Raw genomic sequence first — 243,081 nt, forward strand, 5'->3', positions numbered from 1 at the left:
CACAAGAAAAGATGCTCAACATCATTAGCCACCAGGGAAATGCAAATCAAAACCACAGTGATATACCATCACACATCCGTTACAACAGCTGAAATTAAAGACTAGAGATACCAAGAATGGCAACTGGACTCTCATTCAGCACCAGGGGGAAAGTAAACTGATGTACCAGTTCGGGAAACAGTTTGGTTCTTACCATATGATTTAGCAATTCCACACTTAGAGAATGAACATGTACTCACCCAACAACTTGTACATGAGTGTGCATAGCAGTTTTATTCATAACTGCCCCAAAATGAAAGAAACTCAATGTGCATCGACTGGTGAATGGATGAACGGTGTCATATCCTTATGGTCAAATACTACTCAGCAGTAAAAAGGAATGAACTACTGATACACATAACATTGAATAATCTCAAAAGCATGAGGAGGCCAGGCACGGGGTTCACGCCTGTAATCCCAGCACTTTGGGAGGCTGAGGTGGATCACTTGAGCTCAGGAGTTCGAGACCAGACTGGGCAACATAACAAAACCTCGTCCCTATTAAAAATAAAAAAAATTAGCCAGGCATGGTGATGCATGCCTGTAGTCCCAGCTCCTCAGGAGGCTGAGGCAGGAGGATGGTTTGAGTCTGGGAGATCAAGCCTGCAGTGAGCTAAGATCATACCACTGCACTCCAGCCTGGGCAACAGAGTGAGACCCTGTCTCAAAAAACAGAAAACATGCTGAGCAAAAGAAACCAGACACAAGAGTGCATGCCATACAATCCCATGTATGTGAAACTACAGAAAGAGAAATTCTAGTCTAAAATGAGAAAAAGGGCCAGGCACGGTGGGTGGCTCACGTGAGCCTGTAATCCCAGCACTTTGGGAGGCCAAGGCAGGCAGATCACCTGAGGTCAGGAGTTCGAGACCAGCCTGGCCAACTTTAGTTGGCCACCTTTTTAGTAGAGATGGCAAAACCTCATCTCTACTAAAAATAAAAAAATTAGCTGGACATGGTGGTGGATGTCTGTAATCCCAGCCACTTGAGAGGATGCGGCAAGAGAATCGTTTGAACCTGCGAGGCAGAGGTTGCAGTGAGCCAAAATCATGCCACTGCACTCCAGCCTGGGTGACAGTGAGACTCCATAACAAAAAATAAATAAAATAAAAATACAAAAAATTAGCTGGGTGTGGTGAGGGGTGCCAGCTACTCAGGAGGCTGAGGCAGAAGAATCACTTGAACCTGGAAAGTGGAGGTTGCCGTGAGCCCAGATCGCACCACTGCACTCCAGCCTGGGTGACACAGCGAGACTCCATCTCAAAACAAATAAATAATATAAAGTGACAAAAGGCAGGTGCCCAAAAGCAGGTGGTTGCCTAGCGCCAGGGATGGGGGTTATGGATGGACTAGAAGGAACAGGAAGGAATAGTTTGGGGTGATGGAATTAATCTCTATCTTGATTGTGGGGGGTTACGAGGGTGTATAAATTTGTCAAAACTGATAGAAACGGGGTGCCTAGTGCCACATATAAATTACACCTCAATAACATTGATTTTTTTTTTTTTTTTTTGCAAGTAATGGGCCAAAATGGCAGGAAATTACTTCTTCTGAAAGCAGACTGAGTTTGGGAATAATGTCCTCTATGACAACATCAGCACACCGTCATGTAGATATGGCTGATGACAGTTCTTGGGAACAAAATGATGATGGGCAAATTGTGAATAACGGCGGTCCTCCACTACCGTCCATGATTTCACAGGTCAGATGCACATTAAACTTAACTGTAACCAGAAAATGCAACGAAGCCATGCTGTGATGACTCACAGGGCGGGGAGTTACAGCCTCGGCTCTCTGGCAGGCTCAAGGGGTGAGCGCATGTTGCACGCCTTTGGCCATAACTGCACGGAATTACAGCCAGCATGGATCATATGGATTTTCATAGATGGAACTTCCATGCTCTTCCCAGGAAAACAGCAAAACATCACTTGTCGACAATAGTTTACTCTGCAGGTAGCTATCTTGCCCTTTCTGATTGTTGGTGCTGGTTAACATTAAGACAAAGAAAACAGGCTGGGCACGGTGGCTCTCGCCTGTAATCCCAGCACTTTGGGAAGACGAGGCAGGTGGATCACCTAAGGTCAGGAGTTCAAGACCAGCCTGACCAACATGGAGAAACCCTGTCTCTACTAAAAATACAAAATTAGCTGGGCATGGTGGCACATGCCCATAATCCCAGCTACTCGGGAGGCTGAGGCAGGAGAATTGCTTGAACCTGGGCGGCAGAGGTTGCAGTGAGCCGAGATCACACCATTGCACTCCAGCCTGGGTAACAAGAGCGAAACTCCATCTCAAAAAAACAAACAAAAACAGGCCAGGTGCGGTGGCTCAAGCCTATAATCTCAGCACTTTGGGAGGCCGAGGCAGGAGGATCATTTGAGGCCAGCAGTTTGAGACCAACCTGAGCAACATAGGAGACCCCATCTATACACAAATATTAAAAAATTAGCCGGGCGTGGTGGCACACACCTGTATTTCCAGCTACTCAGGAGGCTGGGATGGGAGGTCACTTGAGCCTGGGAGGTCAAGGCTGCAGTGAACTATGATTGATTGAGTCCCTGCACTCTAGCCTTGGTGACAGAGTGAGACCCCAACCCCACCCCACCCCCACAAAAAAAAAAAAGAAAAATAGGGCTGGGCACAGTGGCTCATGCCTGTAATGCCAACACTTTGGGAGGTGGAAGCAGGCAGATCACCTGAGGTTAGGAGTTCGAGACTAGCTTGGTCAACAATGGTGAAACCCTGTCTCTACTGAAAATACAAAAATTAGGCGGATGTGGTGGCAGGCACCTGTAATCTCAGCTACTTGGGAGGCTGAGACACGAGAATCACTTGAATCCGGGAGGCAGAGTTTGCAGCGAGCCAAAATCATGCCATTGCATTCCAGCATGGGTGACAAGAGTGAAACCCTGTCTCAAAAAAAAAAAAGTCAGAGGCTTCAAAATTAACCAGAATGATCCAGACAACCTAGAAGGAGGGAATAGCTTCCTCTCGCCCTCACTGGGAAATATGCAGAGATAGGATAATTGTCTTTATGACTCCGAAAATGCTTAAGACACGAACAACTCCTTCGAGAGCTTCTGAATTCACACATGATCCCATTTCATCCTTGCAACAACACTGGGCAATAGATAATATCTTAAAATTCCCATTTTACAAATAAAAAATTCCCAGGCAGAGGTGGCAGTTCACACCTGCAATGCCACCACTTTAGGAGGGCAAGACGGAAGGATCACTTGGAGCCAGGAGTTCGAGACCAGACTCGGCAACAAAGTGAGATTCTGTTTCTTTTTTTTTTTTTTTTTTGAGACAGGAGGGCCTTGCTCTGTCGCTCAAGCTGGAGTGCAGCTGCATAATCTCGGCTCACTGCAAGCTCCGCCTCCTGGTTTCACGCCCTTCTCCTGCCTCAGCCTCCAGAGTAGCTGGGACTACAGGTGCCCACCACCACTTCTGGTTAATTTTTTTTTTTTTTTTTTTTTTTGTATTTTTAGTAGAGACTGGGTTTCACCGTGTTAGCCAGGATGGTCTCGATCTCCTGACCTCATGATCCGCCCGCCTCAGCGTCCCAAAGTGCTGGAATTACAGGCGTGAGCCACTGTGCCCAGCTGAAAGTCTGTTTCTATTATTATTATTATTTTTTTTTTTTTTTTGAGACAAAGTCTTGCTGTGTTACCCAGGCTGGGATGCAGTGGCGCAATCTCGGCTCACTGCAACCTCTGCCTCCTGGATTAAAGTGATTCTCCTGCCTCAGTCTCCTGTGTTGCTGGGACTACAGGTGTGTGTCACCACACCTAGCTATCTATTAATATTTTTTTAAATTAAACTTCAAAATAAAGGCTTGGCATGGTGGCTCACACCTGTAATCCCAGCACTTTGGGCCAAGGCAGGCGGATCACCTGAGGTGAGGAGTTCAAGACCAGCCTGGCCAACATGGGGAAACTCCGTCTCTACAAAAACTATTTTAAAAATTAGCCGGGTGTGATGGTGGGTGCCTGTAGTCCCAGCTATTCGGGAGGCTGAGCCAGCAGAATCACTTGAACCTGGGAGGCAGAGGTTGCCATGAGTCGAGATCGTGCCACTGCACTCCAGCCTGGGTGATGGAAGGAGACCCCGTCTCAAAAATAAATAAATACATACATAAATACATAAAGTCTCTCTTCTCATTGCCATCATGTCTGAGTCAGAGTCTCCAAAGAGCCTAAACAAATAAAAAATTCAAGACTCAGAGAGGTTACTCGAGCTTACTTGCCTTGGATGTGACACCAACCACAGAGGGGTTCAGGGGTCCAGAAAGAACCTTGCACTCCTGCTAAGATCACCAAGCTCTCCTTCCAATACTGCCTTCTTCCAACATCTCAAAGGGCTTATGAGGACCATCCTAAGAAGAAGGCTGTAACTGACAGCGATTATCCACCTTCCCCAAGAGGACCAGCATGGAGAATAAGCTCATCAAGGCCAATGCCCTCGTTTTAGATGCCTTCCAGATTATTCCAGGATCTCATCTCAGATAAGTGTCTATCTTAAGCTCTCTCTCCTGTTCACCATCTAACGTCTCCCATGCACTGCACCCTGTAACTCAGGGCCTGACATCTGTAAGATCCCTAGATCCTCATCCTGTTCTGTAAGCAGCCCTTCAATTTCTTTTTTTTTTTTTGAGATGGAGTCTCGCTCTGTCGCCCATGCTGGAGTGCAGTGGCTGGATCTCAGCTCACTGCAAGCGCCGCCTCCCGGGTTCACGCCATTCTCCTGCCTCAGCCTCCGGAGTAGCTGGGAATACAGGCGCCCGCCACCTCACCCGGCTAGTTTTTTTATTTTTTAGTATAGACAGGGTTTCACCGTGTTAGCCAGGATGGTCTCGATCTCCTGACCTCGTGATCCACCCGTCTCGGCCTCCCAAAGTGCTGGGATTACAGGCTTGAGCCACCGCGCCCGGCCCGCAGCCCTTCAATTTCTACTTCACCGAAACATGACTATTCCCTCAGGACACTGCTTCCCCAGAGCACTGTAAGCAGTGGTCTTTTTCTGTCCCATGCAAGCCCCCATAAGCCACACTCTGTCTTAAAGAAGGAACACACATTGCCACATCAAGACTCTTGTTCCTCTCATTTCCCTGTTTTGTTTTTGTTTGTTTCTTTTGAGACAGGCTGTTGTTCTGTCATCCAGGCTGGACTGCTGTGGTGCGATCATAGCTTACCGCAGCCTCGGACTCCTGGGCTCAAACAATCCTCCTGCCTCAGCCTCCTGAGTAGCTGGGACTACAGGTGCACATCACCATGCCTGGCTAACTTTTATTTTTGTACAGCTGGGGTTTCACTCTATTGCCCAGGATGGTCTCAAACTCCTGGCTTCAAGCCATCCTCCCACCTCTATTTCCCAAAGTGTTGGGATTACAGGTATAAGCCACTGTGCCCAGCCCAGACTCATTTATCTAATTACTGACTTGACGACATCTCTACTTAAAGGTGTACTTGGCAATTTTTTTTTTTTTTTTTTTTTTTGAGACACAGTCTCACTCTCTTGTCCAGGCTGGAGAGCAGTGGCCTGATCTTGGCTCACTGCAACCTCCCCCACCTGGGTTCAAGCAATTCTTGTGCCTCAGCCTCCCTAGTAGCTGGGATTACAGGCACGCTCCACCATGCCCAGCTAATTTTTGTATTTTTAGTAGAGACGGGGTTTCACCATGTTGACCAGGCTGGTCTCGAACTCCTGACTTCAAGTGATCCGCCTGCCACGGCTTCTTCCCAAAGTGCTGGGATTACAGGTGTGAGCCACCGCACCTGGCCAGCAATTATTTTAAGAGTTGGGGTCTTGCTATGTTGCCAAGGCTGGTCTTGAGCTCCTGGCCTCAAGCGATCCTCCTACCTTGGCCTCCCAAAGCACGGGGGTTATGGACATGAGCCACTGTGCCCAGCAGGAGCAGTATTTTAGTCAGTTATTCACTTGCCCACTAAAACCTAAACTTCCTGAGGCCAGAAGCACATTTCTCTCTCTCTCAATTTCTCTCTCTCTCTCTCTCTCTCTCTATATATATATATATATATTTTTTTTTTTTTTTTTTTTTTTCTTTTTGAGATGTAGTGTAGCTCTGTTGCCCAGGCTGGAGTGCAGTGGCACCATCTTGGCTCACTACAATCTCTGCCTCCCCAGTTCAAGTGATTTTCCTGCCTCAGCCTCCTGCGTAGCTGGGATTACAGGCATCCGCCACCAAGCCTGGCTAATTTTTTTATTTTTGGTAGAGACGAGGTTTCACCACGTTGGCCAGGCTAGTCTCCAACGTCAGACCTCAAGTGATCCGTGCCTTGGCCTCCCTAAGTGATGGGATTACAGGCGTGAACCACTGTGCCCAGCCACGGGACCCACTTTACTCTTAATTTCCCCAAATCCTAGAACAGTGCGTGGCCCACAGGAAATCCACAGAATATATCTGCAGAATGAATGAATGACTTGCCAAAGCAATTAGGACAAATAAGTAGATATCGAGTAAACGTCCACAACCACCTGCCCCATACCCTTTTAAGCTCTGGGGAGACGGCGGCTCCTGTGGGTTCTGGGATGGGCGAGTCAAGGCTCCGCAAGCGGGGAGCCCGGATGCAGGCGCGGCTAGGCGGCCCTCTCTATGGTGAGCCCCCGGGTCGCTCCTCCACAGCACCCGTAGTGCCTCTATGGTTCTTCCTGTCCTTAGTCGGGAGGGGGCGCTGTGCGCAGGAGCGAGGTAACGGCGCGGCAGGACCGCAAGGAGTGTAGCTGCTGCTTCAGCGGCGGCGATGGAGCTTGCCGCTGCGGCTTCTAAAGAGTAAGCGGCGCGGTAGGGAAAGCCGCTGAACCCACCTGGCTAGCCGGCGAGTTGAGTGGCGAGTGAGTGTCGGTCGCGGGGCGCACTCCAGCTCCTGGGCGGGTCTGTGAGGCGAGGCGGCCTCTCTGCGGGACGCCTCCGTGGAGCTGAGGGGCGCGGGCCGAGGTCCGGGCGGGATCGGGCCAAAGGACTGGGCTGGGCGTCTCGAGCCCCGTGCGGAGGCGAGGCGGGAGCGACAAAGGCGCTGAGCGGCCGGGCGACCCCCTCCCGCCTCTTCGCGAAGTTTCGCGGACCGGCCCTTTGGGTCGGCTGCGCGAGGGCGACAGCCCGGGAGACCGCGCTTCCCTCTCCAGGGCCCGAGGCTGCCACGCAGGCGGGGTCCGTGCACCCGAGCGCGACCTGGAGAAGCGGCGGGAGGCGGCCGGTCCCTGTGAACCCCAGCCCAGGCGGGCGGCGTTTTTCCACCTCTCCCCTCACATCTGGAGCGGGTGTTGTTCCGCGAAAGTTGGCGACTGTCACCGGGCACTCGCGAGGGCGCCGCAAGTGCGTCAAACCCTTTTACGGGGCGCTGGGGGCTGGCCCGGCTCGGGTGCCCGGGCGCTGGGCAGGGAGCGAGGCCGCTGTCCCCGCGTCGAGGTGGCCCGGCTCCCGGTGTAACGGGACCAGGGATCCAAGACTTTGGGCCACTTGCAACCAACCCTGTAGCGTGCGCGGCGTGCGGGTTACAGAAATTTCTGACAAATCCGCCAGGGCTCTGTGCATACCTGAGGGCCTGGATAGCAGTTGTCCCAGGTACTTCGATCGTGCAAAGAGAACGTTCTTTCTTCTTTCTTCTTTTTCTTCTTCTTTTTCTTTTTCTTTTTTTTTTTTTTTTTTTTTTTAGGAGACGGAGTCTCACTCTGTCGCCCAGGCTGGAGTGCAGTGGCGCGATCTTGGCTCACTGCAAGCTCCACCTGCCGGGTTCAAGCGATTCTGCCGCAGCCTCCCGAATAGCTGAGACCACAGGCGCCCGCCACCGCACCCGGCTAATTTTTTGTATTTTTTGGTAGAGATAGGATTTAACCATGTTAGCCAGGATGATCTCGATCTCCTGACCTCGTGATCCGCCCGCCTCGGCCTCCCAAAGCGCTGGGATTACAGGTGTGAGCCGCCGCACCCGGCGTTTGTATGTGTGTTTTTAATAGAGTTGGGGTTTCACCGTGTTGGCCAGGCTGGTTTCGAACTCCTCACTTTAGGTAATCCATCCGCCTCGGCCTCCCTAAGAGCTGGGATTACAGGTGTGTGCCACCGCACCTGGCTGTATTTTTTAATTTAATATTTAAATATAATGTATTTTAAATTTGTGTAAGAATTTACATAAATGGTATCACACTTGTTTTCATTTAACATTAGTTAATTTAACTGTGTTGTATCCTCATATGAATTTTATTTATTCCTTTACTGATGTCCAGTAAGGCCATTTCAAGTTGCTTTTATTACATATTTGCTGTAATGACCTTCCTGGTCCATGTATTCGATTATGCATATTTCTTGGAGAACACACAGAGGTTTCTTTAGCTAATATATCTGGAAGTGGAATTGCTAAGTCACAGGGATGTACATTTGTAATTTAGGGTGTATTGCTAATTGCTATTTAGAATATCTTTTCCAAGTTACTCTCCAAACCAGCAATGTGGAAGATTCCCCATTTCTTACATGCTTGCCTTTTTTGCCACACCAGTGGTTTGAAACATAATTCTTTTTTCTTTTTGAGAAGGAGTCTCACTCTGTTGCCCAGGCTGGAGTGCAGCCACCTGATCTTGGCTCATTGCAACCTCCGCCTCCCTGATTGAAGCGATTCTCCTGCGACAGTGTCCTGAGTAGCTGGGATTACAGGTGCGTACCACCATGCCCGGCTGATTTTTGTACTTTAGTAGAGCTGGGATTTCACCATGTTGGTCAGGCTGGTGTCAAACTCCTGACCTCGTGACCTGCCCGCCTCGGCCTCATAAAATGCTGGGATTACAGGCGTGAGCCACTGCGTCTGGCTGAAACATAATTCATTTTCTGATTTGCCTTTCCCTGATTATTAGTGAGGTTGAGCATCTTCTGTGTTTTCTTGTTTGTGAATTGCCTATTAGTACCCTTAGCCAATTTTTTTGTTAGCATATTTGTATCAAGATGTAAATTATCTGTCTGTACTTTGTCTGTTTAATATGTGTATTTTAAAAATATGTTTTAATGACATACGTTTTGAGTTTTTGTGGGTTTTTTTTTTTTTTTTTTTTTTGACGTACTTCCTTGGATGTGTTTTCCCAAGGAATGTTTTCAGCATAAGCTTCAGATGTTCCCTGACCAGATACATGGCAAGAGTTTTGATACTCCCTCTTTCTTACTGTTCCTCTTTGCTTCCTTTTCAGACCTTTTGAAACAGATGGTCACCATGTTTAGATATTAGCAGTCCCGTATGTGCAGGTCTGCGTTTGAAAATGGCAGAGGGAAACAGCAATGAAGAGGTGATTCACTTGAACAACTTTCACTGCCATCGGGGACAAGGTAAGTTGTTTGCTCTCACTTTATCCCTTTACCTATGGCTTTTTCTTTTATTATCACAGTTATTTCTTTTGAAATGATCCTATTTTGTACCATTTAGAATCCAGGGACATTTCATTTTGAGACGTAAAAAGACTAGTTAGACCAGAATTATATCAGATAATGATATTGCTGGCATGAATGAAGTGTAAGACTCATTCATTACAACGAGATTAATAAGCTATTAATTTGCTGATAAGACGCTGTTAATGTGCAGTCATGGAGTCTTAAGAGAGAGTGTCAGCATCAATTTTTGAAGGCGTGTTGATTATAAAGGAGTGCTCCACTAGGCTTTTATGACCTGAAATACTACAGGTGATGCTGAACTGGTCTTGTCTTCCCATGATGCTTAATTTCTTTTTTGCCAGAAGATTCTGGCTTAGCCTTGAGGGGAATTTTGGAACATGTATTTTTTTGTTCTGCAGTTTTGTTTTGTTTTTTTCTTTTTTTGAGATGGAATTTCACTAAATGCCCAGGCTGGAGTGCAATGGCATAATATTGGCTCACCTCAACCTCCGCATCCCAGGTTCTAGTGATTCTTCTGCCTCAGCCTCTCAAGTACCTGGGATTACAGGCATGTGCCACTACACCCTGCTAATTTTGTATTTTTAGTAGAGATGGGGTTTCTCTATGTTGGTCAGGCTGGTCTTGATCTCCTGACCTCAGGTGATCCACCTGCTGCGGCCTCCCAAAGTGCTCGGATTACAGGTGTGAGCCACCGCGCCTGGCCACATTTCTTAATTTTCATTATAAAAGGGATAAATATGGGCCAGACACATGGCTCACACCTTTAATCTTGGCTCTTTGGGAGGCTGAGGCAAGAGGATTGCCTGAGTCCAGGAATTCAAGGCTGCCGTGAGCTATGTTATGCTCCTGCACTCCAGCCTGGGAGACAAATAGACTCTTTCCCCTCCTTCTGATCTGCAGAGGTGAAATAGTTGTAAAATTTTTTTTTTTTTTTGGAGATGGAGTCTCGTTCTTTTGCCCAGGCTGGAGTGCAGTGGTGCAATCTTGGCTCACAGTAATCTCCGCCTCCTGGGTTCAAGCAATTCTCCTGCCTCAGTCTCCTGAGTAGCTGGCATTACAGGCGTGCTCCACCGCACCCAGCTAATTTTGGTATTTTTGGTAGAGACAGGGTTTCACCATGTTGGTCAGGCCGGTCTTGAACCCCTGACCTCGTGATCCGCTCACCTTGGCATCCCAAAGTGCTGGGATTGCAGCTGTGAGCCACCGTGCCCAGCCTGGTGGTAAATTTAAACAAAATAGACAGTTCACTAAACACCTTTCCTCTGAGTTCCTATCTTATAGTGTAGTTCTCAGTCAGGGGTGCAGGTGGGTTTCTTCCCTGCCAAGCTGAGAAGGAAGGACCCTTTTCCAAGTGCATAACCCAATGTAGGTACTTTTTTCTAATTTGTACAATGACTCTGTTGGAGCCAGTAGTGGCCTTGTCTGATCCCACCTCTGTACAACCACTGTCATCAGATATTTACTTATTTATTTATTTTTGAGATGGAGTCTCGCTCTGTCACCTAGGTTAGAGTGCAATGGTGCGATCTCAGCTCACTGCAGCCTCCATCTCCCAGGTTCAAGTGACTCTCCTGCCTCAGCCTCCCAAGTAGCTGGGATTACAGGGATGCGCCATCATGTCTGGCTAAATTTTGTATTTTTAGTAGAGATGGAGTTTCCCGTGTTGGCCTGGCTGGTCTTGAACCCCTGACCTCAGGTGACCCACCGACCTCGGCCTCCCAAAGTGCTGGGATTACAGGTGTGAGCCACTTCACCTGGCCTTCCCTTAATCTTTATCAATTTTACTTAACATGCTTCTCAGTAAGGCAAAACCATTAAGAGTATATACTACCAGGCCATAGATTGGTGATATTGTCAGTTCTGGAAATTTTGTAGCTGTTTCCTGTCTTCTGTAACTCTTCTCCCACGATCTCTATGTCTCTAAGTTCACCTCTTTGTCTCTGAGATGTATTCTGGATAATTTCTTCACAGGTGTCTTCTAGCCCACAAATTTCTCTTCAGCAGAGTGTAATCTTTTAACTCATCCACTGTGTTACTGTTTTTCAGTTATGATGTTTTAGCTTTTAATTCTCTTGGTTATTTTCCTCGAGTTTTGCTCTTTGACTTTATTTTTAGTCTTTTTTTTTTTCTTTTATTTCTTTAAACAATAAGCCTAGTTTCTTTGTGAGTTTGATTGTTCTGATGTGTTAAGTTCTTGGGAATCATATTCTGTTCTTCCTGCTGGCTCCCATGGTGCCTCATTTTCTTGTTTGACTCTAAGCTCATGTCTTGAGTTCTTGATATAGTTGGTTTCTTTTTTTTTTTTTGAGACGGAGTTTTGCCGTTGTCGCCCAAGCTGGAGTGCAATGGCATGATCTTGGCTCACTGCAACCTTAGCCTCCCATGTTCAGATGATTCTCCTGCCTCAGCTCCCGAATAGCTGGGATTACAGGCATGTGTTACCTCACCCAGCTTGGATTACCCAAACTCTTAAAGCATTTTTTATTTTTCAGTGAGAGACTCTACCTGGGTATTTAACCTTCCATACAGTGAGGAAAGAAAGCCATTTTGTTATTTACATGCCAGTTACTCACTCTTCTCAAGGCTTTCCACATATTCTTTATTGTGTATAGTTTTTAAACTTGGTTATTGTATAGCAATGTGTTTATAATATACGTAAAGAAAAAAGAAAAATAAACAAATTAAAGATGACAGCTCAATAATTTATCACAATCCAAAAATTTATGTAACCACAACCCAGAAATCTTCAAGAAATAGAACATTGCTATCCTCTCTGAACACTACATAAAGATTTTGTGTAGTCTATAGTCTTTTGAGTCTGACTTCTTTTCGCTCAGCATTATGTTTGTGAGGTTTATTCATGTTGGGTAGAACCATAGTTTATATATTTTTCATTGCTAAGTGGTATTCCATTTATACCACTTAGCAATGAAATTTTCCATCTACTTTTGATAGGGATTTGAGTTCTGACTGTCACAAATAATGTAGCTGTGAACATTCTCCTGCTTGTCTCCTGAACTCTACTTGCCCCACGCCCTGGCATCCACCTTCCTGTTGGCTATGTTTGCTGTCTTCCAGCAGAATTGTTTGTTGGAGATTTTTTTCCCTCCTAAGCTTTTAAAGTACTTTCTTTTTGGGCTTCTAAGTGGCATGATAATAACTACATTTTTTTAAATTACTAAGCTTCATTTTTTAGAGCAGTTTTAGGTTTACAGGAAAATTGAGCAGCAATGACTACATTTTTACAATGAAAACTTTCTCGTAGACTTCCACTCATTTAAAACAACTTAAATGTGTGAATTGCTTTAACAGCTCTTCGACATTACTGAGTTATGATGTTATTTTTTGTAGTTAACTAGGGTAGGCATAAAGTAGCATAAGTGACGTTTCTTTGATAATTGGCTGTGTTTTTCATATATTTGTTTACTAATTGTATTTCCCTTGTGTGTGAATTGTTTACATCTCTCTTCTCTTTGAATTCCTTTTTTTTTTTTTGGTTAATGTTTTCCTGGCTATGAAATGGAATACTGGTTTATTCATTACAGAAAATGTAAATGATAGAGAAAAGTATAAACTTAGCTCATTTATAGAACAATGATTTGAATACCAGATACCATATTTTAGTATTTTTTAACAATTTAACCTCATCAAAATTGAGTATACTTCAATGTTTTTCTCTCCTTCTGCAAATGAACATCATGTTTAAATATATCTTCAAGATTGTCTATAAAAATCACTAAAATGTAATCAAATTGACACCTTCTGTTACAGTTCTGTTCTCCTACTTCCTGAGTCTCACACGTGTACTTATTTTTAGGGACTTGCTGACCCTCTGTGCTTTTTGTGTCACTCAGAAGCAAATATTGATCCTTAAACACATAAAAATTCTTGTGAAATCCAAAAAGCAGGGGAATGTACAGTCCGTGTATTGCTTTTTTTCAAGCCAATCTTGTTTTCCTGAGACTGCTTTCCTTTCCATTAGTCTCTGGACTCCTAGGGCAATGTTAATTCCACAACTAAACTAAAATGTTAATGGAAACTGGAAATAAGGCCCAAAGCTGGATTGAGCAGCCTGGGATTTTCTTGTAGCTCAGTCTCAGTTGCTTTATTTGTGTGTCTTTAAATGGCCTTCAAATGGAACCATCTGGACATTTTAAGCAGGAAGGGCCTGTGGAGAACCACATGGCAGGTAATCTACTCTGGCTGGTTAACTTAGACCTTTCACTCACACGGGGTCAACTTCAGTTGGATGAAGGCAGCAACAGCTATCTAAGGGTTGAAAGGTTGGAGTACAGCTGGGTGCGGTGGCTCACGCCTGTAATCGCAACACTTTGGGAGGCCAAAATGGGCGGATCACGAGGTCAGGAGATCGAGATCATCCTGTTTAACACGGTGAAACCCCGTCTCTACTAAAAATCCAAAAAATTAGCCAGGCGTGGTGGCAGGTGCCTGTAGTGCCACCTACTCGGGAGGCTGAAGCGGGAGAATGGCATGAACTTGGGAGGCGGAGCTTGCAGTGAGCTGAAATCACACCACTGCACTCCAGCCTGGGCAACAAAGCGAGACTCCATCTCAAAAAAAAAAAAAAAAAAAAAAAAGGTTAGAGTACTAGCCTGGCTTACTTTGCAGGAGTGCCTTCTTTAGATCTGCTAGCATGTCAAATCAGCTTAAGCGTGACATCATATGAAGAGGTGGGCAGATTGAAGTCTGACAGGCTTCCCCACTGCTTTTGCCCCAGGGTGCAGATATTAGAACAGAGGCTACCACTTGTTTCTGTCCTTCATTTGTCCTGTCCTTTCTTTGTCCTTCATTTTCTGGGCCTCCAAATATCACTTAACCTCCAGAACATTTCTGTTGGTAAGCATAATGAAGAGATTAAACTAGAAATGAATTCTTACAGTTTATAGTGAGAGCTTCTGATTTCTGCCATGTGGAACTTCGCATCTGTAGCATTTCAGTGTTTGAAGTTCTTAGTATTGTTGAAAATATAAAATGAATTGGGGAGAGATGAACCTCTCAAACATGTTTGTTTTTTCAAGAAATCATATCTGCTGTTCCACCTGTATTTCATGTAGAGGTGTACTTATGTATCATGTACCTAAGAAAACATGTGAACACAGACCATTTTAAAGCTAGTTCGTGTCTGGCACGTTAAATATGCACATGTAATGAGTTGTCTAGAACTCAGGACTTTCCCTACAGACAGGATTTTTGCTGGTGGCTAATTCTCAGGTCAGCCTTCAAAGGTTTGCATAACCTCAGTGCACACCAGTGAATTCTAGGACGGAGAATTACCACTGATTACAATGGTTTTAAAGGAAAATGTACTCTGAATTCTTGTCTCCCTCTGTAATAGGAGGAGTTTCCTGCTTTTTTTTGCTCTCTTTGGGCCTCTAGTGTTGTGTACCATAGACTGGGCAGGCTGTGGTGGTAGGGAAGCGGGGAGCTTAGAGACAAAAAGTGTATGGGACTCCCAGAAGTAATGGCAAAAGGAAATGCAGTGAGATGTCAGGATGAGCGAGAGCACTTTGATATGGGTCCCCGGCAGGGGTTGCAGAATAAACGAACCTGTGCAAACCAGTCCCCAAACACTGGCACCTGGGTGAGAAAAGGAGCCAGAGCTGGACACTTTTTCTCTGCCCTCTTTCTGCCAGACCTCCTGTCCTACTATTATAGGCCTTACTATTGACATCTGGCAAAAGAGAATCAGTGGAAAGGAGGTGTGTGAGAATTGCAGGTATAGCACCTAGGGGTTCATCCTAGGAATCTACTGGAGCAAGAGAAAGAACAGAGAAAAGGGGAAGTCCCCATTAACCTCTGAGCAAAGGAACTTCCTTGCTACTGAATGTGGCTAGAGCTGTACCCCACTCACTCTGTCTTCACTACTGTGCAGTCATTCCAAGGTGGTTGTCTGATTTGACTGTGAAGAGCCTGAATAGTTAACATTTGTTGGGTCTGGGTGGTGATACGTCAATGTGTGTTATCTCACTCTATATATCCTTACTTTGGAAGTATTTCATGATGATAATAGACAAAGCTAATGGGTTTGGTGTGAAGAGTGTCTGTTCGTAGGAAAACATGGTCTGTTCATCAGTCTAGCTTAACAGCTAACTAAATAAACCGAGTATAACTCAGTGGCTCATAGAGCTTTATATTACTGTAGAGATTTATGTTACCAGAGGGGTATAAAAAGTATTAATGAATTAACAGAAGATCTTTTATATTTCATTTATTTATTTCATTTCTTAGCAGACCGTTTTTTACTGTAAATGTGAATAGTTTTCCACTTCTTACTTGTTCATGGTTTTCTTGACAAAGAATAGCTACTTTTCTTACAAATTTTCCAATTTTGAAGTTTAACCAATAATAGTTTCAGTGACTTCATTACATTAACACCTAACTGATACATAAACTTCAGAGGAGTTTGCCTTAATCAGTATGTTCATTGCTTTTTAAATTTTTTCTCTTCCACAAAGATAGGAATTCAATGCACTTGTTTGTTTATTTATCTGTTTAGTTTTTCTGGGCTGCACACATCTTAATTTCTTGATAGGCCAGTTGTAATGTGTGATTAAGGACTATATTCTTCAAACATTGCATTTGAAGCAATGGGCAGGTGTGGGATTTGGAAGCAGTATGAAAGTAACATCATTTGTTTTTGCGGACTTTGTAATTTTCTTCTGGAAATCCCAGATTATCCAAAGAGAGAAGATAGAATCATCATAAATCCCAGTAGCAGTCTGCTGGCCAGCCAGGATGAGACAAAGGCAAGTGTCGTGTTCTTGTTTTGCAGTCGCTACCTGGAAATGCCCTGGTTTTTTTTTTTTTTTTTTTTGTTGTTGTTGTTGTTGTTGTTGTTGTTGTTATCTGTATGGGAAGAAAGTGCTTTGTTGGGACAAGTTTTTAAAGACTAGCAGAGGGACATAGGATTTCAGAATATGTCTATACTTCAGTGCGATCTCCCATTCTGAGCCACTTTGAATTCTGTCTTTAACTTCTATCTTTCCTTGTAATTCTTATCTTCCTTTTTCCACAAAGAATTAAACGAATCTTCCATATCTTTAATCCTACAAAGCAAATTCCAAGAATTGGCCAGGACACTAACATTTTATTATGAAAATTTTCAAACCTACAGAAAAGTTGAAATATTTTACGTCGATCACCTATATCCCTACCACTGGTGCTACTAGAAAGTTAACAGTTTACTCTGTCCTCTTTATCATACATATGTCCTCTGTCTGTCCATCAGCACATCTTTGTTATGTTTCATTTCATTATAATGCATTTCAAAGTAAATTGCAAAAACATCAGTACACTTCCCTGTAAATACGTCAGCATGCAGATTGTTACCTAGAGTTGAATATCTTTTTTCTTCTAATGTGAGATTTGTATACAGTGTATACTATACATCTATTTAACCAGATCTCATATCAAGATGTAAAGAGTTTGGTTTTTAAAAACTTTAATCATTGTCATTATTTGTGATCCAAACTGGCATTTAGTGTATTATATGGTAAAGTATGGTTGAGAACTAACTTTATTAAGATCTGTTGCTTGATCTTCCAACTCCCCATAGATTCTTTGATTATATCTCTTACATATTCTATAATAGAAAAAAATAGTTGTTTGTAAATATGTTATGGAAAGAAGATGGCTGAAATATTGGTTTAAATCCCCAACTATGCTTCTTTACTAGTTATAACTAGTAAAACTAGTCTGTCGGCTCCAGACAGGTTCGTTTAACCTCTCTGAGCCACCATTTTCTCATCTCTCTTATAGGGCTGGTAACTTCCTTATAGAGTAATTAGAACAAACGTTATTCTTTTCTACACATGTAATTCTTAAAATGATTTCACTTACATGGGAAATGTACTGCCTGGCCTCTGATTTTATGCTTCTCTCTCGTTTCAGTTGCCTAAAATAGACTTTTTTGACTATTCTAAATTGACTCCTCTTGACCAGCGCTGCTTCATCCAAGCTGCTGACCTCCTCATAGCAGACTTCAAAATGCTCAGTAGTCAGGATATCAAGTGGGCCCTGCACGAGCTCAAAGGACACTATGCAATCACCCGAAAGGTGCTCTACTTGGTCTTCCTCTTGGGGTCACACCTCTTGGCTACATCTTCCCATGATAACAGAATGAACAGTCCAGCTTGTGGAAATTGGGATGGTTTATGATTGCTAAGGAGTTAGGGTGAAAATAAATAGGTATTTGCTGGTCATGAAGGGCTAAATGAAAAGAAATAATAGATAGATGAGAAGCAGAGAAGCTCTAGTTTGACCATAAAAACATGGAGGGTAATACATTCTACTGTGGAACGCAGGAGTATGAATGATGCGTTCTAATCCTGCTCCTTCCTGATTTGCTTTCCGACTTGGGACAGGTCACACGACCATCCATCCCCCAGATGGCTCAGTTATCAGTGATAGGACGTAAGGTCTGTAAAGAGTCCGGGAACAAGAATGGGCAGCTACTGACAGCTCCTAGCATTTTCCCCCCAGGATCCTAAAATAGATAGCACTTAAAGGCCTTTGTTAAGGGTGAGAAGGGTGCTGGTTCGTGGTGGGTAACACAGACATCTTCCATGAAGGACAGCACACGGTGCCCGCTTTGTAGCTGTGGCCAGAACAGGAGTGCATGCACTAGCAGAGACCTTGGCTTACTCCTCTTGGTCGCTCTTACTGCCATTAAATTCTATTCTACTGAAATTCTTGTGATTCTCAGCAAATACTGTAATGTTTCTTTTGTCCAAAGGACAAACGTGGAATTATCGTAGTGGTTAAAATACTCATTGGGTTTTACCTGTAGGAAGGGAAGAACCAAGCTGAGGACTGTGGCTCATGCTGAGGTAGGCCAAGCCCCTTCCACCTTTTTTTTTTTTGAGATGGAGTCTCGCTCTGTCACCCAGGCTGGAGTGCAATGGCACGATCTTGGCTCACTGCAGCCTCTGCCTCCCCAGTTCAAGCGATTCTCCTGCGTCAGCCTCCTGAGTAGCTGGGACTACAGATGCTCACCACCACACCTGGCTGAGTTTTGTATTTTTAGTAAAGATAGGGTTTCACCATGTTGGCCAGGCTGGTCAGCAACTCCTAACCTCAGATGATAACGCCTGCCTCAGCCTCCCAAAGTGCTGGGATTACTGGCATGAGCCACCGTGCCCGGCCAAAAAAAGACTGAAAGAAAAATAGAGGGGCTTTGAAAGGGTAAAACAGGAGGCAACCTAAGGTAGACCAAGGGTCTCCAGAAGGGCCTCCCTGAGCAAGGAACATTTAATCACAGACCCAAGTAGGAGTTTGGTGGAAGATGTTGGTATCATTTGTTGGGGTGAGAACTAGTATAAACATCTGCTTTGGAGGGAAATAATCATGAATTCAGTCTGGGAAACACTGGTTGCCAGTGTGCTGAGAAGGGCCTGTGAGACATCTAAGTAAAAATAATTCACTGGAAGGTTGAATGGACTAAAAAGTTTAGAAAATACAGACTGTAGAAAAGTTTTTAGGTTTCTGTGTGTGTGTGTGTGTGTGTCTCCTTGGGTTTTATGGTGATAGGACTTTGAGAGTCATTAGCATATGGAAAATCTCAGCAGCCAGGATGAGGTACCCAGAGATATCAGGTGAGAAGAGAGGACTGGTGACATGTGAAGAGCAAGCGGAGGAGGCAGGCAGACAGGAAGGAGGAAGTTGTGAGACTGGAGCAGTCTGTATTATCATCATCATCATCATTGTTATTCTTGTTTAGTAACAGGGTCTCTCTCTGTTACCCAGGCTGGAGTACAGTGGCACAATCATGGTTTATTGCAACCTTGACCTTCTGGGCTCAAGCTATCCTCCTGCCTCAGCTTCCCATGTAGCTAGGATATAGGTGCATACCACCACACCTGGATGATCTTTTTATTTTGTTTTTTGTAGAAATGGGGTCTTGCTAGATTGTGCAGGATGGTCTTGAACTCCTGACCTCAGGCTGTCCTCCCACCTCAACCTCCTAAAGCACTGGGATGCCACCATGGCCAGCCTGTTATTAAATACTGCTAAGAGATTGTGCAAGATGAGGACTAAAATGCAGATGGTAGACTTGTAGACTTGGCCACTCAATAATAAGCATAGATTAGTAAGTGCAAAGGCAGGGTAGATGCCAGATTAGAGACAGCTGGAAAGCTTGTGGTCATAAGGGTGAGGTGGTGAAACAGAAGATAAACAGCTCCTTTGATAAGTTTCTTTACAAAGAGGGGAAGAAGAAAGAGGGGCTGGCATTGAAAGAGAGATGAGATCACCTTCTCAACACTGCCACACTGGGGATTAAGTTTCAGCAGGAGTTTCAGACAAACACTGCCATCATAGCCACCCCCCTTCTCATGCCGCCCAGGCTTGGACCCCAGCCTGCCCTGCATCCTAACAGCGTAGCCACAGGACACGAGCCCCAGGGCCTCCTACCCCCTGCCACACTCAGGAGTCCCACCCGGTCTTCCTGAAAGGTTCCCACTCTTCCTTCTCTTCCAGGCAGAATGGCCCTACCTCACACACCCCTCCTTCCTGTTCAAATCAGGTACCCCTTCTCTGTCCCTTTTTTAGGATGGCAAAGACTTGAGCACTTTTTTTTTTTTTTTCCAGACAGAATCACGCTCTGTTGCCTAGGCTGGAGTGCAATGACACGATCTCAGCTCATGCAACCTCCGCTTACCAGGTTCACCGATTCTCCTGCCTCAGCCTCCCAAGTAGCTGGGATTACAGGCGCATGCCACAACGTCCAGCTAATTTTTTTGTATTTTTAGTAGAGACAGGGTTTTGCCATGTTGTCCAGGCTGGTCTCAAACTCCTGACCTCAGATGATCCACCTGCCTCAGCCTCCCAAAGTGATGGGATTACAAGCATGAGCCACCCTGGGCGTGAGCCTCCCTGACTTGAATGCATTTAAATCCTGATAAGCAAAATCTAAGAGGGAGAAGCTGAAGGTAGGAAAGAAAAGGGATCCTCACCAGTGGAAGGATTTTATACTTCAGCATCCTGTCCAAGGGTGGGGTGGATATAGGTACACGCAGAGAAGAACGTGGGGGAAGCAGGTTAGGGGAGAGTAAAGAGGAGCATTAACCAGAGAAACAACATGGAGATTTACCTACAGAATGGAACTCACCAGCCCATTGTGTGATTTAACCTGTACTTATTCAAGGAGAGCTTGGGCAGTTTTGTTTTATTTGAGACAGGGTCTCCTGTGTTACCTAGGATGGAGTGTAGTGGCACAATCATGGTTCACTGCAACCCTGCCTCTCAGGCTCAAGTGATTGTCCTACCTTAGCCTCTGAGTACCTGGGACCACAGCTGTGGACCACCACTCCCAGCTGTCTCTTTGTATTTTTAGTAGAGATGGGGTGTTCCCATGTTGCCCAGGCTAGCCTTGAACTCCTAAGCTCAAGCGATCCATCCCCATCAGCCTCCCACAGTGCTAGGATTACAGGTGTGAGCCGCTGCACCCTGCCAACAGTTTTTCTTTTCCCTAGTTACTCTTTAATCTGTCATTAAGTGTTTTGCTTCCACCACTGTACCAGTTTATGAAAGTCAGAGAAAATGAAAATAAATTCTGCCTATTTACCACTGCCTATTCTTTTGTTTTTGTTTTTGTTTTTGTTTTGAGACATAGTCTCACTCTTTCACCCAGGCTGGATTGCAGTGGTGCAGTCTTGGCTCACTGCAATCTCCGCCTCCCGGGTTCAAGCCATTCTCCTGCCTCAGCCTCCTGAGTAGCTGGGATTACAGGCGTGCACCACCATACCCAGCTAATTTTTGTATTTTTAGTACAAATGGAGTTTCACCATGTTGGCCAGGCTGGTCTTGAACTCCTGACCTCAAAGGATCCACCCGCCTTGGCCTCCCAAAGTTTTGGGATTACAGGCATGAGCCACCGCACCCAGCCACCACTACCTGTTGTTAGCCGTGCTGGGAAGAAGGCTGAAGATGTGTTAAAATGGCATTTGGGGATTGCCTGTCTTGTGTATTCTTACTTTCCATTTACAGAAGTAACCTCTCGCTTTCTCAATTTTTAGGCCTTTTCTGATGCCATGAAAAAATGTCAGGAGCTATCACCAGAAAGCGGTGGAAAAAGGAAGAAGAGAAAAGAAATGAACCAGTATTCTTACATCGATTTCAAGTTTGAACAAGGTAATGTAAACTGTGTTGCTGGCAGTGTGTAGCTGCAAAACTGTATCTTTTCTTCTTCACAGTCAGTGAAGGAAGCCGTGCTACAGGTGTCTGCCATCTGCTGAGCATCTGGCCAGGCCAGTCCAAGGAGTGACTGACAGGAACTATTTTCTAAGCACATCAAAATTTTCAGAAAGTGGCTGCACTTGTTGGCTTCCTTCTTCCTACTTAAGATAAACTATGGCAGGAAAATTTTGTGTGGTAGAAAATTCATGTGTGAGAAAGTATTTGAGTATGCTGTTAAGCTTGGGGAAAAAACTGGTCTTGAAGGTTTGATGAGAATTGGCTGTGTTGTTAGGTAAAAACTGCCCAGACTTATGAATGAGGCCTTACTGCAGAGGGTCACTTATGCAACTGAGAGAATGGCCAATAGCCACATGTTTCTCCAAAATTCTGTCATTCTTATTGATGAAATAACTGCTGAAAACCCTTTCGAAGAGGTTACTTCAGGTCTCATCCCCAGAAATGTAAACTTGAGTTTTATAACAACTCAGATTTTATCTGAGTTGCTTCTACCCAGTAAAGGAGTTACTACAACTTTTCTAGAGATCATCCCTTTCTGTTATGTGTGCACTTAATTACCACACTTGATTTCAGGTATGACTAAGTGGAAACTCAGGTGACTATATAAAGCTGGAAAGTATTTGTATTTGCTTTTTATTTATTTATTTATTTTGGAGACAGAGTCTTGCTCTGTCGCCCAGGCTGGAGTGCTGTGGCGCAATCTCAGCTCACTGCAAGCTCTGGTTCCTGGGTTCACACCATTCTCCTGCCTCAGCCTCCCAAGAAGCTGGGACTACAGGTGCCTGCCACCACGCCCAGCTAGTTTTTTGTATTTTTTAGTAGAGACGGAGTTTCACCATGTTAGCCAGGATGGTCTCGATCTCCTGACCTCGTGATCCACCCGCCTTGGCCTCCCAAAGTGCTGGGATTACAGGCGTGAGCCACCGTGCCCGGCAGTATTTGTATTTACCATGAACTTTTCAGGATCTAAAAGCAAATCCCTTAGGCTATGACTCCTGAGGTTCCTAAGCCAGTCTGTGGAGCAGTGCCCTGCTGACATGACATTCTCCTGGCCTGTGGCAGAATGTAGAACTAGGGGCACTGTGCGGGTGGTTTTTCATTCAGCCAAATTTACCCACAGTTCAGAACAGGCATCCTTGTACATAGCCATATAGCGTTTGTTTCTGACTTCAGTGGTGGAGAAAGTGCTACTTTGCAAGATAGTTGACTCCCTTGTTGGTCAGCTCCGTCTTTTAGACAGTTCTTCCTTTGTATTAAGTCAGCATGTACTTCCTGAAGTTTCCAGCTGTGGTTGTAGTTCTTGCCTATGGAGAGACAGATTCTGGCTGTTACCCCTTCGTCAGCCTGACTGCTCTTCTCCCTGTCCCTACGTGCCCTTCTCTAGCTTGTCAGGGTCTTTTTGAAAGCTGGGGTGTAGAAGACTGGACATCATACTCCACATGAGGTCTGCTCACATTCAGCCTTGCTCTTTTCACCCACATTGCTGTCAGGTCATATTACTCTCTCAGTTTCGCTGCATCTCACATTTTTCCCTGTTAACTTCATTTTATTTGATTCAGTCCCTTGTTTTAGGTATAGCACTTTAATTTAGATGCTGAGTCTTAAATTTAATTATCAGATAATCTTTAAGGACCCTGTAAGTATGAGATAAAAAATACACTTGATTTATGTTAGTAGTTTAATGTCTATGACTCATACTTAGCCTTTTTTAACAGCTTTTTATAAGGACACAGGCTAAGAATCCCTTATCTGTTCCAGGCATCCCATTTTTTTCCTATTCAGTTTATTTTCCATCTAAGCACTGCTCTTTGGGCTATAATTGCTTGACTCAGAGTGAGACAGGGTTCTCCCTCCTCTGTCCTTTTTATGGTCCTTCAGGAAAATAAATTAGAGGGAAGTGTATAGACTTAATTGCATTTATTTTTAAAAATAAAGGACTGAGGCCAGGCGCAGTGGCTCACACCTATAATCCCAGCACTTTGGGAAGCCGAAGCAGGCGGATCACAAGGTCAGGAGATCGATACCATCCTGGCTAACACAGTGAAACCCCATCTCTACTAAAAATACAAAAAAATTAGCCAGGCGTGGTGGTGGGCACCTGTAGTCCCGGCTACTCGGGAGGCTGAGGCTGGAGAATGGTGTGAACCTGGGAGGCAGAGTTTGCAGTGAGCCAAGATCACGCCACTGCACTCCAGCCTGGGTGACAGAGCAAGACTCTGTCTCTAAAAAAGTAAATAAATAAAATTAAAGGACTGAAAATAAATCTTACTACTTTAACATGATAAACTACAAAAAGAACTGAGTAAAGACAAAAGAAATAATAGAGGGTGGAATTTTTTAATTTGTAGCATTGATAATTATAATAACTAACATTTATTTAGCACTTAATATGTACCAGTCACTTTTCTAAGTGCTTTAATGGATTAATTCGTTTATGTTTCAAATAACCTTATGAGATGTATGTGCCATTATTATCATTTTGTAGAAAAAATACTGAAACACAGAGAGGTTAAGTAACTTGGCACATGTTACACAGCTAGCGAGTAGCCGAGCTGGGAATCTGGCTTCAAAGCTTACTCTCTAATCATGTGCTTTTCTATTCTCATAATACCAAAAACTGGTTTTGTTTTGTTTTTAATTTTGAGACAGAGTCTGCTTCCCAAGCTCAAGCAGTTCTCCTGCCTCAGCCTCTCAAGTAGCTGGAATTAATTACAGGTGTGTGCCATCACGCCTGGCTAATTTTTGTATTTTTAGTAGAGACGGGGTTTCACCATGTTGTACAGGTTGGTCTTGAACTCCTCACCTCAGATGATGTGCCGTCCTTGGCCTCCCAAAGTGCTGGGATTACAGGCGTGAGCCACTGCGCCTGGCCCCAAAAACTGGTTTTCTGAAGAAAAAGTTTGAATTAAAAAAAATGTGAGAATGAGCAAGAGAAAAGGAGAATCAAAATAAAATGTATTAGGAACCAGATAGTAAATGTTAAAATCAAGAGATTACCAAGAAAAGACAAGAGTACATTGAAAATCTGGATGAGATAAAGTTTTCTAGGAAAATATAAATTGGTCAGGCATTGTGGCTCACACCTGTAATCCCAGCACTTTGGGAGGCCAAGGCTGGTGGTTGGGAGGCCAAGACTGGTGGATGGTTTGAGCGCAGGACTTCAAGACCAGCCTGGACAACACGGGAAAAATCCCATCTCTAAAAAAATACAAAAAAATTAACTGGGCGTTGTGGCATCTGCCTTTATAGTCCCACCTCCTTAGGAGGCTGAGGCGGGAGGATCACCTGAGCCCAGGAGTCGAGGCTGCAGTGATCTATGAATGTGCCACTGCACTCCAGCCTGAGCAACAGAGCGGGGCGCTGTCTCCAAAAAGAAAATCATAATTTGCCAAATCAGCAAAAGAAATACAGAACCTAAACAGATCAATTATATGTCTGATATTTGTCATTCTGCTTTCTTTTATTCTCATGTTATAATATATTGTGGTGAATCTAGGTACTATTCCTTCCACCCCTTATATATTTGAATGCTTTCAAAATAAAAATGGTTGAAAAACATATGGCACATTTGCACCCATCAGAATGGCTAAAATTAAAAACCGATGATAGGTGTTGTAAGGACGTGGGAGAGACTGGAACTCACATGCATTGCTGATGGAGGAAGGGTGTAAACTGGTACAACCACTTTGGAACACTGGCATTATTTTCTAAAAGCTGGAAGTAAGCCTATCCCATGATCTAGCAATTCCCAGCTAAATTGTGGACATACATTCACCAACACATGGCTATAAGCAGCACTATTCAGATTAACCCAAAACAGTAAACCCAAATGTCCTCAGTAGTGAAATAGATAATAAATTGTGGTACATTCACATAGTACACTAGTGACAGAATAGGAGATGCCTTCCAATGGAGCATAAACAGAGGGAAAGAACCAGAAAGGTCAAAAAATGGATAGTAGGTTGGCAAATGGTAAGAAGCCCAGTCTTCCCAAATGGTAGAGTGTGATAGAGAAGTCATGAAACGAACCGCCAGAGAGAAGAGGGAGGATGAGGCCGGGAAGAATGGACATGGCTGGCCCAGATTCCTAACACACAGTTGTCTGCATGCTTTTGCATTGTCGTATATCTTCTAGGTGACATAAAAATAGAAAAGAGGATCTTCTGTTTTGAAAATAAGCGACGACATTGTAGGTCCTATGACCGGCGTGCTCTCCTTCCAGCTGTGCAACAAGAGCAGGAGTTCTATGAGCAGAAAATCAAAGAGATGGCAGAGGTAGGAAGATGTGCTCTGGTCTTGGGGTATGTTTCCGGGATTCTGGTTTGCTGTTAGGGTTTAGTTAGTACAAAACTGTCTTTTAAGATTTCCCTTTTCTTCAGAGTGATGAATTTGGATATATGCAAAATTTTTAAAAGAAAAAACCTGGGTTTTGTCATAATACTTATGTTTGTGGTTTCATAAATCAGCTTTATGTTAGAAAATTTTAATTGGAGCTTAGTGTATCTGTTTCACCTCCTCCCTCAGCCTCGGTTCCGTTTCACCCTTTGATTTTTCTAAATACAGTATCAAATGTGCAAGTCAGCTGGAATGTATATATTGATTGTTTAATAAGTATCTTCTAAACCAGTGGCTCCCAAAGTGTGACCCAGAGATCCCTGGGTTTCCCAAGACTCTCTTGGGGGTCTACGAGGTCAAACCTCTTATAACTATACTAAGACATTACAGTGACCCTTGAACAACATGAGAGTTAGAAGTGCTTCCCCCTGTGCAGTTGAAAGTCTGCATATAATGTTTGATTGCCCCAAAACTTCACTGTGAACAGCCTGCTGTTGACAGGAAGCCTTACCCATAACAGTCGATGAACACGTTTGGTATGTTTTGTGTATTACATGCTGTATTCTTACAATAAGGTAAGCTAGAGAAAAGAAAATGTTATTAAGAAAATGATAAGGAAAATATATTTAGTATTCATTAAATGGTACTGTGGATCAGCATGAGAAGGTCTTTATCTTCATGGTCTTCACGTTGAGTAGGCTGAGGAGGAGGGGTGTGCTGGTTTTGCTGTCTCAGGGGGCAGAAGCAGAAGAAAACGAGCACATAAGTGGGTCCCCACAGTTCACACCTCTGTTGATCAAGGTCAGCTGTATTTGCTTTTTCACCATATTGAATTTGTACCAGCAGAAGCAAAGCATTGGTGCCTTGGCATAAATCAGACCAGTGGCATAGAGCCATCCTCATAATCTTTGTTTTCTTCACCACCATGAGCTTACATTTTTAAGACACACCAGTTTCACCTAAAAATGTCTTTGATAAAGCAGTAAAAATTATTTTACCAAATTTTGACCCTTGAAAACATCTTTTCAATATTCTGTGTAATAAAATGAAGTCTTCATAAAGTGCTTCCGCCACATCCCAGGATATGAAGCTTGTCTTATATCCAGGTATGAGGAGAGTGCTTGTGCAATTGAGACGCAAAGCAGCTGCATTGGCCACTTTTTACTTGGAAAAAAGTGACAGAAAAACTGTGATTATTCAAAATTAGGTATTTGGCAGGCATTTTCTCAAAAATGAATGAAGTGATTATTTTTGACCAAAATTCTAGATTTTAAGCAGAAATTAGAATTTATTATCTTAATCTGTTACAGAATGACATTCATTAATATCACCAATCTTATTAGATTAAGTATTTTTCCATAAAATAAGGAAAGATAAACCAAAGACTAACAATAATGGTTATATATAAACAAAGTGGGGGGCCAGGTGCAGTGGCTCACGCCTATAATCCCAGCACTTTTTTTCTTTTTTTTTTTTTTTTTGTACAGCCTGGATTTCCCCATGTTGTCCAGGCTGGTCTTGAACTTCTGGCGTCAAGCCATCCTCCCGACTCAGCCACCAAAATTGTTGGGGTTATAGGCACGCACCACCATGCCCTGCTAACTTTGTTTTCTTTTCTCTGATGCTAAAAGTCTTGGTTCTTAATAACATTATTGTCAGATTATATCTGAGAATATAAAATTCAAATATCTTAAAGTCACTTGAAGTAAGTCTTGGTGCTTGTGCCATTAACTTGATAAACAAGTTTATTTGTTTCTGGCTAGGCATGGTGGCTTATGTGTGTAATCCCAGCACTTTGGGAGGCCAAGGCAGCCGATCACTTGAGGCCAGGAGTTCAAGACCAGCCTGGACAACATGGCAAAACTCTGTCTCTACTAAAAATACAAAAATTAGCTGGGCATGGTGGGACATGCCTGTAATCCCAGCTACTTGGGAGGCTGAGGCACGAGAATCGCTTGAACCTGGGAGGTCAAGGTTGGTTGCAGTGAGCCAAAATCATGCCACTGCACTCCAGCCTGGGCAACAAAGCAAGACTGTTTCAAAAAAAAAAAGTTTATTTCTTTCTGTTTATTTTGAACTTTTAGAGAATTGGTTTTGTTTTTTTAACTAATTTTGTAAAAAAAAAAAAATTTAGTTCTGAAATCAAAACTATAAAACAAGGAACATTCAGAAAAATCTAGCTTTTGTGCTGTCCTTTTCTCCCACTTTCCTTTGTTTGTTTTTTGAGACGGAGTCTCACTCTGTCACCCAGGCTGGAAGTGCAGTGGCAGGATCTCGGCTCACTGCAACCTCTGACTCCTGGGTTCAAGGGATTCTCCTGCCTCAGCCTCCTGAGTAGCTGGGATTACGGGCACACGGCACCATGCCTGGCCAATTTTTGTATTTTTAGTAGAGACAGGGTTTCGCCACATTGACTAGGCTGGTCTCAAACTCCTGACCTCAAGCGATCCATCCAGCTTGGCCTCTCAAAGTGCTGGGATTATAGGCGTGAGCCACTGCACCTGGCCCCCCACTTTGTTTATATATACCCATTATTGTTAGTCTTTGGTTTATCTTTCCTTATTTTATGGAAAAGCAAATATGTATATTTTTATTTACCCATCTTTCTTTTCCAGATAGTAGCAGAGTTTTCCAGGCATATTAACTCACACCTGTAGTCCCAGCTACTCGGGAAGCTGAGGCGAGAGAATCTCTTGCGCCTGGGAGGTTGAGGTTACAGTGAGCCAGGATCACACCACTGCACTCCAACCTGGGCGACAGAGTGAGACACTGTCTCACAAATAATTTAATGTAATCCCAAATGGTGGCAGACTCTTCTGTGACTGCATTTTTCGTTTAACCATGCATCCTGGCAATCACTCTATGGCAATTCATAGGGATTTTTCTCTTTCCTTTTTGAAACTGGCTGGTATACCATTTTATGTAATACCACAGTTTATTCAGTCATTCCCCTGTTGATAGACGTTTAGGGTTGTTTCCAGGTTTTCGTGATTATAAATAGCGCCATGATAAGTTTATACATACATCATTCCCTGTTTCTGCCCAGGTGCATCTTTGGGCTAGACTCTTGGAAGTGGCATTGATGACTCTGTGCCAGTGTCCCGCCAGTGTGGTTGTCCTGCTTTGCATTTTCACCAGTAACGTGTGAGGGTGCCTACTACCACACAGCCTCACCAATGAAGTCTATTGTCAAACATAGTTTTCGTTTGTTTGTTTGTTTTTTGAGACGGAGTATCACTCTTGTTGCCCAGGCTAGGGTGCAACAGGGCGATCTCAGCTCACTGCAACCTCTGCCTTCCAGGTTCAAGTGATCTTCCTGCCTCAGCCTCCCAAGTAGCTGGGATTACAGGTGTACACCACCATGCCCAGCCGATTTTGTATTTTTAGTAGAGACGGGGTATCTCCATGTTGGTCAGGCTGGGCTCAAACTTTTGATCTCATGTGATCTGCCTGCCTCAGCCTCCCAAAGTGCTGGGATTACAGGCATGAGCCATCCCACCCAGCCAAACTTAGTTTTTATTTGTTCAGTTTGTTTTTGTTGATGCTATTCTTTGCTATTCAAAGTGTTTTATGTGTCAACCTTTTCCCTTATTTATTCTACATTTTGAGTCATACTGAAGAAAAATTGTCCTGTATTTTCTAGCTCTCTCGTCCACTTACAGTTTATTCATAGGTAACTTTTTGAACTGCTAAACTGTGTAATCGAAGAGATCACAATACTGGAGTTATGTTTATGGAAATGAATACTAAATGGTTAATGTCATTTTTACTAAATTTGTGTCTGAGTGTGTGCTTTTTCTGTTCTTCAGCATGAAGACTTAGCTTGCCCTGCAGATGAATGAAGAATAGTATCAAAAGGTAGTTTGAAATCTCACTTTGTTTATTCTGGATATTTTCATGGGCTGTTTTCTCTTACTATGTTTTGTCAGCATTTTTGATGGCAAATTTGTTTTTGGATAACCTCCTGTTGATTTGCCGAGTTTGCAGTTCAGCCAAGTTATAGTCAGATACATGATCTAATGTAGTCACTCTTATATCACACTGAATCAGAATTGAAGGGAGATAATAGATGTTCCCGTTAAAAATCATTACCTGACGGTCATTAGATAGACTCATAAAGGAAAGTTTACAACTTAGATATCACTTTAGAGTTAAAAGAAAGAGATATGTCTAACCTCAGGGCAAGATGGGTTTCTGTATGGTGTCTGCCGCCCTCATACAGTGAGTTTTCTTTTTCTTTTTCTTTTTTTTTTTTTTCCAAACAACGTCTTGCTCTGTCACCGAGGTTGAAGTGCAGTGACGCTTTCTTGGCTCACTGCAACCTCTGCCTCCTGGGTTCAAGCAATTTTCCTGTCTCAGCCTCCCGAGTACCTGGAACTACAGGCATGTGCCACCATGTCCAGCTAATTTTTGTATTTTTAGTAGACACGGAGTTTCACCATGTTGGCCAGGCTGATCTCAAACTCCTTACCTCAGGTGATCCACCCATCTCAGCCTCCCAAAGTACTGGGAACAGGTGTGAGCCACTACGCCCAGCTAGTGACCTTTTCTAATGTGGCATTAAGAATGGGTTAGTGGCCGGGCACCCTGTCTCGTGCCTGTAATCTCAGCGCTTTGAGAGGCTGACATGGGAGGATTGTTTGAGCCCAGGAGTTCAAGACCAACCTGGTCAACATAGAAACACCCCATTTCTAATAAAAATAAAAAATAAATAAATAAAAGAATGGAACTGGATGCAGTGGCTCATGCCTGTAATCCCAGCACTTTGGGAGGCCAAGGTGGGCAAATCACAAGGTTCGAGACCAGCCTGGCCAACATGGTGAAACCCTGTCTCTACTAAAAATACAAAAAATTAGCTGGGCATAGTGGCAGGCGCCTGTAACCCCCACTACTCGGGAGGCTGAAACAGGAGAATCACTTGAACCTGAGATGTAGAGGTTGCAGTGAGCCAAGATCGTACCACTGCACTCCAGCCTGGGCAACAGAGTAAGACTCCGTCTCAAAAAAAAAAAGAATGAGTTGGTGATTGGATCAGTTGATATAGTTAATAAAAGGAGTCAATAGCCTGGTACATTACTTGAGGTTGCTGCTTTAGTTATAGCTTCAATAGTCCCTTAAAATAAAGCTCAGACTTGGATATGACCCATTCACACTCTTTATGACAAGAACAAAATTAAACTTTTGAAAGCATTTTGGGTAACATCTCTCGTGCCCCTTATCTTTGCTTTTTATAATCACATTAGCATCTGAGTGCAGATGTTCTAGTTCCCTTTGCACCATGGGATGCATATCAAATATGATAACTTTATACAAAGAATTACTCTAAAGAATACCAGACAAAACCCATGAAAACGTCGCTGGTTTAGGTATGGATTACTATTGTGCTAGTATCTTGAGCTGAATTTATATAGCATGAAACAGCATATCATTGTTTTATGGCCCCTAAAATGGGTTGCTTTTTACCTCAGAATTTGTGGGGGGGGGTGGGAGAGAGATGAGGATGGGAGACAAGGCTCCCCCTCTGCTTAAGTGCAGGACATTTCATATGTGTTTCTTGACTGCCTACAGGACGGCCAGCTGATTGAGTGTCGCTGCTGCTATGGGGAATTTCCATTCGAGGAGCTGACGCAGTGCACAGATGCTCACTTGTTCAGATACACCCAAGAGGCAGTCTTTGGATCTGGAAAGGTAAGAACTGTGTAATATGTCCCATGTATGTAGGACACATTCCTGGAGTCTAAGAAGACCATGTTGATAGATAAGTGTAAGTGCCTCTTTCAGGGTGAGGTGGAATTCTGCTGGTGTGCTTATGTGTGCATTACCTGTTGTGTGTGATTATGTGGGTTCTCTAAGCACAGCAGATTTCTTTTCAGGTAGCAGTAGAATTCTTCCACGTCCCCATGCCTAGCTACAGAGGAGCACCCGCTTCACTCATCATCTTATTCATAATCAGAGGGAAGCTTACCTCCGAAAGAGAGAACCTTGCAGCCTATTGGATTAAATATATGTTAAAATAACATAACTTACTTTACACAAGATCATATTTCTCTCTCCAAAGTCAGTTTCTCTGGACACCAGCATAACAAACACAGTATGGGAATTTTACATTGTTTTACACCACTAAGTTTGTGATATTTTGTTCCAGCAGCAATAGAAATCTAACACAGTGATTAAGCATATGACTTTTTGCCTGGGCGCGGTGGCTCACGCCTGTAATCCTAGCACTTTGGGAGGCTGAGGCAGGTGGATCACCTAAGGTAAAGAGTTTGAGACCAGCTAGTCAACATGGTGAAACCCCGTCTCTACAAAAAATACAAAAATTACCTGGGCATGGTGGCTCACACCTGTAGTCAAGCTACTCAGGAGGCTGAGGTGGGAGCCACTGCATTTCAACCTGGGCAACAGAGTAAGACCCCATCTCAAAAAGCTGGGGGGCTTTTTACATCCCCAGCCATACATAAGACACATTGACATCTGTCTGGCGTATGCTGAGAACTTGCCAAAAAGTGCCTAACTTAGGTCTAATCATGAGACAAATCAAATTGAGAGACACTCTACAAACTTACTGGCCAGTGCTTTTCAAAAGTGTCAGGGCTGTAAAAGACCAAGAAATACTGCGAAACTCAGGTTGGAAGAGATTGAGGAGACATGACGACTAGATGCCTTGTGGGATCCTGGGCCAGAAGAGAAGATATGAGTGGAAAGCCTGGTCCCATTAATGGTAGCAGACCACTGTCAACTTCCTGGTTTTGACATAAGATGTTAACATTAGGGGCCGGGCATGGTGGCTCATGGCTGTAATACCAGCACTTTGGGAGGCCAAGGTGGGCGGATCACCTGAGGTCAGGAGTTCAAGACCAGCCTGACCAACATGGAGAAACCCCGTCTCTACTAAAAATACAAAATTAGCCAGGCCTGGTGGCGCGTGCCTATAATCTCAGCTACTGGGAAGGCTGAGGCAGGAGAATTGGTTGAATCCAGGAGGCACAGGTTGTGGTGAGCTCAGATTGTGCCGTTGCTGTCCAGCCTGGGCAACAAGAGGGAAACTGCATCTCAAAAAAAGAAAAAGACATAGGCCAGGTGCGGTGGCTCATGCCTGTAATCCCAGCACTTTGGGAGGCTGAGTTGGGCTGATCATGAGGTCAGGAGTTTAAGACCAGCCTGGCCAACATGGTGAAACCCAATCTGGTCTAAAAATACAAAAATTTGCCAGGTGTGATGGTGGGTGCCTGTAATCCAGCTACTCAGGAGGCTGAGTGAGCCGAGATCGCACCACTGCACTCCAGCCTTGGGGACAGGGCAAGACTCTGTCTCAGAAAAATTAATAAATAAATAAAGTTTCTGTTTTTTCAAAGAGCATGACCTTTGGAGTCAAGCAGAATGCATTGGGCCATGCCCCCCATCAGCCATACCAGCTCTGTGATCTTGAGCAAATTAAATACCTTAAGCCTCAGTTTCTTCCTCTGTAAAATGGAAATAATCATGGCATTGTTTTGAAAGCTAAATGAGGTCATGAATTTAATAAACTTACTATTTGACACATGGTAAATGCCTCATAAATTTTAGCTAGTTATTTTTAGGATGTGTTTTTCCATTTGTTTTCTTTGGTGTCTGTCTTTCATTCATGTGGGACGCATTCCTCATGTCTGACACTCTTTGTTCATGTTAAAGAGCTGTTGGAAAGCTGTGTGAATAGTGGGGCTTATAGAACAGTAGGTTTGACTCTAGGTGCCTGGGAGCCAGTTAGCTTTTATATTATAAACCTGAATGGCCCTTAAGTCTCTTCCCTGGGGTGATTCAGTCTGCCTCCTGCCTAGTGGGTGTGAGCCCATTTTCCAGCATTCTGAAACTGAGTGGGAGAAAGGAGCTGGAGAATTCTCTGTTCATTATGCAGACTTCATTTCAGACCCTGACTTGTTCTCCTCAAGTCAGAGCCCCTCAGCTCTGCTCTCCTCTCTGACTGGTTCCCAGGCCAGAGCCTTGTGGTCCAGCTGTTCAGATCTTCCTCATTTCTCTCAGAGTCAGCCAGTTCCTTCTGAAGGGGGTAGGAACTACAGGCTCCACCCATCTTCTTGTTTTCAGTTTATTACTTTGAGTCCCCACCCCTCCCCACCACTCAGCTCTGCTTTCCAGAGGGTCTCCAGCTTTCTAACATCTGTAGAGGGGACCAACTTCTCCCCAGCATCTCCTTTTCAGACCCTAAGCTATGGGCTTCTCTGTCTGGTCTGCTAAGCCATTTACCCTTCCTCCACTTTCAACCTCTGTGGATTGTGATTTGGGCTAATAGAGATCCTCTAGTGATATCAAAGATGTACTAGATTTTTGTTTCATGGTTTTCGTGATTTAATTGTGATTTCTCAGAGAGATCTTTGCTCTACTGTCTCAGGATCTATGTTTTTAACCACTGACGCTTTTTATTTTTCTATAAACGGTGTTGATTTTTTTCTTCTTTGCCTGTTCACCTTTTTCTAGTCGGAGCTCAGCTGCATGGAAGGCAGCTGCACGTGTTCGTTCCCAACCAGTGAGCTGGAGAAGGTGCTCCCCCAGACCATCCTATATAAGTACTATGAACGAAAAGCCGAGGAGGAGGTTGCAGCAGCCCACACCGATGAGCTTGTCGGGTTCGTTCTCAGGCAGAGCGTGCCATCTGCCAACCTTTCCCCATTGTGAAAACTACCTGGGCACTTGCGTCAGATGATGAAAATTGAGTATGTCTTCCAGGTTTTTTGGCATTTCTTGCTGAGAAATAAGATTATCAATGATTTTATTTATTTATTTTTATTTTTTAACACCTTGAAACCATTGAGTAACCAGTAATTTTGTTAATGGAAAACTCTGCAGCTCAAATTTTTTTCTTTTTTTTTTTTTTTTTTTTTTTTGAGATGGAATTTCACTCTGTCACCCAGGCTGGAGTGCAGTGGCGCAATCTCGGCTCACTACAACCTCCGCCTCCCAAGTTCAAGCAGTTCTCATGCCTCAGTCTCCCGAGTAGCCTGGATTACAGGTGTGCGCCACCATGTCCAACTTTTTTGTTTGTTTGTTTTTTTGATAGAGACAGGGTTTTGCCATGTTGACCAGGCTGGTCTCAAACTCCTGACCTCAAGTGATCCGCCCACCATGGCCTCCCAAAGTGCAGGGACTACAGGTGTGGGCCACTGCGCCCGGCCTGCAGCTCAAACTTCTGTCTACATGTCTTGGCACCCCTTAATCTTCTGGCCCATAGATACAATCATGGTGCCCTGGGCTGGAGGGAAATCGATATATGCAAGGAGTTCTCATTGAGATTGAGATGTGTTTATTGAGTGTTTTATATTGAGTCAGGACCGCAGGTGGTGTTTGTGTTTCCTGATAAGAGCCAGCACAAAGAAGAGGCTCAATCTGTGTTTTCAGGAAAACTAACAAGTATAAAGGGGATGTGAATGTCCAGCTCAAAACTCCATCTTCATATGAACAGCCACATGGAGGTGGAACCAAGTCAGTCTTTAATGTTTGAAGTAATGTCACTTCTGCTGTTCTGACTGTAGGTGCCCCTCCTGTAGCTTTCCTGCTCTGTTGGACAGTGATGTGAAGAGGTTCAGCTGTCCTAATCCTCGCTGCCGAAAGGTAGGGAGGCAAATTTTTTTTAGATGTATATTATGGTATTATGGGCTGCCCTCATGGCCCAGATATCTGCTGTTTACCTGACCGCTGATGTATAAGAAGGATTTGAGTGCTTTCCTTTTCATAAGCAAATGAGGATGAGTACTTTGTGAGTAACGGTTGACATGGTTACTGAGATGGCAGCTACTTGTGGCACTCCAGTTACAAAGCTCTGGATTCCTGTTTTATATCATCTTCTTTAGGACAGATACTGTAATGTAAAGTGGGAAGTGTTTAGTTTCTTTTCCACTGTGTCAATATTTTTCTTGCTCTTTTCACCACCTGTGCTCAAATAACCCCCGCTACCCCCTCCCCAAACACCTTTTGCCATTTTCAAAGTCCAGATGACGCTTCTTTGTTTAAAGAACTGGGCATCATAGTGGCATCTCCATCACATCTAGTAGGTTATTTATTTAACTGTTTCTCCTCATAAGAACTGACTGTATCATGTGGGAACAGGTCACTGCACTCAAGGGCAGTGATCTGTATTGTCTGTCTGTGGCAGAGTTGTATCAGTGTCATTGCTGTGAACTGTCTAATGCCAAGCATGTTTTCTATTAGGACGTTTTAAGCAAGACTCTTAAGTTTATGTGAGAATTACAATGTCTCAATTATATTTAAGATTGAATTAGATTTTGTGTTCGTAACCTCCATCTGAATACACATAGCTAGCAACCTCCTGAGAGGAAACTCAGAGTATATTGTACCTACTAGAAGTGGGAGGAATTACATGTTCTTTCACACTACTAACTGCCCTGAGTTTAAAACCTTAAAGCTTGTCCCCACTCACCCACCCAGTCCCCTTCATCTCCATCACGTGCACATACACCACACATGCACTCACACCACATATGCACACACACCACACATACACACACACCACACATGCACTCACACCACCCATGCACTCACACCACACATGCACACACACCACACATGCACACACACACATGTACAGCACACATGCACAGCACACATGCACTCACACCACACATGCACACACACCACACATGCACTCACACCAATGCACTCACACCACACATGTGCACATACCACACATGCACACACACCACACATCCACACATACCACACATGCACACACACCACACATGCACTCACACCACACATGCACACACACCACACATGCACACACACCACACATGCACTCACACCACACATGCACACACCACACATGCGCTCACACCAGTGCACTCACACCACACATGCACACACACCACACATGCACTCACACCACACGTGCACACACACCACACATGCACACACACCAGTGCACTCACACCACACATGCACACACACACCTGCACACACACCACACATGTGCACACACCATACAGGCACTCACACCACACGTGCTCACACCACACATGCGCTCACACCACACATGCACACACATCACATGCACACACGCCACACATGGAAATAGATCTCCCTTACACAACTGGGGGCTGTGTCAGGTTTTATAAGCATACGGTAATGAGGTGTGATTTGATTGGATCTTGCAATAAAGTCATGCTGGGCTGTGTGATCTGACTGGATCCTGCCATGGGGGACACCAGAACTCAATCTGATTGGATCCTGGCTCCTGCCACGGGGTGTCCGGTTCTTAAATCGGTCCCAGCTCTTCAGGCTGAGCTCTTAGTTTCCACTCTGTGGTGGCATGCTTGGTTAACCTGAGAATGCACAGGGTACATGACCTTTAACCTGCAGGTCCATGGCAATTGAAAAGCAACTGACAACTTCATTACATAAAAGTTGAACTGAGCCAGGTGCAGTGACTCATGCCTGTAATTCCAGCACTTTGGGAGGCCTACGCAGGTGGATCACCTGAGGTCAGGAGTTCAAGACCAGCCTGGTCAAAATGGTGAGTACCCTTCTAATCCCAGCTATTCCGGAGGCTGAGGCAGCAGAATCGCTTGAACCTAGGAGGTGGAGGTTGCAGTGAGCTGAGATTGTGCCATTGCACTCCAGCCTGAGTGACGAGAGCGAACTCCGTCAAAAAAAAAAAAAAGTTGAACTAGATTTGGTCTGATGCAGTTACAGATTTACAAACCGTGCCCCCACCCTCTTGCCTACACCTTCCACTCTTCATTGTTGAGGGATTAGGGATGGAGGTCATGTTTCCGTACTGACTTCATGCTGACCAGGGGCACTGAGTCCCCTAAAGTGAGAGGAAAGTGAGAGGAATGAAACTCTTGAGCTTCTGAGTTCAAATGAGTTCTGGGGTCACCTGGAGTAGCTTGAAGGGCTGGTATTGTTGTAATACAAGCTGAAGATGGAAGTGTTGGAGCCTGGAGGGCAGACAGCTCACCATCCATTTAAATAAATAGGACCGAAAAGTAACAGAACAGTGGCCACGAGGGGCCCCATCAGAGGAAGAAACCAGGTGAGGTGTGGTATAGTGGACTCGACTGCCTTCTAAATCTCAGTGGTTGGCCGGGTGCAGTGGCTCATGCCTGTAATTCCAGCAAAAGAAAAGCCAAGACAGGCTGATCATGAGGTCAGGAGTTCAAGACCAGCCTGGCAAACTTGGTGAAGCCCCGTCTCTACTAAAAATACAAAAATTAGCCAGGCATGGTAGCGTATGCTGTAGTCCCAGCTACTCGGGAGGCCGAGGCAGGAGAATTGCTTAAACCTGGGAGGCAGAGGTTGCAGTGAGCCAAGATTGTGCCACTGCACTCCAGCCTAGGTAACAGAGTGGGACTCCATCTCAGTCAATCAATCTCGTGGTTGAACTACCGTTGATATGGTTCAGCTATGTATCCCCACCCAAATCGCATGTCAAATTGTAATTCCCAGTGTTGAGGGAGAAACTTGGTGGAAGGTGATTGCCTTATGGGGGCCGACTTCCCCGCTTGCTGTTCTCATGATAGTGAGTGAGGGCTCATGGGATTTGGTTGTTTAAAAGCATGCAGTACCTCCCTCTTCACTCTCTCTGTCTCTCCTGCTCCACCATGGCCAGACGTGCCTGCTTCCCCTTCGCCTTCTGCCATGATTGTCAGTTTCCTGAGGCCTCCCTAGCCATCCTTCCTGTACAGCCTGCAGAACTGTGAGTCAATTAAACCTCTTTTCTTCATAAATTACCCAGTTTCCGGTAGTTCTTTATAACAGTATGAAAACAGACTAATGGACCCTTCTGATTGAGGGAATACAGCCATCTCTACTTGTTTGAGTATTTCCTTTCTATTCATCTCTATTTCCCAGGAAGTGTTTATCTAAGTGCAATAGGAGGTATTGGGGACCACACAGTCCCCTCAGTGTTCTGTTAGTGAATAGTTGAAGGTTGATCAGTGATCTCCTGCATTTTCAGTCTGGCATGGAAAAGCCCCCGTGTAACTGGTAAAGGTATCAGTGAGCACCAGGAGGTATCTAAATCCACTAGGAGCCATAGGCATCACGTTGACGTCCATTTACCAGTCTTCCCTGGCAAGATTCTTCTGAATTGTACTGCCTTGGCCAAAAGAGGTATGGGAGGGGCTGGGCGCAATGACTCACACCTGTAATCCCGGCATTTTGGGAGACCAATTCGGGTGGATCATGAGAGGTCAGGGGTTCAAGACCATCCTGGCCACATCCCATCTCTACTAAAAATACAAAAAGTTAGCTGGGTTTGGTGGTGGGTGCCTGTAATCCCAGCTACTCAGGAGGCTGAGGCAGGATAATCACTTGAACCTGGGAGGAGGAGGTGGCAGTGAGCCGAGATTGCGTCATTGCACTCCAGCCTGGGCAACAAGACAGAAACTTCACCTCAACAAAATAATAAAAGAAGTCTGGGTGCGGTGGCTCACTCTTGTAATCCCAGCGCTTTGGGAGGCCAAGGTGGGTGGATCACGAGGTCAGGAATTCAAGACCAGCCTGGCCTAGATGGTGAAACCCTGTCTCTACTAAAAATACAAATATTAGCTGGGCATGGTGGCACGCACCTGTAATCTCAGCTACTTAGAAGTCTGATGCGGGAGAACTGCTAATACCTGGGAGGGAGAGGTTGCAGTGAGCTGAGATTGCACCACTGCACTCTAGCCTGGGTGACAGAGCAAGACTCCATCTCAAAAAAAAGAAAAGAGAAGAGGAAATTTCCCAGGGAAGTACTTTGGCTTAGTTCATAAAGAGGTACTGAAGGAAGCAGAGGCATGTGGAGGACTTCCCCACCCCGTGCAGCTATTTGGGGCCATGGTGTCTGAAATTTGTTATTTTAGAGTTACCCCTTTGATGACCTTGGAAATGGACTGACTGCAGTAATCTGTTTAGGCCTCTCCATGGCTCACATCAATGTTAGTATTTCTGTTTGTTGCACATTTGATTTCCTTGTTGTTGGCATTTAGAAGGCCCCATTTTCCAGATCGCACCATGGGCATGGACCACAGAGATTACGTCTTGTCAGTCTGTAGAAACAGTCAAGGCCTTGTCTTCTTGAACCACATCTCTGTTATTGAAATTCTAGAAGTCGGCTGGGTATGGTGGCTATGCCTGTAATCCTAGCACCTTGGGAGGCCAGGGTGGGCAGATCACCTGAGGTCAGGAGTTCAAGACCAGCCTGGCCAACATGGCAAAATCCCGTCTCTAATACAAATACAAAATTAGCCAAGCGTGGTGGCCACTGCACCCCAGTGACAGAGCAAGACTCCATCTCAAAAAAAAAAAAAAAAAAAAGAAACTGCTTTTCTGAGTTCTGTGAGTTGTTATAGTGAATTATCAAACCTGAGGGCACCGTGGGAACCTCCAGATTTGCAGGCAGTTGGTGAGAAGTACATGTGGTCTGAGGACACCCAAGCTTGCGGCTTACATCTAAAGCGAGGGCAGTCTAGTGGGGGCTTGTGGCCTTAACCTGTGGCATTTGATGTAACATCAGGGAGTTGACATCAGAATTGCATCACACAGGCCAGGTGCAGTGGCTCATGCTTATAATCCCAGCACTTTGGGAGGCAAGGTAAGAGGATGGCTTGAGCTTGAGTCTGAGGCCACAGTGAGCTATGACCGCAGCACTGCACCCCAGTCTGGGTGACAGGACAAGACCCCAACTCCAAAAAGAAAAAAGAAAAATTGCAAAGAATTGCATGGCAGACTGCCTGTCTTTAACAGCTTTAACTGTTGCAGGAACTTTTTTTTTTTTTTTTTGAGAGGGGGTGGGGAGACACAATCTCTGCTGGTGATTCTCCTGCCTCAGCCTCCCAAATAGCTCCGATTACAGGCGTGCACCACCACGCCTGCCTAATTTTTGTATTTTTAGTAGAGACAGGGTTTCACCATGTTGGCCAGGCTGGTCTTGAACTCTTGCTGGGATCACAGGCATGAGCCACCATGCCTGGCCACCTTTAGAGTTTTCTTACCACCTGGTTTTTCTCTCAATATATTTCTCTCATTTCCTGCTTTAAAACTCTAGCTTGGAGTCTAGGCGCAATAGCTCATACCTGTAATCCCAGCACTTTGGGAGGCCGAGGTGGGTGGATCACTTGAGGTCAGGAGTTGGAGACCAGCCTGGCCAACATGCTGAAACCTTGTCTTTACTATTTTTACAAAAGTTAGTCAGACGTACAGGCGGGTGCCTGTAGTCCCAGCTACTTGGGAGGCTGAGGCAGGAGAATTGGCTTGAACCTGGAGGTGAAAGTCACAGGGAGCCAAGGTTGTGCCACTGCACTCCAACCTGGGAGACAGAGCAAGAGTCTGTATCCAAAACAAACAAACCCTGTAGCTTGAGATCAGCCTTCTCTTCTATTGTTTTTTTTTTTAAACTAAAAATTAAAAATAGATGTAAATGCTATGTTGCTGAGGCTGGCCTCAAACTCCTGGCCTCAAGTGATTCTCCCGCCATGACCTCCAAAACTGCTGGAATTGAAGGTGTGAGCACTGCACCCAGCCTTGTGTTTTATTCTACGTAAAAAACAGTACAGGATTATCTTCCAGAGCTAATTAATATGTTCAAATAACCACCAACCCCATTAAGGAAAAATGTCACTCGACAGCAAATAATCAATCCAGACCAATATGATCACACTTGCTGTGAAGGTGAGAAAAGTTCATCTTTATTACGTTTCCCCAAGAGACGCACTGCACTGTTCTCTTGAAAACGCACGGCCCATGTCCTCCTTTAGAACACACATCCTCTTTAAAGTAACATACAAACATGCCAATACAAGGTAAAAAATTACATCTGAATTCTCACATTTCAAACGTACACTAAATATCAAATAAAAATTTATTTTTACAATAATTTAGGGGAACTACCGCATAGCTATAAATGTAATACATACATTAACCAAGTATCACAGATAAAAAGTGTGCTCCCTTCAGCAGCACATGTAATAATAGATAAAAAGATTGAAAGGTAAACGATTTAGGATAAAAAGAATCCTCTCTTAAAAAGGAAAACAAAATGATATTTATGTGTGTATAACAGTTATAACACCCATCACACAACTTTATAGAAACAGCTTCTATTCAAAAATACCAGTATTTACAAAATATTTAAAATAAATGTAGTAATAATTCTATGCCCATCTTTTTCAAAATAAACCAATAAAATATATAGTATATATTAGACATGTTAGTATATATATCTAAGACATGTTAAAAATCACAACTTGAATTCTCACAATTCAGTCACAAACCTAAACAGCAAATAAAAATGTCTATGATGAAAACTTAGGGGAACTACCAATAGCTATAAATAGAAGAGATTATTATGTAAGTATCATAGATAAAAAGTGTACTCGCTTCAGAGGTGCATATAATAATACAGAAAACAACTTAAAGATAAAAGATTTAGGATAAAAAGAATTCTGTCTTAAAAATGAAAAGAAAATTATCTTTATGTATATATAACAGCTATAACTCTCATCAAAAAACTCTACAGGAACAGCATGTTTTCAAAAGTACAACAATTTCCAAACTATTTAAAACAAACCTATTAATAATTCAATGGCCCACATTTTCCAGACAAACCAATAAAATGCATAGTGTGAATGAAGCTATCTGTTACGGTCTATGGCACTCATATTTCACAAAGAATTCCGTGCCAATCTGAGTATCTGCCATGTGCCTTCAAATGCTCCTGGACTGTGGCAACCAAGTCCATAGGAAACAGGACCTCCAGGTTTGGCCCCAGGGAGGTTGAAATTCAGCAATATCAAAAGGGAGGTGGTGCTGCAGGAAGGGGTGGAACCAGAAACACCCCTGGTTTCTCACTGTTCTCTATGGATTCCTAGAAGTAGCCCCCCAGTCCTTAGAGGACAACATGATCACTGTGTTCAGCTCCATCTAGAACAGTCCAGGTTCTTGTAGATGATCTGCACAAATGGCTGCTCTCCTCCTTCCTGGTGTCTGCCATTAGCATTGGAATAAACTTTCTGCTGAAAATCCGCATCTCCCCGGGCCCGGTGTTCTGGAAGTGAGAGAGAGGATGTCACACTTCAGGGAGGCAGCTCTCTAGACAGGAAGGTTATTCACGTCCCACGTCAAGTCTAACTAGAGTTCAGAGCAATTGGGAAATGCAATTTTATCTCCTGACTTTCATTCTATACCCTGCTTCTGAACCATTGTGTTCAACTGTGATACTTGCACTTTGGTGACCCTGACTCCAAAACTCAGTACACCCAAGGTCAGCCCCAGTGATCTGCTTTATAGCAAGGACTTTGGGTGGGTCTGCCCAGGGAGTAGGGCACCCTCAGAGAATGTGGCTTTGGACCTCATCACAGCTGGGGCCTTTTGTGTCACTTCAGAGCTAAACTTGTAACCATGCTAGATCCGTTTCTAATGTGACAACATCACGAACCACGAGTCTAGAAGCCTAATCCATCATCCTACCTCCTCATGATGAAGTCTCATGCTCTGCTCAACGTGGTCAGCTGCACAAGATGTAAACCAAAGCTCCACTGAACCCTCAACCCAAATCGGTAATTCAAGTGCATCAATCATAATGAAGCTCCCCAAACTCAGTATTTGTGATTATTTTTGAGTCAGGGTCTCACTCTGTTGCCCTAGCTGGAGTGCTGCGGCAGGATCAGGGCTCCCTGCAGCCCCAACCTCCCAGGCTCCAGCGATCCTCCCGCCTCAGCCTCCTGAGTAGTTGGGAGTAGAGATGCCTCCCACAATGCCTAGCTAATTTTTGTATTTTTGGTGAGAGGGAATCTTGCCATGTTGCCCAGGCTTGAAGCTGGATCAAGCAATTGGTTCCTCGGATTTCCGAAATAGACCCCAATATTCTTTCTTTACCCCGGAGGACGCAGATGTACCTTCTCTCAGGCCGATGACCTCAGGCCTCCATGGTCCCTGGAGCTCTAGGAAAGGTGGCACGATCTCGCGCCCACACCCAGTGCTCTGGGTCGTAAGCCTGGATCTGGAAAAACAAATGCCCTTTGAGAAGATGGGGACTCGCCAGGATACCCCTCCCTCCCCTCATCCAGCCTCCAACCCACCCGATTCCCCCCCATCTTCACCTCCCCATGCCCCACCCACCTCCTCCAACTCCTCCAGGGAAACCCAGGCCCTGCAGTGCATGGAATGGAAGAACTGGAACCGAAGCTTATGGAACAAGGCTTTCTGAGAGGGTTTCTTCTCGGCCCCCGAGCGCATGGAATAGAAGAACTGGAACCGACGCTTATGGAACGAGGGTATCTGAGAGCGGTTCTTCCTGTACAGGAAGTAGATGATGTTTTGTTTGGGGGTCTCGCTGTCCTCCTCCATGTCATTGGCCAGGTAGCTGGGGACAGAAATCAGGTTACTGCTTAGGGGCACCACCAGGAGAGACCTCTGGCTGAGGTCAGCTTCCCAGAGGAGGGCAGGGGACCGTCCTCAGCTAAGGACTGACACCCACCCTGCAGAGAGTCACGCCTTCCTCAGAGGGCTCTGCTGGACAGAGACCTGCTGAAGGGCATCTCCCACTCCTTCAGGATAGAGACAAAAACCCAACTGGTGACCAAGAGTGATGGCTTACGCTTGGAATCCCAGCACACTGGGAGGCCGAAGCAGGAGGATCACTTGAGGCCAGGAGTTTGAGATGGGGCTGGGCAACATAGCAAGACCCTCGTCTCTATTAAAAATATAAAATATACGCCGGACGTGGTGGCTCATGCCTGTAATCCCAGCACTTTGGAAGGCTCAAGCCGGTAGATTGCTTGAGACCAGGAGTTCGAGACCAGCCTGGTCAACATGGAGAAACCCCATCTCTACTAAAAATGCAAAAATCAACCTGGTGTGGTGGCACAGCCGTTAGTCCTAGCTACTCAAGAGGCTGAAGCATAAGAATTGTGTGAACCCATGAGGCAGAGGTTGCAGTGAGCTGAGATTGGGCCACTCCATTCCAGCCTGAGAGGCACAGCAACACTGTCTCAATAAATAAATAAATGTCCAGGTGTGGTGGCACAGCCCTGTAGTCGGAGCTAATCAAGAGGCTAAGGTGGGAGGATCCCTTGAGCCCAGGATATAGAGGCTGCACTGAGCTTTGATATCAACACTGCACTCCAGCTTGTGGGACAGGGCAACTCTGTCTCAAAAAAATAAAAGAAATTGGATACATTGATATTTTGCCAGGACCCTGCCTTCTACATTCATCTAGTCTAATGAGACTGGGAGAAATCAGGGCAGATGACCTAATCCCAATGTCACATTATCATAGGATGTAACTGGAGAGCTACGGGCATGCCGAAGTTGGAAGATGAGGGAAGGCATGACAGAGGCTGTGGGGTGAACTGACTTCAAGGACTGTGTCCTTCCCTTCAGAACCACATGTGTGCGGGACACCCAGACAGAAAACACAAACACAAAGTCAGTGGAGGGCATTTGGAAGGAGCAGTGAAGCCAAGCCAGGAAACACCAAGATGGCGAGCCAGTGTGGTTCTAGAGATTGTAGAGAGGGTGGAATTGGCACTGTGGACCCTGGCCTCGATTTAGAAAGACATCAGCTAGGCCGAGTGGTGTGGCTCATGCCTGTAATCCCAGCACTTTGGGAGGCCGAGGCAGGCGGATCACAAGGTCAGGAGATCGAGATCATCCTGGCTAACACAGTGAAACCCCGTCTCTACTAAAAATACAAAAAAAAAAAATTAGCCGGGCGTGGTGGCGGCGCCTGTAGTCCCAGCTACTCGGGAGGCTGAGGCAGGAGAATGGTGTGAACCCAGGAGGCAGAGCTTGCAGTGTACCAAGATTGTGCCATTGCACTCCAGCCTGGATGACAGAGTGAGACTCCATCTCAGAAAAAAAGAAAGACGTCTGCTAAGGAAGTTGTTCAGGTGGGCAGTGAGGGCGTTGTGCTTTGGAAAGATGCTCAGGCTGCACTAGGAAGCCCCCTGGCTTGGGGAGAGACTCCAGGAGACCCCGTCAGGGAGCATTTGACAGTGGATTCGAGTGATGCAGGGGGGACCTGAACTGTGGTCTCCATCATGGGAACCCGGAGGAGGTCGATGGTGTTTGTGGTTGATGTGGGAAGGAGAGAGAGAAGAATCAGAAAGGCTGCTTGCTGGGGGAAGTGTTGTGTCCGCCTCTCTGCTCCTTTTCCCTTTTCTTCTCCCCTTAGGAGTGGTTTATGGTTCCTTTTGTTTTATTCTTTTATTTGTACACCGGTGTTGGAGTTTTTTTTTTTTTTTTTTTTTTTGGCTTTTTTTTTTTTTTTTTTTTGGGAAAAAGTCTCACTCTGTCACCCAGGCTGGAGTGCAGTGGCTCAACCTTAGCTCACTGCAGCCTCCCCCTCCTGAGTTCAAGCAGTTCTCCCACCTCAGCCTCCTGAGTAGCTGGAATTACAGGTGCACACCACCGTGCCTGGCTAATTTTTCTATTTTTAGTAGAGACAGGGTTTGGCCATGTTGGCCAGGCTGGTCTCGAACTCCTGACCTCAGGTGACCCGCCTACCTCGGCCTCCCAAAGTGCTGGGATTACAGGCATGAACCACCGCGCCCAGCCTGAGTTTCTTTTTAGAAACAACAGTCTAAGAACAAGATAGTATAATCCTGTCTTTTTTGTACACAGAGTAAAGAGGACAAATAGGTGAAAGGATAAATGAAAGGCTGGAATCCCACTTCCCCCGCTGTCCCAGGGCATTGGATATTGATGGATAGGAGGAAGCAAACCACTCACAGAGCCAGGAAGAAATGAATGCGTTGGTATTGCCAGGAGAAGAGGCCGGCCCGGCTAAAATATGCTATGACCATAGCCAGGAGATACTGATGGAGAGAAAGGAACACAGAGAGGGAGAGGTCACATCTTGGAAGAGGAAGATTGTGGAGAGGGGGAATGAGGGTCTGGGGAAGGGCTGCACCTCAGAGAAGGGACCTCAGTGTTGGGGTAGCTGTACTTATTTGGAAATGGCGGGTTGGAGGGATATTCGAAGGTTGGATGCAAATCTGAGAAGCCGGAGGAAGGGTTTTCGGTGATGCTCCCAGGATGGTGGACTCCAGATGGGATCTTTGGAGGGGGTGTGTCTAGGTGGGCTGGTGTCAGGAGGGTCTTGTGTGTGCCAGGCAGAGAAGTGTCCCAAAGAGCTGAGAGTAGAGGGGCCAGGAGCTCCAGGACTGCGGCCAGACTGTGGCCCAGGGCTGAGATCCCAGAGGACCCGTAGGAGAGACGGGCTATTCGTTCACTTGGCAAGAGACCAGCAGAGTCCTGAGAGAGATGCTGACAAATCATAAAAAGACCAAGAACAGCCGGGAGTGGCGGCTCAAGCCTGTGATGCCGGTACTTTGAGAGGTGGAGACAGGAGGATCACGTGAGCCCAACAGTTCAAGAACAACCTGGGCAACATAGAGAGACCCTGTTTCTACAAAGATTTCAAAAATTCGTTCAGCATGGTGGCATGTGCTAGTCCCAGCTCCTCAGGAGACTGAGTAAAGACGATTGCTTGAGCCCAGGAATTAGAGGCTTCAGTGCGCTGTGATCATGCCACTGCACTCCATCCTGGGGAGCAGAGCTAGACTCTCAGAAAAAAAAAATATTTGAGTGCCAAGACTCAAGACTGTGGGAGCTGGTCGGGCACAGTGGCTGACGTCTGTAATCTCAGCACTTTGGGAGGCCAAGGTGGGTGGATCACCTGAGGTCAGGTGTTCAGGACCAACCTGGCCAACATGGCAAAACCCCGTCTCTACTAAAAACACAAAAATTAGCCAGGCGTGGTGGTTCACGTCTGTAATCCCAGCTGCTTGGAGGCTGAGGCAGGACAATCACTTGAACCTGGGAGGCGTCGGCTACAGTGAGTCAAGATCAAGACACTGCCCTCCAACCTGGACAACAGAGCAAGACTCTGTCTCACAAAAAAAAAAAAAAAAAAAAAAAAAGGAGCATCTGCTGGGAGGTGGTGGAGGGAGAACTGTGGGTTTGGAAGCGGTGCCCTCCCCCAAGCCGTGCATTAGAACAGGAGCACAGTTACATGGAGAACAACCTTACCTTGTCCGACATCCTCAGATCTTTGTCCCAGGCCAGGAATCTTTTAATGACAGGATCCTCTGTGATTAGAGAGCAGATGTCAGCGTGAGAAGCAGGGCAGGGTTTCCGTGGGAGCAGCAGGGCAGCGAGGAGAAGTGTGCCTCCCGGGGGGAAGTCTCAGGATTGTGGCCACGGGAGAGGGGGATGGGAGAGGGGAGAATGACTTTCACTGGGCAAGGGAGAGAGGCTCCTGCTCTGAGACTCCCCTGGGAAGAGGCCGAAGGAGGCCCTGGGTGTGAGAATCTACAGGATGTAGGGCTGGGAATAAGCCAGGACACCCTCCCAGCAGACCCGGAGGGACCGCTGCAGAGTCATAAAGGAATTCCCATCATTTCCTCATGAGACAGTCACATCAGGGTGTGACCATGGCCTTGGTATCCCCCACTATGGATGGAGACACTTAGGTTTAGAAAAGTTAGTAAGAGACATTAAGTTTCAGAGGGCACAGCTGAAACCGCTGTCTTTGTTTATTGATTTTGTTTTTCTTTATTTGATTTTTATTTTTATTTATTTATTTGTTTTGAGACACAGTCTCTCTCTGTGAGCTAGGCTGGAATGCAATGGCGCGATCTCGGGTCATGAGCTACCATGCCCAGCCTTGGTTTTTTTTTTGAGACAGGGTTTTGCTCTGTCACCCAGGCTGGAGTGCAGTGGTGCAGTCATAGCTCACTGCAGACTGAAAGTCGTGAGTTCAAGCAGTCCTCTTGCCTCAGCCTCCCAACGTGCTGGGATCTCAGGCATGAGCCGCCGCACCTGGCCCAAAACCAAGCTTTCTTATCCCAAGCGCCCATCTTTATCAAGTCTAGCCTAATCCTCTATCGTCTCCTAAGCGTCCCTCATTAGTGATCACTTCAGAGTCCTCCCACATGGAGAGCTCACCCACTGGGGGCATATTTTTCCCATTGGAAAAGTGTGGTTATTGGAAATTTCCTCTTTTTAGAAAGAACAGGATTGGAGGTGCTCTCTGGGGTGTCCTCCTACCAAGCAGCCTGTTGAAGGCCTCGTGGTGTTCAGGGAGCACGAGCGACACTCGCCGTCGCTTCAGCTTCATCTTGAGGCCACACAGCGTCTCCGCCACCCAGGTCTCCTCAGGTTCAGGGGAGAGCTCCTTCTCTGGCTCCTCATCAGATTGATCCAACCACTCCCTCTTCCTTTTCCAGCAAAGGGACCTACATGAGGGGCTGGGATCTACCCCAAGGGCTGAGTAAAGAAACCAGACTAGCGTGTAATGCTTCTGCAATTGATCACCTTAGACCCCGACCCCAAACCCCAAAGCACTCTCCATCCTCCCCAGCCTTGCAGACTGCTGGCTTCTCCAAGCCATCTTTCTGACTTTCTCCTCTGTCAACCCCATGTGCTGCTCCTTCTCCTCCCCATTCTTCCGTTTCTCTGTCCTCAGAACATTTCCTCACGTCCTTCCCTGGTCCCTGGCTCTCTGAGTCCCTCTTTTTTTTTGTTTTGTTTTGTTGTTTTGTTTTGTTTTCAGACAGAATCTAACTTTGTCTCCCAGGATGGAGTGTAGTGGTGCAATCTCAGCTCACTGCAACATCTGTCTCGCGGATTCCAGTTATTCTCCTGCCTTAGCCTCTCTGGTAGCTGGGATTACAGGTGCCTGCCATAATGCCCAGCTCAATTTTGTACTTTTAGTAGAGATGGGGTTTCACCATATTGGCCAGGCTGACCTCAAACTCCTTGCCTCAAGTGATCCGCCTGCCTTGGCCTCCCAAAGTGCTGGGATTACAGGTGTGAGCCACTGCATGGCCTGAATTTCTCCATTCTTCCCACACACCCTCCTCAGGTTCTCCTTCCTGACCTCTGACCCTTCTTTTTTTTGAGACAGCATCTCACTCTCTCACCCAGACTGGAGTGCAGTAGCGCAATCTCGGCTCACTGCGACCTCTTCCTCCCAGGCGCAAGCGATTCTCCTGTCTCAGCCTCCCGAGTAGCTGGGATTATAGGCACGCACCACTACTGCCCAGCTAATTTTTGTACTTTTAGTAGAGATGGGGTTTCACTATGTTGGCCAGGCTGGTCTTGAACTCCTGACCTCAGGTGATCTGCCTGCCTCGGCCTCCCAAAGTGTTGGGGTTACAGGCGTGAGCCACTGCACCCAGCCCCCTTTCTTCGTCTTAGTCAATCCTATCACACCTCTTCTTGCTCCAGTCACCTCACCTGATGGTCCCGACACTTCATCATCCACCACCTCCTGGAGGGAGTACCCCGAGGTGTTTGACTGGGGGCTCTCCTCCTTATCCTCGGGCAGCAGGGTCGTGATCTTTCCCAAAATCTGTTCCATCCCACAGAACATAGTCTCTGTTCTGTCCAAGGCCTTTTTCTGGACTCTGCTAGGAGCCAGAAGTGTTTTATGAATTCTCGAGGCTGGGAGAAGTCAGGAGTGGCGAACAGCTCTGAGAAGATACTGTTGTCCACCTCAGCTCCCAGGCGCCCACGGAGTCCGGTCCTCCAATCAGGAAGGTTGGAATCTCTGATGTCATTGGCCATTCCAACCTGGCAACCAGTTTGAAGAAAAACACATGTAACTGCCAGGCTGATCTCTTGTCCCGGAGATGCTGAGTGAATGGTATCTCCTGCCACTGTCCCGACCTCAGACCACTGTCCAAAAGCATCTTCAGGGTCTCTGTATCCCTTTGTTCCCTGTCCCAGCAGAGGCTGTGTTCTCTCCACTCAAAGCCTGAAGCATGTTGGGGTCTCCTCTTCTCTGTACATGCCCATTTCAGAGAACAGGGTGGGAAAGAACTAGGGTAAGCAGAAACAATGAAACCTTACAAGAGTGAGATGATCATGTACAAGAGATCCCAGGAACATTGACTTGATGAAAAAGTCACATCAGAACACTCAATTTGGCAGAGCTTTTCTGCCGAATGTTCACTGACATTCACTGTCCGAGATTCTGTACTGGGGGTACACGCATCCTCTGCCCTAAGAGGAAACATTTTGAGGCCTGAAAATCATAGGAATCTGCCCATGAGCTCACACATATTTCTACTGGTGTCCCCAATTTCAGGGAGTCCGTGGATTACCTAAAGCCAGCCCCTCCAGTTCGGCTAAGCAACTCTAGTCCATATATATCACATTTTCTATCATATGTATTGCTCTAAACTCAGAAATTTCCCTACCATTTATGGATTCTATTAATATCACATGTACAAAAAGACTAAATCGAAAAATCTCAGCTGTGTGCAGTGGCTCGTGCTTGTAATCCCAGCACTTTGGGTGGCCAAGGGAGGAAGATTGCCTGAGGCCAGCAGTTCAAGACCAGTGTAGGCAACATAGCAAGACCCCATCTCTAAAAAAACAAAACCAAACAAAATTAGCCAGGTGTGGTGGCTGGCACCTATGTTGCAGCTACTTGGGAGACTCACGCGACAGGAAGATGGCTTGAGCCCAGGAGTTGGAAGCTGCAGTAAGCTATGATCTGGCCACCGCACTCCAGTCTGGGCAATACAGCAAGATGTTGTGTCAAAAAAATTTTTTTGATAAAAAATAAAAGTTGTATGACATTCAGAGACCATCCGAAAAACCTGGGGGTTCCTGGCCAGCCTCAGTGGCTCACGCCTGTAATCCTAGCACTTTGGGAAGCCCAAGTGGGTGGATCACTTGAGGTCAGGAGTTTGAGACTAGCCTGGCCAACATGGTGAAACCCCATCTCTACTAAAAATACAAAAAAATTAGCCAGGCATGGTGGCGGGTGCCTGTATCCCAGCTACTTGGGAGTGGTGGGCTGGAGAATCACTTGAACTCGGGGTGCGGAGGCTGCAGCGAGTCAAGATCGCACCATTGCACTGCAGCCTGGGCAACAAGAGCAAAACTCCGTCTGAAAAAAAAGAAGCTGTGAGTGAGTCCCACACGGCTTCCTAGCGGGCTGCGGCTCTCCTGGGAGTCTCTCGCTCATGGGAAAGGCACAAACTGAAGGAGGAAGCAGATCCCAGGCTGTGGAAGTCCCATCGTTAGGAAGCTCTGCTTTTCTAGAGTTCAAATTTGCATTCATGACCCTTTAAACCGTCAGAGCTGGGTGGGTCTTTCTACAACAAACAGTTTGCTGTCTCTCTCCTAGTTAAAAGGCTTTCAAAGATTAGAAGATCAATGTTCTGACCCCATTAAAATTTCTCTTTTGTGGAATGAAAAGCTCTGATTTAACTCATCTTCAAGCCTGGTTTGCATATTCCTCTCTCTTCTGGCCACCTTTTCTAGACACACTACACTGAGGCAGTGCCCATCTTACATGATGTTGACACATTGTCAAAAAATGGGCAAACCAGGCACGGTGGCACATGCCTGTAATCCTACCACTTTAAGAAGCCGAGGCAGACAGATCACCAGAGGTCAGAAGTTCGAGACCAGCCTGGCCAACGTGTTGAAATCCGTCTCTACTAAAAATACAGAAAAAATTAGCCGGGTGTTGGGGTGCACATCTGTAATCCCAGCTACTTGGGAGGCTGAGGCAGGAGAATCACTTGAACCTGGAAGGCAGAGGTTGCAGTGAGCCGAGATTACGCCACTGCATTCCAGCCTGAGTGACAGAGCGAGACACCATCTCAAAAAAAAAAAAAAAAAAAAAAAAGGCTAGCCCAGATTTGGTCGGTCTGATACATTCAGAAAAAAAGCAAAACAGCCACCTCTGACCTTTTCTTTTCCGGCAATGATGCAGTTTCATACAACAATGGCTGTAGGTATGCTGCCGAAATATCATTCAAGTGAAACAGAAGGGCTTTCCTGGCCAGACACAGTGGTCACTCCTGTAATCCCAACACTTTGGTTGGCCAAGGTGGGAGGATTTGTTGCGGCCAGGAGTTCAAGGCTGCAGTGAGCTGTGATCCCACCACTGCATTCCAGGCTGGGCATCAGAGTGAGGCCTGTCTCTAAAAAACCCTTCGCTCCCCAAAAGGTTTTGCAAATACCAGCCTTTCGGGATGACACGAAGGAACATTAAGATGCAGATGCTGGGACCCAGCCCTATTGATTGTAGTTCAGAAACTGAGGTGGGGCCTGATTTAACTCCCTCACTGGAATCCATTCAGGTTTGGAACTTTCTTGGTTGGACAGTGCAAGAGAGATCATAAAGCAAAGCCGCTGTGGACTGAAATGAGCAGACAAGGTTTTCTGAGCGTGGTGAAATATGATTTGGGCCTCACTTGGGAGGGCTGTGGCCAGGCCTTGAGTCCTCGGCTCAGTGGGACCTTCTGAAACAGCCTCCAAGCCGCGCCCCCGCTTCCTTTGCTGTTGGATGACCCCCTCCAGCGGCTTTGGTGCCGATGGGAATAAGTCGACCTGCAGCGGAAGTTCAGCCCGAGTCTCAGCCCAGCAGCCTCCCCGCACCTGACGGGGCTCTGGTCATGCTGCCGTCTCTGCGGTTCTCTGCGGAGTCATGGTTTCTGTACCTTGAAGAGAACTTCCCCTTCTGGGACCCAGAAACCCTGGAAACCCTGAGGAAAAAAGCGAATGAAATTACTGAAGACAACCCTGTGGCGGGGAGATGGAAAAGAGGCTCTTTGGGGTTTTTTTGGGTTTTTTTTTTTGTTTTTTATTTTTTGAGACAGAGTCTCGCTCTTGTCCAGAGTGGATTGTAATGGCTCAATCTCAGCTCACTGCAACCTCTGCCTCCCACCGCACAAGCGGTTCTCGTGCCTCAACCTCCAGAGCAGCTGGGACAATAGGCACAAACCACCATGCCCAGCTAATTTTTGTACTTGTAGTAGCCATGTTGCCCAGGCTGGTTTCGAACTCCTGGTCTCAAGCAATCCGCCTGCCTTGGCCTCCCAAAGTGCTGGGACTACAGATGTGAGCCGCCATGCCCAGCCCTCACTGTATGGATTTTCTAAAAAAAAAATTAAATTTATCTTATTTGACCAAAAAGTAAATTAACCTTTTCTCCTCTCTTTTAAACAGTATTTCCTTGATAAACCTTGTAATATAAATAACTTATTTTGTGCCTTTGATATGTATCTAAATCTTTTAAAAATGTAAACGAACTTCTTGCCAAGATTACAACCCAGGAATTTTTTGTTGTTGTTGGAGACAGAATCTTGCTCTGTCACTTAGGCTGGAGTGCAGTGGTGTGGTCTTGGCTCACTACAACCTCCCCTTCCCGGGTTCAAGCATTTCTCCCATCTCAACCTCCTGAGTAGCTGAGACTACAGGCGCCTGCCACCATGCCTGGCTAATTTTCGTATTTTTAGTAGAGACGGGGTTTCACCTTGTTGGTCTGGCTGGTCTTGAACTCCTGACTTCAGGCGATCCAACGGCCTTGGCCTCCCAAAGTGCTGGGATTACAGGCATGAGCCACCACTCTGGATCACAACCCAGGAATTTTTTTCTTAAGAGCCTGAGAGTCTTGTCTTTGAAATGTAAACCTCAAGGAAGGTAGTGTCCCTATCTTCCTGTTGCCTAGCGATTTTAGCCTAGGCACCTTGAGCTGTTACTACCTGCTCGTCAAGGAGATATGAGAAGTTTTATTTTTTCATCGGATACAGGTAATTAACTAGCATGGATGGCCACCTTGATTTCCAGGTGGATTTAGGATGAGTGTTTAAGACTGCATAGCAGGCCAGGCGCGGTGGCTCACACCTGTAATCCCAGTACTCTGGGGGAGGCTGAGACGGGCGGATCACTTGATGCCACACAGAAATCGAAAGAAGGAGTTTGAGTCCGGCCTGGCCAATATGGTGAAACTCTGTCTCTACTAAAATACCAATATTAGCTGGGCATGATGGCACATGTCTGTAATTCCAGCTACTCGGGAGGCATAGGCATGAGAATCACCTGAACCTAGGAGATGGAGGTTACAGTGAGCCAAGATCATACCAGTACACTCCAGCCTGGATGACAGAATGAGACCCTGTCTCAAAAAAAAAAAAAAAAAAAAACAAAAAAAAAAAAAACGCATAGCAAGTCCTTTTACATGAGGATGAGTTACTGTTTATCTTGAGAGCATGTATGCAATGGATTGTATCTGCCAGGCTATATAAAAAGGAGGCTTTGGCCAGACGCCATGGCTCACGCCTATAATCCTAGCACTTTGGGAGGCCTAGGCAGGCGAATTACAAGGTCAGGATTTCGAGGCGATCCTAGCTAACATGACGAGACCCCGTCTCTACTAAAAATACAAAAAAATTAGCCAGGTGTGGTGGCACATGCCTATAGTCCCAGTTACTTGGGAGGCTGAGGCAGGAGAATCGCTTAAACGGGGGAGGCAGAGGTTACAGTGAGCTGAGATCGCACCACTGCACTCCAGCCTGGGCGACAGAGTAAGACTCTGTCTTAAAAAAAAAAAAAAAAAAAAAGGCTGTATTTCTCTTTGCATCTCATTAATGGATCACCTGTGATGGGCATCACAGTCTGGTTTAACGCTTATTCAGTAATAAAATTGTTTTATTTTCTGAATTTGTGGAGAGAATATTCTAGGTTAACAGAATTATTTATTTTATTTATTTATTTATTTATTTTTATTTTGAGATGGAGCCTTGCTCTGTTGCCAGGCTGGAGTGTAGTGGCGTGATCTCCACTTACTGCAATCTCCACTTCCCAGGTTCAAGTGATTCCCCTGCCTCAGCCTCCCAAGTAGCTGGGACTACAGGGGTGCACCACCACACCCAGCTGATTTTTTGTGTTTTAGTAGAATTGGGGTTTCACCATGTTGGCCAGGATGGTCTTGATCTCCTGACCTCATGATCCACCCACCTCGACCTCCCAACGTTCTGGGATTACAGGTGTGAGCCACTGCGCCTGGCCTCAGAAGAATTTATTTTTAGTCTTTTCCTTACCAGTTTTTATGAAACAACTGGGCAAGAATACTGTTAGATTTCACCAAAAAATTGTGATGAAACATTGTCCTTATGATCCCATGTTTGAAAATTGACATTTTAATTGTAAACCAAAAATAAAATTCTAAGCCCCCACAACAGACTGAATGGACTCCCCTGTTGGCCAACAGGATCCAAAATAAACATGAAAAACTAATTCAGGTCATGACGGGAAGGAGGGGATCGGACATAACTTGTCATACTCTCCTCCCGTCAGAGTTTAGGCACAGCTGACCAACATTAGCATTAGAATACAGGTCATAAGACTGACAAAACAGGCTTTTTGTATCAGTAAGATACCCAACTCCAACAGACTCTGATATAGCACCACATGACAGATAGCAGTCCCTGAAGGAAATCATAGTATTTTACCCTATAATATATTTTCTTTGACACACTTTAAGATAGTCCTGCAAAGCCATCTCTTTGGGGGAAATTTGCATTCTGTAGAGAATCTCCTTCTCTTACACTTTTCTGGAGAGTCTGACACCTTTTAAGATCCAATAAGAGATATTTATCATCTATTCTCTCTGAAGCCTGTTCTGAGGCTTCACCTACATAACAAGAACCTTGGTTTCCACAATCCTGATTATCTTAACTCATGCTTTTCTTTTCTTTCCCTCCCTCTTTCTTTTCCTTCCTTCCTTCCTTTTCTTTCTTTCCCTTCTTTCTTCCCCTCTCTCTTTTTCTGTTTCTTTCTTTCTTTTGTTCTCTGTTGCCCAAGCTGGAGTGCAGTGGCACCATCATGGCTCACTGTAGCCTCAACTTCCCAGGCTCAAGCGATCCTCCCATCTCAGCCTCCTGAGTAGCTGGGACTACAGGCAGGCACCACCACACCTGGATATTTTTTTTTTTTTTTGTAGAGGTGGGGGTCTCGCTGTGTTGCCCAAGCTGTCCTTGAATTCCTGGCCTCAAGGGATCCTCCCAGCTCCCCCTTCCAAAGTGCTGGGATTACAGGTATGAGCCATCGCAATGGCCCATTTCTTTATGTAGTCTTCCAGCTGTTCAGCCAATGCTTAAATCTGAACCAACTGCCAATCTTTGAATCTACTAGTGACCTGAAACCTTTTCCTGGCTGACCCAATGTATACCTCCCATGCACTGATTGATGTCTTTGCCTGTAACTGCTGTCTCCCTGAGATGTATAAAACCAAGCTGTAACCCAACCACTTTGGGCTCACGTTTTGCGGACCCCCTGAGGCTGTGTCACCAGCCATGGTCTCTCAAACAGGCCCAGAATAAAACTCTTTACAGACTTCGACTCTTTTTGGTCAACATAACCTAACCCTAAACATAATCTTCTTGGGGAAGGTAAGATCACAGGCATCTCTTTTCTTCGTTCGATTTGTGTGTGTATTTCCTGATTTCTCTACAGTTTTTAGGCATTCGCTGTGTGATCTAGAAAAGCTATGGAGTCTCGCTCCGTCGCCAGGCTGGAGTGCAGTGGCATGATCTCGGCTCACTGCAACCTCCGCCTCCCGGGTTCTAGTGATTCTCCTGCCTCAACCTCCCGAGTAGGTGGGATTACAGGCACGCGCCACCACGCCCAGCTAATTTTTGTATTTTTAGTAGAGACAGAGTTTCACCATGTTGAGCAGGATGGTCTCTTATCTCTTGACCTCGCGATCCGCCGCCTCAGCCTCCCAAAGTGCTGGGATTACAGGCGTGAGCCACCGCGCCCGGCCACAAATTGTTTTCTTTTTCTTTCTTGGAAAGCATCGCTGAGCATTTATCCTGTCCTAGTATTTGAGTGAAACTTAATCTTAGCATTTCAGCGCAGTAACCATGATACACCCTTTCCTTTCCTTCTCCTTATGGGAAACTCGGTTCTAACCCAGAGGCTTTGGGCTCCAGGACCCAGTCAGGCAGCCCTGGACTTGACCCTAAAAGGGAATAAAGACAAATGCGAAATTCAGTCCGGGGTTCAGGGCTGCCAAAGCTCATAGCCTGGAGCTTCTTACCCTTTAGGCGGGGTAGAGACATTTAAAACGGCCCCTAAACTTGGGGGGCGCATAGGCTCCTGGGAAATAGAGTCCGATACCTGTCCTGGGCCCAGCGGCGGGCCCTGGGAGGCGGACTTCCGGTGCAGTGCTGCGCGTGTGCACTTCTCCCTGTGTGCGTGTTCGCGCATGCGCGCCGCCCCCGCACTGCCCTCGCTTCCTGTGCGTCTTCAGGTCACCGCTTACTCTAGTTCCCAGGCTTTGGCCTCCAGTGGACGAGAATCGCGGAGCTTGCGGGGCTGGACGCTGACCGCCAGGGCCAGCACCTAGGCGGGCGCAGAGCTGTGCGGGGCAGGGTTCGCGCGTGCCGGGTGGAGGCTCGAGCGGGGACCCCGGAGCGTGAGCCCCGGAGCCGGCGGCGCTGGGGCCAGAGGGACCGGGCGGGAGGTGGCGGAGGCGAAGGGGCGGTGGGACCTGGGCCTGGCCCGTTTGTGTCCTTGGCGGCCTGGACCAGGCCGCTGCTGTACGGTGAGCCCCAGGGAGGCGGATCTGGGCCGCGGGAAGGACACTCGCCTGGATTTGCCCTGTAGGCCCGGCCGGGGTCCCTCGGGAGCAGAACAGCCTTGGTGAGGTGGAGAGGAGGGGACCTCGCGAGCAGACGCGCGACAGCAGGCCCGCCCCGGCTTCTTGGGAGCCGTGGGGCAGAGGCTGCGGAGCCGCAGGCGGGTAGGTCTTGGGTTTTCGGGCCTGGAGCGAGAAGGGCCTGGGTAAAGTCACCGTGCGTTGGGGACCTTCGAGTGTAGGGCAGGGGGAGGGTCCCGATCGCTTGCAGGAGAGACGCGTGTTTCGGTTTGAAGGCAGGGTCCGGCTGCACCGAACAGGCGCTACATGGGAAGATCTGGGAGGACGAGGCTTACGGGGACGTGGAGGGTGTCCCCAGCCTCAGCTGCGGACGTCGTCTCCACTCCCCACTAACCCCTAATAGCCCTTTCTCCTCTCCGTGCTCCAGATTTCGACCGCCTCTAAACGTCTGTCAGCACCTCTTCTCTCATTTAAGTGTCTGCTGGTTCCCCCCTTAGATCTGCCCTGGAGAATGGTAGTAATACAGGAACAGTATGCAGGGATTCTCTCTTGCTGCCTCAGTTGCTAGGGGAAGAGGCTGGGCCTTAGCAGGTGGACGACTTGACCAGGTCACCGGCTTTGTGGGTAGAGGTGCTCATAGTAGAACTCAGGAGTCTTATCTCCCAGGCCAGTGTTCTTTCTCCCGTATCCTAGTTTTCTTAATAGAAGATTATTAGGTGCAGCAATAACCAAATTCAGTTGGATAATTTAGAAACAAAACCATATTTTATACATATTCATTTCTGAGAGCTCACATACTCGATTCCTATGGCTTTTTTGATTTGAAGCAGTTTAAAGAAACAATAAGGAAATGCGGGCGGATACAGTGGCTCACACCTGTAATCCCAGCACTTTGCGGGGCTAGGGCAAGAGTATCCCTTGAGACCAGGAGTTAGAGACCAGCCTAGGCAACATAGGGAGACCCTGACTCGACAAAAAATACAAAAGTAGCCAGGCATGCTGGGATGCACCTGTGGTCCCAACTACTCAGGAGGCTGAGGTGGGAGGATCGATGGAGCCCAGGAGGTCAAGGCTGCAGTGAGCTGTGAATGCAACACTGCACTCCAGCCTGGGTGGTAGATTGAGACCCTGTCTCAACAAACCACAAAAATCACGAGCCGTATGATGGGATTTTTTTTTTCTTTTTGCATGTTGTATTTGATGATGGCAGACTATTTGTAAAAGGAGTCATGTTACCCATGAGAGTCTAACTCGTCTAATTACTACCTGATTATCTTAGAGTTACAAAGTTACAAGTGCATGCTTCCCCATCACTCGTGTGTGTGTGTGTGTGTGTGTGTGTGTGTGTGTGTGTTGAGACAGTGTCTCTCACCTAGTCTGGAGTGCAGCAGCGTGGTCTCGGCTCACTGCAACCTCCACCTCCCAGGTTCGAAGGATTCTTGTGCCTCTGCCTCCTGAGGGACTACAGGCATATGACACTACGCCTGGCTAATTATTTTGTTATTTTTAAGTAGAGAGGGGGTTTCACCATGCTGGCCGAGGCAGGCTGAACACTTGAGGCCAGAATTCGAGACCAGCCTGGCCAACATGGCGAAACCCTGTATCACTCTTTTAGGCCCTTCTGAGTGTTTGCAGGCTGAGTGTTCAGAGGGTGTTAGCCTATTGAGCTTTCTTTCGTGGTTCTTACACACGAGATTTCTGCCTTTGCAAGCCAGAGCACTTATGACTTCAATGACCTGCTTCTCCCCCTCTAGGTCTACCAGCCACAGTCTCTGCACGTTTCCAAGAGCAGCAGAAAATGAACACATTGCAGGTGAGTTTTCCTGCTTGTGTATATGTCCAACTACTTTATTTTATGATGCATTTTCAGAGATTTGTAAGAATTCATACTTTTTTTTTTCTTTTTTTTGAGATGGGGTCTTGCTCTGTTGCCCAGGCTGCAGTGCAGTGGCATGACCTCGCTTCACTGCAACCTCCACCTCCTGGGTTCGAGCGATTCTCCTGCCTCAGCCTCCCAAGTAGCTGGGATTACAGGCATGCACCACTATGCCCAGCTAATTTTTTGTATTTTTAGAAGAAACAGGGTTTCACCATGTTGGCCAGGCTGGTCTCAAACTCCTGACCTCAGGTGACCCCGCCTCAGCCTTCCAAAGTGCTGGGATTACAGGCCTGAGCCACCACGCCCAGCCAGGATTCATACTTTAAAATGGGAATGTGGAACTAGACATTACCCTGTAAAATGTAGTGAGTGTGGCAGATCAGCACCAAAAGTGATTTGTGAAGCTTGTATGTATGGGTAATATATTTTAAGGCTGTTGAAATTGAGCCGCACCCAGGGCTGATATTCTTTGCAGTCATCACAAAAGGAAAATGCCATTTGTATTAGTCCATTCTCACACTGTATAGAGAAATAACTGAGACTGGGTAATTTATAAAGAAAAGAGGTTGAATTGGCTCCCACCTGCAGGCTCTGTCATAGTAAGCGTGGCTGGGGAGGCCTCAGGACACTTACAGTCATGGAGAAGGCGAAGGGAAAGCAGATACAGCATCCATCACCAGAGCAGGAGGAAGAGGGAGCAGGAGGCGCTACACACTTTTAAACAACCACGTGTTGTGATAACTCACTCAGTATCAGGAGAACAGCACCAAGAGGGAAATTGCCCCCATGATCCAGTCACCTCCCACCAGGCCCCACCTCCAACATTGGGGAATACAATTGAACGTGAGATTTGGGCGGCGGCACAAACCAAAACCATATCACCATCCGTGACATCGTTTGCATTGTCACCATCCGTGACATCATTTGCATTGATTATAAGGAGAAACCAATTTTGTTACTTGTGGATTTAAAATATTTTTTAGGACTTGGAAAAATTTCTTCATTCAAGTTGATGTAATTATGGATAGCTTTCCTGATAACAACCATTAAATTACCGTAACTTATGGCTTATTCTTGGTGCTTAGGTAAGCAGAGGGCCTGCTGCCCAAGGAGAACTTGGTGCATATCATTTTTCCAGGGATGGAAATACTGTGGTCCAAGTAGACAGAATTCTGTTTTTACTCTTGAGTCCTAGATCATGGAGGGAATGAATGACGTGGTCATCCTTCAAATACTTGTTCTTCTTTTTGTTTGGGTTGCATAGCAAGCAATATAGTTACTCTCTTGTGAAGATTTCCTCATTTCTGTTTCTCATTTCAGTTCTCAGAGTTTTAGTTTTGTCCTTTTCACATTGCTGAGTCAATCAGTAAACATTACCGGTGATTTAATTGCAGTCAAATCCAGCGGGCATTTCCTAGCCCTACCTCACAGGACCCTTTGTCTGCCTTTGACATCTGTTACTTCCAAACTGATATTTCTCCATGGAGTCTCTCTTTTCTTGGCATTTAAAATGATTCATCTGTAAGTATTTATTTGTCTTTAAATGATGAAGTCTGTTTTGTTTTGTTTCCTTTTCTTCTTTTTTCCTTTTTTTTTTTTTTTTTTTGAGACAGTCTCACTCTGTTGCCCAGGCTGAAGTGCAGTGGCGTGATCTCGGCTCACTGCAAGCTCCGCCTCCTGGGTTCACGCCATTCTCCTGCCTCAGCCTCCTGAGTAGCTGGGACTACAGGCACCCACCACCATGCCCAGCTAATATTTTGTATTTTTAATAGAGACGGGGTTTCACCATGGTCTTGATCTCCTGACCTCATGATCTGCCCGCCTCCGCCTCCCAAAGTGCTGGGATTACAGGCGTGAGCCACTATGCCCGGCCTTCTTTTTTTCTTTTTTTGAGATAGGGTCTTGCTCTGTCACCCATGCTGGAGTGTAGAGACGTTCTCACAACTCACTGCAGCCTCAATCTCCTGGGCTCACACGATCCTCCTGCCTCAGCCTCCCGCGTAGCTGGGACTACAGGTGCACGCTGCCACACCCAGCTAATTTTTTTGTATTTTAGTAGAGACTGCGTTTCACCGTGTCACTCTGAGGCTGGTCTCAAACTCCTGAGCTCAGGCAATCTGCCCGCCTCTGCCTCCCAAAGTACTAGGATTGCAGGCGTGAGCCACTGCTCCCAGCCTAGAGATGTATTCTCACTGTATTGCTCAGGCTGGTCTCAAACTCCTGGCCTCAAGCAATCCTTTCACTTTGGCCTCCCAAAGTGCTATAAGATTACAGGTGTAAGCCACCACACCTGGCCAATAAGGAATCTTTTTAAAAGGGGCTAGGAATAACCCATAATACTCCCTTTCTTAATACATGTGGCAGTTGAGTTAAATCTTTCAATAGTTCCCATAGTATGTCTCTTGCGTGCTCATTGTTTTGAAGAAACTGAGTTGGTTATCCTCAGTTTAGATTGTGTTACCCTTGTTTCACCTTTAGCACATTTAAAAAAAAACATCTTGTATGCCTTGTAAAATTGGTAGTTTGATCTGGAAGTCTAATCAGGTTTATGTTCAATTCTTTTCACACAGCTGTACCATACGTGGCATTTGTCTACTTCTGGAGGCACGTGTTATCTTCTTTGTTTTTGTGAACTTAAGAACTATCGACTATTGATTATTGCTGTGATTTACTAGTTCATTAGGGGAGGCAAAATGGTGATCTGCTAATTCTACCATTTCTTTATTTACTAGCCAAAATAACTTTCTTTTCTTTTCTTGTTTTGGAAACAGAGTCGCACTATGTTACCCAGGCTGGCACGTTTATGGCTCACTGCAGCCTCAAACTCCTGTGCTCAAGTGATCCTCCCACTTCAGCCTCCCAAGTAGCTGAAAGTATAGTCATGTGCCACAATGCCCAGCTAATTTTTTAATTTTTAGTAGAGACAGGTTTCGCTATGTTGCCCAGGCTGGTCCTGAACTCCTGGGCTCAAGTGATCCTCTTCTTTGACCTCCCAGTGTTGGGATTATAGGCCTGAGCCATCACAGCTGGCCTAGAATACTTTTCTGAAGATAAATTTCTATTCTCTATTTGGTTATGTAATTCATGCAGGAAAGACAGTTTCTAAAATATTGAGTAGGCTTCTAAGCAGGAAGGTTTTTTTGTTTTGTTACCATTATGAGCTCATGGGTTTAAACAGATAGTAAATATTTCAGTACATCGAAGTTGTGATTCTTTTAGAAAATTAAATGGCTCCATCTTTGGCCAGATGGAATCCCTTTAAGTTGGTTTCTGAGTCCTTTTGAAATATATTTGATATATTTGATAGCAAATATATACATGTAATATGTATTTGATAGCATTATTTTCTGTTCAGCATTTCGTTTTGAAATCATTTCAAATTTTCAGAAAAATTGCAAAGATTTTACAAAGAAATACCAGATACTTCCTTTTGTTCAGATACTTCATTCTTAACATTTTCCCACAATCATTTATATGGATATATACATATATGTGTGTATATGTATTTATATTTTTTTTCTGAACTATTTGGGAGTGTCATGTCTCTTTACCCTATAAAGTTTTACATTATATCTCATAAAATCAAGAACATTCTATTAAATATCCATAGCACGATAATTGAATTCAGGAAATTTGTCATTGATTTAATACTTTTATCTCAACTATAGTTCATTTTCCAGTTTTTGCCAATTTCCCAATAATTTCCTTAATAGCAATTTTTAATTTTTGGTAGAAGATTCAGTCTAGGACTGTCAATTGCCTTTAGTTTTCATGCTTTTTAAGTCTGTTTAATATGGATTTGTTCCTCAGTGCCATTATAAATTTAAGAATACAGGCCAGTGATTTTATAGAAGTCTTTAAATTTAGGTTTCCCTGATATTTCTTCATGATTAGATTTAGATTGTGAATTTTTGTCTGGAATGCTACATGGAACCTCTTAAATTTATGGCGTAGAATAGGATCTGTCTTGGGAGAATTCTACGCATCTTGAGAAGATGGCTTGTTCTGCTCTGGTTGGGTAGAGTGTTTGATAAATGTTAATGAGATCAAGTTGGTTGGTTGTGTTGTTGAGGTGTACTATATCCTTGTTTATTGTGTGCCTATTTGTATCAGGCACACAGGGAGAGGGGACTGAAATCTCCTGCTGCAATTGTGGTTCTGTTTCTCTTTGCAATTTTACCACTTTTTGCTTTATGTGTTATATTAGATACATAAATGTTCAAGGTTGTTACGTCCTGTTGATTAATAAACCACTTTGTAAAATGGCCTTCCTTATCCCTGCTAATATTCCAGGCTGTGAAATGTACTTTGTTATTTATGTAGCATTCTTTTTAGTAATACATGCATGGTATATCTTATTCCATCCTTTTACTTTTAACGTATTTGCATCTTTATATATAAAGTATTATTTCTTGTAGGCAGCAAGATTTAGATCTTGCTTGTTTTCATCAGTCTATTTCTGTCTCATAATTGGGGATGTATAGACTGTTTACATGTAATGTGATTATTGATAAAACTAGTTAGGTTATAGTCCATTGTCTTTGCTTTCTTTTAGTCTCATCTTCTTTGTTTCTTTTTAAAATGTCTTTGTTTGTCTTCCTTCCTTTTGATTAATTGAGAATGTTTTATGATTCTACTTTTATGTCTTTTGTTGGGTTTTTAGCTATCACACTGTTTTGTTATTTTAGTGAGTTAGAATTTATAGTGTGCAACTTTAATTATCATAGTTTATTCTTAAGTAATGTACCATTTTTCTTAGAGTAAGAGAAGCTTAACAATAGGATACTTCCATTTGTCTCCTCTTGGTCTGTACACCATTGTTCATTTTATTTTTACAGGTGGTATCAGTGCCACACAGAATCTATTACATTGTTGTTAATTAAACTGTTATCTTTTATTTGTTTGTTTGTTTGTTTATTTATTTTGAGACAGAGTCTCACTCTGTCCCCCATGCTGGAGTGCAGGGGTGTGATCTCGGCTCACTGTAACCTCTGCCTCCTGGGTTCAAGTGATTCTCCTGCCTCAGCCTCCCGGGTAGCTGGGATTACAGACACCCACAACCATACCTGGCTAATTTTTATATTTTTAGTAGAGACGAGGTTTCGCAATGTTGGCCAGGCTGGTCGCAAACTCCTGACCTCAGGTGACCTGTCTGCCTCAGCCTCCCAAAGTGCTGGGATTACAGGTGTGAGCCACCACACCCGACCCAGTTATCTTTTAAAGAGATTTAAATAATGAAAGAAAATAGGCAGTTACCATTTCTGGTACTCTTCATTCCTTTGTGTAAATCTAAATTTTTATTTGCTGTCATTTTACTTCTGCCTGAAGGACTTTCTTTAACATTTCTTCTAGTTGATGATGAATTCTTGTATGTCTGCAAATGTCTTCATTGTCTTTCCTTTTAAAGGTGTTTTTGCTGGATTTTTCTCTGCAGTGCTTTAAATATGTTTCTCTATCGTCTTCCTGCTTACATTTTTTTCTAAGAGAAATCTGATGTCATACTCATCTTTGTTCCCCTGTATATAACATGTCTTTTTGTCTTCCCTCCCTTATTGTTTTAAACTTTTTATCATTAGTTTGGGGCAATTTGATTGCAATATGTCATGGTATCATTTTTTTCATGTTTCTGTTTTGGGGATCATTGAACTTCTTGGATCTTGGGTTTATGGTGTCATCACTTTGGGAACATTTTTATCATTTTTTTTTTCAAATATCCACCACCTCCCCTCCATTGATTCTTGTTGCCTGTATATTAGGCCACTTGAAATTTTCCCACAACAGACTGTTGCTCTTTATTTGCTTTTAATTGTTTGTTCTGTTTCATTTTATGTAACTTCTGTTGCTATCTTTATATTCACTAATGTCTTTTTTCCACGATGCTGTTAATCTTGTCCAGTTTAATTTTCATCTCAGATATTCTAGTTTCTATCTGTAGAAGGTTCACATGGGTCTTTTTTACATCTTGCCTGTCTCAATTTTTTTGAACATTTGGAATACAATGATGAACTCTCTCAGTGCTCTGTGCCAGTTGTAAACTCTGTGTCAATTCTGGGCCAGTTTTGATGGACTGATTCTTTTCTTCCTTATGGGTTGCAATTTCCTGCCCATTTTCCCATCTTGCAACTCTTTCTCCTCACATCTGCCTCTGTTCTTCTTCCCTGCTCCGTGGCCTGGTAATGCTCAAGGCAGAAGTTGATTGGTTCACCTTGTTTATTTCCCATCACTCATAGATAACTCTACTGCCTGATAGTCAGTGCCTTGAAAACCATTGCTTCAGCCCAGGCGTGGTGGCTCATACCTGTAATCACAGCACTTTGGGAGGCTGAGGCAGGTGGATCACGAGGTCAGGAGTTCGAGACCAGCCTGGCCAACATGGTGAAGCCCTGTCTCTACTAAAAGTACAAAAATTAGCTAGGCGTGCTAGTGCACACCCATAATCCCAGCTACTCGGGAGGCTGAGGCAGGAGAATCACTGGAACCCGGGAGACGGAGGTTGCAGTGAGCCAAGATTGTGCTGTATCACTCTAGTCTGGAAGACGAGAGTGAGACTTCGCCAAAAAAAAAAAAAATTGCTTCATATATGTTCTCCGTTTTATGTTTCTTTCTGTTTTTGTTTTTTTGTTGTTGTTCTTTGGTATGTGCTGTTTCAGATTAGAGGGTATATCCAGTACCTGTTAGTTTATCACAACTGAGGGCAGAAGTCCTAATGTCTCTCTATATATATTTTTTCTAATATACGTATTTTTTCTTTGTAGAGATAGGGTCTTGCTATGTTGCCAAGACTGGTCTCAAACTCCTGGCCTCAATCAGTCCTTCTGCCTCAGCTTTCCACAGTGCTGGGATTACAGGCATGAGCTACCGCACCTGGCCTGGATCCAGTTTTATCCATGTCCAAATGATTTTTTTCCCTGAGCTGTTTTTGATTTTCTTCCACCTCATATGAACTGTAGTGTCAGTTTATCTAGTTCCAGGAAAAAGCTTTTTGGTATTTTTATTGGGATTGCATATTTATAAAGTAATTTAGGGTAACTGATTAAGTTGACCTTAATAATACAACTAATTTTTTTTTTTTTTTTTTTTTGGATTTTTAATAGAGATGGAGTTTCACCATGTTGACCAGGCTGGTCTCAAACTCCTGACCTCAGGTGATCTGCCTGTCTCGGCCTCCCAAAGTTTTGGGATTATAGGCGTGAGCCACCATGCCCAAGCACTTTTACTTTTTCTTATATTCCTCTATTGTTTTCTCTTCTCTAATTGTAGATAGTGAGCATTTTATTAATACCTTGTTCTTGATCTTAGTGGGAAGGTATGTCATTTTTCCCTGTTAAGTAAAATCCTGACTTTTGGACCAAGAAGACTGAGGCGTAAATTGTGTGTGTGTGTGTGTGTGTGTGTACACGCAAACTGTATATATGTGCTTGTGTGTAATTGAAATATGTATGTCACATATATATCATACGTACTATTGCATATTAGGGTACAATAGTTATATTTGTGTATATACATAATATTGATGTTAATGAAGTTTCTATTTTCTTTAGTTTGTTTTTTTAAATCAGCTTTTTCTGTCAAGCTTTTTCAAGTATCTTTGTGGATACAAGACTTTTCTTCTTTGCTGTGTTATAGTGGCTTGTCATATTAATAGATTTCCAAATATTAAACTAGTCAAATGGGAATAAGTCCCATTTGGCTGTTGTATATTATGTTTTTAAACTGATACTGGATTTTGTTTGGTTATGTTTCATTTTGGGTATTTGTATTGATGTAAGTGGTATTGGCATGTAATTTTATGTTGTTTATTGGTTGATCAGTCTTCTAACCCCTACCGCCTTCTTACATTCTGGACTAACTTAACCCAGAAGGTTATAGCTCTCTCTCAGTGATTTTATCAGCTCCTGTGGCCTGCCTATGGATAAGCTTGGGTGTCCTGCTTTAGTTTCTCAGCCCAGCAGCCTAGTGGCTCTGCCTCTGCTATCTCTTGGGATCTACCTGGTCCTAGCTGTATCACTGGGTTTGAACCCCTTGTTGATATGTTCTTTATAAATAATAGGATAATGCAACATGCTTACTGGGCACTTTCTTTTTCTAAACTACAAGTTTGGGCAGGGCATGCTGGCTGAAGCCTGTAATCCCAACACTTTGGGAGACCAAGGCAGGTGGATTGCTGGAGCCCAGGAGTTTTGTATTTTTCTTTTTTTTTTTTTTTTTTTTTTTTTTGAGATAAGGTCTCGCTCTGTTGCCTAGGCTGGAGTGCGATGTTGTGTTCACAGCTCACTGAAGCCTTGACCTCCCAGGCTCAAGCGATCCTCCTGCCTTCGCCTCCCAAGTAGCTGGAACTACAGGCATGTGCCATGATGTCCAGCCAATTTTTTAAAAAAATTTTATTTTTAGCAGAGATGAGGTCTTACTGTGTTGCCCAAGCTGGTTTCGAACTCCTGAGCTCAAACAATCTTCCCACCTCAGCCTCCCAAAGTGCTAGGATTATAGGCGTGAGTCACCATGCCCAGCCCCAACCTCTTAAAAATTGAAGCTGCTTCATGTTTGCCATTGGTACTTTTTACACCTCATCATATTCTTCCCCTTCATCCCATAGAATACACAGTGCATCTTTAAGGACTTCCAGTTAACTGAGTCTGAAGCCTAATATGATGGCATAAAGTTAAAATAATTTGATTCTCTTTTTTTAAATCATTCTGCACCTTGTCTGCATTACTCTAATAACAGCTTTGGGCATTCATTCATTTAATGAATACTTATTGCTGTAAGATTGAGATGTTTGAGATAAAACTCTGCCATGCAGATAGCCAGAGGCCACTGGCCATGAGAATAAAAGAGCCAGAAGAACAAGGAGTTGAAACTAGGTGAGAGCCCCAAAGCAGTGAGTTAGGAAGAAGAAGACCAGGAACTGAGTGGTGGACACTCCAACATGAAGAGGTCCAGGAGAAGGGGAGGGTCTGGCAGCAAAGAAGACTAAAAGAAGTGACCAGGAGTAAAATGCATATGTTTGTTTACATGTTTATCTCCTTATTAGGTTGTCCACTTTTTGAGAGCAGGCATGATGTTTCACTCATATCCCCAAAACTCAGTTCAGTTTCAAAATAGGAGTTCAGTTGTGTTTGGGGTTTTTGTTTTTGTGGGTAATATATATTTTATATATATATATGTGTGTGTGTGTGTACATATACACACGTATATATACGTGTATATACATGATCCCAAAGGATATATGTTTCCAATATGATTTCCAATATGATTTCCCTTCCATAATCTGTAACATAAAATAAGGTATACAATGTTCATGGTTAACTTTACCAGTGAGCTTTGTAAAATGTTATCCCCCCATCCCTTTTCCATATTTCCCAATTCTGATCATGTTGCCATTACAGGGGCCAGTGTCATTCAAAGATGTGGCTGTGGATTTCACCCAGGAGGAGTGGCAGCAACTGGACCCTGATGAGAAGATAACATACAGGGATGTGATGTTGGAGAACTATAGCCATCTAGTTTCTGTGGGTGAGGATAGCTTGCTTTCTGAATGCCCTCGGTTGAATGGGGTTTTATCCTTGAATTTGAAGAAATAAGTGATGACACCATTTAATTCCTTGTGGGCACTAGCTGGAGTATTTATATTACTATTCATTAAAAGGTTCTAACTTTGATAAGGTAAAAAATGGAGCACTTCTGTTATGCAGCTTATGAGGTAGCAACATCTTGTACTTCGGAGATTCTGAAGCCAAGCAGCTTGCCCAAGTCCTCCTTCTTTTCCCATTAACAGGGTATGATATCACCAAGCCAAACGTCATCATTAAGTTGGAGCAGGGAGAAGAGCCGTGGATAATGGAAGGTGAATTTCCATGTCAACATAGTCCAGGCAAGTTAGTAGAGTATCAAATGTTAAAAAATGCTCATCCCAGACCTTTGGGAGTGACTAAAGAGTTGTTGACATGTATTCAGTACCCTCAGGCACACCTCCCAACACCCAAATATCACTTTCCTTCCCACACACATACATGAACTCTTCTGTTGATTTTACATTTGATTTACATTGGTAGGGATTTTTTCCATTCTAACCTGTACTGGAGACCTATTCACTTCCTCTTTCTCCAGCATTATTGGTAACTTACTCCCTCGCCATTACAGAATTGTTGTGGGGTTTTGTTTGTTTGTTTGTTTTTTGGAGACAGAGTCTTGTTCTGTCACCCAGGCTGGAGTACAGTGGTGCGATCTCAGCTCACTGCACCCACTACCTCCCAGGTTCAAGCAATTCTCCTTCCTCAGCCTCCTGAGTAGCTGGGATTACAGGTGCATGCCACCATGCCTGGCTAATTTTTGTATTTTTAGTAGAGACGAGGTTTCACCGTGTTGGCCATGCTGGTCTTGAACTCCTGGCCTCAAGTGATCCACCCACCTCAGCCTCCCAAAGTGCTAAGATTACAGTCCTGAGCCACTGCTCCCAGCCTTACAGAATTGTTTTGTTTTGGGGCATTCAGAAGTCTGACATAAAAATTAACTTGAGACTTTTATCTTCATTCTTTTTTATCTTCCATTTTCTTTCCTTCCTTCCTTTAAAAATCCCTTGGACTTATTTTCTGCCCTTAATTTTATTTACGTCTTTAGGCATTCAGATACCAAAACCTCATCTTCCACCTATGCTTATGAATTCAGTCACAGCTTGTAGTGTACGTCATTTCCCAAAGTCCATGCTCAGTTGATGTGACAATATAGCACTCCTCAGCTTTCCTCTCTTTCCCCAGTGCTCATTTATCACCTGTCTGTGTGTTCATTTCCCCTTCCCCATAACTGGAATCATGCTCTGTCCGTAGTAGACATTCAGGAAGTGTGAATTTCATAAGTGAATATCTGTTCCTTTTCTTGCCTTTTCAGGAGTGTCACCCTAGGACCTGTTTTCCACTTTTTTGGTTTTCTTTGTATCCCTTAAAAGAGTTTATCTGATCTCAACTTCTAAGACCTTTTTTCCTGTGTATTTTTGCAGCTTGCCTCCAAATTGATATGTCTAACACTTTTAACCAGAAGTCTAGTTGAATATTTTGCTTGATAACAGCAGTACCAGTGAGACAGTTCACTTCCTTCCTTCTCAGAATGTCTGATGATAAACTGTGCACATTCCAAAATCATGAATTCTGTCTACCTTCCTCACCTCCCAGTATTTGATTGTGCTAGTCTTCTCTCCATGGTTTGTATTCTTTGTCCTTTGTGAAATGCTTTGCAGATCATCAGCACATTCAGTTCCTTTTGACATTAATGTTCACTATTCTCCCATACCTGGATTACAGTGGATCCATCTTCCATTCAAATGATCATTGTCGTTTTCCTTCATCTGCATTTTACTTGCCCAGATAATACATATTTTCTCTCCCTCCCTCCCTCCCTTCCTTCCATTTTGAGATGGAGTCTCGCTCTTGTTGCCCAGGCTGGAGTGCAATGGCACAATCTCGGCTCACTGCAGCATTCCTCCCCCAGGTTCAAGCGATTCTCCTGCCTCAGCCTCCCAAAGTAGCTAGGATTACAGGCGCATGCCACCATGCCTGGCTAATTTTTATATTTTTAGTAGAGATGGGGTTTCACCATATTGGTCAGGCTGGTCTCTAACTCCTGACCTTGTGATCCACCTGCCTCGGCCTCTCAAAGTGCTGGGATTACAGGTCTGACCCACTGTGCCCAGCCTATTTATTTATTGAGACAGAGTCTCTGTAACTGAGGCTGGAGTGCAGTGGTGCAATCTTGGCTCAGGATAACCTCTGCCTCCCAGATTCAAGTGATTCTTGTGCCTCAGCCTCCCGAGTAGCTGGGATTACAGGCATGCACCATCAACGCCCGGCGTGTTTTTGTTTTTGTTTTTTTTTTTGAGACGGAGTCTCGCTCTGTCACCCAGGCTGGAGTGCAGTGGCCGGATCTCAGCTCACTGCAAGCTCCGCCTCCTGGGTTTACGCCATTCTCCTGCCTCAGCCTCCCAAGTAGCTGGGACTACAGGTGCCCGCCACCTCGCCCAGCTGGTTTTTTGTATTTTTTAGTAGAGACGGAGTTTCACCGGGTTAGCCAGGATGGTCTCGATCTCCTGACCTCGTGATCCGCCCGTCTTGGCCTCCCAAAGTGCTGGGATTACAGGCTTGAGCCACCGCGCCCGGCCGATTTTTGTATTTTTAATAGAGACAGGGTTTCAGTCTGTTGGCCAGAAGTTCAACAGAGTGATCTGCCCTCCTCAGCTTCCCAAAGTGCTGAGATTACAGGCATGAGCCACTACACCCAGCCCCTTCATTTAATTTTAAATTGTGGTTTAAAAAACACATAACATGGCCCAGCACGGTGGCTCACGCCTATAATCCCAGCACTTTGGGAGGCCGAGGCAGGTGGATCACGAGGTCAGGAGATCGAGACCATCCTGGCGAACACGGTGAAACCCCATCTCTACTAAAAATACAAAGAAATTAGCCAGGCATGGTGGCAGGCATCTGTAGTCCCAGCTACTTGGGAGGCCGAGGCAGGAGAGTGGCATGAACCCGGGAGGCAGAGCTTGCAGTGAGTAGAGATTGCCGCTGCACTCCAGCCTAGGCGACAGAGCAAAACTCCGTCTCAAAACAAACAAACCAAAAAAAACACGTAATATGCAATTTACCATCTTAACCATTTTTAAGTGTACAGTAATGTTAACTGTATTTGCATTGTTGAGCAATAAACTTTAGAACTTTATGTTTTACATTTGAGCTTAAAAGGTTAACTCCTTGAAGTTTCCTTCATGATTTGTTGACCACTCCAGTCTTTCCTTCTCTTAATACCTATTCCACTCAGCGATTGTTTCCACAAAAAGTTAGATATGATTATATACTCCAATATGATTATACACTCTGATAGGATTATATATTCTGAGATTGTGTGTTCTGATAGGATTCTATGCTGTGATAGGAGTGGTATATGCTCTGAGTATAAGCTCTGATAGGAGTATATGCTCTGTGATTCTATGCTTTGATAGGAATATATGCTCTAAATGATTATATGCTCTGATAGGTAGGTACATATATTTGTTGCTTGAGCTTCTTCTACCAGAATTATAATCCTCCAAAGAGGAAAGACCTTTTTACTTTTCTTGCTTTGATAATGCAACATACAGTAGGTATTCAGTGGGTTTTTTTATTGACTTGCCAAGGAGCTAGGTAAAAGAAAGATCTTTATCATTAATCCATTGAGAGATCATTTATTCTGAACTATAGATTCTGATAAAACAGATAGGGGTTAGATTAGAACCTGTAAGCACCCATCAGATTAGGAACTACTTTAATTTCTGTTCAGAGAGATACAAAGAAAATATGAATACTTTCCAGGAGCATAGGTTTTGGTTAGGAAATAGGATCATAGCTGCATGAACTATAAAATTCAGCTTTCACATGGAAAATTTATACTCCAATGCACATTGTGCAACTTTATGTAAAAGCTATTTTAAAATGTAAGGGAAAGAGATTCAATGAACTGGGAAGAGATTTGATAAGTGTCTTCAACTTTCCCCCAAAGTATAGATAGATTTTGAGTATAGCCAACACCAGAAGTCAAACTGAGCGGGGAAGATCACTAGCACAGACTTGTGGCTGAGAATATGCAAGGCATAGCCTAGGCTTCCAGGAGCAGAAGATGTTGGCAGATTAGTGGAATGCTAGCTTGGATATATATCATGAATCCAGGTAGTGAAAAATATCATTAATAACCTTTCTGTTTCTTCTGTTGGAGTTTGGGGTGCTGGAGCTCAGAGATGTTGTAGATTTCTGAGCAGAGTACCATCAGGGTTGCTTTGAATGTGGGTGATAGCAGCTAACAATAGTTTAGTGGATCCAAAAATGTGTAAGATACATAAAAATAAAAGTACATCATAGGGGCAGCTTTAGGAATCTGAGATACAAGATTTTACACCAAATGAAACCCAGGAGTTTGGGAACTCTTGTTTGTATTCAGAATTAGGTAAAAGAATTATAGAGACATGAATGGTTTTAGGAAATTTAAGTCAGCAAATTGAAAGAAAATTAATGGCTGAACTTAATGATCATTTGTTTTATGTTATAAACTGTTCTAAGCAGTTTACATGTACTAATTCAGTCCTTTGACAACCCCATGATTTAGGCACTCGTATTCACACTGAATTCAGATGAGGGAAACTGCATCACAGTTACGTAACTTGACCACGGTGCCTTAGTTAGTAAATTGTTGGGGGTTTGAACTGAGGTGGCCTGCTTTGGTGTTCATGCTCTTAACCACTGTGCTTTATTGTGCAATCAGGGAAAGCAGAATTTAATGGCTAAGAAGGTTAGCTAGTATTAAATACGACTTTCAGAACACTTCAAAGATCTGATCTTGGGTTTTTTGTTTTGTTTTTTATTTTTCTTTTTTTAGTAGAGACAGGGTTTTGCATGTTGCCCAGACTGGTCTCAAACTCCTGAGCTCAGGCAATCCACCCGCCTTGGGCCCCCAAAGTGCTAGGATTACAGGCGTGAGCCACCATGCCCAGCATGATCTTGTTTTTAAGATACCCGCTGGCTGGCCACTGTGGCTCATGCTTGTAATCCCAGCACTTTGGGAGGCTGAGGTGGGTGGATCACCTGAGGTCAGGAGTTCAAGACCAGCCGGGGCAACATGGTGAAACTCTGTCTCTACTAAAAATACAAAAATTAGCTGGGGGCGGTGGTGTGTGCCTGTAATCCCAGCCAGTTGGGAGGCTGAGGCAGGAGAATCACTTGAGCCTGGGAGGTGGAGGTTGCAGTGAGCCAAGATTGTGCCATTGTACTCCAGCCTGGGTGACACAGCGAGACTCCATCTCAAAAAAAAAAAAAAAAAAAAAAAAAGATACCTTGCCCTCTGGTCTAGCTTACATTTCTTTTGGACATTCACTTGCCTGGGTCTCCTCCAGATGAATGTGAATCTTCTCTGTAAACATGAAGAAATCAGAGCATTCAGAATGTTTATTTGCATTTGTATGCAGACTAGTAAGGCACAGATTTTGGAAGGGTCTAGGCTAGTGGGGATGCTACCATCGTATCTTGATATGAAGCAATATCTTGCAGTTTAATATAAATTGTAATAGATGTCTCCCAAATGTAATCCATAATGGATTTCCTTTGTATGGAGACCTAGCACCTGTTTTTGTTCCTCCTGATTCTATTTGATCTAAATCCTCCCATCTTTGCCTGGATCTGGCACACTTTCAGCCACTTCTCTGCTCATCATTTGGTTTTATTTCACCTTTTCTACCAAAGTTTGAAACATAATATTTGTAAAGCAACAAAGTTACCTGTATTCAATATGAAGTTGCTCTTCTATTTTCTACCACTATCTCATCTTTATCCTTTCACCGTGTGTGTGTGTGTGTGTGTGTGTGTGTGTGTGTTTATGTTTTGTATTAGAAATCAAAGGACAAAGAGAACTATGCATTTGTAATTATTTTTATTTATGGAGATTGGCTCTAAAGCCAGAGTCAACCCCACAATGGGGGCTCTTGAGTACCAGTACCTTTCCATGGCTAGTGTGTTTAGATTTACAAAGTTTGTTTACTATTTTTCCTTTTTAGAAGTCTGGAAATTTGATGACCTGATAGAGAGAATCCAAGAAAATGAAGATAAACATTCAAGGCAAGCTGCTTGTATCAACAGCAAAACCCTGACTGAAGAGAAAGAGAATACATTTTGTCAAACTTATATGGAAACAAGCCTTGTCCCTTCAAGCATAATAGCTCATAATTGTGTCTCATGTGGAAAGAATTTAGAATCTATTTCAGAATTAATTAGTAGTGACGGAAGCTATGCCAAGACAAAACCTGATGAGTGTAATGAATGTGAGAAAACATATCATGGAGAGAAAATGTATGAATTTAATCAAAATGGGGATACCTATTCTCAAAATGAAGAAAATATTCTTCAGAAAATTAATATTTTGGAGAAACCCTTTGAATATAATGAATGCATGGAAGTCTTAGACAATGAGGCTGTTTTTGTTGCTCATAAGAGAGCTTACGTGGGGGAGAAGCCCTATGAGTGGAATGGTTCTGGACCAGACTTCATACAGATGTCAAATTTTAATGCATATCAGAGATCACAAATGGAAATGAAGCCTTTTGAATGCAGTGAATGTGGAAAATCCTTCTGTAAAAAGTCAAAATTCATCATCCACCAGAGGGCTCACACAGGAGAGAAACCTTATGAATGTAATGTATGTGGGAAATCCTTCAGCCAAAAGGGAACCCTCACTGTACATCGGAGATCACACTTAGAGGAGAAGCCCTATAAATGTAATGAATGTGGGAAAACCTTTTGTCAGAAGTTACACCTCACTCAGCACCTAAGAACTCATTCAGGAGAGAAACCCTACGAATGTAGTGAATGTGGGAAAACCTTCTGCCAAAAGACACATCTCACCCTACACCAGAGGAATCATTCAGGAGAGAGGCCCTATCCATGTAACGAATGTGGGAAATCCTTCTCCCGCAAGTCCGCACTCAGTGATCATCAGAGAACTCACACAGGAGAGAAGCTTTATAAATGTAATGAATGTGGGAAATCCTACTACCGAAAGTCTACCCTGATTACACATCAGAGAACACACACGGGAGAGAAGCCCTATCAGTGTAGCGAGTGTGGGAAATTCTTTTCTCGGGTGTCATACCTCACTATACATTATAGAAGTCATTTAGAAGAGAAACCCTATGAATGTAATGAATGTGGCAAAACTTTCAATTTAAATTCAGCCTTCATTAGACATCGGAAAGTACACACGGAAGAGAAATCCCATGAATGTAGTGAATGTGGAAAGTTCTCTCAGTTGTCATATCTCACCGACCATCATACAGCTCATTTAGGAGAGAAACCCTATGAATGTAATGAATGTGGGAAAACCTTCCTTGTAAATTCAGCCTTTGATGGGCACCAGCCACTTCCAAAAGGGGAGAAATCCTATGAATGTAATGTATGCGGAAAGTTATTCTCTGAGTTATCATACTATACTGAACATTATAGAAGTCATTCAGAAGAGAAACCTTATGGATGTAGCGAATGTGGGAAAACCTTTTCCCATAATTCATCCCTGTTCAGACATCAAAGAGTACACACAGGCGAGAAACCCTATGAATGTTACGAATGTGGAAAATTCTTCTCTCAGAAATCATATCTCACCATACATCATCGAATTCATTCAGGAGAGAAACCCTATGAATGTAGTAAATGTGGAAAAGTCTTCTCTCGGATGTCAAACCTCACTGTCCACTACAGAAGCCATTCAGGAGAGAAACCCTATGAATGTAATGAATGTGGGAAAGTCTTTTCTCAGAAGTCATACCTCACTGTACACTATAGAACTCATTCAGGAGAGAAACCCTATGAATGTAATGAATGTGGGAAAAAGTTCCACCACAGATCAGCCTTCAATAGCCATCAGAGAATTCACAGAAGAGGAAATATGAATGTACTTGATGTGGAAAGTCTCTGAAGTCAGATCTCAATTTTTAGAAAACTCTCTGAATATAATGAATATGGAAAATCCAATAGAAAGTCAAAGTGTTTATCTGAGGGTTCATGTTCCTGAATGGTGAGAAGCATTTAGGCGTTAGATTCATTTTAATCTGGATTTTCACAGAGAAGAATCCCGAAGAATGTAACAAGAAGCAAAACCTTCAGCAAGATCATACGACTCATCAGACACTAGATAATTTATGCAGAAGTGAAGTTTTATAAATATTTAATATTTATTTTGGATTCAAATTGTATTTACGTATCAGGGAATCATACAAAGGCAAAATCTGTCAATATGGTGAATGTGGAAAATATATTGTCTTGGAAATTTGTTCTACTAAAAGCCATATTTCTAATGTAAAATCAGGTGTTTATAGGAAAGATCTCAGAGGCTATAAGCTCTGAATAAATCTTCGTTGTATAAAATGAAGTTTTTAAATTATCAGGAGTTGATCATGAGGACAGTAGCATTAAATAAGTGTATGGCCATTTTTTATCATGTCTTTAAAATGCTATCTAATGGTAATTCTATGCAAGTTTGGAATTGGGCAACTTGTGAAGAGGCAGTTTTCTTATTTGAATATTAGGATGGCAAATGTACTAAGACAGGATATATTGTTGGTCAGATAATATTTAGTAGGTATAAAATGGTAAAATACCTAGTTTTCTATTTAGAGGAATTTACAAATGGGTTTTTAACAAATGCCTCATTAGTAGAAGAGGCAGTGTTTTTGTAAAGTTTTCAACTGCATCTGAGCAAGATAAGATTTTCTAAAAGACTATTTTGATAAACTATACATAACATAATTTGGAATTAAGTCTGTTTCAGTGAAAGAGAACAAGCATACTGCCCATACTCTAAAATATCCCCAGCTCTCACACCACCCATGTTTTTTAACCCATAGTTTTCAGTGTGCCTAGTGCCAATATTTTGTAATTTAGAAATTTTATTCAGAAACTTCTCTTTGATACAAATACAGTGTCATTGTTGTGTGCATTCCCCTTTTTCCCATTATTTTGGAACAAATTGATTCAAGTTTCTAGCAGATATTTTTTGGTCAATTAACTTAATGTCCTCACTCCATTTCTTGCTGGAACAGTTTAGGTAGCTACTGCTTCTTCACATTACACAGGGGAATCCTGATTAGTCAAAATAATAATGATTCCATTCTCTTTGCCAGTAACTTGTTTTATAGTGGTCATATGACCAGATACTGGCTAAACAAAACAAAGATCATTTGTTCTGGAAACAGGTAAAATGGTAATCAAATAGATTGTGTTCCAGGAGTGCAAAGGTGGCTTAATATTCACAAATCAGTTGCTATTGTACACCACCTGTAGAAAAGTAATCTGGCATGCAGAACATTCTTATGGTAAAGTTAATGTTCATTTATGATCTTAGCAAATGATGGATTGAAAGGGACTTCCTTAATTGCATAAACAGACTTCAACAAACAGTATGATGAAATAGTGAACATTTCTCCTAAGATTATAAAAATAAGACAAGGATATCTGCTGTCAATGATTTTATTCAGCATCGTTCAGAAGGACCTAACCAGAAAACTAATGCAAGAAACAGAAACAAAAGGCATAAAGATTAGAAAAGAAGTAAAATTTTAAAAAAGAAAAAGAATATAAATCTCTATTTGCAGATGCCATGAGTAAATTTGGTAAGTTCCCTGCATAAAAGTTATGCAAAAAGCGTTTTATGATATACCAGCAAAAATCAAGGAAAATGAAATTTTGAAAAGCAGTGCCACTTAAATGATCCCTCAAGTGCCTAGGGGGGAAAAATGAGTTAATAAGCTTTGAAGAACTGTATCCAGAAAAGAAAATTACAAAGGAGAGGGATAGGATTCCAGGACAATCTCAAAACCGTTGCTTTTTCCCTAAATTCATTGCAACCTTAATTAAAATCCTAGCAAATTCTTTAATGTAAATAAACAAGCTAATTCTCAAAAGGCCAATAATTGTCAAAGCTATCTTGTAGAATGGACAGAGAGGATTAATATTTCCAAATATCAAGACCTGTTATAAAGCCACATAAATTATGATGGTGTTATTTTGGCACAAGGATGAAAAAACTGACTAGTGGAATAGCATACAGATTCAAAAGTAGACCCACATGTATACCATCACCTGACTTTTGAGAAAGGTGACATTGAAGTGTAGTGGGGGAAAGGGTGTTCTTTCCAGTAAATGTGCTTTGCCAATTAAATTTTGTAATTTAATAAAAAGTCAGTTGAAGGTGGATTGCACATCTGAATATGAAATGTGAAAGCTTTACAAAGAAATCTTGGACAGTTTGTAATCTTGGAGTAAGCAAAGGTTTATTGAGACCCAAAAAAGCATTAACCCATAAAATAGAACTTAATAGTAAGTTTGAGAACTTCTGTTTTATCAGAAAGACCACCAGTAAGAAAATGAACAGGAACCCATGAGGAGGAAAAGATATTTGCAGTTCATGTATGTGACAACAGCACTGAGTATAGCAAAAGTGTTGGCAAACTTTTTAGCAAGGTACCAGATGGTGAAAATTTTTGGCTTTGTCACAAATGCTTATCTTTGCTATTGTGTGAAAGCATCCATACACCATGCATTTTAAAAAATGAGCGTGACTGCTTCCCAGTAAAACCATTCATAAACCCAGGTGGCAGTCTGGATTTGGTCTGCACTCATAGTTTTCTGGCCCCTGATCTCGAATATGTAAAGAGCACCTACAAATCAAGGGGGAAAATGGAAAAGGCAAAAGATTTTAGAGGATATCCACTCATTTTAGAGGATATCCAGACGGCCACTAAGCATGAAAAGATGTTAGCTTTATTAGTAATCAGGGAAATGCAAATTTAAAACACCATGTAGTACTGCTACCCATCCATGGAAATGGTTAAAATGAAAAGCATGAAAAAGCATCCTTTTGGCAAGGATGTAAGCAAGAGGAACTGTACGTTACTGGTGGAATTGCTCATCCATAAAACCATTTTTGAAAGCTGGCACTTAAAACCAAGTATACCCTTTTACCCAAACCCAGCAAAAAGGCATGTGTCTCCACCAAAAGACACGCAGAATATAGCATAAAACTGCACAAAACAGAACTATCTTAAGGCACATTGCAATGGAATGAATAAACAAGTGGCATTATTTCCATGGAATACTGTAAAACAGCACGAATGAACTAGAAGTTCATGTAATAATGTAGCTGAACTTAACAAACCTTGCTGAATGAAAGACTCCAGACACAAAAGCCAACATGCTGTATGATTCCTTCTGTATAAATTATAAAGACGGGCAAAACTTGTCTATGTGGTTTGAAATTAGGATAGCGGTTAGTCTTGGCCAAGGCTGAAAGGGGGCATTTATCTGGTGCTGGGAATAATCTGTTTCTAAACCTGGGTGCTAAATATCTGAGTGCGTTCTGAGCTGTGCACTTAAGGTATGTGTATTTTTCTGCATGTGTGTTGCACTTTCCATAAAAGTTTTTTAAAATCACAAATGGCTAACATTTGTGTTACTCGTCACTCTACTCATATTTTTCTAGATGTGTATGAATATGCTGCATAACAGGAATTAAATGGTAGGTTTTGCATAATTCTGTGCAGAAAATACATATTTATAGTAATTTTGATGGCAACTACTAAGATTTCCTATGCTGTCCTTAAGGCTTAGCATAATGTATATTTTAAGTGAAATATTTGAGAAGGTTAAAGAATCATTACATACTTTGTCATCCTATACTTTTGCATATATAAATGGGTCTGAGCTGCCTCTTCAATAAAGAAGCTAGTATGTAACATTTCATATTTCCCTAAACAAATTGTTCTTCCGCATTTCTAAATTCGGGATTCATCTTAACTTTTACCTTAGAGGTGACCTTTCTTGGCAGTGAATGAATATAATGCTGAGTTTGATTTGATGGAAAATTATTTAAAAAGTATTCAGTTAAACCTTTGAGGAAATCTCAGTTACACAATTAACAGCACAGATGTAAGTGAATGAAAGAAACGGGTCACGAAGACTTTGCACCATTAAAAAAAACACTTTGATTGGGGGCTGGCTGAGCTTGTAAAAGCACAGCAAAAAGGACGTGACATTGGATGGCATAGACTATGTGTGCCTAATTTTTTTTGGTGGGGAGGCCTTTTTTTTTTTTTTTTTTTTTTTTTTTTTTTTTTTTTTTTTAGAGTCAGGTTCTCACCATAGCCTGCAGTGCAGTGGTGCAATCACAGCTCACTGCAGCCCCGCCTTCCTGGGCTCAAATGATCCTCCCACCTCAGCCTCCTGAGTAGCTGGGACTACAGGTGCATGCCACCACACCTGGCTAATTTTTTAATTTATTTTTTATTTTTTTTTCATACAGACGGGGTCTTGCTGTGTTGCTGGACTCAAACTCCTGGGCTCAAGTGGTCCACCCAACTTGGCCTTCCAAGGTCCTGGGATTCCAGGAGTGAGCCACCTCGCCTGGCCGTGTGCTTTTCATTCCACCCTACTCATTGAGGGTTAAGCTGAAGTGTGAACAGGTGACTAATGCTTTGCGAAGGAGGGGGAATCTGGGAGTTGGTTGCGACTTGGGGGTGTGATTCCCCCACAGTGGCTCACTTTGCTCTCTCAGTCCTTTGGGCAGAACTACCAGGCAGTGTTAAGCAAGGCAGGGGCTCACCCTTCACCCCCACCGGAAGTGCCCATTTCACAGGAGATTTTCTCCACCCACGCCCATATTTGCTAGTGCTTGGCTTGGGGTTGGCGAACTTTTCAATTTTGTCTTTATGTCAAAAGATACAAACGCAAGACTACTTCTTTATACCTGAGGCCAAAAATTCATCCACTGTTCCTTATTCCATCCTAAATTATGTCCAGATACGAGGAAGCCAAGCTCTTCAAAGAAGGGAAGCAGGCCAGGCACACCTGTAATCCCAGCACTTTGGGAGGCTGAGATGGGAGGATCTTGAGCTGAGGAGTTCAAGACCACCGTGGGCAGCACAGCCAGGCCCCTTCTCTATTTATTTTGTTTGTTTTTTGAGACGGAGTTTGGCTCTGTCGCCCAGGCTGGAGTGCAGCGGCGCAATCTCGGGTCACTGCAAGCTCCGCCTCCCGGGTTCACGCCATTCTCCTGTCTCAGCCTCCCGAGTGGCTGGGACTACAGGCGCCCGCCCCAGCACGCCTGGCTAATTTTTTTGTATTTTTAGCCGAGACGGAGTTTCACCGTGTTAGCCAGGATGGTCTCATCTCCTGACCTCGTGATCCGCCCACTTCGGCCTCCCAAAGTGCTGGGATTACAGGCATGAGCCACTGCGCCCGGCCCTAATTTTTGTATTTTTAGTAGAGATGGGGTTTCACCATGTTGACCAGGCTGGTCTCAAACTCCTGACCTCAGGTGGTCCACCTGCCTTGGCCTCCCAAAGTGCTGGGATTACAGACCTGAGCCATTGAGCCCGGCCAACATCCTCTATAAAACCCTTCTAAGAAGCAGAAATGGGGTTAACCTCCCAACCAGGAAGTAGCTATGTGATTGGTTTTTCTTTCCAGTCAAGATTGCAGCACTTCCCTGGAGAAAATGAGTTCTGACAAAAATAACCAGACATTTGAGGAACTCAATCACCAAAGAAAAAACTGTACCACCTATACTAAAGATTCTCAAAGAAATAAGAATATATTGGTAATGTTTGGGAGACTGAGGTAAGAGGATCTCTTGAGGCCTGGAGTTCAAGACCTGCCTGGGCAACAGAGTGAGACTCCATCTCTACAAAAGATAATTTTAAAAATTAACTGGGCATGGCTGCGTGCACCTGTGGTTCCAGCTACTCAGGAGGCTGAGATGGGAGGATCGCTTGAGCCCAGGAATTAACAGTGAGCTATGATCATGCCACTGCATTCCAGCTCGGGCAACAGTGAGACCCTGTCTCGAAAACACAAAAGCAAAAAAACAGGCATGCAAAGAAGCAGAAAAACAGAACCCATAGTGAGTAGAAAAATAAAGACCCAGAAGTGGCATAGATGATGGAATTAGTGATCCGGACCTTAAAACAGCTACTATGAATATTCCCCGTATGTTCAAGAAAAATGGAGAATGAACAGGAGTGAGGGACCCGAAACGACTGTGTTCCATGCTGAGGGTGGCAGAGGCTGGCCCGGATGCTGGATGAGGCTCAACTCGGGGGCCCGGGCCGTTGCACTGGGGCTGGACTGGGGATCACAGAAGAGGGCCAGGCCCGCGTGGGTCTCCAGGGCCGCGCTCAGGGGCGTGGCCTTTTGCAGTAGGGGCATGGCTGGTGAGTGGAGACTCTGCGGGACTCTGGGGGCGTGGCTGGGAATGGGTGTGGCTATGTGTGGGGGCGTGGTCATTGCGTAGGGGCTTGGGTGAAGCGTTAACAGTTGGTGGGCATGGCTTGGGCTCGAGGGCGTGGCCAGCACGCGGGGGCGTGGCTCTGGCTTGTGTAGGCGTCCGAGCTCCAGGGCAGCTCTGGGGCAGAACTGTCTGGATCTAACAATCCCTGGGGAGCCGGAGACCGGTGACCGGTCTGTGGGCTGACTCAGGGCTGCTCGAGAGACACAGGCGGGCCGTGGTGGCAGGTGAAGGGTGCTGGATGTGCAAGCCTGGCACGCAGAAGTGAGAGGGCAGAGAGGAAAGGGCGTGGAGAGGGGCGGGGCTTCTAACGCCCACCTTGTCCCCCCACAGCCGCCCGGCCCGCAGGCCATGTGGCCCCCGCTGTTGCTGCTGCTGCTGCTGCTCCCGGCCGCCCCGGTCCCCACCGCCAAGGCCGCTCCCCTCCCAGATGCTAACACCCAGGAAGGCCTTCAGAACCTGCTTCAAGGTTTCAATCGCCCCAAGCTGCAGGGGAGGGGCGGGGAAGGGGACTGGGGGCGGGGGGATGAACGGGAAGAGAGGAAGTCAGGGACCCGGAGAAAGGAAGAGACGGAGACAAAGATGAGGCACTACAGACCCAGCACAGGGACCTGGATAAGGACGGGACCAGACAGGGGTGGGAGGGTGACTGGTTGGGCCTCGAGGGTCAGAGGGTGGAGAACACGGGGTGGGCCTGCTGGGCCCCTTGGCTTGAGGCCGGCCACACACCTGGAACCCCCAGGGCACCTGCTGCGGGACAGGGACAGCGTCCCCGATGCCCCCCTAGGCACAGCTACAGCACAGAGGACCAGGGGGCTGCCTGGCTGGAGAGCATCACGCTTTCTAGCCAGCACCAGGAAGCCCCCCTTTTATCCCCTTTCCCAGGAGTCCAGGCTGGCGGAGACGGAGAGCTGCAGGCCGACTCACACCTGGCCCCGGGCTCTGGCTGTAATAATGGGGCTGTGGTGGCCACGCGACCAGAAAGCCGGGGAGGAAGACCTGCGGCTCCGTGAGAGGCATCCAGGGCTGCAGGCCACGGCGACAGGCTCCGGGGAACATGGGGCTTCCCCTGTCCCCTCCCAAGGAGTGTGGGCCTCAACGCATTGACAGGGGACAGCTGTGTGCCCTCTCCAGACCCCACCCTCAGCACCATTTATTAGAAATAATAAAGTTCTTTGTTAACTAGCGGTGCTCTTTCCTTTCTGGATGGGCCCGTGCCTGGTAGGCCAGGCTGTCTTGGGTTCCTCCCAGCTCCAGGCCTGGCCCTGTCGCCAGGAGGCACCTGCACTGGTTGAGCTCTTGAGGCCTGGTGTTCCTATTCAGGCACTGTCACTGTCTTCTGACGAAGCAGCTGTGTCCCCCAGTCCCTGATGCTGACATCCCCAGACGCTTCTCTGCACTCAGTCCGCCCATGTCACCTGAAGCCCCATATGTGTACTTGATCCCTCAATGTCATCTGCAGTCCTATTTGTCCACCAGGTCCCTGTCACCTGCAGCCCCGCCTGTGCATCTGGCCCATGACTGTCACCTGCAGCTCCAGCCATGTACCTAGTCCCTGACCTGTCACCTGCAGCCACTCTGTGCTCTGTCCTTGACTGTCACCTGCAGCCCTGTCTGAACACTCTGCCCCTGACTCTGTCATCTCTAGATGCTGCAGCCTGTGGATGTCCCATTTGCTGGTCCCTAACATCTCCAATGGTGGGGCACTCAGCTCTTGCTCAAGACCACCTGAGATCTCAGAGGAGCATGCTGACTTGGGCACAGTAAGCATGTCTAGTCCTGCTCCCCCACGGGGCACTGCTCACCACACTGAGCCTCCTGGCCCCAGCCTCAGTAACAGCACACGCCGGAGCCACCCTTGTTACTTTCTGTCTCAATGATTTCAAAAATATCAGCCCTGGTGGGTGTTTTTTTGTGTTGTTTGTTTTTGGGTTTTGTTTTTTGTTTTGGGCAGAGTTTTGCTCTTGTTGCCCAGGCTGGAGTGCAGTGGTGCCATCTTGGCTCACTGTAACCTCTGCCTCCCAGGTTCAAGTGATTCTCCTGCCTTAGCCTCCTAAGTAGCTGGGATTACAGGCGTTTGCCACCATGCCCAGCTGATTTTTGTATTTTTAGTAGAGACGGGGGTTTCATATTGGTCAGGCTGGTCTCGAGCTCCTGACCTCAGGTGATCCAGCCACCTCGGCCTCTCAAAGTGCTGGGATTACAAGGGTGAGCCACCGCACCCGGCGGGTTTCTTAAAATGTTAAACCCACACCTGCCTACGACCCAGCCATTCCATGGTCTAGGCACTTACCCAAGAGGCATGAAAGTATGCCTCACAAACACTTGTGCACGAATGCTCATGGCAGCTTGATTTATAATTGCCGAATTTTAGAAACAACCCAAATATCAACAGGTAGAATGGATAAACACCATGATACAGCCTCATGAGGGAATGTTCAACAGCAATAAAAAGGAAAGAATTACTGACACATGCAACATGAATGGGTCTCAGAAACGTTACCCTGAAAAAAAAAAAAAGCCAATAAAAAATGCTACATATAATTATTTTTTTTGAGACAGAGTCTCACTGTCACCCAGGCTGGAGTGCAGTGGCATGATCTTGGCTCACTGCAAGCTCCGCCTCCCAGGTTCACGCCATTCTCCTGCCTCAGCCTCCCGAGTAGCTGGGACTACAGCGGGGCCCGCCACCGCGCCTGGCTAATTTTTTTGTAGTTTTAGTAGAGACGGGGTTTCACCGTGGTCTCGATCTCCTGACCTCGTGATCCGCCCACCTCGGCCTCCCAAAGTTCTGGGATTACAAGCGTGAGCCACCATGCCCGACCAAATACTGCATATAATTCTATCCTTGATGAAATTCTAGAAAAGGCAAAATCTCAGGCCAGGTGCAATAGCTCATACCCGTACTCCCAGCACTTTGGGAGTCTGAGGCGAGTGGATTGAGGTCAGGGGTTCAAGACCAGCCTGATCAACATGGTGAAACCCTGTCCCTACTAAAAATACAAAAAAAAATAGCCAGGCATGATGGTGCACACCTGTAATCCCAGCTACTTGGGAGGCTGAGGCAGGAGAATTGCTTGAACCTGGGAGGGGGAGGTTGCAGTGAACCGAGATCCAGACTGGGCAACAGAGCAAGACTCTGTCTCAAAAATAATAATAATTAATTAATAAGGTGTGGTGGTGAGCTCCTGTAGTCCCTGTTCAGGGGGCTGAGGTGGGAGGAACACTTAACCCAGGAGGTTGAGGCTGCAGTGAGCCATGATTACACCTCTGTGCTCCAGCCTGGGCAATAGAGTGAGATCCTGCCTCAAAAAAAAAAACTTGAATCTACCCTGACAGCAGATCCGAGGTTGCCTGGGGATGAGGGTGGGTGAGGATGGGGTGACAGGGGCACAGGGAAGCTTCTGGGGATGATATGGTTTGGCTGTGTCCCCACCCAAATCTCATCTCGAATTGTAATCTGAATCGTAATCCCTAGGTGTCAGGGGAGGGACCTGGTGGGAGGTGATTGAATCATGAAGGTGGCGTCCCCCGTGCTGTTCTCATGATAGGGAGTTCTCACGAGATCTGATGGGAGTTCTCACGAGATCTGATGGTTTTATAAGTGCCAATTCCTCCTGCCCAAGATCATGAAGAAGGTGTTTGCTCCACCTTCTGCTCTGACTGTAACTTTCCTGAGACCTCCCAGCCATGCAAACCGTGAGTCAATTGAGCTTCTTTCCTTTATAAATTACCCAGTATCAGGTATTTCTTTATAGCAACATGAAAACAGACTAATACGGGGGGCAATGGATTGGCCCATCTTCTTTGTGGCAACAGCTTCACAGGTGTACATATCTATGTCAAAACTCATGGAAACCACACAGTTAAATGGATGGAGTTCTCTATATCCATCAGACCTCAGTAAACTAACAATGCCAGCTCTGTGCTCGGAGTGACGCCTGGCAGGAACCCTGCAGCCTTTTCAGGTCCTTGTCTGTTCCTCCCAGTCCCCTCGGTCTTGATGAGAACCTGGGCCAGGTTCCCTCTGCACCATGGAGAATGGCGAGTGGGTGGAGGCACCCCCCACCATCGTCCCTGCCCGTCATCATGCCTGGGAGGATGTCACTGCCACTGCCCCTGCACCCCAAGAGCACTGAGAGTGGCGTAGCCTTTGCTCCCTCTGTGTGGCATGCCTCACCTTGCAGGTCTGCCCTGGCCTCCTGCCTGGCTGCTCTGGCACTGCACAGTCAGTGTCCAAGGAGGGATGCAATTTAAGGGACCTGCCTTGAGGTCTGGCATCTCCTGGTGTTGTCTATTTGCTTCATATGGTTGCTAATTGGCATTCCGTTTTTAGGCCTGATATAAGTTATTTGAGACCCAGTTGTATCCCATCATCTTTGGCCCAGGTAAAGCTTCCACTCCCAAGTGGTTGATTGTGATGCAGCTCATCTGTTCCTCATCCCAACAACCCCAAACCCAACACACCCACAGCTGCTGACCATGCTGAAACCTTCGGGCCAACACCCGCGTCATGAATGTTCTTTTCTCCTTCTCCCCTTTCCTTTTCCTGTTTCTCTCAACAGAGTCTTGCTCTGTCACCCTGGCTGGAGTGCAGTGGTACAGTCATGGCTCACTGCAGCCTTAAACTCCTGGGCTCAAGTGATTCTCTTGTGTCAGTCTCCCAAGTAGCTGAAACGACAGGCATGCGCCACCACCCTCAGCTAATCTTTAAAAAAAATTTTTGTTTTCTTTTTTTTTTTTTTTTTTTGAGGCGGGGGTCTCATAAGTTGCCCAGACTGGCTCAAACTCCTGGCCTCAAGTGATCTGCCCACCTTGGCCTCCCAGAATGCTGGGATTGCAGGCGTGAGCCACCACACCCAGCCCTGTTGTCCATTTTAACTGAAATGTCCTGACCAATAGTTTGCAGAAACGGCATTTGACTATTGTAGCCACAAACCCAGGATAGGATGTCTTCTGCATACAAGTGTGTGTGTGCACGAAAATGATTGCTTTCCTTTGCCATAAACCGTCTTACAAGCTCCTGATGGCAGGAATGGGCCGTGTTTCCTGCTGTGTCACACGACGCTCAGCAGAGAGCTTGGCAGACCTTCAGTTCTCAAAGGCTTTTTCTCCCACCGGGGACAAGCACTCAGGTGACTGTGTCCGCCACACACTGTGCAGAGAGGCTGTTCCCAGACGCTCCAGCCCCTATTTCCACGTTACTGTTGCTCCAATGGTGATTGCGTGGGACTGCGTAGAATGCTAGAGTCCTCTTGTTCAAAGGCCGAAAAGCGAAATTTACACTCATGGATAGATGGGTGAGTTGGCAGTGACAGAAAATTAATGGGGCTGGGTGTGGTGTCTCATGCCTGTAATCCCAACAGTTTGGGAGGACGAGTCGGGCAGACCACCTGAAACCAGGAGTTCAAGACCAGCCTGGCCGACATGGTGAAACACCATCTCTACTAAAAATACAAAAATTAGCCAGGCATAGTGGTGGATGCCTGTAATCCCAGCTACTTGGGAGGTTGAGGCAGGAGAATCGCTTGAATCCAGGAGGCAGAGGTTGCAGTGAGCCCGTTGCGCCACTGCACTCCAGCCTGGGTGACAGAGCAAGACCGTATCAAAAAAATAAATTGACCACTCACAGGAGCACATTGATCTCTCCTGGGAGGTAAAGAACCACTATTTCTTTACAATTCTTTTCAATAGAGTCAGGGTTTTGTCACGTTGCCCAGACTGGCCTGGAACTCCAGGTGATCCACCTGCCTTGGCTTCCCGAAGTGTTGGGATTACAGGCACGCCCAGCCTACAACCAACCAACCTTCCTTTCCTTCCTTTCCTTCCTTTCCTTCCTTTCCTTCCTTTCCTTCCTTTCCTTCCTTTCCTTCCTTTCCTTCCTTTCCTTCCCTTCCTTCCCTTCCTTCCCTTCCTTCCCTTCCTTCCCTTCCTTTCCTTCCTTCCTTTCATTCCCTTCCTTCCCTTCCTTCCCTTCCTTCCCTTCCTTCCCTTCCTTCCCTTCCTTTCCTTCCTTCCTTTCATTCCCTTCCTTCCCTTCCTTCCCTTCCTTCCCTTCCTTCCCTTCCTTCCCTTCCTTTCCTTCCTTCCTTTCATTCCCTTCCTTCCCTTCCTTCCCTTCCTTCCCTTCTTTCTTTATTTTCCTTTTTTTCCTTTTTTTTTTTTTTTTTTTGACAGGATCTTCCTCTGTCACCCAGGCTAGAGTGCAGTGGCATAATCTTAGCTCACTGCAACCTCCACCTCCCAGGTTCAAGTGATTCTCCTGACTTAGCCTCCCGAGTAGCTGGGATTACAGGTGTGTGCCACCATGCCTAGCTAATTTTTCTATTTTTACTAGAGACAGGGTCTCACTATGTTGGTCAGGCTGGTCTTGAGCTCCTGACTTCAAGTGATTTGCCTGCCTCGGCCTTCCAAAGTGCTAGGATTGCAGGTAAGAGCCACAGTGCCTGACCTAAAACCACTATTTCTTAAAGCTTTGTGGTTAAAGTGATGACACCTTCTCCTCCTGCTGTGTCCTGGACATCGCTGGGGGCATAGCTGGGCATTTCTACACTGCCACAGGCTCACTGTCTAGTAGGTCTTCACTTGAGCCAAGCCAGAGGAGCAGGCCCAGGGTGACATTGGCCTTCACCAGGCTCAGTAGCAGAGCAAGGGAGATGTGGGAGGATCTAGAAAAGGGGTTTGGCTGGGCGCAGTGGCTCATGCCTGTAATCCTAGCACTTTGGGAGGCCAAGGCAGGTGGATCATTTGAGGTCAAGAGTTCGAGACCAGCCTGGCCAACATGGTGAAACCCCGTCTCTACCAAAAATACAAAAACTAGCTGGGCGTGGTGGTAGGTGCCTGTAATCCCAGCTACTCGGAGGCTGAGATGGGAGAACTGCTTGAACTTGCGAGACAGAGGTTGCAGTGAGCCGAGATCGTGTCACTGCACTCCAGCCTGGGTGATAGAGTAAGACTCAGTCTCAAAATAGAAAAGAAAAGGGGTAAGTATGGTGGTCACACCTGTAATCCCAGCACTTGGGGAGGCTGAGGTGGGTTGATTGCTTAAGTCCAGGCATTTTGAGACCAGCCTGGGCAACATAGCAACACCTCATCTTTATAAAAAAATAATACTAAGCCGGGTGTGGTGGCAAGGGCCTGTAGTCCCAGCTACTCGGGAGACTGAGGTGGGAGGATTGCTGGAGCCCAGGAGTTGGAAGCTGCAGTGAGCTATGATTATGCCATTGTACTCCAGCCTGGGCAACAAAGCAAGACCCCATCTCTACATAAAAATTTAAGAATTAGCTAGGCATGGTGACCTGTGCCTGTAATCCCAGCTACTCAGGAGGCTGAGGCAGGAGGATTGCTTGAGCCCAGGCATTTGAGGCTAGAGTGAGCTATGATCATGCCACTGCACTCCAGCCTGGGTTACAGAGCGAGACTTGATCTCTTTTTAACAACAACAAAAAAAAAACCTAGAGAGGGCAAAACTGTGCACAGGCAGGGCTGGGACAATCAGCTGAGCTCAGGTGGGGCAGGTGTGGCTGGTGGGGCTGGTGGTGGAGGAGCAGCCCGCACTGGGCCTGGGTGAATGTGCGTAGTGCAGACATCAGGAGCAAGGGGGGACCCTGAATGGTGCAAGGAGAGGCTTCAGGAGATGTGACAGCTTCCCTGTCCCTTGGCTTCAAGAAACAATGTGGCTTAGGTGGCACTTTGTTTGCCTCCATGACCCCAGGCTGATAAAACCACCCAATCATATGGCAGCTACTTCTACCAGCAGGTGAATGCCATCAGGTATCAGCAGGACCTGGCACTGGGACCCTCCTCTGCATCCCCGGTGTTTGCCTAAACCCCCAGACGGGCAGGGCCAGCTGCTGTTCCCACGTTTGTGCTGGAGCTTGGCTCACACTGTTGCACTGCTTGGAATGCCAGCCTCTGTCCTCACCTCTGGTCCATTAGGAAGGAGAAAAGTGAGACATCATTGCAGAGCCTATAAGATAGTATCAACATTCTATGTCAATTTCTTTTTAATGTTTTAATTTGCTTTTAATTTTTTTTTTTTTTTTTTTTTTTTTTTTTTTTGAAACAGAGTCTAGCTCTGTCGCCCAAGCTGGAGTGCAGTGGCATGATCTTGGCTCACTGCAACCCCTACCTCCCGGGTTCAACCAATCCTCCCACCTCAGCCTCCCAAGTAGCTGGGACTACAGGCATGTGCCACCACGCCTGACTAATTTTTGTATTTTTAGTAGAGACGGGGTTTCACCACGTTGGCCAGGCTGGTCTCAAACTCCTGACCTCAAGTGATCCACCCGCCTGGGCCTCCCAAAGTGCTGGGATTACAGGTGTGAGTTACCGTGCCTGGCCATGCCAGTGAATTTAAATATTTGGATAAAACCAACAACTTTCTAGAAAATTACTGAAACTGACACAAGAAATTGAATCTGTAACTTAAAATCCCCCCACGATGGCCCAGCTTGGTGGCACATGCCTATAATCCCAGCAGTTTGGGAGGCCAAGGTGGGAAGAACTCATGAGGCCAGGAGTTCAAGATCACCCTGGGCAACATGGCAAGACCCCCTCTGTCTCTACAAAAAATTTCCAAATTAGCCAGGCATGGTGGTGCATGCCTGTAGTCCCAGTGAGGAGGGAGAATTGTTTGAACACAGGAGGCTGAGGCTGTAGTGAGCTGTGATTGCATTGCTGTGCTCTAGCCTGGGTGACAGTGAGACCCTGTCTCTTTTTTTTAAGACTTTAGAAAATGGCCTTCTGAGGACCTGGCTCTGAACGAATGGGGGAACCTCTTCACCCTTCAGACCCACAGAATGGCAGGTTCCCTCTCCCCGTGGGTATTTCTGCTGGGGCTCTCTCTGTGGCCACCTGAAAGGTATGGAGCTCCTCAACTCCCTTCCAGTCTTCAGAAAAGACATCCCTCGGCCGGGCGCGGTGGCTCAAGCCTGTAATCCCAGCACTTTGGGAGGCCGAGACGGGCAGATCACGAGGTTGGGAGATCGAGACCATCCTGGCTAACACAGTGAAACCCTGTCTCTACTAAAAAATACAAAAAACTAGCCGGGCGAGGTGGCGGGCGCCTGTAGTCCCAGCTACTTGGGAGGCTGAGGCAGGAGAATGGCGTAAACCCGGGAGGCGGAGCTTGCAGTGAGCTGAGATCCGGCCACTGCACTCCAGCCTGGGTGACAGAGTGAGACTCCACCTCAAAAGAAAAGACATCCCTCCCCACAGCCTGAGTCCACTGAAGCACACAGTTGATGACTTTTAGGCTGCTGATATTTCTTTGTTAAAGCGTTGTGTTTATTTTTATTTTTACTTTTTTATTTTTATTTTCTGAGATGGAGTCTCACTGTGTTGCCTAGGCTGGAGTGCAGTGGCACAATCGTAGCTCACTGCAGCCTCCACCTCCTGGGCTCAAGCAATCCTCCTGCCTCAACCTCCGACGTAGCTAGGACTACAGGCACATGCCACCATGCTGGCTAATTTATTTTTTGTACAGACAAGGTCTTACTCTATTGCTCAGGCTGGTCTCAAACTCCTGGGCTCAAGCGATCCTCCCACCTTGGCCTCCCAAAGTGCTAGGATTATAGGCATGAGCCACCATGCTGGGCCTCTTTGCTTAAAAAAAAGTCACTATTTGCTGTATCCCAGTTTCCCTTTACCATGTGTTTGGGGTGCGTCATGCCCAGTCATCTGAGAAGAAAGTGCCAGGGATTCAATTATTTCCAAAAACTGGGTTTCCAGGTTTTGCCACTGAGAAATAGGATTTGGGTCAGGCGCAGTGGCTCGTGCCTGTAATCCCAACACTTTGGGAGGCCGAGGCAGGCAGATCACTTGAGACCAGGAGTTCAAGACCAGCCTGGCCAACATGGCAAAACCCCATCTCTACTTAAAATATATTTAAGAAAAAGGAGGAGGAGGAGGAGAGAGGAAGGAAGGAAGGAAAGAAAGAAGACAAACAGAGGAAAGAAAGAAAGAAGAGAGAGAATTAGCCGGGCATGGTGGTGGGTGCCTGTAGTCCCATCTACTCGAGAGGCTGAGGCAGGAGAATGGCTTGAGGTGGAGGTTGCAGGGAGCTGAGATTGCGCAACTGCAATACAGCCGGCCTGGGTGAAAGAAACTGGGATTTAGAAATGCCTCAGGTGATGGGCTTCTGTCTCCCGCTGGGGAGGGGTGGGGGTTATTTTCACGCCTTCCAGGAAGCAGGGGGTGTCTCCAGTCCCTTAGTCCTCTTCTCACCTGGATTCACCATGCTGGTGAGTGCTGCAAAAGTGCCAAGTGAGCAAGCAGACCTTGTCCCCTCCCTAGCTGGTCTCTCTGGGATAGCCTTGTCCACAGTTCCTTCTGCTTTTTCTAACAGAATTTGTGTTTTTCTAACTTCACCTGTGACTGGCAGGTGCAAAGTGCTGGGAAACCCACGCGCCACCCCCTGCCCCCAACCCCAGTCCCTCTACTTCCTCCAATTCAGTATCATTCATAATAAAACAGATTTTGACTTCTATACATCTGACGCTGGTGTTCATGGCTTGGGGGATTACAAAGTTAGGAAAGGAAAAGGGGTTGGTATCAACCCCCAAACTAGCATGCTTAAGTGGATTGCAATGAGTCCAGCATGATGATATGCGCCTGCAGTCTCTCAATGCGTCCATTATGTGTGCTTGCCTTCATCCAGCGTGGTTATCTGCACTTGCAATGCGTCTGGCATGGCTGCCTGCACTTTCAATGGGTCCAGCATGGTTATGTGCACTTGCAGTGCCTCCGGCATGGTTATGAGTGCTTGCCATGGCTCCTGGCATGGTTATCTGTGCTTGCAATACATACGGCAAGGTTACGTGTGCTTGCCTGCATCCAGCATGGTTATCTGCACTTGCAATGTGTCTGGCACGGTTATGTGTGATTGCAGTGCGTCTGTTATGTGCTCTTGCACTTGCTGGGGATATGGACCGGCTGCATCGCCTTTGCTTCTCTCCATCCCACTGCCTCACGATAATCACCAGGCCAAAGCAGCAACTGTCCCCCAGAATCTGAGGGACGTGACATCGAAGCTTCCCCTGAAACCTACTGAGGAGCTTGTAAGAGACTGATTTGGCACAAACAATCCCCCACTGCATCTCACTCAACCCACAACCAGGACTTATTTTTTTTTTTTTTTTTTGAGACAGAGTCTCGCTCTGTCACCCAGACTAGTCTTGAACTCCTAGGCTGAAGAGATCCTCCTGCCTCAGCCTCCTGAGTAATAGGGACTACAGGCACACACTCCGCACCAAGCTATTTTTTTTAATTTTATTTTGTAGAGACAGGGTCTTGCTATATTGCTCAGGTTGGTCTAGAGCTCCCAGGCTCAAGTGATCCTCCTGCCATGGCTGGGATTACAGGCATGAGTCACTGCATGCAGTCCCCATCCCCCTTTTTTGGCTTAACCCCACCAAGATAAAGGGAACATGAATACAGTTGAAGGTAGAAGAGAAATGTCCACACAGTGTTAGGAGAAACACTGCTAATGGCAACGCCTGGCAGAGCAAAACTGAAGCCCAGGCTGGGTGCAGTCATTCATGCCTGTAATCCCAGCACTTTGGGAGATTGAGTCAAGTGGATCACGAGGTCAGGAGTTCAAGACCAGCCTGGCTAAGACAGTGAAACCTCGTCTCTACTAAAAATACAAAAATTAGCTGGGTGTGGTGGCGGGTGCCTGTAATCCCAGCTACTTAGGAGGCTGAGGCAGAGAATCGCTTAAACTCAGGAGGCAGAGGTTGCAGTGTGCCGAGATCACACCACTGCACTTCAGCCTGGGCAACAGAACAAGACTGTCTCAAAAAAACAAACAAACAAACAAACAAAACCCAGAAGCCCAAGTTCTGCAGAGGTAAACACTCCTTGGGAGGGGAGTCAAAGAGGAAAAGGCTCTGGGATTGGAGGAAACATGTATGCCAGAGGGTGGAGATGTGCAGTGGGCTGCAAACAGGGGACCTGTTCAAAGTCAGAGTGAAGGCTGGGCACAGTGGCTCATGCCTGTAACCCCAGCACTTTGGGAAGCCAAGGCAGGAGACTCTCTTGAGCCCAGGAGTTTGAGACCAGCCTGGGCAACATAGTGAGACCCCCATCTCTACAAAACATAAAAATAGAAAAATTAGCCAGGTGTGGTGGTGCACACCTGTAGTTCCAGCTATTCGGGAGGCTGGGGTGGGAGGATTGCTTGAGCCCAGGAGCTGGAGGCTGCAGTGAGCTATGATTGCACCACTGCACTCCAGCCTGGGAGACAGAGCCAGACCCCAGACCCTATGTCTTTTTTTTTTTTTTTTTTTTTTAGACAGAGTCTTGTTCTGTTGCCAGGCTGGAATGCAATGGCGTGGTCTCAGCTCCCTGCAACTTCCACCTCCCGGGTTGAAGCAATTCTGCCGCCTCAGCATCCTGAGTAGCTGGGATTACAGGTGCCGGCCACCACACCCGGCTAATTTTTGTATTTTTAGTGGAGATGGGGTTTCACCATGTTGGCCAAGATGGTCTCCATCTCCTGACCTCGTGATCTGCCTGCCTGGGGCTCCCAAAGTGCTGGGATTACAGGCATGAGCTAACCCTGTGTCTTAAAAAAAAAAAAAAAAAAAAAAGAGTGGTAAGACAGACATGAGACCCCTTTTACACTGTGGGCTGGGTGGTAGCTCGCCCCAGCCTATAAGAGGGAAAGAAAATGTCTGAACTTGGAGGTATGAAAGTGGAACCTCTCTAGAAAGCTTCATCCTGGCCAGCGACACCACAGCTGTGTCTCCTGGAGCTGGGAGCATCCCTACTCACACCTCAGGGAGAGAGTGGAGTGCAGGTAGGAAACCAACCAAGGGAAAAGCCCTCAAGGTGAGGGTCCTCCTGCCTCTGTCCCCGGGACAAGTGTGAGGCAGCCCTGCCACCTGGTGGCAGCACTCAGAACTGCATCAGCAGGTGGGCTGCCTTAGGATCTGGAGACACCACGGCAACAGAAGTGCCCTTGTGGGTTACAGTCTAATAAGAAAGATGGTCAATCATCTTATTAAAATAATCGGCCAGGCGCGGTGGCTCACACCTGTAATCCCAGCATTTTGGGAGGCCCAGGCGGGCGGATCTCCTGAGGTCAGGAGTTTGAGTCCACCTTTCTCTACTAAAAATACAAAAATTAGCCTGGCATGGGGGCCTATAATCCCAGCTACTTGGGAGGCTGAGGCAGAAGAATTGCTTGAACCCGGGAGGCGGGAGGTTGCAGTGAGCTGAGATGGCACCACTGCACTCCAGCCTGGGCGACAGAGGCAGACTCTGTCTCAAAAAAAAAAAAAAAAAAAAAAAAGAGAAAGAAAGAAAAAGAAAATTACTACTGTGAAGGGAACAAGGGGCTGAAGGAAGTAATTACAGAGGGGCCAGGGACACAGTGGCATCTATAAGAGGTTTGGGATGAGATTTTGAAGATGGTCTCTGGGTTCCAGGCCAAGCTCACTCTGGTTCTCCTCTGGGCAGTGGAGCGGGGCTCTTAGCTGGGCTGCTTATTTCAGGCTCTGAACTCTGGGCGGTGGGCTCAGGCTCTCCCAGGGATGTCGGTGTGTCTGAGGTGGCCACTGCCCATTGGCCTGGGTTCCGCTTCTCCTCTGAACTCAGGTTCTCTCTGGGGCTGACAAGACCCAGGTGGGCAGAGAATGAGATGAAGGCTTGAAGACCAGATCGTGGGAGATGCCGGGAACGGGCGTTGCAGCGTCTGCCTGGCAGCAGCCCTGGATGGAAGGCGCTTGTGGCAGCGGTGTATCTACCCTGACCGCAATTTCCCATCAACATCCAGACCTGTGCCTGCAATATCCAGACCTGTGCCCGTTCCTAAAGACTGCAGGTCCCTGAAGCCCCACAAGGGCTCCCCCTCTACAAGACCTGCCCCCAGGATCTTAGGGCCTGGGAAACGCAGGAGCTAAGATAAGGGTTTTGGGAGAAAGGAGGGAACCCCTTCATTGACTCCAGGGACCAGTCTCAAAACAGAGATGGAGGCAGAGATGTTCAGAGATAGTACCTGTGTCAAGGAAACTCCCATGTCGCCCCTAGGTCATGCTGCCCTGGAGAAAAGTCCAGACGCCCTGGAGGGGATAGACTGAGCCAGGGAGATAAGGGGGTGGCTGTGCTCCCTTACTTCATCAGATAAGACTCTGTGAAGCCTGGGGGCAGGCTGGGAGTTTGACGATGTGGGAGAACATTCACAGCTGAGAACTAAAGGAGAGGCCGGGCTCGGCGGCTCACGCCTATAATCCCAGCACTTTGGGAGGCTGAGGTGGGTGGATCACTTGAGCCCAGGGGTTCAAGGCCAGCCTGGGCAATGTGGTAAAACCCTGTCTCTACCAAAATATACAAAAACTAGCTGGGTGTGGTGGTACGTGCCTATAGTCCCAGCTACTGGGGAGGCTGAGGTGGGAGGATTGCTTAAGCCCAGGAGGCAGAGGTTGCAGTGAGCTGAGATCACACCACTGCATTCCAGCCTGGGTGACAGAGCAAGACCCTGACTTAAGAAGACGAAAAAGACTGATTCATCCCCTCCTGGACACATAGCCCCTCTAGAGCTGTCTTTGACAGTCTGGGCTGCCATAACAAAGTCCCATAGACTGGCTGCCTTATCAACAATAGACATCTATTTCTTGCAACTCTGGAGACTGAAGATCTGAGATCCGGGTGCCTGGTCAGCTTCTGGTGAGGGCCCTCTTCTGGGTTCTAGATCGCAGACTTCTTGTGTCTTCACGTGGTGGAAAAAGAGGGAGGGAACTCTCTGGGGTCCCATTGATTGATTGATTGACATGGAGTTTCACTCTTGTTGCCCAGACTGGAGTGCAGTGTCATGATCTCAGCTCACTGCAACCCCTGCCTCCCAGGTTCAAGCAATTCTCCTGCCTCAGCCTCCCAAGTAGCTGGGATTACAGGCGTCTGCCACCACGCACCCAGCTAATTTTTTGTATTTTTAGTACAGAAGGGGTTTCACCATGTTGGGCAGGCTGGTCTTGAACTTCTGACCTCGTGATCCACCTGCCTTGGCCTCCCAAAGTGCTGGGATTACAGGCATGAGCCACCGCGCCCAGCCATCACTTTTATTAATATGAGGGCACTATACCATTGGTGAGGGTAACACCCTCATGACTCATCACCTCCCAAAGGCCCCTGTCTCATCACCTTGGAGGGTAGGTTTCAACATATAAATTGGGGGGGGGGACACGTTCAGTCTATTGCAAGAGCAATGGGGTAAGTTTCAGTGTTGGGATGTGTGAAATGGGGGACAATATTGCAGGCAAAGACTCTGGCTGTAGCCCCATGAGGGTCTCTGCTGAGAAGTGACTCCTCCAGCCCTCTACCCCAAATCTCCAGCCCTCTACTCCAGATCTCCAGCCCTCTACCCCAAACACCCCATTATGATCTCATTTCTTCATCCATAAGATAGGAACAGAAATAGCACCTTGGCCAGGCACAGTGGCTCATGCCTGCAATCCCAGCAGTTTGGGAGGCTGAGGCAGGCGAAGCATGAGGTCAGGAGTTCGAGACCAGCCTGGCCGATATGGTGAAACCCAGTCTCTACTAAAAATACAAAAATTAGCCAGGCATGGTGGTGTGCACCTGTAGTCCCAGCTACTCGGGAGGCTGAGGCAGGAAAATTGCTTGAACCCGGGAGGTGGAGGTTGCAGGGAGGTGGAGGTTGCAGTGAGCTGAGATTACACCACTGCACTCCAGCCTGGGCGACAAGAGCAAAAACTTCGTCTCAAAACAAGCCCCCAAAAACAACTGAAAATCTCCATAAAAGCCACACAAACCCTGGCAAAAATAGTCAAAACCAACTTTTTCAGAACTTTAGAAATTAACCAAAGGCTTATAACAATTCGGGGAGTTTAAGAAAAATAGCTGAATATCTCTAAGATTGTCAACAGAGAAAAATGATGAGACAAGTTGTCAATCATTTTAGGAGGTTTCTTTGCCAAAGTTAATGATACATGCCAGGGAGACACGTCTATGTCTTTCTCCAGAGATAATTTTGAGGGCTCCACCTTTAAAGGGGAAGGGGTGAGATACTGAGAAGTACACAATTTTCGTATAAGAAGGAGGCAGGAAAAATAGTCATTCATGCCTTTTGTCTGGCTCAGTGAATCTGCTCTCCCTCCAACCCCCCGCACCCAGACAGGGTCTCATTCTGTCACCCAGGCTGGAGTGCGGTGGCACAATCTCAGCTCACTGCAACCTCTGCCTCCCGGGTTCAAGCAGTTCTCCTGCTTCAGCCTCCCAAGTAGCTGGGATTACAGGTGCCCTCCACCACGCCCAGCTAATATATGTATTTTTAGTAGAGACGGGGTTTCACCATGTTGGCCAGGCTGGTCTCGAACTCCTGACCTCAAGTGATCAGCCTGCCTCGGCCTCCCAAAGTGCTGGGATTACAGGTATGAGCCACCATGCCTGCCTGGCATTTTTTTTACACAAGATAACATAGAGAAAATGGGGCAGGGGAGCAATCTGATATGCATTTGTGTCTGGTGGGCAGCGGGTTGACTGCCCCTTTAAAAGATATGCTATCAGTTTCCATTGCCATGGTGAAATTTTAACAGAAACACCTTAAAGATCTTGCAGCTCACTAGGAATTTCCTTGTGGGCAAAATGTGGGGGAGGCTTGTAGCTTTTCATCTTGTAACCATCTTATTTAGAAACCCAAAAATGGGGAGGCAGGTTTGCACAACCCAGTTCCCAGCTTGACTTTTCCCTTTGGCTTAATGAGGTTGAGGTCCCAAGATTTTATTTTTATTTTTATTTTTATTTTTTTTTTTTTTTTTTTTTTTTTTTTTTTGAGACAGAGTCTCACTCTGTCGCCCAGCCTGGAGTGCAGTGGCGCCATCTCAGCTCACTGCAAGCTCCGCCTCCCGGGTTCACGCCATTCTCCTGCCTCAGCCTCCCGAGTAGCTGGGACTACAGGCGCCCGCCACCGCGCCCAGCTAACTTTTTGTATTTTTTAGTAGAGACCAGGTTTCACCGTGTTAGCCAGGATGGTCTCGATCTCCTGACCTCGTGATCCGCCCATCTCAGCCTCCCAAAGTGCTGGGATTACAGGTGTGAGCCACCACACCCAGCCTATTTTTTTTTTTTTTTTTTTTTGAGATGGAGTCTCACTCTGTCACCCAACCTGGAGTGCAGTGGCACAATCTTGGCTCACTGCAACCTCTGCCTCCTGGGTTCAAGCAGTCCTCCTGGTTCAGCCTCCTGAGTAGCTGGGATTACAGGCACGTACCACCACACCCAGCTAATTTTTGTATTTTTAGCAGAGATGGGGTTTCACCATATTGGCCAGGCTGGTCACGAACTCCTGACCCCAGGTTATCTGGCAGATAAATCCAAAAGTGTTGGAGTGACAGGCGTGAACCACCATGCCCAGCCTGGGTTCCCAAGATTTAATTTCCTTTCACACGACCAATGAGCTTTGTGACATACGACCTTCCCATTTCATTCTTCTCAGCTCTGTGATAGCCTTAAAATCCAATAGACTTGGCCAGATACGCACTTGTAATCTCGGCACTTTGGGAAGCTAAGGTGGGCAAATTGCTTAAGCCCAGGAGTTTAAGACCAGCCTGGGCAAGATGGCGAGACCCCATGTCTACAAAAAATACAAAAATTAGTTAGGCGTGGTGGCACAAGCCTGTAGTCTCAGGTACTTGGGAGGCTGAGGTGGGAGGATTGCGTGAACCTGGGAAGTCGGGGCTGCAGTGAGTCATGATCATGCCACTGTACTTTAATCTGAGCAATGGGGGGTGAGATCCTTCCATCTCAAAAAAAAAAAACCCACAGTAGCTGTAAACACCAGCAATTTAGGCCAGGCGCAGTGGCTCACGCCTGTAATCCCAGCACTTTGGGAGGCCGAGGTGGGCGGATCACAAGGTCAGGAGATTGAGACCATCCTGGCTAACACGGTGAAACCCCGCCTCGACTGAAAATACAAAAACTAGCCGGGCGTGGTGGCGGGCGCCTGTAGTCCCAGCTACTTGGGAGGCTGAGGCAGGAGAATGGCATGAACCCAGAAGGCAGAGATTGCAGTGAGCCGAGTTTGCGCCACTGTACTCCTGCATGACAGTGCAAGACTCCATCTCAAAAAAAAAAAGCCAGGTGTGGTGGCTCATGCCTGTAATCCCAGCACTTTGGGAGGCTGAGGTGGGCAGATCATGAGGTCAGGAGATGGAGACCATCTTGGCTAACACAGTGAAACCCCATCTCTACTAAAAATATAAAAACTAGCCGGGCGAGGTGGCAGGCGCCTTTAGTCCCAGCTACTTGGGAGGCTGAGGCAGGAGAATGGTGTGAACCCGGGAGGCGGAGCTTGCAGTGAGCCGAGATCGCACCACTGCACTCCAGCCTGGGCAACAGAGCGAGACTCCGTCTCAAAAAAAAAAAAAAATTAGCAACCATTTGAGAGAAAATAGGTTTGAAACTCGCCAAAAAGCCCTATCTTCAGAGAATTGTCAGTACTTCACCTATAAGGCAACTGCCTGGAAAAGCCCCACTCAAATGACTTTCTTTTTTCCCCTTTGAGACAAAGTCTTGCTTGCTCTGTTGCCAGGCTGGAGTGCAGTGGCGTGATCTCTGTTCACCACAACCTCTGCCTCCTGGGTTCAAGCAATTCTCCTGCCTCAACCTCTCGAGTAGCTGGGACTACAGGCGCCTGCCACCATGCCCAGCTAATTTTTGTATTTTTAGTAGAGACAAGGTTTCACCATGTTGGCCAGGATGGTCTCGATCTCTTGACCTTTTGATCCACCCACCTCAGCCTACCAAAGAGCTGGGATTACAGGCGTGAGCCACAATGCCCAGCCCATTGTATCATTCTTACGCCTTTGCATCCACATAGCTTAGCTCCCACTTATAAGTGAGAACATACAATGTTTGGTTTTCCATTCCTGAGTTACTTCACTTTGAAGAATGGTCTCCAACTCCATCCAGGTTGCTGCAAATGCCATTATTTCTTTCCTTTTTATGGCTGAGTAGTATTCTGTGATATGTATATGTATATGTATGTGTGTGTATGTATATATGCATATGTATGTGTATGTATATGTATACACACACACATTTTCTTTACTCGTTGATTGATGGGAATTTGGGCTGGTTCCATATTTTTGCAATTTCAAATTGTGCTGCTATAAATATGCGTGTCTTTTTCATATAATGATGTCTTTTCCTCTGGGTAGATACTCAGGAGTACGACTGCTGGATCGAATGGTAGATCTACCTTTAATTCTTTAAGGCATCTTTAAAGGAATATAAAGTCTCGAGGATTGGGATATATGAAGAAACAGAGGAGGAGGAGAAGGATGTGCCTCAGTTCAGTGAGTCCAGAGGAAGACTGGGTGGTTGACCTTTGGCTGGGTGTGCAGATGGACGTGATTCTAGTAATTTGAGGCAGTACTGACCATGAAGCTGATTTATTGCAGGTACCTCATCTGAGATTGATGGTAACTGATGGCAAATGCCAAGGGGCATTTTTAGGGGAGGATCCAACAGAATTTGGAGCAATTGGCTGCAGCACAAGGCTGGAGCCTCTGGCTCTCTGAGGTTCCAGGGACAGAACCCCAAGTCAGGGGGACATTGAGAGGAGGCACACATTAGGGAGAAATAAGGATAGCATAACTAATTCCTTCACTTATTTATTGTGAGACGGAGTCTCACTCTGTCACCCAGGCTGGAGCACAGTGGCGTGATCTCGGCTCACTGCAACCTCTGCCTCCCAGGTTCAAGTGATTTTCCTGCCTCAGCCTCCTGAGTAGCTGGGATTACAGGTGCCTGCCACCATGCCCAGCTAATTTTTGTATTTTTAGTATAGACGGGGTTTCACCATGTTAACCAGGCTGGTCTCCAACTCCTGACCTTGTGATCTGCCCACCTTGGTCTCCCAAAGTGCTGGGATTACAGGCGTGAGCCACCGCGCCTGGCCATTCCTTCACTTACGATAATTCAGCAAACAACACAGATAAACACAATTCAAATCTTTGATTGCAGGAAACGGAGTTTAGTGGAGTTGCCTAAATGACGGTGGGATTAGAGGGTGGCACCGAGTCTGCCTGGGGAACAAGGGTTGTCACCCAGGATGTGGCGTATGCATGCAGCCTTGGAGGACGACTAGAACTTTTCCAGGTAGGTAAATTCAGGAAACAAGAACAGCTTGAGCAAAATCACGGTGTATTCAGGATGTGAGTCCCTCACTCCAACCCGGGTACGTGTTGCACAGGGGAAGGGAACAAAAAATGATGCGGGGCATGACCTTGTGAATGACCCCAAGTGCCTTTGGGCGGCCAAGGTGGGTAGATCACCTGAGGTCAGGAGTTCAAGACCAGCCTGCCCAATATGGCGAAACCCCATCTCTACTAAAAATACAAAAATTAGCCAAGCGTGGTGGCGGGCACCTGTAATCCCAACTATTTGGGAGACTGAGGCAGAAGAATCACTTGAACCCAGGAGGCGGAGGTTGCAGTGAGCTGAAATTGCACCACTGCACTCCAGCCTGGGCCACAAGAGCGAAACTCTGTCTCCAAAAAAAAAAAAAAACCACGCATGCCATGCTAAGGAGTGTGGACTCGACCCTGATGGTCGAGAGGGATTGTTAAGCAAAGAACTGATACCTGTGGATCCAAAGGGCCGTTCCAATTGGTGGCATGGAAAAGTGATTCAGAAGTTGGCTGCGACTGGAAGATCAAGGAGGATCTGTTAGGAAAGAGAAAGACATGGCCAGGCCTGGTGGTTCACTTTGGGAGGCCAAGGCGGGTGGATCACTTGAGGTCAGGAGTTCGAGACCAGCCGGGCCAACAGGGTGAGCTCTTTTCTCTACTAAAACTACAAAAATTAGCCAGGTGTGGTGGCACACGTCTGTAATCCCTGCTACTCAGAAAGCCGAGGCAGGAGAATTGCTTGAACCAGGGAGGCGGAGGTTGCAGTGAGCCGAGATCTCGCCACTGCACTCCAGCCGGGGTGACAGAACGAGACTCTTTCTCAGAAAGGAAAGGGAAAACAGTACTTAGGGGAAAGAGAAGAACTTCCAAGGTGGAGGTACGTCTGTGGGGCCCAGTTGCATTCGAGGGTGCAGGAGAGAGAATTAATCTGGAATAAATCTTCCTGATTTTGGCACTGGGCCAGCTCCATTCCCAGAAAGATGGGAGAAGCTTGGGTTAGAAATAACACATTGAACTTGGGACAGGTTGAGTTGGAAGGGTTGGTGGAAGTGTTTAGGAGGCGGTGGAAAATATGGTTCTGGGCTCGGTGTGGTGGCTCACGCCTGTAATCCCAGCATTTGGGGAGGCTAAGGCTCACTTGAGCCCAGGAGTTCGAGACCAGCCTGGGCACCATAGCAAGACTCCCATCTCTACACAAATAAAATAAATAAAATTAACTGAGCATTGTGGCACACACCTGTAGTCCCAGCTACTTAAGAGGCTGAGGCAGGAGTTTCACTTGAAGCCCACAGCTTGAGACCAGCCTGGGTGACACAGCTAGACCCCATCTCTATAAAAAACTTTTTTTTTTTAACTTAAAAAAATTTAAAGCTTTTCTGAAATTAAAAATTTTTAAGATTTTTAAAATTTAAAAATTTTTTAGTTTCTTTAAATTTTAAAAATGCTTAAATTTTTTAAAATTAAAAAAATTTAAAGTCTTGAAATTTTAAAAAATGTAAAGTTTTTAAAAATTTTTTAAACATATGGGCTGGGTGTGGTGGCTCACACCTGTAATCCCAGCACTTCGGGAGGCTGAGGCACAAGGATCACTTGAGACCAGCCTGGGCAATATAAGGAGACCCTTTTTCTACAAATAATTTTTTAAAAAAATAGCCAGGTATGGTGGCATGCACCCATGGTCTCAGTTACTTGGGGGCTGAGGGAGGAGGACTGCCTCAGTCTGGGAGGTTGAGGCTGCAGTGAGCTGTGATCACACCACCACACTCCAACCTAGTTAACAGAGTGAGACCCTGTCTCAAAAGAAAAAAAAAAAAAAGGTAGGGTGCAGTAGTCCACCCCTGTAATCCCAGCACTTTGGGAAGCCGAGGCAGACGATCACTTGAGTCCAGGAGTTCAAGACCAGCCTGGGTAACATGGCAAAACCCTGTCTCAACAAAAAAATAGAAAAACTAGGCCAGGCACAGTGGCTCATGCCTGTAATCCCAGCACTTTGGGAGGCTGAGGCTGATCAGCTGTGGTCAGGAGTTTGAGACCAGCCTGGCCAACACAGTGAAACCCTGTCTCTACTAAAAATACAAAAATTAGCTGGGCATGGTGGCACATGCCTGTAGTCCCCCCTACTCGGGAGGCTGAGGCAGGAGAATCGCTTGAACCTGGGAGGCAGAGGCTGCAGTGAGCTGAGACTGCACCACTGCACTCCAGCCTGGGCAACAGAGTGATGTGAGACACTATCTCAAAAAATAAAATTAAAAATATTATCCAGATGTGGTGGTGTACACCTGTGGTCCCAACTACTTGGGGGACTGAGATGGGAGGATTGCTTGAACCCAGGAGGTGGAGATTGCAGTGAGCCAAGATCACACCACTGCCCTCCAGCCTGGGCAATGGAGCAAGACCCAGTCTCAGTAGTGATGATGATATATGACTCTGCATCTAAGAGGAAGGACTGGAATTCTCCTCACGACCATGGCAGCAGGTGCTCTGACTCGTGAAGGCTGCTCTTCCTCACGAGGCGGCTGCCTCCCTGGAGAGGATGGATGCTCCTCCCTGGTAGTTATTTTCTCTGCGACTGAGGGAGAAATGATGAACCCAGGATTGCAATGGGTTTGTCCTGAATCCAGCAAAGGGGAAGTAAAGGGACTCATAAAGCACTCATCCCAGGGCAGGAGAGATGACGGATGCGCTTGTTTTATCAGCATGGGGCTGGGAGGCGTGCAGGGGGTCAGGCGGCCTCTGTGCACAGAGGATACTCCCACTGCTCCTGAGGCTTCACCCACATGGCTCTGTCTGCAGGACTGGTCCTTCCTGCCGCTCAGAACCAAGCCCACTCCACGCAGAGATCACCCGGGAGAACCCGGACTCCCTCCAGTCCTTCTTCCCCGCCGGGTGCAGCTCTTCCTCCTCACTGTAGGCTGGAAACCAGGATGCCTGGCTCCCTAGGTATGGACGAGGTGGGATAGAATGGGGAGGGCGGGTGGCCAGGTCTGAAGGAGACCCCTGGGTGCCTGGAAGCATGCAGGGCACAGCACAGCAGCTCCAGCCATCTGAATTTCCGGGGGACATTGGACAGTGGGAAGTGAGGGATGCCCAGGACTGATGGAGGGGAGGATTCTGGGTTCTTGAGAGAATGTGGGGTCAGAGTGAGAAGCAAGGGGGGGGGTCCCCGGAAGGCTGGGCATGGGGTTCTGGGGCTAGGACAAGCAAAAGGCATGCAGGTGTCTGGGAGGGAGGTGTTACAGTGACACCTTTCCAGCCTGCACTCCTGTCCCTGCCGCTGACCCCAACGCGAGCTGCTGGCCTGAGTCCAACGGGACAGCCCTGCAGGAGTTGGTGATCCTGGGCTGCTCCGCGTGCTGCTCTTCGCCCTCCTCTTGCCGCTCTACCTGGCCACCCTGGCGGGGAACCTTCTGATCCTGGGCTCGGCCCTGGTGGACCTTGCCCTGCACTCACCAATGTACTTCTTCCTGGGGGCAGCGCCCGCGGTGGAGGCAGCCTACACGCTAGTGCTCACGCCACGCATGCTGGCCGGCGTCCTCCTGCCCCTTCCACCTGCGCTGCCCAGATGGGCCTCTTTGTGGCCCTGGGGGGCTCCGAGTGCCTGCTGCTGGCTGCCATGGCCCTCGACCGCTACCTGGCCATCTGCTGCCCGCTCTACTACCCTCAGCTCATGACCGTAGACGTCTGCTGGGGCCTGCTGGCCGCCTGCTGCGCAGGTGGCTGTATCCCGGCCCTGGGCCTCACCACGGCCATCTTCCAGCTGGCCTTCTGCCATGGCGGCCTGGTCAACCACGTCTTCTGTGACCTCCCGGCCATGCTGGTGCTGGCCTGCGGGTCCCGGGCCCCACAGGAGCGCGTCCTCCTGGTGCCCTGCCTGCTGCTGCTGCCCCTGCTCCTCATCCTGCTCTCCTACACCTGGGTGCTGGTGGTCGTCCTGGGCGTTGGGAGGGTCGCAGGCCGCCGCAAGGCCTTCAACACGGTGGCATCCCACCTCACCGTGGCCGTGCTCCACTACGGCTGTGCCACAGCCATGTATGCCAGGCCCCTGAGCAGCCGTTCCCTTGAGGAGGACAAGCTGGTCTCGCTCATCTACGTTGTCACCCTGCTGCTGTACCAGCCACCTACACACTGCGGAACCAGGACATGGAGGAGGCCCTGCAACGCATGGTCGGCCAGAGGACGCCGGGGATGGGTCACCAGGTGGATTTCGTCTGATGCTGGGTGCCAAGCAGTATCTGTCCTGAGATTTCCCCCACTGAGGGGAATCTCACCATTTCGGAGCCATCTAAGCCTCCCCAACGCCTACTGGATGTAAACGTAAGTATGGCACGCAAGGACCGCCAATCCAACACCAGCCTAGCGCTGCTGCGTCTGTTGATGTCTTGTGCTGGATGGTTCTTTGCTGTTGAGGGATGTCCCATGCATTATAAAATGCTCAGCCACACCCTGAATCTTTCTCTATTCACTGGATGCCAGTGGCACCCTCCACCCCACTCCCCTACGTGATGATCAAAAATGTTGTTGGGCTCGGCATACTGGAGCACTTTGGGAGGCCAAGGCAGGAGGATCTCGAGCCCAGGAGGTTGAGACCAGCCTGGGTAATACGGTGAAACCCCACCTCTATAAAAATTGGCCAGGTGTAATGCTGTGTGCCTGTAGTCCCAGCTACATGGGAGGCTGAGGCGGGAGGATCACGAGCCCAGGAGGTGGAGGCTGCAGTGAGCTGTGATTGCAGGACTGTACTCCAGCCTGGGTAACAGAGCAAAGCCCTGTCTCAAAAACAAATACCTCCTGAAGGGACCATTTAGGAGCCAGGAACCTCAGAGGCATGGTCAGTGCAGGTAGCCTCTGCCTACCTAACCTTCTGGCTGGCGAACGTGCATGCCGGTCAAGGCTGATTGGGAAGAATTACGTCTATGCCAGTGAGGCGCACCAAGAAGGAAGCCACCAATGGCTTCAGGAGTCTTGGGAAAGAGGAAGAGTCTCTTCTTCATACCATTTCCATCCTTCTCTGTGGTTTCTTAAGGCTGGTGTCAGGGAACCTGAAACACAAAAGCCGTAGCCCTGGAGCAGGAGAGCCTCCCAGCCTTCTCCCCAGATGCTGCAGGCATGTGGAACATGATCACCCCTAAAGAGATTTAAGACAGCTTTTTTTTTTTTTTTTTTTAAATGGAGTCTCACACCATTGTCCAGGCTGGAGAGCAGTGGTGCGATCTCAGCTCACTGCAACCTCAGCCTCCTGGGTTCAAGCGATTCTCCTGCCTCAGCCTCCTGAGTAGCTGGGATTACAGGCACCCGCCACCATGCCCGGCTAATTTTTTGTATTTTTAGTAGAGACAGGGTTTCACTATGTTGGTCAGGCTGGTCTCGAACTCCTGGCCTCAGGTGATCCATCCGCCTCTACCTTCCAAAGTGCTGGGATCACAGGCGTGAGCCACCGCACCCAGCCGTGAGATCTTTATTATTAAAGGAATTATCTTGGAGCTAGAGGCATTTTCTGCAGTGACTTATCCTCACATGGACCTATGGATCTTTAAGATGTCTAACAGAAGAATACTAAAGTCCACACAAGCCATCCTGGCCTCAGAGTCAGACTCCCTGCTGTCTCCTGATGCCTGTATTACCACTTTGTTGGGTTTTTTGGGGGGACACGGTCTCACTCCATCATGCAGGCTGGAGAATGGGGGTACGATCATGGCTCACTGCAGCCTCAAACTCCTGGGCTCCAGCGATCCTCCCACCTCAGCCTCCCAAGTAGCTGGGACTACAGGTGCATGCCACCACATCCAGCTAGTTTTTAAAACTGTTTTTGTAGATATGGGGGTCTCACTATGTTGCCCAGGCTTGTCTTGAGCTTCTGCCCTCAGGTGATCCTCCTGCCTTGGCCTCCCAATTAGCTGGGATTATAAAAATTAGGCAGGCACAGTGGCTCATGCCTAGTTTCTTTTTTTGTAGAGATGGAGTTTCACTATGTTGCCCAGGCTAGTCTCGAACTCCTGGCCTCAAGTGATTCTTTTGCCTCAGCCTCTCCAAATGCTGAGATTACAGGCATGAGCCACCACACCTGGTGTATCTTCATTTACATTTTAAACCAAAGACACTACCTGCTGCCTCACCTCTGAGGCTCATGTCCGACTCAAGGGAGTCACTCCTCTGTTTAGAAGTTCCCGGCTGTGTGCAGTGGCTCACGCCTGTAATCCCAGCACTTTGGGAAGCCAAGGTGGGCAGATCACCTGGGGTCAGGAGTCTGAGACTCAACCTGGTCAACATGGTGAAACCCCATCTCTACTAAAAATACAAAAATTAGCCAGGCATGGTGGTGAATGCCTGTAATCTCAGCTACTTGGGAGACTAAGGCAGGAGAACTGCTTGATCCCGGGAGGCAGAGGTTGCAGTGAGCCACGATTGTACCACTGCACTCCAGCCTGGGCTACAGAGAAAGACTCTGTCTCAAAAAAAAAAAAAAAAAAGTTCCTGGCCAGGCGCGGTGGCTCATGCCTATAATCCCAGCACTTTGGAAGGCTGACGTGGGCGGATCACCTGAGGTCAGGAGTTTGAGACCAGCCTGACCAACATGGAGAAACCCCATCTCTACTAAAAATACAAAAAAATTAGCCAGGTGTGGTGGTGGGTGCCTGTCATCCCAGCTACTCGGGAGGCTGAGGCAGGAGAATCGTGTGAACCTGGGAGGCAGAGGTTGCAGTGAGCTGAGATCACACCACTGTACTCTAGCCTGGGCAACAAGAGTGAAACTCTGTCTCAAAAAAAAAAAAGTTCCTGAGCTGAACTGCTGAATTTTTTTTTCTTTTTTTTTTTTTTTTTTTTTTTTTTTTTTTTTGAGATGGAGTCTCACTCTGTTGCCCAGGCTGCAGTCCAGTAGCGTGATTTTGGCTCACTGCAAGCTCCGCCTCCCAGGTTCACGCCATTCTCCTGCCTCAGCCTCCCGAGTAGCTGAGACTACAGGCGCCCACCACCACGCCTGGCTAATTTTTAAAATTTATTTTTATTTTTTAGTAGAGACGGGGTTTCACCGTGTTAGCCAGAATGATCTCGATCTCCTGACCTTGTGATCTGCCCGCCTCGGCCTCCCAAAGTGTTGGGATTACAGGTGTGAGCCACCGCGCCCAGCCGAACTGCTAAATTTCTGAGGTGAAGACCACCTGTTCATCTCCATCAGATTTCTAGGGTGAGACCCAGGCCAGGGGTATTTTTAAAGTTCCCCAAGTAATTTCGGTGTGGATCATCAATTAATTAGCAGTGTCCTGAACAAATGTTTGACAAAGAATCCTTGTCCTGATCCAAAGAGGGTTTAAAGGAGTGTCCCCCAGAGCTTCTTAAAGAAACATGGACAAATGAAATAACAGCTCTTCTCCCCGTGGGGTTATACTGAGTATAGCCCATTAGGCAGAATAGAGCCATATTACACGGTCTTGAAAGAAGAATGTAAAAGTCATATAAAAGGTCATACACCAGGCTGGACAGTAGAGTAACCAGATGCATGAAGTAGACAAAGCTGACATTAACCTCTAAGATCGGCCAGGCACAGTGACTCACACTTGTAATCCAAGCACTTTAAGAGGCCGGGGTGGGAGGATCGCTTGAGCCCAGGAGTTCAACACAATCCTGGGCAACATCGTGAGACCCCATCTCTACTAAAAACCTGGAAGATGAGCCAAGTTTCTTTCTTTTTTTTTTTTTTTTTTTTTTTTTTTTAAAGAGACAGGGTCTCGCCCAGGCTGGAGTGCAGTGGTGTGATCATAGCGCACTGCAACCTCGACCTCCTAGACTCAAGCAATCCTCCAGCCTCAGCCTCCCAAAGTGCTGGGACTACAGGTGACAGCTGCCATGCCTGGAGGGTTTAATTACTTCTGATTCCATTACTGGTGCTAGCTGAACTTCCATTTTTGTTTCTCTGAGATGGGGTCACGCTCTGTTGCCCAGGCTGAAGGATCCATAGCTCACTGTAGCCTCAACCTCCTGGGCTCAAGTAAACCTCCCTCCTCAGCCCCCTGATTAGATGAGACTACAGGCGCACGCCACCATATCCGGCTAATTTTTGTATTTTTAGTAGAAATGGGATTTCACCATGTTGGCCAGGCTGGTCTTGAACTCCTAACCTCATATGATCTGCCTGCCTCAGCCTCTCCAAGTGCTGGGATTACAGGCGTGAGCCACCATGCCTGGCCTCTGAATGAGCGTTTAATAGAAAAGATGCTGCCAGCTCCAGATAACCCAGCCCCTTCATTTTCTACAGCAGAAACTTGGTGATCAGCATGAATCAATGCCACACGAAGGTGAGCTGAGAGGGAGACAGCAGTGATTTAAAGTCATCAAGTTGGCCAGGCGCAGGGGCTCATGTCTGTCATCCCAGCACTTCAGGAGGCCGAGGCAGGCAGATCACGAGGTCAGGAGATCAAGACCATCCTGGCCAACACAGTGAAATGGCATCTCTACTAAAAATACAAAACTTAGCCAGGTGTGGTGGTGCGCACCTGTAGTCCCAGCTACTGGGGAGGCAGAGGTTGCAATGAGCCGAGATCGTGCCACTACACTCCAGTCTGGACGACAGAGGGAGACTCCATCTCAAAAATAAATAAAGTCATTAAGTACACTAAAGGACAGGAATAGCTTTCACCAGTTTGTGGGTGTGAAGAAGAGAATGGGGACTAAATTATACGTGTAGCAAATATGTTTTTAAGGCACTTCACAGTGAAAGAAAAAGATGAAAAGAACAACAAATGGCACAAAGTAATAGCTGTTTTAACAAAGGGCAGATGAATGAATCTCTGAACACAGGAGAAAGCCTGTTTTATAACCACAGGGAAAATACGGAAGATTCTACAGGAAGACTTAGCAATCGAGGTCTTAGTGGGGACAGCAAAGCAGAATCAAAGGACAAATGAAAATAGACGGTCAGGCATATGGCTCATGCCTGTAGTTCCACCTACTTGGGAGGCTAAGGCAGGAGGATCGCGCGAGCCCAGGAGTTCCAGACCATCCTGGACAACATAGGGAGACTCCATCTCTACAAAAATGAAAAAAAAAAAAAGCTCAGTGTGATGGCATGTGTCTGAAGTAGCAGCTACTCAGGAGGCTGAAGTAAGAGGATCACTTGAGCCCGGGAGTTGGAGGTTGCAGTGAGCTATGATCACTCCATTGCATTCCAGTCTGGGTAACAAAGCAAGACCCTCTCTCAAAACAAGAAAAAAGAGGGCCAGGAGCGGTGGCTCATGCCTGTAATCCCAGCACCTTGGGAGGCAGAGGTGGGGGAGGGTCATCTGAGGTCAGAGGTTCAAGACCAGCCTGGCCAATATAGTGAAACCCCATCTCTACTAACAACAACAACAACAAAAATTAGCTGAGCATGATGGTGGCACGTGCTTGTAATCCCAGCTACTCAGGAGGCTGAAGCAGGAGAATCGCTTGAACCTGGGAGGCGGAGCTTGCAGTGAGCCGAGATCGTACCACTGTACTCCAGCCTGGGCAACAGCCAGACTGTCTCAAAAAAAGAAAAAAAAATAGAATGCGCCTTTCTCTAAAATCCAAGGACAGGAAAGGAATCGTGTAGTGATGTGTGCAGGTGGCAGGATCACTGAGGCATCTCACGGTTTAGGGCCAAATGTCCACAGCTGCTTGCAAAGATGCCAGGCTTTTATTTTTTTTATTTATTTATTTTTTTTTTTGAGATGAGTCTCGCTCTGTCACCAGGCTGGAGCACAGTGGCGCAATCTTGGCTAACTGCAACCTCTGCTTCCCAGGTTCAAGGGATTCTCCTGCCTCAGCCTCCCGAGTAGCTGGGACTACAGATGCGTGCCACCACACCCGGCTAATTTTTAGCAGAGATGGGGTTTCACTGTGTTAGCCAGGATGGTCTCGATCTCCTAACCTCATGATCCGCCCGCCTTTGCCTCCCAAAGTGCTGGGATTACAGGCGCGAGCCACCGCGCCCAGCCAAGATTCCAGGCTTTTAAGAACAGTTGCCTGAAACAAGAGGACATCCGGCAGGGTGCCATGGCTCACGCCAGTAATCCCAGCACTTTGGGAGGCCAAGGTGGGTGGATCACCTGAGGTCAGGAGTTTGAAACCAGCCTGACCAACATGGTGAAACCCAGTCTCTACTAAAAATACAAAATTAATCAGGAATGGTGGCATGTACCTGTAATCCCTGCTACTCAGGAGGCTGAAGCAGGAGAATGGTTTGAACCTGGAAGGCAGAGGTTGCAGTGAGCTGAGATTGCACCACTGCACTCCAGCCTGGGTGACTAAAACTCCATCTCAAAAAAAAAAAAAACCGAAAACATCCATGCGTTCTGCTTTGTAGACTTCCAGGAGCCTCATCCCGCAGCCCCCTGCAGGCCACCCACTCACCTGGGAAGCTCCACGTCCTTATCTCTTCCTCCTCCATCCATGGCTCCTTCCCCTGCTCCAAACTGGAGATCACAGCTGGTTTGCTGACTTGACACCCTGTTCGGGAGAAACAGTTAAAGGATTTGTGCTGAGCCAGCTGGGCCTTCCAAGCAAGCAGACAGTTCAGCTTGCAAAACAAACGGTGGACGTCTCAGCCAGAGAAGAGCTGTTTCGCTTGGCAGGTAACTTCACAAGGACCCCAAGTGGCATCGAGACTCTTTGACCACTGAAACCCAAGGCCAAGCACTTTTATTTTTGACACAGGGTCTTGCTCTGTTGCCCAGGCTGGAGTGCAATGGCACAATCACAGTTCACTGCAGCCTCAACCTCCTGCACTCAAGTGATCCTCCCGTCTCAGCCTCCCAAATAGCTGGGACTACAGGCATGCATCACCACTCTCAACTAATTTAATTTTTTTGTAGAGATGGGGTTTTGCTCTGTTGCCCAGGCTAGTCTTGAACTCGGGCCTCAAGTGATCCTTCCATTTGAGACTCACAAGTATCTGGGACTGCAGGCACATGCCACCATGCCTGGCTCATTTTTTAATTTGTATAGATCGGGTCTTGCACCTGTGGCTCAAGCAATCCTCCCACCTCGGCCTCCTGAAATGCTGGGATCACAGGCATGAGCCACCATGCCCAGCCTAGCACTTTTAGTGTGTGAGCAGTTCCCCAGTTTTACACAACTAAGAAAAAGAGTTCATGTAACCCGAGGACCACGGGGAAGTCCTCCTCACCCAGAGAGAGCAGGTGGCTGTAGTTCTCCAGCATCACATCCGGTACAGGGTCCTCCACTCCAGGTCCAGCTGCTGCCACTCTTTCCAGGTGAAGCCCACAGCCACGTCCCCGAATGACAGTGACCCCTGGGACAGCACATGGCTGATGAATGTGGAGTGGCTGGCACTGGGTACCATGGCAAAGGCGTAGAGGAGATTGCTCTTACCACCTTCTGAGGTCAGCTCTCCCCATGTTAGGTTAGGTAGGAAGCTGAGCACGCCCCTAACTTTGTACTACACTTTGTGGAAGAGAAAACAAAAAAATCATTAGAAAAAATATCTCGGCCAGGTGCAGTGGCTCACGCCTGTCATCCCAGTACTTTGTGGGGCTGAGACGGGCAGATTGCTTGAGGTTAGGAGTTTGAGACCAGCCTGGCCAACATGGTGAAACCCCGTCTCTACAAAAAACAGATTAGCTGGACGTGCTGGTGGGTGCCTGTAATCCCAGCTACTAGGGAAGCTCAGGCAGGAGAATCGCTTCAACCCAGGAGGCGTAGGTTGCAGTGAGCTGAGATCCTGCCCTTGCACTCCAGGCTGTACAACAGAGTAAGACTCCATCTCAAAAAAAAAAAAAAAAAATCTCACTACTGGATCTCTTCATTCCTACTGGATCTCTTCATTCCTTCAACAATCAAGCACCTTTCAAGGACCTGGCACGCTGCCGGTGTTCTACCAGGTGCTTGGGGTCAAGGGCTAAACACAAAATCATTCCTGTTCTACAGGTGCTTAGAAGTGTTGCTGCAGATGAACACATGAAGAGAGCTGTACCGTAAGACTACGCTGTAGGCGGTGGTAGACATGTGGTTACATACAGAATGGACACGAGGAAGACAGCAGCCAGATCCAACGTACTGTCAAGTGAAGCTTCCTAGGAGGTCACGGGCGAGCAGAATCACGAAAGATAAACAGAGTGATCTGAGGTCTGAAGGATATTCCTAGCAAGAGGCCTGGCATGGGCAAAGGAGGCACGGAAAAGTCTGGTAGGAGCCACAAAGAGAATGAAAATGCAGGGTGTAAGGTGTGTGCGGGAGAGGGAGAGAGCGTGCGTAGAAGTGCCTGTTTTTTTTTCCCCCTGTAGGAAATGGGGACTTGCATCTCACGGTATTTAAGGAGGGGAACTACAGATGATCTGATGTGGAAAAAAGGTGGGAGGCGCCAGACAAGAGGATAGCAGGAGCTAAATTAGCGCACGATTCTAATCCTCAATATAAGCTATGCTCAAAATTAAAACAGCAAGAGAAATGCAGAGAAGGGATTCCACAGATGCAGAACAGGGCTTGGGTCCTTCACCCCTCCCATCCCCTCTCCATGAATTAAAGACCCCCATTTAAACATTTTTAATTTATACCTTTTAGAAGAAAATATAAGAGGTGTGTGTGTGTATGTGTGTGTGTGTGTGTATATATAAAATACAAGGATATTATCTATTATATCTATATATTGTATATAGAGAGATATATATATACACACATATAGAGTTTTTGTTTTTGTTTTTGTTTTTTTTTTTTTTTGGAGAGTGTTTCACTCTTGTCACCCAAGCTGGAGTGCCGTGGCGCAATCTTGGCTCGCCGCAACCTCTGCCTCCCGGGTTCAAGCGATTCTCCTGCCTCAGCCTCCTGAGTAGCTGGGATTACAGGCATGCACCACTACGCCTGGCTAATTTTGTATTTTTAGTAGAGAAGAGGTTTCTCCACGTTGGTCAGGCTGGTCTTGAACTCCTGACCTCAGGTAATCTGCCCGCCTCAGCCTCCCAAAGTGCTGGGATTACAGGTGTGAGCCGCGGCCCCTGGCCTTAGATCTTTTTGGGACAGGGTCTGTCTCTGTCCAGGCTGGAGTGCAGTGGTGTGATCATGGCTTGCTGAGCCTCTAACTCCTGGGTTTAAGTGATCCTCTCGCCTCAGCCTCCCGAGTAGCTGGGATTACAGGCATATGCCACCACACCCAGCTAATTTTATTTAAATTTTTTGTAGAGGTGGGGTCTCACTATGTTGTTTAATGAAAGTTTAAATAATTTGAGGCCGGGCAGGTTGGCTCACGTCTGTAATTCCAGCACTTTGGGAAGCCGAGGCAGGTGGCTCACTTGAGGGCAAGAGTTCAAGACCAGCCTGGCCCACATGGTAAAACCCCATCTCTACTAAAAATACAAAAGAATTAGCTGGGCATGGTGCTGGGCACCTGTAATCCCAGCTACTCAGGAGACAGAAGAAACACTTGAACCCGGGAAGTGGAGCTTGCAGTGAGCCGAGATGGCGCCACCGCACTCCAGCCTGGACCACAGAGCAAGAGTCTGCCTCAAAAAAACAAAAGTGAGGGTTGGGGTGCTTTCGTCACTGCGGCGGAGATCAAGGGGGGATGCTGGGTAGAGAGGGCTGCAGTGGGCGCCCCGGACACAGGCTGCTGGGGTGGTGAGGGATGCTCACAGGCAAATGGGTGACCCAAAGTGTCCCCAAAAGTGGGACAAGTACGTGCAGAGGAGGGTCAGGAAGCAGGGCACAGCCCGGGGGCAGCAGCAGGGACCGGGAGCTATGTGGGAGGGGGAGAGGCAATCCATAAAGAAGCCCAGATCTCCAATCACCCTGAGGAGCCTGGGTTCTCTTCCACACTCCGATCTCTAGAAAACTTATGACCAAGGGCTAAAGGCTGCTGAAGCCAGTGACTGGATTTTTTTGTTTTTGTTTGTTTTTTCTTTGAGACGGAGTCTTGCTCTGTCGCCCAGGCTAGAGTGCAGTGGCTGGATCTCAGCTCACTGCAAGCTCCGCCTCCCGGGTTCAAGCGATTCTCCTGCCTCAGCCTCCCGAGTAGGTGGGACTACAGGTGCCCGTCACCTCGCCCGGCTAGTTTTTTGTGTTTTTTAGTAGAGATGGGGTTTCACCGTGTTAGCCAGGATGGTCTTGATCTCCTGACCTCGTGATCCACCCATCTCGGCCTCCCAAAGTGCTGGGATTACAGGCTTGAGCCACTGCACCCGGCCTTTTTTTTTTTTTTTTTTGAGATGGGGTCTCACTGTGTTGCCCAGGCTGGAATGCAGTGGTGCAGTATTGGCTCACTGCAACCTCCGCCTCCTAGGTTCAAGTGATTCTCCTGCCTCAGCCGCCCAAGTAGCTGGGATTACAGGCACACACCCAGCTAATTTATGCATTTTTAGTAGAGACAGGGTTTTGCCATGAGGCCAGGCTGGTCTCGAACTCCTGACCTCAGGTGGTCTGCCTACCTCAGCCTCCCAAAGTGCTGGGATTACAGGCGTGAGCTATCATGTCAGACGTCTATGTAGTATATGTACATATACATACATACATATAAATATATAATGTAGTTCACATATGTCTAGTATATATATACACAATGTCTACATAGTTAATACATATGTCTTTGCAATTTCTATGTAATTTATTCATATATGATTTCTATATAAATATATAATGCTAAGTAAATATATAATTTCTGTAGATATGCCTCTCATGGGTTTATTCATGAAATAACATATGAAAAGCACAGAGACCACAAAAGTGCTGGACAGACAGCGTTGAAACGGGTCATTGTCATCTTTAGTGCACAGATTGCCCTAACAGGGAGTCATTCCCAGTGGCACTTGGCTTCGTCCAAAACAGTGGCTTCCGTCTGGGCGCAGTGGCTCCCACCTGTAATCCCAGCACTTTGGGAGGCCGAGGCGGGCAGATCACAAGGTCAGGAGATCGAGACCAGCCTGGCTAACATGGTGAAATCCTGTCTCTACTAAAAATGCAAAAAAATTAGCTGGGAGTGGTGGTGGGCACCTGTAGTCCCACCTACTCAGGAGGCTGAAGTAGGAGCATGGCATGAACCCAGGAGGCGGAGGTTGCAGTGAGCTGAGATTGTGCCACTGCACTCCAGCCTGAGTGACAGAGTGAGACTCCACCTAAAAAAAAAAAGTGTTTCCAAGGAAGACAGCAAGTGAAACGTCCAGCTTCACAGACAGGGCAGGTGTGGCTCGCCACCTTGTTCTAGCCTCTTCTACTGCTCTGAGACATTTCTGGTGTGAAACACCCAGACATCCCTGGCTTCACAAAGCACAAAGAAACCCAGGCTCTGTGAGCATTTTCCTTCCTGGAGTGGACAGTGGTAAAGTTCACGAGGCCTCATCTTCCTCTGGGACCAACCCCTTCCTGCCCTGTGCACAGCTGCCCGGACAGAGGGCCTGATACACCTGAGCCAGGCTGGACCAATGGAATCCTCCCCAGAGAGCTTTCAAACTGGATCAGTGAAAGGAGGTTCAGTCCCTCACCGCGGCAGAACTTGCAGCTGTCAGGAGACGAGCTGTGGCTACGCTATTTCTGGCCACATAGACAAAGTCAGCCTGAGGAGAAAGTCGCAGAAGCAGAGAACAGGGAACAAGAAAGATTCCTGGCGATACCTGGGTTGCCAGATGCCTCTGGAGCCCGACTGCACACCTGCTCTTCCCAAGGCTTGCATGCTGCCTTATAGATTTTTTTTTTTTTTTTTTTTTTTTTTGAGACAGGCTCTCTGTCTGTTGCCCAGGCTGGAGTCCAAAGGCATGATCACAGCTCATTGCAGCCTCAACCTCCTAAGGTCAAGTGATCCTCCCACCTTAGCCTCCTGTGCAACTGTGAATACAAGCATGTGCCACCATGCCTGGCTAATTTTTGTTTTTGTAGAGATGGGGTCTTGCCACATTACCCAGGCTGGTCTTGAACTCCTGGCCTCAAGCAATCCTCCTGCCTCAGCTTCCCAAAGTTCTAGAATTACTTTTTGTTTTTTTTAATCCTAACCTACTTCTAGTTGGATTTCTGGCTCTTAAAACTTCAAGGATTAGAACTTGAATTAGAACTTCTGACCAGTGCACTCCACACTCACACATTCCTAGAACCCGGGGTGAAGAGCGGAAGAAGGAGAAAGCTTCCAGACTGATGGAAAACACTGATGTCACTCACATGCAAAGAGAGCTAGCAGCCAAGGGGGCGGATCAACTGAGGTCAGGAGTTCGAGACCAGCCTGGCTAATATGATGAAACTCCATCTCTAAAAATACAAAAACTAGCTGGGCATGTTGGTCCCTGCCTATATTCCCAGCTACTCAGGAGGCTGAGGCAGGAGAATCACTTGAACCCGGGAAGTGAAGGTTGCAAGTGAGCCAAGATCGTGCCACTGCACTCCAGCCTGGGTGACAGAGCCAGACTCCATCTCAAAAAAGTTTTTTTTTTTTTTTTTTTTTTGAGACGGAGTTTAGCTCTGTTGCCCAGGCTGGAGTGCAGTGGCCAGATCTCAGCTCACTGCAAGCTCCGCCTCCCGGGTTTACGCCATTCTCCTGCCTCAGCCTCCCGAGTAGCTGGGAGTACAGGCGCCCGCCACCTCGCCCGGCTAATTTTTTTTGTATTTTAGTAGAGACGGGGTTTCACCGTGTTAGCCAGGATGGTCTCGATCTCCTGAACTCGTGATCCGCCCGTCTCGGCCTCCCAAAGTGCTGGGATTACAGGCTTGAGCCACCGCGCCCGGCCAAAAAAGTTTTTTTTAATTTAAAAAATAAAAACCATCATGGCAAGCAATTTCAGATGAGATCAGGCACGTTCCGGGTGGTGTGGCGGTAGACATGGCAGGTCATTTCAAGAACACGCAGTTCGTTCATTCGTTCCTCTAGGTAATGCAGTGTTACATCCAGGTCACTTGGCGCCACACAAGGCTGTCTCTGTAGGCCTGAGTGTTCTGCATCCTCAAACCAAACCAACAGAACCACAGACGGCAGCTTTGGCATAATACCTGCTGTTTACACAGAGGGGGAGGAAACTCACAAGAGATTTGCTGTGGTGGTTATTGAGGAACAGGCCTGCTACATCTCGCATACAAAGATCAAATACATTTTTAAATGCCTGAAAAAGCCGTATTTCTCCTGAGAAGTAGACACGGTTGTCCAAAACAGACAACACAAGTCGTATATTAGATGGAATCTGCCTGCCTTTTTCAAGTGACAGGAATGTCAGATACAAATTTACCAGGCATTGGGCCGGGCGCAGTGGCTCACACCTGTAATCCCAGTACTTTGGGAGGCCAAGGTGGTTGGATCACTTGAGGCCGGGAGTTTGAGACCAGCCTGGCCAACATGGTGAAACCTCATCTTTACTGAAACTACAAAAATTAGCTGGGTGTGGTGGCAGGTGCCTGTAAGGAGGCTGAGGCAGGAGAATTGCTTGAACCCAGGAGGCAGAGATTGCAGTGAGCCGAGATTATGCCACCGTACTCCAGCCTGGATGACGGAGTGAAACCCTGTCTCAAAAATTTACAAGGCATCTCACAGCTGCAGCAGCCTCTCCAGTCTCTCCCCGCTGTCCTTCCCACAGCTGTGATCTTCCTTCCTTCCTGTTTTCACTGATCCTCACTTCTGTTTGCATTTTACCAGATTTTTTTTTTTTTTTTTTTTTTTTTTTTGAGACAGAGTCTTACTGTCACCCAGGCTGCAATGCAATTTCACCACGTTGCCCAGGCTAGTCTCGAACTCCTGACCTCAGGTGATCTGCTCACTTTGGCCTCCCACAGTGCTGGGATTACCAGTGTGAGCCACCACGCCCAGCCTTTATTAGACACGTTCTTATGAGCATCCGAAATCCCTGCTGAAAAAGCGCAGTAGAAAGACATGCCACACTCACCTGGGCCATGGTTCTTCTTTGCTGTTGTGGGAAAGCAGACACCTGTGAAGGCAGACGTCGGGATGGGGAGAGAGGATGTGAGAGGCCACGCTTGTCCAGGGGCTCCTGATCAACTGCTGGGACCACCCCGCACCCCACCCCTCAAGGGCACAGGTGGGAGAAAACCTTCTCTGAAGGGTCCCCATTATCAGAGCAAAGCCCTCACCTTGCAAATGTCATAGGGACTCACTCTGGTGAGGCCTGACTTGGATTTTTGTTTTTTGAGACGGGGTTTCACTCTGTCACCCAGGCTGGAACGCAGCGATGCAATCACTACTCAATGTAGCCTTGGACTCCCAAGCTCCGGTGATCCTCCCAAGAAGCTGGGACTATAGGTGTGTCACACGCCCAGCTGATTTTTAAATTTTTTGGTAGAGATGGGGGTCTCACTGTATTGCCCAGGCTGGTCTCAAACTCCTGGGTTCAAGCAATCTGCCCGCCTCAGCCTCCCAAAACCTTGAGATTACAGGGGTCAACCACCACGACTGACTGGAGTTTTTCTTAATGAGTATGTGTATCTGTGTCTCAGTAATCGATGTGCAATTTACTACAACCCCAACCCATTACCCAAAAATGTAATTATTATAAATTTATTCTGAAGAAACAGCTGGACACAGACACTCACGCCTGTAATCACCACACTTTGGGAGGCCAAGGCAGGTGCATCACCTGAGGTCAGGAGTTCAAGACCAGTTTGGTCAACATGGTGAAACCCCATCTCTACTAAAATACAAAAATCAGCCAGGTGTGATGGCACATGCCTGTAATCCCAGCTACTCAAGATGCTGAGGCAGGAGACTCTCTTGAACTCGGGAGGCAGAGGTCACAGGGAGCCGAGATTGAGCCGTACCGCCGAGATTGTGTCACTCCAGCCTGGGTGACAGAGCAAGACTCCATCCCCCAAAAAATATTGTAAGAAAACATTTTTAAGGGGATGGGGTCTCTGTATGTCGCCCTAGAGTGCAGTGGTATGGCACAATCTCGGCTCCCTACCACCTGTCCCTGTAATCCCAACTACTTGGGAGGCTGAGGCAGGAGAATCGCTTGAGCCTCGGAGGTGGAAGTGACAGCTGTGATCGCACCACTATACTCCAGCCTGAGCAACAAACAAAGTGAGACTCCGTCTAAAAAACCTCATTTGTGTGTGTGTGTGTGTGTGTGTGTGTGTGTGTATGTATATGCGTGTGTATGTATATGCTGTATATATATATATATATATAAAAGCATATATATATGTCATATATATATGCTTTTTGTAGAGTCAGGGTCCTGCTATGTTGCCCAGGCTGGTCTTGAACTCCTGGCCTCAAGTGATCCTCCCGCCTTGGCCTCCCAAAGTGCTGGGATTACAAGCATGCACCACTGTGCCCGGCCTGTTTCTTGTTTGTATACATCCACCACAAACTACAGCACATGTAATAAGTTTGTAAACATACATCTATAAAGAAAAAATTATGGGCCAGGGGCAGTGGCTCACGCCTGTAACCCCAGCACTTTGGGAGGCCAAGGCAGGTGGATCACTTAAGGTCAGGAGTTTGAGACCAACCTGACCAACATGGTGAAACCCCAGCTCTACTAAATATACAAAATTAGCCGGGCATGGTGGCTCACGCCTGTAATCCCAGCTACTTGGGAGGCTGAGACAGGAGAATTGCTTGAACCCGGAAGGCCGAGATTGCAGAAAGCCGAGATCGGTCCCCCAAAAAAAAAAAGATTGGTTCCCCCCACCCCGCCCAAAAGAAAGCAAATTCTATGGCTTGACATTGTGTAAGAGTTTATTTACTCAAGCTTGTTCAACCCACCTTATTTTGTTGTTGTTTTGGTTTTGTTTAGCAGCCTGAGGCCATGGCTTTTCGTTTCTGTCTCTACTGCTAAGTGGAAAAGAGGGATGAGGAAGGTGCTTTACTGGCCCAACCAGAAACAGAAACTAAGAAGCTATGACTGTGTTCTCTCCCTTGCACACCCCTGGTTCTATCGTGGTAGAAGCCAGGTCCGGAGGTGCCAGTGGGATGGGCAGAGCGGACGCTCGGGCTGCGCAGGCAGGAGAGGATGATGGGAATTGCAAATGATCCAGAGACAGCGTGGGCTGGGCTTGTCCTCTAAGCACCAGGGACATGCTCTGGCCCTGAGCCTGCAAACTCACACTCCCTAAAGCAAGATCCTCTTTCTCTTCCTAGCAAGGCTTCCACTCACTTGAAACCTAGATGATCCTTCAACGTGACCACTCAGGTTTGTGCTGGCTTTGCGGGCAGGGGCCATTTCAGGCACGTGGACCTTGGGGTTTTTTGTGGAGTTTCGCTCTTGTTGCCCAGGCTGGGGTGCAGCGGCATGATCTCAGCTCACTGCAACCTCTGCCTCCCGGGTTCAAGCAATTCTCCTGCCTCAGCCTCCCGAGTAGCTGGGATTACAGGCACCTGCTACCACACTCAGCTAATTTTAGTATTTTTAGTAGAGACAGGGTTTTGCCATGTTGGCTAGGCTCTCTGAAACTCCCAACCTCAGGTGATCCGCCCACCTCGGCCTCCCAAAGTGCTGGGATTACAGGCATGAACCACCATGCCCGGCCCCAGGTACACGGACGTTGGGAGCTGCCACCCTCCACGTGGCCCTCCGGCTTCAGCCCTAAGCTATGTGAAGAGGTCTCAGAACTGGGGTCTCGCTTTCCAAAGCAGATTCCTGCTCCCTGCGGTCAAGTTCTTCTTCACAGGAATGTTTTACTTCCGGCATGCCTGGGCCTCTAACACTTGCGCAAATCCACTTGGCTGCCAAGGCTCCGCTCCCCTACTGAGAACTTACCTTCAGGTGGGGACTCCAGCTCCAGCCTCTGCAGCTCTCAGACCAGGGTAGAAACAAGCTTGAGGTGCTGAGAGGAGGGACCCACCTTCCTGACAAAGTCCAATCCTGAGCTTCTGCAAAGACACGAGGAAAACCCGAAATTACAATGACGCAGTGAGGCTCACATGAAAACATTAGCACACCTGTCACCTCAGCACTTTGGGAGGCTGAGGCAGGAGAATCGCTTGAGGCCAAGGAGTTTGAGACCAGCCTGGTCAACAAACACCCCGCCTCTACAGGGGGAAGAGAAGACATGAGCAGGATACCTTTACCCCGATGGAGAGAAACCAATCGGTGGCAGAAGGGAAAGTCAGAAAGCCTGGAACACAAGACGGAGTCCATGCTGTTTCTGGCTTTGAAAATGGAGGGACCGGCTGGGCGCGGTGGCTCACGCCTCTAATCCCAGCACTTTGGGAGATCGAGACGGTGGATCGCCTGAGGTCAGGAGTTTGAGACCAGCCTGGCCAACATGGTGAAACTCCGTCTCTACTAAAAACACAAAAATTAGGCCGGGCGCGGTGGCTCAAGCCTGTAATCCCAGCACTTTGGGAGGCCGAGATGGGCGGATCACGAGGTCAGGAGATCGAGACCATCCTGGCTAACACGGTGAAACCCCGTCTCTACTAAAAATACAAAAAATTAGCCGGGCGTGGTGGCGGGCGCCTGTAGTCCCAGCTACTCGGAGGCTGAGGCAGGAGAATGGCGTGAACCCGGGAGGCGGAGCTTGCAGTGAGCCAAGATTGCGCCACTGCACTCCAGCCTGGGAGACACAGCGAGACTCCGTCTCAAAAAAAAAAAAAACACAAAAATTAGCCAGGTGTGGTGGCGCATGCCTGTAATCACAGCTACCAGGGAGGCTGAGGCAGGAGAATCACTGCAACCCGGTAGGCAGAGGTTGCAGTGAGCCGAGTTCGCACCAATGCACTCCAGCCTGGGTGACAGAGCGAGACTCTGTCTCAAAAAAAAAAAAAAAAAAAATGGGGGGACCCCGTTGGAAAGCAAGCTGGTGGGCTTAGGGAGCTGAGTGTGGCCCCCAGCTGACAGCCAGCAAGGAATCGGGGATCTGAGTCTTAAAACAGAATTCTGCAAACCACCTTAAATGCACTTGGAAGCAGATTCTTCCCAGAGCCTTCAGCTAAAAGCCCAGCCCCAGCCTACGCGTTCCTTTGAGCCAGATGCTACCTGGAGCGTGGAACCCATAGGCGAGGCTGCCAGGATTTCTGACCTCCCAAACTCTGTGTTAGTAAGTGGGTGTGGTTTTAGTCACCAAATGAGTGACAGTCTATCATACAACAATAGAAAATTACTACAGGCCAGGTGTAGTGGCTCACGCCTATAATCTCAGCACTTTGGGAGGCTGAGGCAAGTGGATCACTTGAGGTCAGGAGTTTGAGACCAGCCTGGTTAACATGGCGAAATCCTCTCTCTACTAAAAATACAAAAATTAGCCAGGCATGGTGGTGCATGCCTGTAATCCCAGCTACTTGGGAGGCTAGGCATGAGAATCGCTTGAACCCAGGAGGCAGAGGTTGCAGTGAGCCAGGATTGCACTGCTGCACTCCAGCCTGGGTGACAGAGTAAAACTCCATCTCAAAAAAAAAAAAAAAAAAAAGGCAAGCATAAAAGCAAACCTGAATATCAAAACAAAAATATATACATTGCATAGATCCCACTAACTCAAAAAACAATAAAATTAGAAAATAAAAATACAAAAAAATATTTAAACCCCTAAATATGAAATGAATCCATACTTGAAAATATTCCCAAAGAAATACCAGGCCTATATGTTTTTTAGGAATTTTATCAAACTCTCTTCAAGACTTTTGCAATGTGTAGAAGTGGTTCATTCGGGTTTTCTATGTCAGTCAATTTTAGCAATTTACAATTTTCTACAAATGTGTCTTACTTAATTTCAGATTTATGCCATTAAATGATTTATAGTAACATCTCATTTTTAAAAAATCTACTGGCCAGGCGCGGGGGCTCATGCCTGTAATCCCAGCACTTTGGGAGCCCGAGGCGGGTGGATCACCTCAGGTCAAGAGTTCGAGACCAGCCTGGTCAACATGGTAAAACCTTGTCTCTACTAAAACTACAAAAAAAAAAAAAAAAAAAAAATTAGCTGGACATGGTGGCACATGCCTGTAGTCCCATCTACTTGGGGAGGCTGAGGCAGGAGAATTGCTTCAACCCAGGAGGTGGAGGTAGCAGTGAGCCAAGATCATGTCACTGCACTCCAGCCTGGGCAACAGAGCGAGACTCCATCTCAAAAAAAAAAAAAAAAAGCCCAGGCACAGTGGCTCTCGCCTGTAGTCCCAGCACTTTGGGAGGCTGAGGCAGGCGGATTGCCTGAGGTCAGGAGTTCGAGACCAGTCTGGCCAACATAGTGAAACGCCATCTCTACTAAAAATACAAAAAAATAAGCCGGGTGTGGTGGCGTGTACCTGTAATCCCAGCTACTCCAGAGGCTGAGGCAGGGGAGTTGCTTGAACCAGGGAGATGGAGATTGCAGTGGAGCCAAGATCACGCCACTGCACTCCAGCCTGGACAACAGGGCAAGACTCTGTCTCCAAAAAAAAAAAAAAAAAGAAAGAAAGAAAATCTACTGTATCTTAAATTATCTTGTCTTCCATTCTAAAAATAGCTTATTTCTGTTCTCCCTTGATCAGTGCAGACTGAAGTTTGTCTATTAGTTTTGAATACAAACCAAATTTTTGGGGGGGGAGGTTTAAACACATCCTTTCCAATAAATGATTTTAGCTTTTTAACTTTTTACTTGAGTGACTTGAGACTCAAAGGAAAGTTTCAAGAATAGTACAAAGAATTTCCAAATGCCCTTCTCATCTAGATCTTCCAAATACTAACATTTTACCACATTTGTGCAGGCGGCTGGAGGGACTTCAGGGCTGATGAAAAACATCCCACCACAAGGTGGCAGAGCACACACGAGCGGCACCTGGGCGAGGCTTTATGCGGGCAGGAAGCCCCTCGTACTAGACGCCATCCCAGGGCTGTGGCATGGCTGGCGTTCATGACCCAGAAGGAGAGGGGGCAGGGCCAGCTCCTGGGTATCTCTGAGAGCTTTAGGGTCTTTTTTTTTTTTTTTTTTTTGATATGGAATCTCACTCTGTCACCCAGTCTGGAGTACGGTGGCACGATCTCCAACCTCTGCCTCCTGGATTCAAGCGATTCTGCCTCAGCCTCCTAAGTAGCTGGGATTACAGGCCCCTGCCATCATGCCTGGCTGATTTTTGTATTTTTGTAGAGACACGGTTTCCCCATGTTGGCCAGTGATCTTGAACTCCTGACCTCAGGTGATATGCCTGCCTCAGCCTCCCAATGTGCTGGGGTTAAAGGCATGAGCCACCACACCCAGCCAGCCTTGGGGTCTTGATAGTCACATGGTTTGTCTTATACATGGCCAGCAGATGTTAGGTGCATTTTCCCAGGTATGCACAGCAAGAGATCTCTAAATAACTATAAATCTGCATGTACTTGGGCTACGATTAAAACCACTGGGGCCAGGCATGGTGGCTCACACCTATAATCCCAGCACTCAGGAAGGCCAAGGCGAGAGGATCCTTTGAGCCCAGGAGTTCAAGGCCAGCCTGGGCAACATAGCGAGACCCCTCTCTCTATTAAAAAATAAAACAGGCCAGGCGTGGTGGCTCACACCTGTAATCCCAGCACTTTGGGAGGCCAAGGCAGGTGGATCACCTGAGATTAGGAGATCAAGACCAGCCTGGCCAACATTGTGAAACCCCGTCTCTACTGAAACTACAAAAATTAGCCAGGTGTGGTGGTGGGCGCCTGTAATCCCAGCTACTGGGGAGGCTGAGGCAGGAGAAACACTTGAACCTGGGAGGGAGAGGTTGCAGTGAGCCGAGGCAGTGCCACTGCATTCCAGCCTGGGCAACAGAGTAAGATTGTCTCAAAAAAAAATAAAAGAAAAAAGAACATTACTCAATTTAGGTTTAATATCTCATGATTAGATACAGGTGACACATTTGTGGCAGAAATTTCTTTTTTAACCTGCTCTATTTTTTTGTTTTAAGTGGAAAAACACTTTATTCCATAAAACAGAGTAAGTATTCCGCTCTTCTTCTTAATGTCTCCTCATATGCTTTTATCTTTGGGGGTTTGTGCTTTTTTTTCCTTTTTAAATGTCTTTTTCTGGGAGACACAGACTGGACAAATGGGGGTGGATGCTCCCTATTCTTTTTTCCATGCTAGCCACCTCAGCTGAATGTTATTACGTTTCACTTTTTATTTAATACATATATCAGGACTACAATAATAAGTTAAAAAGAAAAAACTTAATTCTTGGAAAGGTTTTATTAAAACTAATAAAATAATTGGTTAGTATTTAAGATTAATAAAATCGACCAGAATCCAGGCACAATTGAGCAAGAGAAGATATGAAAAAGACAATTTCAGATACGGTCGAGGTTTGATTTTTTTTTTTTTTTTTTTTTTTTTTTTTTTTGAGATAGGGTCTCACTCTGTCGCCCAGATGAGACTGCAGCGGCATACGCTTGACTCACTGCAACCTCTACCTCCCGGGCTCAAGCGATTCTCTTGCCTCAGCCTTCTAATAGCTGGGATTACAGGCGTGTGCCGCTACTGTCCAGCTGATTTTTTTTTTTTTTTTTTTTTTTTTTTTTTTTTGTATTTCTAGTAGATACGGGGTTTCACCATGTTGGCCAGGCCAGTATCCAACTCCTGACCTCAAATGATCCACTCGCCTTGGCCTCCCAAAGTGCTGGGATTACAGGCGTGAGCCACAGTGCCTGGCCATAGTCGAGTTTTATAATTGTAAGATTACTGTAAATAATTGCCACAAATTCAAAATTAAATGGGACACTTTCCTAGAAAATATAAATTACTAAAATTCACAAACACAAAACCAGAATAAACCACTCAACATTAAGTGGATCCATCCTAAAAAATACAGCCATCGGAGAAACGCCAGGAATGTATCACATTCTACTGAAGATTTCTGCAATGTCCACAACTCAAAGTGAATTTATATCTAAAATATATGAAAAAAATGCTAAAAATAAGAATAAGACAACCCCGAAAGAAATACAGGCAAAGGTTATGAACATACAAAGCAATCTTACACTGATTATGGCTACACTCCTGTCTAGTAAATAAACAAAAACATAGATATACAGCAATTTTGGCCAGGTGTGGTGGCTCACGCCTGTGATCCACTTGAAGTCAGGAGTTTAACACCAGCCTGCCCAACATGGGGAAACCCCGTCTCTACCAAAAATACAGAAATTAGCCACGTGTGGTGGGCACCTGTGATCCCAGTTACTCAGGAGGTGGAGGTTGCAGTGAGCCCAGATCAGGCCACTGCACTCCAGCCTGGGTGACAAGAGACTCAACCCCCGCAAATAAAAGATATATAGCAATTTTAAGTTTCAGTTTAATCTCAGTGAGGGAGAGTACAAAGGGTCAACAGTATTTATGAGGTTTTAGTTCTGTAGAAAATCTGAACCCAGCATACTTTTTTTTTTCCACATCCATTCGGCTCAGAATGAAGTAAACTTTTGACATCTGTTCAATCTGGATCATGAGCACAAAGGTTTCTTTTTCTTTTACTTTGCTCTGTATTTAGATCTCTTCTAATATTACTAATCAAAAATAGCAAAAAAGAATTATGGACATGTCATAGGAAAAACCTCCTTCAGGCCGGGCAAGGTGGCTCATGCCTGTAATCCCAGCACTTTGGGAGGCCAAGGTGGGTGGATCACGAGGTCAGGAGTTCGAGACCAGCCTGACCAACATGGTGAAACCCTGTCTGTACTAAAAATACAATAATCAGCCGGGTGTGGTGGCGCCCACCAGTAATATCAGCTACTCAGGAGGGTGAGGCAGGAGAATCGCTTGAACCTGGGAGGTGGAGGTTGCAGTGAGCTGAGATTGCACCACCGCACTCCAGCCTGGGCGACAGAGTGAGATTTGGTCTCAAAAAAAAAAAGAAAAGAAAAATCTCTCAATAAGACCCAAGAGCAAGTCGTGATAGAAAAACCACCACCACAAAAACATTTGGTCTTATCAGCATTTAAAACCATAGTACCAGTTTCATTCTTTCCCCAACTCAAGTCAGTTTCATCTTTAAAAAAAGCATCAAAGACAGACATCCTCTGATAACTCCATCACCTCACACCACTCCGAGTGTTGCTCACCTTTCTTCACCAAGGGCTGGAAAAGAACAGTCTACATGGAACTGGCGCAGCTGCCGCCTCCTCCTCCAGTCTGCAACAGAGGTGCTGGCACTGTCCCGCCTTCATCAGGCGTCTCACATCTCCCTACTCAATTTTCTCACACCCTGGGTCCAACCCTCATAACTCTACTTCCTGCAGGGATGCTTTGACCAACACCCAAATATGATCGTGCCTCTGCCTTCAAGCACTGCATTTGCAGCTGGAGCAAGAGGGAGACCCCAGCCTTGGACCCTGCCAGTCAGCCCCCCACCCTGCCCCCAGCCTCACGGCCCCGGGCGCCTCCCATGCCGAGTCCTCAGTGTCACCCATCATTACCCCTTAGGGATGCTCCTCACTGGTCCTGAAAGACCCTATTGCCCTTTCATCTGCAACATCTTATTTTTCTTTTTTTTTTTTTTTCTTTTTTTTTTTTGAGACGGAGTCTCGCTGTGTCTCCCAGGCTGGAGTGCAGTGGCGTGATCTCCGCTCACTGCAAGCTCGGCCTCCCGGGTTCACGCCATTCTCCCGCCTCAGCCTCCCAAGTAGCTGAGACTACAGGCGCCCGCCACCACGCCCGGCTAGTTTTTTGTATTTTTAGTAGAGACGGGGTTTCACCATGTTAGCCAGGATAGTCTCGATCTCCTGACCTCGTGATCCACCCGCCTCGGCCTCCCAAAGTGCTGGGATTACAGGCTTGAGCCACCGCGCCCGGCCAACATCTTATTTTTCTTTAAGTCCGACCTGAAGTCATTCCTTCCCCAGTTGAAACTGACCCTCCCTCCCCTGGGTGTCCAGGCATCCTGATAGTTGGGGTAACTGACAGGGCGCCTACCCCTGGATCGCCCCCACGTTAACGTGACCAACATCTTTGTAGGACTGCATCCAACGAGGGACCCCAGCTCTTTGCTCCGCCAGATTGGACCCAGGCACTCAATATGTTTTGAATGAGCCCAGACGCCTGAAATAACCCCTCCACACCCTGCCTTCGTTTCCCTCCTAGCTCAGTGCCCACCACTGGCTGCGATCAGAGGTCTGTATGAGCCAGGTTGGAGAGAAAGAAGGGGGTTACCCTCTGCAAGAGACGGGGACTTTCCCCAACAGCCCCCCTCTTCCCCCTAGAGACCCAGGCACCGGAGTGCAGTGGAGTTCAGGGACCTGGATGGGCAGAGAAGCTTCAGGGGAAGGGACAGCAACAAACCCACTCTTGGGGAAGAGCGGGGTCCCCTGTGCAGAGAACGAGCCCCCAGCTCACCTGCGTCCAGGTGGTCACAGCGGTAGGTGCCCTGAGCGAGCTTCCAAGGGACGGTGAGGTCCGAGGAGGCAGAGCTGCGGGGAGGGGCAGTGAGATAAGGGGCCAGCCGCTGCTCGGGACCCACTACCTGTAGCGTCCCCCAGCCCAACTCGACAACCCGACAACCCGCGGAGACGTTGGGAGGAGCCGCTCCAGGACCCCAGTGCAGTGCTGGACCTGTAGCAGGTGGGTGCCGGCCACGCTCTCGCGCACTCAGCACAGCCCCATAGCCAGCGCGCCGCCCCTCCCACGCGTGTCTGAGGTGTCAGTCGCCGTGGGAACAGCCTGGGGTCCCGAAGTGCACGCATTGCAGTCCCTCACCCCAAAACACTGCGTAAAAGAACTCCCCGGGACTACAACTCCCAGAACCCCCCACGACGCCATGCTTCCGGTTAGGCCACGCTGCACTTCCAGCCACAGCCGCGGCTGCAGTCACATGTGAGGTGGCCACGGGCTGGCAGGGTGTGGCGCCGTAGCTCTGGTGACACAGAGCTGGGGGTGAATGCGCCCTCTTACACGTCCCCCATGGCCAAGGGTGGCCCTCATGGGCCCCACGTGTCTGATCTGATCTGCCCCAAGCCCTGTTCCATCGTGTGGGGCGGGCTATGGCTGGCCCGAACTCGGAAGCCCCACCTGGGTCTGGCACTGTGCCTCCTTCCTAGAGAGCCTGTTGCCTGGGGAGATCATCGTAAGAATTTTTATTTAGAGATGGAGTTTCGCTCCTTGCCCAGGCTGGGGTGCAGTGGCACCATCTTGTCCCACTGCAACCTCTGCCTCCCGGGTTCAAGCGGTTCTCCTGCCTCAGCCTCCCTATTAGCTGGGATTACAGGCACCCGCCACCATGCCCAGCTAATTTTTTGTATTTTTAGGAGAGATAGGGTTTCACCATTGTGGCCAGACTGGTCTCGAACGGCTGACCTCAGGTGAACCGCCCACCTTGCCCTCCCAAAGTGCTGGGATTACAGGCGTGAGCCACCACGCCTAGCCGAGAATTTTTAAGACTATGCTCTGGCTCTGTCGCCCAACTGGAGTGCAGCTGCACGATCATAGCTCACTGTAGCCTCCAACTCCTGGGCTCACGCCATCCTCCCCCATCAGCCTCCCCAGTAGCTGAAACTGCAGGCCCGCACCACCATGCGGGCTAATTTTTTTGTTTTCTATTTTGTAAAGATGGGGTCTCCCTATGTTGCCCAGGCTAGACTTGAACTCCTGGACTCAATGAATCCTCCTGCTAGAATTACAGGTGTGAGCCACAGTGCCTGGCTAAAAATTTTATTTTTATATTAAGGCCTATCCTTCAGTCCTCATGATAGTCTCCAAAACAGATGTCATGATCTCCATTTCATAGGCAAGGAGTGAGAGGTACCCCATCTCAATATTTACCTTGAAGGAACCCCTGCATAAACATGATGTCTGGGACCCAGGCATGGTGGCTTGCTCCTGTCATCCCAGATACTCGGGAGGCTGAGGCGGGAGGATCACTTGAGGTCAGAAGTCGAGGCTGCAGTGAGCCAAGATTGCTCCACTGCACTCTAGCCTGGGAAACAGTGAGACTCCCATCTCTTTTTTAAAAAAAATTTTACCTGTAGGCCGGGCGTGGTGGCTGACGCCTGTAATCCCAGCACTTTCGGAGGTCAAGGCAAGTGGATCACTTGAGGTCAGGAGTTTGAGACCAGCCTGGCCAACATGGCTAAGTCTCATCTCTACTAAAAATATAAAGCTTGGCGTGGTGACCGGCACCTGTAATCCCATCTACTCAGGAGGCTGAGACAGGAGAATCACTTGAACCTGGGAGTGGATGTTGCAGTGAGCTGAGATCGTATCATTGCACTCCAGCCTCGGTGACAGAACAAGAATCTGTCTCAAAACAAACAAACAAAAAAAAGCCCAGGCACGGTGGCTCACGTCTGTAATCCCAGTACTTTGGGAGGCTGAGGCGGGCGGATCACGAGGTCTGGAGTTTGAGACCAGCCTGGCTGACATGGTGAAACCCTGTCTCTACTAAAAATACAAAAATTAGCCGGGCGCGATGGTGAGTGTCTGTAATCCCAGTTACTCAGGAGGCTGAGGCAGAAGAATCACTTAAACTCAGGTAGGCGAAGGTTGCAGTGAGCCAAGATCATGCCATTACACTCCAGCCTGAGCGACAGAGTGAGACTCCATCACAAAATAAAATAATTTAAAAAATAAATGTATTCAAAAGTTACAAAGTGAGAGTAAAAGAAATTTAATAAAGTTTAAAATGATGCTTTTTGTATGCTTGACCATTTGTACCTTTGAAGTTATTGTTTAAAACTTTGGGATATCCTAGTTTATATAACTTAGTAAATTAGAATTCCTGTTTTACAAGGTTAATGGAATTGCCTGCAGAGTTCAAACAAACAAGTATATTTGTCTAAAATTGATGTTCCTTATGGTTTAATGTGTCCTGGAGGGGGACACTGAATGTTTCTATGTGATTTTATTTGAAAATTACCAATGATCATTTTAGTTATTAACATGTTTAAACAGTAAGCTTCGTATCAATCTATTTTGAATTATTGGACACAGCCACTGAGACTTTTTAAAATTTACTCTTAGATCCAGCTTATGGTATTTTATTGTTTTGAGCCAGGGTTTCACTCTGTTGCCCAGGCTGGAGGGCAGTGGCATGATCACAGCTCACTGCAGCCTCGACCTCCCCAGGCTCAGGTGATCCTCCCACCTCAGCCTCCCGAGTAGCTGGAACTACAGGCATATGCCACCATGCCCAGTTAATCACGCTCTTTTTTGAATGGGAGGAAACACAATCCTTTTCTAACATGGGATTTTTTTTTTTTTTTTTTTTTTTTTTTTTTTGAGACAGGTTGGAATGCAGTAGTGTGATCTGTAGCCTCAATCTCCAAAGCTCAAGAAATCCTCTCACCTCAGCCTCCTGAGGAGCTTGGGTCACAGGCACATGCTACCATGCCCAGCTAATTTCGTTCGTTTTTGTAGAGATGTGGTCTATGTTCCCCAAGCTGGTCTTGAATTCCTGAGCTCAAGGGATCCTCCCATCTTAGCCTCCCAAAGTGCTGGGATTAAAGGCATGAGACACCATGCCCAGCCGCCCAGCTGGCTTTTCCTTTTGTTTCTACAAAAAGATTTTGTGTCTTTATAAAAGGTTCTGTATCTGGTTTCCTGGATCAGGTTTGGACATCAGGAATTGGAGTCCTTTGCACATTCAACTACATAGATTTCTACCTTGTGGCAGATTTCTACCTTGTGGTAGATTTCTAACTGCGGTTTCTACCGTGTGGTTCTAGAGAGAATTATAAACAGTAGGCCAGGCGCGGTGGCTCACGCCTGTAATCCCAGCACTTTGGGAGGCCGAGGCGGGCAGATCACAAAGTCAGGAGTTCGAAACCATCCTGGCTAACACGGTGAAACCCTGGCTCTACTAAAAATACAAAAAATTAGCCGGGTGTGGTGGTGTACACCTGTAATCCCAGTTACTGAGGAGGCTGAGGCAGGAGAATTGCGTGAACCTGGCAGGCGAAGTTTGCAGTGAGCAGAGATTGTGCCACTGCACTCCAGCCTGAGTGACAGTGCATGACTCCATCTCAAAAAAAACAAATAAACAGTAGAAATAATCTCCATAAAAATGACTTATTTACAAATCTTGTGAGTGTAGATTCTTTTTAGAATAATCGTTTTGGGGCCGGGCACGGTGGCTCATGCCTGTAAACCCAACACTTTGGAAGGCCAAGGTGGATGGATCACCTGAGGTCATGAGTTTGAGACCAGCTTGGCCAACATGGTGAAACCCCGTCTCTACTAAAAATACAAAAATTGGCCCGGTGCAGTGGCTCATACCTGTAATCCTAGCACTTTGGGAGGCCAAGATGGGCGGATCACCTGAGGTCAGGAGTTCGAGACCAGCCTGACCAACATGGCGAAACTCCATCTCTACTAAAAATACAAAAAAAAATTAGCCAGGTGTGGTGGTACGTGCCTGTAATCCTAGCTACTCGGGAGGCTGAAGCAGGAGAATCGCTTGAACCCAGGAGGTGGAAGTTGCAGTGAGCCTAGATTGCACCATTGCACTCCATCCTGGGCAACAGGAACGAAACTTTATCTCAAAAATAAAAATAAAAACATAAAAACATTAGCTGGGCATGGTGGTGGGCGCCTGTAATCCCAGCTACTCAGGAGGCTGAGGCAGGAGAATTGTTTGAAAGATAATCACTTGAACCAGAGAGACAGAGGTTGCAGTAAGCCAAGATGGCATGATGGCACGCCAGCCTGGGCGACAGAGCAAGACTGTCTCAAAAAAAAAAAAAAAAAAAAAAAACTATATATATATATATATATATAAAAAGAATAATCCTTTTGGGGTTTTATGTCATTTGTTCCCTTCTTCCTATTTAGGTCATTTTGGTTGTACATATTTTCTTCCAAATTGTCCTTTAATCATGACACATTTTTAACTCAGATATTTGTTATGCCTATTACTTTTTCAAGATTTCTCTATAAATTTCCATTTTAGATCAGTGGGGGAAAATACACTACATAGACCCTCAAACACCCTGGGTTTGAACTTCGAAGGTCCACCTATATGCAGGTTTTTTTTTTCAACTGAACTCAGAAAACACAATATTTGAGGGGTGTGAAACTCAAATATATAAAACCACAACTTTTCGTACACACAGTTCTGCAAGGCCAACCGTGGGACTTGAGTATGGCAGATTTGGGTATGAGGGTGATATGGTCTGTGTCCCCACCCAAATCTCACGTTAAATTATAATCCCTGGCTGGCCGCGGTGGCTCACGCCTGTAATCCCAGCACTTTGGGAAGCCGAGGCGGGTGAATCACCTGAGGTCAGGAGTTCGAGACCAGCCTGACCAACATGGCGAAACTCCATCTCTACTAAAAATACAAAAAAAAATTAGCCAGGTGTGGTGGTACGTGCCTGTAATCCTAGCTACTCGGGAGGCTGAAGCAGGAGAATCGCTTGAACCCAGGAGGTGGAAGTTGCAGTGAGCCTAGATTGCACCATTGCACTCCATCCTGGGCAACAGGAACGAAACTTTATCTCAAAAATAAAAATAAAAACATAAAAACATTAGCTGGGCATGGTGGTGGGCGCCTGTAATCCCAGCTACTCAGGAGGCTGAGGCAGGAGAATTGTTTGAAAGATAATCACTTGAACCAGAGAGACAGAGGTTGCAGTAAGCCAAGATGGCATGATGGCACGCCAGCCTGGGCGACAGAGCAAGACTGTCTCAAAAAAAAAAAAAAAACTATATATATATATATATATATAAAAAGAATAATCCTTTTGGGGTTTTATGTCATTTGTTCCCTTCTTCCTATTTAGGTCATTTTGGTTGTACATATTTTCTTCCAAATTGTCCTTTAATCATGACACATTTTTAACTCAGATATTTGTTATGCCTATTACTTTTTCAAGATTTCTCTATAAATTTCCATTTTAGATCAGTGGGGGAAAATACACTACATAGACCCTCAAACACCCTGGGTTTGAACTTCGAAGGTCCACCTATATGCAGGTTTTTTTTTTCAACTGAACTCAGAAAACACAATATTTGAGGGGTGTGAAACTCAAATATATAAAACCACAACTTTTCGTACACACAGTTCTGCAAGGCCAACCGTGGGACTTGAGTATGGCAGATTTGGGTATGAGGGTGATATGGTCTGTGTCCCCACCCAAATCTCACGTTAAATTATAATCCCTGGCTGGCCGCGGTGGCTCACGCCTGTAATCCCAGCACTTTGGGAAGCCGAGGCGGGTGAATCACCTGAGGTCAGGAGTTCGAGACCAGCCTGACCAACATGATGAAACCCCGTCTCTACTAAAAATACAAAAATTAGCTGGGTGTGGTGGTGCACGCCTGTAATCTGAGCTACTCGGGAGGCTGAGGCAGGAGAACTGCTTGAACCCGGGAGGCAGAGGTTGTAGTCAGCTGAGATTGCACCACTGCACTCCAGCCTGGGCAACAAAGCAAGACTCCGTCTTAGGAAAAAAAAAAATTATAATCCCCAGTGTTGGAGGTGGGTCTGGTGGGAGGTGACTGGATCATGGGGGTAGGTTTCCCCTGTCGTGCTGTACTCATGAGACTGAGTGAGTTATCACGAGAGCTGGTTGTTTAAAAGTGTGTAGCACCTCCCGTCTTTCTCCCTCTTCCTCCTGCTCTGGCCATGTAAGACATTCCTGCTTCCCCCTCACCTTCCGCCATGATTGTCAGTTTCCTGAGGCCTCCCCAGCCATGCTTCCTGTACAGCCTGCAGAACTGTGAGTCAATTAAACCTCTTTTCTTCATAAATCACCCACTCTCGGGTAGTTCTTCATAGCAGTATGAGAATGAACTAATACAAAGGGGTTGTGTCCTGGAACCAATCCCTTCCAAATATGAAGGGCTGGCTTTATTTTATAGTGGTACAAAGGCTAGCACAGTGGCTCCCACCTGTAACCCCAGCACTTTGGGAGGCCAAGGTAGAAAGATCGCCTGAACCTAGGAGGTTGAGGCTGCAGTGAGCTCTGATCACGCCACCGCACTCCAACCTGACCAACAGAGCAAGACCCTGTCTCAAGAAAAAGTAATAATAAGCTGGGGGAAGGGGCTCATACCTGTAATCCCAGCACTTTGGGAGGCCAAGGCGGGTGGATCACAAGGTCAGGAGTTCAAGATCAGCCTAGCCAACACGGTGAAACCCTGTCTCTACTAAAATACAAAAATCGGCTGGGTGTGGTGGCAGGCATCTGTAATCCCAGCTACTAGGGAAGCTGAGGCAGGATAAGTGTTTAAACCCAGGAGGCAGAGATTGCAGTGAGTGGAGATGGCGCCACTACCCTCTAGTTTGGGCAACAAATTGAGACTCCCACTCCAAAAAAAAAGAAAAAAAGAAAAAGAAAAAGTTTTCCTTCCCAATAAATTCATGGTTGCTATGAAACAGTAACAACAACAACAAATTAAATTCCTAGATCTATTTTTAGAGAGTTTTCCAACAATTTGTTTCTCTTTAATATTGATTAGTGTCATCAGAGATTTGTCTATCACTAGTTTATTTTTCCAAAGATAAAATCTTTGCTTAATTTTATTTTTTCCTCTCTTCCCTAGTAAGAGAGAAAATAAAACTCTCACAGCTATCATCTTCTAATACCAAGATAACATGAAAACTCCTATAAAATGAATGGGAAGCGGAACATTCCAATTCGAATTACAGAACGAGAGCTGGAAACGTACGCAGCTCTATTATCTAGGACATGGATAAACCTGCTGTCAAGAGTCCCCACAATAAAAGGGCCCTAAAAATTACTGATAAAGCCGAACATGGTGGCTCATATCTGTAATCCCAGCATTTTGGAAGGCTGAGGTGGGTGGATCACTTGAGACCAGGAGTTCGAGACCAGCCTGGGCAACATGGTGAAAGCCTGTCTCTACTAAAAAATACAAAAATTGGCCGCGAGTGGTGGCTCACGCCTGTAATCCCAGCACTTTGGGAGGCCGAAGCAGGCAGACCATGAGGTCAAGAGATCAAGACCATCCTGGCCAACATGGTGAAACCCCGACTCTACTAAAAATGCAAAAATTAGCTGGGTGTGGTGGTGCACACCTGTAGTCCCAGCTACTTGGGAGGCTGAGGCAGGAGGATTGCTTGAACCTGGGAGGCAGAGGTTGTAGTGAGCCAAGGTCAGGCCATTGCACTCCACCCTGACCACAGAGTGAGACTCGTCTCAAAAAAAAAAAAAAAAATTGCCAGGTGCGGTGGTGCACACCTGTAGTCCTAGCTATTTGGGAGACTGAGGCAGGAGGATTGCTCGAACCCAGAAGGTGGAAATTGCAGTGAGCCAAGATCATGCCACTAATCCCCAGCCTGGGCAACAGAGTGAGACTACCTCAAAAAAAAAAGAAAAATCGCCAATGATTATTTCTCATAAAAAAAAACCCATGTGTCTCCAAAGGAGTCAGAAAACTAGACTCCTAAATTAGTGCTCTAGCTGGGCTTGGTGGTTCACACCTGTAATCCCAGCACTTTGGGAGGCTACGGTGGGAGGATCAATTGAGCCCAGCTAAAGACCAGCCTGGGAAACATGGTAAGACATCATCTCTAAAAAACATTTTTCCTCACGCCTGTAATCCCAGCACTTTGGGAGGCCGAGGCGGGCGGATCATGAGGTCAGGAGATCAAGACCATCCTGGCTAACACGGTGAAACCCCGTCTCTAATAAAAATACAAAAAATTAGCCAGACGTGCTGGCAGGCGCCTGTAGTCCCAGCTACTCGGGAGGCTGAGGCAGAAGAAAGGCGTGAATCCGGGAGGCAGAGCTTGCAGTGAGCCGAGATTGTGCCACTGCACTCGAGCCTAGGCGACAGAGCAAGATTTCGTCTCAAAAAAAAAAAAAATTTTTTTTTTTAAATTAGCCAGCTATGGTGACATGCACCTGTACTCCCAGCTACTCGGGAGGCTGAGATGGGAGGATTTCTTGAGCCTAGGAGGTCAAAGCACTACAATGAGCCATGATCATGTCACTGCACTCCAGTCTGGGCAACAGAGCAAGACACCATCTCAAAAACAAACAAAAAAAACTGCTGTACCATCCCTAGAGCAGGTATGGTTCAAGATGGCCACATCTGTATTTCAGCCAGCAGTAAGACGGGAAAAGGAAGGGGATAGGATGCCCCCCACCCCAACTTTGTTTGTTTGTTTTTTGAGATGGAGTCTCGCTCTGTTGCCCAGGCTGGAGTGTAGTGGTGGGATCTCAACTCACTGCAACCTCCTCCTCCTGAGGTCAAGCAATTCTCCTGCCTCAGCCTCCCAAGTAGCTGGGATTACAAGCGCCCGCCACCATGCCTGGCTGATTTTTGTATTTTTAGCAGAAACAGGGTTTCACCATGTTGTCCAGGCTGGACTCAAACTCCTGACCTCAAGTGATCTGCCCACCTTAGCTTCACAAAGTGCTGGGATTACAGGCATGAGCCACCGTGTCCAGCCCGAATGCCCTTTCTTTTAAGAGCTTGATTCAGAAAAGGCACAAGTCACTTCTGCTCATATCCCATTGAACAGATCTCAGTCACACGGCCACCTCCATCTACAAAGAAGGCTGAAAAATGGAGTCTTCATTCTGGGAAGGCAACGTTCCCTAGCTAAAAATTGAAGGCTCTGTTGCATTAGAAGGAGAGAACAGATATTGAGAAATAACCAGAGGTCTCTACCACAGGGAAAAGATAGGATGCAGGGAATGCCAGCGGAAGAAGTGAAACAGACGAGTGATATTAACCACGAGTTCCCTCCCACCTGCGTTAAACTATGCATAGTGTTGAAATTAATGTATTCATTTTCTCCATTTCACCAGAGGATAAACCTTTGCTGTTCTAGGGATGGGAAAATAAATAATAAGCAGTAAGAGCTGCCTGGATATGCTGTATAGGGCTGGAGACAAGGGACTCTAATTGCCCTGCTTATTGGCTGGGCACGGTGGCTCACGCCTGTAATCCCAAGACTTTGGGAGGCTGAGGCAGACCTCACCTGAGGTCAAGAGTTCAAAACCAGCCTGGCCAACAGGTGAAACCCTGTTTCTACCAAAAAAATAGAAAAATAAGCCAAGTCTGGTGGTGGACGCCTCTAGCCCTACCTATTCAGGAGGCCGAGACAGGCGAACTGCTTGAACCTGGGAGGCAGAGGTTGCGCAGTGAGTCAAGACTGTGCCACTGCACTGCAGCCTGGGTGACAGAGCAAGACTCCATCTCAAAGAAAAGTAATAAGAAATAATAAAAATACAAAAGTTAGCTGGACATGGTGGTGCATGCCTGTTGTCCCAGCTACTCGGGAGGCTGAGGCAGGAGAATTGCTTGAACCCAGGAGGCGGAGGTTAGAGTGAGTCAAGATCACACCACTGCATTCCACAGAGTGAGACTCTGCCTCAAAAAAAAAAAATATATATATATATATATATATGTATATATATTGCTGCGCTTATAGATGTTCATTTTTTCTATTTCCTTGAAAAGCAGAATAAACCTATGTTGTCGTAAATCGATGTAAACATAAAGTATCATCCTGCTACTATGCAATCATATAAAATCATACTAAGACATTCACATGTAATATGGTTATTAATATCGTTGGTCCCACCTACTGGGGAGGCCGAGGCAGGAGAATCACTTGAACCTGGGAGGCAGAGGCTGCAGTGAGCAGAGATTGTGCCACTGCACTCCAGCCTGGGAGACAGAGCGAGACTCCATCTCAAAAACAAACCAACAAACAAAAACACCCTTAGGTAATGATCACCAATGACTGCTGACATCTTTTTGAAAAAAAAAATAAGAAGAAGAAAACCGGACATCTTGTCCACCTATATGGCTGTACACGACATCACCTATGAGTAATCCTGGAAAAAAAAAAAGAACTTGAATCTACGCCTCTTGATCTAATTAACAAATTACAGGACATACAAGGGCAGCAGAAAAATATGTCAAATGATACCACAATGAGACAATCTGCAAAATCCAAGCTGTAAGAAATTCTGCACTTTTTTCTACAAATCAAATGCAGAGAGAGGGAGGGAGGAAAGGAAGAGAGGGAGAAGGAATCCATGGATCACAAGAGAATGAAGGAACATATCACTGGTGATGTACGGATCCTGTTATCTAAACAAGAGCTCACTGAACTTTCCAGTTCATGTGCTTCCCCTTGTTAACTGCACTGGCTCATCCCAGGTCTTCTGTGCCATCCTGTTTCCCAGTCTCCGCTGCGACAAAAATAGCGATAGGAAAAATGGCATTTTATCAGGGGCCATGTACTGGGAAGATGCTTAACATTGTCTCCATGGTTTGATATTTTTTATATATATATAATGAATACATATATTTGTGTAATATAAAATATATATTTGTATGTAAAATATAAAAATATGGATACATAAAATATGAATATAAAATAGGCCAAGCGTGGTGGCTCACGCCTGTAATCTCAACACTTTGGGAGACCAAGGTGGGTGGATCACCTGAGGTCGGGAGTTCGAGACCAGCCCGGCCAACATGGTGAAACCCTGTCTCTACTAAAAATACAAAAATTAGCTGGGTGTGGTGGCGGGTGCCTATAATCCCAGCTACTCAGGAGGCTGAGGCAGGAGAATTGATTCAACCAGGAGGTGGAGGCTGCAGGGAGCTGAGATCGCGCCATTGCACTCCAGCCTGGGTGACAGAGTAAGACTCTGTCTCAAAAATATATACATATATATTATATATATGCATATGTAATATGAAATATGTTATTTATATGTAATATATTGCATATATTTATATGTAATATAAAAATATATAAATACAAAACTATATCTCTAAATTACAAAATATATTTTATATAATATGGTTTGTATATTATATACTATATTATATAAAATATAAATATATAAAATGTTTTTCTATATAAAGATTTTTATATCATATAGTTTATAAATGTATATTTTATATTATATATAATATGTAACAGACAAATCTTTTTTTTTTTTTTTTTTTTAAGACAGTCTTGCTCTGTCGCCCAGGCTGGAGTGCAGTGGCGCAATCTCGGCTCACTGCAAGCTCTGCCTCCTGGATTCACACCATTTTCCTGCCTCAGCCTCCCGAGTAGCTGAGACTACAGGCACCTGCCACCACGCCCGGCTAATTTTTTATATTTTTAGTAGAAACGTGGTTTCACTGTGTTAGCCAGGATGGTCTTGATCTCCTGACCTCATGATCTGCCCGCCTCAGCCTCCCAAAGTGCTGGGACTACAGGTGTGAGCCACTGTGCTCGGCCACTTTTTTTTTTGAGACAGCCTCACTCTGTCACCCAGGCTACAGTGCAGTGTGGCAATCTGGGCTCAGGGCAGCCTCTGCCTCCCAGGTTCAAGTGATCTCCCCACCACAGTCTCCCAAGTAACTAGGATTATAGACATGTGTCACCATACCTGGCTAATTTTTTTTGTTTTTTTGAGACAGAGTCTTGCTCTGTCGCTCAGGCTGGAGTGCAGTGGCGCGATCTTGGCTCATTTCAACCTCTGCCTCCCAGGTTCTAGCGATTCTCCAGCCTCAGACTCCCAAGTAGCTGGGACTACAGGGACCTGCCACCACACCCAGCTAATTGTTGTATTTTTAGTAGAGATGAGGTTTCACCATGTTGGCCGGGACGGTCTCAGTCTCTTGACCTGGTGATCTGCCCGCCTCGGACTGGGATTACAGGTGTGAGCCACTGTGCCTGGCCATTTTTTTGTATTTTTAGTAGAGAAGGGGTTTCACCATGTTGGCCAGGCTGGTCTTGAACTCCTGACCTCGAGTGATCTGTGTACCTCAGCCTCCCAAAGTGCTGGGATTACTGGAGTAAGCCATCGCGCTGGGCCTATAATACATATTATATATTACAGATAAATAATACATTTTTATCTTACAATGTTTTCCTTTTCACTTTTTAGAGGCAGGGTCTCACTCTGTTGCTCACGCTGGAGTACAGTGGCACGGTCAAAGCTCACTGCAGCCTCGACTTTCTGGACTCAAGAGATCCTCCCACCTCAGCCTACCAAGTAGCTGGGACTATAGGCACACACCACCATGCCTGGCTAATTTTTCTATCTTTTGTAGAGACAGGGTTTCACTCTGTTGCCCAGGCTGGTCTTGCACTCCGGGCTTCAAGCAATCCTCCTGCCTCAGACTCCCGAAGTGCTGGGACTGCAGGTGTGAGCCACCAAGATGAATTTCTTCATTCCCCAAAAATAGAAGCCATGGAGGCTTCTGCCTGGTGGCTGCCAATATTTTTTCACCAACAACCACCCCCCTAGCCTTTTGTTTGTTTGTTTGTTTACATCATAAGGCAGCCTCCTGTCTCCTCTGCAGAGCACCTATTTCACATTTGTATACAGGACACCTCCAGTGAGCTTTGTCCCCTCGTGGTAGCCCTGACAGCAACTAACCCTGTTCTGCTCCTGCGGAAACTGTAGCCCAGATTGTTTAGTCAATGTTCAGTAAGTTAGTGACCAGGTAGTGTATTAGTCCATTCTCACGCTGCTATAAAGAAATACCCGAAGGCCGGGCGTGGTGGCTCACGCCTGTAATCTCAGCACTTTGGGAGGCCGAGGCAGGTGGATCACGAAGTCAGGAGATCAAGACCATCCTGGCTAACACAGTGAATCCCCATCTCTACTAAAAATACAAAAAAATAGCCAGGTGTGGTGGTGGGTGCCTGTAGTCCCAGCTACTCGGGAGGCTGAGGCAGGAGAATGGTGTGAACCCGTGAGTCAGAGCTTGCAGTGAGCCGAGATCGCGCCACTGCACTCCAGCCTGGGTGACAGAGCAAGACTCCATCTCAAAAAAAAAAAAAAAAGAAAGAAAGAAAAGAAAATACACAGTGGCTCACGGCTATAATCCCAGCACTTTGGGAGGCCAAGTCAGGCAAATCACCTGAGGTCGGGAGTTCAAGACCAGCCTGGCTAACATGGTAAAACCCTATCTCTACTACAAATACAAAACTTAGCCAGGCATAGTGGCGGGTACCTGTAATGCCAGCTACTCCAGAGGCTGAGGCAGGAGAATCACTTGAACCCAGGAGGCGGAGGTTGCAGTGAGTTGAGATCATACCACTGCATTCCAGCCTGGGCAACAGAGTGAGACTCGGACTCAAAAACAAACAAACAAAATTAAAAAAAAAAAAAAAAGAAAGAAACCAGAGACTGGGCAATTTATGAAAGAAAGAGGTTTAATTGATTCACAGTTCCACATTGCTGGGAAGGCCTCAGGAAAATTACTATCATGGCAAAAGGCAAAGGAGAAGCAGGCACCTTCTTCTCAGGAGGCTGGATAGAGTGAGTGCAAGCAGGGGAAATGCCAGTGCTTATAAAACCATCAGATACCTCAAGACTCACTCACTTTCATGAGAGCAGAATGGGGGAAACTGCCCCCTTGATCCGATTACCCCACCTTGACACTTGGGGATTATGGGATTACAATTCAAGATGAGATTCTGGGTGGGGACCCAAACCCTAACCATATCAGGTAGGGATGAGAAATCTGCTTCCCAAACTCCTACTCCAATGCTGTGCCCTCTGGACACTATGTCCCAGTCTTGGAAGGAAGGAGGACAAGAAACTCAGACGGCCTGGACTGAGGGCAAAGGAGGGTGAGGCTGGCACTGACATCCTCAGAGGCCCCTGCAGGGTCATGTATATGAAACCCAAGCCCAAGCTTCATGCCCTGCCTCCAACAAGCAGGAAACGCACACTGTAGCAAATGCTAAGCCAGCTCTCTAGCATGTGAAACAGGCTCGTCCAGAGACAGGAGAGGGCTGCTCTCTCTCTGCCTAGTCTGAAGCAAAAATACTCACTCTTTTCTCCAGTTAGTATTTTTGGACTGCGGTTGACCTCGGGTAACTGAAACTGTTAATAAGAGGGGAGACAATCGTAATTTAACACTCCACTCTTGGTGGGGCGCTGTGGCTCAGGCCTGCAATCCCAGCACTTTGGGAGGCTGAGGTGGGAGGATCACTTGAGGCCAGGAGTTCCAGACCAGCCTGTGCAACATAGCGACATCCCATCTCTACAAAAAATTTAAAAATTAGCCAGGCATGGTGATGTGTGCCTGTTGTCCCAGCTACTTGGGAGGCTGAGCAGGGAGGATTGCTTGAGCAAACCTCCTCCAAACCATGAGTTCAAGACTGCAGTGAGCTATGATTACACCACCGCACTCCAGCCTGTGCAACAGAGTGAGACTGTCTTTTTTTTTTTTTTTTTTGAGACGGAGTCTCGCTCTGTCACCCAGGCTGGAGTGCAGTGGCCGGATCTCAGCTCACTGCAAGCTCTGCCTCCCGGGTTTACACCATTCTCCTGCCTCAGCCTCCGGAGTAGCTGGGACTACAGGCGCCCGCCACCTCGCCCAGCTAGTTTTTTGTATTTTTTTTAGTAGAGACGGGGTTTCACTGTGTTAGCCAGGATGGTCTCGATCTCCTGACCTCGTGATCCGCCCGTCTCGGCCTCCCAAAGTGCTAGGATTACAGGCTTGAGCCACCGCGCCCGGCCGAGACTGTCTTAAAATAATCAGTAAACAGGCCGAGCATGGTGGCTCACACCTGTAATCCTAGCACACTGGGAAGCTGAGGCGGGAGGATCATCACATTCCCACTTCTATCCTCATCGCCCATCCCTCACCTCCCTTCTCATCCTAAAAGGGCTGAAGGATTGCTTTTATTGATGAAATTACATTGTCTGCGAACACATGGAGCCTAAGTATGCAGTTTAATGGGTTTAGACACCCATGTAACTGAAATCCAATCAGGATGCAGAAGTGTCCATGCTCCCAGAAAGTTCCTTCATGTCTCTTTTTACTCAATCCCCTTCCCCCTTGGTCTGGAAATGTGAAAGGTTCTGATTCTTCCCGGAGCACCCACATTTTCTGGGTCTCTCTGCCAGCCAGTGGCTCTGGGCAAGCCATTCATCCATCAGACCGTCAGGTCCCTGTGAAACAGCCGTCACTGGCCACTTCCCTGAAGACACAAGTCATCATGCTGTCCACTTTGCTGGCTGTCACCGTGCAGTCACCCAGGTCAAGCAGCAACAGCAAGTATATGTTTTTTTCTTTTTTAAAAACTTCCTCTGGCTGGTGCAATGGTTCACACCCATAATCCCAGCACTTTGGGAGGCTGAGGCAGGTGGATCACCTGAGGTCAGGAGTTCGAGCACTGGCCAAGATGGTGGAAAAAAAAAAAATTAGCTGGTTGTGGTGGTACATGCCTGTAATCCCAGCTACTTGGAAGACTGAGGCAGGAAAATCACTTAAACCCAGGAGCCAGAGGTTGCAGTGAGCTGAGATCACGTCATTGTACTCCAGTCTGGACAACAGAGTGAGACTCCATCTCAAAGAAAAAAAAGAAAAGAAAAGAAAAGAAAAAGAAAATAAATGGCAAACTTCCTCTAAAACTTCCCACACAAAGCTTATTTTTCCTTCTCTGTCTGTACCCGAGACCTCATGCTCAGTTCATCCATGGCAAAGCCAGCCCTGATGGAAAGGGTGAGGATGCCTGTAATTACCTTAGCAACAGAACATGTGGTGCATTTGAATCATATCATCTCATCCCTATAGCAACAGAGAATCTCAGAATTACGGTGCTTTGGAGCCAAGTGGCAACAGCACTGAGTCCAGCCTCTTAGATTAAAACGAAACCCAACAGAAACAAACAAACAAACAAAGTCTTTTACCATTCAGATAGCTTTCATAGCCTTGTACCTATTTTTTGTTGTTGCTTGGAAATACAATGGAACTTTGATACCAACAAGATAGCAGGGAATATCCACTTGGGCTGCTGGGCTTTTGGCTGATTTAATCAGAGGCTTTGTCCTATGTCATTAGGAATAAAAAATAATTTTTTGATTGATGGAGGAAGAGAGAGTTGGCCAGGGATGAACGTAGAGATGTTGATATCAGAGACCACAGAGCTGTGGCAAGAATTCCTCATTTATTTAACGTGTCTTCGTGAGATTGCACCATTCTCTGCCTCTGAGGTCGGCGTGCAAAAACGACTTCCTCTTTTATCAGCTGGGGGCTGTAAAGGGGAAATATCTGCCGGGCGCGGTGACTCACGCCTGTAATCCCAGCACTTTGGGAGGCTGAGACAGGAGGATCACGAGGTCAGGAGACCAAAACAATCCTGCCTAGTGCAGTGAAACCCCGTCTCTACTAAAAATACAGAAAAATAGCCGGGTGTGGTGGCGGGCGCCTGGAGTCCCAGCTACTCGGGAGGCTGAGGCAGGAGAATCGCTAGAACACGGGAGGCAGAGCTTGCAGTGAGCCGAGATTGCACCACTGCACTCTAGCCTGGGCGACAGAGCGAGACTCCATCTCAAAAAAAAAGGGAAATATGTTGTCTGCAGTCTCCTGACACCAACTCCTGGCCTCAAGGAAGTTCTCCAGGGCAGAGGGCAACAATATGAAATGTAAACATGGGATGTGGGGAGGTTCGGTACCTCATCCTGATACCGGCTCTACCTTTTGGATGCATCGTGGTCTAATTCAAAACCATGAACTCGGGAACAGGGGATATCTCAGTAGCCTCCTTGGGAACATGCTTCAAGCTGAGATCAACAGAACAGGGGGCATTGGAGGCTGTGCTTCAAAGATGAATGGGGGCCAGGAGCAGAGGCTGATGAGTGTAATCCCAGCACTTTGGGAGGCCGAGGCAGGAGGATCACTTGAGCCCAGAAGTTTGAGACCCACCTGGGGTAACATGGTGAAACCCTGTCTCTACAAAAAATTAGCCAGGCATGGTGGCACATGCCTGCACTCCCAGATACCCAGGAGGCTGAGATGGGAGGATAATCTGAGCCCAGGAGGTCAAAGCTATAGTGAGTCTTAACTGAGCCACTGCACTCCAGCCTGGGTGAGTGAGACCTTGTCTCAAAAACAAAACAAAACAAAACCTTAAAAAAATAGACGGGGGGCCAGGCGTGCTAGCTCATGCCTATAATCTCAGTACTTTGGGAGGTCGGGGCGGGAGGATTACCTGAGGTCAGGAGTTCAAGACCAGCCTGGCCAACGCAGTGAAACCTTGTCTCTACTAAAAATACAAAAAAATTAGCTGGGCATGGTGGCACGTGCCTGTAGTCCTGGCTACTCAGGAGGTTGAGGCACAAGAATCGCTTGAACCCAGGTGGTAGAGGTTGCAGTGAGCTGAGATCCGGCCACTGCACTCCAGCTTGGGTGACAGAGCAAGACTCCGTCTCAATAAAAAAAAAAAAAAATATATATATATATATATACACACACACACACACACACACACACATATACATACATACATATATACAAAACTTAGCTGGGCATGGTGGTGGACGCCTGTAATCCCAGGTACTTCAGAGCCTGAGACCGGAGAATAGCTTGAACTCAGGAGGCGGAGGTTGCAGTGAGCCAAAATCACGTCAGTGCACTCCAGCCTGGGCCACAGAGCAAGACTCCATCTTAAAAAAAAAAAAAAAAAAAGAGACTGGATTTGCCATGTTGCCCAGGCTGGTCTCAAGCTCCTGGTCTCAACTGATCCTCCTGCCTCAGCCTTTCGAAGTGCTGGATTACAGGCTGGAGCCACCATACCTGGCCCTGAAAAAACTACATCTTTGTGTTACAGGAGCATATTTGACAGGCTCATTTAAATATCCCCACTTCCATCAAGAACCAACCAAAACTATCAAGGGTCATGGGGGAGAAATCCACCATGCCTTGTCAAATCCCCACAAACCTACAGTTTCACATACGGGTGGACCAAGTGCCTACAAACAGCCAGACAGGACTTGCAGTTTGGCACAGAAGGATCTTGGAAGTCACCACGCTGAGTTCACAAGTAAATAGCTGAACAAACTGAAACGTCAACAACTCCTCTGAGATCTGTCCGCGGAGGTCGGTCACAGGGCAAACTCCCAGCCGCAAAATTGGAGAGACAGGACGATACAGAGAATTACAACTTACCTGAGTAGAAACCCACGGGCAGAAGCCCCACATGGGGCCCAGTGAAGAGGGGTGGGAAGAGCAGAGCGGCTGAGGAGCTGAATTGCTGTACCTGCTGAAGAAGCCCGAGACATAGAAACTCCCAGCAGGGCCGGGCGCGGTGGCTCACGACTGTAAACCCAGCACTTGGGGAGGCCAAGGCGGGCGGATCACGAGGTCAGGAGTTCGAGACCATCCTGGCTAACACGGTGAAACCCCATCTCTACTAAAAATACAAAAAATTAACCAGGCGTGGTGGCGGGCGCCTGTAATCCCAGCTACTCGGGAGGCTGAGGCAGGAGAATGGAGTGAACGTGGGAGGCGGAGCTTGCAGAGAGCAGAGATCGCACCACTGCACTCCAGCCTGGGCGACAAGAGCGAAACTCCGTCTCAAAAAAAAAAAATAAAAACCGAGAGGACCGAGACAGGGCGCCCTGTGCTCTTGTGAGTTTTACCTTCAGGGGCTCAACCAGGTTCTCAGAGTGAATATTAGAGAAAAATCCCCTCGTGCCTCCAGCAAGGGGAGGGGAAAAGAGACAAGCCCAGCTTTCTGTTCTTAACAAGGTCAACCCTCAGGAGAAACTACTTAACCACAGCCCAACCTGGGGGGCTTCATCAGCGCCTACCTGACCTGGGGGAAGGAAAATCCCCAACTCCAGCTGGCCCCAGCCGTCCACCTGGAGAAAAGGAAAACCCAATCCCAGCCCCAGGACCCATCCTGTCCCGCCTAAGCGGGTGAGTTGGGGGTGTTAATAAGCGCTTACAAAGTCCATTCCAGAGGCACAGGCTCACTGAAAGACTAAGATCTGGCCAGGCACGGCCAGGCACAGTGGCTCACGCCTGTAATCCCAGCACTTTGGGAGGCCGAGGCAGGCGGATCACGAGGTCAGGAGATCCAGACCATCCTGGCTAACAAGGTGAAACCCCGTCTCTACTAAAAACACAAAAAAATTAGCCGGGCGTGCTGGCAGGCTCCTGTAGTCCCAGTTACTCAGGAGGCTGAGGCAGGAGAACGGCGTGAACCCGGGAGGAGGAGCTTGCAGTGAGCTGAGATCGCAACACTGCACTCCAGCCTGGGTGACAGAGCGAGACTCCGTCTCAAAAAAAAAAAAAAATCTGGCCAGGCACAAAGGCTCATGCCTGTACTTTGGAAGGTTGAGGTGGAAGGATTGCTTGAGCTCAAGAGTTGAAGACCAGCCTGGGCAATATAGTGAGACCTCATCTTTTTAAAAAAATAATAATTTAAAACAAAGATTCAGACCTGCTCAGAGGACTATTACAGAGGCTTCTCCTCCCACCACACCTTCCCACCACTTTCCCCCAGGTCTATTTATAGCAGCGCCTTTTACCGATAAATTATGTCCAGTTATCAGGGAAAAAATTACAAGGCATAATAAAATGCAAAAACTATCCAGAAGCTTTGTAGAAGGTGTTTTTTAAAAAAGTCAGCCAGGCGTGGTGGCTCACGCGTGTAATCCCAGCACTTTGAGAGGCCAAGGCGGGCAGATCACCTGAGGTCGGGAGTTCGAGACCAGCCTGGCCAATATGATAGTGAAACTCCCGTCTCTACTGAAAAAATACAAAAATTAGTCGGGCATGGCGGTGTGTGCCTGTGGTCCCAGATACTCAGGAGGCTGAGGCAGGAGAATCACTTGAACCCGGGAGGCAGAGGTTGCAGCGAGCCAAGATGGGACCACTACACTCCAGCCTGGGTGACAGAACGGGATGCCGTCTCTAAATAAATAAATAAATAGGTGGAGAAAGCTATACCAAGATAATACTAAATAAAGCAGATTCAAAGCAAAGAAGGTTATCGGAGCTTAAGAGGGGCATTACAGCCAGGTGTTGTCACTCAAATCGATAATCCCAGCACTTTAGGAGACCAAGGTAATGGGGGATTGCTTGAGCCCAGGAGTTTGTGATCAACCTGGGCAACATAGCAAGACCCTGTCTCTATAATAAATAAATATATATAAATATATATATCAGCTGGTCACAGTGGTGAATACCTGTAGTCCCAGCTACTTAGGAGACCAAAACAGGAGGATCACTTGAGCCTGGGAGCTCCAGACTTCAGTGAGTCATGATCACACCACTGTACTCCAGCCTGGGTGACAGAATGAGACCCTGTGTCAAAAAAAAAAAAGAGGGACATTACAGAATGACAAAGGAGTCAATTCTCCAAAAACACATAATTAATCCTTAATGTATATGCAACTAACAAAAGCATCAAAATACACGAAGTTAAAAGTGGTAGAACTAGTCCGGGCGCGGTGGCTCATGCCTGGAATCCCACCACTTTGGGAGGCCGAGGCGGGTGGATCACCAGAGGGCAGGAGTTCAAGACCAGCCTAGCTAACGTGGTGAAACCCTGTCTCTACTAAAAATACAAAAATTAGCCAGGCGTGGTGGCAGGCACCTGTAATCCCAGCTACTCAGGAGGCTGAGGCAGGAGAATCGCTTCAACCAGGGAGGCAGAAGTTTCAGTGAGCTGAGATTGCGCCACTGCACTCCAGCCTAAGCGACAAGAGCAAAATTCTGTCTCGAAAAAAAGAAAAAAAAAAGTGGTGGAATTGTACAGAGACATTGATAAAGTACTATGGTACTTCAAGACTTACTGTAAAGCTACGGTAGGCCGGGCGCGGTGGCTCAAGCCTGTAATCCCAGCACTTTGGGAGGCCGAGACGGGCGGATCACGAGGTCAGGAGATCGAGACCATCCTGGCGAACACGGTGAAACCCCGTCTCTACTAAAAAAATACAAAAAACTAGCCGGGCGAGGTGGTGGGCGCCTGTAGTCCCAGCTACACAGGAGGCTGAGGCAGGAGAATGGCATAAACCCGGGAGGCGGAGCTTGCAGTGAGCTGAGATCCGGCCACTGCGCTCCAGCCCCGGCGACAGAGCGAGACTCCGTCTCAAAAAAAAAAAAAAAAAAAAAGCTACGGTAATCAGGACAGTGTGATATTAGTGAAAAAATAGATAAATAGATCAATGGGCCAGGTGTGGTGTCTCACACCTGTAATCCCAGCACTTTGGGAGGCCAAGGCAGGTGGTTCACTTAAGGTTAGGAGAATGAGACCATCCTGGACAACATGGTGAAACGCTGTCTCTTAAAAAAAAAAAAAAAAAAAAAAGATCAATTGAATAGAATAGAGATCTCAGAAACAGACCCACATAAATAGAGTCAAGTGATCTTTGACGAAAGAGCAAAGGCAATACAGCGAGCAAAGACAAAGATGGTCTTTTTAACAGATGTTGCTGAACAACTGGACATCCACATGCAAAAAACTGAATCCAGACTCTGACCTTACACACTTCACAGAATTAATTCAGATGGATCAGAGACCTAAATGTAAAGCTCAAACCCATAAAAATTTTAGAAGGTAACATAGGAGAAAATCTAGGTAACTTCAGATTTGGCAATGACTTTTTAGATACAATGCCAAAGGTAGGATTCATGAAAGAAAGAATTGGGCCGGGCACGGTGGCTCATGCCTATAATCCCAGCACTTTGGGATGCTGAGGCGGGCAGATAATAACCTGAGGTCGGGAGTTCGAGACCAGCCTGACCAACATGGAGAAACCCCATCTCTACTAAAAATACAAAATTAGCCGGGTGTGGTGGCACATGCTTGTAATCCCAGCTACTTGGGAGGCTGAGGCAGGAGAATCGCTTGAATGTGGGAGGTGGAGGTTGCGGTGAGCTGAGATCGTGCCATTGCACTCTAGCCTGGGCAACAAGAGTGAAACTCCATCTCAAAAAAAAAAAGAATTGATAAGTTGGACTTCATTGAATTCAAAAATTTCTTCTCTCTGAAAGGTGTTGTCAAGAGAATGAAAAGACAAGCCACAGACTGGGAGAAAATATTTGCTAAAGATATAGCTGATAAAGAAGGACTATTAACCAAAATATACAAAGAACGCTTAAAACTCAACAACAGGAAAACAACCTGAGTTTTAAATGGACCAAAGACCTTAAGAGACATCTTTCCAAAGAAGATACACAGGTGGCAAATAGGCAGATGAAAAGATGCTTCATATCATATGTCACTGGGAAAACGCAAATTAAAATAATGAGATACCACTACAAACCTATCAGGATGACAAAAATCCAGAACACGGCAGGGCACGGTGGCTCAGGCCTGTAATCCCAGCACTTTGGGAGGCCGAGGTGGATGAATCAACTGAGGTCAGGAGTTCAAGACCAGCCTGGCCAATGTGGTGAAACCCCATCTCTACTAAACACACAAAAATTAGCTGGGCATGGTGGCAGGCGCCTGTAATCCCACTACTGGAGAGGCTGAGGCAGAAGAATCGCTTGAACCCGGGAGGCGGAGGTTGCAGTGAGCCGAGATCTCACTATTGCACTCCAGCCTGAGGGACAAGAGTGAGACTTCATCTCAAAAAAAAAAAAATCCAGAATACTTGGCCAGGCATGGTGACACATACTAGTCCCAGCTACTCAGAAGGCTGAGGCGGGAGGATCAATTGAGCCCAGGATGTTAGGTCTGCAGTGAGCTATGACGGTGCCACTGCTCTCCAGCCCGGGTGACAGAGCAAGACCCTGTCTCAAGGAAAAGAAAAAATGAAAAGCCTGTATGCTGTATGATTCCTACTATACTACATTCAGAAAAGGCCAAACTATGGAAACAGTAAAAGGAACCGTTGCCAGGGACTGGAAACAAAAGGTTGCCAGGGACTGAAGGGAGGGACCGAAGAGGCAGAGCACGGAGGATTTTTCAGGCAGGCGAACTCCTCTGAGACAGTTGTAACAGTGGATGCATGTTATGACACATCGTTCCAAACCCGTGACATGCACACCACCAAGACAGACCCTAATGCATACTGTGGACTTTGGGTTAAAGTGATGTGTCAGTATAGGTTCCCTAATTGTAACAAATGTACCACTTTGGTGGAAGATGATAATGGGAGAGGCTATTAGCAGGGACAGGGAACATATGAGAACTCTCTGTACCTTCTGCTCAATGTTGCTATGAATCTAAAACTGGCCTAAAAAAGTAAAATCTATTAAAAAAAAAAAAAAAAAGACGCAGTGAGCATTAGGAAGAAAGGGATAGGGCACCTGCATTCCTCATGGAAATCATGCAAACATATCTTCTGAACAAGACTCCACTTTTTTTTTTTTTTTTTTTTTTTTTCTGAGATGGAGTTTCGCTCTTTCACCCAGACTGGAGTGCAGTGGCATGATCTTGACTCACTGCAACCTCCAACCCCCAGGTTCAAGCTATTCTCCTGCCTCAGCCTCCCGAGTAGATGGGGTTATAGGCGCCCGCCACCACGCCTGGCTAATTTTTGTATTTTTTAGTAGAGACGGGGTTTCATCATGTTGGCCAGGCTGTTCTTGAACTCCTGACCTCAGGTAATCCACCTGCCTCAGCCTCCCAAAGTGCTGGGATTACAGGCATGAGGCACCATGGCCGGCCAGACCCTACTTTTGAGTGGGGTCTCCTGCAGATGAGCCTGAGAGAGCCAGCAGGATTAGGTGACAAGGAAGGAGAGAGACCTTTGCATCTTCAGATGTAGGGGAGCAACGCTCATGGCAAATCTGAACATGAGCAGCTCCAGGAACCATAAAGCGGGCACAGGAAGATCAAAAGAGACTGAAGCATCTTTTTTTTTTTTTTTTGAGATGGAGTCTAGTTCTGTCGCCCAGGCTGGAGTACAGTGGTGTGATCTCAGCTCACTACAACCTCCACCTCCCAAGTTCAAGCAATTCTCCTGTCTCAGCCTCCCGAATAGCTGGGATTACAGGCATGCATCAACACGCCGGCTAATTTTTGAATTTTTAGTAGAGATGGGGTTTCACAATGTTAGCCAGGCTGGTCTCAAACTCCCAAACTGCCACAGCCTCCCAAAATGCTGGGATTCCAGATGTAAGCCACCACGCCTGGCCAAATCTTACATAGTGCTGAAGGCTTTTAAGTATCATTTTCCCTCTTCCCCTGTGACTGACACCTGGGGAAGTTGATAAGAAGCCTCAGTGCTCCCTCCTTTGCCACCAATGGGAGGTTTAAACCACACAAGCCCCTGAGCGCACACAAACCCTCACCCAGTCACACCCACCAACCACCATAAAAACCCCAAGCCAGTCTCCTTTCCCTGTTCTCGCAAGACATTTTTTTTTTTTTTGAGACAGAGCCTCACTGTCACCAGGCTAGAATACAATGGTGTAATCTTGGCTCACTGTAACCTCCACTTCCCAGGTTCAAGGGATTCTTCTGCCTCAGCCTCCAGAGTAGCTGGGATTACAGGTACCCACCACCACGCTCGAGTAATTTTTGTATTTTTAGTAGAGATGGGGGTTTCGCCATGTTGGCCAAGCAGGTCTCAAACTCCTGACATCAAATGATCTGCCCACATTGGCCTCCCAAAGTGCTGGGATTACAAGCGTGAGCCACCGCAGTAGGCCAGTTGTATTTATCTATTTATTTATTTATGGTGTTTTTTTAAAAAACATTTTTCTTTTAGACTTCTAGGTCAGCAGTATGTTTTTAAAAAAAATAGAGACAGGGTCTTGCTATATTGGCCAGGCTGGCCTTGAAATCCTGGCCTCAAGCAATCCATCAGCCTTGGCCTTCCAAAGTGCAAGGATTAGAGGTGTAAGCCACCATGCCTGGCTCCAGATGGCATTTGATTTTGTTTTTGTTTTTTGAGACAGAGTCTTGCACTGTCGCCCAGGCTGGAGTACAGTGGTGTGATCTCGGCTCACTGTAGCCTCTGCCTCCCAGGTTCAAGCGATTCTCCTGCCTCAACCTCCCGAGTAGCTGGGTGCATACCACCATGCCCAGCTAATTGTTTGCATTTTTAGTAGAGACAGGGGTTTCACCATGTTGGCCAGGCTGGTCTTGAACTCCTGACCTCAGGTGATCCACCCACCTCGGCCTCCCAAAGTGCTGGGATTAGAGGCATGAACCACCGCTCCCAGCCTAGGATAGCATTTTTTGGTGTTCCCTTGATTGAGAGAGAGCTCTGCAGCAGGTTCTGGTGTGCTCCAGATGGCCCCGCTGCCTAAAGCCACATTATGTGGTATATCCCACGGTGCCACATATACCAACGGAAGATGCCACGGTGCTAGAGATAACAATGGTACGTGGAGTCTCTGGCGAGCACTAATAGAAAAGCTGCAACTCTGGGCATGGTGGCTCAGCCTGTAATCCAGCACATTGGGAGGCTGAGATGAGAGGACAGTTTGAGCCCAGGAGTTCAAGACCTGCCTGGGCAACATAGGGAAATCCTTTCTCTACAAAGAATACAAAAAATTAGCTGGGTGTGGTGGCACATGCCTGCAGTCCCAGCTACTCAGGAGGCTGAGGTGGGAGGATCACCTAAGTCCAGGAAGTGGAGGCTGCAGTGAGCCGTGATTTTACCACCGCACTCCAGCCTAGGAGTCGGAGTGAGGCCCTGTCTGGAAAGAAAGAAAGAGAGAAAAGAGGAAGGAGGGGAGGAATGAGGGAAGACGGGAAGACAGCAAGGCAGGAAGGCAGGGAGGGAAGGAAGGATGGAAGGATGGAAGGGAGGGAGGGAGGGAGGGAGGGAGGGAGGGATGGTGGAAGGGAGGGAGCGGGGGTACGAGAAGGGAGGAAAGGAGAGGGAAAGAAAGAAAAGAAAGGCTGTTAAGGCGAGGTGGCGGGCGCCTGTAGTCCCAGCTACTCGGGAGGCTGAGGCAGGAGAATGGTGTAAACCCGGGAGGCGGAGCTTGCAGTGAGCTGAGATCCGACCACTGCACTCCAGCCTGGGCAACAGAGCAAGACTCCGTCTCAAAAAAAAAAAGAAAGAAAGAAAGAAAGAAAAGAAAGGCTGTTGCCACAGTGGAGATGCTGAGGATTATAGAACAAAGCCCCATTTTTTAGCACATTTATGATTCAAAATGCAGCTCTTTGGCCGGGCGCGCGGTGGCTCATACCTGTAATCCTAGCACTTTGGGAGGCCGAGGTGGGCGGATCACGAGGTCAGGCAATCGAGACCATCCTGGCTAACACGGTGAAACCCCGTCTCTACTAAAAATACAAAAAAATAGCCGGATGTGGTGGTGGGTGCCTGTAGGCCCAGCTACTTGGGAAGCTGAGGCAGGAGAATGGCATGAACCCAGGAGAGGGAGTTTGCAGTGAGCCAAGATCGCGCCACCACACTCCATCCTGGGCGACAGAGTGAGACTCCGTCTCAAAAAAAAAAAAAAAAAAATGCAGCTCTTTGCATGCCACAGGGTCCTGGAAGAGACTAAGCACTTGACCATGGGGCATCAAGAGACAACCAGACTGCAGCTGTGCGTTACCAGAACCATCAAATCATAATGTTGAATAAGCAAAGCAGCAATCCATTATGCAATGGAGATAGCATATTCTACATAAAGCCTCTGTCCAGAGGGCAAAATAAGTTACATAAATAGGGAACCTGGACCTCCATGTCATTTACCTTCATTGGAACAATGCTTCTCCAGGCTGGGCATGGTGGCTCACACCTGTAATCCCAGCACTTTGGGAGGCCAAGGTGGGTGAATCACTTGAGGTCAGGAGTTCAAGACCAGCCTGGTCAACACGGTGAAACCCCGTCTCTACTAAAAATACAAAAATTAGCTGGGCGTGGCGGCGTGCACCTGTAGTCCCAGCTACTCAGGAGGCTGAGGCAGGAGAACTGCTTGAACTCGGGAGGTGGAGGTTGCAGTGAGCCAAGATCATGCCACTGCACTCCAGCCTGGCAACAGAGCAAGATTTCGTCTCAAAAAAATAATAATAATAAAAATAAAAATTAGCCAGGTGTGGTGACGGGCGTCTGTAGTTCCAGCTACTCGGGAGGCTGAGGCAGGAGAATCACTTGAACCTGGGAGGCAGAGGCTACAAAGAGCAAAAAAAAAAAAAAAAAAAAAAGAAAAGAAAGAAAGAAACAGTACCTCTGTAACTCTGCAACTCGAATTTATAATCTCTCTCTTTTTTTTTTTTTTTTGAGACAGGGTCCTGCTCTGCCTTCCAGATTGGAGTGCAGTAGAGTGATCTCAGCTCACTGCAACCTCTGCCTCCCAGGTTTAAGCAACTCTTGTGCCTCAGCCTCCCGATTAGCTGGAATTACAGGTGTGAGCCACAGCGCCCGGCCAGCCAGCAGTTGGATTTTTAAAGGTCAAACCTCCCCAGACTCCAAAGAGCACTAGGGCCAAACAGCACCACAGAGGATCACCTGGAACCAACTAACCTGGCCCAACCCTGCTTAGAAAAACAACATAGAAGCCTGAATACATGGAACTCCTTCCCGCTTTCTCATTCAATAGCAAACTTCAGATTCCAAAGAATATTGGGGCCAAACACTATTACAAAAGAGTATCAGTTTCTCTGGCCAGGCGAGGTGGCTCACGCCTGTAATCCCAGCACTTTGGGAGGCCGAGGCAGGCAGATCACCTGAGGTCGGGAGTTTAAGACCAGCCTGGCCAACATGGTGAAACTCTGTCTATACCAAAAATACAAAAAACTAGCCGGGAGTGGTGCCACACACCTGTAATCCCAGTTACTCAGGAGGCCAAGGCAGGAGAACCACTTGAACCCAGGAGGCAGAGGTTGCAGTGAGCCAAGATCATGAAACTGCACTCCAGCCTGGGGACAGAGTGAGACTTCGTCTAAAAAAAAATAAAATAATAAAATCAAAAACAGCTAGGAGTGGTGGCACAAGCATGTAGTCCCAGCTACTTGAGGGACTGAGGTTAGACCATCACTTGAGACCAGGAAGTCAAGGCTGCAGTGAGCCAAGATCACCCCACTGCACTGCAGCCTTGGCGACAGAGTGAGACCCTGCCTCAACAAAACCAAACCAAACCCGAGCCCCGGAAGTAGTTCAGCATCCCTTCTGCTGCATTCCACTGGTAAAGCATGTCACAAGGCAAGCCCAGATTCAATGGGAAGGAAGATACAGACCCCATCGCTTTTGGGAGGCATGCCAAAGTCACATTGTAAATTGCATAGATACAGGGAAGGCATGATGGGGGAGGGAGGTTCTTATTGTAACAACCTACTGCCCATGTCTCTGTTTGCACAGCTGAGTCCACTCTAGGAACCTGGCAGAAGACTCTTTTACCATCCTCATGGTCCAGCCCACTGTGCAGTTCTTTTTTTTTTTTTTTTTTTTTTTTTGAGACGGAGTTTCACTCTTGTTGCCGAGGCTGGAGTGCAATGGCACGATCTCGGCTCACCTCAGCCTCCGCCTCCTGGGTCCAAGCGATTCTCCTGCCTCAGCTTCCCAAGTAGCTGGGATTACAGGCATGCGCTACCACACCCAGCTAATTTTTTATTTTCAGTAAAGACGGGGTTTCACCATGTTGGTCAGGCTGGTCTCGAACTCCTGACCTCAGCCTCCCAAAGTGCTAGGATTACAGGCATGAGCCACCACGCCCGGCCCACTGTGCAGTTCTGAACTTCTGCTCCAGCTAGTGCTGATACATACGTGTCAGCTGGACCCAGAATTTTTTTCCTTACAGTCAGGGTCTCGCTGTGTGGCTGGAGTGCACTGATGCCATCTCAGCTCACCGCAACCTCCGCCTCCAGGGTTCAAGCAATTCTCCTGCCTCAGCCTACAGAGTAGTTGGGACTACAGTCATGTGCCACAATACCCAGCTAATTTTTTTTTTTTTTTTTTGAGACGGAGTCTTGCTCTGTCACCTAGGCTGGCTCCGCCTCCCGGGTTCACACCATTCTCCTGCCTCAGCCTCCCAAGCAGCTGGGACTACAGGTGCCCGACACCATGCCCGGCTAATTTTTTGTATTTTTAGTAAAGACAGGGTTTCACTGTGTTAGCCGGGATGTTCTTGATCTCCTGACCTTGTAATCCGCCCGCCTCAGCCTCCCAAAGTGCTGGGATTACAGGCGTGAGCCACCGTGCCCGGCCTTAATTTTTGTATTTTTTACTAGAGACGGAGTTTTGCCATGTTGACCACGCTAGTCTCGAATTCCCGGCCTCAAGGGATCCACCCGCTTTGGCCTCTCAAAGTGTTGGGATTACAGATGTGAGCCACTGCACCCAGATTGGCTAATTTTTATTTTTTAAATTTTTATGTATTTATTTTTTTAGATGGAGTCTCACTCTGTCACCCGGGCTGGAGTGCAGTGGTGCAGTCACTGCAACCTCCACCTCCTGGGTTCAAGTGATTCTCCTGCCTCAGCCTTCCAAATAGCTGGGATTACAGGCGCACTCCACCATGCCCGGTTATTTATTTTATTTATATTTATATTTATTTATTTATTTTTTTTTTTGAGACAAAGTCTCATTCTGTTGCCCAGGCTGGAGTGCAGTGGCACAACCTTGGCTCACTGCAACCTCTGCCTCCCAGAGTTCAAGCGATTCTCCTGCCTCAGTTTCCCAAGTGGATGGGACTACAGGCACATTCCGCCACACCCAGCTAATTATTCATATTTTTAGTAGAGACAGGATTTCACCATGTTGGCCAGGATGGCCTCAATCTCCTGACCTTATGATCCGCCTGCCTCAGCCTCCCAAAGTGCTGGGATTACAGGCGTGAGTCATGGCGCCCGGCCTATTTTTTAAATTTTATTTTTAGTAGAGACGAGGTTTCACCATGTTGGCCAGGCTGGTCTCGAACTCCTGGCCTCAAGTGATCCGCCTGCCACAGCCTCCCAAAGTGCTGGGATTACAAGCATGAGCGACCATGCCCGCCCGGCCCAAAAGAGACTGAAGAATCTTAATTTTAACTTTAAAATGTTATTGATTTAATTATTGGTAGGGTCAGGGTCTCACTCTGTCTCCCAGGCTAGAGTGCAGTGGTGCAATCATAGCTCACTGTAGCCTCCAACTCCCGACCTCAATCAATCCTCCTGCCTCAGCCTCCCAAAGTGCTGCACTTACAGATGTGAGCCACTGTGCCTGGCCCTTAATTTTTTAAAAAGGCTTATAAATCTCAGAAAATATTTCTTTCCAGCCGGGCGTGGTGGCTCACACCTGTAAACCCAGCACTTTGGGAGGTGGAGGCAGGCGGATCACCTGAGGTCAGGAGTTCAAGACCGGCCTTGCCAACATGGCAAAACCCCGTCTCTACTAAAAACACACAAAAAAGTTAGCAGGGCATGGTGGCAGGCGCCTGTAATCCCAGCTACTCAGGAGGCTGAGGCACGAGAATCACTTGAACCCGGGAGGTGGAGTTTGCAGTGAGCCAAGATTGCACCATTGCACTCCAGCCTGGGCAACAAGAGCGAAACTCCATCTCAAAAAACAAAAAAACAAAAAACAAACAAAAAAAATTATTTCTTTCCAACAGGAGAGAGCCTAGCACTTATAGGGAAGCACTGAGCATGGATTCGGATTAAATAGCATCATAGGGGGTAACTGCAAGAGAAGCAGCTACAGGGTTATGAGGGGATGAAGGAGCCAGAAGGAACATCTCAGGATGCGTATGATAAGAGCCTTGAATCCTCCGGGCATAGTGGCTCACAGCTGTAATCCCAGTACTTTGGGTGGCTGAGGCAGGCAGATCACCTGAGGTCAGGAGTTTGAGATCAGCATGGCCAACATGGTGAAACCCCGTCTCTACTAAAAACTACATTGGGAGGCCAAGGTAGGCAGATCACAGGTCAAGAAATCAAGACCATCCTGGCCAACATGGTAAAACCCCATCTCTACTAAAAATACAAAAATTAGCCAGCACATACTGTACTCCCAGCTACCCGGGAGGCTGAGGAAGGAGAATCACTTGAACCCGGGAGGCGAAGGTTTCAGTGAGCAGAGATTGTGCCACTCCAGCCTGGCAACAGAGCGAGACTCCATCTCAAAAACAAAACAAAACAAAAACTACAAAAATTAGCTGGGCGTGGTGGGATGCACCTGTAATCCCAGCTACTCAGGAGGCTGAGGCGGGAGAATCGCTTGAACCTGGGAGGCGGAGGTTGCAGTGAACCAAGATCGCACCACTGCACTCCAGCCTGGTCAACAAGAAAGAAACTCTGTCTCAAAAAAAAAAAAAAAAAGTAGCTTAAATCAATAGCCAAGGGAGTTAGAATCACCAGATATTTGGTTCTCTACAGAAATTAAAGATAATATCTTGGGCCCGGGACGGTGGCCTACACCTGTAATTCCAGTACTTTAGGAGGCTGAGGCAGGCGGACTGCTTGAGCTTAGGGGTTTGAGACCAGCCTGGGCAACATAGCAAGACCCCTACCTGTACTAAAAATACAAAAAAATTGCCAGGTGTGGTGGCACATGCATGTGATCCCAGCTACTCAGGAGGCTGAAGTGGGAGAATCACCTGAGTTAGGGCAGTGGAGGCTGCAGTGAGCAATGATTGTACCACTGCACTCCAGCAGCCTGGGAGAAGGAAGTGAGAGCCTGTCTCAAAAAATAAATAAATAAATAAATGAGAGGAAGCAAGGACTGACTTTCACGGAGTCCAGATGTCTGGCACAGTGAGGCCAACCATCCACACCAAGGTTTGCAGTGAGAAAAAAGAGGCCATTTATTTGTAGGGTGCGAAGCAAGGAGAATCTGGCAGCTCATATTTACATCCAGAGCTCCCTGCTGGCTTGCAGGTAGGCGTCCTTAAAGGTGAGGAGGCAGAGATTACGGCAAAGTCGTAAATCAGCATATGGAGGCTATACGTTGGTTTCACCCTAAAAGGTGGGATATCTTGAAGTGGGGGCTTACAGGTCATATGTAGACTCAAAGATCTTTTTTTTTTTTTTTTTTTTTTTTATTTCTAATTGGTTAAGGAAGAGAAAGTTTTGTTTAAAAATGTGGAGTCGGCCAGGCACGATGGCTCATGCCTGTAATCCCAGCACTTTGGGAGGCCGAGGGGGATGGATCACCTGAGGTCAGGAGTTCAGAACCAGCCTGGGCAACATGGTAAAACCCTATCTCTACTAAAAGTACAAAAATTAGGTCGGGTGTGGCGGCGGGCGCCTGTAATCTCAGCTACTTGGGAGGCTGAGGCAGGAGAAAAGCTAGAACCTGGGAGGCAGAGGTTGCAGTGAGCCAAGATCATGCCACTGCACTCCAGCCTGGGCGACAGAGTGAGACCCTAAGAAAAAAATAAAATAAAATAAAATAAAATAAAATAAAATAAAAATAAAAGTACAAAAATTGTCCAGGTGTGGTGGCTCACGCCTGTAATCCCAACACTTTGGGAGGCCAAGGTGGACAAATCACCTAAGATCAGGAATTTGAGACCAGCCTGACCAACATGGCGAAACCCCATCTCTACTAAAAATACAACAATTAGCCTGGCGTGGCGGTGGGTGCTTGTAAGCCCAGCTATTCAAAAGACTGAGGCAGGAGAATCGCTTGAACCTGCGAGGTGGAGGTTGCAGTGAGCTGAGATCGTGCCACTAAACTCCAACTTGGGCAACAGAGCGAGACTCCATTTCAATGAATAAATAGGCCAGGTGTGGTGGCTCATGCCTGTAATCCCAGCACTTTGGGAGGCCAAGGCAGGTGAATCACGAGGTCAGGAGTTCAAGACCAGCCTGGCCAAGATGGTGAAACCCTGTCTCTACTAAAAATACAAAAATTAGCCGGGCGCGGTGGCATGCACCTGTAATCCCAGCTGCTTGGGAGGCTGAGGCAGAAGAATCACCGGAACCCAGGAGGCGGAGGTTGCAGTGAGCAAAGATGGCACTACTGCACTCTAGCCTGGGTGACACAGCAAGACTCCATCTTGAAAAAAAATCATAATAATAATTAAATAAATTCCAAGAGGTAGCACTTAGCCATCAGAGGTGAGAGAAATACACTGATCATACTACAGGTGGCAACGTTGGAATGAGAACCATGGCATCCTAACCCCAAGCAACCTGTGGCAATGGGAAATAGACCTAGTGGTGTTCCTAATGGATTGACAGCTACGCAGGGATGTCGTGGCTTGATATACACAACAAAAACAACAACAAAAGAGGTTAAGAGTGGCCTGGGTGTGGTGACTCAAGCCTGTAATCCCAGTACTTTGGGAGGCCAATCACCTGAGATCAGGAGTTTGAGACCAGCCTGGCCAACATGGTGAAACCCCATCTCTACTAAAAATACAAAAATTAGCCAGGTGCGGTGGTGCGCGCCTGTAGTGCCCCCAGCTACCTGAGAGGTTGCGCAGGAGAACAGCTTGAATGCTTGAACCTGGGAGGCAGAGGTTGCAGGTCATGCCACTGCTCTCCAGCCTGGGAGACAGAGTGAGACTCTGTCTCAAAAAACACCGCAACAAAAAGCCAAACAAAAACACCAGCACCCACAAAGTCTCAGCGGCATGCAGCAGTGTGGTGCCATTGGAGTCCCTCTGGGGGACTTCCTAGAATTGGAGTAAGGGGTCTGGCCTTTGTCCTCCAGGTACCGGGGAGGGAAGGAGGTGGGGGAACCACACACTCAGTGTCACAGGAGGGTGCGGCGTGCGTGCTTGGAAAAGGTGGTGCTGCCATTTAGGGAAGGAGCTAGGGGTTCTGTGTTGACTTGGGGGATGAGAGAATGGAGATTCCAGGAGACAGAATCCAGAGTTTTCAAAGGAAATGCATAGCTGGTGGCCACGGAGGAAAGTACCTAGATTCCTGGCTGCTGAGCTGCTTTTATTTTTCTTTTTATCTTTTTTTTCTTTTTTTGAGAGAGAGTCGTCTTGCTCTGTCACCCAGGCTGGAGTGCAATAGCACAATCTCGGCTGACTGCAACCTCTGCCTACTGGGTTCAAGCGATTCTCATGCCTCAGTCTTTCCAGAAGCTGGGTTTACAGGCGTACACCACCATGCCCACTTAATTTTTGTATTTTTAGTCGAAACGGGGTTTCACCATGTTGGCCAGGCTGGTCTTGAACTCCTGACCTGAAATGATCCACCCCCCTTGGCCTCCCAAAGTGTTGGGATCACAGGTGTGAGCCATCGCACCTGGCCTGGCTGAGCTTAACAATAACACCATATTTCATTAGATCTAGGACACCATCACCTGTAAGATGCATGTTTCTCTTAGGTACTACTAAGAAAGAGAAATCAGGCCAGGCAAGGTAGCTCATATCTGTAATCCCAGCACTGTTGCAGGCTGAAGGGGTCGGATCCCTTGAGCCCAGGAGTTTGAGACCAGCCTGGGCAACACAGCAAGACCCATCTCTACAAAAAAAAAAATTTTTTTTAATTTTATTTGAGATGGAGTTTTGCTCTGTCACCCAGGCTGGAGAGCAGTGGTGTGATCTCTGCTCACTGCAACCTCGCCTCCCCAGTTTAAGTGATTCTTCTGGCTCAGCCTCCCAAGTAACTGGGGGTTACAGGCGCATGTCACCATGCCTGACTAATTTTTTTCTTTTGTTTTTTCCTTTGTATTTTTTGTAGAGACGGGGTTTCACCATGTTGGCCAGGCTGGTCTCGAACTTCTGACCTCAGGTCGTCCACCAACCTTGGCCTCCCAAAGTGCTGGGATTACAGGCATAAGCCACCAAGCCCAGCCTCTACAAAAAAAAAAAAAATTAAAAAATGAGCTGGGCATGTTGGCACATGCCTGTAATCCCAGCAACTGGGGAGGCTGAGTCAGGGGGATCACTTGAGCCCAGGAGGTTGAGGCTACAGAGAGCTATGATCATGCCACTGCACTCCAGCCTTGGCCACAGAGCCAGACCCTGTCTCTAAAACAGAAACAAACAATAAAAGACAGAAAGATAAATCATTGACAGCTAATTTTGCCAACATTTTTATCTTGTACTTTTTCAAGCATTCAGAGACGTATAACAGAATTATACCATGCACACACATATGGCCACCTCCTAGATGCTGCTTTTACCCTATTTGTCCTACCATGTATCTATCCCTTGATACATTCATCAGTACTTTTTTTTTTTTTTAAATTTTGAGACAGAATCTCACTCTGTGCCCAGGCTGAAACGCAGTGGTGCTGTCTTGCAACTACTCCCAGCTAATATTTTGTATTTCTACTAGAGATGGGGTTTCGCCACATTGCCTGGGATGGTCTCAAACTCCTGACCTCAAGTCATTCCCACCCCCCCACCCCCGCTTTGCTTCCCAAAGTGCTCTCAAAGCATGAATCCCTGCATCCAGCCAGAAAAAATATATATATATATAGTTGTTGTTATTGTTTTTGTTTCTGTTTTCGCCTTTTTTGAGACGTAGTCTCACTCTGTCGCCCAGTTTAGAGTGCAGTGGCATAATCTCGGCTCACTGCAACCTTTGCCTCCAGGGTTCAAGCAATTCTCCTCCCTCAGCCTCCTGAGTAGCTGGGATTACAGGCACGTGCCACCACACCCGGGTGATTTTTGTATTTTTAGTAAAAACGGGGTTTCACCACGTTGGCCGGGCTGGTCTCGAACCCCTGACCTCAGGTAATCCACCAACACGGCCTCTGAAAGTGCTAGGATTACAGGCATGTGCCACCGCACCCAGCTGATTCTATATATATTTAAAGGGCTTTGGTTCACACACGTGTCTGCATTTGTTAGCCATCAGTTAACGTTCACTTGAAAGCTGTGCATTTCACTGTGTAAATTTCCCCTGCCAAAAACAAAGCCATAAACACATATTCAACTCTAGTTAATCGTATGCATGCTGAAGTGCTTATCGTGATGTTTGCCAGCTACTTTGAAATGCATTTTTAAAAAATGATGGGCGGGTGTGGTGACTCACGCCTGCAGTCTTAGCACTTCGGGAGGCTAAGGCAGGTGGATCACTTGAGCCCAGGAGATTAAGACCAGACTGGGCAACATGGTGAGACCCTGCCTCTACAAGAGCTACAGAAATTAGCCAGGTGTGGTGGCGCGCCTGTGGTCCCAGCTAGCCGGGAGGCTGAGGCGGAAGGATTACCTGAGCCCGGGAGGTCGAGGCTGCAGTGAGCTATGATCATGCCACTGCATCACTGCACTCCACCCTGGGTGACAGAGCAAGACCCTGTCTCAAAAAAGAAAAAGAATCCCAGAAAGTTCCATCATGCCTGTTCCAGTCAATCTTCACTGCCTGTTCTGACTAGCTTTACCTATTCTAGAATTTCTTAGAAATTGAATCATTCAGGCCGGGCATGGTGGCTCAAGCCCCTAATCCCAACACTTTGGGAGGCCGAGACGGGCGGATCACGAGGTCAGGAGATCGAGACCATCCTGGCTAACACAGTGAAACCCCGTCTCTACTAAAAATACAAAAAGTTAGCCGGGTGTGGTGGCAGCCGCCTGTCGTCCCAGCTGCTCGGGAGGCTGAGGCTGGAGAATGGTGTGAACCCGGGAGGCAGAGCTTGCAGTGAGCTGAGATCGTGCCACTGCACTCCAGCCTGGGCAGCAGAGCGAGACTCTGTCTGAAAGAAAGAAAGAGAAAAGAAAGAAAGAAAGAGAGAGAGAAAGAGAGAGAGAGATAGAGAGAGAGAGGGGAGGGAGGGAGGGAGGGAGGGAGGGAGGGAAGGAAGGAAGGAAGGAAGGAAGGAAGGAAGGAAGGAAGGAAGGAAGGAAGGAAGGAAGGAAGGAAGGAAAAGAAATGGAATCATTCTAGACTCCTTAGAATGTGTTTGATCTCAGCTCACTGCAACCTCCGCCTCCCAGGTTCCAGTGATTCTCCTGCCTCAGCCTCCCGAGTAGCTGGGATTACAGGCACGTCACCACGCCTAGCTAAGTTTTGTAGTTTTAGTAGAGATGGGGTTTTACCATGTTGGCCAGGATGTTGTCAAACTCCTGACCTGAAGTGATCCACCCACCTTGGCCTCCCAAAGTGCTGGGATTACAGAGCCACTGTGCCCAGTCTTTTTTTTTTTTTTTTTTTTTTTTTTTTTTTGACAGTGTTTTGCTCTGTCACCAAGGCTGGAGTGCAGTGGTGCAATCATAGCTCACTGCAGCATCAACTTCCTGGGACCAGACAATCCTCCCACCTCAGCCTCTGGAGTAGCTTGGACCACAGCTGTGCACACAGGTCTGTGAGATTACAGTGAGCTATGATGGTACCACCGCACTCCAGCCTGGGCAACAGAGGAAGACTCCCCCTCTAAAACAGAAAATGCACTCTTTTTTTTTTTTTGAGATGGAGTCTCGCTCTGTCACCCAGGCGGGAGTGCAGTGGTGCCATCTCGGCTCATTGCAAGCTCCGCCTCCCGGGTTAACGCCATTCTCCTGCCTCAGCCTCCCAAGTAGCTGGGACTACAGGTGCCCGCCACCACACCCGGCTAATTTTTTTTTTTTTTTTTTTTTTGTATTTTTAGTAGAGACAGACGGGGTTTCACTGTATCATCCAGGATGGTCTCAATCTCCTGACCTCATCATCCGCCCGCCTTGGTCTCCCAAAGTGCTGGGATTACAGGCGTGAGCCACCGCGCCCGGCCAAAATGCACTCATTTTTGAACAGACACTTTATCAAAGAAGATATACGGATGCAAATGAGCACATGAAAAGATGCACATTACTGGCCATGAGGAATTGCAAATTAAACCACAACAGGCCAAGTGTGGTGGCTCATGCCTGTCATCCTAGCACTTTGGGAGGCCAAGGTGGGTGAATCACTTGAGGCCAGGAGTTCGGGACCAGCCTGGCCAACACGGGGAAACCCTGTCTCTACTAAAACTACAAAGATTAGCCAGGTGTGGTGGCAGGTGCCTGTAATCCCAGCTTCTCAGGAGGCTGAGGCAAGAGAATCGCTTGAGCCTGGGAGTCGGAGGTTGCAGTGAGCCAAGATTGTGCCCCTGCACACCAGCTTGGGTGACAGTGAGACTCCATCTCAAAAAAAAAAAAAGTATAGAACTATACACCTAACATAGGTGAATTTTGCCATATGTAAATTATACTTCAGTCAACCAAAAAAAAGCACCTGAAAATATACATAATTATACCAACATAAAAGAGAGAGACTGCATCTCCACATCTTTGTACTCTGTGTGTGTGTGTGTGTGTGTGTGTGTGTGTGTCGTGCATAGCAGGGGTGGGAAGAAGAGTGTTTGCAGGCACACCTGCTGCCATAACGATGGCTGGCAGCTTTAAATACCATGCATTTTTAATTACAGAAAGGTTCAGTGCTCGAATTTCCAGGAGCCGACCACCAGGTCTGAAATTCAGCCCAGCCCTTCTCTGACATGCGCAGCCTCTTGTCCAATCCTGCCCTGTCAGTCCCACTCCCCTTCTCCTGATCACGGGACTTGAGATGTTTCCTGGAACAATAGTCCCATCCCTGCCTCCCAAGAGGGGAGTCCATGCCAAGCCAGCCAGCCTATGAGGGTCCCCTTGGGTCCAACATGCTGGGCGTTGGTGGCCTCTTGTGGCCAGAAGTGGAATTACCACATATTAAAAATGATCACAGGTCTGGCGCGGTGGTTCACGCCTGTAATCCCAGCACTTTTGGAGACCGAGGCAGGCGGATCAGGAGGTCAAGAGCTCGAGACCAGCCGGACCAACATGGTGAAACCCTGTCTCTACTAAAAATACAAAAATTAGCCAGGGTGGTGGCGGGAGTAGTCCCAGCTACTCGGGAGGCTGAGGCAGGAGAATTACTTGAACCTGGGAGGCAGAGATTGCAGCGAGCCAAGATCACACCCCTGCACTCCAGCCTGGTGACACAGAGAGACTCCGTCTCAAAAAAAAAAAAAAAAAAAAAAGAAATCACAATAGGTTGGGCACGGTGGCTCTTGGCTGTAATCCCAGCACTTTGGGAAGCCCAGGTGAGCCCAGGAATTTGAGACCAGCCTGGGCAACATGACAAAACCCCATATCTACAAAAAAAATAAAAATTAGCTGGGAGGCCCGGCGCAGTGGCTCACGTCTGTAATCCCAGCATTTTGGGACGCTGAGGTGGGCAGATCACGAGGTCAGGAGATCGAGACAATCCTGGCCAACATGGTGAAACCCTGTCTCTACTAAAAATACAAAAAGTAGCTGAGCGTGGTGGCACGTGCCTGTAATCCCAGCTACTCGGGAAGCTGAGGCAGGAGAATCGCTTGAACCAGGAAATCGGAGGTTGCAGTGAGCCGAGATCATACCAATGCACTCCAGCCTGGCAAAAGAGCAAGACTACATCTCAAAAAAAAAAAAAAAAAATTAGCTGGGCATGGTGGGACGCTCCTGTAGTCTCACTACTTGGGAGGCTGTGGTGGGAGGATCACTTGAGCCCGGGACGTCAAGGCTGCAATGAGTCATGATTATGCCACTCCACTCCAGCCTGGGTGACAGGGCAAGACCCTGTCTCAAAAAAAATTTTAAAACGATCAAAGTAGTCCAGGCGCAGTGGCTCATTCCGGTATCCCAACAATTTGGGAGGCCCAGGTGGGAGAATCGCTTGAGCCCAGGAGTAGTTCTGGACAACAAAGCAAGACCCTGTCTCCATTAAAAATATTAAAAGATCACATTAAGGGTTGATTCTGCTTATGGCTGGGGTGGGAACGGCATTTCCATACAGGGTTAGAGGCCTGTAAATTAGTGCAACCTTTTCAGCAGCACAAGTCAAAATTTAAAATACAGACACTCTCTGACCTACGGGAATCACAGAAATCTTGCCCAAACAGATTTCCTCTAGTTCTAAGTAAAAGAGACAAGAATAGTCTCATCTTTGTGTTAAACGAAACGACAGGAACGCAATTGGCCATATCCAGAATGCGGGACCTTCTGTAGGACAGGGGCTTCAGTCTCACCAACAAATCTCTGACATAAAAACAGGCAGCGAAGCCGGGCGTGGTGGCTCACGCCTGTAATCCCAACACTTTGGGAGGCTGAGGCGGGCGGATTGCCTGAGGTCAAGAGTTTGAGACCAATCTGGCCAACGTGGTGAAACCTCGTCTCTACTAAAAATACAAAAATTAGCTGGGAGTGGTGGCACGTGCCTGTAGTCCCAGCTACTCGGGAAGCTTAGGCAGGAGAATCGCTTGACCCTGGGAGGTGGAGGTTGCAGTGAGCCAAGATCGTGCCACTGCAATCCAGCCTGGGCAACAGCGCAAGATTCTGTCTCCAAAAAAAAAAAAAGAGAGAGAGAGAAACAGAGAGAGAGCCAAGAATATCTCCACTGGGATCATAGACAAATTTGGGGGGGTGGTCAGGAATTCTATGCACCTGTGCTTGGCGGCACCCACTCGAAGCAATCAGTAGACCCAAAACATTCCCCACACGTACCCAGACCCATCGTCACAGGCACTAGGGGCTTAGCATAAGCTGTGACCAGCACGGAGCAAACGATTAGCCACTCTGGCACAGTGGTGACTCCGAGGAAGCCAGGCTTAAAGATGATGTCATAGCCATCCCCAGCCATCCGGAAGGCTGCCTGCCCAAGGCTTCGCCTTCTCGGGAGAGATCACAGGGAGAATGCCAAGCTACCAGTCCCTGGCTGACCCTGGGGCAAAAGGGGAAATTCTCTGAATGGTCATAGCAGCCTCCAAGCCACACACACATCCAATGGGAAAGGGCAAAAATCTAACTGGCCAAGGGGATTAAGCACAACTTTTTTTTGAGAGAGAGAGAGAGAGACAAAGTCTCACTCTGTCACTCAGGCTGCTGGAGTGCAGTGACATGATCATGGCTCACTGCAGCCTCGAACTCCTGGGCCCAAGCAATCCTCCCACCTCAGTCTTCTAAGCAGCTGGGACTACAGGCATGCACCACCATGACTGGCTAATTTGTTTTATTTTTTTTAGAGATGGGGTCTTGCTATGTTGCCCAGGCCGATCTTGAATTCCTGGGCTCGAGTGATCCTCCTGCCTCGGCCTCCCAAAGTGCTGGGATTACAGGCATGAGCCACCGTGCCTGGCCAAGCACAATCTTTAACCATTAAGTGGTTTATGCTGACCCAGGGGCAACCCCTAGGTAGCCAAGTTAAAAGGTTAAAAACAGGAAGAAAAAATCTGAGCAGGGACATCTGAGTCTGCATAGTGTGAAATGAGGATCGTGATGGTGAAACTTGTTCAGCCCAGTCACAAAGTAATACGTCACCAAACAAACAACAATAACCACAACCCCTGCCTGGAGTTGGGGGAATCAAGTGTCAGAGTTGCTAAAATATATTATCTAAAACGTCCAGCGATTCGCCGGGCATGGTGGCTCATGACTGTAATCCCAGCACATCGGGAGGCCAAGGTGGGTGGATCACAAGGTCAGAAGATCAAGACCATCCTGACTAACACAGTGAAACCTCGTCTCTACTAAAAATACAAGAAATCTGCTGGGCATGGTGGCAGGCGCCTGTGGTCCCAGCTACTCGGGAGGCTGAGGCAGGGGAATGGCGTGAACCCGGGAGGCAGAGCTTGCAGTGAGCCGAGATCGCGCCACTGCACTCCAGTCTGGGCGACAGTGAGACTCTGTCTCAAATAATAATAATAATTAAACAAATAAAACGTTCAGCTTTCAAGAAAAAATTACAAGACATGCAAAGAAATAGGATCAGCTGGGCACAGTGGCTCATGCCTGTAATCCTAGCACTTTGGGAGGCCGAGGTGAGTGGATCACTTGAGGTCAGGAGTTCAAGGACAGCCTGGGCAACATGGCGAAACCCTATCTCTACTAAAAACACAAAACAATTAGCCGGGAATGGTGGTGTGAACCTATAGTCCCAGCCTCAGGAAGCTGAGGCATGAGAATGGCTTGAACTCAGGAGGTGGAGGTTGCAGTGAGCTGAGATCACACCACTGCACTCCAGCCTAGGGACAGAGAGAGACTCCATCTCAAATAAATAAACAAACTGTAAGACTTGTATATTGAAAACCACAAAACATCATTGAAAGAAATGAAAGACCTAAATAAACAGGAACACATCCCATATTCATGGATCAAAAGACTTAATATTGTGGGGTTTGCTTTTGTTTTTAGAGATGAAGGTCTTGCTATGTTGCCCAGGATGGACTTGAGCATCTGAGCTCAAATGATCCTTCTATTTCAGCCTCCAAAGTACCTGGCACTACAGGCATGTGCCACCATGCCCGGGACTTAATATTGTTAAGATACCAATTCTCTCAAAAATTACCTACAGGGTCAACACAATTCCTATCAAAATTCTGACTGTAGTTTTGCAAAAACTGGCAAGCTGGTCCTAAAATTCCTATGAAAATTAAGAAACCTGGAATAGCTAAAACAATCTGGAAAACAGACGTATCTGGGTAGAAGTCTCACACTTCCCAGTTTTCTTTTTTTTTTTTTTTTTTTTTTTTTTTTTTTTTTTTTTTTGAGACGGAGTCTTGCTCTGTCACCCAGGCTGGAGTGCAGTGGCCGGATCTCAGCTCACTGCAAGCTTCGCCTCCCGGGTTCACGCCATTCTCCTGCCTCAGCCTCCCCAGTAGCTGGGACTACAGGTGCCCGCCACCACACCTGGCTAGTTTTTTGTATTTTTAGTAGAGACGGGGTTTCACCATGTTAGCCAGGATGGTCTTGATCTCCTGACCTCGTGATCCGCCCGTCTAGGCCTCCCAAAGTGCTGGGATTACAGGTTTGAGCCACCGCGCCTGGCCCACACTTCCCAGTTTTAAAACTTACTACAAAGCTACAGTAATCAAGACAGTGTAGTACTGGCATAAGGATAGACATTAGATCAATAGAATAGAATTAAGAGTCCAGAAGCAAGCCCTTATGTTTTTGACAAGTGTTTCAATTTGAGGGGGAAAGAATTGTCTTTGCAAACAAGTGGTGCTGGGAAAACTGGATCGTGACCATTTTTTCTGATAGTAACTCAGCTGTTAATTTTATTGACGGGCCCTTGTATGTGATGAATTACCCTTTTCTTGCTGTTTTCATGATTCTCTTTGACTTTCAACAGTTTGACTATAATGTGCCTAGTTGTTAATCATTTTTTAGTTTATCATACTTGGAGTTCATCAAACTTTTTGAACATTTAGATTAATGCTTTTAAAATCAAATTCAGGAAGTTTTCACCCTCTATTTCTTCTAATATTCTTTTTCCCTCTCTTCTCAATCCTGTCCTTCTGGGACTCCCATTATGCATATACAGATATTCCTCAACTTACAACAGAATTATGTCTTGATAAACTCACTTTAAGTTGAAAATATTGTAAGTCAAAATGCATTCAAAACACCTAGCCTGGCAAACATCATGGTCTATGGCTGGGCGCAGTGAATCACGCCTGTAATCCCCGCACTTGGAAAGGCTAAGATAGGAGGATCACTTGAGCCCAGGAGTTTGAGATCAACCTGGGCAACATAGGAAGACTCTGTCTCTACAAAAAAAAAACAAAATTAAATTAAACAATATGGCACTTCTGGAAATCAAATTCCTCTCTCCCCACTTCCTGGGGTTTGCTGTTGTTGTTGTTGCTTGTTGTTGCTGTTGTTTGTTTAGTGACTTTTCTGGACTTAACTCTGTAAAATCTGTGTTCTTTGTTCTGTGCAACCACTGAAGACTTTGCTTAGTCATCTCAGTGGCCAGCTAATAACTGGACAGAAATATTCCTAGATGTCTACTGGCTTCAGCAGCATATATACTAAAATTAAAGTGATACAGAGAAGATTATCTAACCCTCATGCAAGGATTACATGCAAATTCATGAATTGTTCCATTTTTTTTTTTTTTTTTTTTTTTTTTTTTTGAGACGGAGTCTCGGTCTGTCGCCCAGGCTGGAGTGCAGTGGCCGGATCTCAGCTCACTGCAAGCTCCGCCTCCCGGGTTCACGCCATTCTCCTGCCTCAGCCTCCCGAGTAGCTGGGACTACAGGTGCCCGCCGCCTCGCCCGGCTAGTTTTTTGTATTTTTTAGTAGAGACGGGGTTTCACTGGGTTAGCCAGGATGGTCTCGATCTCCTGACCTCGTGATCCGCCGGTCTCGGCCTCCCAAAGTGCTGGGATTACAGGCTTGAGCCACCGCGCCCGGCCTGTTCCATATTTAAAAAAAAAAAATTAAAACTAAAAAGAGATCTTTTTAAATGTTTTAGACCATTAAGTTTCCCAGCATTTGCTGAGGAACTCTGTGTGTGTTGAGGCATGTTTTCAATACTCCAGCAAGCAACTTACAACTCTACCTTAGCCTTCATTTCCTCTTGTGTAGACACTCAAGGTCAGTCAGAGGTAAGAGTTTAGGACCTTCTCAGGTCTTCCTGGGCATGCGCACAGTCCTCTACATACACGTAGCCCACCAGATTCTCAGAAACACAGCAGGGTTTTTTAAAAAAATATCTTATTGACATCTCTTTTCCCAGTTATTCCTTTTAAAAATTTTTGGTCAGTTTCTTTTTAGCCCCAACGAGTTATGTTGTGGGAAATAGAGGATTAGGGAGAAAAAGAGAATATACATATCTTACTAAATGCAAGCATTGGCAAACATAGTCATAATTAATGGTTCAGAGAAGGAGAGACAGTGAAGGAATTTTTTTCTTTTCAACTTTGCTCAAGAGGCAGGTGTCTGGAGCCCATTCCTTTGGCTTCGACTTTTCAGACAGCGTTATCTTGTAACTGTCCTTGAAGTTGAAGTGAGTTGGCTAAGCAGAGGAAAACTTGTTCTTCTTTTCTTTTTAACCCTTGCCTTGCCACAGTTACATGGCATCAGGTAGTTGAAATGTTAAACAATTGCCACTGATTGTTTTGGACAAATGCCTTGGCCACAGGGCTATTTGCAGAGATACTGACAAACTCTTGGATCAAATAAAGACAAGCTTTGAGAATAGCATTTTTCAGCAAACTGCCAGACAAGTCAAATAGTGACAGTTTTCTGGGGATGGGGCTTTTAGGGAACTCCAAGCCCAGCCTGCCTCTTCCAGTGGTGGCAAGATGCTTGTTTTCACAGCTACCATGGTTAAAAGCAGGCATATTTTCATGGATGTGGGAGACAGGGATGCTTTTAGAGCAAATTAAAATGCCACAAAATCAGTGTTTATACTGAGATCCAGCCCTCTTACTTGAACACATCCTCTTCAAATTGTTGCAAGCCTTTAGATAATTTCCAGGTCAGAAGAAGTTGATTTTGACCATTTTTTTCAGCGTTTTCTTTGCTTTTATGGAGGAGTGGGTTTTTGGAGATTCTTGCTCCACTATTCTGGAAGCATTTCTTTTTATCCATTCAATGTTTTTTTTCATTGCCATACTTAAATTTTTTTTTGAATTTTATTCTCGATTGACCATGTGTGTATGTATGGTATACAATATGATGTTATGGCTTATGAATACAATGTGGAATAATTAAATCAAGCTAATTAATACCTCCATCACCTCAAATACTTATATTTTTTGGTGGCGAGAACATTTAAAATTTATTTTGACAATTTTTTTTGTTTTAAAGACAGGGTCTCACTCTGTCACCTAGGCTGGAGTGCAGTGGCATGATCATGGCTCACTGCAGTCTCAACCTCCCAGGATTAAGACATTTTCCCACCTCAGCCTCCCAAGTAGCTGGGACTAGAGCTGTGTACCACCATGGCTGGCTAATTTTCAAAATTATTTTCTTGAGATGGAGTCCCACTATATTGCCAAGGCTGGTCTCTAACTGCAGAACTCAAGTGATCCTCCCACCTCGGCCTTCCAAAGTGATGGGATTAGAGGCGTGAGCCACCACACCTGACCTCTTAACAGTTTTGAAATGTGCTGTACGCTGTTGTTAATTACATTCACCAGGCTGTGCAATAGTTCCCAAAAAAGTATTCCTCCTAACTGAGACTTTGTACTTTTTTTGTTTTTGTTTTTTGTTTTTTCTTTTTTTTTTGAGACAGAGTCTAGCTCTGTCACCCAGGCCGGAGTGCAGTGGTGAGAGCTCGGCTCACTGCAAGCTCCGCCTCCCGGGTTCATGCCATTCTCCTGCCTCAGCCTCCCAAGTAGCTAGGACTACAGGCACCTGCCACCACGCCCCGCTAATTTTTTGTATTTTTAGTAGAGACGGGGTTTCACAGTGTTAGCCAAGATGGTCTCGATCTCCTGACCTCGTGATCTGCCCGCCTCGGCCTCCCAAAGTGCTGGGATTACAGGCGTGAGCCACTGCGCCCAACCTGATTTTGTACCTTTTGACCATCATTACCACATTTCCTCCAACCCTCATCCTATCTTTTTTTTTTTTTTTTTTTTTTGAGAAGAATCTCGCTCTGTCACCCAGGCTGGAGCGCAGTGGTGTAATCTCGGCTCACTGCAAGTGAGGAAAGAGAGAGACCCTCTCATATTGTTTTATATTGTTTTATATTCAGTACCTGTTTTAAGAAAAAACAATGAAGTAAAACCAAAGACAGGCAGCCCGGCACCAGGCCGAGAACTAGGCCTGGGTCTGCCTGGCCTAAACCCAGTAGTTAAAAATCAACTCCTGACTTAGAAACCGATGTCCCTGACGTTGTATAGCAGAACAATGTGAAACTCCCTGCCCTGTTCTGTTTCTCTCTGACTACCAGTGCATGAAACCCCTGTCACGTATCCCCTAGATTGCTTAATCAATCACACCCCTTTCATATGAAATCTTTTTTTTTTTTTTTTTGAGACGGAGTCTCGCTCTGTCACCCAGGCTGGAGTGCAGTGGCCGGATCTTAGCTCACTGCAAGCTCCGCCTCCCGGGTTCCCGCCATTCTCCTGCCTCAGCCTCCCGATATGAAATCCTTAGTGTTGTGAGGCCCTTAAAAGGGACAGAAATTGTGCATTCGGGGAGCTCGGATTTTAAGGCAGTAGCTTGCCAATGCTCCCAGCTGAATAAAGCCCTTCCTTCTACAACTCGGTGTCTGAGAGGTTTTGTCTGCGGCTCGTCCTGCTACACAAGCTCCGCCTCCTGGGTTCACGCCATTCTCCTGCCTCAGCCTCTCGAGTAGCTGGGGCTACAGGCATCCACCACCACGCCTGGCTAATTTTTTGGTATTTTCAGTAGAGACAGGGTTTCATCGTATTAGCCAAGATGGTCTCGATCTCCTGACCTCGAGATCCGCCCGCCTCGGCCTCCCAAAGTGCTGGGATTACAGGCGTGATCCACTGCGCCCTGCTTTTTTTTTTTTTTTTTTTTTTTTTTGAGATGTAGTTTCACTCTGTTGCCCAGGCTGGAATGCAATGGTATGATCTCGGCTCACTGCAATCTCTGTCTTCCGGGTTCAAGCAATTCTACTGCCTCGGCCTCCCAAGTAGCTGGGATTACAGGCGCAAGCCACCACGCCCAGCTATTTTTTTGTATTTTTAGTAGAGACGGGGTTTTGCCATGTTGGCCAGGCTGGTTTCGAACACCTGACCTCAAGTGATCCACCCACCTCAGCCTCCCAAAGTGCTGGGATTACAGGTATCAGCCACTGCGCCTGGCTCCCCATTCTATCTTAATAGCATTCTTAGGAAGTGAGATATTCAAGCCCTTCTGTCTTTGTTTTTGTTTGAGACGGAGTCTCGCTCTGTCGCCCAGGCTGGAGTGCAGTGGTGTGATCTCAGCTCACAGCAACCTCCGCCTCCCAGGTTCAAGTGATTCTCCTGCCTTAGTGTCCTAAGTAGCTGGGATTACAGGCGTTAGTCACCAAGCCCAGCTAATTTTTGTATTTTTCGTAGAGACAGGATTTCACCATGTTAGTCTTGAACTCCTGACATCAGGTGATCCACCCACTTTGGCCTCCCAAAGTGCTGGGATTACAGGCATGAACCACCATGCCCAGCGGTAGTCCTTCTTTTTAAAGAAACAGATGCTCAGCAAGGTTAGGTGACTAATGTAAATTCATATACCCCTGGAGAACCAAGCCAGGGTTTGAACCCCAATACACCTGTCTGAGATGAGTGTTCTGCATGTCCAGTCCCTCCCCCACTCATGTACCCTTTCACTGCAGTCCTTAGTTCCCTCCTCCACACCGGCTGTTTATCCCACAAGTTTATTTAGGCGCTGGTCTGTGGGAGGATCACTCAGCTCCAAAGCTTGCACGTAAGGAGACTCCACACACCTGCAGATGAGGGTTCTGCTCTCACGTTGAAAGCAGAAAGTCTCTTCTCTCTGAGCTAGGCATTGGGCCGGTCACCTGGAGGAATCCCAAAGTGATGATAGAAGCCCTTGAGCATCCTTCCTGCTCTCCATGCCATCAGGAATGTCAGCTGATGTTGTCTCCAGGTGAGCCGAGACATGCAGGTGCATTCCTGAGTCACACGCAGGTCATGTCCCTGGCAGAAACCCAGCCTGCTCTCCAACAGCGCCCTTCTGGCAGTTTCTCCAATACCACGCAGATGATAGAGCAATGAAGCAAAAGCTGGACGAGTGAGCAGCGGCTCTCAGCTCCAGCCCATCCTGGCCACCAGGAAAGGAGGCCCAGGGTTTAGTTCTTGAGGTGAAACCAGCACAATTGTCCCCATGGAACTGATATTTATGGTTTCTTTGAATAAACATAGAAATTGATCTTCCCAGTTTTTTTTTTTTTTTTTTAGACAGACTCTCACTCTGTCACCCAGGCTGGAGTGCAGTGGTGCAGTCTCAGCTCACTGCAAGCTCTGCTTCCCGGGTTCAAGCAATTCTCCTGCCTCCGCTTCCTGAGTAGCTGGGATGACAGGCGCCCTCCACTATGCCCGGCTAAGTTTTGCATTTTTAGTAGGGATGGGGTTTCACCATGTTGTCCAGGCTGGTATCGAACTCCTGACCTCAGGTGATTCACCTGCCTCGGCCTCCCAAAGTGCTGGGATTACAGGCGTGAGCCACCGCACCCGGCCATTCACATCTCTTTTGACTGAGAACTTTACACTAAGGTGAAGAAATTTTGACAATGGGCTCATGCCTTTGCGATTCACCATGTACCCTATCACCTAAATGGATGGTAGAGTGGCCTACAGAAGGCTACTGAAGCAAGCCTATGAAAGTAAGTTGTGGGCCGGGCACGGTGGCTCAAGCCTGTAATCCCAGCACTTTGGGAGGCTGAGATGGGCGGATCACGAGGTCAGGAGATCGAGACCATCCTGGCTAATACGGTGAAACCCCGTCTCTACTAAAAAATACAAAAAACTAGCCGGGCGAGGTGGCGGCGCCTGTAATCCCAGCTACTCGGGAGGCTGAGGCAGGAGAATGGCGTAAACCCGGGAGGTGGAGCTTGCAGTGAGCTGAGATCTGGCCACTGCACTCCAGCCTGGGCGACAGAGCGAGACTCCGTCTCAAAAAAAAAAAAAAAAAAAAAAAAAGTCAGTTGTGACTCCAGCTAAGAGACCACACCCTGTAAGACTGAGCTGTTATTCAACAATATGCAGTACAGGCCTACAAACCAAGAGTGGAGGTAGTAGTGTTTCCTTGCATATATTTTATTTTATTTATTTATTTTTATTTTTATTTTTATTTTTTTTTTGAGACGGAGTCTCACTCTGTCACCCAGGCTGGAGTGCAGTGACGCCATCTTGGCTCACTGCAAGCTCCACCTCTCGGGTTCACGCCATTCTCCTGCCTCAGTCTCCCGAGTAGCTGGGACTACAGGTGCCCGCCACCATGCCTGGCTAATTTTTTGTATTTTTAGTAGGGACGGGATTTCACCTTGTTAGCCAGGATGGTCTCGATCTCTTTACCCCGTAATCCACCCGCCTCGGCCTCCCAAAGTGCTGAGATTACAGGTGTGAGCCACTGCGCCCGGCCCCCTTGCAGGTAACATCTAATAACTCACTTAAGGAACTTTTGTTTTCAGCTACACAACTTGGGGCTCACTGGAGTTTTGTTTTTTTGTTTGTTTGTTTGTTTGTTTGTTTGAGACGGAGTTTCGCTCTGTCGCCCGGGCTGGAGTGCAGTGGCGGGATCTCAGCTCACTGCAAGCTCCGCCTCCCGGGTTTACACCATTCTCCTGCCTCAGCCTCCCGAGTAGCTGGGACTACAGGCGCCCGCCACCTCGCCCGGCTAGCTTTTTGTATTTTTTAGAGACGGGGTTTCACCGTGTTAGCCAGGATGGTCTGGATCTCCTGACCTCGTGATCCGCCCGTCTCGGCCTCCCAAAGTGCTGGGATTACAGGCTTGAGCCACCGCGCCCAGCCGCTCACTGGAGTTTGAGATCCTAATACACAAGGAATTCCCCTTTTTTTTTTTTTTTTTTTTGAGACGGAGTTTCGCTCTCGTTGCCCAGGCTAGAGCTCAATGGTGTGATCTGGGCTCGCCACAATGTCTGCCTCCTGGGTTCAAGCGTTTCTTCTGCCTCAGCCTCCTGAGTAGCTGGGATTACAGGTAGGCGCCACCACGCCTGGCTAATTTTGTATTTTTAGTAGAGACGGGGTTTCTCCGTGTTGGTCAGGCTGCACTCGAACTCCCGACCTCAGGTGATCCACACCCCTCAACCTCCCCAAAGTGCTGGGATTACAGGCGTAGGCCACCGCACTCAGGCCATGGAATTCCCTGTTTTATCCCAGTGAACAGAGTTGTGGTTCTGGTGCATTGGAAACTGAGTCTACTTCGTGATCATTTTTGGATCTTCATTCACTGAACCAATAGAGAGAGGAGTTACTATTCCAGCCGGGATCGTAGATTGTTATGAACAAGGGAAAGCTGGGTTGCAGCTCAGAATGAGATGGAGAAGAACTATGTGTAGAATCGCGAGGATCCACTCAGGCACCTCTTTATATATCTTCATTCACTAATAACCACGGCGGGTGAGAGATGACTATACAGTGGTAAGTTTAAAAAGGCAGACTTTTTTTTTTTTTTTGAGACGCAGTCTCGCTCTGTCGCCCAGGCTGGAGTGCAGTGGTGCGATCTCCGCTCACCACAACCTCCACCTCCTGGGTTCAAGCGATTCTCCTGCCTCAGCGTCCCAAGGAACTGGGACCACAGGCGCGTGCCATCACGCCCAGCTAATTTTTTGTATTTTTAGTAGAGACAGGGTTTCACCCTGTTAACCAGGATGGTCTTGATCTCCTGTCCTCGTGATCTGCCCTCATCAGCCCCGCAAAGTGCTGGGATTGGCAGACTTATTAAAGAAAGTATGAAAGTACATTACCAAGCCAGGAGTGGTGGCTCACCCCTGTAATCTCAGCACTTTGGGAGGCCAAGGCAGGCGGATTACCTGAGGTCGGGAGTTCGAGACCAGACTGACCAACATGGAGAAACCTTGTCTCTACTAAAAATACAAAATTAGCTGGGCAAGGTGGTGCATGCCTGTAATCCCAGCTACTCAGGAGGCTGAGGCAGGAGAATCGTTTGAACCTGGGAGGTGGAAGTTGCGGTAAGCTGAGGTCACACCACTGTACTCCATCCTGGGCAACAAGAGTGAAACTACGTCTCAAAAAAAAAAAAAGAAAGAAAGAAAGAAAAGAAAGTATGAAAGTACATTGCCAGGGAGCAACGGATCGAATCGGCAGAAGAGGAGGTGACCATAAGGAAATGAAGGCTTGCTGGAGATTTTTTTTTCTTTCTTTCTTTTATTTGAGACGGAGTCTCGCTCTGTCGCCCAGGCTAGAGTGCAGTGGCACGATCTCAGCTCGCTGCAACCTCCACCTCCAGAGTTCAAGTGATTCTCCTGCCTCAGCCTCCCGAGTAGTTGGGACTACAGGCACGTGCCACCATGCCCAGCTAATTTTTGTATTTTTAGTAGAGACGGGGTTTCACCATGTTGGCCAGGATGGTCTTGATCTCTTGACATTGTGATCCACCTGCCTCGGTCTCCCAAAGTGCTGGGATTACAGGCTTGAGCCACCACGCCCGGCCTGGCTGACTTTTTTCACTCAGTATTATGTCAGTGCGATTCATCCAGATCATGTATGTCCTTTCCATTGCTGTATTCTTTTGGATGAATAGACCATCATCTATTTACTTATTCCACTTGAGGTGGATGTTCGGTTATTTCTGGTTTTGAATTATTATGAATACAGTAGCTATGAACATTCTTATTTATGTCTTTTGGTGAAAATATGCACTAATTCTACCATATATGCACCTATAAATGCATATACAGTGCATTTGGCTGAGTCATAAGGTATATATATGTTTAATTTTAGTAGATAGGCCGTGCGCAGTGGTCTCAGGTCAGGAATTCGAGACCAGCCTGGCCAACAAGGTGAAACCCCGTCTCTACTAAAAATACCAAAATTAGCTGGGCGTGGTGGTGGGTGCCTATAATCCCAGCTACTCGGGCAGCTGAGACAGGAGAATCGCTGGAACCTGGGAGGTGGAGGCTGAGGTTGCAGTGAGCCGAGATCATGCCACTGCACCCCAGCCTGGGGGACAAGAGCAAAACTCTATTTAAAAAAAAAAAAAAAAAAAAAAAAAAAAACCTTTAGTAGATAGTGCCCAAGTTTTCCAAAGCAGTTGAAACAATTTAGACTTTCATCTTGCAGTGAGCGGAGATCACGCCACTGCACTCCAGCCTGGGCAAGAGCGAGACGCCGTGTCAAATAAATAAATAAATAAATAGACATTCATCCCCAGTGTATGAGAGTTCCAATTGCACTCTATGGTCATCCACACTCGGGATTGTCAGTTGCTTTAATTTTAGCCAATTTGGTGGATGCTTAGTAATATCTCATTTGCTCTTAATTTGTATTTTCTTTTTCTTTCTTTTTTTTTTTGAGATGGAGTCTCGCTCTGTCACCCAAGCTGGAGTGCAGTGGCACCATCGCGGCTAACTATAACCTCCACCTCCCAGGTTCAAGCAATTCTCCTGCCTCAGCCTCCCGAGTAGCTAGGACTACAGGTGCCCACCACCACACCCGGCTAATTTTTGCATTTTTAGTAGAGGCGGGGTTTCACCGTGTTGGCCAGGATAGTCTCGAACTCCTGACCTCAGGTGATCCACCCACCTCGGCCTCCCAAAGTGCTGGGATTACAAGCGTGAGCCACCACACCCAGGCTTAATTTGCATCTTCTTAATGAGTATTAATGATCACCACCTTTTCAGATGCTCATTAACCATTCTGATATCCTCTTTTGTGACGTGCCTGTGTTCAAGTATTCTACCTCGTTAAAAAAAAAAAAAGAGAGAGAGAGCTCTCTATATGTTTCCTATTGATGTGCAGAAGTTCTAGGTGTAATTCCTTTGTCAAAAATATATATTGCAGGCTGGGCGTGGTGGCTCACGCCTGTAATCCCAGCACTTTGGGAGGCCGAGGCCAGCGGATCATGAGATTAGGAGATCGAGACCATCCTGACCAACATGGTGAAACTGTGTCTCTACTAAAATACAAAAAATTAGCCTGGTGTGGTGGCACATGCCTGTAGTCCCAGCTACCAGGGAGGCTGAGGCAGGGGAATTGCTTGAACCCAGGAGGTAGAGGTTGCAGTGAGCCAAGATTGTGCCACTGCACTCCAGCCTGGCGACAGAGCAAGACTCCGTCTCAAAAAAATATATATATATATGTATATATATATGACAAATATATGTATCCCTAAGGCTTGCCTTTTCTTCCCCTCTTAATGGTCTCTTGAAAACAGCCCATTCTTCTCAATGTTGATGAAGGCCAATCGCTCATTTTGTGATTACTACTACTTTTTTTTTTTTTTTTGAGACAGAGTCTCGCTCTGTCATCCAGGCTGGAGTGCAGTGGCGCGATCTCAGCTCACTACAACCTTCACCTCCTGAGTTCATGCCATTCTCCTGCCTCAACCTGTCGAGTAGTTGGGACCACAGGCGCCTGCCACCACGCCCGGCTAATGTTTTGTATTTTTAGCAGAGACGGGGTTTCACGGTGTCAGCCAGGATGGTCTTGATCTCCTGACCTCGTGATCCGCCCGCCTCTGCCTCCCAGCATGCTGGGATTATAGGGGTGACCCACGGCGCCGGGCCTGTGGTTACTACTTTTTAAAGAACTTGTTTTGGTTTGAGACAGGATCTTGCTCTGTCACCTAGGCTGGAGTGTACTGGCGTGGTCATAGCTCACTGCGGGCTTAAACTCCCAGGCTCAAGCCATCCTCCTGCCTTAGCCTCTGAAGGAGCTGGGACTACACACACACACCACCACGCCCGGCTAATTTTTGTGTTTTTGTACAGACCAGGTTTCCCCACGTTGCCTAGTCTGGTTTCAAACTCCTGGACTCAAGCAATCTGCTTGCCTCAGCCTCCCAAACTGTTGGGATTAAAGGCATGAGCCAACACACCCGCCTTAAAGTACCTGTTTAGACCACTTTGTTTATCCCAAAATCATGAAGGCATTCTCTTGTTTCCTTCTAGAAATTCTATTGTTTTTACCTCTCACATCTGGGACTATAATCCATCTCAAATTAATTTTTGAATGTGGTGTGAGGTAGGGGTATTTATTCCCTTTATTGAAAAGACCATCCTTTCCTCAATGATTTCCAATGCGTTCTTGACCCTATAATTAGAGTTAACTTCCGTAAGCACTCATTAGATCGTTGCATTTTCCTACCTGTCTTCAGCGGCAGACCATTGCTCTTATGGACAATAATCAGATAATGATCAGTTCCTTGCTTAACAATACCCAACTTGATCTGGTCACCTGCTGTCTCTCCTGCCAAATCTCGCCTTGTGTCTGCCTTTCCACTCTGAATATAGAGTTCTTTGGACAGGTCACACCCTCATCCCCAAGCCCTTCCCATATACAGCATTTTCATTCCCTTAGACTAGTTACTCAAACTTCAGGTCTCATCTCTTCCAGGAGCCTTCTCAATAGCACAGTCCCTGTCCCTTACATCCAGGTTGTGTGACTTACAGATATGCATTCACGGCCGGGCACAGTGGCTCATGCCTGTAATCCCAGCACTTTGGGAGGCCGAGGCAGGCGGATCACCTGAGGTCGGGAGTTCGAGACCAGACTGACCAACATGGAGAAACCCCGTCTCTACTAAAAATACAAAAATTAGCTGGGCGTGGTGGTGTACGCTTATAATCCCAGCTACTCAGGAGGCTGAGGCAGGAGAATCACTTGAACTCGGAAGGTGGAGCTTGCGCTGAGCCAAGATTGCGCCATCGCACTCTAGCCTGGGCAACAAGAGTGAAACTCCATCTCAAAAAGAAAAAAAAAAAAGAACATATATGCGTACCTTGTACCCCCGTTTCTTTCTCTTTTTTTTTTTTTTTTTGAGACAGAGTCTTGCTCTGTCACCCAGGCTGGAGTGCAGTGGTATGATCTTGGCTCACTGCAAGCTCCGCCTCCCAGGTTCACACCATTTTCCTGCCTCAGCCTCCCTAGTAGCTGGGACTACTGGTGCCCACCACCACGCCCAGCTAATTTTTTGTCTTTTGTTTAGTAGAAATGGGGTTTCACGGTGTTGGCCAGAATGGTCTCAATCTCCACCCGCCTCGGCCTCCCAAAGTGCTGGGATTACAGGCATAAGCCACCGCGCCCGGCTGTACCCCCGTTTCTAATTACATTATTTTATTTTATTTTTTGAGACAGAGTCTCACTCTGTTGCCCAGGCTGGAGTGTGGTGGTGCAGTCTCGGCTCACTGCAGCCCCCACCTCCCGGGTTCAAGCAATTCTTCCACCTCAGTCTCCTGAGTAGCTGGGATTACAGGGCTGCGCCACCACACCTGGCTAATTTTTACATTTTTCATACAGACAGGGTTTCACCATGTTGGGCAGGCTAGTCTCGAACTCACGAACTCTGGTGATCCACCTGTCTCAGCCTCCCAAAGTGCTGGGGTTACAGACGTGAGTCACCATGCCCAGCCTATTTTATTTTATTTTAGATGGAGTCTCACTCTTTCGTCCTTCTAGGCTGGAGTGCAGTGGTGCAGTCTTGGCTCACTGCAACCTCTACCTGTTGGACTCAAGCAATTCTCCCACCTCAGCCTCCCTAGTAGCTGAGATTACAGGTGCCCACCACCACACTCAGCTAATTTCTGTATTTTTAGTAGAGACGGGGTTTCACCATGTTGGCCAGGCTGGTCTGGAACTTCCGACCTCAGGTGATCCACCTGCCTCAGCCTTCCAAAGTGCTGGGATTACAGGTAAGAGCCATCGCACCCGGCCTTCTAATTATATTTAAATATCTCCCCATTATAACTTCTCTGAGGGAAAGGAGGAGGCCTATTTAGTTCACATGAGAGGTTCGTCCTAAATACTGTTGAATGAATGAATAAATTTAAGGGAAGATTCTGTCCCAGGAACCCAGACAGTATGGACCTCAGAGAAACAAGGACGTTTCCAGTCTCAGATCTAGTGCTTGGCAAATAATTATTTCTAAGCCTCAATTTTCAAATCTGTAAAATAAAGATGTACTATTCTCTACATAGGATTGTAATGGGCATCAAATAAGATAATGTGGCCGGGCACAGTGGCTCACATTTGTAATCCCAGGGCTTTGGTAAGCCAAGGTGGGAGCATCACTTGAGGCCAGGAATTCGAGACCAGCCTAGGCAACATAGTAAGACCCCCCCGCCCCTCCCCCTATCTCTACAAAAAATTTAAAAGTTATCAGGGTGTGGTGGCATGTGCTTGTGGTCCCAGCTACTTGGGAGGCTGAGGTGGGAGGCTCGCTTGAGCCTGTGAGTTTGAGGCTGCAGTGAGTTGTGATTGAGCCTCTGCACTCCAGGCTGGGCAACAGCGCGAGACCTTGTCTTTAAAAATAATAAAATGGGCCGGGCGCGGTGGCTCAAGCCTGTAATCCCAGCACTTTGGGAGGCCGAGACGGGCGGATCACGAGGTCAGGAGATCGAGACCATCCTGGTTAACACGGTGAAACCCCGTCTCTACTAAAAAATACAAAAAAAAAAAAAATTAGCCGGGCGCGGTAGTGGGCGCCTGTAGTCCCAGCTACTCGGGAGGCTGAGGCAGGAGAATGGCGTGAACCCGGGAGGCGGAGCTTGCAGTGAGCTGAGATCCGGCCACTGCACTCCAGCCCCGGCGACAGAGCGAGACTCTGTCTCAAAAAAAAAAAAAAAACAAAAAAAAAATAAAAATAAAAATAAAAATAATAAAATGATAAGGTAATCCGCAGAAGCATTCAGCACAGTGATTGGCACATGGAGGGGCCATTGAGGTTTTTTTTTTTTTTTTTTTTAGAGACAGAGTCTCGCTGTATCGCCCAGGTTGGATGGAGTGCAGTGGCACGAACTCGGCTCACTGCAATCTCCGCCTCCTGGGTTCAAGCGATTATCTTTCCTCAGCCTCCCGAGTAGCTGGGATTACAGGCGTGCACCACCAAGCCCGGCTAATTTTTCTTGCATTTTTAGTAGAGACGGGGTTTCACCATTTTGGCCAGGCTGCTCTCGAACTTCTGATCTTAGGTGATCCGCCCGCCGCGGCCTCCCGAAATGCTGGGATTACAGGCGTGAGCCACCGTGCCAGGCCATTGAGTATTATTAAGAGGAGGGTACGAAGAAAACACTCCCGCCCGCTCTGCCCCATGCGCATGCGCGGCCGCGGCGCGCCCTCAGTCGGACCCCGCGGGCCCCAACGCGTCCCCACGCGTGCGTGATCCACCGGAACCCAAGCCTAGGCAGGAGGTGAGGGGGCGGGGCCTCCGCAGTGCGACTGCGCCGCGCGAGGCCGTGCGTCGCGGGGGCGGGGCGCGCAGGCGCAGCGGGCGCCCCGGCTCCGGAGCATAAACAAGAGCGGGGACGTGATGAGGCGGCGGTTGATCTTAGGGCGGCTAGTGGCGGCGACCCAGGCGGCTAGCGGGGCCCGGCGCCGACCCTGAGTGCAGCCTGACCCGCCCTCGCGCGCGCGCCCTCCCCGGCCGGGCCCACTCGCCGCGCGCCCAGCCATGAACCTGGCGAGCCAGAGCGGGGAGGCCGGCGCCGGCCAGCTGCTCTTCGCCAACTTTAACCAGGACATCACGTAAGGCCGGGGTCGGGGGTCTGGGTCGGGGTGAGGCCACGGTCGGACCCGGGCTAGGGGGAGGGCCTCGCTGCCAAGCTCGGCGGGGTCGCAGGCTTGGCCTGCCTGCGGGCCAAGGCGGGCAGAGGCGTCCCAGGGGGCGGGCCCGGGGCGCGCAGGGAGGGGCGCCCTCCAGGGAGACCCTCGGGCCCTGGCCTGGAGCTGCGGCCCCGGAGCGGGAGAGGTGGTGAATAGGGGACCTGCTTTCACCATCTTGCGGGGAGGGCCCCTGGCTTCAGACCTCACTACTTCTCGCAAAGTTGGGGCCGAACTTTGGGGCTTGACTTGTCTTGGCCGCCTGTGGAGCGCTGGGAGTGGGTCGCTTCCTCTCCTCTCCTCTCTGCCCGCTTCTTGCTCAGCGTCTCCCACTCACTCTCCTTTGAATCAGGCCCTTCTCCTTGTCTCTTCATCGTCTTAAGGTCCCTTCTCTCTCTCTCTTGATTTTCTTTTATTCGTTTCTCACTGTTTTTTTTTTTCTTTGTTTTTGTTTTTTGGGATTTGTTTTGTTTTGAGACGGAGTCTTGCTCTGTTGCCCAGGCTGGAGTGCAGTGGTGCGATCACAGCTCACTGCAAGCTCCGTCTCCTGGGTTCAGGCGATTCTCCTGCCTCAGCCTCCCAAGTAGCTGAGACTACAGGCACGCGACCCTGGGCCCAGCTAACTTTTTTGTATTTGTAGTAGAGACAGGGTTTCACCATGTTGGTCAGGCTGGTCTGGAATTCCTGACCTCAAGTGATCCGCCCACCTCAGCCTCCCGAAGTGCTGGGATTGCAGGTGTGAGCCACCGTGCCCGGCCCACACTGTTCTTTTTGGGAGGTAACTTTGATGTCTTCTGCAGCAAGTAACAAACTTAGCAATAACCTTGGTGTCTGACCTAGCTAGGGAGAAACCGAGCCAAGAGAGGCGTTACAGACCAGTGCCCCAGGAGTCTCAGAGCTCCACGGGGCGGGTCATCCTCTGGGCAAGAGAAGGCCTTAAGGCCAGCCCATACAGCCCGTGCATTCGGAAGGCTGTTTGTCCACACTGATACGGGTTGGATGCTGCCTGGGAGGAGGGCTTGTGGGGATGGTTAATAGATGAGCGAGCTTTCTGGAGAGAGAAGGATGAGTTATGGGGTTGGCAGGGAGGAGAGCCATCTTGGAAGTGAGTAACAGGAAGTGAGGAAAGAGGAGGAGGAGTGGGTCATTTGGCATCTTACTAAGCCATTGGTTGAGTTGTTACTAGCTGAGTGGAATTAAGAAAGCAGAAAATGAGACTCTTTAGGAAATTAAAAGTGAACTGTATAATGGCCAACACCCAGTGAGTGGTGTACAGGAGGCGCTCAATAGCAGCTTACCAAAGCTGTGAAGACAGTCGCACAGTGGGACTGCATTGATAATCGGAAGGGGCAAATCACCTCATCCAACTAGAGATGAGGAAATCCTTCCGAAAGGCTGCAAGCTGGCCTGGGTCTTCGAATTGGTTAATAGTGGAGTGGGGGCAGGAGTAGAATCTAGCCTCCTGAGTTCTCTTCCAGTGTTCTTTCTGCTCTGCCGTGCTGTTTTTTTTTCTATTTACAGAGTAGAATTCTGAAGACAGTGAATTTAGAAATAATAGCATAACAACGTATAAAGATTAAAACTCCCAAGTACTGTAGTGTTCTGTGTGACCAAAAGCCAGAACAACAAACAATTCAGACAACCTGTTGCAGTTGAAGTGGAATAGACTATCTTAATCCAGATAGGGAAAAGGACATCACAACCCAATTCTAATTTCGCTTTTAAGCCCAAGCCCACAGTATTTGGAGACTAGTAAGAAATGGTAGTAGTAAAGGGGTTTATGCCATGTATAAATTAGAGAGTTTCCAAAACATTGTCGGCCACTCTTTCAGTTTTTCATTAATTATTTCTGTCAGAATGAAATCAAATATAGAAAAGCATTCTCTTTTGCTGTTACTTCAGCTGGACTGCCATGTTCCCTGTGTCACAGGAGAGTGTCACTCTGGCCTGAACTAGGACATTTTCACACTTACCCACTTCTCTATGCTCCCTGAAGTTATTACAGTTCAAGAAATTTCTGTTACTTTGAGATTTCATAACTTTGACTTGCCAGAGAGACCTTGATGTAGTGTAAACCTAAATTGGAATGAATAGTAAGCTAGGATTATACTAGAAGTTGACTGGGCTAAAATGACTGTAATTTGTTTTAAATCTACACTTGGAAGAAATAGAAGTTCCCGGAGAGAGCTTTTATGGCTTATACCTTTTCCTTCTTAATCTCCAGAATTTATTGAGGAGCACAATTTTTAGCAAGAGAAAGAACGTCCGTCTAGAACTCACATTTACTGTATTGAGTGAGAAACTGGAAGCCAGTTCACTTACTGGAATATATATATGTTATAGGATCATTTCCCTTTTTTTTGTCTTTTAAATTCTTTTTGTATTCGTTACATGCCAAACTATAACTGTCCTGCCTTTCTCCTTGTACTGGTAATATGATTTCCAATGTCGTACTTTTTCATGATTCTTGTCCTAAAAGTGTGCATACATTTTATTTGTTTTTTACCATCTGTTTTTTGTTTTGTTTTGTTTTTTTTACCTAGAGAAGTGAAAAGGGCATCAAGAGCAGCTGGTCTTGGCCGTCGCGCTGTTGTCTGGTTAGTTCCAACCCTGGTTTCTAAAAGTATCACCTCGGAAGGCTTATGTTAGAGGACTTTTTGGCTTTTTGAAATTGAAGTGAACCAGTTAATAAGTGGCAGAGGATCACTTGAATATGAAATGGAAATACCAAGGACTGCATTTTTCCAGTGGACACCACAGCTTGTGGGAAGTTAGTGATGTGGCAATGTCTGTTTTAAACACCATGTCTAAAAGGGATGGAATGAAGAAAGGGACTTGACTTTCCAAGTCTTGTGTTTGTAGAATGGATGTTATGAAGTGTCTGGAGACAGTAGGAGAAACCTGTTGTGTTCTTCCACCATGTCTCTTCTAGGTTATGCTCATTGTCCTGGGAAGGTACTGCTCTGTTCTCTTGGTTCATCTGTAAATCAAGGGTTTTTGTTTTTGAGATGGAGTCTCGCTGTTGCACAGTTGGAAGTGCAGTGGCACAATTATAATGATCATAGCTCACTGCAACTTTGAATTCCTGGGCTCAAGCGGTCCTCCTGCCTCAGCCTCCCGAGAAACCGGGACTACAGGCATGAGCCCCACACCTGGCTAATTCTTTTTTTTTTTTATAGTTTTTGTAGGCACAAGGTCTTGCTGTGTTGACCAGGCTGGTCTTGAACTCCTGGCCTCAAGCGATCTTCCTGCCTCGGCCTCCGAAGTATTGGGATTACAGGCATGAGCCATTGTTCCCGGCTTAAAGATGGTTTTTAAGATCCTTCACCCTTAAAGTTTTAAGTCATTCTGCCTGCTTTGCAAAGGATATGTTTGAGGAGGGCAGAGGGTGACTTAGGAAGATATTGTCCAACAGCAGTGACCAGTGAGAAGGAGACTGACTCGCCGTCAGGACTTGTGTGACCCACAGGGCGTGCGTCCTGCAGCCAAGGGAGAACTTAGATGTCACCCAGTTTCTGGCTTGGGTTCCGAGTGAATGTGATAACATCGTGGTGAAGAAGCCAAGGAGGAGAGAGCTCTACTTGGGATACTGATGAGTTGGAAAGGCTGCAGGGATGTGGAGGTGGAGGATGTGAGGTGGAGCGGGGATAGGGGTGGCCTGTCCATAGCCCTAAAAGAGACGGCACCAGGGCCTACCAGGGCCTACCAGGCCTTACCAGGTCTGGGCTGGCAACTACAGTTGAGGTTGCTTTTGGTTTACAGTGTCGGGCTGTATCCACCTAAGCTCGCAATCAAGTATGGCTTCTCCGCAAAGAGGATGAAGAAGGAGAATCTTTATGGACTGACAATTAGGGATGGGGGAGAAAAGGAAGAAAAGCAAAAAATCTGACTCACATCTTCATTTTTGAGTGGCAGTCACTGTCTTTTTGATGTTGAATGTTCAAGTTTCAATTCATTGACAGAGACTTTCAGTTAAAAATGATGGATCAAACATAAGCATTTATTTTGGTTCCATCCCCAGACCCTAATAAAATGTTAATCAGTAAAATGCGAAAAAAATATATTTTCTAATTTTAAACATTTCTTAATTTTTTATTTTAGTAGAGACGGGGTTTCACTTTGTTGCCCCGACTGGTCTCAAACTCCTGGCTTCAAGTGATCCTCCTACCTGGGTAGCTGAGATTGCAGACGCAAGCTACCACCCTTGGCCTCAAAAAGATATTTTAAAAGGCTTAAATTCATAGGATAGAAAGAATGAGAAAGGCGATATTAGCCAATTTGGAAGCTAGCAAGTGGTAAAGGAAGTGGGATCTAAAATTGCTAGTGAAGAAAGCAGAGAACCAACGTAGTTTAAACTGCAGAATCCCCGACAGGCTCGGGAATGGGCAGTCCAGGGCTCCAGAGGCGGAGTTGTGCAGGTGTGAAATGAGGAGGATGGGTTTCAAGTGTGTTTAAAATGCAGTGACTCTGTCCTTCCCTGGCAAAGGACAGGCCTGGTCTCTGGGTTTGGGCACCAGGCACAGTTGAAGGTGAGGAATAGTGGCAAAATGGATTGAACCAATACATATTTGGTTATGATTTGCTAGTTTTCCCCTTTGTCAATGAAAGAGCCCACTGATGGGGACAGGCACAGTGACTCACGCCTGTAATCCTGGCACTTTGCAAGGCCAAGGTGGGAAGATCCCTTGAGTTCAGGAGTTAAAGACCAGGTTGGGCAACATGGGGAGACCTCAACTCTACACAAAACACAAAAATTAGCCAGGTGTGGTGGCACGCGCCTGTGGTCCCAGCTACTCGGGAGGCTGAGATGGGAAGATCCCTTGAGCCCAGGAGGTTGGGGCTGCAGTAAGGCGAGATCACACCACTGCGCTGCAGCCTGGGTGGCAGTGTGAGACCCTGTCTCAAAAAAAAAAAAAAAAAAAAAAAAAAACCCCACTCTGTTGACTTAACAATAAATAAATAAATACTTTTTGGCAATAAAACTGTGTATTAGGGAAAAATCTCATACTTACCTGTTGCTCTGCCTCTCCCGTTAATATGTCTGCCATTTTATGGTCAGGTCAATTTTGAAATTGTTTAAGGCAAAATCTCCAAAGGGTTGTAGAACTTGATTGTTGATGTTGAGACAAAAATATCAATCACATTTATATTTAATACCATTCTTTAAACATACTCATCTAAGCCGGGTGCGGTGGTCATGCCTGTAATCCCAGCACCTTGGAAAGGCAAGGCAGGTGGATCACGAGGTCAGGAGTTTGAGACCAGCCTGGCCAAGATGGTGAAACCCCATCTCTACTGCAAATACAAAAATTAGCCAGGTGCAATGGTGGGTGCCTATAATCCCAGCTGCTCAGGAGGCTGAAGCAGGAGAATCATTTGAACCAGGAGGCGGAGGTTGCAGTGAGTTGAGATAGCGCCACTGCACTCTAGCCTGGGCGACAGAGCAAGACTCCGTCTCAAAAAAAAAAAACAAAAAAAACTTTTGCCGGGCATGGTGGCTTACATTTGTAATCCCAGCACTTTGGGAGGCTGAGGCAGGTGGATCACCTGAGGTCAGGAGTTCGAGACCAGCCTGACCAACATAGTGAAACCCCATCTCTACTAAATACAAAAAATTAGCTGGGCATGGTGGTGCATACCTCTAATCCAAGCTACCTGGGAGGCTGAGGCAGGAGAATCGCTTGAACCCAGGAGGTGGAGGTTCCAGTGAGCCGAGATTGTGCCACTGCACTCCAGCCTGGATGACAGAGCGACACTCCATCTAAAAAAAAAAAAAAAAAAACTTATCTTTACAATAAAGTGTCCTCATACTATGGTATATATACATCTAAAAAAATATTTGGAATATTTTTGTTTCCCTTTCTTAACTGACTGGAATGCACAGTTTTATAAACCATGGGGTTAAACTTCTAGCTGAGGTATTTAATATCCTACATCAGCTTCCAAATATCTGAACTAGATTGGCAGAGTCCAGTTTTAACAAATTCCATGTGTAGGGAGCACAGCAGAGACCTGGGATGTCTAACCCAAGGATCAGGGACGAAGGCTCGTTAATTTTGCCCGTGGGAGAAGTCCCCCCGCCCCACAAGCTCATTTTATACATAATGCTAATAAGCTTGGTGATTTACTTTCCAAGTCACCAAGAAATTAGAAAGGACAGGGGCTGCTAATGATGGTAGGATGGTCACAAGGAAAAGTGATAACTGTCGGCAAAACGAGAAATAGAAAAATAGTTTTATAAACTCAGCGCTACAGGCCGGGCGCGGTGGCTCATGCCTATAATCCCAGCACTTTGGGAGGCCAAGGCAGGTGGATCACCTGAGGTCAGGAGTTCAAGACCAGCTGGCCAATATGGTGAAACCCCATCTCTACTAAAAATATAAAAATAAGCCGAGCGTGGTGGTGGCAGGTGCCTGTAATCCCAGCTACTTAGGAGACCGAGGCAGGAGAATTGACTGAACCCAGGAGGCAGAAGTTTCAGTGAGCTGAGATCGTACCACTGCACTCCAGCCTGGGTGACAGAGCAAGACTCCATCTCAAAAAATAAAATAAAATAAACTCAGCACTACAGTCTGGCTGTTTGATACCAAACCCTCAACTCAAAAGAACTTGTCTTCCCTTGTTTTAAGGACGCGGGAAGGTATACAATTTAAGAACAGTTTGTTTTTTTAATCAGAAATTGGGAGTGCGGGAGTCATGCTTAAAATAGCAACCCTTAGTTATCTGGAAAATATTTTCCTGAACATCAGTTTCCCAAAAGTTCTGGGTTGCTGAGATTTTGTTTTATTTTTAGCCTGGGGATATTACTGTATTCTTCTTGGTTCTTTTATTAATTTTCAAAATATTTACAGGTAATACCTAATTATTTCATTAATAAAACAATTGATACAACTAATTCAGTATAGTAAAGCAAAAAAATTTTGCGAGGAAAAATTATATGAGCTGGTAGAGTTTTGTTTCTGTTCTTTTTATACTTCTAAGATGAATCAGTGTGATTTTACAGATTAATACTGATTACAGTAACTCCCTTCTTGGAATACATTTCTTCCACATATATGTGAAAGAGTAGTTGTAAATCTCAAGTTTGTAATAAATGACATGATCATTAAAATAGCCCTGATCCTGTCTTGGGGTACAAATACTCAGTGTGAAACATCCCCTTTCCCTGTTTCAGCCTTCTGTTTTACCTACTCGTTTTCGTGTTCTCCCAGATGTTAAAAGTGATCCTGGTATCTGATTCCTCCATACCCCAGTGCTTCCTGCTCATTCGCTCATCTTTCTTTTGCTTGCTGGACTTGCTTCTTGTTTTGCTTTCTTTGGTCAGCTGGGTTCTGGAGAGGCACTTTTTTGATGAGGAAACCCCTTCTGTGGTGTCCCTGAGGCCCCTGCTGGGAGGGACTGCTGAACTGTGGGTTCCTTGAGCCTCCTTGCAGAAGCAGTGGTGTTGGGTGATGAATATGGAATCATAAACGCAAGGCCATCAAACCAGTCCTCTGCTTTTTCCTTGTAAGCCAACAATGGGGCCTTTGATTCCAGACTCTAAGGTAGCTTTTGAGTCTGTTTCATTTCCAACCCACTGCTCAGCCATGGCACAGCATAGGGGATGGAGTCACGGGTGTTAAAGGCCTACAGAAGCACAGAGAGATGCCTGCGTCCACCTCCATTGTAAATACCTTTGTTTAAAATTTAGAAAATTAGGCCGGGCACGGTGGCTCACACCTGTAATCCCAGCACTTTGGGAGGCCAAGGCGGGCGGATCACAAGGTCAGGAGATCGAGACCATCCTGGCTAACACGGTGAAACCCCGTCTCTACTAAAAATACAAAAAAAAAAATTAGCTGGGCATGGTGGTGGGCGCCTGTAGTCCCAGCTACTCAGGAGGCTGAGGCAGGAGAATGGCGTGAACCCGGGAGGCAGAGCTTGCTGTGAGCCGAGATGGCGTCACTGCACTCCTGCCTGGGCGACAGAGCGAGACTCCGTCTCAAAAAAAAAAAAAAAAAAAAATTTTAGAAAATTGGCTTACTTAACTTTTTTTTTTTTTTAATGGAGTCTCGCTCTGTCACTCAGACTGGAGTGCAGTGGCGCAATCTCTACTTACTGTAGCCACCTCCTCCCAGGTTCAAGCAATTCTCCTGCCTCAGCCTCCCAAGTAGCTGGGATTACAGGTGCCTACCACCATGCCTGACTGATTTTTGTGTTTTTAGTAGAGACAGGGTTTTGCCATGCTGGCCAGGCTGGTCTCGAATTCCTGACCTCAAGTAGTCTGCCCCCTTGACCTCCCAAAGTGCTGGGATTACAGGCGTGAGCCACTGCACCTGACCAGCTTGCTTAACTCTCATACTCTGACGTATACTGTATGTATATATCAGACCACTTGAGAAACCCCAGTATGTTTCGAGGGAAACAATAAGGCTGATTACTTGTGCTTATATCCCAAACTTATATTTAAAATTGTAGAGTTTGTTTTTTGGTATTTTTATTTTAATTTTCCCTCCACTTTATTGAGGTATAATTAAAATTGTATCTGTTTAAGGTATACAGTGTGATGTTTATATACACATGCCTTTTGAAGTGATCACCACAGTCAAGTTAATTAACATATGTATCACCTCAAATAGTTACGTTTTTGTGATAAGCACACTTAAGATCTGCTGTCTCAGCACATTTCAAGTACATGATACGGTATTATCAACTACAGTTACTATGCTGCATGTTAGAGCTCCAGAAAAAGTTTCTTGGTTTCTTTTCTTGAGACAGTCTCTCGCTCCGTCTCCCATGCTGGAGTGCAGTAGCAGGATCGATCTTAGCTCGCTGCAGCCTCAGCCTCCAGTCCTGGGCTCATGCAGTCCTCCCACCTCAGCCTCCCAAGTAGCTCCCTGGGACTACAAGGGCACCACCATGCCTAGCTAATTGTTTTATTTTTATTGTTATTTTTGTAGAGATGGAGTCTCAGTATTTTGCCCAGGCTAATCTTGAACTCCTGGGCTCAAGCAGTCCTCCTGCCTTGGCCTCCCAAAGTGTTGGGATTACAGGCGTGAGCCACCACATCCAGCCTCAGAAAAGTTTTATAGGATTTAAGTAATAATATTGTCTGTATTTTATTGACCTTGTGGCATCTTCCTGTGCCAAGCACTTGATACAAACAGTATGAAATGATTTGCTCTGTGCTGACTTGTGGTGAGCATGAGGGGAACTTGCTGGGAAATCACTGGGAATGTGGGAGCTAGTTATCTACATTGTCACTGTCTGCACGTATCAGCTCTTATTTCTGAATTTGGCTTTTTTGCAGGTCCCTAGCTGTTGGTAGTAAGTCCGGTTATAAATTTTTCTCCCTTTCTTCTGTGGATAAGCTGGAACAGATCTATGAATGCAGTAAGTGTTTGCTTTATTTTTCCCCTTCTCTAAAAAAAAAAAAAGTTGAATTGGAATGCGGTCTAAAATTCAGACACTGTGGTTGAAGTCCAGACACCCTCTGACCAGTCCTCTGCTTCTGCCTTCATCTCTCCAAGAGGTGGCAACTGGTGATACCTGTAGCTGTCTGCCCCGATCTGTGCATTTGCCTACATAGGAGTGCAGATACCGAGGGAGCTGTGTTCACGAGGGTCTTCAGTACGTGAGCTCATACCATATGTACTGGTCTCTAACTTCTCCCCCCACGGTTTTTTGTTTTTTTTTTTTTTTTAAGACGGAGTCTGGCTCTGTCACTCAGGCTGGAGTGCAGTGGCGCGATCTCGGCTCACTGCAAGCTCTGCCTCCCAGGTTCACGCCATTCTCCTGCCTCAGCCTCCCGAGTAGCTGGGACTACAGGCGCCCACCACACCCGGCTAATTTTTTTGTATTTTTAGTAGAGATGGGGTTTCAGCGTGTTAGCCAGGATGGTCTCAATCTCCTGACATCATGATCTGCCCGCCTCAGCCTCCCAAAGTGCTGGGATTACAGGCGTGAGCCACTGTGCCCAGCTGACTTCTCTCCATTTTTAATGCCATTTAAACCATCTAGATTACTATCATAAAGGGCTTCCAGAAAATTGAAAATTTTACAGCCCCTGTAGGAACAATTTGTTTTCTCGCATTGGCATTTTACAGCCTTGAAGTGGCCCACATGTTGGAGAGGCGCATGGAACAGCGGGAGGCCATGCGCTTTGGCCTCTTGCTCAGTCATATTTTGTGTGGTTCTAGATGGATTCCTTCATCTCTGGGCCTCAGTTTCTTTTATTTTTTGCAAAACAGAAATAATGCACATCTATAAGATTATTGCGGGGGTTAGAGATTATGTATATGTGTACTTAACAGTGTGCAAAAATGGTATTTGCTGAGTAAACCCCATGATGGAGACTGTGACGGGAAGCTTTGGACTCTTTCCACATGTGTAATTTTTAATTAAGATAATTATGGATTCACATGTAGTTGTAGGAAATAATACAGGTCTCTTGCATCCTTTATCCTGTTCTTCCCAATGGTAACATCTCGCAAAGCCCCAGTGTAATATCACAGCCAGGATGTTGACATCCACCCCTCCTGGGCACACTCTCCAGTCCTCCTTGTGCTTATTTGTGTGTGCGTAGGTTCTGTGCAGTCTTTTTTGTTTTTTTTTGAAACGGAGTTTCGCTCTTACTGCCCAGGCTGGAGTGCAGTGGTGCCATCTTGGCTCACCACACCCTCTGTCTCCCCTGGGTTCCAGCAATTCTGAACTTGTGCTGGTGACTTGAAATTATGGCGTTCTCCTGGCCCGCCAGCAGGTGGGGCCTTTCAGACTCCCTCCTGGGCCCTGGCCTCTCTGCAGGTGAGCCTGCAGGTGCCCCTCACCTCCATGAGGGGATGTGTCTGATTCTCCCCAGCAGTGTCTTTCTTGTTGCTGCCCCCAAGAGCGAGTACCCAGGCCCTTTGCAGGGAGAGAGTGGGGCAGCAGAATTTACATGATCCGCGTCCCTGACTCATGGCTCCTGCTGGCTGGCTTAGGTTTTACTCCTTTCTTTGTCCTTAGACTTGCCTACTGGTGCTTACTAAATCTTCCAAAAAAGCCTTTCTTCTGTCATGGAGGCTGGGAGATGTGATCTGGGTGATAACATAGGTGTGAACCAGGACTGTTTATCCCAGGTGCCACCCGCCTTCCTGAAGCCCTGCCACCTGGCTGCCTTCACGTGAGGCACACAGGATTGCTCCCCATGGGGGGTTTCTGCAGTGGAGGGCAGCCCTGTCTCCAGGCTTTTATGAATGACTAAAACATATATTCAGTCCAGATCCAGATGAAGTACTTGAATTGTGCTATTAAATTGTTGCTGGAGTCACTATAGTCATCTGTTTTCAAACACACAGAATATTTTTTCCCCTATGGGGGCCCAGTGCTTAGAAAGAGTGGAAGAATGCCAAAACCTGGTCTTTCCTTTTCCTCAAATTGAAGTTTAGTTACTGACTTCTAGTGCCTTATTTCCCAGAGATTTTTAGTGGAACAAAATGGGATGTCTTGATAGTATCTTTTAGAGTGGATATTGGCCGGGCGCAGTGGCTCAGGCCTGTAATCCCAGCACTTTGTGAGGTCAGGGCAGGCGGATCACATGAGGCCAGGAGTTCAAGACAAGCCTGGCCAATGTGGCAAAACCCTGTCTCTACTGAAAATACACAAAAATTAGCCAGGCATGGTGGCTCACACCTGTGATCCCAGCTACTAGGGAGGCTGAGGCACGAGAATCACTTGAACCCAGGAGGCAGAGGTTGCAGTGAGCCAAGATTGTGCCACTGCACTCCATCCTCAGTGACTGTGAGACTCTGTCTCAATAAATAAATAAAAAGGCCGGGCGCGGTGGCTCAAGCCTGTAATCCCAGCACTTTGGGAGGCCAAGACGGGCAGATCGCGAGGTCAGGAGATCGAGACCATCCTGGCTAACACGTTGAAACCCTGTCTCTACTAAAAAATACGAAAAACTAGCCGGGCGAGGTGGCGGGCGCCTGTAGTCCCAGCTAGTCGGGAGGCTGAAGCAGGAGAATGGCGTGAACCTGGGAGGCGGAGCTTGTAGTGAGCTGAGATCCGGCCACTGCACTCCAGCCTGGGTGACAGAGCAAGACTCCGTCTCAAAAAAATAAATAAATAAAAATAAATAAATAAATAAAAAATAAAGAGTGGATGTTTACTGACCAACATGGTACGACGGTAGGTGCATGAATTTCTGTGTTCTTCTTAGTGAACCTTGGCCCTTAAAAATAGATGATGAAATGGACAAAGAATGTTTTGAGGGTTAATACTTTTTTTTTTTTGCGATGGAGTCTTGCTCTGTCACCCAGGCTGGAGTGCAATGGCGCGATCTCGGCTCACTGCAAGCTCTGCCTCCCAGGTTCATGCCATTCTCCTGCCTCAGCCTCCCAAGTAGCTGGGACTACAGGCGCCCGCCACTACACCCAGCTAATTTTTTGTATTTTTAGTAGAGACAGGATTTCACCGCGTTAGGATGGTCTCAATCTCCTGACCTTGTGATCCGCCCGCCTCGGCCTCCCAAAGTGCTGGGATTACAGGCGTGAGCCCCCGCGCCCGGCAAGGGTTAATACTATAAACTGAAGCTATTATGTTGCTCTATTCCTAGAATGTTATCTGTCTTTCCTCTTTCGCATCCTTTTTTTTTTTTTTTTTTTTTAGTAGATAAGATAATGTCTCTTAGAAAACAGGTCGGCTACTAAGTGAAATGTCAAGATTGTTTTCCAGCATTTTTCTGTAGGTAGACTCACAAGAAAGAATATTTCTTCATGTCTCAGTGTTTAGTTCAGACTCAGTATTGACTTCTACTCTCAAAACTCTTTAACAGTCCATCATAAAATCAGATCTTTGCTGTCACTCACTGTGGCTGTTACAGAAAGAATGAGCCAGAGCTGGTCTTAGAGAAAAACATGATGGACAACTACTTGTTCTTCTTTTATTTACTTAGAAAAGAAAATTCACACACACACAAAAGCTTGGTCAAGCAGTACTGGAAGATAGATTTTCTACTATTAGTGTTATCATTTCGGACTTGAAAGTTGCAGGAGCTGCCAGATAGGCTTTGCTCATTGTTTATGGACACCTCATATACATATATATATGGGGACAGAGTCTCGCTCTGTCACCCAGGCTGGAGTACAGTGGCATAATCATAGCTCACTGTACCCTTGACCTCCTGAGCTCAAGTGATCCTCCCCCCTCAGCCTCCTATCTGGGACCAGAGGCACGCACCACTACACATGGCTAATTTTTTTGTAATTTTTGTAGAAACGGGGTCTTACTATGTTGCGTAGGCTGGTCTTGAACTCCTGGTCTCAAGCAGTCCTCCCACCTCAGCTTCCCAAAGCGCTGGGATTACAGGCGTGAGCCTCCGCGCCCGGCCTCTCGTGATCATTGCTGGGATTACAGGCGTGAGCCTCCGCGCCCGGCCTCTCATATGATCGGCACTGGGATTACAGGTGTGAGCCACCGCGCCCAGCCTCTCATGTGATCATTTTCTCTCTCCATGTGCATTTTTGTTGTCGTCCTCGTTTTTTGAATATACATAATGCACAAAATGTGGTCTCTTTTCTCTAAAATATTCTACAACAATATCCTACACTGTTAGGCAAAATAAATGAAGGATATCGGTTTATTATTTGTAAAAGATCACAAAAGTTTAGAAGTTGGCTTTTTTCAAAAGCTGCACTGTGTGTTTTCTTTGCATTTGCTAAGCTGGTTTCTGAGCTAGGAAAACAGATCTCATAAACATTCAGTTCTGAAACCCAGCACAAGCAGATTGCTCCTTAGCTCAGCAAAAGTGATTAGAGCCTGCGTTGATTATGGAAGCGAAGCCGTTGACATATAACACCTTTTATCAAACCTTCCTGCTTTGCCAAGAAACTAATCATTTACTTTACGGGCCATCATCTACGTCTTAAGGTTTGAGAAATGGTGCTTTCTGATGTTAGTCCTATTTGACAGGCGGTGCATTGGTTGGAATATTAATTTCAGTGAGATTTATAGTAATGGATCCTACAGAGGAGAAACCACGAGCGTCTCTTGGCGTAAATCTGTGGTGATGGAATGCTACCTTGCATCCTGGCGGAGCCGCAGGCACACGTGGAAGTGGATTCAAGCAATTATCTCATGGCCTCGTTCTTCCCTTCCCACTCCAGGAGGTTCATCGTTGTCAGCTATAGACCACGCCAGCAGAAGCAAAAAGCAACATTCTTTTTTAAATCAAGTGATTAATTTCTTAACTTTTAGTCAGGCAATCTCTAGGAGGGAAGTTTGGCAGAAACGGTGGCTAAGGCCACCTAGAATGAGTGCTAAAAGCAAGGCCTTTGACCCTGGAGATCACTGGAGTTTGCGTTCAACCTTTGTCTTTTTTTTTTTTTTTTTTTTTTTGAGTTGGAGTCTGGCTCTGTCACCCAGGCTGGAGTGCAGTGGCACAGTCTCGGCTCACTGCAAGCTCCGCCTCCCGGGTTCACGCCATTCTCCTGCCTCAGCCTCCCGAGTAGCTGGGACTACAGTAGCGCCATCACACCCAGCTAATTTTTGTGTGTGTGTATTTTTAGTAGAGACGGGGTTTCACCATGTTAGCCAGGATGATCTCGATCTCCTGACCTCATGGCCCGCCTGCCTCGGCCTCCCAAAGTGCTGGGATTATAGGCGTGAGCTACCACACCCTGCCATATTCAGCCTTTCTTAGTGTCAGCCTGAATGCCTCTTGGCACCGGTTTCCTGGGACGTGTCATCTTGAGTCAGTACATCTGTGCAGTCTGGTTTCTTTGCTTTCATTTGATTTTTTTTTTTTTTTTTTTTTTTTTTTGAGACGGAGTCTCACTCTGTCACCCGAGCTGGAGTGCAGTGGCCGGATCTCAGCTCACTGCAAGCTCCGCCTCCCGGGTTTACGCCATTCTCCTGCCTCAGCCTCCCAAGTAGCTGGGACTACAGGCGCCTGCCTCCTCGCCCGGCTAGTTTTTTGTATTTTTTAGTAGAGACGGGGTTTCACCGTGTTAGCCAGGATGGTCTCGATCTCCTGACCTCGTGATCCGCCCGTCTCGGCCTCCCAAAGTGCTGGGATTACAGGCTTGAGCCACCGCGCCCGGCCTTTCATTTGATTTTTATGGTGTCTTTCACCTAGCAGCCTGATCCACTGTCCACCGTTATTTCATGGGAGGGCTGAGCCAGGTTTGTACTTCAGTTTAGTGGAAAGTGATTGTTCTGGGTATGCGGGTTCCATGTATATTTATGTGTTTAAAAGCTCATCTGGGCCGGGTGCGGTGGCTCACACCTGTAATCCCAACGCTTTGGGAGGCTGAGGCGGGTGGATCACCTGAGGTAAGGAGTTCGAGAACAGCCTGGCCAACATGGTGTAACCCTGCCTCTACTAAAAATGCAAAAATTTAGCCGACATGGTGGCGCGCTCTTGTAATCCCAGCTACTCGGGAGGCTGAGGCAGGAGAATCACTTGGACCTGGGAGTCAAAGGTTGCAGTGAGCCAAGATTGTGCCACTGCGCTCCAGCCTGGGCAACAGAAAAGACTCTGTCTCAAAAATAATAAAAAATAAGAAAGTTCATCTGTATGTGAAGTGTAATAGAAAAATATTAGAGCATCTTAAAATAATATGGTAGAAAAATGGCAGCAAACCTAAACTACTAGCAATATATAAAAGTAGGTTGCTTTCTGAAAGGTGTATTCCTGAAAAGATCTAGTCAGATTGGTCTGTAGAACTCAGTGTCACTGCGAAGTGCATCCTTTTGTGTTATGGCTGTTACCACCACCACCACTACTACTACTGCGTTTTTAAAACACAGGGTCTCGCTCTGTCACTCATGCTGGAGTGCAGTGGTGTCAACATGGCTCACTGTAGCCTCAACCTCCCGGGCTCAAGTGATCTTCCCCCTTCCCACATAGCTGGGCCTATAGGTACACCACGCCCAGCTAATTTTTTTTTTTTTTTTAAGAGTTGGGGTCTCACTGTGTTGCCGAGGCTGGTCTTGAACTTGTGGGCTCAGGCCATCTTCCTGCCTCAGCCTCCTAAAGTGCTGGGCTTACAGGTATGAGCCAATGTGCCTGACCTATTAGTTGTTTTTTTTTTTTCTTTTTTTTTTTGAGACATAGTCTCATTGTATCGCCCAGGCTGGAGTGCAATGGCAAGATCTCAGCTCGCTGCCTCCTGGGTTCAAGCAGTTCTCCTGCCTCAGCCTCCCGAGTAGCTGGGATTAGAGGCATGCACCACCACGCCTGGCTACATTTTGTATTTTTAGTAGAGATGGGGTTTCACCATGTTGGCCAGGCTGGTTTCGAACTCCTGACCTCAGGTAATCCACCCGCCTCAGCTTCCCAAAGTGCTGGGATTACAGGCAGGAGCCACTGCTCCTGGCCCTGGCCTATTAGTCTTAAGTAATGACAAAAATGTGTTCACTCCAGAATGATTGGTGGTTCATCTCTGCCCTTTGCAGAGCCACCTCTCCTACTTTTGGTTACTGACTCGTGTAAATGTGATGAGAGTTATAGATCTATTTCCCCCAGAACACTCAGTGTTTATCATATGGTTTTAGCGGTGTTAGAGACTCCTGAAGCCCATCCACTTATCCATGGAGACCTGGTCTTTGCGGTTGGCCCTGACACTTAGTTTCTGGCCTGCCTCTGCTGCTGCCCATGTCCGCACAGGAGGAGGTGGCTCACTGCGTGCAACCTCCACTTCCCGAGTTCAAGCAGTTCTCCTGCCTCAGCCTCCTTAGTAACTGGGGCCACAGGCATATGCCACCACGCTCATCCAATTTTTGTATTTTTTTTTTAGTAGAGATGGGATTTCACCATGTTGGCCAGGCTGGTGTCAAACTCCTGACCTCAAGTGATCCACCTGCCTCAGCCTCCCAAAGTGCTGAGATTATAGGCCTGAACCACCGTGCCAGGCTTTATTCATAATTCTTAAATCAACTCAAACTGAGTTCTTTTTTTTTTTTCCATGCAGTCATGTGCTGCTGCTGTTGTTTTCTTAACTACCTGTTTCTGCCCTTTGCCTGTTTTTCTGTTGAGTTATTTATCTCCTAATGACTTAAAGCAAATTAGCCATTTGTTAGGGGTTGCAAATATTTTTCTTCTGGACTGTCATTTGCCTTTTGACCTTGTTTATGATTCTTTTCACCATTCTGAAGTCTTGAATTTCTATATACTTAAATGCATTGGTCTTTTTTTGTAAGGCTTCTAAATGCTAGAAAGGGTTTTTCCTACTCCCGGCATGTACATAAAACGTTTCCCAAGGTGGTCCTCTAATACTTTGGGGTCGTGTTTTACCTTCAGTACTTGGAGTGTATTGGATGTAAGGAATCCCTCCCTTGCATTCAGGGGCTGGGAAGGATGCTTGCCTGTGACCTTTCTTATGTAGAGGAGCTTACTCTGAAGCATTTAGGGTGAGTGTCGGAAGGAGCTTCTCTTCCAAACTTCAATAAAGAAAAAATCGTTGAAGCAAAATGGTGGAAAGTTAATATTTGTTGGATTAGGTGGTGAGTATATGGAGGTTCATTTTACTGTTCTCTTTTGTGAATATTTGCAGTTAAAAAAGAGCTTTTCTGCCTTCATCCTCCCATCCCTGTTTAAAACATTCTGAAAGCTCTGCTTTTTCCCATTAACATTTTAGGAAAACCATTTCCAAATGATGGTTGGTGGTATTACCTTCTTAGCACCTGCACGTAAGCAACTGAAGACATCATTTTTCTTTCTAACATTTTGTTAAAGGAAATTTTCAAACTGAAAAGTTGAAAGTATTTTACAGCTAACACCTGTGTATCCACCACTTAGATTCTTCCCTTAACTTTTTTTTTTTTTTTGAGACGAGTCTCACTCTGTCACCCAGGCTGGAGTGCAGTGGCGCAACCTCAGCTCACTGCAAGCTCTGCCTCTTGGGTTCACGCCATTCTCCTGCCTCAGCCTCCCAAGTAGCTGGGACTACAGGCACCCACTATCACACCCGGCTACTTTTTTGTATTTTTAGTAGAGACGGGGTTTCACCGTGTTAGCTAGGATGGTCTCGATCTCCTGACCTTGTGATCCGCCCATCTCGGCCTCCCAAAGTGCTGGGATTACAGGCGTGAGCCATCGTGCCTGGCCCTTCCCTTAACATTTTACTATACTTGTCCTAACACACACACACACACACACACACACACACACACACCCTCATACCCCCATCCATTTTTTTTTTTTTACTTTTATTTCTTTTTTTGAGACAGCTTCTAGCTCTGTCACCCAGGCTGCCAGCCTGGGAGTGCGGTGGTGCAATCATAGCTTGCTACAGCCTTGACCTCCGGGGCTCAAGCGATTCTCCTGCCTCTGCCTCCAGAGTTGCTGAGACTACAGGAGTGCACCGCCATGCTCAGCTAAATTTTCGATTTTTTTTATAGGGACAAGATCTGGCTGTGTTGTCCAGGCTGATCTCAAACTCCTGGGCTCAAATGATCCTCCCACCTCAGCCTCCCGGAGTGCTGAGATTACAGACAAGCCACCATACCTGGCTATATTTTTTGTGTGGGCGTTTCCAGGTAGATGATGGGCATCAGTACATTTCTCCTCAATACTGAGTAGAGTTCAATGTTTATTTTTTTCTTGTAAGGTAAAATGTACTTGCAGTGGAATGCATGTATCTTGAGTGAACACTATGTGAGCTTTAGCAAATGCCTGCATCTCTGTGAACTGAAACCCTATCAAGGTTTACCATCACTCCAGAAAGTTCTCTCATACTTCTTCCAGTCTCAGCTCCCTTCTGCCAACATTCCCCAAGAGGCAACGAGTGTTCTGGTTTTTTCTACTATAGATTAGTTTTGTCTTTTCTAGAACTTGATATGAACGGAGCATCTACTCTTTTGATGATGTTTCTTTCGCTCTGCATTTTTTTTAGATTTATCCACATCTTGTCTCATTTGCCCAGTATGTGAATATATGATAGTCGTTGATGCATTCTCTTCATGACAGATATCTGGGCTCTTTGTAGTTTAGCTATTATGAACAAAGCTACTGTGAACATTCTCATACAAGTCTTTTAGTGGACACATATTTTCACTTATCTTAGATAAATATTGTAGTGGAATTGTTGGGTAGGTATGTGTTTAGTTTTGTAAGAAACCCCCATAACCTTCTCCTAAGTGACTATACCATTTGTGGTTCCGTCAGTGCTGTATGAGAGTTCTGATTGCTCTACGTCCTCACTAACTTTTTTTTTTTTTTTTTTTTTTTTGAGATAGAGTCTCTCTCTGTCGCCCAGGCTGGAGTGCAGTGCACAATCTCTGCTCACTGCAACCACCTCCACCTCCGGGGTTCAAGTGTTTCTCCTCCCTCAGCCTCCCAGGTAGCTGGGATTACAATGCTCACCACCACACCTGGCTAATTTTTGTATTTTTAGTAGAGACAGGGTTTCACCGTGTTGGCCAGGCAGGCCTGGAACTCCTGACCTCAAGCGATCTGGCCGTCTCGACCTCCTAAAGTGCTGGGATTACAGGCGTGAGCCACAGCACCCAGCCTCCTCACCAACTTTTGATGTTATTAGTTTTTTTCTTTTTAGCCCTTCTGATGTATGTGTAATGATATCTTCGTGGTTTTAATTTGAATTTCTCAGGTAACTAATGATGCTGAACATTTTCATGTGCTTGTTGGCCATCTGTATATCTTCTTCTGTGACATGTCTGTTCCAGTCTTTTGTTGCTTTTTAGGTTTGGTTGTTTATGTTTTTATTATAGAGTTGTTAGAGCTCTTTACATATTCTGGATAGTAGTCCTTTGTCAGATATGTTTTGTGACTATTTTCTCCTCGTCTGTGGCTTGCCTGTTTTCTTTCTTTGAGCAAATGGTTTAAATTTTGATGCAGTCCTATTTATTTATGGGTTTTTGTTTTGTTTTGTTTTTTTCCGTTTATGGTTTTTGCTTTCTAGGCTGTGTCCAAGAAACTTTTGCCTACCCTAGAGTCAGGAAGGTGTTTTCCTGTGTGTTCTGTGAAAGCTTTATATAGTTAACACTATGCATAAAAGCTGAAGTTTTTATATTTAAGCCAGTAATCCATCTCATTAATTGTCATGTATGTTGTGAGGTGTAAATCAAGGTTATTTTTTTCCTAATGGATTCCTATTCCATCATCATTTGTTGAGAAGATTTTCCTTCCCCCCTGGGATTGCTTTGGTGCTTTACAGTCCTATACCTGAGAGTCTGTTTCTGGGCTGTGTATTCTCTTCTAATGGTCTGTGTGTCAGTCTTCAACTTTGTTCTTTTTCAGGATAGCTTTGCATTTTCTAGTTTCTTTTTCTTTCCATATAAAATTTAAAATCCACTTCGTCTGCAAAAAAGCCTGTTGGGATTATGATTGGGATGGGATTGGACCTAGAGATCAATTTGAGAGTTGATAAGTTAATAATATTGAATACCCAGTCCATGAACATGGTAATCTCTTCATTTATTTACCTCTTTTTAATTTTGTTTTGGTAATATTCTATGATTTTTTTTTTTTTTTTGATATGGAGGTCTTACATCTTCAGTAAAATTTATTTCTAACACTTTGGATTTTGACAGTATCGTAAAAGAAAATTAATTCATTTACCTTTCCAGTTTGCTGGCCTAAACGTATAATTGATTTTTTATATTTTAATATTGTATCCTATGACTTTGCTAAATTCATGTATTAGATAGTTGCCTATAGATTCCTTAAGGTGGCAGTAGAGACTGTTTGGCATCTTGTTTTCTAATGTTTGTGCCTTTCTTTCTTTTTCTTGCTTCACTGCAGTGTGTAAGACTCGCCAGCACAAAGTAGGGAGAGGGAGTATCCTTGCCTTGTTTCTGGTCGTAATGGGAAGAGTTTAGATGTCTTCACCATTAAGTACAGTGTCAGCTGTAGATTTTCTTAACTGTTGTTCATCAGCGAAAGAAGGTTCTTCCTCATTCTAGGTTTCTTAAATTTCTACCATAAATGAGCATTGCATTTTCTCATGCTTTTTCTGCATCTGTTGGGTTGGTACAATCTTTCTCTGTCTAGTTGAATTGGAATTTATCACCACCTCTAATGGAGACCTGCCAGTGCCTGCTGGTGGTCCTGCATTTTTCTTATAACTGTGTTGCTTGCTCTTTGAGATGATCGTCTCATACTGTCCTCACTCTGAAATCTCCCATCTCCATCCCATCACAATTAACACCTGTTGCTGCTTCAAGAGAGGTTGGTGCTGTCGGCCTGGGGCTCCCTTCTCTTTCCTTCTTCACCTGACCAGCCTCCTAAGTGGTTTGTTCCTCCAGGCATGCAGTCTCAACCATAAATCCATCTCAGTGTATCTAGTAGCTCCTGTATTTGAAGACAGAAACTTCCCTTGCCCGTGCATATCCCCCAGCCCCTCCCACATTTCTGCTTCTCCAGAGCATAACTTCTTTTTTTGGTTTTGGTTTTTGTTTTTGTTTTTTTGGTAGAGTCTCGCTCTGCTGCCCAGGCTGGAGTGTGGTGGTGCCATCTTGGCTGACTGCAACCTCCGTCTCTCAGGTTCAAGTGATGCTCCTGCCTCAGCCTCCCAAAGAGCTGGGATTACAGGTGCCCACCACGATGCCCGGCTCATTTTTTGTATTTTTAGTAGAGACAGGGTTTCACCATGTTGGCCAGGCTGGCCTCGAACTCCTGACCTCAGGTATCTGCTTGCCTCGGCCTCCCAAAGTGCTGGAACTCCGGGCATGAGCCCCTGTGCCCGGCTTGTAGCATAACTCCTGTAGATAGTTGCCTAAGTTTTTTTCCACTTCTCACTCTCTTTCATGTTTCAGCCATTCTTCCTTTCAGCCATCTCCATCAAAATATGTCAAGGTCTCCGTGTAAGCTGCTCGTTCCCAGACTCAGGGGACGTGTATTCATTTCCTCTTCCCTCCTCTGCAATGCTGGGCACAGTTGCCCGCTTGCTGTTCTTCAGATACCCTCTTCTGTTGGCTTCCATCTCATGCACGGTCCTGGCTTTTCTCTTACTCAGTCTCCTTTGCTGACCCTTGACAGTTTCGGTGCCACACAGGGCCCTGGGCGCACATCTCTTTGGCCCCCTCTCCGTGATGGCAGGCACCGCCCTGTTTACCACTGTATACTTGGGATGGTCTCTCCTGGTAGGATCTGCTGTTTGTGTTGAATGGGTGAAGTAAATAAGTTTTACCAAGCAAAGCAGTAAGAACCTATTCTTTGAAAAAAAACTAAAAATACAGTTGATTCTTGTTATTCGCAGTTCTAGTCTGTAAATCTCTGGGATGCTGGATTAGCGAATCATGAAGTGTTGCTCCCAGGGGAAGGATTGTTAGGTAGCCTCTGGTCGCAGTGTTTGCATCAGCTGATCAAAAGACAACCTCATTTTGTGTGTGCTTCCCTGCCTCCAGACATGCTGACGGAATGCGGATTGTTGGTTCGCTAACATTGAACTCGCAGCTCATATAGAACTCAGCCCACATGTATGTTTTCTCTGTGGGGCGCATCACAGGCTGCTTGTGCTTAGGGACACTGGACGACGCTCAGCACTGTGCCGGAGCCAACAGTGAAATGAACAAAAACGCAAAAGTGCAATAAGCAGACACTCGGTAGCCCTAAATAGACCACGAAAAGGACGGTTGTTTTCAGAATCAACACGAGAAGACAGGACGTTGCCCTGTGTGATCTCAGCCAGGAACATGTGCGTCATGTGACTCAAATCTTTTCCCGAGGCTGGGCGCAGTGACGCACTTTGGAAGGTCAAGGTGGGCAGATCAGCTGAGGTCAGGAGTTGAAGACCAGCCTGGCCAACATGGTGAAACCCTGTCTCTATTAAAAATACAAAAATTAGCCAGGCGTGGTGGCGGACGTTTGTAGTCCCAGCTACTCAGGAGGCTGAGGCAGGAGAATGGCATGAACCCGGGAGGCGGAGGTTGCAGTGAGTCGAGATTGCGCCACTGCACTCCAGCCTGGGCGACAGAGTGAGACTCTGTCTCAAAAACAAACAAACAAACAAAAAAAAAACAGAAAAAACTTCCCGCTCTGCACGTGTCCACAGAGGGCTGTAAACCACTGTGCGTGTTCGTGTGGGGTCACAAATAAACCTTCCCAGGCAGGCGAGTTCACGGATGCAGAGCCTGTGCGTGTGCAGGAGCAGCCCTATTTGGAAGTCAGTTCTTTTTACCACTGATTGGATTTAGGAGGCCAGTGGATTTAAATAAAATTTTACTTAATAAAAAACCAGTTTTGTGTATACCAGGTTTTCCTATGTGTCCCAGCCCTGGAGTTGAAGCCGAGAGTCCAACTCTTCTATCACCATTCGGGAAATAGGTACCAGGCCTTACAGCTAATTAGAAGAGAGCTGAGACTGGAATGTGATTGTTAAATTCGTGTTCCTGCATGGTCACCGTTGCACCCAGTACTCGCCAAGGTTGCGGTGCTGCACGCACGCCCAGCGCGTGTGTTAGGACGCATGCCGCTGAGCTTCACCAAGAGCACTTCTGCCTCTTGGTGTGGTACTGGGGGTAACAGCATTTCACCACTGAAACTGAATGGCACAGAGATTGAGTTTTTTTGTTTGTTTGGTTTTGTTTTTAATGGTGTTTTTAAAACAACACCATTTGGGGGAGTTTGAGAAATATCCAAAATCTGGTCATAAGGTCCATTCCATCCGTTCAGCCAGTGTGGAAGGAGCTCCTCCTCCATGACAGGTGACATTAGACCTGGGGGTGCAGCCGTGAATGGGCCAAACACGGCACCTGTCCTCAGACCATCGGTCCAGCTGGGAACTTTGTCGCTCAGCCATTGCCTAGATTCTCAGTGGTAAGCGTGGTGACTGCTAGAGGCGACAGGTACAGGATGCAACTGGGCCAGTGCGTGCAGCCCCAAATACTACCAAGTACTACCTGAGAACAGGGTGCCTGGAGAGTGAGAGGCTGGACAGTGGCGGAGGAAGGGCCTTGTGCCACTGGATTTGCACATCTGGCTGCTGGATTCGAGAAGTGAGGGTAGCAGCCTCAGGACACCAGCCACGATCGTCATTCAGTCCCACCCTCCTTTTGGGGGCAGGGCTGGTATTACAGACAGGGTCTCACTCTTTTGCCTGGGCTGGCGTGCAGGAGCACGATCACAGCTCATTGCAGCCTCAGCCTCCTGGGATCAGGCATTCTTCCTACCTCAGCTACCACAGGCATGCACCACCACACCCAACTAATTTTTGTATTTTTTTGTAGAGATGGGACCTCACTGTGTTGCCCAGGCTGGTGTCGAATTCCTGGCCTCAAGCAGTCCTCCTACCTTGGCCTCCCAAAGTGCGGGGATTACAGGTGTGAAGCACCGCATCTGGCCCCAACCCTCTTTGTCGCCCACCGCCTAGCAAGCAGGGCTGCCATAACCTGGTATCCATGTCGATCTCCTGAGGGAAAGAGAGGACTGGTCGGAGAACCAGGGTCTGATCTTTAGGGAAATTATTTTTACTGCAAATAATTGACATTCCGTGTTATGCACTGTCTCTGAGTTGGGTTGGCCTCGTGTCTGAGTGGTGCTGCGTGCCAGGTGCTAGAGGTGCATCTGCTGACAAAGACTCCTGTGTCCACGCACTGGCGTGATCCCTCCTGATTGTGCCTTTCGTTGATAGATCCTGGAAGACGGTGGCCCCTAGTCTGAGATGCTCCTGAGCAGAGAAGCTGCGGACAGAGCCTGTCCTCCCTGGCCCTGCAACCACGCCACCGTCTCCCTATTTGTGGCAGACGCTTGCATGTGTTCCTTTTGAATGAAGGTCACTTGCTGTTGTCAGAAAGAAGGTTTTATGGCAGCTTTCTGGTAAAAGCAACTGAGAAGACACTGAATGGACGCTGTGAAGAGCTTAGGATGATGCACTTGTGTTTATGGCCTGTTCCATTTGAAGTGGTGTCACGCTGCACGATGGCGTGTGGGGCAGCGAGGGGCTGCGGGTGCGACGGTGGTCCTGTGAGAGGAGCAGGCCATGTTTTTGCTGCAGTTTTCCCATGTTTCATTTAGACACACGAGTACTTGTCACTGTGCTGCCGCTGGCCACAGTATCCAGTTAGTCACATGCTGTGCAAATCTGGAGCCAGGAGCCACAGGCCACAGCATACAGCCTAGGGGCGTAGTAGGCCTACCATCTAGATTTGTGTTTGCACGGCAGAATTGCTTACAGGGTGTTTCTTAGTGTGTGTTTGTTTGTTTTTTCCCCCCCGAGACGGAGTCTCACTCTGTCGCCCAAGCTGGAGTGCAGTGGCGCGATCTCGGCTAACTGCAAGCTCCACCTCCCGGGTTCACACCATTCTCCTGCCTCAGCCTCCCGAGTAGCTGGGACTACAGGCACCCGCCAACATGCCCGGCTAATTTTTTTTATTTTTAGTAGAGATGGCGTTTCGCCATATTAGCCAAGATGGTCTCCCTCTCCTGACCTCTGATCCGCCCGCATCAGCCCCCCAAAGTGCTGGGATTACAGGCGTGAGCCATCACACCCGGCCCCTACAGGGCATTTCTTAGAATGTATGTCAGCGTTTTGTGACACATGAGTGTAAGAGCAACATCTTTTTAATAAGTAAATATGTGTCAGGCCACTTGGGACGTGTGGTTCTTTGGCCAGCCGCGGTATGCGAGCACGTAGGCCAGCGCTCAGCACATGAGTCTGTGGAACCCAGGGGAAGCAACTGCAGTTTCCTAGTAGTTTGTGTCTTAATGAAGGGAGCCCCTAGACCTTACTCTTTCACTTTACCTGGTAGTTTGGTTCCTGAACTCGTGTGTTTTTAGGTTACACCATTCAAATCCAGCAACAGAACTGATTGAAAGGAACCTTTGTCTTTCGTGTGAATGCTCATGAGGGGCCATCCTTACAGTGGAAACGCTCCTGAGGCTGCAGCCAGTCAAGACCCTCAGACCCCCGGGGCTGTCCCCACTGCATGACCACATGTTCTGCAGGCACCCCCAGCGCTGTGCCCTGCGTGTCACCCAGGCAGGTGTTTGTTTTTGAGCGCAGACTCTACCTATGGCCATAGCCATGTGGAGATGTTCACGCATATACTTACCTTTGTGGTTTCAGCTGACACGGAAGATGTGTGCATCGTAGAGAGATTGTTCTCCAGCAGCCTAGTGGCCATCGTGAGCCTTAAAGCACCAAGGAAGCTAAAGGTTTGCCACTTTAAGAAGGGAACTGAGATCTGCAACTACAGCTACTCCAACACGATTCTGGCTGTGAAGCTCAACAGGCAGGTGAGCGCAGCCCCACCTGGGTGTGGGCTTGTCTGTTGCTCCCTCCAGCACTCTGGGACAAGCCCACCCAACCGGCATGCCCCTCCATCATTCCCTTGCTGCCTGGCCCCACGTTGCCGGCCACAGATCCTTGCCTACAGCGACCAGCTCTGTTTCCTCACCCACCAGCTTTGCTCAGCCTGTTCCATTCACAACAGATGCCCAGGCCTCTGCCACACTGTTCCCATACAGGCGTCCCCGGCCCCACCCAGAGGGTGGATGTCAGAGTTTCTTTCACTTATTACCTGGTTTTGCTTTTATAAATGTTACTTAAAAACAAAAAATATTGGCCGGGCGCGGTGGCTCAAGCCTGTAATCCCAGCACTTTGGGAGGCCGAGACGGGCGGATCACGAGGTCAGGAGATCAAGACCATCCTGGCTAACACGGTGAAACCCCGTCTCTACTAAAAAAATACAAAAAACTAGCCGGGCGAGGTGGCAGGCGCCTGTGGTCCCAGCTACTTGGGAGGCTGAGGCAGGAGAATGGCGTGAACCCGGGAGGCGGAGCTTGCAGTGAGCTGAGATCTGGCCACTGCACTCCAGCCTGGGCGAAACAGCGAGACTCTTGTCTCAAAAAAAAAAAAAAAAAAAAATATTTGGCCAGGCACAGTGGCTCATACCTGTAATCCCAGCACTTTGGGAGACCGAGGTGGGCAGATTGCCTGAGGTCAGGAGTTTGAAACCAGCCTGGCCAACATGATGAAACCCCATCTCTACTAAAAATACAAAAATTAGCCAGGTGTGGTGGCAGGCACCTGTAATCCCAGCTACTCAGGAGTCTAAGGCAAGAGAATTGCTTGAACCCAGGAGTTGGAAGTTGCAATAAGCCGAGGTCATGTCATTGCACTCCAGCTTGGGCAGCAAGAGCGAGACTTTGTCTCAAAAAGAAAAAAAAAGTTTTAGACTTTTTTTTCCTTTTGTAAATTGTTAATTTAACTTTGAATTCAAAATGAAGGATTTATTACTTTATCTCCCCCTAAACTAATAAGACTGGCACGGAGGAAGGACATGGTGGGTGGCACGTGTGCGTGTTTCACGAGGCCGTCTCCCAGCTTGTGCTCACGCCCAGGGTAACAGCGCCACCCGGGGGACCCCTCACAATCTGATTCTGCCCACATTCCCCGCGGGGAAAGCTGATGAGGCTGCTGGCTGTAGAGTGGACACGTTGACAGCCAGTAGCTGCACTCTGAGATACGGTGACTAGGTGAAGTCACAGTAAAGACGCTCTTACCTTATACACTTGAAACTGGGAACTGGTCTGTTAACTGACAGAGTTGGTTAGAATGGGAAATTATAAGGCATAATATCTTCAGCATTTAAAAATTGTAAAGCATACAAATTGTGTTCACATCCAACTAATGTAGAGCTGGGTGCATGCCCGTCATCTTTCTTGCATAAATCGTCGCAGCGATGCATTGTCTGCATGTCCACATTCATTTTCTTCCAAATGGAGCAGGAACTTGCAAAATAATCTGAGTGCACAATAAAGTGTTAGACCTTTTAAAACCCCCTTATTTTCATTTTACCTGTGCCGCACTCAGCATCAGTTTTAAAAAGCAAATCTTTCCAAGTCTATTGACAGCACACTTGTCTTAGCTGTAGGTTAGCATTTGCCTAACACTGAACTAAAATGATCTCGTTAGAATTCCCAGTGGAGCTGGGGTGAGTGTGAGAGAGAAGTGTACCCGGGCCGGCTCCTTCTTGATTATTGGTAGAAAACAGCTGTATCCTCGGCGCTTCCAACATTGGTCTGCATGGTGTTCTAGAAGGAACTAAGATTGTGAGGCCAAGGCAGGAGTGGATCACCTGAGGTCAGGAGTTCGAGACCAGCCTGGCCAACATGGCGAAACCCCATCTCTACTAAAAATACAAAAATTAGCCAGGCATGGTGGCAGGCACCTGTAATCCCAGCTACTTGGGAGGCTGAGGCAGGAGAATCACTTGAACCCGGGAGGCAGAGGTCGCAGTGAGCCAAGATCACGCCATTGCACTCCAGCCTGGGTGACACAGTGAGACGTTGACTCCAAAAAAATAAAATACAATAGCAATAGAAGAAACAAGAGTGTCTAATCCAGGAGTCAGTCAAGTGGAGGTTGGGGCAGATGTTGCACTGGCTTTGCTTCACATTTGGTTTCGTTTCCTCTCTCGCCTAGAGGCTGATAGTGTGCCTGGAGGAGTCCCTGTACATCCACAACATTCGGGACATGAAGGTGCTGCATACAATCAGGGAGACGCCTCCAAACCCTGCAGGTGAGCTAACTTGTGAGGAAAGAATCCTTTTTCTGATTTTGCCCTTGAAAGATAGCTATAGGTGAGAGAGATTTTTTCTTTTTATAGGTTCCGCAGATGAGACAGATTTTAAAAGTATTGATCCCAAACCAAGCTGCCTGCCTACTGATGCTGGTCATGTGACCACATAAACTCATTGGTTTGATCAACTTTCAAGTTTGAGGTTACTGATCAGTTCAAACCAAAGGCGTTTAATCTCTTTACAATACTGGTATCACCTAAGGTGGGGATTTGGGGTTGCTTTGCAGAACTTTCTTAACACAGCAAACAAGATTGTATCCAAGCTATTATTTGTTCCTAATGCTCTGTTAAATAAATGCTAAATTATGTCTGACATCCAAGAAGGAGCTCTCAGGTGAAGTTTGCATCTCGTCCTCCGTGTGTCATTTGCAGGCCTGTGTGCACTGTCAATCAACAACGACAACTGCTACTTGGCGTACCCAGGGAGCGCGACCATCGGAGAGGTGCAGGTCTTCGATACCATTAATTTGGTGAGATGCCTTTCCTACTCGAATAGCTCTCTAAAGTGTGGCTTTTTCCTGAAGAGGAGCACTGCGGTGTCCCTGACATCCTGATTTTCTTGGCTCAGCAATACAACCACTGCATTTTTTTTCTTCTTTTTTTTTTTTTTTTTTTTTTTTTGAGACAGGGTCTCGCTCTATCGCTCAGGCTGGAGTGTGGTGATGCAGTCCGAGTTCGCTGCAGCCTCAACCTCCCGGGCTCAAGTGATCCTCCTGCCTCAGCCTCCCAAGGAGTTACAGTCATGCAACACCACACCCAGCTAATTTTTTATTTTTGTAGAGATGGAGTCTTGCTGGGTTGCCCAGGCTGGCCTCAAACCATCCTCCCACCTTGGCCCCCTAAAGTGCTGGGATTACAGGTGGGTGCCCCACGCCCAGCCCCGCTACTCTCTGTCAGTAGCAGAGCAGGTCTGGCTCATTCTGCTTCTGGATCTGCTGCAGCGTTCAGACCAGTGCTGAGCTCCTCACCACGGGAATGTTTGAAGGAACATAGAAAACCTTCGGGATAAACTGCTTTGCTTTTTCTAAAGTTGGAGCAACATTTCCTTGAATGCCCAGCCCCAGAAAATCAAGTGGGTTTGGCATTTGTATGGACTGCAATGGTGTTTTAGGAACAGCTAATTGGCGTTTTCAGACTGCAGACCGAGTGCCAGCCCTGGGGCGTGGCCTGTCACTGCGTGGCGGCCACACTTTATTGGTGTCCCTTTTTCAGAGAGCTGCAAACATGATTCCGGCTCATGACAGTCCTTTAGCGGCATTGGCCTTTGATGCAAGCGGAACTAAACTTGCCACGGCTTCAGAGAAGGTGAGTCTGCTTTTCCCTGGGGGAGTACTGGTGCCCCGGCGTCCACAGACTTTTTCATTTCTGTTCACACAGCCAACTTAGAGGCAAGGTCCTATGCTTACCAGCTTCGGGAGAAGCAAAGACAGCCACCTGCTTGTCAGGCCGTGGGCGTGTGCTGCCCGAGAGTGAGCGGCGCTTGCGGTGTGCCACTGGGACGGGAGAACTGGTCCATGTTTGTAGTAAAAAATTACAGAAATGTCCAGAGACAGAAGTGCCGTGTGTAACCACACTGCTCACCCAGTGTGTTTCTAAATGATAAAACTAACACATAACAGTAAAGAACCCAGACAGTGATGAAACGTGAAAAAGCAAGGACAGAATTCTATCCAGCCAATCTGAACACATTTCAATGTATTTCCTTTCATTTTCTCTTTAGTCAACAAAATTGGGATCCTACTATGGGTGTAATTTATCCTTTTTCACTCTGCATGACATTTCTCTAAGTTCAAAAACACTTGTAATGGCCGTGCAGTATTCAGTTGTGATTTATGTCCACATCACCCTTTTGGGACTTTACGTTTCTAATATGTTGCTGCCATAGGTAGTAGTGTATTTAAGTCTTGTCTCAATCTTTCATGTGTATTTCTAACTACGAATTTAAGAGATTCCAGTAAGAAGAATGTCTGGCTTTAAAGGAGATGGATGGCCTCTAAATGTCCCTGTGTACCTGTGACCGTGTGGCGAGGCTCCCTCAGCCTCCAGGAGACTGAAGGCTCCTCGTTCTCTTCCTCACTTGAACTGTGCCTCTCTTTTCGTTTTGGTTCCTCTTTTCTTGAAAGTTCCGTCTTCTCTTCTTCTGTCTTGAGGTCGCGTCTGCTCTCCCACCTCCGTTGTCCCCTCTGGATGCCAGTCTGCTCTCCATTGCCCACCGATGACCTTTACTTTGATTTGGATATGATTTTGCTTCTCATTGAAATCCTAAAATAGCCTCCCCTTTCAAGTCATCTCTCCCCTCAAACTATGGACTAGATAAGATACAATAAAAAGTCGGCTCACTTCCTTAGCTTTCCCGCCTGGATCTTTGTTCTTCAGTCTCACACCTGAGTTCTGTAATAATCATGTCACCGCTTATGGGTCACTTCTGGGTCGTGAATTATCCTGGATCTTTTATCTTCATTACCTCCTTTGTTCCCCCTCAGCAAGGTAAGTATTTCTCTTTCATAGCAAGGGCTCAGAGAGGTTAAGCAGTGTGCCCGGGGCTGCCCAGTCGGGCAGCAACAGAGGGGTCAGACTCCAAGCCTGACTTTGATTCTGATTAGGCTGGACTGTCCCAATATCACCTTGTCCTTTTCTTTTCCCTTTGAAATGGCCCTGAAATTCTGTTACCCTTTGACTAATCAAAGTCTCACTGTTAAGTTTTTTAGTAGCTCTTACAAAGGCCCAAAAGTACTTGATGGAATTTTATGGCCCATAAAAATAGAATAATTTTTTTCTGGACTATAAAGAGGAAACTTGATTTCTTTTACATGGAATCCTCTTACCTGTTGAGTGAGAGCGGCAAGGCCTTCCTAGCCCTGCTCTGTGCCAGGTGCTGAGGCCCCACTGAAGCCTGTGACTTAATCCTACTTTCAAGAATCTTGCAGTCATGTGGCAACAAAACAACTCTTAATTAATGAGTATTGCATGGTAGATGTGCACCAAAAAATTATGTCTCCATCTAAAAGTGTAGGCTGCAGAGGACAAAACCTTTGCCATGGTTATTTTTATATATGGATGCAGAAAATATTTCATTCTCTAATTCTCAATGTTGTAAACTCAGTTTGTGTCCCTCCATCCAGAGAGAACCAACTATCCTCAAGTACCAATTTTTTTTTTTTTTGAGACAGGTCTTGCTTGCTCTGTCGCCCAGGCTGGAGTACTGTGGCACAATCTCTGCTCTCTGCAACCTCCACTTCCCAGGCTCAAGTGATCCTTCTACCTCAGCCTCCCAAGTAGCCAAGACTACAGGCACCCACCACCACACCCGGCTGATTTTTGTATTTTTTGTAGAGATGGGGTTTCTCCATGTTGGCCAGGGTGGTTTCTAACTCCTGAGCTCAAGCAATCTACTCACCTCAGCCTCCCAAAGTGCTAGAATTACAGGAGGGAGCCTCTGTGCCTGGCCTGTATCCTGATTTCTAATGGCTGTATACTCTCCCATTGTATAAGTTTACCATAATTTATCTAAACAATTCTTTGGTGTTCTACACTGTAGGTCATCTGCTGCTTTTTTTTTTTTTTTTTTTTTTTTTTTTTTTTTTTTTTGGAAACAGAGTCTTGCTCTGTCACGCAGGCTAGAGTACAGTGTGGTGTGATCTCAGCTCACCACAACCTCCGCCTCCTGGGTTCAAGCCATTCTCCTGCCTCAGCCTCCTAAATAGCTGGGATTACAAGCGCACACCACTACACCCAGCTAATTTTTGTATTTTGAGTAGATGAGGTTTAACCATGTTAGTCAGGCTGGTCTTGAACTCCTGACCTCGTCACCACCCACCTTGGCCTCCCAAAGTGCTGGGATTACAGGAGTGAGCCACCGCGCCCGGCCTCCCAAAGTGCTGGGATTACAGGAGTGAGCCACCACGCCCGGCCGCTTTGTACTATTTATAAACACAGAGATAGTGCAGTGGCATGATCATGGCTCACTGCAGCCTCCACTCCTGGGACAACAGGAGTGAACCATCAGGCTTGGCTTTTTTTGTTTGTTTTTTGTAGAGATGGGGTCTCGCTATGTTGCCCAGGCTGGTCTTCAACTCCTGGGCTCTAGTGTTTGTTTCTCCTGTCTTGGCCTCCCCAACTGCTGGGATTACAGGCATGAGGTACTGTATTTGGCCTAGGTATTCTTTTCTTTACTTTTTTTTTTTTTCTTTTGAGACGGAGTCTCTCTGTAGCCCAAGTTGGAGTACATTGGCACGATCTCAGCTCACTGCAACCTCCACCTCTGGGGCTCAAGCGATTCTCATGCCTCAGCATCCCAAGTAGCTGGGACTACAGGTGCGTGCCACCACACCCAGCTAATTTTTTTTTTTTTTTTTTTTTTTTGAGATGGAGTTTTGCTCTGTCGCCTAGGCTCAAGTGCAGTGGTGTGATCTCGGCTCACTGCAACCTCTGCCTCCCGGGTTCTAGCGATTCTCCTGCCTCAGTCTCCTGAGTAGCTCGGATTACAGGCATGCACCCTGACGCCCAACTAATTTTGTATTTTTAGTAGAGCTCCTGCCTCCTCGTGTCCCTTGGTCTTCCTCACACCACACTTTTCTGTGTTTTTCCTGTGTTGCTGCTTCTGCTCAGTTCCCCTCCTGTGCCTGTTTCTGCCCTGGAGCCGCTCCTCACCCAGCCCCCTTCCTCACCCCTTTGGCCTGTGTGTGTGCCGATCCTGGGGCTAGACGTGTAGCCTGGCTTCCTTGAGGTGCCCATATTCATCCTGCCTACTGGGCACCTGTTGGGATTACAGGCATGAGCCACTGCACCCGGCCCACACCCGGCTAATTTTTTTGTATTTTAGTAGAGACAGGGTTTCACCATGTTGCCCAGGGTGGTCTCGAACTCCTGACCTCAGGAGATCTGCCCACCTCGGCCTTCTGTCAGTCTAAATATTCTGAACAGTTTTCATATTTAACAGTTTGAAGGCCGGGCGCGGTGGCTCAAGCCTGTAATCCCAGCACTTTGGGAGGCCGAGACGGGCGGATCATGAGGTCAGGAGATCGAGACCATCCTGGCTAACACGGTGAAACCCCATCTCTACTAAAAAAAACACAAAAAACTAGCCGGGCGAGGTGGCGGGCGCCTGTAGTCCCAGCTATTTGGGAGGCTGAGGCAGGAGAATGGCGTGAACCCGGGAGGCAGAGCTTGCAGTGAGCTGAGATCCGGCCACTGCACTCCAGCCTGGGCGACAGAGCGAGACTCTGTCTCAAAAAAAAAAAAAAAAAAACAGTTTGAACCTCCTGAAATTTGTATAGTAGGGGTGTGAATGTTGAATAATTCTTCCTGCCCTGCAAAGTTGGAATGCTACCCATTTTAAGGCCTTGCTTTCCATCAGTCTGTTTCTTTTTGTCCTGATTTAATACCATTATATCACTTGATTAGTATTCTTTTAATATTCAAGCATTGAAAGTCCTGCTCACTATTTTCTTGGTGCTTCTCTATTCCCCCGGATGTTCATATCTGTTTCATTATCCGCACATCTGATACTAACTTACTGGAGGAAGTTGGCATCTTCAGGACACTTCCCATTAAAGCAGGCACATGTTTGTATTCCTAGTTCTTTGTCTTAGTAAGATTTTCTTCATGTGCATCTTCCCATTTCGTGAGTTGGGATTGACTGCTTATAAGGTAGTTGAGATTTCCAGCTAATCGACTCTTGGTCAGTAACTGAATTTAAAGTGGCAGAAAAGACCTTGGTGGGGTCTGAAGCCTCGTCAGACCACAAGGTCTTGCCTGTGTGCCACACACAAGTCCAGGCTTTTATTTATTTTCTGTTTATTTTTTTTTTTTTTTTCCAAGACAGAGTCTTGCTCTGTCGCCCAGAGCTGGAGTGCAATGGCGCGATCTCGGCTCACTACAACCTCCGCCTCCCAGGTGCAAGCAATTCTCCTGCCTCAGCCTCCTGAGTAGCTGGGACTACAGGCATGCGCCACCACTTCCGGCTAATTTTGTATTTTTAGTAGAGACAAGGTTTCTCCATGTTGGTCAGGCTGGTCTCAAACTCCTGACCTCTGGTGATCTGCCCGCCTCAGCCTCCCAAAGTGCTGGAATTACAGGCGTGAGCCACTGCGCCTGGTCCAGGCTTTTATTTTTAATAGTTTAAACTTCAAACGACTCAGAACAATAGAATGATATGCCACTTTTGCCCTCAAGACTGTTAGTGTCGAGGGTAAGTAGTCAATTAAAATAGGTTTAAAGAAAAGATTGAACATTAAGTCAACAATAGAACAGGGAGGTGTTTTTCTATGCTTGGGGCAAAAAGTGTGGAGGTGACACTCAAGGGGGGCCCTGGGGGACCCCAAACTGCCTGGTGGCCCAGGGCAGAGCTGTCCTGGAGATAGCCCTGTGGCGCATTTGCAGTCTGCTGTGGAAGATCGGAAATTCTTGTTCTAACTCAGCTCCAATTCTTCTTTTCTCTTTTCCTTCCACAGGGGACCGTGATTAGGGTATTTTCCATTCCAGAAGGACAAAAACTCTTTGAGTTTCGGAGAGGAGTGAAGAGGTAAAGTCTATGAATGTCCGGAATGGATTCTGGAGAACTTGTATTTGGATTTCAGTTATATGTTATCTACAAACAAGTAGAAACCCCAGGAGAATTCCACACGAGCATTTCTATCCCAGCTGGGTCACCGGGTGAGATCTAGGGAGTCGGTCTTGTCACGGGAGTTCACGAGCACTTTCAGAAAAGCAAACTGGGTGTGTGTTTGCGATTCCATTAGCTAGCGTGAGAGTTGCGAAGAACTCACATAACCAGCTGGGCCCTCCTGTGCCCTGTGCTCCCAGCTGGCACTAAGGGACGGGGCAGCGACCTCATGGGAAGCACACCCTCCCCTTTAAAGGCTGCGCTCTGAGAACCTGTTCGCAGCTCTCCAGCTCTGCTTTTACCCTCAGCAAGTGGCGTCGGCCCCTTCTTTTAACCCAGAAGTCGCAGCTTGGAGTTCCCTTGTCTTCCTCACTCCAGGCTGCAAAGCTTCCCTCATCTGTGCTTAGCATGCCCCCTGTGGCGCCTGCTTTGGAGGCAGGACTCTCCCTCCCTCATCGGACAGCAGAGCAGGGGAGGCCTCAGGCTCTGGAGCCAGTGCCTCAGATGGGAGCCCTAGGGACCACTTGCAATAGCATGGCGGTGGTCAGCGGGACCCGACCTCAAGTCTCTGGCTCCTCGTCTCAGATCAGTACCTCCCTCCCTGAGGGTGGCCGTTGAAAGAGGGAGGGGCTGTGTTTCGGGGACTCTCCCGCCATCTGGTCCTCCTTCCTCATGGGATCCCCACAGGTGCAGCAGGTGCACCTCGGTATCCCCAAACATCACCGCTCCTCCAGCTCCTGCCTCCTCGTGTCCCTTGGTCCTCCTCACACCACACCTTTCTGTATTTTTCCTGTGTTGCTGCTTCTGCTCAGTTCCCCTCCTGTGCCTGTTTCTGCCCTGGAGCCGCTCCTCACCTGACCCCCTTCCTCACCCCCGTGGCCTGCGTGTGTGCCGATCCCGGGGTAGACGTGTAGCCTGGCTTCCTTGAGGTGCCTGTATTCCTCCTGCCTACTGGGCACCTCAAGCCACCCAGGCCAGTTTGCCCCTGCCCCTCATCCCTCACACCCCCATCCTGGTAAATAGCGCCACTCGCCACCCCCGCCAGCACCCTGGCACCCAAGCCAGAAGGACTGGGCCCTGCAGCCTTCTGCCTGAACAGTGCCTCTAGGGAGCTCCCGGCTGTGGGCCTGGCCTGTGCCCCACTCGCCACGCCGCCTGATCCAGGCTTTGCCTGGTTTCTGCTGTTGCCCTGGATTCCCATCAGGCCATTCTTCAGACTCTCACCCAGGCTGTTCTTTGAAAATGTAAATATAATCCAATCACACCCCACCTGACATCTCCCATCACCCCTCTGTCTTGCAGGTTGAGTCCCCAGCTCCCTGCCTTGGTTTACCAGGCCTCCCGGCACCAGCCCTTCCACCCAGCCTGATTCTGTTTCACTGTCCCTGTCCTGGCTCCAGCAGTACCACACTTTCAGATCCTCGGAAGAGCTGATCTCTTTTACCCACCAGGGTCTTGCATGGGCTGGCGGATCTGGTGGCCTGGCCGGGTTCCGTAACGCTGGGAGTCCAAGTCAGGTGTCACTCTCAAGGAGGCCTTTTTTTGATCCTTGGGTTAAATCCCTTTCTCCAAGATTTCTAGTGCCTTCCACGTGTATTTTTCTCACATTCCTTTGCCTGTAGCAAATGGAATATTTGGGTGACCACCCAAGGGGTTCACCTCGCCCGCTGCCTAGACAGAGCCGATTCATTAAGACGGGAATTGCAGTAGAGAAAGTAATTCATGCAGAGCCGGCTGTGCAGGAGGCTGGAGTTTTATTACTACTCAAATCAGTCTCTCTGAGCATTCGGGGAGCAAAGGTTTTAAGGATAACTTGGGTGGGGAGAAGCCAGTGGGCCAGGAGGGCTGATTGTCAGAGATGAAATCTTAGGGAGTCGGAGCTGTCTTCTTGCACTCGGCAGTTGCCGGGTGGGGGCCACAAGATCAGATGAGCCAGTTGATTGATCTGTGTGGGGCCAGCGGATCCATCAGGTGCAGGGTCTGCAAAATATCGTAAGCAAAGTTCCTCCCAAAGTTAAAACAGCCTATGCCCAGGAATGAACAAGGATAGCTTGGAGATTAGAAGCAAGATGGAGTCAGTGAACAGATCTCTTACCCCATTTCAGGCATCATTTTTCAAAGGCGGTTTCATTCGCACCTGCCTGACCCCACTCCCATCGTTGGATGCTGCATTAAGGCGGGAACCATTCCTAATTCATACCCATACCTAATTAATACACATGGTCAACACTGACGCCAGGAAAACCCCTTGCTATTAGGGCCAGGGCTGAAAGTATCTTGTATTTCTAGTGTTATGAAGAAATTCACATGAATTTAGTGGCTTTGGAATGCCAGTTAATTTTTAAGATACACTTGAACCACTTTGCCTGTTGAAAGTTTTGCTCTGTTCTTTTTTTTTTTTTTTTTTTTGAGACGGAGTCTTACTCTGTCGCCCAGGCTGGAGTGCAGTGGCATGATCTCGGCTCACTGCAACTCCGCCTCCCAGGTTCATGCCATTCTCCTGCCTCAGCCTCCAGAGTAGCTGGGGCTATAGGTGCCCGCCACCACGCCCGGCTAATTTTTTTGTATTTTTAGTAGAGACAGGGTTTCACCGTGTTAACCAGGATGGTCTCGATCTCCTGACCTTGTGATCCACCCGCCTCAGCCTCCCAAAGTGCTGGGATTACAGGCGTGAGCCACTGCACCCGGCCCTTTTTTTTTTTCTTTTTAATTGAGACAGTCTCATTCTGTCACCCAGGCTGGAGTGCAGTGGTGCGATCTCAGCTCACTGCAACCTCTGCCTCCAAGGTTCAAGCGATTCTTCTGCCTCAGCCTCCTGAGTAGCTGGGACTACAGGCACCCACCACCACAGCCAGCTAATTTTTGTAATTTCAGTAGAGACGGGGTTTCACTGTGTTGGCCAGGATGGTCTCAATATCTTGACCTCGTGATCCTTCCACCTCAGCCTCCCAAAGTGCTGGGATTATAGGTGTAAGCCACCATGCCCAGCCCTTTGCTCTGTTCTTTTTTTTTTTTTTTTTTTTTTTTTTGAGACGCAGTCTTGCTCTGTTGCCCAGGCTGAAGCGCAGTGGCCAGATCTCAGCTCACTGCAAGCTCCGCCTCCTGGGTTTACGCCATTCTCCTGCCTCAGCCTCCGAGTAGCTGGGACTATAGGCGCCCGCCACCTCGCCCGGCTAGTTTTTTGTATTTTTTAGTAGAGATGGCGTTTCACTGTGTTAGCCAGGATGGTCTCGATCTTCTGACCTCGTGATCTGCCCGTCTTGGCCTCCCAAAGTGCTGGGATTACAGGCTTTAGCCACCGCGCCCGGCCTGCTCTGTTCTTAAACTTCACCAAGGTTGCCTATTTACCCTCTGGTGTGGAAAGAATGGCTATAACTTAAATTATTGAGTTTTCTTTTACTCACCTTAGGACTATAAATCCATCCTAATTCAGCTAAAAGTGGTTTAGTGAATTCCTATTTCTTTTGTCATCTGGAAGGTTGCAGCTCTGTTAACGAATTGTTCTTAGTATTTCCTTTTGAGAAGGTGGTTGGAGGGGAATAAAACTTACCAGCAGGCCCAAGTGTGCCCGTGACAGGAACTCTTCTCCTCCACTTGAGTTGAACCCCTGGGGCAGCTGCTGGCTCCGGTGGCCCGCCCCGACCTGCGCATCTCCCCAGGTGTGTGAGCATCTGCTCCCTGGCCTTCAGCATGGACGGCATGTTCCTCTCCGCCTCCAGCAACACGGAGACCGTGCACATCTTCAAACTCGAGACTGTGAAAGAAAAGTGAGTTGCAAATATACGTTCCTTTAAAAATGATGCAAAACCCTTTGTCCCCTCTTGCTGCCGGGATGGGAAGTAAGCACGGGTCCGCTCACCCTCTGACATTGTTAACCAGTGAAGACCTTGAAGCTGGCCATGGAACGAGCACCTCCACATCCAGGCTTGGCAGTGAGGAGGACGGGCCCCAGCAGATGAGCTTCTCCCGCGGGCAGCATGCAGAATAGACAGAGGCCTTGCGTAGGGCACGGAGGGCCCAGGTGGACATCCTCTAGTCAGTGCGGATGGCCCCTCCTCAGGTTCCCCTCACTACGAAAGCGTTCGTGATCAGACAGCCCATGAATGGCTTGTCTCTTACCTGCCCACGGGTAAGCAGAGAGAGACATGGATGGCTTCCACAGTATTTATTATTGCCATGAATATGTAGCGTGACTGGGGTGTTATCTTTTAAGAGGGTCTTACTCTGTTGTCCAGGCTGCAGTGCAGTGCAGTGATACAGTCATTACTCATTGTAGCCTCCAGCTGCTGGGCTCAAGCCATCCTCCTGCCTCAGCCTCCTGAGTACCTGGGACTAAGGCATGCACCATGCCTGGCTAATTTTTAAATTTTTTGTAGACACAGAATTTCGCTATGTTGCCCAGGCTGGTCTGGAACTCCTGGGCTCAAGTGATCTGCTTGTGAGCCACCGTGCCCAGCCTCTCTTTAAAAAATTTAAAAAGAACATCCCACTCCGATCAGCATTACAATAACATACTTTAGATGGTCAGAATAAATTTTGTTATGTATATTTCATCACAATTTTTAAAAAGACAAATGGAACATGCCCCGCCCTCCCCCCCAAAAAAGATGAATAACAACACAAATAGGCTATGGGAAAATAACGTTTTGGGGTCTATACTCAAGGTTTTTGGAGACTTCTGTTACAGAGACCTAGCAGGGGTCATCAGTTAGGCCCTAGACGTCCTCACACCCTTGTAAAGGGGATGTGTGATCACCTGCCACGTCTTGGCTGTGGCCACTCAAAGGCTGCGGCTGCTTCTCCCTGAAGCTGAGCACCCCTCCTCTGACACCTCCCAGAGGAAGCCCCATGACGCCCCCGGGGCCCTGAGTGTCTGCTTATAACCAACCCTTCTTAAGTTTCCTGTGAAGAATGGAGACTTTTGCTGTTGGCTCCAGAGCTGTGCGTCTGTGTGAGTAGGGGGTGGCCATCCCCCCAGGGAGGGTACAGCTTCATGTGTCTAGTGGCCTTTCCTTCCAGACCCCCAGAGGAGCCCACCACCTGGACCGGGTACTTCGGGAAAGTGCTCATGGCCTCCACCAGCTACCTGCCTTCCCAAGTGACAGAAATGTTCAACCAGGGCAGAGCCTTCGCCACGGTCCGCCTGCCATTCTGCGGCCACAAAAACATCTGCTCGCTAGCCACGTGAGTAGAGCCGGCGCCTGCATCCCCCACCCCGTGTGCCTCAGGCCGAGGGGCCCAGTCCTGGTAGCTTGTGACCCCTTCCGTGTTTCTCCTGAACAGGAGCAGCTCCTTAGAGCCGACACTCCGTCGAGAGTTGTCAGGGATGGGAGGCGCCCTGGCAGGCACTAGGCTTGCCGCTCTGTGTGGGGTCCATTTCCACACGGTCTCCCGTTCTGTTTTGTGGACAGTCTGTGGTTTTAATGAAAGACGTTAAGTCAAACCTTGTGAGTGTGCCATAGTTAACCCTTTGGGGCCACAGAAACCACACTTGCTGAGTCTCAGGCGTCTGGCCGGCCCCAGGGTCCAGCTTCAGAACACACATGGGGCCTGTGAACGTTCTGGGATCGTCTAAGGTTCTGTGCTGAGTGCAGGAAAGATTGTCATTACATCCAGTGACAGCAGGGCTTTGGGCTTCCATGCGTCTTTAAACATCGTTTTCCAGTTTTGTTATCTGACTAGCGTCCTCGAAAACTTCTCTGACAACGACTACCCATAATAATCCCAGAAGCCACGAAAACAGCTTCGTCCCACTCTCATCTCCTGTGGGCTTCAGGGCCACATAATAAATCCCAGAAGCCACGAAACTGGTTTTGTCCCGCTTTCTTCTCCTGTGGGCTTCAGGGCCCCATAATGATCCCAGAAGCCACGAAACCAGTTTTGTCCCGCTCTCGTCTCCCATGGGCGTCAGGGCTCAGCCACAAGTGCAGCCTTGGCCCTGTGAGCTGAGGTCAGTGGGCACCAGGCGCCTGCAGCTGCTCTTGTGCTCATTCTGCTGGGGTCTCCTCCCTGGCCTGCCAAAAGTGAGGCTGCCGTGTAATGAGACCGTTTTGTGACAGTTGGCTAGAATGTGGCTGCTCTTTGTCCTCCCTAGAATTCAGAAGATCCCGCGGTTGTTGGTGGGTGCCTCCGATGGGTACCTGTACATGTACAACCTGGACCCCCAGGAGGGCGGCGAGTGCGCCCTGATGAAGCAGCACCGGTGAGTCTGCTCCGGCCGCTTCACGGAGCTGCTCCGCGCTTTTGGGGCACCTGGCGTATGTTTGTTTATTTCCTTGCAAACCAGTGACATAAAGGGGCAGATGCCAGCATGACGGCCCATGCCGCGCAGGTCGGGAGCTTTGCTTTCCCAGGTGAAATCGATGCCACTGCAGGACAGGGAGCCCCGAGCCCCGGGCTGTGGCTGGCGGCATCAGGGCTCCCTCAGGGACTGGGCACAGAGACAACGCAGGGGTGGCGGGGGAGCCGCATTTGTTCTTAGCTGGGGGAGAGGCGCGGGGAGGCCAGGCCTTCGTCCGCAGAGTGGAGTTTCGCATTCGGAAAGGAAGGGTGCAGCGTGGTGGCCGCCACAAGTCAGTGCGCGTGGTTGAGAGCCTCTTGTCTCACTGTGAGGTACAGGTTTGTCCTTGGAAAACAGGGAGTTAACAGTTGTTCATCGAGAAGTAATGCATTTTCATTCTGTCTCACACATTTTTTTATGATCAAAAAGTTCCAGCAGCAATATAATTATTTATTTTAGAGACAGGGTGTCACCCTCGCCAGGCTGGAGTGCAGTGGTACATTCACAGCTCACTGCAGCCTTAAGCTCCCGGGTTCAAGGGATTCTTCCACCTCAGCCTCCCTAGTAGGTGGGACTGCAGGCACGCAGCACATCCAGCTAATTATTTTTTTGTGCAGGGTCTTGCTAGGTTGTCCAGGCTGGTCTGGAACTCCTAGGCTCAAGTGAGCCTCCTGCCTTGGCCTCCCCAAGTGTTGGGGTAACAGGAGTGAGCCGCTGCACCTAGCCTTTTATTTTTTTGTGTGAAACGGAGTCTCCCCGTCACCCAGGCTGGAGCACAGTGGCGCGATCTCGGCTCACTGCAAGCTCCACCCTCCTGGGTTCAAGCGATTGTCCTGCCTCAGCCTCCCGAGTAGCTGGGACCACAGGCTCCTGCCACCGCGCCCAGCTAATTTTTTGTGTTTTTAGTAGAGACGGGGTTTCACTGTGTTAGCCAGGTCTCGATCTCCTGAACTCGTGATCCGCCCGCCTTGGCCTCCCAAAGTGCTGGGATTACAGGCGTGAGCCATTGCGCCTGGCCTAGCCTGACTTTTTCTTAAAATAATGAATCCTAGTTATTATATTCTTCCATCGTAAAAGAGAAACACTGCCTTGTTAGGTATAACTCCCTCTTTAGACTTTCCATGTAAAACTCTTCATGTAAAAATGTGTACAGATACACAAGGAGATGAAAGTTTCGTGATGAATGCCTGGCATCCTGTGTGGTGTGTAGCACGTCGGCTCTGTTGCGGCAAGGCAGCCAGTGTGTGCTGCCCGCGAGGGCGCCCTGTGTGGAGACACTGAGCTGTGTCGCTTTCTCCCCTCCAGGCTAGATGGCAGCCTGGAGACGGCCAATGAGATCTTGGACTCTGCCTCTCACGACTGCCCCTTAGTCACTCAGACATACGGCGCAGCCACAGCAAAAGGTACTTACGTGCCTTCATCCCCAACGAGACTTGGTAAGGGGCGTGATGCAAACCTGGAAGGTAATTAGCCCCACCCACTGCCCCGGAGTGCTCCTGCCTCCTGCTGGCTCCGGAGCTACCCTACCGGCTCCTCATTGGGAAAGTGGGGGACTGGTTCTGAGGACATAGGCGAGGTTGGTAAATGGGTCTGCCAAGGCCTCTCAAGGCTGAATTCAGTTTCCTTTCCTTTTTTTTTTTTTTTTTTTTTTTTTAAGTAGAGATGGGGTCTTCCTATGTTGCCCAGGGTGGTCTCAAACTCCTCCTGGGCTCAAGTGATTCTCCCACCTCGGCCTCCCAAAGTGCTGGGATTATAGGCCTGAGCCACCGTACCAGGCCCATCTTCTCCATTTTTGAAGAAAATGTGGTCATCCTAGCTCAGGTGACTCTGGGGGCATGTGACTTGCACCCAGACTGGCCACCTCTCAGCTAAGATACCACCCTGAAAAGTACTGCCAAGAGTTTGGCCTCGGTCTTTCCCTCCCACCTTTTTTTCGTCCTTCAGCAAATCTGCATCGAGTACCGCCTTCGTGCTGGGCCTGTGAAGTGCAGAAGCCGTAGGGGAACGAGGCCAACGGGCTCCCCTCCGGCAGCAGCACTAAGACCCATGTGCGAGATCCTCCAGCCACAGCCTTGGCTGTGTGAGGCACCTTCTTAAAAAAACCAACTTGCACTCCAGCGGGAGAGCCTGTGGTTTTGCATCCACGTGGGGCTGTCCCACTGCTCTCCGCCACTCCCATCCGTGAACCGGCGCTTCCGGTTCGTGAGGCCCGCCCTGAAAGTCTCTTAGTATCGTTATTTTTTCCTGGTGTTATTTTTGAGCTCTGTGTAACCAGCTTGAGGCAGTTTGTGGCCTGTCCATTAGGGAGCCCCTGTTTACTGGGCAGGTGTCATTTTGACATTTATGAATGTCAGAGAACAAATGACTTCATCTCAAGCTGCCAAAGGCCACAAAGATTTCATTAGAAAGCAATCAGAATTCAGAACATCTTAATACAGGCTGCAGTTTATAAACATACACCAGTGTTTCCAAAACACAGTCCTCAGTTTGTGTCATGGGGTCTGTGGTGTGTCCCCAGCCTTTGAAGGGTGACTTCATCGTCTCTTTGCAGCCTACACAGACGACCTGGGTGCTGTGGGTGGCGCCTGCCTGGAGGACGAGGCCAGTGCCCTGCGCCTGGATGAGGACAGCGAGCACCCGCCCATGATTCTTCGGACTGACTGAACTTGACCTGTGACCTCTGACCCGGGGAGCAGAGAACACTGGCTTCACAGAGGACTTTGTGCATTGCTGCTATGAACTTTGACCTGAGTCGGGGGAGAGGATGGCACAGACTTTATTAAAAAAAAAAAAAAAAAAAAAAAAAAGATTGTAGTGGTAGTCTAACTCCATAACGCTGAGGACATACATCGTTTTCACTTCAGTGGCTTTTAAATCCTGCTTATGAATTTTAGCTTTTTGTTTGTTTGTTTTCTCTTTTTGCCAAAATTAACTGTTTGGTGAAGCCCGCAAAACCTCCTCGCTTTGCATGCATGAACGTGCCAAGCCAGCATAGGGGAGCTAGAAGCCACTTTCCAGCCACCTGCCGTTGGGTTTTTTAATATCTGTACATAATGCTGAGTGCATAAGGAAGCCGTGGCGTTGTGCACAGTGGGTCTGGTTGTCAAGGCCAGTTCTGCAGTGACAGGCCCAGGGGCTGCCCACCAGGTGTGCTGGGCGGACTTCGGCTGGGGCAGGAGCCCTCTCTCCCTGGGGCCCCACCTGGACCATTTTCCCTCCGTTTTATTTTGTTAATTAAATTCTTTCCAAATTGGATCACTCTGGGATTTCTTCCATGGTGGACTTTTGTTTCTGATCTTGTTTTCCATGTGAATATTGGAGGAGAGCGAGGTTCTTTCTGATACTAAAAACCTTTCTTTCAGGCAGCAAATGAACTTAAAAGGTTGCCTGGACTCCCTGGAGCAAAGGAAAGCGATTTTGTTTGTATAATTAAATGATCTGTTCTTCTACTTTACTCTTCCTGTTGAAAAACTGTGTGTTTTTTTTTTTTTTTTTTTTTAAGGAAAGTTTGTAGCTACTCCTATGCCCAGGAAAGCACAGAATTCAAGTGTGGTGGCCGTCCGAGCTGTCCTTTCTCTGGCCCTGCTGTCTGCAGGGGCTTCCTACCTGTGTGAGAGGTCGTAGCGGGAGACAGCGACAGACAGAAGGCGGCTGGGCCACGTCCTTCACAGGGCGACATGTGCCTTTCTATTTTCATCTTAGAAAATTTCCTCAGCAAACCGATGAGAGATTGTGGTTGCAAGCTTCAGTATTTGCCTCACTTCCCTTTTCCTATTTACGGAATTAAAACAACCTCAAGTACCTCAGACTCTGCATTCCAAACCAAGACACCTAGCAGCCAAAGTGTTGAGGGCATTTAAGTGGAGTTAATGGCAGGAGAGATGGTTTTAGAATCTTTGGAGTGGTGTAAGTTACGGATAGAAGGGAAAAGGCAAAAACTGTATTTACCCTGCCTTTGCAGGCTCGGATTTTTGAACCGAGGAAGGCTGGGACGCCTGTTTCCAGATGGTTGTCATGGTCACACTGGGTGAAGAGCTGGAGGGGAGTTGCCACCTCCGCTGAGCGGCTGCAGTGAAATGCCCCAGTGTTCCTGGGTTGGCTTTACGGCAAACTCCTAAATGCAGGGGACGCTGGAGTCGGACTCAACTACACCGGCTTCCTCACAGCCGCTGGTGTGCGGCACACAGCACATCTGCATTAGGCAGAGGTGCAGGTGGGCTGATTGAACTTTTCCTTCAAACCCTGCGTGTCTGTCCTGGACCTTTGATGAAATGGGATCCCGGTCACGCAGGCTGAGGCGGTGGGGACCACTGAGGCCAGAGCGGGCTATGCTTGAGCAGGGATGAGAAGGGCCGCGGCAGCACGCAGACTTGACCCACGCCCGCAGCTTGTGGTGCAAGGCCAGAGGGCTCTCTAGAACCTGAGCGTGCACTCCATCTCCTGGGAGGCACGTTTGGCTAGAGTGTGTTCGTGGGGGGAAAAAAGTGCACAAGAGATACGGAACCCTGAGCTAGGGTTCCCCATCACCAAAGAGAGCTGCATTTCCAGTTCTGTGTTAAAGTGCCGTTGGTTCTGGTGCCTGCCTGTCGTGAGGATTTGGAGACTCGAATCTCCTTTGCCAGGTCCCTTTTGTCTGTCTTTGGGATTGGTAGTACTAGAAGATGCGGGGAATTCTCTTCCTCGCGCAGCCTCGGCTTCCCACACTGTAAGATGAGGCAGTTGCAGAGGAGGCCTCGGATGTCCTGTGACCCTCGGCCCACACTCCCCCTCGGGTGGCCCAGGCAGGGCTGGCTGGGTGCTTTCCATGCAGACCACAGGAAGCCCTGTGCTTGCCTGGGTCAGAGCTAAGCCGTGCGCTCTAAAGAAGGGAGGAGGACTGCAGATTCTTGGTCAAGAAGAATGAAGAGGATGTCTATGTTTGCTGAGCAGCCATTGTGGAGGGTTACCCGCCTCCACTTTGCTGTTGCCCGTTTCACTCCCACCAGCTCCTCTTCCTCTGCTGGAACCCATGAGTCCCAGCCTCACTGGCGGCCTCAGACGTGCTTGGGAGTGACGGGGACAGAGAGAGGCCGCTGAGATGCCCTTTAGAACTCTCTGCTGCGCCAGAGACCCAGATGGAGAGGGACCCTGAACCAAACAGAACGTGTACTAATTTGCCGAACTCCAAACTGTACACTCATATTCATTTTTAAATTATATTTTTCCAGACTTCAAAAAGGACAATGAGGGTGGGGGATAGGAAACAAAACCTGTAAACGTTGTGAATGGGCTCAGTGGACTCTGGGACCAAACCTGTAATCTCCAAAACAATGGGACCAAGAGCTGCATAGAACCTGGAGTCAAAAAGAACTGCTTCAGTCCCCGCTGTACCGCCTGCCTAGCTGTGGGAGTGGGCAGGGTGCCTGGGAGCCCACATTTTCTGGACTGTTCGCGGGACTCATCCCTACCTCACAGGGCTGTTGTGAGGTGTTGTGTGACTGCGTGTCCTGCAAACGCCCAACTCAGTGCCCAGCCGGCGGTGGGCACCCAATAAACGCTACAACATAAATGTGTCTTCTGCAATTAAACACGATTTTTATTCGGTTCTGGTGTTTGAATAAAGAGCCAGGAGGGAGGGAGGTGACAATACGGGTTAAGAAGTGTAATTCAGAGGCCGGGCATGGTGGCTCACACATCTAATCCCAGTACTTTGGGAGGCCAAGGTGGGCGGATCACTTGAGGTCGGGAGTTCGAGACCAGCCTGGCCAACATGGCGAAACCCCGTTTCTACTAAAAATACAAAAATTAGCTGGGGGTGGTGGCGCATGCCTGTAATCCCAGCTACTCGGGAGGCTGAAGCAGGAGAATCACTTGAACCTGGGAGGCAGAGGTTGCCATGAGCTGAGATTGCATCACTGCACTGCAGCCTGGAGGACAGAGCAAGACTCTGTCTGAAAAAAAAAGTGTAATTCACATGGAGATTACACGTGGGTCTCTTTCATCCCTGCCTTTTCTCTTAACACCAAGCTTAACAGGCAGGTGGTGCAAGCTGGTCTGGGAGGTGGCGGGCACCCTGGAACAGCAGGCCCTGCCCCTGTCAGGAGACCCAGGAGCTCCATGGCTGCCGCTCCCTGCCACAGAGAGAATTGGGTGACTCTTCCCACGCACGGTTTCATTTGGAGAGGAGAGTCTTCCTGCCTCCACAGCCAGCAGCAGGTCCCACGTGTAAAAGGCCGGGAGTGCTTTGGCCACAGCTTAGCCAAGGAAATGGGACGAGGGGTGGCAGAAAACACATTCCTGACTCATCCCTGTTGCTCATCCGGTTTTTCTGGTTTAGTTTTTCATTTTTGGGTTTTTGTTTTTTTGAGACGGAGTCTTGTTCTGTCGCCCAGGCTGGAGTGCAGTGGCACAATCTCAGCTCACTGCAACTTGCATTTCCTGGGTTCAAGCAATTCTCCCTCAGCCTCTTAAGCACCTGGGACTACAGGCATGCACCACCACGTCCGGCTAATTTTTGTATTTTTAGTAGAGACCGGATTTCACCATGTTGTCCAGGCTGGTCTCAAACTCCTGACCTCAAGTGATCCACCCAACTCGGCCTCCCAAAGTGCTGGGATTACAGCCGTGAGCCACCTCGCCTGGCTGCTCTTGGTTTTCATAACCACATTGGCAAAGGGTGAGGATGGGCCAGGCTTCCTGTTTCGTGTGTCCCCTGCCCTACATCTTTGTATACCAGACCTTTGCATGCAGGGAATGACCGAGTCACTTGTTTGAAATGTACGTGAGGTTGCTCATGCCTGTAATCCCAACAATTTGGGAGGCAGAAGCGGGCAGATCACCTGAGGTCAGGCGTTCGAGACCAGCCTGACCAACATGGTGAAACCCCGTCTCTACTAAAAATACAAAAATTAGCTGAGTGTGGTGGCGCATGCCTGTAGTCCCAGATACTCAGGAGGCTGAGGCAGGAGAATCGCTTGAATCCAGGAGGCAGAGTTTGCAGTGAACGGAGATCATTCCACTGCACTCTAGCCTGGGGGACAGAGCATGGCTCTGTCTCAAAAAAAAAAAAGAGGCCCGGCGCGGTGGCTTAAGCCTGTAATCCCAGCACTTTGGGAGGCCGACACGGGCGGATCACGAGGTCAGGAGATCGAGACCACCCTGGCTAACACGGTGAAACCCCATCTCTACTAAAAAATACAAAAAAAAAAACTAGCCGGGCGTGGTGGCACCGCCTGTAGTCCCAGCTACTCGGGAGGCTGAGGCAGGAGAATGGCAGGAACCCGGGCAGCGGAGCTTGCAGTGAGCCGAGATCCGGCCACTGCACTCCAGCGTGGGCAACAGAGCGAGACTCCGTCTCGAAAAAATTTAAAAAATTTGGCCGGGCGCGGTGGCTCAAGCCTGTAATCCCAGCACTTTGGGAGGCCGAGACAGGCGGATCACGAGGTCGGGAGATCGAGACCATCCTGGCTAACACGGTGAAACCCCGTCTCTACAAAAAAAATACAAAAAACTAGCTGGGCGAGGTGGCGGGCGCCTGTAGTCCCAGCTACTCGGGAGGCTGAGGCAGGAAAATGGCATAAACCCGGGAGGCGGAGCTTGCAGTGAGCTGAGATCCAGCCACTGCACTCCAGCCTGGGCGACAGAGCAAGACTCCGTCTCAAAAAAAAAAAAAAAGAAAAAGAAAAAATTTAAAAAATTAAAAAAAAAAAAAAAAAGAAAAATGAAATCTTTCTAAGGTTCAGAATGTGAAGAGACTGTCTTGATCCCTCACTTCCACATCGTTCCTATAGTTAGTTATAATGTAAATAGATTCCTCCTTTTTTTGAGACGGAGTCTCACTCTGTTGCCCAGGCTGGAGTACAGTGGTGCAATCTCAACTCACTGCAAGCTCTGCCTCCCGGGTTCACGCCATTCTCCTGCCTCAGCCTCCTGAGTAGCTGGGACTACAGGTGCCTGCCCTCATGCCTGGCTAATTTTTTGTATTTTTAGTAGAGACGGGATTTCACTGTGTTAGCCAGGATGGTCTCGATCTCCTGACTTCGTGATCCGGCCGCCTCGGCCTCCCAAAGTGCTGGGATTACAGGCGTGAGCCACCACGCCCGGCCTGATTCCTCTTAACACTTCATTTTAGGTGAAGCTGTTGTTGGTGCTGCCAGTGTGCGTGCATGTGTGTGTCTGTGAGTGTGTGTGTGTGCGCGCCTGCCTGAGCTTCAGGTAAACATACTGATTACATTCCCCCACCAAATCTGACTGAAAGCCCATTGCTATCAGCATTTTATAACACGTTAAAGAATTGGACATGGTGGCTCACACCTATAATCCCAGCTTCTTGGGAGGCCGAGGCAGGAGGATCGCTTGAGGCCAGCAATTTGAGGTCAGTCTGAACCACACAGCAAGACCCCCTCTCTTAAAACCGGTATTCTGGGTTATTTTTGTTGTTGTTGTTGTTCATTGCCTACTCACAGGCTGAACATCTCATTTGTTTTTGTTTGTTCGGTTTGTTTTGTTTCTGAGACAGAGTCTCACTCTATCGCCCAGGCTGGAGTGCAGTGGCGCCATCTCGGCTCACTGCAACCTCTGCCTCCCGGGTTCAAGCGATTCTCCTGCCTCAGCCTCCCGAGTAGCTGGGATTACAGGCGCCGCCACCACGCCCAACTAATTTTTGTACTTTTAGTAGAGAGGGGATTTCACCACGTTGGTCAGGCTGGTCTCGAATTCCTGACCTCATGATCCACCCGCCGCGGCCTCCCAAAGTGCTGGGATTACAGCGTGAGCCACCACGCCCAGCCTTAAACATCTAATTTGTACCAAATTGCCCTATAATTCTACCTAGAATATTACAGCAAAATGCCAGAGGCCTGACTCAAATCTTTTAAAGAAACCCGACCCTCCCAGGATGGGCGGCATCACACAGGCGAGCCCGTCCAGGTGTCCCCGCAGCTGAGTGATGGTGTCGGTGGAACAGCTGGCCTGCTTGTGCACGGGCCGGGACACGGTGGACTTGTTCCGCCTGCGTTCTTGCCGGACCATGTTTGGATTAGCATATGAGTTTAAACACAGTGCTGACGTGGCAGTTCTTTCAGAAGCACATCCTTCTCTGAGCCGAACTGCTTCACCACGCCCTTCCTTCTGGCTTGGGGAGTTTTTGTTTTGTTTTGTTTTGTTTTTTGAGACGGAGTCTCGCTCTATCCCCCGGGCTGGAGTGCAGTGGCCGGATCGCAGCTCACTGCAAGCTCCGCCTCCTGGGTTTACACCATTCTCCTGCCTCAGCCTCCCGAGTAGCTGGGACTACAGGCCCCGCCACCTCACCCGGCTAGTTTTTTGTATTTTTTAGTATATACGGGGTTTCACCGTGTTAGCCAGGATGGTCTCAATCTCCTGACCTCGTGATCTGCCCGTCTCGGCCTCCCAAAGTGCTGGGATTACAGGCTTGAGCCACCGCGCCCGGCAGCATGGGGAGTTCTTTTACATCAAAGGCCAAGCCTCATGTGTTTCAGTCCTGCCCATCTCCGTGGGGCCTGTGGGGCGTTGGTCGGCGTGGAGTCTTCACAGCGGACTGTCCGGGTTGGCGGTTCTCGCATCGGGGCTTCTCACAGCCACCGTCTGTCTGAGCAGACGCTGAGCATCATGTCATCCCTCGGACACACACAAGACTCCACTATTCCATGTGCTGATTTCTGTTTCTGTTCCTCCTTCTGCTTCTAATTTTATTTATTTTATTTATTTATTTTTTTTGAGATGGAGTCTCGCTGTCGCCCAGGCTGGAGTGCAACGACGTGATCTCGGTTCACTGCAACCTCCACCTCTCAGGTTCAAGCAGTTCTCCTGCCTCAGCCTCGGGAGTAGCTGGGATTACAGGCGCACACCACCAAGCCTGGCTAATTTTGCATGTTTACATAGAGATGAGGTTCCACCATGTTTCCGAGGCTGTTCTCAAACTCCTGGCGTTGGCCAGGTGAAATGACTCACGCCTGTAATCCCAGCACTTTGGGAGGCCGAGGTGGGCAGATCACCTGAGGTCAGGAGGTCAAGACCAACCTGGCCAATATGGTGAAACCCCGTCTCTACTAAAAATACAAAAATACAAAAAAAAAAAAATTAGTCGGGCGTGGTGGTGTGCGCCTGTAGTCCCAGCTACTCGGGAGGGTGAGGCAGAAGAATCACTTGAACCTGGGAGACGGAGGTTGTAGTGAGTCGAGATGGTGCCACTGCACTCCAGCCTGGGCGACAGAGCAAGACTCTGTCTCAAAAAAAAAAAAAAAAAAAAAAAAAAAAAAAAAACCTCCTGACTCAGGTGATCCACCCGACTTGACCTCCCGAAGTGTTAAGATGACAGGCCTGAGCCACCGCGCCCAGCCCCGTTGCTGCTTTCAGAAGTGGCTTTTTCTTCCTATGTGGCATTACTTTTTAGTGGGTCAGGGTAGAAATGCGCTTGGGCTCCCCGCAATAGCAAAGCACCTTTCCTCAGGGGAATCTGAAGACCGGGGGACGCGGGGAGCAGAACGTAGCTTTTCCCTGCCTTTCCTCTCCCTCGGGGAGGTTCCCTCAGCGCTCTCCTCTTGACCTTCCTTGGTGCGTTTAGTGCTGAGCCTGTGCCTGAGCCTGGGGACCTGCCTGAGAGAGTTCAGACCGAAGTCCACCGAGGGCCGGCCGCAGAACGGTAGGGCCGGGGAACCGGCTTCCTTGCGCACACAGCTCTGTCTGCAGGGCGCGGATCTGCAGGGATGAAGGAGCTCGGTATGAGGAGGCAGGGTGCATGTGAAGTCGAGAACCTTCTGAACTCCGCCACCAGCTTTGGAAATAACGGCTGGGATTTCCTGCTTAAACCTGCATTCCAGAGCACACGGGTACTAGCCGAAGCTCTGAGTAAAATGAAACAGGCTCTGAAGGAAGCCCTGGAGGCTCCTGCCGCCTGCCCTCTCCATTCAGTCCTGCAGTGACTCAGGAATGGCGTGGGTGGGAGGACAAGTAACTTTTCTTTTTTTTTTTTTTTTTTTTTGAGACGGAGTCTCGCTCTGTCGCCCAGGCTGGAGTGCAGTGGCCAGATCTCAGCTCACTGCAAGCTCTGCCTCCCGGGTTCACGCCATTCTCCTGCCTCAGCCTCCCGAGTAGCTGGGACCACAGGCGCCGCCACCTCGCCCGGCTAATTTTTTGTGTTTTTAGTAGAGACGGGGTTTCGCCGTGTTAGCCAGGATGGTCTCGATCTCCTGACCTTGTGATCCGCCCGTCTCGGCCTCCCAAAGTGCTGGG

The 243,081-nt window shown here is 47.3% G+C and overlaps 5 protein-coding genes and 1 non-coding gene across 39 annotated transcripts; 4 read left to right on the plus strand and 2 right to left on the minus strand.

Moving 5' to 3' along the window:
- Positions 1-6,748: 6,748 nt before the first annotated feature.
- LOC102121994 (E3 ubiquitin-protein ligase RNF216-like) lies at positions 6,749-34,468 on the plus strand. 6 transcript variants are annotated; one of them, XM_045387828.2, is made up of 10 exons: positions 6,749-6,894; positions 8,589-8,707; positions 9,232-9,367; positions 16,124-16,197; positions 17,342-17,506; positions 21,466-21,580; positions 25,779-25,918; positions 29,788-29,836; positions 31,547-31,666; positions 34,451-34,468. In XM_045387828.2, the coding sequence occupies exons 3-8, from the start codon at positions 9,301-9,303 to the stop codon at positions 29,818-29,820; spliced, it is 594 nt and encodes a 197-aa protein (XP_045243763.2). In that variant the 5' UTR covers positions 6,749-6,894; positions 8,589-8,707; positions 9,232-9,300; the 3' UTR covers positions 29,821-29,836; positions 31,547-31,666; positions 34,451-34,468. The 6 variants fall into 6 exon arrangements, with proteins under 6 accessions (XP_045243763.2, XP_073890448.1, XP_065397682.1 ...); XM_074034347.1 differs by lacking the exon at positions 8,589-8,707; XM_065541610.1 differs by lacking the exons at positions 29,788-29,836; positions 31,547-31,666; positions 34,451-34,468 and adding an exon at positions 28,594-28,647 and having other exon boundaries at positions 8,586-8,707.
- A 7,165-nt stretch (positions 34,469-41,633) lies between these two features.
- LOC102142413 (putative speedy protein E7) lies at positions 41,634-50,421 on the minus strand. The gene is made up of 7 exons (XM_045387829.3): positions 50,213-50,421; positions 49,022-49,240; positions 48,002-48,060; positions 46,700-46,785; positions 44,087-44,330; positions 43,864-43,967; positions 41,634-43,013 (listed from the first exon to the last, which is right to left on the minus strand). The coding sequence occupies exons 1-6, from the start codon at positions 50,346-50,348 to the stop codon at positions 43,884-43,886; spliced, it is 828 nt and encodes a 275-aa protein (XP_045243764.1). The 5' UTR covers positions 50,349-50,421; the 3' UTR covers positions 41,634-43,013; positions 43,864-43,883.
- Positions 50,422-58,015: 7,594 nt separating this feature from the next.
- Positions 58,016-85,282, plus strand: RBAK (RB associated KRAB zinc finger). Of its 6 annotated transcripts, none has more exons than XM_015447051.4 (5): positions 58,016-58,526; positions 60,137-60,195; positions 69,648-69,774; positions 70,037-70,132; positions 75,827-81,552. In XM_015447051.4, the coding sequence occupies exons 2-5, from the start codon at positions 60,181-60,183 to the stop codon at positions 77,734-77,736; spliced, it is 2,148 nt and encodes a 715-aa protein (XP_015302537.2). In that variant the 5' UTR covers positions 58,016-58,526; positions 60,137-60,180; the 3' UTR covers positions 77,737-81,552. The 6 variants fall into 6 exon arrangements, with proteins under 6 accessions (XP_015302537.2, XP_065397678.1, XP_073890444.1 ...); XM_065541606.2 differs by having other exon boundaries at positions 70,037-70,105; XM_074034346.1 differs by lacking the exons at positions 58,016-58,526; positions 75,827-81,552 and adding exons at positions 84,433-84,568; positions 84,985-85,282.
- A 21,645-nt stretch (positions 85,283-106,927) lies between these two features.
- Positions 106,928-173,099, minus strand: LOC135970077 (uncharacterized). The gene is made up of 10 exons (XM_074036516.1): positions 172,964-173,099; positions 132,770-132,940; positions 132,410-132,625; positions 124,904-125,016; positions 122,069-122,110; positions 115,602-115,668; positions 115,396-115,521; positions 114,621-114,716; positions 113,201-113,277; positions 106,928-109,294 (listed from the first exon to the last, which is right to left on the minus strand). Exons 1-10 carry the CDS (start codon positions 173,097-173,099, stop codon positions 109,286-109,288), a joined length of 1,053 nt encoding a protein of 350 aa, XP_073892617.1. The 3' UTR covers positions 106,928-109,285.
- A 3,152-nt stretch (positions 173,100-176,251) lies between these two features.
- On the plus strand, positions 176,252-176,353 carry LOC123572614 (U6 spliceosomal RNA). Its single transcript, XR_006697175.2, has one exon. It is a non-coding gene; the product is annotated as a U6 spliceosomal RNA (small nuclear RNA).
- A 13,775-nt stretch (positions 176,354-190,128) lies between these two features.
- Positions 190,129-237,400, plus strand: WIPI2 (WD repeat domain, phosphoinositide interacting 2). 24 transcript variants are annotated; one of them, XM_074034349.1, is made up of 14 exons: positions 190,129-190,389; positions 193,008-193,234; positions 199,754-199,836; positions 214,612-214,704; positions 216,450-216,619; positions 218,812-218,908; positions 219,341-219,438; positions 220,181-220,273; positions 225,421-225,491; positions 229,232-229,339; positions 230,592-230,756; positions 231,667-231,774; positions 233,158-233,288; positions 234,404-237,400. In XM_074034349.1, the coding sequence occupies exons 4-14, from the start codon at positions 214,614-214,616 to the stop codon at positions 234,514-234,516; spliced, it is 1,245 nt and encodes a 414-aa protein (XP_073890450.1). In that variant the 5' UTR covers positions 190,129-190,389; positions 193,008-193,234; positions 199,754-199,836; positions 214,612-214,613; the 3' UTR covers positions 234,517-237,400. The 24 variants fall into 24 exon arrangements, with proteins under 24 accessions (XP_073890450.1, XP_045243765.1, XP_045243766.1 ...); XM_045387830.3 differs by having other exon boundaries at positions 193,008-193,061; XM_045387831.3 differs by having other exon boundaries at positions 193,008-193,061; positions 233,158-233,255.
- The last annotated feature ends 5,681 nt before the right edge of the window (positions 237,401-243,081 follow it).

The sequence above is a fragment of the Macaca fascicularis genome, chromosome 3, assembly GCF_037993035.2.
Source record: "Macaca fascicularis isolate 582-1 chromosome 3, T2T-MFA8v1.1".
Taxonomy (NCBI): Eukaryota; Metazoa; Chordata; class Mammalia; order Primates; family Cercopithecidae; genus Macaca; species Macaca fascicularis.

Bases quoted from the DNA above. Each gene is read 5' to 3' on its own strand.
- LOC102121994 (XM_065541610.1), top strand. From the start codon at position 9,301: ATGGCAGAGGGAAACAGCAATGAAGAGGTGATTCACTTGAACAACTTT. The intron at 21,581-25,778 runs GTAATGTAAACT...TATATCTTCTAG, and splicing joins CGATTTCAAGTTTGAACAAG to GTGACATAAAAATAGAAAAG. The intron at 25,919-28,593 runs GTAGGAAGATGT...TTTCTTTTCCAG, and splicing joins AAATCAAAGAGATGGCAGAG to ATAGTAGCAGAGTTTTCCAG.
- LOC102142413 (XM_045387829.3), bottom strand. From the start codon at position 50,348: ATGTTCTGTGGGATGGAACAGATTTTGGGAAAGATCACGACCCTGCTG. The intron at 49,241-50,212 runs GTGAGGTGACTG...TTCTTTACTCAG, and splicing joins TGAAGTGTCGGGACCATCAG to CCCTTGGGGTAGATCCCAGC. The intron at 43,968-44,086 runs GTGGGTGGGGCA...TTGTTTTTCCAG, and splicing joins CCCTGGAGGAGTTGGAGGAG to ATCCAGGCTTACGACCCAGA.
- RBAK (XM_015447051.4), top strand. The intron at 69,775-70,036 runs GTGAGGATAGCT...TCCCATTAACAG, and splicing joins TAGCCATCTAGTTTCTGTGG to GGTATGATATCACCAAGCCA. The intron at 70,133-75,826 runs GCAAGTTAGTAG...TTTCCTTTTTAG, and splicing joins TCCATGTCAACATAGTCCAG to AAGTCTGGAAATTTGATGAC.
- LOC135970077 (XM_074036516.1), bottom strand. From the start codon at position 173,099: ATGGCTGGGGATGGCTATGACATCATCTTTAAGCCTGGCTTCCTCGGA. The intron at 132,941-172,963 runs GTACGTGTGGGG...ATTCACCCCCAG, and splicing joins GCCTGTGACGATGGGTCTGG to CTCTGTGTCACCAGAGCTAC. The intron at 115,522-115,601 runs GTAAGAGCAATC...GTGCTGTCCCAG, and splicing joins AGAGCTGACCTCAGAAGGTG to GGGTCACTGTCATTCGGGGA.
- WIPI2 (XM_045387830.3), top strand. From the start codon at position 190,316: ATGAACCTGGCGAGCCAGAGCGGGGAGGCCGGCGCCGGCCAGCTGCTC. The intron at 199,837-214,611 runs GTAAGTGTTTGC...ATTTTTTTGTAG, and splicing joins GGAACAGATCTATGAATGCA to AGATGGGACCTCACTGTGTT. The intron at 225,492-229,231 runs GTAAAGTCTATG...GCATCTCCCCAG, and splicing joins TTTCGGAGAGGAGTGAAGAG to GTGTGTGAGCATCTGCTCCC.